The sequence below is a fragment of the Heptranchias perlo genome, chromosome 3, assembly GCF_035084215.1.
Source record: "Heptranchias perlo isolate sHepPer1 chromosome 3, sHepPer1.hap1, whole genome shotgun sequence".
Classification (NCBI taxonomy): Eukaryota; Metazoa; Chordata; class Chondrichthyes; order Hexanchiformes; family Hexanchidae; genus Heptranchias; species Heptranchias perlo.
In genome coordinates this window covers 64,292,136-64,580,493 of record NC_090327.1, presented here as the reverse complement: position 1 = coordinate 64,580,493, position 288,358 = coordinate 64,292,136, and the positions used below count along the sequence as shown (strand labels likewise).

Genomic DNA, 288,358 nt, shown 5'->3' with positions numbered 1-288,358 from the left:
TGCTATTTTTACATGTGTTAGAAACATAGAAATATAGAAACATAGAAAATAGGAGGAATAGGCCATTCGGCCCTTCGAGCCTGCTCCGGATGTAACTGGTAGAATAGATAAGGGAGAACCAATGAATGTGGTATTTGGATTTTCAGCAGGCCTTTGATAAAGTCCCACATAAGAGGCTAGTGTGCAAAATTAAAGCACATGGGATTGGTGGTAATATACTGGCATGGATTGAAAATTGGTTAACAGACAGGAAACAGAGAGTAAGAACAAATGGGTCTTTTTTGGAGTGGCAGGCGGTGACCAGTGGGGTACCGCAGGGATCAGTGCTTGGGCCCCAGCTATTTACAATATATATCATTGATTTGGATGAGGGAACCAAATGTAATATTTCCAAGTTTGCTGATGACACAAAACTAGGTGAGATTGTGAGTTGTGAGGAGGATGCAAAGAGGCTTCAAGGCGATTTAGACAAGTTGAGTGAATGGGCAAATACATGGCAGATGCAGTATAATGTGGATAAATGTGAAGTTATCCACTTCGGAAGGGAAAACAGAAAGGCAGAGTATTATTTAAATGGTGATGGATTGGGAAATGTTGATCGACAAAGGGACCTGGGTGTCCTTGTACAAATGTCACTGAAAGCAAACATGCAGGTGCAGCAAGCAGTTAGGAAGGCAAATGGTATGTTGACCTTCATTGCAAGAGGATTTGAGTAGAGGAGCAAGGATGTCTTACTGCAGTTATACAAGGCCATGGTGAGACCATACCTGGAGTATTGTGTGCAGTTTTGATCTCCTTACCTAAGAAAGGAGATACTTGCCATAGAGGGAGTGCAGCAAAGGTTCACCAGACTGATTCCTGGGATGGCAGGACTGTCGTATGAGGAGAGATTGGGTCGACTCGGCCTGTATTCACTAGAGTTTAGAAGAATGAGAGGGGATCGCATTGAAATGTATAAAATTCTGACAGGGCTAGACAGAATGGATGCAGGGAGGATGTTTCCCCTGGCTGGGGGCGTCCAGAACGAGGGGTCACAGTCTCAGGATATGGGGTAGGACATTTAGGACTGAGATGAGGAGAAATTTCTTCACTCAGAGGGTGGAGAACCTGTGGAATTCTCTACCACAGAAGGCTGTGGAGGCCAAGTCACTGAATATATTTAAGAAGGAGATAGATAGATTTCTACACACAGAAGGCATCAAGGGGTATGGGGAGAGAGCGGGAATATGGTATTGAGATAGAGGATCAGCCATTATCATATTAAATGATGGAGCAGGCTTGAAGGGCCGAATGGCCCACTCCTGCTCCTATTTTCGATGTTTCTATGTTTCAATATGATTGTGGCCCAAGCACTGATCCCTGTGGTACCCCACTAGTCACCGCCTGCCACCCGAAAAAGACCCATTTATTCCTACTCTCTGTTTCCTGTCTGTTAACAAATTTTCAATCCATGCCAGTATATTATCACAAATCCCATGTGTTTAATTTTGCTCACTAACCTCTTATGTGGGATTTTATCAAAGGCCTTCTGAAAATCCAAATACACCACATCCACTGGTTCTCCCTTATCTATTCTAACAGTTACATCCTCAAAAAACTCCAGTAGGTTTGTCAAACACGATTTCCCTTCCATAAATCCATGTTGACTTTGTCTAATCCCGTTGATATTTTCTAAGTGTCCTGTTATCACATCCTTTATAATAGGCTCTAGCGTTTTCCCTACTACTGAGGGAAACAATTGTAAACAATTTTACAACACCAAGTTATAGTCCAGCAATTTTATTTTAAATTCACAAGCTTTCGGAGGCTTCCTCCTTCGTCAGGTGAACGATGTGAAAATGAAATCCTCGAAATGAAATCGCATTTATAATTCACAGAACAATGCTTGGTGAGTACAGACAGTTTTTTCAACTGCCCGTTGCCAAGGCAATCAGTGTGCAGACAGACAGGTGTTACCTGCCAGGTCTCACAGAATATACAAATCACCAAAAAAAAAACAACAAACAAAAAAAAACAGAGATAGAGAGGTAGAAACATAGAAAAGACAGCAACTGACCCGTTATATTAAAAACAGATAACATTTGTTCGCTGGTGGGGTAACGTGTAGCGTGACATGAACCCAAGATCCCGGTTGAGGCCGTCCTCATGGGTGCGGAACTTGGCTATCAATTTCTGCTCGACGATTTTGCGTTGCCGTGTGTCTCGAAGGCCGCCTTGGAGTACGCTTACCCGAAGGTCGGTGGATGAATGTCCATGACTGCTGAAGTGTTCCCCGACTGGGAGGGAACCCTCCTGTTTGGCGATTGTTGTGCGGTGTCCGTTCATCCGTTGTCGCAGCGTCTGCATGGTCTCGCCAATGTACCATGCTCTGGGGCATCCTTTCCTGCAACGTATGAGGTAGACAACGTTGGCCGAGTCACAGGAGTATGAACCATGCGCCTGGTGGGTGGTGTCCTCTCATGTGATGGTGGTATCTGTGTCGATGATCTGGCATGTCTTGCAGAGGTTACCGTGGCAGGGTTGTGTGGTGTCGTGGACGCTGTTCTCTTGAAAGCTAGGTAATTTGCTGCGAACGATGGTCTGTTTGAGGTTGGGTGGCTGTTTAAAGGCGAGTAGTGGAGGTGTGGGGATGGCCATCGCGAGGTGTTTGTCCTCATTGATGACATGTTGAAGGCTGCGGAGAACATGGCGTAGTTTCTCCCCTCCGGGGAAGTACTGGACGACAAAGGGTACTCTGTTGGTTGCGTCCCGTGTTAGTCTCCTGAGGAGGTCGATGCGATTTTTTGCTGTGGCCCGTCGGAACTGTCGATCGATGAGTCGAGCGTCATATCCCGTTCTTACTAGGGCGTCTTTCAGCGTCTGTAGGTGTCCATCTGAGGGAAACGACAGACCGGTTAGGCTAACCAGTCTGTAGTTCCCTGTTTTCTCTCTCCCTCCTTTTTTAAATAGTGGGGTTACATTTACCACCCTCCAATCTGCAGGAACTGTTCCATAATCTATAGAATTTTCATAGAATCATAGAAAATAGGAGCAAGAGTAGGCCATTCGGCCCCTTCGGGTCTGCTCCGCCATTCAAAATGATCTTGGCTGATTGTCTAACTCAGTACCCTGTTCCCACTTTTTCCCCATCTCCCTTGATCCCTTTAGCATTAAGAAAATATCTATCTCCTTCTTGAATACATTTAATGACTTGGCCTCCACTACCTTCTGTGGTAGAGAATTCCACAGGTTCACCACCCTCTGAGTGAAGAAATTTCTCCTCATCTCGGTTCTAAATGGCATACCCCGTATCCTGAGACTGTGACCCCTGGTTATGGATTCCCCAGCCATCGGGAACATCCTCCCTGCATCTAGTCTGTCTAGTCCTGTTAGAATTTTATATGTTTCGATGAGATCACATTTCATTCTTCTAAACTCTAGTGAATAAAGGCCTAGTCGACCGAAACTCTCCTCATACGTCAGTCCTGCCATCCCAGGAATCAGTCTGGTAAACCTTTGTTGCACTCCCTCCATGGCAAGGACATCCTCAGATAAGGAGACCAAAACTGCACACAATACTCCAGATGTGGTCTCACCAAGGCCCTGTACAACTGCAGTAAGACATCCCTGTTCCTGTACTCAAATCCTCTTGCAATGAAGGCCGACATACCATTTGCCTTCCTAACTGCTTGCTGCACCTGAATGCTCGCTTTCAGCGACTGGTGTACAAGAACACCCAGGTCTCGTTGCACCTCCCCTTTTCCCAATCTATCACCGTTCAGATAATAATCTGTCTTTCTGCTTTTACAACCAAAGTGAATAACCTCACATTTATCCACGTTATACTGCATCTGCCCTATTCTTGCCCACTCACCCAATTTGTCTAAATCACATTGGAGCCTCTTTGCATCCTCTTCACAGCTCACATTCCACCCCAGTTTTGTGTCATCTGCAAAATTGGAAATGTTACATTCAGTTCCCTCATCCAAATCATTGATATATATTGTGAATAGCTGGGGCCCAAGCACTGATCCCTGCGGTACCCCACTAGTCACTGCCTGCCACCTGGAAAAAGACCCGTTTATTCCTACTCTCTGTTTCCTGTCTGTCAACCAATTCACAATCCATGCCAGTATATTCCTCCCAATCCCATGTGCTTTAATTTTGCATACTAATCTCTTGTGTGGGACCTTATCAAAAGTCTTCTGAAAATCCAAGTACACCTCATCTACTGGTTCTCCCCTATCTATTCTACTCGTTACCTCCTCAAAAAACTCCAGCAGATTTGTTAAGCATGATTTCCCTTTCATAAACCCATGCTGACTTTGTCCAATCCCGTTAATGCCTTCCAAGTGTTCTGTTATCACATCCTTTATAATAGACTCTAGTATTTTCCCCACTACTGATGTTAGGCTAACTGGTCTGTAATTCCCTGTTTTTTCTCTCCCTACTTTTTTAAATAGTGGGGTTACATTTGCCACCCTCCAATCTGTAGGAACTGTTCCAGAGTCTATAGAATTTTGGAAGATAACCACCAATGCATCCACTATTTCCAGAGCCACTTCCTTTAGTACTCTGGGGATTTGTCAGCCTTTAGCCCCATAAATTTCCCGAGCACTAATTTTTTACTAATACTGATTTCCTTCAGTTCCTCCCTCTCACTGGACCCTTGGTTCCCTAACATGTCCGGGAGGTTATTTGAGTCCTCCTTTGTGAAGACAGAACCAAAGTATGTGTTTAATTGTTCTGCCATTTCTTTGTTCCCCATTATAATTTTCCCCATTTCTGACTGTAAGGGACCTACATTTGTCTTCACTAATCTTTTTCTCTTGACATTTAGAAGCTTTTACAGTCAGTTTTTATGTTCCCTGCTAGTTTACTCTCATACTCTATTTTTTCCCTCTTAATCAATCTCTTTGTTCTCCTTTGCTGAATTCTAAACTGCTCCCAATCCTCAGGCTTGCCGCTTTTTCTGGCAATTTTATATGTCTCCTCTTTGGATCTAATACTATCCCTAATTTCTTTTGTAAGCCACAGTTGAGCTGCCTTTCCTGTTTTATTTTTGCGCCAGACAGGAATGAATAATTGTTGTAATTCCTGCACACATTCTTTAAATATTAGCCATTGCTTATCCATCGTCATCCCTTTTAGTAAAGTTTCCCAATCTATCCTAGCCATCTCACACCTCATACTTTCGTAATTTCCTTTGTTTAGACTCAGGATCCTAGTTTCGGATTCAACTACTTCACTCTCCATCTTAATGAGGAATTCTATCATATTATGGTCGTTCTTCCCTAAGGGACCCCGCACAACAAGATTGTTACTTAATCCTTTCTCATTGCACAATACCCAGTCTAGGATCGCCTGTTCTCTAATTGGTTCCTCAACGTATTGGTCTAGAAATCCATCGCATACACACTCCAGGAATTCCTCCCCCACAGTATTATTGCTAATTTGGTTTGACCAATCTATATGTAAATTAAAGTCACCTATGATTATAGTTGTACCCTTCTTGCATGCATCTCTAATTTCCTGTTCAATGCCCTCCCCTACATCTCCATTACTGTTTGGGGGCCTATAGACAACCCCCACCAACGTTTTCTGCCCCTTGGTGTTTCTTAGCTCCACCCATACAGACTCCACATCGTGATTTTCTGAGCCAATATCCTTCCCCACTATTGCATTGATTTCCTCCTTTACTAACAACGCTACCCCACCTCCTTTCCCTTTTTGCCTGTCCTTCCTAAATATTGAATACCCCTGGATGTTTAGTTCCCATCTTTGCAGCCATGTCTCCGTAATCGCAACTATATCATACCCGTTAATATCTACCTGCGCTGTTAATTCATCTACCTTATTGCGAATGCTCCATGCATTAAGACACAATGCCTTTAGACTTGTGTTTTTAAGATTGCTAGTCATCTTAGTGTTATTTTGCACTATGGCCCTATTTGTTTTTTGCCCTTGTTTTCTCTGCCTTCCACAATTGCTTCTTCCCTTTCTGTCTTTTGTTTCTATCCTTGTTTCCCCCCCCCTCTGTCTCCCTGCTCAGGTTCCCATCCCCCTGCCATTCCAGTTTAAACCCTCCCCAACAGCACTAGCAAACACCCCCGCGAGAACATCGGTCCCGGTCCTGCTCGGGTGTAACCCATCCCGCTTGTACATGTCCCACCTTCCCCAGAACCGATCTCAATGTCCCAGGGATCTAAATCCCTCCCTCCTACACCATCCCTGCAGCCACGCATTCATCTAGTCAATTCTCCTGTTCCTATACTCACTACCTTTGAAGTCCTGCTTTTTAATCTATCTCCCAACTCCTTGAATTCACCTTGCAGGACCTCATCCCGTTTTATACTTATGTCGTTTGTACCGATATGGACCACGACTACTGGCTGTTGACCCTCCCTCACCAGAATGCCCTGCAGCCGCTCCGCGACATCCTTGACCCTAGCACCAGGGAGGCAACATACCATCCTGGAGTCACGTTTGCGGCCGCAGAAACGCCTATCTGTTCCCCTTACAATTGAATCCCCTATCACTATAGCCCTGCCACTCTTATTCCTTCCCTCCTGTGCAGCAGAGCCACCTGTGGTGCCCTGAACTTGGCTCTTGCTGCTTTCCCCTGATAAGCCATCTCCCCCAACAGTATCCAAAGCGGTATATCTGTTTGAAAGGGAGATGGCCCCAGGGAACTCCTGCTCTACCTGCCTAGTCCTTTTACTCTGCCTGGCGGTCACCCTTTCTGCCTGTGTAATCTTTACCTGCGGTGTGACCACCTCACTGAACGTGCTATCCACGGTAGTCTCAGCATCGCTCAGCTCCGAAATGCGGTTAGCCAGTAGCTGCAGCTGGACACACTTCCTGCACACATGGTCGCCAGGAACACTGGTATTGTCCATGACTTCCCATATGGTACAGGGGGAGCATATCACGGGCGCAAGCTGTGATGCCATGACTTGCCTTAGATTTACACTGCGTTCAAATCTCAGACTCTCCTCCAGCTCTCGGACTTTCCTTTTACACTGTGCTCACCTCTCGGACTCTGCTCCCGTTCTCGGAATCTCCTGCCTCACCTGCGACGTCGCACAGTAATTGTCTCTTGTTGCAGGTCTGCTGCTGCTTTTATCCCCACTCTCAGTCTTCTGCTGCTCAGGTCCGCCGCCACTCTGCGGAAATAGTTAGGAAAAGCAAGGCAAAGTAGCACCTCCTCCCCCCACTTCATCGAACTCCCACACTCACCAAACTCTCAGCTGTTCACTCTGTGCTCCGTTGCCGTTCTGTTGGAAGATGACAACTAATGTATTCACTATTTCCATGGCTACCTCTTTTAGTACTCGGGGATGCAAATTATCAGGCTCTGGGGATTTATTGGCTTTCAGTCCCATTAATTTCTCCAGCACTATTTCTTTACCAATACTAATTTCCTTTAATTCTTCCTTCTCACTAGTCCCTTGGTTCCCTAGCATTTCTGGGAAGTTATTTGTGTCCTCTTCCGTGAAGACAGAACCAAAATATTTGTTTAATTGCTCTGCTATTTCCTTGTTCGCCATTATAAATTCTCCTGTTTCTGACTTCACTAATCATTTTCTTTTTACATACTCATAGAAGCTTTTACAGTCCGCTTTTATGTTCCTTGCAAATTTACTCTCATACTTTATTTTTCCCCTCTTCATCAATCTCTTGGTCCCTTTTTTGCTGAATTCTAATCTGCTCCCAATCCTCAGGCTTGCTACTTTTTCTGGCAACTTTATATGACTCCTCTTTGGATCTAATACAATCCTTACTTTCTTATGTTAGCCATGGTTGGGCTGCTTTTCTTTTTGTGTTTTTGCGCCAGAAAGGAATGTATAACTGTTGCAATTCATGCATTCATTCCTTAAATGTTAGCCATTGCCTATCCACCGTCATGCCTTTTAATGATGCTCCCGAATCTATCATAGCCAACTCACTCCTCATACCTTTGTAGTTTCCTTTGTTTAGATTTAAGACCCTAGTTTCGGATTGGACTACTTCACTTTCCATCTTAATGAAGAATTCTACCATGTTATGGTCACTCTTCCCTAAAGAACCCTGCACAACAAGATTATTAATTAAACCCTTCGCATTGCACAATACCCAATCTAGGACAGCCTGTTCCCTAGTTAGCTCCTCAACATACTGGTCTAAAAAAACCATCTCGTACACACTCCAGGAATTCATCCTCCACAGGATTATTGCTAATTTGGTTTGGCCAGTCTATATGTAGACTAAGGTCACCCATGATTACTGTAGTACCCTTGTTGCACGCATCTCTAATTTCCTGTTTGATGCCTCTCCTACATTACCACTACTGTTTGGAGGCCTATAGACAACTCCCACCAGTGTTTTCTGCCCCTTGGTGCTTCTTTACTCCACCCTGACTGATTCTACATCTTGATTTTCTGAGCCAATATCCTTTCTCACTATTGCTCTAATCTCATCCTTTCTTTGTTAGTCAATTAAAATTTTAAATTTGGCGATCAGAATTTCTGTGGAGTAGAAATTACACAGTGCAATAGTTCATAAGGAGTGGCACATGGGAAACTCTCACTTCACCTTCACTATTCTATTTTGAATAATGATACAACACAGTTATTATTTACTTTCAAAATTAATACTTTCCACATAAGCAGCAATGCTGGGGAACATTTATTTTTAATTTTTAAAAAGCTGACCTCATGGAAAGAACTGCTCAGTCAGAGCCTGCCAAATCTATGCTGCTTCCTGCAGTAACTGTTGAGCTACTGCTTGCTCCTTATTATCCTTTTCCACCTCCTTTGCTCCTGTGCCACAGATTATTGCTGCTTATCTCCCACAAACATACATATGGCGTTTGCCAGGTGTGTGTTGTGCAGCATGCAGCTCACTATAACCACACTGCCACCTCCCTCTAGGGAACATTAGAGGTCTGGTTCCAATAGATGGGACAGTACCTCCTTGACCTCTTTGATGAAGCATAACCTCCTTATGTTACCTCTTGGTAAGTTTGAGTTAATTCTGTCACTGGCAGTAAACAGACTGTTTGATATAGATTGCAATGCTGCTGGTGATTGTTATATGACCACGGGCCTTCCTTGTTCTCTAATGCCCATGCTCATTATCTCCTCCAACATATTCAGCAAAGCAAACTTGCTGATGCACCATGTTGCTTTATGGATTGAAACAGTTGAATTGTTCTTTACAGTCTGTCCTGCAGTGCACCATGCTGGACTCTCTCCTTTGCCTTTTCACAATTTTTATAGTAAATGTGTGTGCCTTTAATTGATGCTTAACAAGTCCTTAACAAGAAAAAAAAACATGAACACCACATCTGTGCGTTAAACCAATTTGGTCCTAGGAGGAAATAAAAGGCTGGGTAAAAATGCGCTAATGGATCAAATGAACGTGCACTTAACATACTTGTTGCCTCTAATTTCCCTTCTTGACATCCCTTATCCTGAAGAATGCTGTAATGCAAATATTTAAAAGAAGTCAGGCTGCTTTAAATGAAGATAATAAGTTGTATTTCTCCAATCTGTTACATTAAAAAAAAGGAAATGCTATTATTTCAAATGAAGTTAATAGATTGACACAATAGAATTATAAATCAAACCGTAATTTGTAATTAGTAATTTGCTGGTAACATTGAAGTAGAATGATTATGTCCATTTAATTATAACCACACCACAAATTGACTCATACATTCAGCTTTATGCCATTTTGGAAAAGAAACTTAACCATTTCCAAAATATATAAAAAACCTAAACTTGTGACCCATACATAAAGATATCTTTGACTGAGTAAACTGATAAAGTCAATAGAAAGCGAGAGGAGAGTCTAAGAGGAGAGCAGAGCATAAAGGGAGCCAAGAGCGAGAGGAGAGTTCAAGAGGGGAGCGGAGGGAGGGAGGCCCTGAGAGTGAGAGGAGAGTCCGAGGGGTGAGTGGAGGGAGGCCCCTAGAGTGAGAGGAGAGTCCGAGGGGTGAGTGGAGGGAGGCCCCTAGAGTTAGAGGAGAGTTCGAGGGGTGAGTGGAGGGAGGCCCCTAGAGTTAGAGGAGAGTTCGAGGGGTGAGTGGAGGGAGGCCCCTAGAGTTAGAGGAGAGTCCGAGGGGTGAGTGGAGGGAGGCCCCTAGAGTTAGAGGAGAGTTCGAGGGGTGAGTGGAGGGAGGCCCCTAGAGTTAGAGGAGAGTCCAAGGGGTGAGTGGAGGGAGGCCCCTAGAGTTAGAGGAGAGTCCGAGGGGTGAGTGGAGGGAGGCCCTGAGAGGTGAGCAGAGGGAGGCTCCGAGAGGTGAGCGGAGGGAGGCTCTGAGAGGTGAGTGGAGGGAGGCTCCGAGAGGTGAGTGGAGGGAGGATGTGAGGGAGACCCAAGAGGTGAGGGAGGCCCCGAGAGGTGAGCAGAGGAAGGGAGGCTCGGAGAGGTGAGTGGAGGGAGGGAGAGAGGCCCCGAGAGGTGAGGGGAGGGAGGGAGGCCCCGAGAGGTGAGCAGAGGGAGGGAGGGAGGCCCCGAGAGGTGAGCAGAGGGAGGGAGGGAGGCCCCGAGAGGTGAGCAGAGGGAGGGAGGGAGGCCCCGAGAGGTGAGCAGAGGAAGGGAGGCTCGGAGAGGTGAGTGGAGGGAGGGAGAGAGGCCCCGAGAGGTGAGGGGAGGGAGGGAGGCCCCGAGAGGTGAGCAGAGGGAGGGAGGGAGGCCCCGAGAGGTGAGCAGAGGGAGGGAGGGAGGCCCCGAGAGGTGAGCAGAGGGAGGGTGTGAGGGAGACCCAAGAGGTGAGGGAGGCCCCGAGAGGTGAGCGGAGAGAGGGAGGCCCCGAGCGGTGAGCAGAGGAAGGGAGGCTCGGAGAGGTGAGTGGAGGGAGGGAGAGAGGCCCCGAGAGGTGAGGGGAGGGAGGGAGGCCCCGAGAGGTGAGCAGAGGGGGGGAGGGAGGCCCCGAGAGGTATGGGGAGGGAGGGAGGTAGGCCCCGAGAGGTATGGGGAGGGAGGGAGGCCCCGAGAGGTAAGCAGAGGGAAGGACGGAGGCCCTGATAGGTGAGGGGAGGGAGGCCCCGAGAGGTGAGGGAGGCCCCGAGAGGTGAGGAGAGGGAGGGAGGCCCCGAGAGGTGAGCAGAGGGAGGGAGGGAGGCCCCGAGAGGTATGGGGAGGGAGGGAGGTAGGCCCCAAGAGGTATGGGGAGGGAGGGAGGCCCCGAGAGGTAAGCAGAGGGAAGGACGGAGGCCCTGATAGGTGAGGGGAGGGAGGCCCCGAGAGGTGAGGGAGGCCCCGAGAGGTGAGGAGAGGGGGGGAGGGAGGCCCCGAGAGGTGAGCAGAGGGAGGGATGGAGGCCCCGAGAGGTGAGGGGAGGGAGGGAGGGAGGCCCCCAGAGGTGAGGGGAGGGAGGGAGGAAGGCCCTGAGAGGTGAGGGAAGGGAGGGAGGGAGGCCCCCAGAGGTGAGGGGAGGGAGGGAGGAAGGCCCTGAGAGGTGAGCAGAAGGGAGGGAGGAAGGCCCTGAGAGGTGAGCAGAGGGAGGGAGGGAGGCCCCGAAAGGTGAGGGAAGGGAGGGAGGGAGGCCCCAGGAGGTGAGCAGAAGGGAGGGAGGAAGGCCCTGAGAGGTGAGGGGAGGGAGGGAGGGAGGCCCCGAAAGGTGAGGGGAGGGAGTCTCTGAGAGGTGAAGGAGGGGAGGGAGGGAGGGAGGCCCCAGGAGGTGAGCAGAAGGGAGGGAGGAAGGCCTTGAGAGGTGAGGGGAGGGAGGGTGGGAGGCCCCGAGCGCTGAGCAGAGGGAGGCCCCGAGCGCTGAGCGGAGGGAGTCCCCGAGAGGTGAAGGAGGTCCCGAGAGGTGAGCAGAGGGAGGGAGGGAGGCCCCGAGAGGTGAGGGGAGGGAGGCCCCGAGAGGTGAGGGGAGGGAGGCCCCGAGAGGTGAAGGGAGGAAGGGAGGCCCCGAGAGGTTCGGGATGCCCCAAGAGGTGAGGCGAGGGAGGAAGGGAGGCCCCGAGAGGTGAGGGGAGGGAGGCCCTGAGAGGTGAGGGAGGCCCCGAGAGGTGAGGGGAGGGAGGGAGGAAGGCCCCGAGAGGTGAGGGGAGGGAGGGAGGGAGGGAGGCCCCGAGCGGTGAGGGAGGGAGGCCCCGAGAGGTATGGGGAGGGAGCAAGGCTCCGAGAGGTGAGGGAGGGAGGCCCCAAGAGGTGAGGGAGGGAGGGAGGGAGGCCCCGAGAGGTGTGGGAGGGAGGGAGGCCCCGAGAGGTGAGGGAGGGAGGGAGGGAGGCCCCGAGAGGTGAGGGTTGGAGGGAGGGAGGCCCCGAGAGGCCCCGCCCTTTTTTCTGTTTCTCTGACACTGACACAGACAGAAATTTCAAAGAGTGACGTCACGTGTGAGGCAGGTAGGTGATTGGTTGGTGAGTTGTGTTTCATTTTCACTGTTTTAATTACTCTCTAACTTAGGGCAGGGGTTAAATTAAGAGTTGACAAAATATACCTGCTATTAGTTTACTAAATTAATAACTTAATCCATATTAACTAATCAAATTAAAAATAATCGATTGGATAAAAACTATAACTAATTCATTAAAAAACAGGTTAGATAGGGATTGCAGGGCAGGTGGTGTGTCGTAATGGGAGCATGTGGGAGTTGTGGAGATCAGCAGGATCCCAAGGAACCACATCTGCAGTAAGTGTCTGCAACTTGAGGAACTTCGGCTCAGAGTTGTTGAGCTGGAGTCCGAGTTGCAGACACTGTGATGCTTCAGGGAGGGGGGGGAAGAGTTATCTGGACACTTTGATCCAGGAGGCAATCCCACTCCTTAGGTTAGATAGTAGTTTAGATTCATCTAATGACCAGGGAGAGGAGGGTATGACTGTGAGTCAGGTAGGTATGGGGACCCAGAATGCAGTGGTGGAGGAGCCTCAGCTCTTGACCATGTCCAACAGGTACAAGGTACTTGCTAACTGTGTGGATGAGAACAAAGACTGCAGGGAGGATGGGCAAACTGACCATGGCACCATGGTACAGGAGTCCATTCAAGTGGGGGGAGTGAAAAGGAATGTGGTACAGTAGGTGACAGTATAGTCAGGGGGGTTAGACACTGTTCTCTGCAGCCGCAACCAAGAGTCCTGAAGACTGTGTTGCTTGCCCAATGCCAGGATTAAGGACATCTCCTCGTGGCTGGAAAAGAACTTGGAGCATGTGGGGAGGGTCCAGTTGTCGTGGTCCACGTAGGAACCAACGACATAGGTAGAACTAAGAATGAGGTTCTGCTGAGGCAGTTGGAGGAGCTAGGGTGTAAATTAATAAGAACCTCAAAGGTAATAATCTCTGGATTACTAGCTGAGCCATGTGAAAATTGGCATTGGGTCAAACAGACCAGAGAGTTAAATGCGTGGCTCAAAGAATGGTGTGGGAGGAAGGGGTTTCGATTCATGAGGCACTGGCACCAGTACCAGGGAAAGAGGGAGCTGTTCCGTTGGGACGGGCTCCACTTAAACTGGGCTGGGACCAAAGTCCTGGTGAATCGAATAACTAGGGCTATAGGTAGGGCTTTAAACTAAAAAGGGGGGGTGGGCTCAGGTGAGGGGAAATTTAGAAATCCAATGAGAAAAGTCAAGGCAACAGGGCAGTGTAGTGATTTGGGTAAAGCTAAGCAAAGCATGGCTCTAAAGGGACAGAGAGTTTGCTAACAATAGTGCATCAGCAAGTAAGGTCAAAGCAGGATAAAACGGTAAAAAGTCAAAACTAAAGGCTCTTTATCTGAATACGCGGAGCATTCGTAACAAGATAGATGAATTAGATGCACAAATAGAGATAAGTGGGTTTGATCTAATAGTCATTACAGAGACATGGTTACAAAGTAACCAAGGTTGGGAACTAAATATTCCAGGGTACATGACGTTTAGAAAAGACAGGCAGAATGGAAAAGGAGGGGGTATAGCCCTAATAATAAAGGATGGCATAAGGACAGTGGTGGGAAAGGATCTTGGCTCGGAAGATCAGGAAGTAGAATCAGCATGGGTGGAAATAAGAAATAACAAGGGGCAGAAAACTCTCGTGGGAGTAGTTTATAGACCTCGCAATAGTAGCAATATCGTTGGACAGAGTATTAATCATGAAATAATAGGAGCTTGTAACAAAGGTAATGCAGTAATCATGGGTGACTTTGATCTTCATATAGAGTGGGCAAATCAAATTGGCAAAGCCAGTCTGGAGGATGAGTTCATGGAATGCATTTGAGATGGTTTCTTAGAACAATATGTCATGGAACCAACCAGGGAACTGGTTATTTTAGATCTTGCATTGTGTAATAAGACAGGATTAATTAGTAATATCATAGTAAAGGATCCTCTGGGGAAGAGTGATCACAATATGATAGAATTTCACATTGAGTTTGAGAGTGACATACTTAAGTCAGAAACCAGAGTCTAAAATTTAAATAAAGCCAATCACATAGGTATGAGGGGTGAGTTGGCTAAGGTAGATTGGGAAATTAGATTAAAAGGTATGACGGTTGATAAGCAATGGCAGACATTCAAAGAAATATTTCAATATTCTCAACAAATACACATTCCATTGAGAAATAAAAACTCCACAGGAAAAGTGATCTATCCATGGCTAACTAGAATAATAGAATCATAGAAAGGTTACAGCATGGAAGCAGGCCATTTGGCCCATTGAGTCTGTGCTGGATCTATGCAAGAATAGTCCAGCTAGACCCATTACCCCGGCATATCCCTGTAGCCCTGCAATTTTTTTTCCTTTCAAGTACTTATCCAGTTCCCTTTTGAATGACATGATTGAATCTGCCTCCACCACCCACCCTGGCAGTGCATTACAGATCATTACCAATCGCCGCGTAAAAAGCTTTTTCCTCGTGTCACCTTTGGTTCTTATGCCAATCACCTTAAATCTATGTCCTCTGGTCCTTGACCCTGCCGCCAATGAGAATAGTTTCTCTCTATCTATTCTGTCTAAGCCGTTCATGACTTTAAATATCGCTATCAAATCTCCTCTCAATCTTCTCTATTCTACGGAGAACATCCCCAGCTTCTCCAGTCTATCAATATAACTAAAGTCCCTCATCCCTGGAATCATTCTAGTAAATCTTTTCTGCACGCACTCTAAGGCCTTCACGTCTTTCCTAAAGTGCGGGACCCAGAACTGGACACAATACTCCAATTGTGGTCGAACCAGTGTTTTACAAAGGTTCATCATGATTTCCTGTGCCTCTGTTTATAAAACCCAGGATCCCATATGCTTTTTTAACCGCTTTCTCAACATGCCCTGCCACTTTCAACGATTTGTGCACATATACCCCCAGATCTCTCTGTTCCTGCACCCCTTTTAGAATTGTGCCCTCTAGTTTATATTGTCTCTATCATTCTTCCTACTAAAATGTATCACTTCTCATTTTTCTGAGTTAAATTTCTGCCTCGTGTCCACCAATTTCACCAGCCTCTCCATATCCTCTTGAAGTCTATCACTATCCTCTTCACTATTTACTGCCCTTTCAAGTTTTGTATCATCTGCAAATTTGGAAATTGTGCCCTGTACACACAAATCCATGTCATTAATATATATCAAGAAAAGCAGTGGTCCAAGTACCGACCCCTGGGAAACACCACTGTACACCTCCCTCCTGTCCGAAAAACAACCATTCACCACTACTCTCTGCTTCCTGTTACTTAGTCAATTTTGTGTCCATGCTGCTACTGCCCCCTTAATTCCATGGGCTTCAATCTTGATGACAAGCCTATTATGCAGCACTTTATCAAACACCTTTTGAAAGTCCATATACACCACATCAACCGCATTGCCCTCATCGACCCTCTCTGTTACCTTATCAAAAAACTCTATCAAGTTAGTTAAACATGATTTGCCTTTAACAAATCCGTGCTGGCTTTCCCTAATCAATCCACACTTGTCCAAGTGACTGCTAATTCTGTCCTGGATTATCATTTCTAAAAGTTTCCCCACCACTGAGGTTAAACTGACTGGCCTATAGTTGCTGGGTTTATCCTTACACCCTTTTTTGAACAAGGGTGTAACATTTGCAATTCTCCAGTCCTCTGGCACCACCCCCATATCGAAGGACATAAAAAATTAAGGATAAAAGAAAAGGCCTTTAATGTTGCCAAGAAGAGTGGTAAGCCTGAGGATTGGGAGAATTTCAGAAACCAGCAAAGGACGACCAAAATATTGATAAAAAGGGAGAAAATAGAATATGAAAGTAAACTAGCAAGAAATATAAAAACGAATTGTAAGAGCTTCTACAAATATGTAAAAAGGAAGAGAGTAGCAAAAGTAAATGTTGGTCCCTTAAAGTCTGAGACAGGAGAAATTATAATGGGAAATAAAGAAATGGCAGATGTGTTAAACAAATATTTTGTATCTATCTTCATAGTAAAAGACAAAAAAAATACCAGAAATAGTGGGGATCCAAGGGGCTAATGAGAGTGAGGAACTTAAAGTAATTAATATCAGTAGAGAAAAAGTACTTGAGAAACTAATGGGACTAAAAGCTGACAAATCCCCTGGACCTGATGGGCCGACATCCTAGGGTTCTAAAAGAGGCTGCAGAGATAGTGGAGCATTGGTTATGATATTCCAAAATTCCTTAGATTCTGGAATGGTCCCATTGGATTGAAAGGTCGCAAATATAACCCTGCTATTCAAGAAAGGAATAAGAGAGGAAACAGGGAAACATAGACCAGTTAGCCTGACATCAGTCATTGGGAAAATGCTGGAATCCATTATTAAGGACGTGGTAACAGCGCACTTAGAACATCGTAATATGATTAGGCAGAGTCAACATGGTTTTATGAAAGGGAAATCGTGTTTGACAAATTTATTAGAGTTTTTTGAGCATGTAACTAGCAGGGGAACAAGTGGATGTAGTATATTTGGATTTTCAAAAGGCATTCGATAAGGTGCCACATAAAAGGTTGTTACACAAGATAAGGGCTCATGGGGTTGGGGGTAACATGTTAGCATGGATAGAGGATTGGTTAACGGACAGAAAACAAAGAGTAGGAACAAATGGGTCATTTTAAGGTTGGCAGGCTAGTGGTGTGCCACAAGGATTGGTGCTTGGGCCTCAGCTATTTACAATTTACATTAATGACTTAGACGAAGGGGCCAAGTGCAATGTATTCAAGTTTACTGACAATACAAAGCTAGATGGGAAAGTAAGCTGTTTGGAGGACACAAGGAGTCTGCAAAGGGATGTAGACAGGTTAAGTGAGTGGCAAGAAGGTGGCAGATGGAGTATAATGTGGGGAAATGTGAGGTTATTCACTTTGGTAGGAAGAATAGAAAAACAGACTGTTTTTTAAATGGTGAGAAACTATTAAATGTTGGTGTTCAGAGAGACTTGGGTGTCCTCGTACAAGAAACTCAAAAAGTTAACATGCAGGTACAGCAAGCAATTAGGAAAACAAATGGCAAGTTGGCCTTTATTGCAAGGGGGTTGAAGTAAAAGAGTAAGGAAATCTTACTATGATTGTACAAGGCTTTGGTGAGACCTTACCTGGAGTACTGCATACAGATTTGGTCTCCTTATGTAAGGAAGGGTATACTTGCCTTAGAGGCGGTGCAACAAAAGTTCACTAGATTAATTCCTGGGTTGAGATGATTGTCCTAAGAGGAGAGGTTGAGTAGAATGGGCCTATACTCTCTGGAGTTTAGAAGAATGAGAGCTGATCCCATTGAAAAATATAAGATTAAGAGGGGGCTTGACAAGATACAGGCTGAGATGTTGTTTCCCCTGGCTGGAGAGTCTAGAACTAGGGGGCATAGTCGCATGATAAGGAGTCTAAGACTGAGATGAGGAGGAATTTCTTCACTCAGAGGATTGTGATTCTTTGGAATTCTCTACCCCAGAGGGCTGTGGATGCTGAGTCATTGAATATATTCAAGGCTGAGATAGATAGATTTTTGGACTCTAAGGGAATCAAGGGATATGGGGATCAGGCAGGGAAGTGGAGTTGAGGCCGAAGATCAGCCATGATTTGATTGAATGGCGGTGCAGGCTCGAGGGGCCGTATGGCCTACTCCTGCTCCTATTTCTTATGTTCTTAATGTTAAATCATATAAATGTTATAGCATTTTGCCTCAGAACAGAGGGGGTGAAATTAGACTTTGTTTTGCCTGTTTCTTGAACGCAAAATAAGGGCAAAAGGTTCAATTACGCAAAGGCGGCTGAAATATGTCTGATGCTATATTTAGGCTTCCCTGGTGGCCACCTTGAACAGGCATTAGGCACCTTGCATATGGTAATGAGGGGTCTAATGCCAGTTTAAGGACCCCTCTCCAAAACTGGTCGAAAACTAGGTAGAGCTTGTGCTATGGATACTCCGACTAGTTTTTCAAGCTCTGCAGCATTCTAACCAGTGATCCTTAAAGGGAATGCTAGAAGCTGCCAAAGACAAGGTAGGTACGCTTTATTTTAAACTTAACTGAAAGTGGAGCCAGGAGGGGCCGAAGTACTCCACAGGAATACTGCAGGCCACTGCCAGCCCACGCTCAGCCCCCCTCCAGATCATCCCCCCCCCACCCAGAACGTACCTGAGGGCTGCTACCAGTATCTGATCTAGCCGATCTTGCCCTGGGCCCAATCAGCGAGCTGCATCGGGACACCCAATTGGCACCCACAGTTCGCCGGTTTCATGGTAATGAGCCCCAAGGACCAATTTTGGGTGATCCTCATGCCGACCTTTTCAGGTACGTGTTGCAGTCATGCAACCAGTTTCATGTCTGTAGTCGAGCACTAACCAATTTCTCGCCCAAACACTTTTAAACAGGATGAATCCAACTCAATTCCCTTTGGAGAAGATTTCATATATGTACTAGGTGAAGCAAAATTGTAAGCACTTCCTTTGTTCATGGTTTATACTTATGATTGCACTATACACAGCATACATGGGAAATCTTCCCTTTGTGGCCTTCGTTGGTCACTGATTTATCTCACGTGGAGTTGCTCACAGAGGAAAGTAGCTTGTTGCTATTCCTGTAATTGTCACTTATTCATTTGTTTTTACGCTCTAATTTTTTATGTCCTTCTCTTTATCTTTCCATTTGTCTTCTACTCTTTTGTCTCTCTGCATGGCATGCACACACTGTTATATGATGCTTTCTGTTTGTTGCTGACTCTCTTTCTCATTCTTTCTCTGTGTATAATTTTCTCTTTCTCTTCTCTTCTGGATGTCGCCCAATCACTCTATGGCTTTCAGAAATTTTCTTTTATAATGTATTCTACTTTTATCGATTATTTTTTTCGTAAGCCCAACGTCTTCAGCAAAATGGTTGAGGTGGCTAATAAGATTAAATGGGAAGATAGTGTTGGGTCCTAATGGAACATGCAGGTGAGAGAGAAAGTGAGGAGGATGGGCTGTGACCAGGAGGGAGCAGGATTGTGGAGGCTTTGAGGGTGATGGCGGCCTGGGGCCTGGGGGCAAAGGAGTCAGGGAGAACTGGAACTACTCAGACGTCTGGGTCCTCCTAATCTCGGAACAGTGGAGGGAGGTAGATAAAGAAGTCACCTGGAACCAATTGGGGAAGACACTGGGGTATTGACTCTGTGAGAATGCAGAATGCAATCTGGCAGCACTTGGGAGAGTTGGGATCATTTGGGAGTGGGGACAGGGAGCAAGTTGGGGCCTGGGGTTTGGAAAGATTATTGAGATAGTGATGTGGGAAGGCCTGAAAAATATCAGGCTCCAGGCTTAGTTGAAAAATTCAAGCTCTGGGAATAGAGCAGAAGGCAAGCTTGAGGGCTCTGAGCAAGGGGCAATGTCCTCAGCATTATCGAAGTTTTGCAACGATAAGTCTGTTGATATTTTATGTTATGTGAAAACAAATCCAATATATACATCTATTTATTCATAATCAACTTAATTTATTAATAGCCCTAAAAATGTAATAATCATGCTCTCTGACTTTCCTAAAATATAGAATTACAATTTTAGAGTCATCAGCACAGAAATACATTAACACATGCCCACATGACCCAAACATTCAGGTGATGTGTGGGGGCAACTAAAAGAATTGAGGCACTTGTTTAATAGGCATACCATTCTCCCACTCACCTAACAAGCATTGAGTTCTCTTTCCTGCCACAATTGCTTCTGAGTCCCCTCCAACTAATTATGTGGTTTGGTCCTTCCTCTCATCACTCCACTTTGTAACATTGCTTTCTCCTGGTTTGCTTCCTGCATCAACAAGATTCAGAAAATGCTATTAGGAAATGAGGCTACCCTAGCCTCACTTGAACTCTGAAAGTGATCTGTTACCACTAATTGTGCCCCTGACTGGCATTGAATTGTTTTTAGTTGAAATGATTCTGTTTTTTTCAGCTACCAATCAATCCCCTGATGTAAATTACTGCTTTTACACTTCCAGATTCCAGAGCATTGTGGCAACATAAAAATAGCTGTGCGTGTGCAATTGTTGAAAGGCTAGGATCATGACTAACTTTCTGGCTGTGGATCAGTTTAGTAAAAAATGGTGTTTTCAGATTTTCAGAAAAGACGAGAGGACAGGACGAACACCCTCTTCTAAGTGCCCTCTCTCTTGATCTCCAATGAGCAATATCTCCAATGAGCAATACACCACAATTAATTGTTAAATCCGGACACACTAACCCATACATGGCAAGAATAAGGGCACAAATTTGAGTTGACGGAAGACTCAGCCTGCTTATGGAAACCACCTTCGAACCATGCGAAAAGCCCAAACCATAAATGCTATGTATGGTTTGTTGCTCACTAGAGAACATCTGGGACACCCACCACAAATGGTAGAAAATATCATACTATCAGACCAATATGTACATGCTAAACCTACTTGGTTTGATTTGTTTACAGATTAAATGATATGCAGAAGATAAATGATACAGCAAGATGCTGAAAACAGTGCAATACTTAAAAAAACAATAAAATTAGAATCAGTTCACAAGGGGTTAATAGGTCTTAGAATGGATTTCTTACAGCGCCAGATAAGCAACAGGACTTTTGGATAAAACAGACAGGCTTATTTCTTGGTAGACGTCCAAGATGCAATACTGTACAACGACAAAGCAAATTTCTTTCAACCGTGGAGTTTAAATCTCTTGTCAAAGCTAAAGCTGAGCAACCAGAGCTGTGATTTCTGCAATGTCTTTCAAGTTATAGCCATTCCCTTGACCTCAACAAATAGACTGAGAATTTAACAAATTTGCCAAATTTGACATGTTAATGTTTAGAGCTTTCCTGCTTTCATTTTCCTTAATTCCTTAGCAGCCTCTCTTCCCAGCTCCATGTCAAAATCATGCCCCTGGTGACAGAATTTAAACATCTTTCACACACATGATGACATTATTTCCTCATTGACTGACTGAACTATGAGAAGACTGAGTACGGTGATTGGCAAGATTGTTACTTTGCCATGACAAATTCAAATCGCTTTCTTTTGTCTTCCAGGGCCTTCATGTGTACAAGAGCAATTAGCAGACATTCATGACAATGATTCCTCAGAGGAGCTCATTCCTTCTGAGAGTGCACCGTCACAGGATGTACAACCATGCACCAGCACAAATACTAGCACTTCGGTGGGTCCTGTTAGCCAGTTAGTTGGGTTTTCACCTGTTGATTAACAACTCACAAGTGAGCACGAGCAGACAATGGTGGCAGGGGCAGCTGTGGAAAGTCCGTGTTGGAGGTCGCACTCCTCTCCAAGCTCTGCTCAGCTGGACACAGATACTGAACCCCAGGGGCCATCGTTAAGAATGAGAATGATTGAGGTACAGCCACAACTTTGCAAGGTACTAGCAAACATGTCACGCTCACTCTCCACAATAGCAGAGAGGTTGGAGGAATCCAACTCCAACAGAAGTGGATTGTTGTCCCAGGTAATTGCGAGAATGTCTGCCATGGAGAGAGTGACTGCCTCCGTGGAGCTGAAAGCACGGCTCTCAAATGACCAAGGCCTGCATAGACTCAGGAGATGTCTGCCACCTGAAATGGGCTGACAGATAACATGGGCGCTAAATTGGGCCGTGTAGCGCCCGTTGTTTCGGCGCTATACGGCCCCTCCAATATCCAAGATGGCGCCTTGGATGCGCACGCGCATTTCCTGCGTGACGTGCGCCAGACGCCATCTTGGTATAGGAGTTAGCGCATGCGCTAATCCCGAACGCTGGAAGCATGTAAAGTAGGGAGAAAATGGCTGCAATCAGTGTGCAACGCTGATTTAAAGTGATACACACAATTTTTGACCTTAACGCTCAACTCAACGCACAATCTTATCCCCAACCATCTAAACTTTTTTTACAGTGTCTGAAGGACCCCCCACCAGGGCTATTTAAAGGGCCATGCAGGTGTTGCAGGTTAGTTGCTGGATTATTGCTTCTGGCTGCTGGAGGAGTAGGAAGTGTTTTTTAAAGCTCCCGATTCTTATTGAGAGTTCCTACACTACTTCTGAGAGTGCTTTGGCAGGTATTGCCTTACGGGTTGGAAAGTTACAACCCTGATGGAACAACATTCCTGCTAACCATGGGCGGTCTGCTAGGGCTCCCGTTGGGCATTGAGCATGACTGGGAGCATGCAGAGAGGCCACGCCCGGCAGGTCAAGCTGCGAGGAGACGGAGGACAAGGAAGCGCAGGGCACTGAGCAGGAGGCCTACCCAATGAGGGCCTTCAGGGATCAATTCTCTTACCTCAACATGACCGAGGAGGATTGCATCCGATGCCTGAGGTTCACCAAGGAAGCCGTCACCGAGATCTGTCAACTGGTGCGCCCACAACTGCAGCCTCAGAGCAGGGCGAGGACAGCATTGCCTGTGGCTGTGAAGGTCACCGTGACGCTGAATTTCTATGGCTCAGGAGCATTTCAGGCCTCTGCTGGCGACATGTGCAACATCTCGCAGTATGCAGTGCACTGTTGCATAAGGGAGGTCACAGATGCACTGTACCACATGAGAAACAGGTTCACCACCTTCCCTCTCGACAGAGACAATCAGAACGAGCGAGCACGGGGATTCACCCACATTGCTGGCTTCCCCATGGTGCAGGGTGCCATGGACTGCACACATATTGCCCTGCGTGCCCCGCACATCAACTCGTCTGTCTTCGTCAACCGAAAGGGCTTCCACTCCCTCAACGTGGAGCTGGTGTGCGACCATACGCATTGCATCTTGGAGGTCAATGCCCGCTACCCTGGGAGCAGTCATGATGCCTTCGTCATGCGGCAGCAGTCCAACGTGCCACTCTCCCGGTGCCTCAGCACTCCCAGTGATCGGCTGGAGAACGGATTGCTGGAGTGCTGTAGTGCCCTGGTAGTCCCGTTCCACAGTGGTCCCCAGAGCCACGATAGCAGCAGTCTGAGCTTCCGATGCAGCAGTCTGAGCTCCAAATGCAGCAGTCAGACCTTGGATGGCAGATGTTTGTGCTGCAATGGATGCTGTGACATCAGTCATCAGACGCTGCATCATGGTGGGTTCCACAGGTGCGCTGATGGAGGTGACCACCCGTTCCATGTTGGAAAGGATGGGCTTCAAGCTCTGCACAAAGCCCTGTGCCAAGTTGGAGCTGGACTCCTCCATGCCCCTTCTCATTGTGCGTAGGCTTTCTGTCAGGCTTTCCAGTGCCCCAAGCATTTGGTAGTGTACACCCATCAGCCGTCTTCTGTAGCCTGGCCCATCGAAGTCCTCATCTGACTCCTCTGCAACAGAACTAGTGAGCAACCTCGCCCTCCGGGGAGTTGGCTCCTGTGGTATCCGTTCCCTCTGCCCCGGCTCCTGCGCAATTGTGCTCGGTGTCTCACCACGTGCAGATCCCTCCTCTAACCTAACCTCTAAAGGACACACAGTGTCAGTCTCTGAGCTGGTGGAAGCAAGTGTCAGAGGCTGGTACAATTTTGTCTTTTAAAAAGCATTTGGACAGTTACATGGGTAAGATGGGTATAGAGGGATATGGGCCAAGTGCAGGCAATTGGGACTAGCTTAGTGGTATAAACTGGGCGACATGGACATGTTGGGCCGAAGGGCCTGTTTCCATGTTGTAAACTTCTATGACTCTATGACTCTATCGAGTGATGGTGTGGCTTCAGTGTCCTCCTCCTCGGGTGCCGCCAAGTGTTCTTGGGTATCTGCAATGACAAAGCGAAACAGGTTGAGTTGTGGAGTGGGAGAGGAGCAAGTAAGAGGTGTGTGCTGACAGCATGTGCAGCACGTGAGTCAGAAAAGATTATGGGAGGAGGGAGATGTGGAAAAGGAGAAGGATCATTAGATATGCAGAGACCCCCCCCCTTCTTGACCAAGATCTCCAGCACCGTCTCCTCTAGCAGGGTGAGGACGTGTAGACGTGCCCATCCAGCCTCAGGTCCCTCCTGCTGGCGGGTGTTATACGCCACCTTCTCCTGCAAGACAGAGGACAGTGTGTCAGTATGTGTCCTGCAAGGTGTGTGGGTGATGTGCCTGTCATGGTCGAATAGCTGCCAGTTTGTGTGACTTGAGTGGTGGTTGTGTGGTCTGATGTGCGGGTGAGATGCAGCATTGCGTATGGATGGGCAGTGTTTGTTGGTGGGTGGGTGGGTGACGGGAGGTGTCGCGCATGTAGTATTGGTGCAGTTGTTGACACTTGCATTCACTCACCTTGACCACTCGTGTCAAATCATTAAATTTCTTGCGGCACTGCACCCACGAGTGTGGTGCAATGCTCCTCACATTCACCTCCTGTGCCATGGCCTGCCAATGCCTATGCAGCTGTAGACTAGACAGTCTCCAGCCACCCTGCAGGTACATGGCTGCACTCCTCTGGTCCACACCTTCCACCAGGGCCTCCAGAGCATCGTTGGAGAACGTTGGTGCCTGCTCTTTTGCTGGTGCAGCTACTCATGATGCCATTCTCCCTTCTCCTCCTTGGCTGTGTATCTGCTATTGGAAATGTGCCTGCACCTTTAAGTAGTGCAGGCAGCTGATGACGTGCGCTGTCCACGCCCCATTTCTAACTTCCTCATTCTCCGTGCAGCCTCTCAGCAGCGTGAACCAGATGGGTTTTTACGACAATCCGGTAGTTTCACGGCCACCATTACTGATACTAGTATTTTAATTCCAGATTTTTATTTAATTAATTGAATTTAAATTCGCCAGCTGCCGTGGCAGGATTTGAACTCATGACTCTGGATTTTAGTCCAGGCCTCTGGATTACTAGCCCAGTAACATAACCACTATGCTACCGCACCCTGTGAAAAATATAAGAAATAGGAGCAAGAGTAGGCCATACGGCCCCTCGAGCCTGCTCCGCCGTTCTATAAGATCATGGCTGATCTTCTACGTCAACTCCACTTTCCCCCCTAGCATTGTATAATGAGACAGGGTTAATCAGCAATCTTATAGTTAAGGATCCTCTGGGGTAGAGTGATCATAATATGATAGAATTTCATATTAAACTTGAGAATAATGTAGTTAAGTCCAAAACTAGGGTCTTAAATTTAAACAAAGCCAATTACATAAGTATGAGGGACGTGTTGGCTATGGTAGATTGGGAAATTAGATTAAAAGATATGATGGTAGATAAGCAATGGCGAACAATTAAAGAAATAATTCATAATTCTCAATGAATATACATTCCCTTGAGGAATAAAAACTCCAAAGAAAAAGTAATCCAAATGTGGCTAACTAGGGAAGTTAAGGATAGTATTAGATTAAAAGAAGAGGCTTACAATGTTGCCAAAAAGAATAGTAAGCCTGAGGGTTAGTAGGGCTTTGGAAATCAACAAAGGATGACTAAAAAATCAAGAAAGAGGGAGAAAATTGAATATGAGAGTAAGCTAGCAAGAAATATAAGAACAGATTGTAAGAGCTTCTCCAAGTATGTAAAAAGGAAGAGAGTAGTGAAAGTAAACGTGGGTCCTTAGAGGCAGAGGCAGGAGAAATTATAACGTGGAATAAGGAAATGGCAGAGACGTTAAACAAATATTTTGTGTCTGCCTTCACAGTAGAAGACACAAAAACATATATGGAAATAATGGGGAACCAAGGTTCTAATGAGAGTGAAGAACTTAAAGTAATTAAGATTGGTAAAGAAAAAGTACTGGAGAAATTAACAGGACTAAAAGCCAACAAATTCCCTGGTCCTGATGGCCCACATCCTAGGGTTTTAAAAGAAGTGGCTGCAGAGATAGTGGATGCATTGGTTTTGATCTTCCAGGATTCCCTAGATTCTAGAACAGCCCCTGTGGATTGGAAGGTAGTAAAAGTAACACCGCTATTCAAGAAAGGAGGGAGAGAGCAAACAGGGAACTATAGGCCAGTTAGCCTGACATCAGTAGTAGGGAAAATGCTATAATCTGTTATGAAAGACTTGGTAACAGGGCACTTAGAAAATCATAATATGATTAGGCAGAGTCAACGTGGTTTTATGAAAGGAAAATGGTGTTTGACAAATTTATTAGAGTTTTTTGAGGGTGTAACTAGCAGGGTAGATAAGGGGGAACCAGTGATATCAAGAAACAGCTCAGTGCACTGGACACAGCAAAGGCTATGGGCCCCGACAACATCCCGGCTGTAGTGCTGAAGTCTTGTGCTCCAGAACTAGCTGCGCCTCTAGCCAAGCTGTTCCAGTACAGCTACAACACTGGCATCTACCCGACAATGTGGAAAATTGCCCAGGTATGTCCTGTCCACAAAAAGCAGAACAAATCTAATCCGGCCAATTACCGCCCCATCAGTCTACTCTCAATCATCAGCAAAGTGATGGAAGGTGTCGTCGACAGTGTTATCAAGCGGCACTTACTCACCAATAACCCGCTCACCGATGCTCAGTTTGGGTTCCGCCAGGGCCACTCAGCTCCAGACCTCATTACAGCCTTGGTCCAAACATGGACAAAAGAGCTGAATTCCAGAGGTGAGGTGAGAGTGACTGCCCTTGGCATCAAGACAGCATTTGACTGAGTGTGGCACCAAGGAGCCCTCGTAAAATTGAAGTCAATGGGAATCAGGGGGAAAACTCTCCAATGGCTGGAGTCATACCTTGCACAAAGGAAGATAGTAGTGGTTGTTGGAGGTCAATAATCTCAACCCCAGGACATTGCTGCAGGAGTTCCTCAGGGCAGTGTCCTAGGCCCAACCATCTTCAGCTGCTTCATCAATGACCTTCCCTCCATCATAAGGTCAGAAATGGGGGGGTTCGCTAATGATTGCACAGTGTTCAGTTCCATTCGCAACCCCTCAGATAATGAAGCAGTCCGTGCCCGTATGCAGCAAGACCTGGACAACATCCAGGCTTGGGCTGATAAGTGGCAAGTAACATCGGCGCCAGACAAACGCCAGGCAATGACCATCTCCAACAAGAGTCTAACCACCTCCCCTTGACATTCAATGGCATTACCATCGCCGAATCCCCCACCATCAACATTCTGGGGGTCACCATTGACCAGAAACTTAACTGGACCAGCCACATAAATACTGTGGCTACAAGAGCAGGTCAGAGGCTGAGTATTCTGCGTCGAGTGACTCATCTCCTGACTCCCCAAAGCCTTTCCACCATCTACAAGGCACAAGTCAGGAGTGTGATGGAATACTCTCCACTTGCCTGGATGAGCGCAGCTCCAACAACACTGAAGAAGCTCGACACCATCCAGGGCAAATCAGCCCGCTTGATTGGCACCCCATCCACCACCCTAAACATTCACTCCCGCGCACTGTGGCTGCAGTGTGTACCATCCACAGGATGCACTGCAGCAACTCACCAAGGCTTCTTCGACAGCACCTCCCAAACCCGCGACCTCTACCACCTAGAAGGACAAGGGCAGCAAGCACATGGGAACAACACCACCTGCACGTTCCCCTCCAAGTCACACACCATCCCGACTTGGAAATATATCGCCGTTCCTTCATCGTCGCTGGGTCAAAATCCTGGAACTCCCTTCTTAACATCACTGTGGGAGAACCTTCACCACACAGACTGCAGCGGTTCAAGAAGGCGGCTCACCACCACCTTCTCAAGGGCAATTAGGGATGGGCAATAAATGCTGGCGTTGCCAGCGACGCCCACATCCCATGAACGAATAAAAGAAAAGTATATTTGGATTTTCAAAAGGCATTCGATAAGATGTCACTCAAGAGGTTGTTACACAAGATTAGGGCTGAAGGAATTGGGGGTAAAATATTAGCGTGGATTGAAAATTAGTTAACGGACAGAAAGCAGAGAGTAGGAATAAATGGGTCATTTTCGGGTTAGCTCGTTGTAACTAATGGGGCACTGCAAGGATCTGTGCTTGGCCTTAGTTGTTTACAATATATATCAATGACTTAGATAAGGGGACAGAGCGTAATGTATGCAAGTTTGCTGATGATACAAAGCGAGGTGGAAAGTAAGCTTTGACACAAAGAGGCTGCAAAGAAATATAGTCAGGTTAAGTGAGTGGGCAAGAAGGTGGCAAATGGAGTATTATGTGGGGAAATGTGAAATTATCCACTTTGGCAGGAAGAATGGGAAAGTAGAATATTTTTTAAAAGATGAGAGACTAAGAAATGATCGTAATCAGAGGAATTTGGATGTCCTTATACACGAATCACAGAAAGTTAACGTGCAGGTACAGCAAGCAATTAGGAAGGCAAATGGTTTGTTAGCTTTTATTGCAAGGGGTTTGGAGTATAATGGTAAGGAGGCCTTGCTGCAATTATGTAGGGCTCTGATGAGACCACACCTGGAGTACTGTGTACAGATTTGGTCTCCTTACCTAAGGAAGGATATACTTGCCTTAGAGAGAGTACAACGAAGGTTCACTAGATTGATTCCTGAGATTGTTCTATGAGGAAAAATTGAGTAGATTTTAGAAGAATGAGAGGTGAACTCATTGAAGTATATACAATTCTTAGAGGGCTTGACAGGCTAGATGCCGAAAGGCTATTTCCCCTGGCTGGAGAATCTAGAACTAGGGGTCACAGTTTCGAGATAAAGGGTCAGCCATTTTGGACCTAGATGAGAAAAAACTTCTTCACTCAGAGGGTTGTGGATCTTTGGAATTCTCCACCTCAGAGGGCTGAGGACGCTCAGTCGTTGAGTATTTTCAAGACTGAGATCAATAAATTTTTGGACACTAAGGGAATCAAGGGATGTGGGGATAGGGTGGGAAAGTGGAGTTGAGGTAGAAGATCAGTCATGATCTTATTGAATGGCGGAGCAGGCTCGAGGGGCCACACGGCCTACTTCTGCTCCTATTTCTTATGTTGTTATGTTCCTTTTTTATATTGACACATAAAATTTAATGATTAGCACCACTTCCATGTCTTGCCCATTATTGCATCCCGAGTGCCAAATCGTCATTTCATTTGCTTCATGTTGAATGCCAATTCATGATGGGACCCATTGGGCGGATGTTCAATGTGTGTATGCGTGGTTGAAGGACAGTTTTGTGCAAAGTGGGGTCAGTGGTGTTGGTGGTGGTGGGAGCTGGCCTGAGTATTTCATTGACTCTTTTTTCCCACTCTGTCTAAGAGATCCTATGAGATATGAGAACATCCCTGGCTTCCCGGGCAGCAATGTACGCGACTGGTCTGGCGATGGGTCCCCCATCTTCACATTGCTCATCCTCCTCCTCCTCCTTCTCCTCCTCCTCCTCCTCCTCCACCTCCTCCTTCTCCTCTTCCTCTTCTTCAATGTTGTCGTCATCAGAGGATGATTGAAGAGCACTTTCGTTGTCCTCCACCTCTAATCCTCTCTCCTTTGCAATGTTGTGCAGGTGCAGCACATCACTATGATTCTCGACACCCTCGCTGGCGAGTACTGAAGAGCACCTCCAGACCTATCCAGGCACCTGAAGCGCATCTTCAACATGCCGATGGCTTGCTCAATGACACACCTGGTGGTCATGTGGCTCTGGTTGTAGCTGGGGTTCCTCATAGGTGCCATGAGCCAAGGTATCCCTTGTCTCCAATGAACCAGCCCTTAAGTCGGTTTCTGTTTGGAAGAGGTCTGGAATGTCTTCTGCCTCAGTATAAACGCATCAAGCTGCTCCCAGGAAATCTGGTGCACACCTGCATAAATCTCTTCTTGTAGTCGCACACCAACTGTGCATTGATGGAGTGAAACCCCTTTCGGTTTATGAAGACTCCGGGCTCATGTGGTGGTCCTCGGATTTCCATGTGTAATCGATTGTACCCTGCACCTGTGGGAAGCCAGCCAGAGAGGCGAAACCCACGGCCGGCTCATTCTGGCTATTGTCGGCACAGGGAAAGTTCATATAAGTGGACGCCTTGGCAAACAACCCATCCATCATCTGCCTTAAACATTTATGTACAGACGATTGACACACCCTGAAGATGTCGCCGGTGAGGCACTGGAAGGAGCCAGAGGCAAAGAAATTGAAGACATTAGGAGCTTTTACAGCGACGGGCAATGCGTGGCCACCAGGTCCAGCAGGGAGCAGTTCTTCTTCATGGATGCTGCAGATGTCTGCGACCACCAGCTGACTCCATCTGAGCCTGCCTAGGCATTGCTCTTCAGATAGGTCCAGGAAACTCAGCCTCTGCCTGTAGACCCTCTCACGTGGAAGGTGCCTCCTGTGACCTCGGCCCCATTGTTGCTTCCCTCTCTACTGTTCTCCACTCAGCTCTTCTCTCTGCTGTTCTCTGAATCTTTTTTGTGCACCTCTCTCTCTCGTGCACCTGCAGATTCCAACACAGCACAACGTCGCTGCCTTGGATGGTCATTGTCTTCCTCCTCCGATGTCCTCTCGAATACATCCATTGCGCCCCCACCATCCTGATCTTGTCAGTTTAAAAGGCTCCGAAATTTTAAAAAAGCTGTCTCAACACAACAACTCTGCCAAATGTTTGCCAGAGGGAACTGTGACACCAGCTGCAATAGATGAACTTTTATTCACATGGAGTAATCACAAGTTTAAATACCCACATAAGCTGCGGCTCATTCTCGCCTCGGTTTCACTGGCGAGGTTCATGAGCCCCGGGAAACCCATGCTGGAGACGTTAAATTTAAATTTCAGTCACATTCAATTGAGAAACACCTACTTAATATTTCACAAGGTTGTTAATTGATGAGATAAATACCCGCCCTCCTGAAATCATTAAGGTCCCGACTGCGGTTAGTAGGTTATTCGCGTGCTTCCAAACGCACCTCGGTTAAATCTGGAAGTGGGTGCATTGTGCTACAAAAATCAATGCCTTAACTACCCACCCGGCCCCAATCCAACTATTCTTGGGGGTTAAAATTCCCCCCATAGGCTCCACTCATGTAGCTAAGGAACCATGGTCAAAAAATATAGTAAGAAGTATCAAGCTGAAAGAAAAGGCTTGCACAAATGCAAGAAAAAGTGAAAATCCAGCAGACTGGGGGAGCTATGAAAAGCAATAGAGGGATACAAAGGAAGTAATAAAAGGTGCAAAAAGGGAATGTGGAAAAAAACTTGCAGTGGATATCAAAACTAAATGCAACGGTTCTTATAAATATATTAAGAGCAAGGGCAATGTGGGCGCTGTAAAGACAAATGCAGGTGAGATTGTAATAGACATTAAAGAAATGGCAGACTTGTTAAATGAAGACTTTGGGCCCGATTTTACCAGGGGTGCGGGTTCTCGGCGGGTAGGCCAGCGCGCCCGGTGAAATTAGTGGGTTGCCCGCGCGATCGTAGCAGGCAACACACTAATTGGATTCACTTACCTGCTCCTCCGGGTTCCCCGATGCTGATCTGCGCGTCGGGCGGGCTGCGCATGCGCAGTAAGATCTGTCAGCTGGAGGCGCTCTATTTAAAGGGGCAGTCCTCCACTGACAGATGCTGCCACAAACAGCAAAAATTACAGCATGGAGCAGCCCAGGGGGAAGGCTGCTCCCAGTTTAATGATGCCTCACCCCAGGTATCAGTAGATGGGGTGAGGAGGAGGGGGAGGACAGAGATCTTCCCCCCGGCGGGCGGAAGGAAGCGGCCTGCCTCTGCCACCAAGAAGGCCTGGCTCAAGGTGGCAGAGGGGGTCACCTGCGCCACCAACATATCGCCCACCTGCACACAGTGCAGGAGGCGCTCCAATGACCTCAGTAGGTCAGCCACAGTGAGAACACGTAGTCTTTCCCCTACACTCCGTCTGCCACATCACTGCCCCCACCCCACATCTCCTTCGGCACTGCCAACACTACTCTGTCACATGACCCCTCATACCCACTCAAACCTCATCCTCATCTTACCTGCATCTACTCACCTCGCGAGTACTCACCCCGCCACTACCACGCAACCCAATCCTCATACAATCTCATGGCTCTATCCCATACTCACCCTCTCGTCCATCTCTTTCACAGCCAGCCTCACTCAACCTGCCACCACCTGTGCTGCAGCCACAGGGCATGCATCACATATGTGCAGAAGGCAGCGTAAGGCAAACGAGTCGTGAGCATGAAGGGGATGCACAAGGGTGTTTGAGGGTTTGTCATGGTTCTTACTTCTATTGAATTAAAGAACAACTCACATCACACATTATATTGGCACCACTACTGCCATGTCTTCGCGAATCCTGTCCGGTTTGTGCAATAATGCCCGCTCCTGGGTATCCCAATGAGGACTCACCACTGATACCACCCAGTGTGTCACTGCAGAGTGGGTGTAGGTGTATTTGCAGGGCTCTTCTGCGCCGACGACTGAGAGACATCGGCGATGTCCCCGGTTGCAGCCTGGAAGGCTGTGGAGCAGAAGTTCGGGAGGGCAGTGATGACTTTGACAGCGACAGGTAGGAAGATGGTGCACGGGCCAGCCAGGAGCAGCTCGGCATGAAAGAGGCTGCAGATGTCCACGGCTACATGTCGACTGACTCTGAGCCTCCGTGTGCACTGCTGCTCAGAGAGGTCCAGGAGGCTGAGCCTCGGTCTGTGGAACGTGTGGCGAGGGTAATGCCCTCTGCGACGCATCTCTCTCTGCGGTAGCCCTCCCTCCTGCTGTACAGGTGGATGTGTCACAGCACTCTGTTGTGGAGCTCCACGTGTCAGAGGTGGACGGCGTGGATGGCGAGGCTGGTGAGGCTGATGATGCTGTTCGCCCTCCGAGGAGGTCATGACTGCAGCTACGGCGGCCCCCATCCGCAAGATGTACATCTGAGGGGGTCCGCAAGGTAGGTACATGTCTCCGGACCCCCGGGGTAAGTGTGCAGGTTGGTGACTTTGACTGTCAGGAGGAGGGTGGTGGAGGCCAAACTTTGTCCCAAGTGACAGAGCGGCCTCCTGCAATGGCTGAGGGTCTCCCCCCCACCCCCCCATCTGTCAAATGGACCTTTGCAGCTGCCACAGGCTGACGGTTACAACACTTCAACTAGGACTGTTTCCCCCAGTGTGTGAAACAGTCCCATCTTTATCCAAAATCACACACAGACCCTTAATCAGGTCAGTTAATGACCTGAACAAGCAAAGTAAATACACTCAAGTGGCATCCCGCTGGCTTTAATTGCCTGCGGGATTCCCACCAGCGGGGGCTGCGCACGCACCCCCGCACGTCAGCGCGGAACCCGGAAGTGGGCGGGATCGAGGCGCGATCCGGTCCCTCTCCGGGATTTCGCGATTTTCAGGGCCCCCCGCCGAGAACGCACCCGGTAGTGGGTGCTAAAATCGGGCCCCTTGTATCTGTTTTCACAGTGGAGGAACAGGTCAAAATACCAGCGGTAAAAGGGAACCTCAAAATAAGTCAAAGGGAGGAACTTAGTGGATCTAATATAAGTAAAGAAATGATAATGCAGAAAGTAATGGAACTTAAGATAGGAAAATCTCCAGGACCTGATGGTCCAAAGTATTAAAAGAAATAGGTGAGGATATTGCAGATGCTTTGGTCATAATTTTCCAAAGAATTCTAGATTCAGGAATTGTGCCTTTAGATTGGAAAATTGCAAATGTCGCTCCATTATTTAAGAAGGGAGGGAGGAAGAAACCAGATAATTACAGACCTGTCAGTTTAACATCTGTTGTAGGGAAGTTACTAGAATCTATCATCAGAGCCGAGGAGTAAATTTTAAGCCCCAAGAACAGATGGGTTGGGGGGCGGAAGGGGAGTAAAAATTCTCAGTTTTCGGAGTGGGACCACATCCCAGCTCCAACGCGCCGATTTCCGGGTTTGACCCAGACGCGTTTGGGTGCCCGCGAGCTTCTGAAACCCGGAAGTCCCGCCGGCACTTAAAGCTGACGGGATGATATTTAAAGGGCCAATTGAGGTACTTCAAGTCCTTAAAGATGTTAAATTTTTGTGTATTCACCTACACAAGCCATTTTAACTGCTTATGAACGTGTCTCCTGAGGCCTCTGAAACACTCCATGGTACAGAGGCAAGTTGCAGCCGACCCTCATTTGGATCTTTAAATCAGTGATTGACACATGTGAAGAAAAGGTGAGTTTTTGCAGAAGGGCAATCAGTTCTCTTGGACAAACCTTTGGCTGGGAGTTCTTAGTGTTTAGTCTGAGATTTCTTGGTTCACACTCAGAATTCTTGTGTTCACACATATTTACCAACATTTTGGACTCCCCCAAACTGACACAATCAAAATGGAGGGCGCAATGGATTTATTCAACAGTACATCTGAAGACGAGGCACATCACCATCGGTGTGCAGTTCTGGGAGTTGCAGGTCCACAAGACAGAGGTGCACCACAAGGACCTGCAGATGAACAGAGAGGGATCCAATGGAAGGGCTGATGTTGCAGGAGGCACTACCCACATGAAAGGGTTTACAGGCAGAGGCTGAGCTTCCTGGGCCTCTCTGAGGAGCAGTGCCTACACAGGCTCAGATTGAGTCAGCAGGTGGTTGCAGACAACTGCATGCTCTTTCATGCAGAGCTGCTCCCGACTGGGCCTGGTGGCCACGCATTGCCCATTGCAGTCAAGTCACCAATGCCCTCAATTGCTTCGCCTCCCGGATCCTTCCAGGGCGCCACTGGTGACATCACCAGAGTCTCTCAGTCATCTGCACATAAACGTCATGGATGGCTTGTTTGCCAGGACCTCCGACTATGTCAACTTCCCCTGCGACGACATCAGCCAGACTGAGAGAGCAGTGGGTTTCTACTCTCTGGCTGGCTTCCCATGGGTCAGGGCACAATTGATTGTACACACGTAGCAATCCAAGGACCTGCATATGAGCCAGGACTGTTCATCAACCGAAAAGGATATCAGTCCATCAATGCGCAGCTGGTTTGCGACCAATGGAGCAGGTTTCTGCAGGAGAGTGCCAAATTCCCTGGCAGCTGACATGATTCCTGCATTTTGCACGAGTCCAACATCCCAGTCCTCTTCCACGCACAAGACAGACTTAAGGGCTGGCTCTTTGGCGACAAGGGTTACGCCCTGCAGAAGTGGATCACGACACCTCTGATAAACCCCACCAGCGAGGCACCGCAGCGGTACAACAACAGTGACATCACTACGAGGTCTGTCATTGAACAAGCCATAGGAATGCTCAAAATGCACTTCAGATGCCCGGATGGATCTGGGGGATCCCTTCAGTACTCACCAGTGAGGGTGTGTAGAATAATAGTCGTGTGTTGCATCCTGGACAACATCGCTCAGCAGAGAGGGTGACAGGTAGAGGAGCTCTCATGCACTCATGAAGCAGCCGCACCTGCCGGCAACATTGAAGAAGACGAGGAGCAGGAAGAGGACGATGAGCAACCCATTACCAGCGCAGTGGCATACACGGCTGCTCATGTTGCCAGGGAGTCACTCCTATCTGATAGATTCTCATAAGGAGATCTGCAAAGTGAAGATAGGGAAGTACTCAGACCACCTGGAACTACCACCACCAACATAACCAACACCAGCACTCCTCCCCACCCTTGCACAAAACAGTCCTTCAACCACACATATAACCATTGTAAACATGCCCTATGGGTGGCACAAAGTCTTGGCGTTCATGCAAGGGCGCTTTCACAAAAAGGGACTCAAGAAAGGGCAAGACGTGGCAGTGGTGGTGAGAATTATAATATTTAATGTGAATGTAACAAAAACAAATCTAAATGAAAAACATGACATTTCGTCAGACACCCTTGTGCATACCCTTGGTGATTACAGAACCTTCGCCTTCCTCTTCCTAGCACTTCTACGTGGTGCATCCCCTGTGGCTTCAGCAGAGGTAGTGGCAGATTGCTCAGGTCCCTGCCTTGACTGCTGAGATGCTCTCGGCCTATGCCCTCTGTGTTTTGGAGCCCGTGAGGGCCCCGTCAAAAACTGCTCCACCTGCACCTGTGCAGGGGCAGACTCGGCCATTGGGAGAGGAGGCAGCATTGCACGTACTGGAGGGGTGGGCAATGGGTGAGACATGGGAGCACTTTGAGTGGAGTCACCATTTCCATGTTCCCTTTCGCCATCATCACTTTCCTGGGCGAGGGCCACATCACTCCTACCACTCTGCTGCAAAACAGCTTGGAGGACATCTGTGATGCGTTGTAAGGCCATGGCTAAAGTATCTGTCTGCCTGTGTAAAGCAGCAGAATAGATGGCATCCTGAGTCCGCATGGCCGTTGTCATGGCCTGAATAGACTCATTTGTGAGCTGTGCTTGAAGCTCAATGGAGGCTGCCATTTTCTCCATCACAGACATTCCCGCACTTACCTGAACCATCAATCCACTAATGCTGGAGGTGAACTCCTCCATCCTCTCCGCTATTGTGGAGAGTGTGTGTAGCACATCTTCCAGCACCTCGCAAAGGTGCATCTGTACCCCCACAAACTGACAACATCAGAATGGGGGGCACAATGGATTTATTCAACATTACATCTGAGGAGGGGGCACATCACCATCCACGGCAGGCATGGCATGCAGTGCAGGTAGTGTGCCGCTTCAGCAACCCTTGAAGACCCTGGAATAGAACACAAAGCAAAATTAAGTATCATCGCAGAGGTTATGTTGCAATGAGCACACTGAGGCATTGCTGCAGGAGTTCCTCAGGGCAGTGTCCTAGGCCCAACCATCTTCAGCTGCTTCATCAATGACCTTCCCTCCATCATAAGGTCAGAAATGGGCATGTTCGCTGATGACTGCACAGTGTTCAGTTCCATTCGCAACCCCTCAGATAATGAAGCAGTCCGAGCCCGCATGCAACAAGACCTGGACAACATCCAGGCTTGGGCTCATAAGTGGCAAGTAACATTCGCGCCAGATAAGTGCCAGGCAATGACCATCTCCAACAAGAGAGAGTCTAACCACCTCCCCTTGACATTCAACGGCATTACCATCGCCGAATCCCCCACCATCAACATCCTGGGGGTCACCATTGACCAGAAACTTAACTGGACCAGCCATATAAATACTGTGGCTACGAGAGCAGGTCAGAGGCTGGTTATTCTGCGGCGAGTGACTCACCTCCTGACTCCCCAAAGCCTTTCCACCATCTACAAGGCACAAGTCAGGAGTGTGATGGAATACTCTCCACTTGCCTGGATGAGTGCAGCTCCAACAACACTCAAGAAGCTCGACACCATCCAAGATAAAGCAGCCCGCTTGATTGGCACCCCATCCACCACCCTGAACATTCACTCCCTTCTCCACCGGCGCACTGTGGCTGCAGTGTGCACCATCCACAGGATGCACTGCAGCAACTCGCCAAGGCTTCTTCGACAGCACCTCCCAAACCCGCGACCTCTACCACCTAGAAGGACAAGAGCAGCAGGCGCATGGGAACAACACCACCTGCACGTTCCCCTCCAAGTCACACACCATCCCGACTTGGAAATATATCGCCGTTCCTTCATCGTCGCTGGGTCAAAATCCTGGAACTCCCTTCCTAACAGCACTGTGGGAGAACCGTCACCACACGGACTGCAGCGGTTCAAGAAGGCGGCTCACCACCACCTTCTCGAGGGCAATTAGGGATGGGCAATAAATGCTGGCCTCGTCAGCGACGCCCACATCCCATGAACGAATAAAAAAAAAGGTGTGCAACAGTTCAATGATTGATAACATCAATTCATGATGTGCGTGAGGGATGTTCTGTCACCAGACGTTTGCGGGGTTCCAGTCTCGACATCTCTAACAGCCAAGCATTCAACCATTCGGCTTAGCTCTGAGGCCTCTTCCTCTGCCTCTGTCAAGGCCACTATTTATCGAGGCCCCCCTCCAGTCCAACTCCCCTCCCTCGCTTTTTGCGCTCTCTTCTCCTACCAGGGGAGAAAGAACAGACATATAGAGTGAGTGAGGGTGACAGGGTCACCTAATGGATGCATTGCTTTGGGTGAGGCTGCCAATGAAAGAGATGCATCAAAGGGTGAGTATCAGACAGAACCATGACATTGGGGGTGATTTTAGACCACAAGAACGGGTGGGCTGGGGGCGGGTGGGAGTTGAAAATAGTTTTTTTTTTGGGTCGCACCGCAAAATTTTGGCATTCCCAGTGGGAAACCTGTACATTTATGCCCCGATGTTAAACCCAGAAATAAAGCCGGGATGTGACAGGGATCTGTACTGTGGTCTCAGCTTTTCAGCATATGTGTCAATGATTTGGATGAAGGAATAGAGAGCTGTATATCATTTGCAGATGACACTGAGTTAGGAGGCACAGTAAGTTATGTAGATGGGAGCAGGAAGTTGCAGAGGGGCATAGATGGATGAAGCAAGTGGGCAAAACTATGGCAGATGGAGTTCAATGTGGGGAAGTAGGAAAGCACTAGGAACTGCGGAGGAGCAAAGGGATTTAGGTGTCCATGTACACAAATCACTAAAAGCTATTTCTTATGTTCTTATATTCTTATGTAATCAAAAAGGCTAATGGAACGTAGATAAAGCATCTTTGAAAGTAAATAAATCACCAGGCCCGGATGCAATGTATCTCAGGCTGTCAAGAGAAGCAAGGGATGAAATAGCGGAGGCTCTGACCATCATTTTCCAATCCTCCCTGGCTACAGGCTTGGTGCCGGAGGATTGGAGGAGTGCTAACATTGTACCGTTGTTTAAAAAGGGAGAAAGAGATAGATCGAGTAATTACAGGCCAGTCAATCTAACTTCAGTGGTGGGCAAATTATTGGAATCGATTCTGAGGGACAGCTTAATTGTCATTTCGAAAGGCACGGGTTAATCAAGGACAGTCAGCATGGATTTGTTAAGGGAAGGTCGTGTCTGACTAACTTGATTGAATTTTTTGAGCAGGTAACAAAGAGGGCCAATGAGGGTAATGCGTTTGATGTAGTCTACATGAATTTTCACAAGGCTTTTGACAAGGTCCCACATGGCAGACTGGTCAAAAAAGTAAATCCCATGGGATCTAAGGGAAAGTGGTTAGTTGGATCCAAAATTGGCTCAGTGGCAGGAAGCAAAGGGTAATGTTTGACGGGTGTTTTTGTGACTGGAAGGCTGTTTCCAGTGGGGTCCGCAAGGCTCAAAACAAGGTCCCTTGATTTTTGTGGTATATATTAATGATTTAGACTTGAATGTGGGGGGCTTGATCAAGAAGTTTGTAGATGATACAAAAATTGGCCTTGTGGTTGATAGTGAGGAGGAAAGCTGTGGACTGCAAGAAGATATCAATGGACTGGTCAGGTGGGCAGAAAATTGAACTCAATCAAGAGAAATGTGGGTAATGCATTTGGGGAGGGCAAACAAGGCAACAGAGTACACAATAAATGGGAGGATACTGAGAGGTGTAGAGGAACAAAGGGACCTTGGAATGCATGTCCACAGATCCCTGAAGGTAGCAGGACAGGTAGATAAGGTGGTTAAAAAGGCATACAAAGTACTTTCCTTTATTAGCTGAGGCATAGGATATAAGAGCAGGGAGGCTATACTAGAACTGTATAAAACATTGGTTAGGCCACAGCTTGAGTACTGCGTACAGTTCTGGTCACCACATTACAGGAAAGATGTCATTGTACTAGAGAGGATCAGAGGAGATTTACGAGGATGTTGCCAGGGCTGGAGAATTTTAGTTATGAGAAAAGCTTGGATAGACTGGGGTTGTTTTCTTTGGAACAAAGGATAGTGAGGGGACATTTAATTGAGGTATATAAAATTATCACGGGACTAGATAGATTGGATAGGGAGGACCTATTTCCCTTAGCAGAGGGGTCAGTGACCAGGGGGCATGGATTTAAATTAACTGATAAAAGGATTAGACGGGAGCTGAGGAGAAATTTTTTCACCCAGAGGGTGGTGGGGGTCTGGAAATCACTTCCATGAAAGGGTGGTAGGGGCCGCAGCCCTCAACTCATATAAAAAGTACTTGGATGTGCACCTGAAGTGCAGTAACCTACAGGGCTACGGACCATGTGCTGGAAAGTGAGATTAAGCTGGATAGCTCTTTTTCGGCTGGCATGGACACGATAGGCCGAATGGCCTCCTTCTGTGCTGTAACTTTCTATGATTCTATGAACGTTGGCTTTTATTTCAAGGGGGTTGGAATTCAAAAGTGAGGAAGTAATTCATCAATTGCACAGAGCCTTGGTCATACCCCATCTGGAGAACTGCGTTCAGTTTTGGATACCGAACCTCAGGAAAGATAGATTAGCCTCAGAGGGGGTACAGCGCAAATTAAATTAAGTCAATGGAAAAGAAAATCAAGCGGCGTGTAAAACGGGCGGCCGATGCACTAGTGCTCGTTTCGCACTGCCGCCCGAGGTGAATTTCACTCCCTCTGTTTCTACTTTAACAAGTTTATTTTCTGGTTTGGTTCACCCCTGCAGATATTTGTCAGCATCTGCTGCAAATCTTCCTGTGGTAAATATTAACTTTGGAGCTTCCTGTAGCACTTCTCTTGTCTTTTGAGTTCACAGGTGTACTCTCTGCTCCCCAGTTATTAGTTTCCTTGCAATTGGTTCTATTCTCGCTATTACCTTCGCATGATTCCTCATTCTGTCTGTAGCACTATTCTTTTGTATCCTAAGGATACCATGAAGTGGATGAGCATCATATTGGAATCAGACCTTCTTATAGATGAATTTACTTTGCTTGTAAATCAGAAACAGCATTTCAGTGATTTCCCTTTGTTATGTTTAATAGCTGTAAATCAGCAATGTTATTAACATTTTGAGTATCCAGAATTACACCTCCTTATGACAATAAAAGTTAAGAAGCATTTTAATTACTTTAATAATGTAAATTATTACGTCTAATCCAGTCTGCATGGGTTAGCCCATCTCAGCTGCGGTAGTTGTCGTAAAGTTACAATTTCCTTCAACGCCCCTTGGTGTGAGAGAGGAAGAATCAGACAGGGATCCCACTCCTGACTGCTTTTCATGGCTCCTGCTGGAATATGCATTTGTGTGAATTGTATGAATGGATGAAGATAGGATCAGGCTCAGTAGTTCCAGCTTCTACCCCAAATTCCTGCCCAACTCCCATGGGTGATCCATCTGCCGTGCGCCGTCCCCCATGCCAGCAATTTTGACCCTGGGGAAACCAGCCCCTAAACAAGATTACATTTGTGAACAGTTAGTGTATGGGTCAATTACATAAAAAATAGATAATCTTTAGTTGTCTTGATTGTGGGTGGGCGTGTCCACTGAAATAATTCATTGCAATTGATACAACCTTTTCTTTACCACCAAGAGATTTATGGCTGCACATAGTGACAGCACAACTCCCGGCCAGAATGGAGATGATTGGGTAATTCCCCATCAATCACGCCTGGAGACTGCACTGCTGTAAGTAACTGGGATTAATTTTACGCACATAATTTGTATTATGTAACTATCCTCCACTCACTGTATTTTGCTGGAGAAATAATCCTGCTGTACTCGGGAAACTCTGTTTGCTGTAATTTTAATCATGTTTGCTCTGCCTCGCCTCCAACTCATTGGCTTGCACAGCGGTGTCAATATTCACTCCAGAGGTTTACATTTGTGTACTTACACTGTGCATATTTTTATTTGATGTGAATTGCCCATTGTATTTTTTTAATAATCAAAGGTGACTCTGCCACCAGGATAAGGGTGCCATATTTACTAGTGTAAATGCAGGGTGCCAGCACATCCAAACTAAATGAGTGGCAGTATGAGACCGACTTAACTAATGCTTCTTATATATTGTAACAGAGTGAGAGAGTTGTATCTCCTTAAAGAGGCTGTTGACCTTAATTGCCTTTAACAACTCCCAGCCTGTGAGCGTAAAAGGCTGGGAAATGATTCAGCTGGAGAGAGGTTCTTGCCCTTGCCTTATGTAAGGACTGAAGGACTAACCTGCGTGGAGAAGCATGAAGCATAAGGAGTCGAGGAAGCTAAGTGGTAGGATGTGCTACCTATGACTGCCTGGTGCATTGTATAATGTAAAGACTCAATGTGGAGGAATAAACCACACTTGATTGGAGAGTTGGTCTATGTGTATAATTGGGTCCTGGGTCTGTATTGGCTGGTTACAATATGTTCAAAGAAAGTAACTGTAAACTGGCTGTCACATGCAGTTAATCTTGGATTAGATTGCCTATTTTTTTGAAGAAAAAGTTGATACATAAATGCACATTTTACAAACTCATGCCTGAATGGAAATGGGCAGTTGTCTAATGGATGGAAAATCCCAGTCTGAAATCCTGATGTGTACTCTCAGCATCTGTGTCTCTGCTCTTGGAGTGCAAATTCATAAAATTTACCCTTTAAAACTACAATCAAAGGATACTCCTGCTTTCATTGAGTATGCTTTCATAAAACAAAACCATCCTACTTCAGAGGATGAAGAACATTTGTAATGGGCTGCCCAGGTCCCAGAGGTGAAAGAACCCTATGCTAACTCACTACGATACCTAGTCCCCTATTCTATAGTACCATTTTATATCCAAACAGGAAAATGTAAGTTTTTGATTTCAGATAATTAACCAGGTCCTTGCAGTAATTTTTCAAATTGTAACAGCATTGAAAACTATTTCCTAGAGCCATTGGCTTGCAGTGACAAAATTGCTTGTTTGTTCCTGTTCCATATTGAAGCTAATGTAATCTAATGCTACTTTCCAGATGCTGCCTGAATCCTTTAATATGTGGAGCACATTTCTCAGTGTTATGTTGTGGTGCAGACAATAATTGAACAAAATGGACAGGTGTGTTAATGGTATTTAACTGACATCATGGGGGTGATTTTAAACCCCAACAACGGGTGGGAGTTGAAAATAGTTGTTTTTTTGGGTCGCAACTGCAACCCGGCTTTATTTCCAGGTTTAACCTCGGCGTGTAAAAGTACAGGCTTCCCACAGGGAATGCAAAGTCTGAAAATTTTGCAGTTACGACCCAAAAAAACAACTATTTTCAACTCTCACCCGTTGTTGGGGTTTAAAATCACCCCGCATGATAACAAATAATTTTGTATCCTGGATACATTTATAATAGGTCAAAATCTTCTGTTTTGTTACTGAAAACAATGTATGAACTCTGCACCTGTGGAGTTAGTTAAAAGCATGATTTTTCTGATGCATATTCCAAGCTCTGGGAAATTTGTTCTGCATTTGATATATAAAACATGCAATAAAAGATTATTAAAACACCCACTATGCTAAGTCACAAATTGCACTGTAACTTGATTGTGATATGTCTCTGCTGCCCTCTAGTGTATTCTTGTCAGCAGGGTTACAAGTATTGAGAAAATGTATCTGAAAACGTCTGGTCCACCTTTTTTTTTATTTGTTCATGGGATGTGGGCATCGCTGACGAGGCCAGCATTTATTGCCCATCCCTAATTGCCCTTGAGAAGGTGGTGGTGAGCCGCCTTCTTGAACCGCTGCAGTCCGTGTGGTGAAGGTTCTCCCACAGTGCTGTTAGGAAGGGAGTTCCAGGATTTTGACCCAGCAACGATGAAGAAACAGCGATATATTTCCAAGTCGGGATGGTGTGTGACTCGGAGGGGAACGTGCAGGTGGTGTTGTTCCCATGTGCCTGCTGTTCTTGTCCTTCTAGGTGGTAGAGGTCGCGGGTTTGGGAGGTGCTGTCGAAGAAGCCTTGGCGAGTTGCTGCAGTGCATCCTGTAGATGGTACACACTGCAGACACTGTGCGCCGGTGGTGAAGGGAGTGAATGTTTAGGGTGGTGGATGGGGTGCCAATCAAGCAGGCTGCTTTGTCCTAGATGGTGTCGAGCTTCTTGAGTGTTGTTGGAGCTGCACTCATCCAGGCAAGTGGAGAGTATTCCATCACACTCTTGACTTGTGCCTTGTAGATGGTGGAAAGGCTTTGGGGAGTCAGGAGGTGAGTCACTCGCCACAGAATACCCACCCTCTGACCTGCTCTTGTAGTTACAGTATTTATGTGGCTGGTCCAGTTAAGTTTCTGGTCAATGGTGACCCCTAGGATGTTGATGGTGGGGGATTTGACTATGGTAATGCTGTTGAATGTCAAGTGGAGGTGGTTAGACTCTCTCTTGTTGCAAATGGTCATTGCCTGGCACTTGTCTGGCCCGAATGTTACTTGCCGCTTATCAGCCCAAGCCTAGATGTTGTCCAGGTCTTGCTGCATGCGGGCTCGGTGGTTACTTGAAGTGAACTACTTGATGTAGAGTCTGTAATTGCACATGCATCCAGCAGAAGGAGCTTGTCTTGGAGTTTGGCTGTAAATCATTTAAGATGCTGGCTGAAAAATATATGATTAGCATATTAGAATGTGATTTTTTTTTTAAAAAGGCCCATATTCTCCTCCTTTAGTAATAATTATTAAAGTTCACACTACTTTTTGTGACTCATTGGCATATCTGGATTTGTCATGTTGGATTTGGGCCTCTGGAATTTGCTATTGTGAAACATAAACTGACCAATTGACATACCCACCCAGATGGTCAATTTTACACTTCTCAAGCAGTTTAACAAGCTAAGAAGTTTTAAGTCATGAGTCTACCCTTTACTCAGAAATGAGGAAAACATTGCAAGTTGTAAAGCGTTGTACTTCCCAGCTTACTATCTGGCACATATACTCTCCAAGTGTATATACCAGCCACATGCATCCAACCCCACTAGAAGCAGTCATTGCATAACTGTTTCCCCACCACTGCTACCACACAGCTCACCCTGCTGTGATAACCTTAATCAAAACCCCCTTGATGAGTCCACACCACTGTCAAACCACATAGTCCCACTTGCTGTCAGATGTTACACTCCTACTGTCAGACCACATACTGAAATGAATAAAGTAACTTAATTCCTTATGTATGAGTCATTGGTAGATTTATCATTCATAAGGTTTTATGAAACAAATGTACATAAAAACCTACTGTCCATATTAGGAACCACTGATCAATCCATGAACTGACAGCTGCAAAATCAATGGAGCCAATTTTTTACTTTATGCGGACATCATGTGGATGACATGATCAATGGGCTGACTACTGAACCAGCATTCACAGGTACCTCGCTGATCGGAACACAGGAAATCTGGAAACTTTGAGTCGAACTGGAAGTAATAGGTTAAAGTTGGGGGGGGCGGAGAAGGAGGGATGCAGTTATCGCATAAACTCAGTTTTCCCTACCGCTGCTACCATACAGCTCACCCTGCTGTGATAACCCTAATTGAAACCCCTGATGAGTCCACACCACTATCAGACCACAGTCCCATTTGCTGTCAGACCTTATGCTCCCACTATCAGACCACAGCCCCCTCTAGTGAAGATGTAGAGATGCCGGTGATGGACTGGGGTTGACAAATGTAAAGAATCTACAACACCAGGTTATAGTCCAACAATTTTATTGTTTTATTGTTTAATATTCACCTGATGAAGGAGGAAGCCTCCGAAAGCTTGTGATTTTCAAATAAAATTGTTGGACTATAACCTGGTGTTGTAAGATTCTTTACATCCCTCTAGTGAAAACATTTTCTCTACGTCTACCTTATCCATCCCTTGCATTATCTTAGACCTCTATCGGGTCACCCCTCAGTCTTTTTTTCTAGCTCCGAGCTCAGCCTGTTCAGCCTTTCCTGATAAGTATATCCTCTCAGTTCTGGTATCATCCTTGTGATTCTCTTCTGCAACTTCTCCAATGTCTCTATATCCTTTTTGTAATATGGAGACCGGAACTCTGCACAGTACTCAGTGTGGTCTAACCAAGGTTCTATACAAGTTTAACATAACTTCGCTGCTTTTCAATTCTATCCCTCGAGAAATGAGCCTCAGTACATGATTTGTCTTTTTTTATGGCCTTATTAACCTGCGTCACTACTTTGAGTGATTTGTGTATCTGTACCCTGAGATCCCTTTGTTCCTCTACCCCATTTAGTCTTATTATCCAAGCAGTATTTTGCCTCCTTATTCTTAATAAATGCACCACCTCACACTTATCTATATTGAAATTCATTTGCCATTACATGCGCATTCTGCAAGTTTATTAATGTCTTCTTGCATTTTGACACATTCTTTATTTGTATTAACTGTATCCCCCACACGCCCACACAATTTATCTGCAAATTTTGAAATTGTACTTCTGATTCCTGAGTCCAAATCGTTGATGTAAATTGTGAACAACAGTGATCCCAGCACCGAACCCTGTAGAACACTGCTTCTCACTTTTTGCCAGTCTGAGTAGCTACCCTAAACCCTTACTGTTTTCTGTTTAGTAGCCAGCTTGCTATCCATTCTGCTACCTGTCCCCTGACTCCACATGCTCTGACCTTAGTCATAAGTCTACAATGTTGTACTTTTATCAAAGATCTTTTGAAAATCCAAATATATTATATCTGCTGCATTAACCTTGTCTATTCTTTCTGTTACTACTTCAAAGAATTCAAAAAGATTGGTCAAACATGACTTTCCCTGCTGAAATACATGCTGTCTACTCTATATTTTCATATTCTAGATGTTTTTCTATTAATCTGAGTAAAGATTCCATTATCTTTCCTACCACCAATATTAAGCTAACTGGTCTATAGTTGCCTGGACTTGTTCTATCTCTTTTTTAAATATAGGAATAACATTGTCTGCCAGTCCTCTGGCACTACTCCCTTTTCTAATGAATTTTTATATATGTATTAGTGCCTCTGCTACCTCTTAACTGTTAATATGCACGGATTCAATCCATCCAGACCAGGGGTTTTATCCTCTCTAAGTTTGATATCTTCCCCCTTTCTATCTTAATGCCTTTATACCATTTTTGATCTTCTCTTCTAATGTCATGCCCACCTTGTAAATACTGAGGCAAAGTAACTATTCAATATTTTTGCCATTTCACTGTCATTGCCTGTCCTGATTTTTCTTTTGTTATTGAGTCTGTAGAATGCTTTACTATTTTTCTATTCCTTGATTTAATTTTGTAGTTCCTCTTTGCCTTCCTAACTGTATTTTTGACATCCATTTTAACCTTTTATTCCCTTTTGTCATCCTCTCCTTTACTGTCTATGCACTTAGAGCATGCCTTTTTTAAGTTTCAATTTTACCCTTATCTCTTTATTCACCAATGGTGCTTCTTTACTGGCTATTTTTTTCTAGTTTTTTATTTAGTGGAATATATTTCTCCTGAACTCTTATTGATCACCGTTTTTAAATATTTCCCATTACTGTTCTATCCCTTTTTTATCAATGTTTTTTTCCAGTTTACCAGGATGAAACATAGAGAGGAGAAACAAGGTGCTCAGAGGACTAGAGGGACAAATAACACAAGAGTAAAGAAGAGTTCAGAAACAGAGTTTAGATGCAAGGCAGTCTCAGAGTGCACGTGTGTAAATGCACTGTATGGTAAATAAAGTTGGTGAGCTGCAGGCACAAGTCGTCAGATGGGACTATGACTATAACAGAGATCTGGGGAGGATTGGGTACTTAATTAGGAATTAATATTCCTGGCTACATGGTATTCAGGGAAGGGTGGGTGGGGGAGGGAAGAGGTGGCAGTATTGATTCAAAAAAGTTATTATAGCACTGGATAGGGATGTAGTTGAGGGGTCAAAGACAGAATCTATTTGGTTAGAATTAAATAACAATAGAGGAGCTATTGAGCTGCTGGGTGTGTACTATAGGCCACCAAATAGTGGGCAAGGAGATAGAGTAGCAAATTACAGGAAGATGCAAGAACTATAGCGTAGTGATAGGGGACTTCAATTATCCCAATATAGACTGGGACAGTAACAGTGCAAGGGATAAAGAGGGGAAGGACTTCCTGAAATGTGTACGAGAACTTTTTCAAACAGTGTTTCCAGCCCAACAAGGAAGGAAGCAGTGCTGGATCTCGTTCTGGGGAATAAAGTGGAGCATATTTCAGTTGGGGAGCATTTGTGGGACCGTGATCATAATATCATTAGGTTTAGAATAATATATGGAAAAGGACAAGGAACAATCAAATGTAGAAATACTAAACTGGAGGACTAATTTAAGTGAGTTAAAGATGGATCTGGCCCAGATGGAATGGAATCAAAAAATTGGCAAACAAAATGTTAATTGAATGGTGGGAGGCCTTCAAGGAAGAATTGATTCAGATAAAGTGGACACATTCCTATGGCGTGGGGGGGAGGAAGGGCTAGAGCTCCCTGGATGACTAAAGATATAGAGATTAAAATGAAACAGAAAAACGAGGCTTATAACAAACGTAAGGTCATAATACAGCGGAGAACCAGGCTGAATAGAGATCCAAAAAGAAATGAGGGGCAAAGAATGAGAATAGATTACCAACTAACATAAAAAGGAACCCAAAAGTCTTTTATAAACATATAAATAATAAGTGTGGGATTGATATTGGGACGAAAAAGAGATCTTCTTAAGGCAGAGGGCATGGCTGAGGTACTAAATGAATACCTCACATTAGTCTTCACTAGAGGAGAGGATGCTGCCGTGTAGCAGTAAAGGAGGAGGTAGTAGCAATATTGGATAGGATAAAAATAAAGAGGGGATACTTAAAAGATTGGCAGTACTCTAAGTGGAAAAGTCACCTGGTCCAGATGGAGTGCATCTGAGGTTACTGAGGGAAGTAAGGTTGGAAATTTCAGAGGCTCTGGTCACAATGTTCCAATCCTCCTTAGACATGGGGATGGTGTCATTTGAGGATTGCAAATGTCACACCCCTGTTCAAAAAAGGGGAAAGAGATAAACCCACCAATACAAGCCAGTCAGCCTAACATCGGTGGTGGAGAAACTTCAAGAGACCATAATCCAGGCCAAAATTAATTGGCACTCTTAAAATTATGGGCTAATAAATGAAAGTCAGCACGGATTTGTAAAAGAAAAATCTTTATTGACTAATTGTAGGGTATTCCTTATTTCCTGTGATTCTTGGAACTGGACGAATAGTCAAGCAAAGAGTCACCCTCACTCACGGTAGTTTTGTTAATCAAAAGTAATTATTAATATAATTCTTACAAGCATTCATGAAGCAACATCAACTTTCCTCTATAAAATCCCATTCATAATTTGCAATGTTATGTAATTTAACAATTCATACACACACCAGGCAAATCATTAATACATATACAACCTTTCGACCAAGGATTTTGCTAAGTGGGGCCTGAGTATTTCAGCTCTTCAGTCCACAAGATCCTCTTCTTTCATGATGTTCAACTGCAGTATGCGTTCCTTGTGGCTGCTGTATGGTGAAGAGGCTATTCTTCTCTCAAAGTCGTCTTTTATATTTTTACCAGTAGGATTGGAGTGTCATTCTTTTTGTCCACTTGTTCCCTCTCGCTATGCCTCAATCACTAACATACCTCAATGACAGTTTAGGCTTTGATCATGTGACTGGAGACCCTTTGATGTAGAAAAGATGATGAGCTCGAACCATGGAATGTAAAAGGCCCCTTTTGCTATCTGTTTACAGCCTTTCATGTAGAGATAGCCCCTTTCATTTCTATACACAGACATTCTTAATGGTCCTGACATGTCCAATTTTGATTGCTTCAATCCATTCCTTATACCATATGCTGGATGCAATACCATTTGATGTTTGACAAATCCCAGTTCTTTGAACCGACTACCAGATAGGAATGTATTTCATTTACATATATTTCCTGAATTTCATTTACATATATTTCAAGAATTTATTTGACAGAGAAAGCCTGGATGCCATATAAACTGATTTTTCTTAAAATCAAGCAATGTAACTTGTACAATTATCCACTCCATTCAACCAAGGGAATCACGTTCCCTGAATCCTTCCAGATTCCTCATTTGGTAAAACAGAGCGTGCAGAAATCTGACTGACCCTGTTTTCTCTTTCCTTCCTTTCTTGAATAGCGGGGTCACATTTGCTACCTTCCAATACAAATCTGGGACCATTCTAGAATCTAGGGAATTCTGGAAGATCATAACCAATGCATCCACTATCTCTGCAGCCACCTCTTTTAGAACCCTCAGATGTAGGCCATCAGGTCCAGGGGATTTATCGACTTTTAGTCCCATTAGTTTCTCAAGTACTTTTTCTCTATTGATAATAATTACTTTAAATTCCTCACTCTCATTAGACCCTTTGGTTCCCCACTATTTCTGGCAGTTAAACTGTCATACCCTTTAATTTATTTTCCCAATCTACCTTAGCCAACTTGCCCTTCATATCTATGTAATTGGCTTTATTTAAGTTTAGGACTCTAGTATTGGACTTAAGTATGTCACTCAAACTCAATGTGAAATTCATCATATTATGATCACTCTTCCCCCAGAGGACTAAAATAGCCTGTTCCCTGATTGGTTCCATGACGTATTGCTCTAGGAAACCATCTCGAATGCATTCCATGAACTCGTCCTCCAAACTATCTTTGCCAATTTGATTTGCCCAGTCTATATAAAGATTAAAGCAGGAGTATTATAAAAAAAGGCAACAAGGACATACATGAAAGGTTTCAGATCAGGAAAGAAATGCTGTTGTAAAAAAGCACAGGCCTCTCGTTCCTATCTAGTTAGCCTGACATCAGTCGTCAGGAAAATGCTCAGGAAAAAGAGTAGGGATAAACAGGTCATTTTCAGGTCAGCAGGCTGTAACTAGTTGGGTGCCGCAAGGTTTGGTGCTTGGGCCTCAGCTATTTACAATTTATATTAATGACTAAGATCAAGGGTCCGGGTGTAATGTATCCAAGTTTACCGACGATACAAAGCTAGGTGGGAAAGTAGGCAGTGAGGAGAATACAAAGAGTCTGCAAAGGGATATAGACAGGTTAAGTGAGCGGGCAAGAAGGTGGCTGATGGAGTATAATGTAGGAAAATGTGAGGTTATTCACTTTGGTAGGAAGAATAGAAAAACAGAATGAGGCCAATTTTCGGATGACAGAGCGGGTGCGTTGGGGGTGTGGGGGGGCTCCGAAAATCGCTGAAATCCGAAGGGGGTTCGGAACACGGCTCCAACCCGCTGACGTCCAGGTTCCCCAGTGACGCGTTCAGGTGCGCGCGCATCTCCCAAATGCGGGAGTCCTACCGGCAATTAAAGCCGGCGGGATGATCATATACATACCTTGACAGATAGTTAAAGTACTTGAAATACTTGATTGAGTAGACATTTTGGCAGGGGTGCAATTTTGAAGGATCCTCAGCATGTTTCCCGTGCTATGGGAAACACTCCCTGTTCCAGCAGACATGTTTCAGCCAGCAGCCAGTGGGAGATGCAAATGATTATTTGACAGGTGGGGAGAAAACGTCATTTATTGCAGCAGGGCACTCTGTCACTTCAAAGTTTTGGCTGCAAGATCTTTGTGTTTTCACTCAAAATTATTACTTTCCAACCAAAACTCTGCTGTGCAAACACATTTACCTACTTTGCGGACCCCCTCAAACTCACACTGACAGGATGAGGGGCGACATGGCTGCATTCACCACTTCATCCGAGGACGAGCAACATCACCAGCCTCGCCACGCACGCCGTCCACCTCCGCCACAGTGGAGCTCCACAACACAGTGCTGCGACACAGGCACCTGTACAAGAGCACCGAGGGCAACAACACAGAAAGCGACGTCGCAGGAGGCACTACCCTCGCAACAGGGTCTACAGACCAAGGCGCAGCTTCCTGGACCTCTCTGAGTGCATATGGAGACGCAGCGTCAGTTGCCAGGTAATCGCAGACATCTGCAGCCTCCTTCATACCGAGCTGCTCCCGGCTGGGCCGAGCAGCATCTCCTTACCTGTCACTGTCAAAGTCACCACTGCCCTCAACTTCTTCGCCTCCGGATCATTCCAGGGCGCCACCGGGGACATCGCTGGGGTCTCTCAGTCGTCTGCACACAAGTGCATAAAGCAGGTCACCGAACGCTTGTTTGGCAGGGCCTCGCACTACATCAATTTCCCCATGCACGACCTCAGCCAGATGAAGAGGGCAATGGGATTCTACGCTGTGGCTGGCTTTCCACAGGTGCAGGGTGTAATCAATTGCACCCATATAGCAATATGAGTACCTCCACACCAGGACTGTTCATCAACAGGAAGGGCTTTCAATCCATCAACACTTAGCTCGTTTGTGACCACTGCAAGAGATTCCTTCACGTATGCGCCAGATACCTTGGCAGCTGCCACGATTCCTTCATCCTCTGGGAGTCCAACACCCTGTCCCACTTCCACGCACCGAACACCCACAAGGGCTGGCTCCTCGGGGACAAGAGATACCCCCTCCACACGTGGCTCATGACACCTCTGAGGAAACCCATCGCCAACCAAGCGTCGATATAACGACAGCCACATCGCTACAATTGAGCATGCTATAGGGCTGCTCAAGATGCGCTTCGGGCGCCTTGATCATTCTGGGGGAGCGCTTCAATACGCACCAGACAGAGTGGGAAGCATTATCGTCGTGTGTACATGGCACAACAGAGAGGGGTGCCGCTGGAGGATGCCCTATCCACATCTCCAACTACATTGAGGAGGAGAAACCCATGGGCAGAACAGCGACTCACCTGGCTGCTCGTGAGGCCAGGGAGTAACTGATATGTGAATGGTTCTCCGAACATCAGACAGTGTGAAGAGTCCAGTCCTCACCACCAGGATAGACCAGCACACCGCCCCCCCACCCCCCTGCACAAAACAGTCGTGCAACTACACTTACGCCAATTGTAGATGACCCAGTGGGTGGGATCAAGTGTGGGTGTTCATGGTGAACCTCATGAAAGGGCCTTATTACAGAAGCCAGTTAAGCATGGCCAAGACGTGGCAGTAATGGTGACAATAATAATATTTAATGTGCATTTAACAAAAAGCAAATATAAATAAAAAACCTGACCAACCGTCAAACACCCTTGTGCATCCATTTTGTGCTTACAAAATCTTTGCCTTTCGCTTCCGACTACTCCTACGTGGTGCATCCCCTGTGGCTGCAGCAGAGGTAGTGGCAGGTTGCTTTGGTTCATGCCCTGACCGATTAGATGCTTTGAGCCTACACCCTCTGGGTTTTGGTGCCCTTGAGGGTCCCTCCAAAGACTGCTCCACCTGCACCTGTTCAGGGGCAGACTCGGCCACCTGGAGTGGAGGCAGCATTGTGGGTACTGGTTGAGAGGGGGGCAATGGGTGAGACGTGGGGGCGCTTTGAGTGATGTCCCCACTTCCATGTCCCCTTTCGCTATCATCCCTCTCCTGGGCAAGGCCCACATCACTCCTACCACTGTGCTGGACGACAGTTTGGAGGACATGTGTGAAGCCTTGCAAGGCCTGTTCTAGTGTATCTGTCAGCCTGTTTAAGGCGGCAGAAAGTTGTTCACCCTGAGTCCGAAGGGCCGTTGTCAGGGCCTGAATGGACTAATTTGTGAGCCGTGCTTGAAGCTCCATGGAGCCTAGCCTTCCCTCCATCGCAGACATTCCCGCACTTACCTGCAACACTATTTCAGAGATTCCCTCCTGTACCTGTGCCACCATTCCACTCATGCAGGAGTTGGACTCCTCCATCCTCTGCGCGATTGTGGAGAGTGCGAGTGGCACCTGTTCCAGCACCTCGCAAATGTGCTGCTGCCCCTCAATCATTCTCCTTTTAAAGGATGGCCCCCAGAGTTCAGCATCTGTGTCCAGCTGAGCAGAGCCTGGAGAGGAGTGCTCCCACCGACGTGAACTCTCCACAGCTGCCCCGACCACCAGTGTCTGCTCATGCTCACTTGTGTGGTGACTCACCATGTGCGACCCCAACTAACTGCGGACTGGGACCCACCGAGGTGTGAGTATTTGCGCTGGTGGATGGCTCAGATGTGACAGTGCCCCCTCAGAGGCTGGCAGGTCCTCTGATGAATCGCCCTCCGCCGTCACTGCGGTCGGTGAAGGCCCTGTAAGAGGACAGAACGCAATATTAAGCATGATCACAGATGTTGTGGTGCTGAAGATGGCAAGGCATGTTAACATCAATTCATATTATGTGTGCTGAATGTTAAAGTTCTGTCACCAGATGTTTGTCGGGTGCCAGTCTCGGCGTCCCCGACTGACATGCACTCAAGGGTGCGGCTCAGCTCCAGTGCCTCCTGCTCCGCGTCTGTGAGAACGACTATCTGTTATGGAGCCCCTCTGGTCCTCGCCCTCTCCCGTGCATTCTGGGCTCTCTTCTCCTATAAGGGAAGAAAGTACGGATGCGTTAGTGAGTGATAGTGACGTGGCCAACCAATGAATGCATTGGTTTGGGTGCGGCTGACTGTGAAAGAGATGCATCAGAGGATGAGTATGAGACAGAGCCATGACATTGTATGAGGATTGGGTTGAGTGGTAGTGGTGGGATGAGTAATGGTGAGGTGAGGAAGTGCTGAGGAAGTGCAGTTAAGTTGAGGATGAGGTTTGAGTGGGTGTGAGGAGTGATGTGATAGAGTAGTGTTGGCAGTGCAGAATGAGTTGGGGGGTGGGGGCGGTGATGTGGAAGATAGAATGTAGGAGAATGAGTAAGTGTACTCACTTTTGCTGACCTAGTTAAGTCATTGAAGCGCTTCCTGCACTGGATCCAGGTGCGGGAGACGTTGCTGCTGCTGGTGACTTCCTCTGCCACCTCGAGCCAGGCCTTCTTGGTGGCAGGGACAGGCCACTTCCTCCCATCCGCTGGGTAGAAAATCTCCCTCCTCCTCCTCACCCCATCCAGTAGGACCTGGGTGAGGCATCGTTAAATCTGGGAGCAGCCTTTCCCCTGGTCTGCTCCATGCAGTACTTTGGTTGTTTGCTGCAGGAGCAGCATTGGAGGACTGCCCCTTTAAATAGGGCTCCTCCAGCTGACAGCCTGTGATGCAGGTGCGCACTCCGCCCGCTGTGCAGGTTGACGACGGCAAACCCGGAAACCACTTTAAGTGGCTCCAATTTACCCGCGATCGCATGGGGAACGGACAGATTTTATTGGGCAGGTTACCACGTGCCCAATCGCCATCCCGCTGCCATTCTGCCTCCCCGCTAATATCAGGGCCAATAGGTTATAAATGGTGAGAAACTACTAAATGTTGGTGTCCAGAGAGAATTTGGTGTCCTGGTACAAGAAACGCAAAAAATGATCATGCACGTACAGCAAGCAATTAGGAAAGCAAATGGCATGTTGGCCTTTATTGCAAGGGGGTTGGAGTACAAGAGTAAGGAAGTTTTATTACAATTGTACAGGGCTTTGGTGAGACTTCACCTGGAGTACTGTGTATAGTTTTGGTCTTCTTATCTAAGGAAGGATATACTTGCCTTAGAGGCAGTGCAACGGAGGTTCACTAGATTGATTCCTGGGATGAGAGGTTGGGGAGAGGTTGAGTAGAATGGGCCTATACTCTGGAGTTTAAAAGAATGAGGTGTGATCTCATTGAAACATATAAGATTCTGAGGGGGCTTGACAGGGTAGACGCTGAGAGGTTGTTTCCTCTGGCTGGAGAGTCTAGAACTAGAGGGCATAGTCGCAGGATAAGGGGTTAGCCATTTAGCACTGAGATGAGAAATTTCTTCACTCAGAGGGTTGTGAATCTTTGGAATTCTCTACCCCAGAGGGCTGTGGATGCTCAGTCATTGAACATATTCAAGGCTGAGATTGATAGATTTTTGGACTCTAGGGGAATCAAGGGATATGGGGATCGGGCAGGAAAGTGGAGTTGAGGTTGAAGATCAGAAAAGATCATATTGAATGATGGAGCAGGCTTGAGGGGCCGTATGGCCTTCTCCTGCTCCTATTTCTTATGCTGTATTGAAAAGCTTGTGTTTCCAAAAGCCTGTTTTGAAAGCCTGACAACACTTTAAGCTCTACTATCCATCTAGCTTATTTATTAAGATTTAATAATCTAGATATCTATCCCCAGTACAATGTTTTCGATTCTGAAACGCATACTGCTCAAGCCATCAGCGTCATTGAGGGAAAACAAGATTTGCGAAAACAGAGTTTACTATATTACTGTGTTTACTGCTTTTCAAATGTTTTTGTTTAAAAGGGGCAGAGTTAACTCTTTCCTTCAAATGCCTTTTGTTAAAGGGGTTTTGAACCCCACATAACTTGCTGGAGTTCTTTGATGTATGAGGGTGGTGTGGTTGATGTGTATATGGACTTTCAAAAGGCATTTGTTAAGCACCACATAATAGCCTTGTTGGCAAAATTAAAGTCCATGGGATTAAAGGGACGGTGGCAGCATGGATACAAAATTGGCTAAGTGACAGAAAGCAGAGAGTAGTGGTGAACGGTTGTTTTTCAGACTGGAGGGAAATATACAGTGGTGTTCCCCAGTATAATTTCAAAGTTTGCAGATGACATGAAACTCGGAAATGTAGTAACAGACTTCGGAAGGACAAAGACTGGTGAAATGGGCAGACATATGGTAGATGAAGTTTAATGCAAAGAAGTGTGAAGTGATGCATTTTGGTAGGAAGAATAAGGAGAGGCAATATTAACTAAATGGTACAATTTTAAAGGAGGTGTAGGCCTGGTTAGGCCTCAGCTGGAGTATTGTGTTCAATTCTAAGCTAAACACTTTAGGAAGGACGTGAAGGCCTTAGAGGGGGGAAAAGAGATTTACTAGAATGGTACCAGGGATGAGGGACTTTAATTATGTAGAGAGACGGTAGAAGTTGGGATTGTTCTCCTTAGAACAGAAAAGGTTAAAGGGAGATTTGATAGAGGTGTTCAATATCATGAAGGGTTTTGATAGAGTAAATGAGAAACTGTTTCCAGTGGCAGAAAGGGTCAGTAACCAGAGGTCACAAATTTAAAGTGATCGGCAAAAGAGCCAGAAACGACATGAGGAAACATTTTTTTTTATGCAGTGAGTTGTAACACTTTGGAATGCATTGCCTGAAAGCGTGGTGAAACAGATTCAATAGTGATTTTCAAAAGGGAATTGGATAGATACTTGAAGGGGAAGAGATTTATAGGGCTATGGGGACAGAGCAGGTGAGTGGGACTATTTGGATAGCTTTCAAAGAGCCTGAACAGGCACAATGGGCCGAATGGCCTCCTCCTGTGTTGTACCTACTGATACCTTCTCTAGTTCCATTCTCATCCCATAAAATTAGTTTTGTTTTCCAATCTATTACTTTGGTCTTTGTCTTGTGTCTTTTTCAATCATTATTTTAAATCTTATGATTGCTGTTGCCTAGATTTCCCCTATGCTTGCTTCTCTTATCTGTTCTGGTTCATTTCCCATTATTAGATCCAGCAGTGATTCCTCTCTTGGGCTTCTCACATACTGGGTAAGAAAGGAGTCATGTACACACTGTAAAAACTCCATTCCTTTTTCCCTACCTCTTGCCAGTTTTATTTGGGGCTGGTTGAAATCTTCAATGATTTATTATTCAATGTTTTTTACTCATTTCATAGATTTGCCTACATATTTCTTCCTCCACTTCCCTTGCCCGAGTAGGTGGTCTGTAGAATATGCTTATTAATGTGATTGATCCTTTGGCTCAATCCATATGGATTCTGTTTCTATCTTATTACTTATGTCCTTTTTCTATTGTTATTATGTTGTCTCTAATTAGTACAGTTACTCCACCCCCTTCCCTATCCTTTCTAAATACATTACATCTTGTAATATTTAACTGCCAGTCCTAGTCTTTATGTAGCCATGTTTCAGTTATCCCTACTACATCTGGCTCATTGCAACAGATTATTGCCTCCAGTTTCCCCCATTTTGTTTCAGATGCTGTGCAGGTAATTTAATTTTTTAACTTTTTCCCTCACTTTTATTTTTGTCATTTTGTACTCTTGATGTATAACTGTTTGTTCCTTGACCACTTGTTACCCTTTGTTTCTTACCTTGGTCTGACCATTATTCTCATCTCCCACTCCTTTTATTTTCAAACTTGATGTTTTCACCAGTTTCCTCCCGCTGTCTTACTAGCTTAAAGTCCTATCAATGACCCCATTTATCCTTTTTGCTTGGACACTGATCACATTCCGGTTCAGGTGGAGCTCATCCCAGTGGTACAGCTCCTTCCTGTCTGTACTGGTGCCAGTATCCCATGAAATGGAATCCCTCCTTCCCACACCACTCTTTCAGCCACACATTCACCTTCCTGATCTGCCTATCGCTATGCCAATTAGCACACGGCTTGGATAGTAATCCCCAGATTGCCACCCGTGAAGTCCTTTTTAAAAAAATTTAGTTCCTACCTTCTGATATTCCCTTAGCAGGACCTCCTCCCTTTTCTTCCCTATGTCATTGGTCTCAACATGAACCACGATAACTGGATCTTCCCCCTCCCTTTCTAAGTTCCCCTCCAGTTGCTCCAAAATAGCCTTTACCTGTGCACCAGGCAGGCAACAAAATCTTCTGGACTCTTGGTCGCGACTGCAGAGGATGCTATCTATCCCCCTAATTATCAAATCCCCTATGACTAAAACCTTTCTATTCTCCTCTTCCCTTCTCCACCACCCACCCCCCCACAAACTTTGGACTGCCTCCTGCTCCATGATTAGCATCCTGGCCATCCAGCCCACAACCTGCATCCTTATCCTCACAGGTTGCGAGTACATTGCACCTGTTGGACAGGACCAGTGTCTGCAGGACCGCCTTCTCTATCTCCCCATGGTTCCTTTACACTGCCGACTAACAGTCATGCTGTCCCCTTCCTATAACTGTACTCTGTTGAACTATCCAAAAATTCCTCCGTCTCCCTTGTGTCAGTGTCTCTAACTCACAGTCCAGATCAAAGACTCTGAGCTGAAGTGTCTCAAACCAAAGACATTTATTGCAGATATGGCAATCTGGGACAGTCTCGCAGTCCACAAACTCCCACATGTTAGTCCCAATACATGGCTTGCACTGCCATTTCTAGCTTAAATGTATTTATTTTAGTCCTACATATTTTACAATTACTTGAGACCTAGATTATATTAAGTAGATGGATTTAGTTTGATTTCAGATTAATTTGTAGCTAATTAGCCTTGTTTTTCATTTCATTAACTCCTATTTATTATAGATCCCTTTAATGTTAGTATTTAATTTAGTTCATTTTAAATTTTATCCCTTTAGATCTGATTAATAAATTAAACTAGACATATTTATATAATAAATTAAACACTTAGAGCATAGCCCGAGGAATTACAGCTGACGTCATTTTTTTAGATTCAGATTTTCCCTGCGTTTGTCTTGTGCTCCCATCAGCTACTTCTCCTGTGCTTTACACGGCCACTGGTTAGGCTGCTCAACACCTGGTACCAATGTGCAGTGCACATTCCACTCATTGGTATCTGAAAATTATGTCTGGGTCCTACAAATGGTTTAGGACCTCAATTAATATATTAAAAGTAGCTTCACGTCTGAAACAGGCAGGAGCTCCGTTGGCCCATTTCCAGGACGGATCGAAAATGGCAGTGGCTGAAGCGGCAGCAGGAATGGGGCTGAAAATGCTGCACCATAGTTTCCGGAACACTATTGCCCTGTTCCTACCCAGTGGACACCCTGAAAAATCAGCCTCAGTTAGCCTTAAATGGCCATAAGTAAGGGATAAGTCAATTTTATCACAATCACCACTCCCATTTCCTCAGTCATTCTGTAACCATTCACACCTCCTCTGAAGCTATCCTTTTGTTCCATGTTTGTCCCATTGTTAGCTCCTTTTGCCTTGCACCATCATCCCTTTTGTCATTTAATCACTCCTGCCCAATCACCAACCTTTTGCTTTTGTTCTTTCCCTGTCCCCTTTTTCCCTGGCTCTGTACTTACTTAAAAGCTGTTCATCAGCAACATCATCCAGTACTGATGAAAGGTCATTGACCTAAGACATTGGGGGGAATTTTAACCCCCGAGAACAGGTGGCTTAGACGAGTGGATAGTTAAAATATTTGATTTTTGGAGCGCAACCAGACCAACACGCCCACCTACTGGGTTTAACACAGGCGTGTTTAAATGTGTGTGAGTAATCTACTCACTGGAGTCGGGACCTTAAAGATTTCAGAAGGGTATTTATATCATCAATCAATGTCCTTGTGAGACATTAAGTAGGTCTTTTTAAATTGAATGTGACTGAGCTTTAAATTTAACGTCTCCAGCACAGGTTTCCTGGGACTTGTGAATCTTGCCAGTGAGAGAGGTGAGATTGAGCTGCAGTTCATGTGGGTATTTAAATTTGTGATTTCCCCCATCTAATAAAAGCTGTTATTACAGCTGATGTCTCAGTTCCCTCTGGCAAACGTTTGGCAGAGAGTTCTTGTGTTGAGACAGCTTTTTCAAAACTTTGGAGCCTTTCAAACTGACAAGATCAGGATGTGGGGGGGCACAATGGGGAAAGCAGACTAGCAACTGTCAGAAAGGTAGTGAATTTCTTGAGTGTGTTCGGGATAGTTTTCTACAGCAGTATGTCCTAGAGGCAACAAGGAGGCAAGCCATAGTAGATTTAGTAATGAGTAATGAACCAGATTTAGTTAACAGTTTAACTGTGCGTGAACATCTATCCAATAGCGATCATAACATGATTGAGTTCAATGCAGTGTTTGAAAGGGAAAAAAGTGAGTCAGCTGCTAAGATTCTAGACTTGGGTAAGGCCGACTTCAATGGGATGAGACAGAGACTGTCCACAGTAAACTGGGCAAATCTGTTAATGAGTAAAACGGCAGATGATCAGTGGGAAATGTTTAAAGAAACATTTAACGAGATACAGAACCGGTTTATACCCGAGGAGCAAGAACACGACTTGCCAAAAAAAACAGCCATGGACAACTAAAGAGGTAAGGGACAGTATAAGACATAAGGAAAGGGCATACAAAAAGGCAAAAAATGGCACAGATCCTGGCGAACGGGAAAGATACAAAGATACAAAGGGTTACAAAACAGATAGTAAGAGCTACAAAAAGAGAGTATGAAAAGAAACTTGCAAGGGATATCAAAACCAATACGAAGAACTTTTACAGTTATATTAGGAAAAAGAGGGTGGTCAGGAGCAGTGTTGGCCCCTTAAAAACTGAAAGTGGGGATATTGTCATTGACAATGGGGAAATGGCGGACATGTTGAATAATTACTTTGCGTCAGTATTTACAGTAGAAAAAGAGGATAGCATGCCGGAAATCCCAAGAAAACTAATATTGAATCGGGGACAGGGACTCGATAAAATTAACATAAGTAAAGCAACAGTAATGAAGAAAATAATAGCATTAAAGAGTGACAAATCCCCAGGACCAGATGGTTTCCATCCCAGGGTTTTAAAGGAAGTAGGTGAGCTGATTGCAGATGTCCTAACTATAATCTTTCAAAGTTCTCGAGATTCAAGAACTGTCCCTCTAAATTGGAAAATTGCACATGTCACTCTGCTTTTTAAGAAAGGAGAGAGAGGGAAACCGGGGAATTATAGACCAGTTAGCCTAACATCTGTTGTGGGGAAATTGCTGGAGTCTATAATTAAGGATAGGGTGACTGAACACCTCGAGAATTTTCAGTTAATCAGGGAGAGCCAGCATGGATTTTTTGGATTTTTCAAACCTGATTGAATTTTTTGAAGAGGTGACTAAAGTAATGGTCAGGGGAATATCAATGGATGTTATTTATATGGACTTCCAGAAGGCATTTGATAAGGTCCCACATAAGAGACTGTTAGCTAAGTTAGAAGCCCATGGAATCGAGGGAAAAGTATGGACTTGGTTAGGAAATTGGCTGAGCGAAAGGCGACAGAGAGTAGGGATAATGGGTAAGTACTCACATTGGCAGGATGTGACTAGTGGAGTCCCGCAGGGATCTGTGTTGGGGCCTCAATTATTCACAATATTTATTAACGACTTAGATGAAGGCATAGAAAGTCTCATATCTAAGTTTGCCGATGACTCAAAGATTGGTGGCATTGTAAGCAGTGTAGATGAAAACATAAAATTACAAAGGGATATTGATAGATTAGGTGAATGGGCCGACTAGAGAGGGGGCAAAACTTGACCTCCTCTTGGGAAATAAGGAAGGGCAGGTGACAGAAGTGTTAGTGAGGGATCACTTTGGGACAAGTGATCATAATTCCATTAGTTTTAAGATAGCTATGGAGAAGGATAGGTCTGGCCCAAAAGTTAAAATTCTAAATTGGGGAAAGGCCAATTTTGATGGTATTAGACAGGAACTTTCAGAAGTTGATTGGGAGAGTCTGTTGGCAGGCAAAGGGACGTCTGGTAAGTGGGAGGCTTTCAAAAGTGTGTTAACCAGGGTTCAGGGTAAGCACATTCCTTATAAAGTGAAGGGCAAGGCTGGTAGAAGTAGGGAACCTTGGATGACTCGGGAGATTGAGGCACTAGTCAAAAAGAAGAAGGAGGCATATGACATGCATAGGCAGCTGGGATCAAGTGGATCCCTTGAAGAGTATAGAGATTGCTGGAGTAGAGTTAAGAGAGAAATCAGGAGGGCAAAAAGGGGATATGAGATTGCTTTGGCAGATCAGGCAAAGGTGAATCCAAAGAGCTTCTACAAATACATAAAGGGCAAAAGGGTAACTAGGGAGAGAGTAGGGCCTCTTAAGGATCAACAAGGTCATCCATGTGCGGAACCACAAGAAATGGGTGAGATCCTGAATGAATATTTAACATCGGTATTTACGGTTGAGAAAGGCATGGATGTTAGGGAACTTGGGGAAATAAATAGTGATGTCTTGAGGAGTGTACATATTACAGAGAGGGAGGTGCTGGAAGTCTTAACGCGCATCAAGGTAGATAAATCTCCGGGACCTGATGAAATGTATCTCAGGACGTTATGGGAGGTTAGGGAGGAAATTGCGGGTCCCCTAGCAGAGATATTTGAATCATCCACCGCTACAGGTGAGGTGCCTGAAGATTGGAGGGTAGCAAATGTTGTGCCTTTGTTTAAGAAGGGCGGCAGGGAAAAGCCTGGGAACTACAGACCAGTGAGCCTGACATCTGTAGTGGGTAAGTTGTTAGAGGGTATTCTGAGGGACAGGATCTACAGGCATTTGGAGAGGCAGGGACTAATTAGGAACAGTCAGCATGGTTTTGTGAGAGGAAAATCATGTCTCACGAATTTGATTGAGTTTTTTGAAGGGGTAACCAAGAAGATAGATGAGGGCTGTGCAGTAGACGTGGTCTACATGGACTTCAGCAAAGCATTTGACAAGGTACCGCATGGTAGGTTGTTACATAAGGTTAAATCTCATGGGATCCAAGGTGAGGTAGCCAATTGGATACAAAATTGGCTTGACGACAGAAGACAGAGGGTGGTTGTAGAGGGTTGCTTTTCAAACTGGAGGCCTGTGTCCAGCGGTGTGCCTCAGGGATCGGTGCTGGGTCCGCTGTTATTTGTTATTTATATTAATGATTTGGATGAGAATTTAGGAGGCATGGTTAGTAAGTTTGCAGATGACACCAAGATTGGTGGCATTGTGGACAGTGAAGAAGGTTATCTGGGATTGCAACGGGATCTTGATCAATTGGGCCAGTGGGCCGATGAATGGCAGATGGAGTTTAATTTAGATAAATGTGAGGTGATGCATTTTGGTAGATCGAATCGGGCCAGGACATACTCCGTTAATGGTAGGGCGTTGGGGAGAGTTATAGAACAAAGAGATCTGGGAGTACAGATTCATAGCTCCTTGAAAGTGGAGTCACAGGTGGATAGGGTGGTGAAGAAGGCATTCGGCATGCTTGGTTTCATTGGTCAGAACATTGAATGCAGGAGTTGGGATGTCTTGTTGAAGTTGTACAGGGCATTGGTGAGGCCACACTTGGAGTACTGTGTACAGTTCTGGTCACCCTATTATAGAAAGGATATTATTAAACTAGAAAGAGTGCAGAAAAGATTTACTAGGATGCTACCGGGACTTGATGGTTTGACTTACAGGGAGAGGTTAGACAGACTGGGACTTTTTTCCCTGGAGAGTAGGAGGTTAAGGGGTGATCTTATAGAAGTCTATAAAATAATGAGGGGCATAGATAAGGTCGATAGTCAAAATCTTTTCCCAAAGGTAGAGGAGTCTATAACGAGGGGGCATAGATTTAAGGTGAGAGGGGAGAGATACAAAAGGGTCCAGAGGGGCAATTTTTTCACTCAAAGGGTGGTGAGTGTCTGGAACGAGCTGCCAGAGGCAGTAGTAGAGGCGGGTACAATTTTGTCTTTTAAAAAGCATTTGGACAGTTACATGGGTAAGATGGGTATAGAGGGATATGGGCCAAGTGCAGGCAATTGGGACTAGCTTAGTGGTATAAACTGGGCGACATGGACATGTTGGGCCGAAGGGCCTGTTTCCATGTTGTAACTTCTATGATTCTATGATTCTATGAAAACTGTGGCGGATGGAATTCAATGTAGACAAATGTGAGGATATCCACTTTGGATCAAAAAAGGATAGAACAGGGTACTTTCTAAATGGTAAAAAGTTAAAAACAGTGGATGTCCAAAGGGACTTAGGGGTTCAGGTACATAGATCATTGAAGTGTCATGAACAGGTGCAGAAAATAATCAAAAAGCTAATGGAATGCTGGCCTTTATATCTAAATGACTGGAGTACAAGGGGGCAGAAGTTATGCTGCAGCTATACAAAACCCTGGTTCGACGGCACGTGGAGTACTGTGAGCAGTTCTGGGCACCGCACCCTCGGAAAGACATATCGGCCTTGGAGGGAGTGCAGCGTAGGTTTACTAGAATGATACCTGAACTTCAAGGATTATGTTACGAGTAGAGATTACACAAATTGGGGTTGTATTCTCTCGAGTTTAGAAGGTTAAGGGGTGATCTGATCGAAGTTTATAAGATAGGGTGGATAGAGACAAACTATTTCCGCTGGTTGTGGATTCTAGGAGTAGGGGACACAGTCTAAAAATTAGAGCCAGACCTTTCAGGAGTGAGATTAGAAAACATTTCTACACACAAAGGGTGGTAGAAGTTTGGAACTCTCTTCTGCAAACAGCAATTGATACTAGCTCAATTGCTAAATTTAAATGTGAGATAGATAGCTTTTTGGCAACCAAAGGTATTAAGGGATATGGGCCAAAGGCAGGTAAATGGAGCTAGATCACAGATCAGCCATGATCTTATCAAATGGCGGAGCAGGCACGAGGGCCTGAATGGCCTACTCCTGTTCCAATGTTCCTACGTTCCTATTCGAGAGAACATCAGAGGAGGAAGACAATGACCATCCAAGGCAACAACGTCATGCTGTATTAGGATCTGCATGTGTACAATAAAGATCTGGACAAGAGCAGAGAGGGACACTGAGTGGGCAACAGCAGAATGGCTGAGGTCGCAGGAGGCACTATCCACCTGAGGCTTTACGGGCAGAGGCTGAGCTTCCTTGACCTATCTGAAGAGCAGTGCTTCCGCAGGCTCAGATTGACATGGCAGGTGGAGGCAGACATCTGCAGCCTCCTTGAAGGGTTGCTCCATGGTGGCCATGCATTGCCTGTCACAGTAAAGGTCACCACTGCCCTCAATTTCTTTTGCCTCTGGTTCCTTCCAGTGTGCCAGTGGAAACATCTCCAGGGTGCGTCAGTCGTCTGCACGTAAATACATAAGGCAGCTAACGGATGGGTTGTTCGCCAGGACGTCCACTTATGTGAACTTTCCCGCGACAATACTCAATGAGTGGGCAGTTGGTTTCACCTCTTTGGCTGGCTTCCCATGGGTCCAATCGATTTGCGCACACGTGACAAGCTGAGGACCACCACATGAACCAAGAGTTTAACGACTGAACGGGGTTTCACTCCATCAATGCACAGTTGGTGTGCAACCACAAGAGCTCATCAATCCACTAACATTGTAGTCTGACTCCTCTACTCTCTTCATTATTGTAGGGTGTGCATGGCACGCTTTCCAGTACCTCGCAAAGTTGCAGCTGTACCTCAATCATTTTTATTCTCAACAATGGCTCCTGGGGTTCAGCATCTGTGTCCAGCTGAGCAGAGCTTGGAGACGAGTGCCCGCATCCCCCACCATTCCCCCCCACCATCACTGGACGCAGATTCTCAACGGCTATCCCTGCCACCAGTGTCTGCTCATGCTGACTTGTGAGTTGTGAATCACCATGTGAAAACCCAACTAACTGGCTAACAGGACCCACTGAAGTGCTAGTATTTGCACTGGTGCATGGTTGTCTTGTGACTCAGAACAAATGAGCTCCTCAGGAATTATGAATCTCGACAGATTGTTCATGTACTCGCGAAGGCCCTGGAAGACAAGAAAATTATATGAATTAGCCATGGCTTATAGCTTTTTGAGGCTGTAACTAGCACAGTAGATAAAGGGGAACCAGTGGATGTAGTATATTTAGATTTTCAAAAGGCATTCGATATGGTGCCACAAAATGTTGTTACACAAGATAAGGGCTCATGGGGTTGAGGTGACATATTAGCATGGATGGAGGATTGGTTAACGGACAGAAAACAGAGTTGGGATAAACAGGTCATTTTCAGGTTGGCAGGCTGTAACTAGTGGGGTACCTCAAGGATCGGTGGTTGAGCCTCAGCTATTTACAATCTATATAATGACTTAGATGAAGGGACCGAGTGTAATGTATCCAAGTTTGCTGACAACACAAAACTGGGTGGGAAAGTAAGCTGTGAGGAGGGAGAGTCTGCAAAGGGATATAGACAGGTTGTGTGAGTTGGCAAGAAGGTATAGAGTATAATGTGTGGAAATGAGGTTATTCATTTTGGTAGAAAGAATAGAAAAACAAAATATTTTTTAAATGGTGAGAAACTATAAATGTTGGTGTCCTGGTACAAGAAACGTACAGTTAGCATGCAGGTACAGCAGGCAATTAGGAAAGCAAATGGCATGTTGGCCTTTATTGCAAGGGGGTTGGAGTCCAAGAGTAAGGAAGTCTTACTACAATTGTACAGGGCTTTGGCGAGACCTCACCTGGAGTACTGTGTACAGTTTTGGTCTCCTTATCTAAGCAAGGGGATGCTTGCATTAGAGGCAGTGGAACAAAGGTTCACTAGATTAATTCCTGGAATAAGAGGGTGGTCTTGAGGTGAGAGTAGAATGGGTATATCTTCTTTTGAGTTTAGAAGAATGAGAAGTGATCTCATTGAAACATATAAGATTCTGAGGGGGCTTGACAGGGTAGATGCTGAGGTTGTTTCCCCTGGCTGGAGAGTCTAGAACTAGAGGGCATAGTCACAGGATAAGGGGTCGGCCATTTAAGACTGAGATGAGGAGGAATTTCTTCACTCAGAGGGTTGTAAATCTTTGGACTTCTCTCCCCCAGAAGGCTGTGGATGCTGAGTCATTGAGTATATTCAAGGCTGAGATAGATAGATTTTTGGACTCTAGTGGAATGAAGGGATATGGGGATTGGGCAGGAAAGTGGAGTTGAGGTCGAAGATCAGCCTTGATCTTATTGAATGGCAGAGCAGGCTCGAGGGGCCGTATGACCTATTCCTGCTCCTAATTCTTATGTTCTTATGGCAAAGTAACAATCGTGCCAATCACCATTCTCAGACTTCTCAGTTCAGTCAGTCATTGAGGAAATAGTTATTGTGTGTGAAAGATGTTTAAATTCTGTCACCATGCATTTGAGCTCCCAGTCTCCATCTGATAGGAATGCAGATGTGCCATTAAACTGCATAGCATTCTCCTCTGCATCTGTGAGTTGGACTATTTGCGGAGGGCCACCTCCTGTCCTCCCTCTTGCTTGTGTTTTGCACTCTTCTACAAGGGGCGAAGGAACCAACTGAGTGACTGAAGGTCATGTATTCACCTGGTGAGGCAATATCAGACAGCTGCAACACATTGCATAAGGATTGGAGTGAGTGGCAATGGTGGATGGATACATGGAGATGAGGCGGTGCATAGAAAATGAAGGATGGGTGCTGCTGAAACTTAAGTGGGTGTAATGGAATATGCTTGGCAAGACAGTGAGGGGTGGATGGGTTGCATACCACAAGATGTAGGTGAATCAGCATCTGTACTCACTTTTCCTGACCTGGTTAGGTCATTAAAGTGCTTCCTGCACTGCAACCAAGACCAGGCACCATACTCCTGCTACTCACCTCAGCCACCTCCAGCCACGCCTTCTTGGTAGCAGAACCAGCTTTATTCCTCCCATTGCTGGGGTAAATTATTTCTCTCCTGGTCCTCAATGCATCCAGCAGTACTTAAAGGGAACCATCTGGGTACTGGCCTTGCTCTCTATGAATCCATTGCTTCATTTCCTCTCTCCTCCCAAATCCATTTTTTGCATTTGCCCTTTAAATAATGGACTTCATATCGTGTCATGCAGGTGTACAGTACACCCGCTGCGCAGCTTGGAAAGACAAATTTATTTCGATCGCAGATTCTGACCCGTTCACTTCACTTCTGGGTTTCGCGTCCAAAAAACATTCCCCTGCTCTCTTCCTGGCTCCATATTAAAATCCTGGCCAAATTTAACTGTTTCTCTCTCCACAGATACTGCCTGACCTAGACCACAAGACCATAAGAGATAGTAGCTGGAGTAGGCCATTCGGCCCTTCGAGCCTGCTCCGCCATTCAATGAGATCGTGGCTGATCTGATTTTTACCTCAACTCCATTTTCCCACCTTTTCCCCATATCCTTTGACTCCCTTGCTGATCAAAAATTTGTCGAACTCAGCCTTGAATGTATTCAATGACTCAGCCTCCACAGCTTTTTGGGGTAAAGAATTCCAAAGATTCACGACCCTCTGGGAGAAGAAATTCCTCCTCATTTCCGTCTTAAACGGGCGACCCCTTATTCTGAGACTATGCCCCCTAGTTTTAGATTCCCCCATGACCTGAGTGTCACCAGCATTTTCTATTTTATTATCAGGAACCAATATTTGTTTCAGGGTAGCATCCAATGTCTGAACTATGATCTGATGTCAATGGGGCATATTCTGTAATTGCAGCCAAGTGATCAGGCATCAAGGATTTTACTGGTAGTCATGGCAGGGTGAACTGTATAGTGATAGCAGGTATGATGGCTACTAGCATAGGCTGGCTGAAAGCTGTCAGCAAAATGTTGTGCTGAAACAGACATAAACTGAAATTTGCAGCTTCATCTGTTCATAAATTTACAGCAGATCTGAGATGAGTATTAATTTCAAGTTGTTTCTATGTTGAAGAAAGCATCAACTGCTTCTGCACAAAAATCTTAACATGTTCTCAGCATTAACAAGTTTTTGTTTTTGTTTTGTTATTTATGTCTCACCTCCTTATACATGGAAGGAAGTCATTTAAATGAAATTTATTACATAGCCCTTTTCAGATTTCCTCACCAATTTATGCACTGCACTTTTTTTTCTTAAAGTTTAGACCCTGGCTATGGACTGTGATCCTGTAAAAGGAATAGTTTCCAAAATTAAATTATCCTGCAATGTTATTTGAGATGGGTATTAATTTTGGTCTTGGCCAGATGCTGTTTGAGGGTGGAAGAACTGAGATAGATGTTAACAAAGACTGTTAATGCAGGGAGCACAGATTGAAGAGCACTTCAGCTGAACAATGAGCTGCTGCCGAAGAACTCTGTCTGCAGGCTGATGTTGGTGACCTCCCGCTTCCTCGACATCCTTGCTGTCCTCAGTGTCCTCCCCCTCCCCCTCATCATCCTGAAGGTCCTTGTCCAATAGTGGCTTCATGTGTTGTCCCCATTTCAGCTAAGTTATGCAGCATACAGCAAGCCACTATCGTATGGGATACTACTTGGTTGTATTGCAGGAAGCCACCTAAACTGTCCAGGCATCAATCGTTATTTGAGGACTCCAATGATCAGATTGATGAGGGCTGTACTTGACTCATGGATTTGATTGTAGCAGAGTTCTGCAGCTGAGCATGGGTTCCTAAGTGGAGATGTGAGCCAAGCGTGTAGGGGATAGTTCTCACGTCTGAGCAGTCAGCCTTTAGCTTGCTATGCAAGGGCAAAGAGTGGGGGTTGGCGGATTGCCACAATATAAAAGCATCACGATAGCTGCATGATGTGCTGCTGGTCATCACACACCAGTTGCACATTATAGGAATGCAAGCCCCTGTGATTCATGAAGGCAATCGTGTGTAAGATCCTGCAAAGCGGAATGGGTGCAGTCAATTTTGGGGGAATTCTGCAAACCCCAGAGCCGTATCCTACTGCTTCCAGATGCCCATGGCGAAAATAAGTAAAGTTTTTGCTCTTGCAAACAAGGCATCAACTGTTTAATGCAAACATGGACTGCAGGCTGGGTGGTGGTATTGTTGATTCTTCATGGCAGTCTGAAAGGAGCTGGAGGCAAAGAATTTCAGGACTGCAGTGACCTTGACTGCAACTGCAGCAATTTTTATAGCAGCTTTAATACCAAAAATAAATCCCAAGGTACAAGTGTAAGGACGCTGATCCAAAGATGATCAAAAGCTTGGTTGATCTTCCAGAATTCCGTAGATTCTGGAATGGTCCCCATGGATTGGAAGGTAGCAAATATAACCCCGCTATTCAAAGGAGGGGAGAGAAAAAAAACAGGGAACTATAGGCCAGTCAGCCTGCTATCAGTAGTAGGGAAAGTGTTAGTATCTATAGTAACAGAGCACTTAAAAAATTACATGATTAGGCAGTCAACACTGTTTTATGAAAGGGAAATTATGTTTGACAAATCTGAGTTTTTTTTGAGGGTGTAACTAGCAGGGTAGATAAGGGGGAACCAGACATGTAAGATATTTGGATTTTCAAATGGCATTCGATAAGGTGTTACACAAGATTAGGGCTCATGGGATTGGGGGGTAATACACTGGCATGGATTGAGGATTGGTTAATGGACAGAAAACAGGTCATTTTTGGGTTGGCAGGTTGTAACTAGTGGAGTGCTGCAAGGATCAGTGCTTGGGCCTCAGTTGTTTACAATATATATCAGTGACTTAGTTGAGGGGACCGAGTGTAATGTATCCAAGTTTGCTGATGATACAAAGCTAGGTAGGAAATTAAGCTGTGAAGAGGACACAGAGGCTGCAAAGGGATATAGACAGGTTAAGTGAGTGGGCGGGAAGGTGGCAGATGGAGTATAATGTGGGGAAATATGAAATATCCACTTTGGTAGGAAAAATGGAAGCAGAATATTTTTTAAACGGTGAGACTATTAAATGTTGGTGAGAGGGATTTGGGTGTCCTTGTAAATGAATCACAAGTTAAAATGCAGGTGCAGCAAGCAATTAGGAAAGCAAATGGTATGTTAGCTTTTATTGCAAAGGGGTTGGAGTATGAGTCTTGGTGCAATTAAACAGGGCTCTGGGACTGCATCTGGAGTACTGTGTAGTTTTGGTCTCCTTATCTAAGGAAGGATATACTTGCCCTAGAGGGGGAGCAACGAAGGTTCACGAGACTGATTCCTGGGATGAGAGGGTTGTCCTGAGGAGAGTGAGTAGAATGGGCCTATATTCTTGAGTTTAGAATGAGAGGTGATCTCATTGAAACATATAAAATTCTGAGAGGGCTTTACGGGGTAGATGCTGAGAGACTGTTTCCCCTGGCTGGAGAGTCTAGTACCAGGCGTCATAGTATCAAGATAAGGGGTCGGCCATTTAGGACCAAGATTAGAAATTTTTTCACTCAGTTGTGAATCTTTGGAATTCTCTACCCCAGAAGGATGCTCAGTCATTGAGTAAATTCAAGATTGAGATTGATAGATTTTTGGACACCAAGGGATATGGGAATAGGGCAGGAAAGTGGATTTGAGGTAGGTCAGCCATGATCTTATTGAATGGAGCAGGCTCAAGGGGTGATATGGCCTACTCCTGCTCCCAATTCTTATGTTCTTATGACAGAGATAGGGAAAGGAAAGGCTATGAAGGGATCTAAACACATGGATGAGTACTTTAAATTGGAGATGTTGGCAGTCCATGAACCAATGTAGGTTGGCAAGGTCTGCCTCTCTCTCTCTCTCCCTGTCTGTCTGTCTCTCTCTCTCTCTGTGAGTATCTGTGTGTGTGTCTGTCTCTCTGTCTGTCTCTGTCTGTCTGTCTCTCTCTGTGTCACTCTCTGTCTGTGTGTGTGTGTCTCTCTCTCTCTATCTGTCTCTCTCTCTCTATCTATCTGTCTCTCTCTCTATCTGTCTCTCTCTCTCTGTGTCTGTCTGTCTCTCGCTCTCTCTGTCTATCTCTCTCTCTCTGTCTCTCTCTCTCTGTTTCTCTGTCTCTCTCTGTGTTTCTCTCTCTGCGTATCTCTCTCTGAGTGTGTGTCTCTCTCTCTCTCTGTCTCTCTCTCTCACTCCCTCTCTGTCGCTCTTTCTCTCTGCGTCTCTCTCCCTCTCTGTCTGTCTCTCTCTCTCTGTCTCTCTTGCTCTCTCTCTGTCTCTCTCTCTCTCTCTATCTGTCTCTCTCTCTCACTCTCTCTGTGTCTGTCTGTCTGTCCAGTAAAATCCATCCGTTCCCCACGTGATCACGGGTAAATTGAAGCCACTTACCGTGACTTCCGGGTTTCCGTCATCAACCTGCGCAGCGGGCGGACTGCGCACCCGCATCACAGGATGTCAGCTGGAGGAGCTCTATTTAAAGGGGCAATCCTCCAATGGCTTCTCCTGGAGCAGACCGGGGAAAGGCTGCTCCCAGATTTACCGATGTCTCACTCCAGGTCCTACTGGATGGGGTGTGGAGGAGGAGAGATATTTTCTACCCGGCGGATGGGAGGAAGTGGCCTGTCTCTGCCACCAAGAAAGCCTGGCTCGAGGTGGCAGAGGAGGTCACCAGCAGCAGCAACATCTCCCACACATGGATACAGTGCAGGAAGCGCTTCAGTGACCTAACTAGGTCAGCCAAAGTGAGTACACTTACTCATTCTCCTACACTCCGTCTTCCACATCACCGCCCCCACCCGACAATTCCTTCTGCACTGCCAACACGACTCTATCACATCACTCCTCACACCCACTCAAACCTCATCCTCAACTTACCTGCACTTCCTCACCTCCCCAGTACTCATCCCACCACGACCACTCAACCCAATCCTCATACAATGTAATGGCTCTGTCTCATACTCACCCTCTGATGCATCTCTTTCATGGTCAGCCTCACCCAAACCAATGCATTCAGCGGTTGGCCATGTCATCATCCCTCACTCACACCTCTCTACTTTCTCCCCTTATAGGAGAAGATGGCCCAGAATGCATGGGAGAGGGCGAGGACTGGAGGGGGGCCACAACATCAGGTCGTCCTCACGGACGCGGAGCAGGAGGCTCTTGAACTAAGCCTCACCCTCAAGTGCCTGTCCGTGGGGGATGCTGAGACTGCCACCTGACAAATGGCTGGTATCAGAACTTTAACATTCAGCACTCACAATCACAAATGGTGTTAACATTCCTTGCCATGTTCAGCACCTCAACATCTGTCATCATACTTAATATTGCCTTCTGTTCTCTTACAGGGCCTTCAGCGACCGCTGTGATGGCAGAGGACGATTCCTCAGAGGACTTGCCAGCCTCTGAAGGGGCACCGTCACATCTGAGCGAGCCATCCACCAGCGCAGATGCACACACCTCGGTGGATCCCCGTTCTTACTTATTTGGGGTCACACATGGTGAGTCACCACATACATATGATTATGAGCAGACACTGGCGGCAGGGGCAGCTGTGGAGAGTCCACGTCGGTGGGAGCACTCTTCTCCAGGCTCTGCTCAGCTGGACACAGATGCTGAACCCTGGGGGCCATCCTTTAAAAGGAGAATGATCGAGGGGCAGCAGCACATTTGTGAGTTGCTGGAACAGGTGCCACTCGCACTCTCCACAATCGCGCAGAGGATGGAGGAGTTCAACTCCTGCATGAGTGGAATGGTGGCACAGGTACAGGAGGGAATCTCTGAGATACTGTCATAGGGACCTGAGGGCATCTCTGAGATAGTGTCGCAGATAAGTGCGGGAATGTTTGCGATGGAGGGAAGGCTAGCCTTCATGGAGCTTCAAGCACGGCTCATCAATGAGTCCATTGAGGCCCTGATAACAGCCCTTTGGACTCAGGGTGAACAACTTTCTGCAGGCAGATTCTCTGGCACTGGCCTTACAAGGATTCACACATGTCCTCCAATCTGTCGTCCAGCAGGGTGGTAGGAGTGATGTGGGCCTGGCCCAGGAGAGGGATGACGGCGAAAGGGGACTTGGAAGTGGGGACGCTACTCAAAGTGCTCCCACGTCTCACCCGTTGCCCCCCTCTCAACCAGTACCCGCAATGCTGCCTCCTCTCCAGGTGGCCGAGTCTGCCCCTGCACAGGTACAGGTGGAGCAGCCTTTGGAGGGACCTTCACGGGCACCGAAACCCAGAGGGCGTTGGCCCAAAGGATCTAATGGGTCAGGGCATGAACAAGAGCAACCTGCCACTACCTCTGCTGCAGCCACAGGGGATGCACCACGTAGAATTAGTCGGAAGCAAAAGGCGAAGGTTTTGTAAGCACAAAGGGGATGCACAAGGGTGTTTGACTGTTGGTCACGTTTTTCATTTATATTTGCTTTTTGTTAAACGCACATTAAATATTATTATTGTCACCATTACTGCCACGTCTTGGCCATTCTTGACTGGCTTCTGTAATAAGGCCCTTTCATGAGGTTCACCATTAACGCCCACACTTGATGCCACCCATTGGGTCACTCTACAGTGGGTGTATGTGTAGTTGCAGGACTGTTTTGTGTGGGGTGGAGGGGGAGCACTGGTGTAGCTGCTGCTCTGTCCAGGTGGTGAGGACTGGACTCTTCACACTGTCTGATGTTAGGAGAACCGTTCACATACCAGTGACCCCCTTGCCTGACGAGCAGCCAGGTGAGCCGCTGTTCTGCCCATGGGTTGCTCCTGCTCCTCCTCCTGGGCCTCCTCCTCATCCTCCTCCTCCACCTCCTCATCCTCCTTCTCCTCAGTGTGGTGGCAGATGTGGATGGGGCCTCCTCAAGCGGCACCCTTCTCTGTTGTACCATGTTGTGCAGCAGCCCACTCTGTCTGGTGCGTATTGAAGCGCTCCCCCAGAACGATCAAGGCACGTGAAGTGCATCTTGGGAAGCCCTATAGCATGCTCAATTGTAGACCTGGTAGTGATCTGGCTGTCGTTATATTGCCGCTGTTGCTCGGTGGTGGGGTTCCTCAGAGGTGTCATGAGCCACTTGTGCAGGGGGTATCCCTGTCCCCGAGGAGCAAGCCCCTGCGGGTGCTCGTTGCGTGGAAGAGTGGCGGGATGTTGGATTTCCAGAGGATGAAGGAATCGTGGCAGCTGCCAGGGTATCTGGCGCAAAAGTGAAGGAATCTCTTGCGGTGGTCACAAACGAGCTGAGTGTTTTGATGGAGTGATGGCCCTTCCTGTTGATGAACAGTCCTGGCTCGTGTGGAGGTGCTCGTATTGCTATATGGGTGCAATCGATTACACCCTGCACCTGTGGGAAGCCAGCCATAGCGTGGAATCCCACTGCCCTCTCCGTCTGGCTGAGGTCATCCATGGGGAGGTTGATGTAGTGTGAGGCCCTGTGAAACAAGCTGTTGGTGACCTGCCTTATGCACTTGTGTGCAGACGACTGAGAGACACCGGGGATGTCCCCGGTGGCACCCTGGAATGATCCGGAGGCGAAGAAGTTGAGGGCAGTGGTGACTTTGACAGTGACAGGTAAGGTGATGCTGCTCGGCCCAGCCGGGAGCAGCTCAGCATGAAGGAGGCTGCAGATATCTGCGACCATCTGGTGACTGACTCTGAGCCTCCGTGTGCACTGCTCCTCAGAGAGGTCCAGGAAGCTGAGCCTGTAGACCCTGTTGCGAGGGTAGTGCCTCCTGCAACATCGCTCTCTTTGTTGTTGCCCTCCGTGCTCTTGTGCAGGTGCCTGTGACACAGCACTATGTTGTCGGGCTCCACGTGGCGGAGGTGGACGGCGTGCCTGGCGAGACTGGTGATGTTGCTCATCCTCGGATGAAGTGATGAATGCAGCCATGGCAACCCCCCCCCATCCTGACGGTGTGAGTTTGAGGGGGTCCGCAACGTAAGTAAATGTGTTTGCACAGCAGAGTTTTGGTTGGAAAGTAAGAATTTTGAGTGAAAACACAAAGGTCTTGCAGCCAAAACTTTGTCTGAAGTGACAGAGTGCCCTGCTGCAATAAATGACGCTTTCTCCCCACCTGTCAAATAACCATTTGCATCTCCCACTGGCTGCTGGCTGAAACATGTCTGCTGGAACAGGGAGTGTTTCCCACAGCATGGGAAACATGCTGAGGATCCTTCATAATTGCACGCCTGCCAAAATGTCTACTCAATGAGGTCTCTCAAGTACCTTAACTATCTGTCAAGGAATGTAAATCATCATCCCGCCGGCTTTAATTGCCGGTGGGACTCCCGCATTCAGGAGGTATGTGCGCATCCGAACGCGTCACTGGGGAACCCGGAAGTCAGCGAGTTGGAGGCGGGCTCCTAACCCGCTCCGAATTTCTACAATTTTATGAGTCCCCCGCCCCCAACGGACCCGCTCCGCCATTCGAAAATCGGCCCCTCTGTCTCTCTCTCTCTCTCAGTCTCTCTCTCTCTGTCTCTCTCTGTCTCTCTCTGTCTCTCTCTCTCGCCACACAGATGCTGCCTGTCCTGTGTATTTGCATCATTTTCTGTTTATTACCTTGAGTACTGTTTTCAGTTTTGGCAAGAGACTAAGCGAACCATGCAAGCAGTGCAGAGAAGAACCACAAGGCTGATTTCTCTGATTGAATTAGGAGGAAAGAATGACCCCTTGTCTGCTATAGTATACCTCAAAGTTGTGCTACAAATTGACCTTATCTATGGCATTTAATGACTCTTACACTCATAAAAGGTCCTCTCTCAGTTATTTCTTTTCAAGACTAAAGAGGTCCGGTTTTTCCAGTCTTTCCTTTACAGTTTTGTTACAGATTCAAGTTTCAGTCCTGCATCAGATTCATAACCATTAGTCACACATTCAATTTGGTAGAAAAACTGACTCTTTATCTCATCCAGATGGACATACATCTCTGTACTTAAGCACAACAGCTTTTGATGTTGGCAGCCACAACAGCATCTGGCATTCAATTACAGGCTGAACAACTCAGTCTTATTTTTGGCACAGATAAATATTACAAAAACTATGGTATATTTTGCCTGTGCTATAAGTATTTCCAATACAGTATTTGATCTATTGGGAAGTATGTTTTAGTGATCTAATTTACACATAAATTAGATTTGTTTGACACAATTCATTCATATGCTATGCCTAAAATCAGATATGTCTTCTAAGTTTAATAAAAAGGAATTTAAAGTTGAGTTGTTGTAGGAAAGTCCATCTTCTTATAGAAGTCATTTGCATATGAAGGTTAAGTCTAATTTTTAAAATGTCAATTTGTTTTCCTTTTAGCAAAATACTCTCTTGACTGGTGAGCTGCCTTTGGGGCCGTGACTGGCGACTGCAGCTTGCCGGTACTATATTAATGAGGCCAGCAAACCAATTTGCTGCCGGCATCTTTGGACGTATGCAGTACACCCAGATTGCGCCCTGATTCAGGCGTGATTGCATTTGTTAAGAATTGGTTTATTCAACCATATAGCGAAACACTCAATGATTGTACAAACTCACAAATCACAAGATTGAGAAAGTAAAATAGAGAACTAATCATACAATACTGATTTACACACAAACATGGGATTTTATATGGGCATGAGTTCATTGTTAAAACAGATCCGTGATAAAGACCTGTGTTTTAAGCTTTAAAGAGAGGAGGAAAGTTGAAGTACATTGTTTTAAATTTTGAAATTGTGCATAGGAAATGTGCCTACCGCCTTATTTCAGGTGAGCACCTGGGTGACTGCAGTATGCTCTAACAAATATGGTATGCAGTGCATGCCCAGTGCAGAATGAGTGCACGTACCCTGCATGCCATATTGGACCCTTCAGTGTATTTTTTTTGCCTGAAAAACAACTCTGCACAATCCAATTTCTAGGCCAGTATAAATCAGAGAATCCTTTTTCCAACTTCATTTTTTATTGCCATGCAGAAAATTATGCCACCCATTTTTTTTTGCCATCCTGATTAGTTTGGCAGCCATAACCTTTTTGCCCTCCACACTGGCCACTTATTTTTAAGTGTCTATCTTCCTTTTAAAGTATTGCATCAGCAGCAGTTTATGTAGCTGCAACAGCACAGGACATTCAGACCTATCCACTGTGCAAGTTTCCAGTGGCAGAAATCTTCCACGCAGGAACTGTACACTTAATTGGGCTGACCCCATACTTTGAGGCGGAGTCCACCGTTTGGAGTGTGGGGAAAGTGCATAGCCTACAGTGGATCAATCCCACTGCCTAATCCTCAGGACTGGTGAATCTGACCCACAATTTCAATGAGGGAACAATTTATTCCTTCATGCTGTGTACCCCAAATTTTGCACATAGTTTTTTTTATTCGTTCATGGGATGTGGGCATCACTGGCGAGGCCAGCATTTATTGCCAATCCCTAATTGCCCTTAAGAAGGTGGTGGTGAGCCGCCTTCTTGAACCGCTGCAGTCCGTGTGGTGATTGTTCTTCCACAGTGCTGTTAGGTCGGGAGTTCCAGGATTTTGACCCAGCGACGATGAAGGAACGGCGATATATTTCCAAGTCGGGATGGTGTGTGATTTGGAGGGGAACGTGCAGGTGGTGTTGTTCCCATATGCCTGCTGCCCTTGTCCTTCTAGGTGGTCATGGGTTTGGGAGGTGCTGTCGAAGAAGCCTTGGCGAGTTGCTGCAGTGCATCCTGTGGATGGTACACACTGCAGCCACTGTGCGCCGGTGAAGGGAGTGAATGTTTAGGGTGGTGGATGGGGTGTCAATCAAGCGGGCTGCTTTGTCCTGGATGGTGTCGAGCTTCTTGAGTGTTGTTGGAGTTGCACTCATCCAGGCAAGTGGAGAGTATTCCATCACACTCCTGACTTGTGCCTTGTAGATGGTGGAAAGGCTTTGGGGAGTCAGGAGGTGAGTCACTCGCCACAGAATACCCAGCCTCTGACCTGCTCTTGTGGCCACAGTATTTATATGGCTGGTCCAGTTAAGTTTTTGGATGTTGATAGTGGGGGATTCGGCGATGGTAATGCTGTTGAATGTCAAGGGGAGGTGGTTAGACTCTCTCTTGTTGGAGATGGTCATTGCCTGGCACTTGTCTGGCACGAATGTTACTTGCCACTTATCAGCCCAAGCCTGGATGTTGTCCAGGTCTTGCTGCATGCGGGCACGGACTGCTTCATTATCTGAGGGGTTGCGAATGGAACTGAACACTGTGCAATCATCAGCGAAGGTCCACATTTCTGACCTTATGATGGAGGGAAGGTCATTGATGAAGCAGCTGAAGATGGTTGGGCCTTGGACACTGCCCTGAGGAACTCCTGCAGCAATGTCCTGGGGCTGAGATGATTGGCCTCCTACAACCACAACCACATTTGTCAGAAAAGCAGTTGAGAATTATGAACAAATAATTTTAAAAAAAACACATACTCTACACAACTGCCTTCCTCTCTCTCATTGACCATTTTATTTTAAATTGGGGGATGCTGCAAATTGCTTAAATAGAAAAACAAGTCAGACAGAACCCACAAATTAACTTATTTCCTCATGTTTCTTTTTATCCATGTATCTTTCATTTATATTTCTTTTAAACACGGCACTTACCTACACATAGTGCTAGAAACAAAGCATTTTATCACAAAGAAAAAGCATTTGAATAAAAGGATTCTGCAGTTTTTTCTATTTTCCAATAGTTTAAATGATGAATTAAATAGCAGCCCAAAAACTTGAACAGAGAATTAAAAAGGAAGCACTGAGATATGGGGGAGGAGGCAAATTTTCATAAGTAACAGGAATAACATGCATTAAGCATATTCTGAATTATAGCTGAATATTACTTTAAGAGCTTATAAACCCGAAAAGGTTTCTAAAAAATCTAATTTTCTGACTGCTCTTTCAAACATTTTATAAATGTTTGAGTACAGAAATTACCATTGGTGATATTGTACAAATGCTTAACATGCATCATTTATTTTAAAATTGAGTACAATTACTCAAGCTTTTTATAGCTCCAGAAGTGGAGACATTGAACCCAATGTAAGAAAAAGCATTTAGGCCACCCAACTTGTTCTAAGTAGTTTTAGAGCTGCTTCTGTATACAAAAGCCTGGAGATCTTGGTTATATTTGATAAATCTAAGAAACCATCAGCTCTGTGCTTAGCTAGAGTAGAAAATAGCAAATCGAGTTCAGGGTTGTATTACCAGAGGGACAGAGCACAAAAGATTATATTGAAGATATTGGTCAATATTACCCTATATGACCATGTATAGTTCTGGTTAGGAAGGGAATTGTTGACCATGAGGATACAGAAGTGAAATAATGGTGATTTTGGACTCGGGAATTTAAGTTTGAGAGAAGTTACCTTGTTTCAAGGTGCCTAAATTGAGTTTTCAAAATTTAAAAATGGAATTGACAATTATTTACTTTGGCAAAGTGTTTAAATATCATGGGACCCAAGTTAAAAATGACATTAGGAGTAAGCAGGGCATTGGCCAGAACATTTTTACCCAAAAGATAAAAGAATTGTTGGATAAGTTGTCAAGCAAATAGCAATTTTCTGAATGTGTGCTTTTAGCGCAGACCCTCGCCTGGAAAATCATCGGGAAAGTGCTTGTGATTTCCAGATATGTGCTCTTAATGGTCATAGCTTCTCACTGGGAGTGTGCATTCAGAAAAATCAGCCCTTGAGAAATGGGTTTAAAAAGATTGGAAAAGCATTTCTGGGGAAGAAGGGATTGACAGAAATGATGAAGGCAGGTATATGAGGTTGATCTTGTATTTTAAAAAAAAGAAGGTCCATGCAGGACGTTCCCGACTTAACAGTGTTTGGAGTACTAAAGAAACCAGCTTTGGTGGACTGAATGCAATTAGATGATGTGACAGGCAGAATGTATGGTTTTTCTTGTGCTGGATGGATGAAAAAAATTGGATGAACAGCCTCCTTAGTTTCTATTTATGATGTGGAGATGCCGGTGATGGACTGGGGTGGACAAATGCCACCCAACCTCAAACAGACTATCGATCGCAGCAAATTACCCAGCTTTCAGGAGAACAGCGTCCACGACACCACACAACTCTGCCATGGCAACCTCTGCAAGACATGCCAGATCATCGACACAGATACCACCATCACACGAGAGGACACCACCCACCAGGTACATGGTTTATACTCCTGTGACTCGGCCAACGTTGTCTACCTCATACGTTGCAGGAAAGGATGCCCCAGAGCTTGGTACATTGGCGAGACCATGCAGACACTGCGACAACGGATGAACGGACACTGCGCAACAATCGCCAGACAGGAGGGTTCCCTCCCAGTCGGGGAACACTTTAGCAGTCAAGGACATTCAGCCACCGATCTTCGGGTAAGCGTTCTCCAAGGCGGCCTTCGAGACACAAGACAACGCAAAATCGTCGAGCAGAAATTGATAGCCAAGTTATCTGTTTTTAATACAACTGGACATTCTCTCTCTCTGCCTTTCGGGTCTCTTTCTCTCTCTGGCTTTGTGTATTCAGTATACTGGGATGTACTGTTTTCCGTGGCTAACCTGTCTGAACACCAACGACACCTTTGATTGGTGTGATCGTGTCCCAGCCTAATATATGATATGTGATTTGAGAACCTTTCACTCACTCACCTGACGAAGGAGATAATCTCCGAAAGCTTGTGATTTTCAAATAAAACTGTTGGAATATAACCTGGTGTTGTAAGATTCCTTACAAGTTTCTATTTATCTGTTGGCCTTTTCCCATCCTTGACGTTTCTTGTGTTCTTATTACAATAGGTAATGCTGCCACCTTGTGACTAAAATTAACTGAAAAAGGAATCCAATAAAGATGGCTCCCCTAAAAGCAAGTTACGTGTATGATGAAATTTAATGTGTACTTATAGGATATTATATTATCAGGAAAATCTGCAGATTGTAATGTTTCAACCTTCCTTCATTCCGTTATGCTTTGAGTAATCAAAAACAAATTAATCAGAAGTGAGTTGAGGAAGAACAACCTCTACAAATCCTGCAGAGATGTTTAAAACGTGCAGAAATGCATTAAAAGGGAGGCCACCTGGGGCAGAGAGACCTGGAAAAATGCACTTGCTGCAGATGCAAAACATAACAAAGATTTTTTTCAGTACTTTAACGGTAAGAGAATAGTCAGAGAAAAGAACCATAAAAGATGCAAATGGAGCAAAAACTAAGGAAGAAGTAATTTATTGTTATCTATCTTGTGCTTAACCTAAGTATTCACTAGTGAAGAAATGAGCAACATACCCATCCTAAATAGTGATGATTCAAGAATTAATGGGCCAGAATTTACTGTCAAAACAACAGTGAAGCTAACAGTGCTCACCGTTATTTTTGCACAAATCGCATAACTTCAGGCAAGGGCAGATGCGTGGTTAAACGCAAAAATCTGCAAGTTGCTGTCCAAGATGTGCCATTCCGCCGTCCTGAAAATGGCATCTCACTGCCTGACTCACCATTCAAATGCATTTAACGGTATGAAGTTGCTGTATTTGCATGGTAGATATGGACTAAACTCGCCACAAAGTTAGGGCTCGTCCATTTCAATCCAAGTACCCTTTTAACGGCGTGATAAATCTTAGCTACTGCCAAACAATCTTTCTAGCACTGAAAATTAACTATTACAAGTGTGGACCCTCATTCCTTCAGGTTTTAATTGTTGATTTAAAAAAAAAATTCAATTACTTTTTTAAAACTTTTTCTCAATCCAATCGTTCTTTCCCACTTTATTTCACTTTCTGTACCTGATTTAACATTGAATTCACTATTCTAACTTACACTTCCTGGTTCAGACTCTGCACTGTTCAATCCTAAATCCTTCAATCTGGTTAAGGAGAGATACAGTTGCTTGCCCTATTCACAGGTCCCAGATGCCCTGTGGAGGACACTGTGCCATTTCCATCTCACTTACAGCAACCTGCCATGCAAAGTCCCATGGAAATTAAACGGGCATGTCTAACTAATGACAAGTGCCATTTGTTCACCAGCAACTGTAAATTCTGACCCAATGATTTCAGTCAGTGAAATTCCTAGGCAGGCCAAAAGGACTCAAAACAAATAAATCCCTCAGCATGGATGGTATTTATCCCAGAGTAGCAAGAGGCCTAAGAGATGAAATTTGTGAGGCACTGATAGCAACAATAACAACGTGCATTTATATAGCACCTTTAACATAGCAAATGATCTCAAGTGCATCAGAGGTGTAATGAGACAAATGGACACTGAACCAAAGGAGATATTAGGAAGAATGATTAAAGTTTCATCAGAGGTGCGTTTTAAGGAGGGTCTTAAAGGGGAAGGTGGAGAGACAGGGTTTAAGGAGGTAATTCCAGACTGTGGAGCCTAGGCATTTGAAGGTACAGCCACCAAGAGTGGACAAAGGGAGGGGGGATACACAAAAAAAAGCAGCATCGGAGGAACGGAGATTTAGAGATAAGGGGCAAGGCCATGATGGGATTTAAACACGAGAATGAGAATTTTGAATTTGAGGCGGGAGCCAATATAAGTTGGTGAGCACAGTGGTGATGAGTGAATAGGACTTGGTGCGGGATAAGATACAGGGAGCAGAGTTTTGGATGAGCTGAAGTTTATGAAAGGTGGAAAATGGTAAGCCAGCCAAGAAAGCACTGGAAGTCAAGTCTGGAGGTGATAAAGGCATCGATGGTAGTAGATGGGCGGCGATAGGGGCAATATTCTGGCCTGTTATTCAGGGTCAGGCTCTTTTGCATAATTGAGGAGATCTACCTGGCCTGAGATGGAGCAAAGATGGCTGGATCCCCTGCTGTAGTATCTTTTTTTTAAAAAAAAGGTGCCTCAGTCTATGTGATTGAATACAGTAACTCTTTAAACTTTGAACATGCCCTCTGCCGATAAGTCAGATAGCAACATATTTCTTTTATGTGCACAACATAATTCGCTTGCCCATAGTGAAGCTGACATATTGTATGTCCTCCTTGCTGCCGGTTTTAAAAAAAATCTGAGGTGGTAGAGTAAAGCAGGGAGTCGGCAGAGCAGCTTCTGAAGACGTTTTGCATCCCAGTCTGCTTGAGTTGTGCCAGGGAGCCAGCATAACATGAGTGGAAAATCTAATCTGCTTTGTGCAATGCATTCTGCAATTTGCTGTTGACTCCTTACAAGGGCAGGCAAGATAATAGGTCATTAAACTTTATCTGGCTTGGAGTTGCTGTGCAGTGTGTGATTGTATTCAAGCTCACTGCCCTGGTCACCGCATACGAAAATGACAGGCATGAAAAGACCAGCTGGACCATCAAGTCCGGCCCCACACATGATAGCTAGAGCATCCTGACTAGACACTTTCTACTTTTACCCGCCAAAGGCCAGCCATGTAATCTCCTGGGAGTCAAACCCAGGCCCATTAAGGGAAAAATACTCTGGGAAAATTCCTCTCCTCCAGCAATCAAAACCAGTCCAGGAGATCACATGGACCATGTGTTATCTGTTAATCCACTTGCCTTCCATTTGATGTGATTTCTGCACTGGTCCAGCTCCCTCTTGAAGACATGCAGAGTCCACACCCACTGCACCAACCGGCATCGCATTCCAGAGGCTCACTACTCTCTGGAAAAAGAATTACTTAACAACTCATCCATTCCTAATTCTGCATAGTTTAAACACATGTCTCCTGGTCCTTCCGAATTTGTCAAACTGAAATCCATCAATGGGCATGCTATCCAGCCCTTTAATTATCTCATGCCACTTTGCTATGCTGTCCTTTTAGGGCTTATATCTCCAACACAAAGTATAGTCCTTCTGTCCTACTTTGTGGAGAAGCATTTCCACTCCTTCCTTGCACTTGTAATCTGTTGTAATGTTTAATGCTTATCTGTTACTCTTAATTAACCCATTTCATAATTTACAGCCTAATCATGGTGCGATAGCACTTATTCTACTGATATCAAAAGTCTGGGAGATCACGAAAAAAGGCATGACATATCCATTGTGCTAAGTACAATAGCCAAGGTTTCGGTTCCACCTTTGGGCAATGCTACAATACCAGGTAACGTGTATGTTTCATTGGGAGCAAGAGCTTGCTTACAGGAGTCGTCCTTGATACTAAGCAGGAGAAGAAATGAGTACACCCCAAAAAGTTACTGATTATGAAAGACACTTCAATCCTAAATGGAATATGATCTATAAATGGCATATTTTTTTATATAATGGAACAGAAAAAGGGAGAAACATTTGATCAGTTTGCAACCTTTTTAAAAACTCAAGAACTGTGATTTTGGTGACAATCTCTAATAAAGGGAGAATAATGTGTGGAAAATCAAAATTCTCCTGACCCTTATCAAAGCTATACAGTTAAGTCAGGCAGGAGAAGCAATAAAATAAGAGTTCCGTACTGAAGCGGTTGTAAGAAAATGGATTGTGAAACAACCAAATAAAGGCAAGGGAATAAAGGAAGATTGTGTGGACAATGGGAAATGCAACATAGACCTAGTCTTTGGACAAGGCATATATAAAATGTGCCAGAAATAACCAGTATGCAAGAAGTTACAAATTACAAAACAGGCATAATCAGGTGAATGCTATGGAAGAAAAGTCACTTTGGGGAATCATATGTGGATGGCATAGCTGGAGGTCAAAAATTAAAGCAATGGAGTACTCATTAATAATTTTTGGCAGAAGGTCTGGTAAATTGTTAATTTGCTTGGACCCCAAAGACATAAACAGTGCTATTGAAAGGGAACGTTACAAATTTTCAACTGGTATCTTGAATTTCCTCAGGGATTGGGGTGGACAGAAATGCCAGGTCTCTGCCCTGAAGAAATTGACATTATGGGGTTAAAGGCAGACAGTGGTGTAAGCTCCCTTGCAGCCTGATATAGTAATTGAATTTTGAAAGCAAACAGATCTGATTACATCTCTGAAATGCCTTTATCTACATGAAAGGCACTATGTAAATGCAATTTGTTGCTGTTTAAGTCTCTAACCTGGCCCTCTCCCAGACTGCAGATACAGACTAAAGGCAGGATTTCTTGAAAAGAATTATGTGCACTGTTTAAAAAGGTGTAGCACTCTGACAATGCAAACATGCAGCATATTGCATGTGATAGGTAGTGAAAGGCAATGGCATTATTCTGCACTTCTAAGACATTATAGTCTAATGGCATTGTCAGATTTTGTTTTACTGTAAGGTTTTTTTCTGCTGTAATTTCCTTTCAAAGCCGAAGATAGCATGTACTCACTTAATAATCTGAATTGTTAAACTCCTCTGTTTTCATTGGAACACTTAACTTCCATTCAGTGTAAAGTGAAACCCCTCACTCAACTACTAGTCTGTTTCCTGTTCTAATATGACAGGATTGTCAATTAAATCTACATTCACTGCTAATGTTTGAGTTTTAAGTTTGACATCAGTTTTTTGACTTCCATATCTGCAGAGTGAAACAATGGCCCAGAATTTGCTGGAATGGGGCATCTCTCGCATGCCCCGTTTGTTTAGATTTTTTTTCCTCACCCTTCAGCTCAATTTTTTGGAAGTACGAGCTGATAACAGCGAAGACATCGGGGCATCTGAGACCTTAGTGAACAATGGGACCAACAGTCCATCTCTACCTATGAAGTTTAAGAATAGAGAAACAAACAGGAATGACTGAGAAGGAAATAGGGTTAATTAGATAGAGAAAACGACAAAGGAAAAGTAAGAATTTTTAAAAATTTATTGGGCCGGATTTTGCAGTAAGTGGCCTTGCACTGCCCATAGACTTTCTATGGTATTTTGCATAGCAAGTTACTGTGTATTGGAGCCATTCAGCACAGCATCCTCTACGGGGCATCTGGGCAAGTAAAGCCAGGGGAGGAAAGAACAAAAGGGAAGGTCATTGATAGGGTGGAGGGCAGGAGTGATTAAATAACAAAAGGGATGATGCTGCAAGGCAAGGAGGGTAGTAATGGGACAAGTAAAGAAACAAAAGATGGGTCTAAAAGAGCTGTAAATGGCAACAGCAGAACCATTACCAGGACTTTTTTTAAAAATCCATTCATGGGCTGTGGGTGTCACTGGCAAGGCCAGCATTTATTGCCCATCCCTAATTGCCCTTGAGAAGGTGGTGGTGAGCCACCGCCTTGAACTGCTGCAGTCCGCGTGGTGAAGGTTCTCCCGCAGTGCTGTTAGGTAGGGAGTTCCAGGATTTTGACCCAGCGACAATGAAAAATTGCTGTCTGAAAAAATGGGAGCAGTGGTTATCATCAGTCAGAATTGGAAGAAGTAAAGGCTTAAAAACTGTTAGTACAGAGCCAAGGAAAGGTTATCGACCTGAAACATTAACTTTTTCTATCTCTCTCTCCACTCCTGCCTGACTTGAGTACTTCCAGCATTTTTTTTTAAATTTCAGAATTCCAGCATCTGTAGTATTTTGCTTTGGACAGGGCATCTGAGACCTGTGTCTCATAGGAACATAGGAACAGGAGTAGGCCATTCAGCCCTTCGTGCCTGCTCCGCCATTTGATAAGATCATGGCTGATCTGTAATATGGCTCCATATACCTGCCTTTGGCCCATATCCCTTAATACCTTTGGTTGCCAAAAAGCTATCTATTTCAGATTTAAAATTGGCAATCGAGCCTCCTTAATCAATCACAATGAAGAATCGTTAATGAGCAGCAGAGACTGAACCAGAAGTGTCAGGTAGAATAGTGAATTCAATGTCAAATCAAATACAGAAAGTGGGTTGGGAAAGATAGATTCAATTGAGATGAGCAAAAAAAAGTTTAATTTTTTAAAATAAGGTCCAATAATAATTAAAAGCTGAAGGAATGAGACTCCACACTTGTAATAGTTAATTTTCAGTGCCAGAGAGGTTGTTTGGCAGTAATTAACACTTACCATGCTGTTAAAACAGTACTTACACTGGAAGGGACAAGCCCTAGCTTTTTTTGGTGAGTTTAGTCCATATGAGGTAAGTACAGAAACGTCACGCCATTTAATACATTTGAATGGTGAGTCAGATGGCAATGCTGTTTTCGCAAAACTTTTGAAGGAGCAGGGTATCTCTGACAGCAACTTCCCAATTTTTGTGTTTAACTGTGCATGTGCAATCGTCGGAAGTTACTGTCCGATTTGCACCTAAGTAACGTTGAGCACCGTTAGCCTCACGTTATTTTTACAGCAAAATTGCAGAGGTGCTGGCCATGATCTTCCAATCCTCCTTAGATAGGGGAGTGATGCCAGAGGACTGGAGAATTGCAAATGTTCAAAAAAAGGTGTAAGGATAAACCCGGCAGCTACAGGCCAGTCAATTTAACATCGGTGGTGGGGAAGCTTTTAGAAATGATGATCCAGGACACAATTAATAGTCACTTAGACAAGTGTGGATTAATAAAGGAAAGCCAGCACAGATTTGTTAAAGGCAAATTGCTTTTAACTAACTTGATTGAGTTTTTTGATGAGGGCAACGCAGTTGATGTGTATATGGACTTTCAAAAGGTGTTTGATAAAGTGACACACAATAGTGACACATAAGTGTCAGCAAAATTGAAGCCCATGGAATAAAAGGGGCAGTGGCAGCATGAATATGAAATTGGCTAAGTGACAGGAAACAGTGGTGCAGTTGTTTTTCGGACTGTAGGAACTTTAACACAGAGGTGAGAAGTGATACATTTTGGCAGGAAGAACGAGGAGAAGCAATATTAACTAAATGGTACAATTCTTAAAGGGGGTGCAGGAACAGAGAGACCTGGGAGTATATGTGCACAAATCTTTGAAGGTGGCAGGACTGGTTGAGAAAGCAGTTTTTTTTTTAAAAAGCATGTAGGATCCTGGGCTTTAGAGGTATAGAGTACAAAAGCAAGGAAGTTATGATGAACCTTTTATAAAATACTGGTTCAGCCACAACTGGAGTATTGTGTCCAATTCTGGGCATCGCACTCTAGGAAGGACGTGAAGGCCTTAAAGGGTGCAGAAAAGATTTACTAGAATGGTTCCAGGGATGAGGGACTTCAGTTACATGGATAGACTGGAGAAGCTGGGGTTGTTCTCAGAGCAGAGAAGGTTGAGAGGAGATTTGATAGAAGTGCTCAAAATCATTAAGAGTTTCGATTAAAGTAAACAAAGAGAAACTGTTCCCATTGGCGGAAGGGTCGAGGACCAGAGGACACAGATTTAAGGTGATTGGCAAAAGAACCAAAGGCGACATGAGGAAAAACTTTTTTACATTAGCGACTAGTTATGATCTGGAATGCACTGCCTGAAAGGGTGGTGGAAGCAGATTCAATCATGGCTTTCAAAAAGGAATTGGATAAAGAGTTTAAGGAAACAAATTTGCGAGGCTATGGGGAAAGAGCGGGGGAATGGGACTAACTGGATTGCTCTTACTAAGACCCAGAGCAGGCTTGATGGGCCGAATGGCCTCCTCCTGTGCTGTAACCATTCTATGAAAATCAGGCCCAAAATGTTACATTTTAAAACCCTTTAGGAACAATTTACTACCTGTAGCAATGAGACTCCACAGTTTCAATTGTTCCCTTTCTGGGCCTCCGAAGTTGAGCGGCATTGCAGGAACATAAATCTCATCATTAAAAGGGTGCTTACCTCATTAAATACCAGCCCTAACTTTCCATGGCGAGTTTAATTCATTTTAAGAGTGCAAATACAGCAATTTCTTGAAACTGATGGGGAGGTCGACAACGAGCTCCAGTTTTCGCGAGGCTAACGGCAGAGCGGTGCAAATTGTCCAGCAATTTGAGGCAATTCGCAACTTCCGCCATATTTCTTCCTCACCTCAAATTATCGGGTTATTTACATACTAATGCGAATTAAACTTGCTGATATTTTCTCAGCAAATTCTAGCCATATGTTTTCCCTGTCTGAAATTTAATCCTGGGCTTGCCTTATTTGAGGGAGGGCATGTTTGTCTGTTCATCTGCACATTATATCTTGTCTCCGTGCTGCATAACTGCCTCAACAAGAACCTTGAGTGCCTTGTCAGTAGATTTTGCTTTGTGTTGCCCCCTTTGCACCGTACACAAATGTTTGCATAGTTACATTCAATCGGTGTCCTCATTGTGCTGCTTAATTGCAAGTGTCTTCCAGCATACATGACAGAGAGAAATCAAAAATAACAGCCTTTACATAAGTTTAGTGCGGAGAAATTTAGAAGCAATTGATTTTAAAAGAACTAAGTTTTTTAAATAAAAAAAACAAAATAACATTGAACAGTAGAGTTAGGTACTCAATAACCAATATTTACCCACCATGTAACACTAGCTGACTTATCATTCAACAATGTGCTCTGCTCACTGAGTACTGGCAAGGAAAAACTAAGCATCGCGTCACAACTGGGAACTTTTTGTTTAAACTGGTAGTCTTTAAAGAATTTTAAGCAGTTTGCAATACTCAGCCTTTGAGTCTCAAATATGCTCCACAGTTGTCTAAAGTGCTGGTGATCTGAGTACACATCATTGAATGGAACATCAGCTGGTTACTATACATTCAACAGGCACTAGCTCACCACCACTTACTGCTGCTGTGCTATTGCTGGCAACTCCCAAAGTGTGGGTGGCAGCATCAAAGTAACATTGCCAGATTCACTAAGATTCATGGCAGGCAGGATGCATTTTTTATTTTGAAAAATGAAAGGGCTCGATGTTACCAGGGCTGCGAGTTCGCGGCAGGGGGGCTATTGGGCGCGTGGGTAACGCGCCCGGCGAAATCAGTCTGCCCCCCGCGTGATCGCAGCCTAATTGGATCCACTTACCTGGTCTTCCGGGTTCCCCGCTGCTGATCTGCGCGTCGGGCGGACTGCGCATACGCAGTAAGCTCTGTCAGCTGGAGGAGCTCTATTTAAAGGGGCAGTCCTCCACTGACAGATGCTGCAACAAATAGCAAAAATTACAGCATGGAGCAGCCCAGGGGGAAGGCTGCTCCCAGTTTAATGATGCCTCACTCCAGGTATCATTAGATGGGGTGAGGAGGAGAGGGAGGACAGAGATCTTCCCCCTGGCGGGCGGGAGGAAGTGGCCTGCCTCTGCCACCAGGAAGGCCTGGCTCGAGGTGGCAGAGGAGGTCACCTGCACCACCAACATATCGCGCACCTGCATACAGTGCAGGAGGGACTCCCGCCGGCAATTAAAGCCGGCGGGGTGCCACTTAAGGCATTTATTTAGGTATTTCAGGTCGTTTAGAGACCTGGGGCTTCATTTTAGCACCCGCTATCGGGTGTGTTCCTGGTGGGGGGGGGCTCCGAAAATCGGGGAACCCCGGAGCGGGTTCGGAGCCCGGCTCCAACTCACCCACTTCCGGGTTCCCCACAGACGCACCGGCGTGCGCACACAGCCCCCGCATGTGGGAATCCCGCAGGCAATTAAAGCCAGCAGGGTTCCACTTAACAGTATTTACCTTGGTATTTCAGGTCATTAACAGACCTGGTTAAGTGAATATGTAAGGAGGGGTGGGATTTTATTGACAACTGGGACTGTTTCCCATACTGTGGGAAACACTCCCAGTTGAAATGGACCTGTTGCAGCTGTCAGCCTGTGGCAGCTGCAAAGGTCCATTTGACAGGGGGGGCAGACCCTCACTCATTGCAGGAGGCCACTCTGTCACTTGGGACAAAGTTTGGCCTCCACCACCCTCCTCCTGACAAGAAAATTCACCAACTTGCACACTTCCCCCGGGGTCCAGAGACATGTACCTACCTTGCGGACCCCCTCAGATGTACATCTTCTGGATGGGGGCCACCGTAGCTGCAGTCATGAACTCCTCGGAGGGCAAACAGCATCACCAGCCTCACCAGCCTCGCCGTCCACGCCATCCACCTCTGACACGTGGAGCTCCACAACAGAGTGCTGTGACACATCCACCTGCACAGCAGGAGGGAGGGCAACCGCAGAGAGAGATGCGTCGCAGAAGGCACTACCCTCGCCACAGGGTCCACAGACCGTGGCTCAGTTTCCTGGACCTCTCTGAGCAGCAGTGCACACGGAGGCTCAGAGTCACTCGACATGTAGTCGTGGACATCTGCAGCCTCCTTCATGCCGAGCTGCTCCCGGTTGTCCCGAGCACCATCTTCATACCTGTCGTCAAAGTCACCACTGCCCTCAACAACTTCTCCTCCGCATCCTTCCAGGGTGTCACCGGGGACATCGCCGACGTCTCTCAGTCGACTGCACAAAAGAGCCCATGCAAATACACCTACACCCACTCTGCAGTGACACAATGGGTGGCATTAGTTGTGGGTCTTCATTGTGATCCTCAGGAAAAGGCATAATTGTACAAACCAGACACGATTCGCAAAGACGTGGCAGTAGCGGTGCCAATATAATATGTATTGTGAGTTGGTCAGAAATTAAATATAAGTAACAACCATGACAAACCCTCAAACACCCTTGTGCATCCCCTTCATGCTCACGACACGTTTGCCTTACGCTTCCTACTGCACGTATGTGATGCATGCCCTGTGGCTGCAGCACAGGTAGTGGCAGGTTGAGTGAGGCTGACTGTGAAAGAGATGCACGAGAGGGTGAGTATGAGATAGAGCCATGAGATTGTATGAGGATTGGGTTGAGTGGTAGTGGCGGGATGAGTACTGGCGAGGTGGGTAAGTGCAGGTAAGATGAGGATGAGCTTTGATTGGGTGTGAGGGGTGATGTGACAGAGTAGTGTTGGCAGTGCAGAAGGTGATGTGGGGTGAGGGCGGTGATGTGGCAGATGGAGTGTAGGGGAAAGAGTACGTGTACTCACTTTGGCTGACCTACTTAGGTCATTGCAGCGCCTCCTGCACTGTAATCAGGTGGGCGATATGTTGGTGGTGCAGGTGACCTCCTCTGCCACCTCGAGCCAGGCCTTCCTGGTGGCAGAGGCAGGCCGCTTCCTCCTGCCCGCCAGGGGGAAGATCTCTGTCCTCCCTCTCCTCCTCACCCCATCTAATGATACCTGGAGTGAGGCATCATTAAACTGGGAGCAGCCTTCCCCCTGGGCTGCTCCATGCTGTAATTTTTGCTATTTGTTGCAGCATCTGTCAGTGGAGGACTGCCCCTTTAAATAGAGCTCCTCCAGCTGACAGAGCTTACTGCGCATGCGCAGCCCGCCCGACGCGCAGATCAGCAGTGGGGAACCCAGAAGGTAAGTCGATCCAATCAGCCTGCGATTGCGAGTGGGGCAGACTGTTTTCACCGGGCGCGTTACCCACGCGCTCAATCGACTCCCCGTCGCAAACCCACCGCCATGGTAATATCGGGCCCATTAACTCTGTTTCTTTCTCCACAGATGCTGCCTGTCTTGCTGAGCATTTTCAGTTTCTTTCAAATCCTAAGCTTGATTTCATCTAATTACCACTTGCAGAGTTATATAATCATTTTAAACTTGCTGGTGTCCTGGACTATTGGCCTTGGCCCTCTTTATTTTGATTTCCCAATTTAAATTTTTTTAAAAATGAGGGCTCTTGCTAATGTGACAAGCTGGTTTATTTCATTTATGCAGAAATAAATACTTGCGGAGCTGTCAACGTTAGGAATGACAGTTATGGCTAGGATGTAGCTGGCAACAGACAGAAAAATCAAAATGTGGCATCATAACACCAGCAGGAGTGGCAGAGGTAAGTTACAGATAAGTATTTAGTTTATTGGTTAGGTATTTTTCGTGGTTGGAGTTAGTGTTCGTGTTAGCTAAACAATTAAATAGCCTTAAAACTAAACAGTTTTAAATTACTGTTAGCTAACATGGCAGGGCAGCTGAGACCCGTCACATGCACATCCTGTGCGATGTGGGAACTCCAGAACATGTCGTGTCCTCCCTGGTGTCAGGGTAAAGGATATCACTGAACCGGTGCAGGACATTCTGCGAAGGGAAGGGGAACAGCCAGAAATAGTGGTCCATGTTTGAAACAATGACAGTTAGGAAAAGGGTTGAGGTCCTTCAGGTAGAGTTTCAGGAGCTAAGAAAAATATGAAAGAACAGGACCTCAAAGGTGATATTCTCTGGATTACTTCCAGTGCCACGTGCTAATTTATACTGAAACAGGAAGATAGTGCAGGTGAATGTGTGACTGGAGAAGTGGTGCAAGAGGGAGGGCTTCAGATTCCTGGGCCATTAGGACCAGTTTTGGGACAGGAGGGATCTGTACAAGTGGCACAGGTTGCACTTGAACAGGGCTGGGAACAATGTCCTCGCGGGGAGGTTAACTAGGGTTTAAACTAATTTGGTAGGGGGAGGTGAACCAGGCCGTGGCAGCAGAGAGGAGACACAAGGGGGCCGATTTTCGGATTGCCAAGTGGGTGCGTTGGGGGCGGGCGGGCTCGTAAAATGGAGGAATCACGGACCGGGTCCAGAGCTCGGCTCCAACCCGCTCACTTCCGGGTTCCCCAATGACGCGATCGGGTGCGCGCGCAGCTCCCGCATGTGGGACTCCCACCGGCAATTAAAGCCGCCGGGATGACGATTCACGTGCTTATTTAGATCGTTGAAGTCCTTGACAGACCTCATTGACAGGAGATTTTGGCAGGCGTGCAATTTTCAAGTATCCTCAGCGTGATTCCCGTGCTGTGGGAAACACTCCCTGTTACAGCAGACGTGTTTCAGCCAGCAGCCAGTGGGAGATGCAAATGATTATTTGACAGGTGGGGGGAAAACCTTATTTATTGCAGACAAAGTTTTGGCTGCAACACCTTTGTCTTTCCACTCAAAATTCCTAATTTATACCCTAAACTCTGCTGTGCAAACACATTTACCCACTTTGTGGACCCCCTCAAACTCACACTGTCAGGATGGGGGGGCGCCATAGCTGCATTCATCACTTCATCCGAGGATGAGCAACATCACCAGCCTCGCCAGGCACAATGTCCACCTCCACCACGTGGAGCTACACAACACAGTGCTGTGCCACACGTACCTGCACAACAGCATGGAGGGTAACAACAGAGAGAGCGGTGTTGCAGGAGGCACTGCCCTCACCACAGGGTCTACAGACCAAGGCTCAACTTCCTGGACCTCCCTGAGGAGCAGTGCATATGGAGACTCAGACTCAGTCGCCAGGTAGTCGTGGACATCTGCAGCTCCTTCATGCCGAGCTGCTCCCGGCTGGCCCGAGCAGCATCTTCTTACCTGTCGCTGTCAAAGTCACCACTGCCCTCAACTTCTTCGCCTCCGGATCCTTCCAGGATGCCACCGGGGACATCGCAGGGGTCTCTCAGTCATTTGCACACAAGTGCAGAAGGCAGGTCACTGATGGCTTGTTTTGCAGGGCCTCGCACTATATCAACTTCCCCATGGATGACCTCAGTCAGACGGAGAGGGCAGTTGGATTCCATGCTGTGGCTGGCTTCCCACGGGTGCAGGGTGTAATCGATTGCACCCATATAGCAATACGAGCACCTCCACACGAGCCAGGACTGTTCATCAACAGGAAGGGCTATCACTCCATCAACACTCAGCTCATCTGTGACCACCACAAGAGATTCCTTCATGTGTGCGCCAGATACCCTGGCAGCTGCCACGATTCTGGCTCCCCGGGGACAAGGGATACCCCCTGCACACGTGGCTCATGACACCTCTGAGGAACCCCACCACCGAGCAACAGCGTCGATATAACGACCCCCACATCGCTACCAGGTCTACAATTCAGCAGGCTATAGGGCTGCTCAAGATGCGCTTCAGGTGCCTTGATCATTCTGGGGGAGCGCTTCAATATGCACCAGACAGAGTGGGAGGCATTATAGTCGTCTGTTGTGCCCTGCACAACATGGCACAACAGAGAGGGGGCCGCTGGAGGAGGCCGCATACACATCTGCCACCCATATTGAGGAGGAGGAGGATGAGGAGGAGGAGGCAGAGGAGGAGGAGGAGGCCATGGAGGAGGAGCAACCCATGGTCAAAACAGCGGCTCACCTGGCTGCTCGTGAGGCCAGGGAGTCACTGATATGTGAACAGTTCTTCTAACATCAGACAATGTGAAGACTCCAGTCCTCACCACCTGGAAAGAGGAGCGGCCACACCAGCCCCCTCCCCCGCCCCCTGCACAAAATAGTCGTGCAACTACACCTATACCCACTGTAGAGTGACCCAATGGGTGGCATCAAGTGTGGGTGTTCATGGTGAACCTCATGAAAGGGACTTATTGTAAAAGCCAGTCAAGAATGGGCAAGACGTGGCAGTAGTGGTGATAATAATAAGATTTATTGTGAGTGGGAAAAAAAATCAAATATAAATAAAAAACATGACAAAGCTTTGCCTTTCGCTTCTGACTACTCCTACGTGATGCTTCCCCTGTGGCTGCAGCAGAGGTAGTGGCAGGTTGCTCTTGTTCATGCCCTGACCGATTAGATGCTTTGGGCCAACGCCCTCTGGGTTTCGATGCCCGTGAGGGCATCTCCAAAGACTGCTCCACCTGCACCTATTCAGGGGCAGACTCGACCACCTGGACAGGAGGCAGCATTGCGGGTACTTGATAGAAAGGCAACGGGTGAGACGTGAAAGTGCTTTGAGTGGCATCCCCACTTCCATGTCCCCTTTAGCCATCATCCCTCTTCTGGGCCAGGCCCACATCACTCCTACCACTCTGCTGGACGACAGTTTGGAGGACATGTGTGAAGCCTTGTAAGGCCAGTGCTAGTGTATCTGCCTGCCTGTTTAAGGCGGCAGAAAGTTGCTCACCCTGAGTCCGAAGGGCCGTTGTCAGGGCCTCAGTGGTCTCATTGTTGAGCCGTGCTTGAAGCTCAATGGAGGCTAGCCTTCCCTCCATCGCAGACATTCCCACACTTACCGGCGACACTATCTCAGCGATGCCCTCACATCCCTGTGACAGTATTCCACTCATGCAGGAGTTGGACTCCTCCATCCTCTGCACTATTGTGGAGAGTGCGTGTGGCACCTGTTCCAGCACCTCGCAAATGTGCTGCTGCCCCTCGATCATTCTCCTTTTTATGGATGGCCCCCAGGGTTCAGCATCTGTGTCCAGCTGAGCAGATCCTGGAGAAGAGTGCTCTCACCGACGCGGGCTCTCCACAGCTGCCCCTGCCACCAGTGTCTGCTCGTGCTCACATTTGTGTGGTAACTCACCATGTGCAACCCCAACTAAGTGACGATGGGGACCCACTGAGGTGTTTGCATCTGCGCTGGTGGATGGCTCGCTCAGATGTGACGGTGCCCCCTCAGAGTCCGGCAGGTTCTCTGAGGAATCGCCCTCCGCTGTCACGGCAGTTGCTGAAAGCCCTGTAAGAGAACAGAAGGCAATATTAAGCATGATGACAGATGTTGAGGTGCTGAAGATGGCAAGGCATGTTAACATCATTTGCTATTGTAAGTGCTGAACGTTAAAGTTCTTTCACCAGCCGTTTGTCAGGTGGCAGTCTCGGCATCTCCCACAGACAGGCACTCGAGGGTGCGGCTCAATTTGAGAGCCACCTGCTCCGCGTCCGTGAGGACGACCTGATGTTGCGGCCCCCCTCCAGTCTTCACCCTCTCCTGTGCATTCTGGGCTCTCTTCTTCTATGAGGGGAGAAAGTAGAGAGGCATGAGTGAGGGATGGTGACATGGCCAACTGCTGAATGCATTGGTTTGGGTGTGGCTGACCGTGAAAGAGATGCATCAGAGGGTGAGTATGAGATAATGCCATGACATTGTATGAGGATTGGGTTGAGTGGTGGGATGAGTACTGGGGAGGTGAGTAAGTGCAGGTAAGTTGAGGATGAGGTTTGAGTGGGTGTGAGGAGTGAGGTGATAGAGTAGTTTTGGCAGTGCAGAATGAGTTGGGGGGTGGGGGCGGTGATATGGAAGACGGAGTGTAGGAGAATGAGTAAGTGTACTCACTTTGGCTGACCTAGTTAGGTCATTGAAGCGCTTCCTGCACTGTATGCAGGTGCGTGATATGTTGCTGCTGCTGGTGACCTCCTCTGCCACTTCGAGCCAGGCCTTCTTGGTGGCAGAGGCAGGCCGCTTCCTCCCGCCCGCCGGGTAGAAGATCTCCCTCCTCCTCCTCACCCCATCCAGTAACACCTGGAGTGAGGCATCATTAAACCTGGGAGCAGCCTTTCCCCTGGGCTGCTCCATGCGGCTCTTTTGGTTGTTTGCTGCAGGAGCAATATTGGAGGCCTGCCCCTTTAAATAGAGCTCCTCCAGCTGACAGCCTGTGATGCGAGTGCGCAGTCCGCCCACTGCGCAGGTTTCCAAACCCAGAAGCCAAGGTCAGTGGCTTAAATTTACCTGCGATCGTGTGGGGAACGCACCGATTTCACTGGGCTGGTTACCCATGCGCCCAGTCGCCCCCCCGCCCCCGGCTGCCAACCCACCTTCCTGGTAATATCGGGGCCCAAGTGTTTAGAAAACTGTTTTGTTGCTGTTTGTCCCTCCTAAAGAATAGTATAGAAAGAGGAGGAATTAGAGGGGAAGAAAGCAAAGCTGTCTAGCATGGTGTTGGAATGCATGTGTGTTAATGCAAGGAGTGTTACAAAGAAGGTTGAGCTGCAGGCACAAATTGCCACATGGGGTTATGGTACACTGGCTATTACAGACATGGGCAAGAATGAGAACTAAACATTCCTGGCTACAATGTATTCAGGAAGGATAGGGAAGGAAAAAAGTGAAGGCGGGGGGCGGGGTGGCGGCAGTATTGATCAAGGATAATAGTTCAACAGAGGGACGATATACTCGAGGGTTCAAATACTGAATCTATTCGTTAGAGTTAAGGAGCTGTTACATTGCTCAGTGTTTACTATAGACCCCCAAATAGTGAGAAGAAGATGGAGGAGTGAATCTATAGGCAAATTTCAGAAATATAAAAATAATAGAGCAGTAATAAACTTTAATTACTGTAATATAGACTCGGGGTTGGGGGGGTGGCATGTGGTGATAAATAGAGTAAAGGGCAAGGAAGGTGAAGAATTCCTAATGTGTACAGGAGAACTTTCTTGATCAGAGTTTTTAGCTCAATGAGGAAGGAAGCAGTGCTGGATCTAGTTCTAGGGAATTAAGTAGGGCAAGTGGAGTGTTTCAGTGGGAGAACATCTGGGTAATAGTGATCATATAATTAGATTTAAAGTTCTTACAGAAAGGGGAAAAAATAAAGTGAAAATACCCAAATGGAAGAGAGACAATTTCAGTGATTCAAGAAGGGATCAAGCACAGGTGGACTGGAAACAAAGATTGGCCAAGAAAACAGTAAATGAGCAATGGCAGGCCTTCAAAGCAGAGATAGTTCATGGACAAACCTAGCATATTCCCATAAGGGGGAGAGATAGGGCATCCAAATAGAGCTCCCTCGATAGGAAATAGAGGTTAAAATAAAACAAAGGTTCATGACATGCTAGATGTAGAAAACCAGGCAGATTAGAGTGCAGGGGGAAACTGAAAAAGGATAAGGGCAGAGTATGAGAAGATTAGCAGGTAACATAAAAGGAACCCAAAAAATCTTTTCTAAACAGGAGCAAAATGATAGTTAAAGGAATGGTAGGGCTGATTAGGGACAAAAAAGGAAATCATCTTGGGGAGGCAGAGGGCACGCCTGAGGTACTGAATGAGCACCTGTCTTCACAAAAGAAGAGGAGGAAGTTAATGTTGCAGTAGAGGAGAAGGAGGGAATAGAGATATTGGATGGGATTAAAAATAGATAAAGGACATCACTCAAAGTTAACAAGTCACCCAATGCAGATGGGATTCATCCCAGGTTGCAGAGGGAAGCAAGGATAGCAGAAGCTCTGACCACAATCTTTCAATTTTCCTTGGATATGGGAGTTGTTCCAGAAGGATCTAGAGGATTGAAAATGTTACACTCCTGTTCAAAAGAGGGAGAGGGATAAACCTGATAACTACAGGCCAGTCAGTCTAACTTCAGTGGTGGGAAAACTACTAGATACCATTGTCAAGGACAAAATTAATTCTCACTTGGAGAAGCATGGGTTAATAAGGGACAGCCAGCTCTGATTTGTTAAAGGCAAATTGTCTGACTAACCTCATTGTATTCTTTGAAGTAACAAAGTAGACAAGGGTAATGTAGTAGATGTAATATATTTGGATTTTCAAAAGACCTTTTGATAAGGTAGCACATACTCGATTCATGACAGAGCATGTAGATTCAGGGGACAGGTAGCAGAATGGATAACAAGCTGGCTACAAAACAAGAGTAGGGGTTAAGGGTAGTTAAACAGACTGGCAAAAGATGGGAAGTGGTGTTCCACAAAGATCCATGCTGGGCCACTGTTGCTCACTATTTACAGAAACGATTTGGACGCAGGAATCGGAAATACAATTTCAATTTGAGGGTATAGTTAATACTGAGGACTGTGACAAAATACAGGAAGACATTAATAAACTTGCAGAATAGGTGTGTAATTGGCAAATGAATTTCAATATAGAGAAGTGTGAGATGGTCTATTTTGGTAGGAAGAATAAGGAGGCCACATAGCACTTGGAAAATAAGATTCTAAATGGAGGTACAAATACACATCACTAGAAGTAGTGATGCAGTGGGCCATTAAAAAGCAAACCAAGCACTTGGGTGCATTTCTAGAGGGATAGAATTGAAAAGCAGGGAAGTTATTCTAAATTTGTATAGAACCTTGGTTCGACCACACTTGGAGTACTCTAAACAGTTCTGGACTCCATATTATAAAAAGGATATAGAGGCACTGGAGAAGGTGCAAAAAAAATTACTTGGATGATAGCAGAACTAAGAAGTTATACCTTATACTTAGCAGGAAAGATTGAACAGGCTGGGGCTCTTTTCTCTAGAAAAAAGACTGAAGGATGACCTGATTTAAGTCTTTAAGATAAAAGAAAGACTTGCATTTATACAGTGCCTTTCATGCCATCCCAAAGCCCTTTACAGCAATGAGTTACTTTTGAAGTGCAGTCACTGTTGTAATGTAGGATAATGAAAGGGTGTGATAGGGTAGACTTGGAGAAAATGTTTCCACTGGTGGTGGTGTCCAAATCTAGAGGTCATAAATATGAGATAGTCATTAATAAATCCAATAGGGAATTCAGGAGAAACTTTCTTACCCAGAGAGTGGTAAGAATGTGGAACATGCTACCACAAGGAGTAGTTGAAGCAAATAGCATAGATGCATTTAAGGGGAAGCTAGATAAACGCATGAAGGAGAAAGGAACAGAGGGATTATGCTGATAGCGTTTGATGATGAGGGGTGTGGAGCATGAACAGCAGCATAGACAAGTTGGGCTGAATGGCCAGTTTTTGTGCTGCAGACTCTTATACAAATTGGACCGCTCTTTCAAAGAGCTGGCACAGAACTAATGGCCTCCTTCTGTGCTGTCCCCAGTCAAATGGCCAAATTTTCCAATGGAGCCTCACATGCGATTTTTTTTCCCAGTTGGCTGCTGCAGGTAAGTGTTGGCATGTTGGTGGCAGAGGGTCTTGAAAAATTTTGCACAGCATGTAAATGTTATTTACACAGTGTTTCTGCTGAACTACTGAAGTTACAGTGGGAGAAACCCCATAAGCCCCAAAGGTCCTCATGCATGGATCTCATTTAAATGTCCTACACCAGATATCATGAGTTCATGCCGTGCCCATAAAAACTGGGCATCTTTCCTTTAAATGCTGCTGGTTGGTCAGATTTTGCAACTAGTAGTCAACTTGAGGGCCTCACTCTCTACGCCCGTTTCCTGTGTAGGACGCCTTGGGAGGTGAAAGGGCCTGTCTCACATTGCAAAATACGGTGGGCCGTGCCCGTTACCAGGAACGATATACTCTAGTCTGCAGTCTCAATTTTTCCGCGATTGCAAAGTCCGGGCCACGGACTATGCTGTGCTCGCCTTCAACAGATACAAACTACACCTCCCAAGTGAGTGACACTTGTCAAGTATGTAAATGCTCAAGGGTTTTTATGTTGACAACACCAGCTGACTATGAAATCTGGTGACCAGGTTCCAAGAACTGTAAAATCTCGCTATTTTTAGTTTAAAAACAGAATCTATTTTTGATGGCGCTCCCTCTCGCTCTGAGAGCTGAACGCAGGTCTGCAGGTTGAAACGGGTTTGCAACCTGTCGCTTCCCTTGCTGACCGTAAACTGTTACTCCCGCCCATCCAGTACGTCACAACAGCAGGCCCGTACACGCGCAAAGGAGGTTCAGCTATTGAATGAATGGAATGAATGAATGGAATCCTGCTTTCGTCACCGTTCTCCACTGCGTCGCGCGCACGAACGCTCACAAAAACCGCGCGCTGCGCGTGGTGACGTCATAGCTGGCTGTCGCGGTGTTGACTCCGAAACAAAAACAGAAAATAAAGAGCCCGAGCCCGAGGTGCGTGTGAGCGGAGGCCGAGGCCGAGTCCGAGCCGGCCCGGGGCAGCTACTCACCCAGCCGTTAATGTGAGGCGGCGGCTGCAGCAGCAACAACTGCCTGCGAGGCCCGAGGTGAGGAGTGTCCGTTCCCCGGGAAATGGAGTCCGGGCTGGCTGGCTGTGGTGGTGGTGAAGGAGGAGGAGGAGGAGGAGGAGGACTGGGCCTAAACTCGGCCCCAATAAATAAACCCCGAACCGAACAAGTTGGGGAGGTGGATCTGTGGGGCCCGGGATTGGGGCTACGGCCGCGCGGTGCCTCTTGTTGGGGTGGGTCTGAGGCGTGACTGCTCAACCCCGGGCCTCCATCTCGGCCTAAAGCCGGCAGATAAAGTAAACAGCCACGGAGTACGACAGGTACCGTCTGACCGGGCGGTACCGGCGGCGATAAAGTGGCAGACCCCGGTAACATCAGGCGGTATGTGCCCGCTGTGTCTCTAAGTGCTCGGCCCCTCTACAGTTCGGTTACCGCACTCCCGGGCCACCGGTCGGGAAGAGGAGCCACTTTGGGCATGGGATTTGCACCAGGAATGACTCAGCCTCTGAGCCTGTTGCCTCCCTGCCGTTTAACAGCAACGATTAAAGAAAAGTTCGAGCCGCTTTGTCTGGTTCGGCCCCGTAATTAATACGGTTAAGTTTTATGAAATATGGTTTATAGGATTCTCAGTGCTTAACAAATGAGTTTCACGTAAAGTAAACACAGTTGGCCGTTTATTGTAAGTACTGGTGATAAAAGTAACCTTTGTAATTATCAAACGATGCTTATGCAAGTGCATGTTTTAACTGGAGACAACGCAAAATAACATTTTTAATAAGGATTTTTTTTTACTTAATATTTTGTTTTAACAATATAAAAGCCAGTCAGTTATTTGCCCTTCTGGTAAATTTAGCTTGTGTTACTGTGTAGATTTCAGGAGTGTGTATTCTGTATACTCTGTAAGCTTTACAAACAAGATACCTAGGAGATGGTGTATCTCTGAAATGTACACCAACTGATTTTGTTTGTATGTAATGCTTTCCTACCGTTGGGTAACATTACAGTTAAGACAAAGACTGTCTTTTTAATGTGGATACATTTTCAGGTTCAAAATGTTTAGGGAGGAGCACAAAAAATGTTAGTTGGGTGTATACTTGTCATCCTTATAATCATAAAGAAATTGCTGATGTCTTGAACAATAATACATATGTAGAAATGTCCTTTAGAAAGTGAACAGCATTGGAAAGGGAAGTAGCAGTGTTGGCACTGGCTTTTTTTTTAGTGTGTGTATTTGCATTGGAAATTAACATAGAAAATAGGAGCTTGAGTAGGCCATTTGGCCCTTCGAGCCTGCTCCGCCATTCATAGAATCATAGAAAATTTACAGCACAGAATGAGGACATTCGGCCCATCATGTCCGCGCTGGCTGAGAAATGAGCCACCCAGCCTAATCCCACTTTCCCGCATTTGGTCCGTAGCCCTGCAGGTTACGGCTCTTCAGGTGCACATCCGGGTATTTTTTTAAATGAGTTGAGGGTTTCTGCCTCTATCACCCTCTCAGGCAGTGAGTTCCAGACCCCCACCACCCTCTGGGTGAAAACATTTTTCCTAATTTCCACTCTAATCCTCTACCAATCGCTTTAAATCTATGCCCCCTGGTTATTGACCCCTCCGCTAAGGAAAATAGGTCCTTCCTATCCACTCTAATCCATTCAATATGATCATGGCTGATCCTCTATCTCAATACCATATTCCCACTCTCTCCCCATACCCCTTGATGCCTTTTGTGTCTAGAAATGTATCTAGCTCCTTCAATATATATTCAGTGACTTGGCCTCCACAGCCTTCTCTGGTAGAGAATTCCACAGGTTCACCACCCTCTGAGTGAAGAAATTTCTCCTCATCTCGGTCCTAAATGTCCTACCCTGTATCCTGAGACTGTGACCCCTCGTTCTAGATCCCACCCCAGCCAGGGGAAACATCCTCCCTGCATACAATCTTCTAGCCCTGTCAGAATTTTATGTTTCAATGAGATCCCCTCTCATTCTTCTAAACTCTAGTGAATACAGGCCTAGTCGACCCAATCTCTCCTCATACGACAGTCCTGCCATCCCAGGAATCAGTCTGGTGAGCTGGTAAACTCATTATACATTTTCAACGTTTCAATGATTTGGTATTTTCAGTATTTGAGTGCTGCATCAAATTTTAGGAATGAACTTGTGAAGACATATGGAAATGACTAGGCAGGAAAAGACTAGTCCACTAAGTCTGCCCCATGCACATGATGGCTATTTTAATTTTGTAAAATCAAATTTTACCTTCTATTTGAGCACAGTAACCTGAAGTAATTGAGTTAATTGCAAGTTTATAATTTTTAGGGTAGCATTTAAGATGCAAAATGGAAGTGACATACTGTAGCAGTACTTGGAAGCAGACTTGCTACAAGTTTAAAAAATGTGGTATTTACAACTTGGAAAGCTGATGTGTAATACTGCACTCAGTATCATCATGTATCATTTCTAGATCCATTAACCCCCTTGAACTGCTGACCAACCTGCCTGCTTGGCTTCAAAGGCTAGGCCCTATTCACCTCTGCCTTTGTGTTCATGTCATCTTAACTACCTTTAATACAAAATCACTGTTTTATGCAGCTATCTACATTATATCCATATAACTTTTTTTGTAAATTATATACACTATGTTTTCCATATGCAAAATTTGTAGTGCTAACTACAGAACCACTATGGTTGTCCCTGCTCTTCTGGTAAATATGCCCCTCATTCCTTATTAACCTTGAGTTCTATTGGTAAAATTCTGAGGAGTGTTTGGTGTTAGGCTGGGCCTGGTTGCTTAAATTCCTTTTGCGATAAAAGTCTAAAGACTGAACATTCCCATAAGATGTGGACATTGTTGGAGTTATTTTTCCCACATCATTAATATTCTGACTGTTCAATTTTCAGGTGCTTCTATGGTGCTGAAATACCGGGGTTAAATTTATAAATCATCTGTCCTCAGTAAAAAGTAAAATAATAGTTAGAAGTAACTGTAGAAGAGTAATTTGTTCTAAACAAAATAGCAGAATTTGAGGTGGATAAGTCACTGGGTCCTGCTGGCATGCACTTTAGGCTGTTGAAAGGTTAGAGAGGAGATAAGAGACTTTGACCACAATTTTTCTGTTTTCCTTAGATATGCAGATTGTGCCAGGGGACTGGAAGGTTGTCAGTCTAATGGCTTTCCTTAAGAAAAGATAGAGGGATAAACTTGTAGACGAGTTAGTTTAATATCAGTGTGGGAAAACCCCCAGAATCCATTATTTGAGATAAAGTTAGTGAGTATTTAGAAATGCACTGGTTAATCAAGGATTTGTTAAAGGCAAGTTGTGTTTGACAAATCTTTTTTTGAAGAAATTACTAATTAAATAGACAAAGGGAATGCAGTATATGTGTGTGTGGGTTTTCAGAAGGCATTCAATGAAGTGTCTCAAAGGATGCTATTACAAAGATTCAGGTGCATAATATAAGGAAACGTAATGTACATTACATGTAATATACAGTTGGTTATAAAGTTGGTTGACGGACAGGATTGGTGGTTAGTGAATGTTGCTTGAGTTGGAGAAGGGTTGGAAATGGTGTACCCCAAGAATCGGGGCTGGATACACTATTTTGGTTGAATACATATTGAGGTTATTTGACTTGGCCATGGGAGCATAATCTCAAAATTTGCTTATGACACAAAAGAAGGATTTTTTGAAAACAGCAATATAAAAGACTTACGAAGACATAGACAGGTTAGTGGAATGGGTAGACAGGTGGCAGATGCAACCTATTGTGGATAAGTAGAAAGTGATACATTCTGAAAAGGATGGGTATACACTGAGTGGGAAGACACTGAAGGGTGTGAATAAAGTGGGACCTAAAGGTTCAAAAATATAACATCCAAAAAGTGAGAGTGCAGGGTGATAAGCCATAAAAAAGGCCAGTAGCATTTTGGATTTTAGAAATAGGGGCACAGCGTATGAGAATAAAGAGGCAATGAAAAATTTGTACACGGCACTGAATGGTTAGGCCACAATTGGAGTATGCAGTTTTGGGTGCCCCATTACAGAAAAGAAACTAAAGCCAAAGAAAGCATCCAGTGTATATTCATCAGCATAATGCAAGGGATGGGAAATTGTAGTTACAAGGAGAAATTTACATACAAACATACGAAAAATGATGGCTGGGAAAAGACCTACTAGTCCATCCAGCCTGTGTGTCTCACGTGATGTCTTGTGCGTCACAATACATACATTCCTCAACTGGAACAATCTCCATTGGAACAGAGAAAGCAACTAGGAGATTTAATAGGTTTTTAAAATGATGAAGGGTTTTGAATAGAGAGACTGTTTCCTCTGGTTAGGGAGTCGATGACAAAAGGTCATCAATTCAAAATTGTCGCTGAGCGAGGTTCAAAGACACTTCTTGATAGAAAGGGTTGTTGCAGCATAGAATGCTTTTCCACAAGGAGTGGTTGAGGTCAAGACATCTTTACTGAAAAGGATAATAACGTGCAATAATAATAGTTGGACTTTTGGGAAGCTTTTGACAAAGTTCCAAATTAATTTCATCCAATTAAGCTAAAAACCATGGGAATTCAGGGTAAATCAAAATAGATGACAATATCATCTTAGAAAGAATTAAGAATCTTTAAAATAGATCGGGCTGCTGGTCCAAATGACATCCACTCGTGGGTGCTTAGAGATGAGACGTGCTTTGCAAGCTTTAATAGTTCGCTATTATTCTGTTGAACTGAAGGGATGCTCGTACCAATTTTCAAAAAAGGTGACAAATCAGAACTCTGGAACTATAGGCTCATTAGTTTGGTTTCAGTCATTGGCAAGATGCTGGAAAGTATCATGAGAAATACTGTATGATCACCTGGATAGAAAACGAGTTATCAGAGACACTCAACATGGCTTCTGGGGGAAAAAAATAGTGTCTTAACCAATTTGATGTAATTTCTTTGAAGAAGTTACGAGATTGGTAGATGAAAGTAGCCCAGTAGACATTGTATACTTGGATTTTCAGAAAGCCTTTGATAAGGTACCTCACAATAGGTTACTGTACAAGATGGAATCTTGTGGAATTGGTGGGAAGGATCAAGAATTGGCTGCATTCCGTAGACAGATAGTGGTTATTAATGGTTATGGATCTGCTTGGAGGCTGGTTACCAGTGGTGTCCCACAGGGATCAGTGTTAGAACTGTTGCCGTTTTAATATCTTCAGACCTGGATGCAGGTGTTGAGGGAACTTGTGGATGACACCAAATTGGGGGAATAGTTAATACAGAGGAGGACTACGACAAAATACATGACAACATTAATAAATTTACAGAATGGACGTGTAATTGGCAAATGAATTTCAATATAGATAAGTGTGAGTATTACATTTTGGTAGGAACAATAAGGGGGCCAAGTACTGCTTGGATAATAGTCTAAATAGGGTAGAGGAGCAGAGGGATCTGGGAGACAAATACACAAATCACTAAAAATAGTGACGCAGGTTAATAAGGCCATTTAAAAAAAAAACAAACACTGGGTTTCATTTCTAGAGGGATAGAATTGAAAAGCAGAGAAGTTATGTTAAACTTGTATAGAACCTTGGTTAGACCACACTTGGAGTGCTGTGAACAGATCTGGACTCCATGTTACAAAAAGGATATAGAGACACTGGAGAAGGTCCAAAAAAGATTTACTCGGATGGTACCAGAATTGAGAGGTTATACCTATCAGGAAAGATTGAGCAGTCTGAGGCTCTTTTCTCTAGAAAAAAGACTGAGGTCACCTGATAGAGGTCTTTAAGATTATGAAAGGGTTGGATGGGGTAGACGTAGAGAATTTGTTTCCACTTGTGGAGCTACCAGAACTAGGGCCATAAATATAAGACAGCCACTAATAAATCCAATAGGGAATTCAGGAGAAACTTATTATCCAGAGTGTGGTTGCCTACAAGGCCAAAAAATTGATAGAGGGAGAAAATAGAATATGAGAGTAAACTAGCAAGAAATAGAGAGATTGTAAGAGCTTCTACAAGTATGTAAAAAGGAAGAGAGTAGCGAAAGTAAACGTGGGTCCCTTAGAGGCTGAGACAGGAGAAATTACAATAGGGGATAAGGAAATGGCAGAGACATTAAACAAATATTTTGTATCTGTCGTCACAGTAGAAGACACTAAAAACATACCAGAAATAGTGGGGAACCAAGGGTCTAATGAGAGTGAGGAACTTAAAGTAATTAATATTAGTAAAGAAAAAGCACTGGAGAAATTAATGGGACTAAAAGCCGTTAAATCCCCTGGACCTGATGGCCCACATCCTAGGGTTCTAAAAGAGGTGGCTGCAGAGATAGTGGATGCGTTGGTTGTGATTTTTTTTATTATTCGTTCATAGGATGTGGGTGTTGCTGGCAAGGCCAGCATTTATTGCCATCCCTAATTGCCCTTGAGAAGGTGGTGGTGAGCTGCCTTCTTGAACTGCTGCAGTCCGTGTGGTGAAGATTCTCCCACAGGTAGGGAGTTCCAGGATTTTGACCCAGCGATGATGAAGGAACGGGGATATATTTCCTAGTCGGGATGGTGAGAGACTTTGAGGGGAACGTGCAGGTGGTGGAGTTCCCATGTGCCTGCTGCCCTTGTCCTTCTAGGTGGTAGAGGTCGTGGGTTTGGGAGGTGCTGTTGAAGAAGCCGTGGCACGTTGCTGCAGTGCATCCTGTAGATGGTACACACTGCAGCCACGGTGCGCCGGTGGTGAAGGAAGTGAATGTTTAGGGGTGCCAAGCAAGCGGGCTGCTTTGTCCTGGATGGTGTCGAGCTTCTTGGGTGTCGTTGGAGCTGCATTCTTCCAAAATGTCCTAGATTCTAGAACGGTCCCAGTGGACTGGAAGGTTACAAATGTAACCCCACTATGCAAGAAAGGTGGGAGAGAGACAACAGGGAACTACAGGCCAGTTAGCCTGACATCAGCTGTCGGGAAAATGCTTGAATCCATTATTAAGGATATGATAATGGGGCACTTAGAAAATCGTAATATAGTTAGGCAGGGTCAAACATGGTTTTATGAAAGGGAAATTGTGTTTGACAAATCTATTAAGAGTTTTTTTGAGGACAGGGTCGATAAAGGTTAATCAGTGGGTGTAGTATATTTGGATTTTCAATAGACATTCGATAAGGTGCCACACGAAAGGTTGTTACACAAGATAAGGGCTCTTGGAGTTAGGGGCAATATGTTAGCATGGATAGAGGATTTGTTAACTGACAGAAAACAGAGAGTAGGAATAAACGGGTCATTTTCAGGTTGGCAGGTTGTTACCAGTGGAGTGCTGCTCGGATCAGTGCTGTAGCCTCAGCAATTTACAATCTGTATTAAAGACTTAGATGAAGGGACCGAGTGTAATGTATCCAAGTTTGCTGACTATACAAAGCTATGATGTGGAGATGCCGGTGATGGACTGGGGTTGACAATTGTAAACAATTTTACAACACCAAGTTATATCCAGCAATTTTATTTTAAATTCACAAGCTTTCGGAGATTTCCTCCTTCCTCAGGCAATTGTTTCAAGAGCTCCTTGAAGCCTACGCATTTATACATATAGAACAATACATGGTGTTTACAGACTGCCCCTGCAACTGCCCGTTGCCAAGGCAATCACCGTGTTCAGACAGAGAGGTGTCACCTGCAGAACCCCCGAATACACATTCAACAAAAAAACAAACAGGGAAAAAAAACAGAGAAAAAAAACAGAGAGAGGCAGAAACATCCGGAAGGCAGAGAGAGCCAGCAAATGACCCATTATATTAAAAACAGATAACATTTGTTCGCTGGTGGGGTAACGTGTAGCGTGACATGAACCCAAGATCCCGGTTGAGGCCGTCCTCATGGGTGCGGAACTTGGCTATCAATTTCTGCTCGACGATTTTGCGTTGTCGTGTGTCTCGAAGGCCGCCTTGGAGTACGCTTACCCGAAGGTCGGTGGATGAATGTCCATGACTGCTGAAGTGTTCCCCGACTGGGAGGGAACCCTCCTGTTTGGCGATTGTTGCGCGGTGTCCGTTCATCCGTTGTCGCAGCGTCTGCATGGTCTCGCCAATGTACCATGCTCTGGGGCATCCTTTCCTGCAACGTATGAGGTAGACAACGTTGGCCGAGTCACAGGAGTATGAACCATGCACCTGGTGGGTGGTGTCCTCTCGTGTGATGGTGGTATCTGTGTCGATGATCTGGCATGTCTTGCAGAGGTTACCGTGGCAGGGTTGTGTGGCGTCGTGGACGCTGTTCTCTTGAAAGCTAGGTAATTTGCTGCGAACGATGGTCTGTTTGAGGTTGGGTGGCTGTTTAAAGGCGAGTAGTGGAGGTGTGGGGATGGCCATAGCGAGGTGTTTGTCCTCATTGATGACATGTTGAAGGCTGCGGAGAACATGGCGTAGTTTCTCCGCTCCGGGGAAGTACTGGACGACAAAGGGTACTCTGTTGGTTGCGTCCCGTGTTAGTCTCCTGAGGAGGTCTATGCGATTTTTTGCTGTGGCCCGTCGGAACTGTCGATCGATGAGTCGAGCGTCATATCCCGTTCTTACTAGGGCGTCTTTCAGCGTCTGTAGGTGTCCATCGCGTTCCTCCTCGTCTGAGCAGACCCTGTGTATTGCTGGACTATAACTTGGTGTTGTAAAATTGTTTACAATTGTCAACCCCAGTCCATCACCGGCATCTCCACATCATGACTACCATCGACACCACAAACTGCCGGCTCACAGTGGAAAGGATATCCAAGAAGATCGCGCATTTAGACACAGACATCAAGTTTTTACAGAGCTGCAAGAAAGCAGACAAGATCCCGAAAGGACTCCAGATCACGAACCCACTCAAGTCCACATACAACTCGGATTACGCTGAGAGACTCTGCCGCCGTACCTCTCGCACACTCCGCAACCATCTCATACACCAACTCTACAGCAGACGCCACAACCTCGAAACCAAGATAGAGTCCATACTCTCAACCTGTACTCAGGACACAGCAGACCAGCTACGTTATACCGCCAAACAGACGAGGCAACGGAACTACGCTGCCTACATGAAAACCAAGAGCAGGAAGCTTGAGAAACTCTGCATCACCACCAGCAACGACCAAGCTTCCCCTGGTACCACGGTTGCAACCACAGGGAAGTCTATTGTCAATTTATCCGACCACACCCTTCAACCAGACGAAATCGAAGTTCTCAGCCGAGGGCTCAATTTCTGCCCCACTACCAAAATGGACCCCACTAGTCTCGCGGCGGACACAGAGGAATTCATCAGGAGAATGAGGCTCCGGGAATTCTACCACAAACCCCAAGATTTCAGCAGCGAACCCAATGAGACAATCGACGATCCGGAACAGCAGACAGAGGGATCCGCGGTACAGCAACCGAAGAGGAAAGAGTCAAACTGGACTCCTCCGGAGGGTCGCTGCCCTCAGCTGGACATGTATGCTCAAGCTGTCAGGAAATGCGTCAATGCCAGATTCATCAGCCGCACTCAGAAGACAGTCCAGAAGGTCACCCGAGCACAACGCAACGCCATCAACGCTCTCAAGACCAACCGCAACATCGTCATCAAACCAGCGGACAAAGGAGGAGCCATAGTCATACAGAACAGAACAGACTATTGCAAAGAAGCATACCGACAACTGGACAACCAGGAACACTACAGACGGTTACCCGCAGATCCGACCAAAGAACACACCCACCAGCTCAACAAACTGATCAAGACCTTCGATCCAGACCTTCAAAGCATCCTACGCATTCTCATCCCACGTAATCCCCGCGTGGGAGACTTCTACTGCCTCCCAAAGATACACAAAGCCAACACACCCGGACGTCCCATCGTATCAGGCAACGGAACCCTGTGTGAGAACCTCTCTGGATACATCGAGGGCATCCTGAAACCCATCGTACAGGGAACCCCCAGCTTCTGTCGCGACACTACAGACTTCCTACAAAAACTCAGTACCCACGGACCAGTTGAACCAGGAACACTTCTCACCACGATGGACGTCTCGGCACTATACACCAGTATCCCCCACGATGACGGCATCGCTGCGACAGCATCAATACTCAACACCAACAACAGCCAATCTCCGGAAGCCATCCTACAACTCATCCGCTTCATCCTGGATCACAATGTCTTCACCTTCGATAACCAGTTCTTTACCCAAACACACGGAACAGCCATGGGGACCAAATTCGCACCCCAATATGCCAACATTTTCATGCACAAGTTCGAGCGGGACTTCTTCACTGCACAAGACCTCCAACCAACACTATACACCAGATACATCGACGACATTTTCTTTCTATGGACCCACGGCAAGGAATCACTAAAGAGACTACACGATAACATCAACAAGTTCCATCCCACCATCAAGCTCACCATGGACTACTCCTCAGAATCAGTTTCTTTCTTGGACACACGAATCTCCATCAAAGACGGGCACCTCAGCACCTCACTCTACCGCAAGCCCACGGACAACCTCACGATGCTCCACTTTTCCAGCTTCCACCCTAACCACATCAAAGAGGCCATCCCCTATGGACAGGCCCTGCGAATACACAGGGTCTGCTCAGACGAGGAGGAACGCGATGGACACCTACAGACGCTGAAAGACGCCCTAGTAAGAACGGGATATGACGCTCGACTCATCGATCGACAGTTCCGACGGGCCACAGCAAAAAATCGCATAGACCTCCTCAGGAGACTAACACGGGACGCAACCAACAGAGTACCCTTTGTCGTCCAGTACTTCCCCGGAGCGGAGAAACTACGCCATGTTCTCCGCAGCCTTCAACATGTCATCAATGAGGACAAACACCTCGCTATGGCCATCCCCACACCTCCACTACTCGCCTTTAAACAGCCACCCAACCTCAAACAGACCATCGTTCGCAGCAAGTTACCTAGCTTTCAAGAGAACAGCGTCCACGACGCCACACAACCCTGCCACGGTAACCTCTGCAAGACATGCCAGATCATCGACACAGATACCACCATCACACGAGAGGACACCACCCACCAGGTGCATGGTTCATACTCCTGTGACTCGGCCAACGTTGTCTACCTCATACGTTGCAGGAAAGGATGCCCCAGAGCATGGTACATTGGCGAGACCATGCAGACGCTGCGACAACGGATGAACGGACACCGCGCAACAATCGCCAAACAGGAGGGTTCCCTCCCAGTCGGGGAACACTTCAGCAGTCATGGACATTCATCCACCGACCTTCGGGTAAGCGTACTCCAAGGCGGCCTTCGAGACACACGACAACGCAAAATCGTCGAGCAGAAATTGATAGCCAAGTTCCGCACCCATGAGGACGGCCTCAACCGGGATCTTGGGTTCATGTCACGCTACACGTTACCCCACCAGCGAACAAATGTTATCTGTTTTTAATATAATGGGTCATTTGCTGGCTCTCTCTGCCTTCCGGATGTTTCTGCCTCTCTCTGTTTTTTTTCTCTGTTTTTTTTCCCTGTTTGTTTTTTTGTTGAATGTGTATTCGGGGGTTCTGCAGGTGACACCTCTCTGTCTGAACACGGTGATTGCCTTGGCAACGGGCAGTTGCAGGGGCAGTCTGTAAACACCATGTATTGTTCTATATGTATAAATGCGTAGGCTTCAAGGAGCTCTTGAAACAATTGCCTGAGGAAGGAGGAAATCTCCGAAAGCTTGTGAATTTAAAATAAAATTGCTGGACTATAACTTGGTGTTGTAAAATTGTTTACAATATACAAAGCTAGGTGGGAAAGTAAGCTGTGAGGAGGACACAGTCTGCGAAGGGATATAGACTGGTTAAGTAAATGAGCAAGAAGGTGACAGATGGAGTATAATGTCGGGAAATGTGAGGTTATTCACTTTGGTAGGAAGAATAGAAAAACAGTATAACTTTTAAATGGTGAGAAATTATTAACTGTTGGTGTTCAGAGGGATTTGGGTGTCCTTGTACACGAAACACAAAGCTAACATGCAGTTACAGCAAGCAGTTTGGAAGGTATGTTGGCCTTTATTGCAAGGGGGCTGGAGTACAAGAGCAAGGAAGGCTTGCTGCAATTGTACAGGGCTTTGGTCAGACCACTCCTGGAGTACTGTGTACAGTTTTGGTCACCTTATCCAAGGGAGGATATACTCGCCTTAGAGGCGGTGCAACGAAGGTTCACTAGATTAATTCCTGGGATGAGAGGGTTGTCCTATGAGGATTCATGGAGTAGAATGGGCCTATGCTCTCTGGAGTTTCGATGAATGAGGTGTGATTTCATTGAAACATATAAGATTCTGAGAGGCTGTTTCCCTGGCTGGAGAGTCTAGAACTAAAGGGCATAGTCGCAGCATAAGGGGTCGGCCATTTAGGACTGAAATGAGAAATTTCTTCACCCGGAGGGTTGTGGATCTTTGGAATTCTCTACCTCCAGAGGGCTGTGGATGCTCAGTCATTGAATATATTCAAGGCTGAGATCGATAGATTTTTGGACTCTATGGGAATCAAGGGATATGGGGATCGGGTGGGAAAGTGGAGTTGAAGTCCAAGATCAGCCATGATCTTATTGAATGGGGGAGCAGGCTTGTGGGGCCATATGGCCTACTCCTGCTCCTATTTCTTATGTTCTTATTTAAGGGGAAGCTAGATAATCACAAGGGAGAAAGGAATAGAAGGATATGCTGATAGGGTTAGATGAAGCAGGGAGGGAGGAGGCTCATGTGTTCAGATTTGGGTCAGAGGCTTTGGAAACGGAGGAGAGCCACAAGAATGATACCCAGCTTAAAACATCTATCTGAGTAACATCGCGTAAAAAGCTGGGTCTCTTTAGTGAAGCATAGACTCCAGAGAGATCTGATTAAGATTTTTAAATTTGAAGGGACTTGACTGTGTTCATATAGACAGATTATTTCAATTAGATAGATTAGGGAGGACTAGATGTCATGTGTATGAGTTATGCAAGGACAGAACCAGGTTAGATGTCAGGAAGTTGCTCTTTTCCCCAGAGGATAGTAGACCTAGTGAACAAGTTGCTGGCTTGTGCAGTGAGTGTGGATTTGCTGCACACCTTCAAAAGAGAGATCGACCACTTCCTGCTTGGGCTCTAGGAAATGTATATAGTGCCTTTCATGACCTCAGGATGTCCCAATGGCTTACTTTTGAAATGTAGTCACTGTTGTAATGTAGGGAAACGCAGCAGCCAACTTATGCTTGGTAAGGTCCCATAAACAGCAAAGAGATTCAGGAACAGATGATCGGTTTGTGATTTTGGATGATGGATAAATATTGTCCAGGATGTTGGGGGATCTCCTCTGCTCTTTGAATAGTGTCATGGGATCTTTTGCATCCATCTGAGAGGGTAGATGGGGCCTTGGTTTAACATTTCATCCAAAAGACTTCACCTCTGATAGTGCAGTGCTCCCTCAGTACTGCACTGAAGTGACAGCCTGGGTTATGTGCTCAAGCCCATGGAGTGGGGCTTGAACCACAACCTTCTGACTCAGACGCGAGTGCTACTACAGAGATGGCTGACACGCATACAAAAGGTAGGTAGAATACTAAGTAATGTAAATCACGATTACTATGGTCTTCTGTACTAGTTTTGATCAACTAAGGGGATTGGAGAGGAATTTTCCACAACTTTTTTATCCCTAAATTTGCCTTGGGTTTTTATCTCTGCCTCTTCCTGGAGATTTATATGGCTGCTGGTGGGCATCATGATTGTGTGGGGCAGGCTTGATGTACCAGTTGATTTTTTTTTTTCTTGTCCATTTTTGTATGTTCGTATGAGGTTGGATTCAAAAATAGGAGACAGAGTAGTTTCAGAATAGGGGGAGATGTTGAGTAGAGTTCTGCAATGGTCAGTGCTTGCACTTGTGTTTATAATCTGCAGTACAGCCTTGATTATCTATGTACCCAATTAATTCACAAAAATGCTTGCAGATAATTAAGTCCAGGTCAGGAAAGTAGTAGGACTGAGTGGTATTATCACTTCCACTCGAGTTGCCAAAGATAGCTCAAAAAGAGCTATGGTGAATTGTGTGCATGTACAAGTCAAAATGATGAAAAGTAAATGCTGTATAGAATACCCCAATAACTGTGAACAAGCACTGGCTTAAAGTGTGTAATCTTAAGAAAAACTCTCAAGACTACAGACTTTGAAACTGTAATCCTTGAAGAAAAATAAAATGGGAGTTTTTTTTTGTGGCGCCTTTCAGTTTAAATTAGATTTTCATAGAATCAGAGAAAGTTACGGCACAGGAGGCGGCTATTCGGCCGGTCGTGTCCGTGCCAGCCGAAAAAGAGCTATCCAGCTTAATCCCACTTTCCAGCACTTGGTCTGTAGCCATGTAGGTTATGACACTTCAAATGCACATTCATGTACTTTTTAAATGAGTTGAGGGTTTCTGCCTCTACCACCCTTTCAGGCAGTGAGTTCCAGACCCCCACCACCCTCTGGGTGAAAGAATTTCTCCTCAACTCCCCTCTAATCCTTCTACCAATTACTTTAAATCCATGCCCCCTGGACACTGACCCCTCTGCTAAGGGAAATAGTTCCTCCCTATCCCCTCTATCTCGGCCCCTCATAATTTTATACACCTCAATTAAATCTCCCCTCAGCCTCCTTTGTCCCAAAGAAAACAACCCCAGCCTAGCCAATCGTTTCTCATAGCTAAAATTCTTCAGCCCTGGCAACACCCACGTAAATCTCCTCTGTACCCTCTCTAGTGCAGTCACGTCTTTCCTGTGATGTGGTGACCAGAACTGTATGCAGTACTCTAGCTGTGGCCTAACTAGTGTTTTATACAGTTCTAACATAACCTCCCTGCTCTTTTATTAGCCGAGGCATAGTATATAGGAAAGTATCCCTTATGCCTTAATCACCTTATCTATCTGTCCTGCTACCTTAAGGGATCTGTGGACATGCATTCCAAGGTCCCTCTGTTCCTCTACACCTCGGTATCCTCCCATTTATTGGGTATTCCCTTGCCTTGTTTGCCCTCCCCAATCACCTCTCACTTCTCTGGATTGAATTCCGTTTGCTGTTTTTCTGCCCACCTGACCAATCCGTTGATAGCTTCCTGCAGTCTACAGCTTTCCTCCTCGCTATCAATCACATGGCCAATTTTTATTTCATCTGCAAACTTCTTGATTATGCCCCCTACATTCGAGTCTAAGTCATTGACATAGACCACAAAAAGCAAGGGACCTAGTACTGAGCTCTGCGAAACCCCGTTGGAAACAGCCTTCTAGTCACAAAAACACCTGTCGACCATTAAACTTTACTTCCTGCCACTGAGCCAATTTTGGATCCAACTAGCCACTTTCCGTTGGATCCTATGGGTGTTTACTTTTTTGACCAGTCTGCCATGGGGGACCTTGTCAAAAGCCAAAATCCATGTGGACTACATCAAATGCGTTACCGTCATCTACCCTTCTTGTTACCTGCTCAAAAAATTCAATCAAGTTAGTCAGACACAACCTTCCCCGAACAAATCCATGCTGACGGTCCTTGATTAACCCATGCCTTTCTAAATAATGATTTATGCTATCCCTTAGAATTGATTCCAATAATTTACCCACCACCGAGGTTCGACTGACTGGCCTATAATTACTTGGTCTATCCTTTTCTCCCTTTTTTAAAGAACGGTACAATGTTGGCAGCCCCCCAATCCTCCGGCGCCACGCCCGTAGCCAGAGAGGATTGGAAAATGATGGTCAGATCCTCCACTATTTCCTCTCTTGCGTCTCTTAACAGCCTGGGATACATTTCATCCGGGCCTGGCAATTTATCTACTTTCAAAGATGTTAAACCCTTTAATACTTCCTCTCTCACTCTCTTTATTCCATCCACTGGTTCTCCCTTATCTATTCTACTAGTTACCTCCTCAAAAAATATGTTGTGAATAGCAGGGGCCCAAGCACAGATCTCTGCGGTAGCCCACTAGTCACTGCCTGCCACCCGGAAAAAGACCCGTTTATTCCTACACTCTATTTCCTGTCTGTCAACCAATTCTCAATCCATGCCAGTATATTCCCCCCCCAATCCCATGTGCTTTAATTTTGCACATTAACCTCTTCTGTGGGACCTTATCAAAAGCCTTCTGAAAATCCAAGTACACCACATCCACTGGTTCTCCCTTATCTATTCTACTAGTTACCTCCTCAAAAACCTCCAGTAGATTTGTTAAGCATGATTTCCCTTTCATAAACCCATGCTGACTTTGTCCAATCCTGTTAATGCCTTCCAAGTGTTCTGTTATCACATCTTTTATAATAGACTCTAGCATTTTCCCCACTACTGATGTTAGGCTAACTGGTCTGTAATTCCCTGTTTTTTTTCTCTCCCTCCTCTTTTACATTTGCCACCCTTCAATCTGTAGGAACTGTTCCAGAGTCTATAGAATTTTGGAAGATGATCACCAATGCATCCACTATTTCCAGGGCTACTTCCTTTAGTACTCTGGGATGTAGATTATCAGGCCCTCTGGATTTGTCAGCTTTTAGCCCCATTTAATTTCCCTAGCACTTTTTTTACTAATACTGGTTTTCTTCAGTTCCTCCTTCTCACTAAACCTTTGGTTCCCAAACATTTCTGGGAGGTTATTTGTGTCCTCCTTTGTGAAGACAGAACCAAAGTATGTGTTTAATTGTTCTGCCATTTCTTTGTTCCCCATTATAATTTCCCCCATTTCTGACTGTAAGGGACCTAGATTTGTTGTCACTAATCTTTTTCTCTTGACATATTTTATAGATGCTTTTATAGTCAGTTTTTATGTTCCCTGCTAGTTCACTCTCCTACTCTTTTTCCCCTCTTAATCAATCTCTTTGTCCTCCTTTTTGAATTCTAAACTGCTCCCAATCCTCAGGCTTGGTGCTTTTTCTGGCAATTTTGTGTGTCTCTTCTTTGGATCTAATACTATCCCTAATTTCTTTTGTAAGCTGCGGTTGAGCCACCTTTCCTGTTTTATTTTTGCGTCAGACAGGACTGAATAATTCTTGTAATTCCTGCACACGTTCTTTAAATATTAGCCATTGCCTATCCACCTTTTAGTAAAGTTCCCCAATCTGTCTTAGCCAGCTGTCACCTCATACTTTTGTAATTTTCTTTATTTAGATTCAGGACCCTAGTTTCAGATTCAACTACATCACTCTCCATCTGAATGAAGAATTCGATTGTTATGGTCGCTCTTCCCTAAGGGGCCCTGCGCAACATGATTGTTAATTAATCCTTTCTCATTGCACAATACCCAGTCTAGGATCGCCTGTTCTCTAATTGGTTCCTCAACGTATTGGTCGAGAAAACAGTCACGTACACAATCCAGGAATTCCTCTCCCACAGCATTATTGCTAATTTGGTTTGACCAATCTATATGTAGATTAAAGTCACCCATGATTATAGTTGTACTCTTCTTGCATGCATCTCTCTAATTTCCTGTTTAATGCCCTCCCCTACATCCACTACTGTTTGGGGATGTATAGACAACCCCCACCAACGTTTTCTGCCCCTTGGTGTTTCTTAGCTCCACCCATACAGATTCCACATCGTGATTTTCTGAGCCAATATCCTTCCTCACTATTGCATTGATTTCCTCCTTTACTAACAATGCTACCCCACCTCCTTTCCCCTTTTGCCTGTCCTTCCTAAATATTGAATACCCTTGGATGTTCAGTTCCCATCCTTGGTCACCCTGCAGCCATGTCTCCTAAATCACAACTATATCATAACCGTTAATATCTGTCTGTGCTGTTATTGCGAATGCTCCGCACATTAAGATACAATGCCTTTAGACTTGTCTTTTTAAGATTGCTAGTCATCTTAGTGTTATTTTGCACTATGGCCCTATTTGTTTTTTGCCCTTGTTTTCTCTGCCTTCCACTATTGCTTCTTCCCTTTCTGTCTTTTGTTTCTATCCTTGTTTCCTTCTCCTCTGTCTCCCTTTTCAGGTTCCCATCCCCCTGCCATTCCAGTTTAAACCTTCCCCAACAGCACTAGCAAACATCCCCGTGAGGACATCGGTCCCGGTCCTGTTCAAGTGTAACCCGTCCCGTTTGTACATGTCCCACCTTCCCCAGAACTGGTCCCAATGTCCCAGGAATCTAAATCCCTCCCTCCTACACCATCCCTGCAGCCACGCAGTCATCTGGTCTCTTTTCCTGTTCCTATACTCACTAGCACGTGGCTCCTTTTGAGGTCCTGCTTTTTAATTTATCTCCTAACTCCTTAAATTCACTTTGCAGGACCTCATCCCTTTTGGACCATGACGACTGGCTGTTCACCCTCCCCCTCCAGAATGCCTGCAGCCGCTCCGTGACATCCTTGACCCTAGCACCAGGGTGTAGAATTTGTTCTTGTTGTATTTTACTTCATTGTAGTTTAATTTAGTAGGACTCTCTCATTCATCAATTTACATTATCCTTATGGGTGTCCCCTGCATTATGACAAGTAACCGAAGTTCTACAGTGCATAATTGACTTAGATGCTGATTCCAGTTGTAAGCTTATCAAATTTGCTGACCACAATAGGGAGAGCAATAGGTTAAAACATGCAGTTATCAGTTTGGTAGGGATTTAGATCAGTAATGCAATTAGACAGATAAATAGCAGCTGAAATTTCTTACTGACATGTAAAGTATTGCACTGAGTGAAGAAATGTGCATCACAAATAAATATATAGAATGTTGGGATATATAGCCCGATTGGTAGAGTACAAGTCTAGAAATTGTTAAGGCATTAAAATGTACTGTTCAGACCACAACTGGAATACTTATTGTGTTCAGTTTTGGTTTCCACACTTCAAAATGATGTACATCCATGGGAAAGGGTGCAGAAAAGAGCAATGCAAATGATTTGAAGTGTGAAGGGGATGAGCTACAAGGAAAGATAAAGAAGTTCAAGTTGTAAATTCTAGAAGAAAAAAAAAGCTACAGGTGACCCCATTGGCTTGTGCATAAAAATATTAAATAGTATAGAAAAGAAACCTAGAATATTCATAATAGGTTAGAACCAGATAACACCAATTTATATTTGTGCAAAGTAAATTTGAAACCAATATTAGGAAGACTTTTTTTTACTCAAAGGGTGATCGATGTTTGGAATAACCTGCCAAACAAGTTAACAGCGGCAAGGCCTTTGAGAGCTAGGCTGTCAAAGTAAGGTTAATTTTGGGGTGAGATTTAAGGGCTGACTTATCTTAACGCATCCTTGATTTGTCTTGTTCTTGTATGTACTTAAGGCATGTTGGTGCTAAAACATTTTATCTTTTTTGTTTTCTTCTTGTGCTTATGGGTAAGACAGGCAGTGTAATGGGAAAAGATTAGCAGGAACCTGCATTTGTATAGCACCTTTTAACATATAAAAATGTTCCAAAGCACTTCAGAGATGTAATCAGATAAAAATGGATGCCAAAATATTAGGAAGGATGACCAAAAGCTCGGTCACAGCGGTGGGTTTTAAAGGAGGAGAGGCTGCGAGGTTTAAGGAGGGAATTTCAGACCTTAGGGCCTAAACAGCTGCCAGTGGAGGTGTTAAGGGAGAGGGGGATGCACAAAAGGCTAGAATTAGAGGAACGCAGAGCTATGGGGTGATTGTAGGGCTGGAGGGGGTTACAGAGATAGGGAGAGTTGAGGCCATGAAGGGATTTAAACATGAGAGAATTTTAAATTGGAGGTGTTAGGTGACGAGGAGTCAACCTAGGTCAGCAAGGACAGGGTTGATAGGTGCGGGATCGGATATGGGCAGCAGAGTTTTGGCTGAGCTGAAGTTTATGAAGGATGGGAGGCTGGCCAGGAGAGCATTGTAATAGTTGAGTCTGGAGGTGACAACTGCATGGATGAAGGTTTCAGCAGTAGATGGGCTCAGACAGGGTTGGAGGCAGGCAATGTTACATATGTGGCAATAGGCAGTCTTTGTGATGGAGGGGTCAGGAGCTTAGCTGTAGGTCATATGGGATGCTGAGGCTGCAAGCGGTCTGGTTCAACCCAAGACAGTGTTCGGGGAGGGGGATGCAATCAATGGCGAGAGTACAGAGTTTGTGGCTGGGCCAAAGATGATGGCGTCAGTCTTCCCAATGTTTAACTGGAGGAAATTGCAGCACATTCAAGTGGGAATTACAGCAAAAGAAAGAAAGAACTTGCATTTATCTAACACATTTCACAACCTCAGGATGTCCCAAAGCACTTTATAGCCAGTTAAGTACTTTTTGAAGTGTAGTCAGGAGGTGGGTCTCAAGGACAAGGTGAGCTCGGAGAGGGCATAAAGGGAGGTAGGAAAGAAACTAGAGAAAGGTGCAGGATCAGGGCTAGGCTAGAGGTGCCTGGGGGGGATGTTTGGCTCAGTGGACATGGGAAGATGTGGAAGCAGCAGAGGCAACTGAGCAAATAGTCTCAACCTTAGTGACAAAGAAGTCCATGAGCTCCTTCTATTATTTGTTGGAGGTGAGGGTGGAGTGAGCAGGGGAGATGGTTGGTAGTGCAGAAAAGAAGCTGAAGTTATCTTTGCTGTCCCGAATGATCCTGGAGTAGTGGATGGTTTTGGCAGAGAAGAGTGAGGCCTCATTGTGCTTGATGTGGTCCAACCAGATCTAGTGAAGGATGGCTAAACCAGTTATGTGCCATATAAGCTCAAGTCCCTTGGACTTGAGGGAGCAAAGATGGGAGAATACCAGGGAATGACCAGGATGGGAGTGAATGATTGATTGTTTTACTGGAGACAAGGGAATCAGAGGTGGAGGAGGAGAGGTTGAGAAGATCGATAGCTGCAAAATATCCTGATGAATGGAGGGCCAAAGACTAGGTAGTTGGCAGCTTGGAAGTACAATTGTATGTGCTCCACTTCAGAAGAAACTCAGATTACTGTGTCCAATTATTTGATTTTTTGCAACAAGTCAAACAATTAGAATTTTTTATGGCCTTGAATCACTTACAGCTCTCAAATCTGTACATTGCCTTAATTTTGGACATTATTTTCAAATACATTTATAAATTTATACTTTACATGATTCACATTTTTAACGTGACAGTCTTGCTGAAAATATTTTTTTTGTTAATAGATGATAAATGACTAAAGTAAAGTGAAAGCTGAAGGAAGTGGTAGTAGCAACATGAAGTTGTATGTATTTCTGGTTAACACTGGAACAACCCTTACATTTGACACAGAACTTGCTGTACAGACGTAAGTACATACCTTTAAAAAAAATTTACCAACATTTACTGTTCCCAAAGACTTTTAATGCAGAAAATAAGTTCACAATGTTTGCTGTGATATTGATGTCTGTCTGCATTGTCTCTGATCTGTGAAATACATGTTTTATACTCACTATTGCATAAGTACACTTACAACAAATTCTCAAAATATTTTCAGTCTTGAATTGCCATTTCCAACTTATGACATTATGATAAATCTCAATGGAGTGCTTTTTTGTTTGTGTTTCAGTATATCAAAACTTGAATTCATGTTCTGGACATCCTGTCATGGTTTTTTTCTTAAAGATAATACAGTTTTGCTTAACATACCTTCACTGCAGCTTCAAAATTGGACCAGCAGTCTTAATCTTTATTCTTTTAAAAAATACTGTTTTTCAGCACCTGTCATACTGCATGTGCTTTGGCTCTGTCTACTTTGCATGATGTCATTAGAGGATTGAAGGATGTTACTGATTTAGTTTATTCTTTTGGGATCTTATGAATCATAAACAGGAGAAGAACATGAGGATACACTACTGTTGACATTTGCACCTCAAAGATATCTAGGAAAAATGGCTCAAGTTTTACTTTTGCCAGGATGGCCCAAACTTACTTAGGAGATGCATCACTGATGTTCTTAAGATGAACAGTTACTTCCTTCTCTGTGAAAACAGAGCTTGTGCTACAAGCTGCTTTTGTACAAATTGATCTGAGATTTTTTTTTAATACAGCATTGAATTGGAGAAGATCACTAAAGGCAGAAGGTATAAACTGCCATATTTGATCTGGGCTTTTCCCAACACCCTTGCACTTATAGTTACAAACTTTCAAATGTATGAACACTGATTCCATAGCAACTTTGGCTTTTTTGCCTCCATCATGACCTGGTATGACTTTGGAATAATATCATTGGCTCTGGTGTAGCACAAGGAACACACATAATATCCATTATCCAATTTGTATCATGACATAAACTGGAAGTAGACAATCATACTTTTTGATGGATTACGTTCTGATTTTTCTAATTTGGGAGTTCCTTTCATTATAGATGCTGGCAAAAGCTCCACACTTGAATTTGTCATAATTAAACACAAGAGATTGCTAGCCCACCTCCCTTTCTTTTCTGTCCCAGCTGATGTTCAAGTAATTTCTTCGCTGTTGAACTAAATGGTGTACTCGAGGGACAGAGATAAAGAGGAAACATTGAATACCCATAACATTCTACATTGTAGAACTCTTAATATTTATTTTCCATCACCACGTTACCAGCTGTATGGCGGTGCTGAAGTTACTATTTCCTAGTCATATGACCAACTATACAGCAATCCCCTGCACAATATTCTTTTATGCCCATAATTTATTTTTAAAACACAAAGTATTGACAAGTTTTTTTTGTCTGATCTTGCATTAATTAGATTTGAAATGAATGTATAACATCTGCAATTAATAATTGAATTAAAAAAAACATTTACTATTTAATTAAGTCCCAGGGATAGCTCAATAAGAATTGAGACTTTTACCGTACTTATTCTTTAGTTAAATGACGTAATTATGTAACTTCAGTGTTGCAGACCTCAAATATGCTATCCAAGCTAAATATAAGATTGCGATTCAGCATCAAGTGTTGGTCGTCAATGGAGGAGAATGCATGGTTGCAGACCGGCGTGTTTGTAGCTACAGTGCTGGGACGGTAAGTAACCATTAATCTGTACAATCAAGTCCTTGATAAGCTTGTCCCATTAACAGCTCTGTGGTACTGCACTGTATTGGACAAACATAATATTGCATTTAGATATAGATGGTTTAGAGAAGGTTAAGAGGAGATTTGATAGAAATGTTCAAAATCATGAATGGTTTTTATAGAGTAAATAAGGAGAAACTGTTTCCAGTAGCAGAAGGGTTGGTAACCAGAGGACAAAGATTTAAGGCAAAAGAACCAGAGGCGACATGAGGAAACTTTTTTTAATGTAGCGAATTGTTGTGATCTGGAACGCACCGCCTGAAAGGGCGGTGGAAGCAGATTCAATAGTAACTTTCAAAAGGGAATTGGATAAATACTTGAAGGGAGGAAAAATTTACAGTGCTATGAGGAAGGAGCAGAGGAGTGGGACCAATTGGAAAGCTCTACCAAAAAGCAGGCACGATGGGCCGAATGGCCGCCTTCTGTGCTATATCATTCTATGATTCTATGAAGGGTAAAAAAAATTACAAATAATTTCTTTCATAATTAGAATAAGCACTGTTAATCAACTTTTTTTGTGTAACATTATATCGTGTATGTGATGCATTTCATAGACATAGAAACGTAGAAAATAGGAGCAGGAATAGACCATTCGGCCCTTCGAACCTGCTCCGCTATTCAATATGATCATGGCTGATCCTCTATCTCAATACCATTTTTCTGCTCTCTCCCCATACCCCTTGATGCCTTTTGTGTCTAGAAATCTATCTAGTTCCTTCTTAAATATATTCAGTGACTTGGCCTCCACAGCCTTCTGTGATAGAGAATTCCACAGGTTCACCACTCTGAGTAAAAAAAGTTCTGCTCATCTCAGTCCTAAATGTCCTACCCTGTATCCTGAGACTGAGACCCCTCGTTCTGGACGCCCCCAGCCAGGGGAAACATCCTCCCTGCATCCAATCTGTCTAGCCCTGTCAGAATTTTATATGTTTCAATGAGATCCCCTGTTATTTTTCTAAACTCGAGTGAATACAGGCCGAGTCGACCCAATCTCTCCTCATACGACAGTCCTGCCATCCCAGGAATCAGTCTGGTGAACCTTTGCTGCACTTCCTCTATGGCAAGTATATCCTTCCTTAAGTAAAGAGACCAAAATTATACATAATACTCCAGGTGTGGTCTCACCAAGGCCCTATATAATTGCAGTAAGACATCCTTGCTCCTGTACTCAAATCCTCTTGCAATGAAGGCCAACATACCATTTGCCTTCCTAACTGCTTGCTGCACCTGCATGTTTGCTTTCAGTGTCTGGTGTACAAGGACTCCAAGGTCCCTTTGCACATCAACATTTCCCAATCTTATCACCATTGAAATAATACTCTGCCTTTCTGTTTTTCCTTCTGAAGTGGATAACTTCACATTTATCCACATTATACTGCATCTGCCATGTATTTGCCCACTCACTCAACTTGTCTAAATTGCCTTGAGGCCTCTTTGCATCCTCCTCACAACTCACGATCTCACCTAGTTTTGTATCGTCAGCAAACTTGGAAATATTACATTTGGTTCCCTCATCCAAATCATTGATGTATATTGTGTATAGCTGGGGCCCAAGCACTGATCCCTGCTAGTCACTGCCTGCCACCCCGAAAAAGACCCATTTATTCCTACTCTGTTAACCAATTTTCAATCCATGCCAGTATATTACCCCCAATCCCATGTGCTTTAATTTTGCACACCAACCTCTTATGTGGGACTTTATCAAAGGTCTTGTGAAAATCCAAATACACCACATCCTTTGGTTCTCCCTTACCTACTCTACCAGTTACATCCTCAAAAAACTCCAGTAGAGTTGTCAAACATGACTTCCCTTTCATAAATCCATGTTGACTTTGTCTAATCCCGTTGATATTTTCTAAGTGTCCTGTTATCACATCCTTTATAATAGACTCTAGCATTTTCCCTACTACTAATGTTAAGCTGTAGTTTCCTGTTTTCTCTCCCTCCTTTTTTAATAGTGGGGTTACATTTGCCACTCTCCAATCTGCAGGAACTGTTCCATAATCTATAGAATTTTGGAAGATGACAACTAATGCATCTACTATTTCCATGGCTACCTCTTAGTACTCTGGGATGCAGATTATCAGGCCCTGGGGATTGATCAGCTTTCAGTTCCATTAATTTCTCCCGCACTATTCTCTTAATACTAATTTCCTTTAATTCCTCCTTTTCACAAGTGCCTTGGTTCCCTAGCATTTCTGGGAAGTTATTTGTGTCCTCTTCTGTGAAGACAGAACCAAAGTATTTATTTAATTGCTCTGCCATTTTCTTGTTCTCCATTATAAATTCTTCTGTTCCTCTAATTTGTCTTATTTTTTTCTTACCCGGACCCTATTTGATAGTGCACTGTTTTGTTTGTACGCTGTATCCCTTCCTGACACAATCTGGTTATCCTTACCCCAATCACTTTCCTGCACTGCTTCTTTGTCTTTTCTCTTTAGCATTCTTGATTTCTCTCCACTGGGACAGCACCCCCCCCCACCTTATATAGTTTAAAGCCCTATCTACTTCACTAGAACTCTGGTCCCAGCATGGTTTCGGTGTAGTCTGTCCCAACGAAACAGCGCTCTCTTTCCCCAGTGCTGGTGCCAGTGCCCCACGAATCGAAACCCACTTCTCCCACACCAATCTTTGAGCCACGCATTCATCTCTTTGATCTTATTTACCCTATGCCAATTTGCTCGTGGCTCAGGTAATAATCGAGATTATTACCTTTGTGGTTCTGCTTTTTAATTTAATCCCTAGCTGCTCAAACACTCTCAGCAGAACCTTTTTCTTAGTCCTACCGATGTCGTTGGTACCTACGTGGACCACAACAACTGGATCCTCCCCCTCCCACTCCAAGTTCTTCTCCAGCCTGGTGGAGATGTCCTTAACCCTGTCACCCGGGTAGGCAACATAGCCTTCGGGACTCATGCTCCTGGCTGCAGAGAACAGTGTCTATCTGCCTGACTATACTGTCGCCTACTACAACCACCTTCCTTTTTACTCCTCCTATTTGAACAGCTTCCTGTACTATGGTGCCATGGTCAGCTTGCTCATCCTCCCCGCAGTCCCCGCACTTGTTCACAAGGGTTGCAAGAACCTCATATCTATTGCAGTGACTGAGGCTCCTGCAATACTGCCTCCTGGATCCCTGTAACTGAATCACTCGCAGTCACATCCTCCTGTCCCTGACCATGTGTCAATTCTAAAGTATTTAATCTAAGGGATGTGGCTGCCTCCTGGAGTAAAAGATCCAGGTAGCTTTCTCCTTCCCTGATGTCTCGCAATGTCCGCAGCTCGGACTCCAGCTCCTCAACTCTGAGCCGAAGTTCTTCAAGCTGCAGACACTTACTGCAGATGTAGTCGCCCTGGACAAAAATGTCCACAAGCTCCCACGTATTGCAGCAGCAACACATCTCCTGTTCTCCCATTATTCTATTTATTTAATTAATTTAGTGTTAATCAAATTATTCCTTGTTTAATTTAATTTAGTTTTTAAAATTTAGTTACGTTATTTCATTTTTAAATTTACCAATGGAGTTTTGGTTCAGTCTTTTATTTCCTCCCTTGCGTACAGAGTAATAGTACTACACATCAGCTCTAGAATGGTTTGCAGCATTTGTCATTCCTGATTTTTTTTCGGTGGCAAATAATTACGTAAGGATGCTTTTTATATATAATGTCCATGCAGTTAGGAATTTCAAAGTTGCTGCCTCTAGTTAAAGCACTAGGGGCAGAGTCCAAATTAAACCTATATAGCAGAATGATACAAGGTTAGTTAGCTACATAGGTCACAGATTCCTTAATGGGACAGTGTTCTTGGGCAATTTTGCACTTTAGTGAGTATTACCTACTTGGATATTTATAAGGCATTTGATAGATTCATGATTTTAAACTTGTAAGAGGGTAAAGCTCATGGAATTAATGGCCAATTGGGTTGAAAACTGGGTTAGTGGTGCACGGCAGACCGCAACCTATGTGACTAGGGAATAAGTATTGAGATTGGTTTTCAAAGAGATGTGGGACAGTTAAGTAGATGGACTAAGGAGTAGCAGATGGACATCAATGGAGATTAAAGGCTATGGACATTGGCTCAGGAAGCATGAATCATGTATATGATGAAGGGATGTCTAGCAAATGTGGAAAAGGATTTGGGGATAATTATGTACTAAAGGTACCCAGTCAATATAAACATTTATATGTAAGTGTCAGGTATGTAATTGAAACAAGTTGTGCTAACTATATATTGACTATTGGTGAGACAACATTTGGAATAACTTGTGCATTTTTATCTAGCCTAACTTTAGGAGGATCTTGTTGCATGGAGAGGATACAGAGTAAAGTGGCCAAGATTGGTTTCTGAAACTTAGATCTGAAAATTTGAGAGCGATTTGCTGCACTTATCTATCTTTTTCCAGAGAAAGGCAGATTGAAACAGAATATGATACATGTCCTTTAGTATGATGAGGTAGGGGGGTAACTTGGATGCTAACAAGTTAACTTGAATTGTGAGTGCAGAACTAGAGAACGTATGTATAAAATGAATGAGCCGGCAGCAAGATTTGGGATTAGAAAGATTTGTGTTTTCCCTTTCTTTCCACTCTTTCCCCTGTAGTGTTTCTGCAAAGACGCTCAGCAAAAACAATGAATGCTGTGTCAACTATCAGCTTTAGAAAACTGGATAAATATATTCTTGGGAAGCCTATTAAGTGTATCAAGATAGGTACAAGTAGAGATGATCTGTCTGTTTGGAACAAAATTCCATGGCTGCAGTAACCACTGAGTAACCAGTAACCAAGAAGTAATTGATCCAGAATATATCATGTAGGATATAAGATTAGCAGTTTGCTTCTAAGCGACCAAACAAAAGCTCCATTATTTTGATAAATTACCTTTTCCATTTATCCATAATTTGTAATAAGTGTACTCAGTCTTTAATATTCGTTGTCTATGACTTTACTCTTTTGTTGTGTTGTCTTATTTAAAATTGCAACTAATATGGATTAAATCCATGCATTAATTTGAAATGTATATGACAGAGATGGATGGATGTAGAGCCATTTTGATTGATGTGGAATTGTTAGATAGGATTTCTACTGTTGGCATGATTTGAGACTAGCAAGGCGTTCCAATAAGTTTCCATAACTAAGCTGCTACTCATTCCTGTCCTGTAGGAAGACACTTTGAATGCAGTTAGTTATACTTAAGCTTTACTCCTTTTTTATAAATCTTTAAACCACAGGATACAAATCCCATATTTCTATACAACAAAGAGATGATTCTGTGTGACCGTGCACCAACTATTCCTAAGACGACATTTTCTGCAGAAAATGAGATGGGGCTGAAGGTAGAAGAGTCTCTTATGATGCCAGCTGTCTTTCACACAGTAGCCTCTAGAACTCAGCTTGCTGTGGTAAGATTAATAAACATATCGATGTATGTAATTTGATTATTTAACACATTACTAAAAATACAGAAGTTATTGTTGAAATCTCTTCTGAGTTAATGTAAAGTGCTGAGTCTCTGTCGTGGAGTGCAAATGGCTCTATGATCAACAGTGCCTTCAATGATTCAATCAGGATGTTTCTGATCTACAGAAGTGACATGGAATGCTGAGAGATGCCTGGTTTGTCCTTATTCTGCTAGAGATTTTTTTTCTGACTTTTAGACTAGCACTCAAATTAAAAGTGTTAATGCATGAGTGATCCTTTTTGTAGTATTTTGGTTAGATATTCTTTAGCTTAATGCTATTTGGGTGCAATTTTATATTTTAAAAAAAATATTTGACAGAGCTTCCTTTTTCTCTCCACCCCTCCTTCCTGAACGGCAAATGCCTTGCAGTTCTAGAATGCATGTGGAAGTCTCAAATGAGCATTCACTGTGGAGGTCGATTACTTTTTTTTGTACTGTTGAAAAATTATAATTAAATGTGCTGCACTAATATTTGGCTATTTCTGTTTACTTTTTGCTGCATGAAGATTCTTAAGGGCCCTTTTGCATCACCATTTTAGTAGTGTTTTAACCTCTACTATCTGAGATATCAGTTCTATTATTTTAAACCTTCCTCTAGCTTCCTTAAAAGGTGCCTTTTAATTATGAATGAAATTACCACAGACCGTGTGCGTCAACATTTAAGATTAGATTGGATAGGTGGATAAAGGGAAAGGGGATAAAGACATATGGGAACAGGGTGGCAAATGTAATTAGAAAGATTTGCTTGCATGGAGGGTAAGTACCAACGCGGACTAGTTGAGCTGAATGGCCTGTTTCCATGTTGTAACTTCTGTGTATTTCTATGAATATACATGATGTGCTTTAAAATGTTACTGTCATCTCTACTTCAGAAGTACTAGATCAGATTTTTAGCCAAATGTCATGATTATCCTAGTTTCAAACATTGGATTTGTTTCAAAAGTAGGCAGCCTGAAATCCATATTTTGTTCATAAATATGTAAGGAGTTCCTTACCTATAGTTCCTGTCACAGCTAACATTTACCTCTAGTTGCAGAGCAAACTAGCTGAATGTGGCCATTAGATGCTTAGCTAATTCTCCTGGCCGCAACTGCCCAACAGAAGAATGCTTCACCTAGGGGTTAGATGATTTAAATTTTTCCATTAGCATTTGTTTCACTTTTACCTGTCAGTTGCCAGATTGAGAAATACTACTTTCCAAATAACTTGATTCCAAATCTTGTCTGTGGGACTTTGCCAGTCCATATTTAGTACATTGGGCAACTCTGGCATCATCTACTAAAGTCTGTCCAAAATTTGTGACCCTCAGTAGACCTGCTGTTTCATGGCTCTCTGCATTTTAATTCATAGCCCATCAGCTCTGGATTTTGCTAGAGCTGGCGTTAGAGAGAGGAAGTGGAGGTAGGGAAAAAATCCTTTTTTTTGAAAAGGAAAATAAGTGCACACAGTTGTTTGACAGTCACTTTCACAGATTCAGGATAAAACAAATCGATGTTAGAGTGTGGTTTTTGAGCAAGTCATTGATCCGGTTTGAAAAAAGGGTAGTAGTGAATGTCCCTGGCTTGAAACAGATATAAAACATTGCTTTTTATCAATACAAAAACCCTACTTCCAAATCTAAATGCAGAAAAATGTTCACAGAATCGTAACCGAACAAAAATCTATGAGTACAATTAATACAAATTTATGTGGTGATGTGATTTATGAATTGGATTTTGCAATAATTCAGTTTTTCCTTCACAGAAGGTTCTTGCACAGAGATTTGTGCTGCTGGCCAAAAAATTAAAAATGTAATTTGCTGCTCCCTGCTTTCCAGTTTGAACACCCTATCTGAATAATCTTTGTTTCTGCAGTCTTGTAACAGTAACGTACCATAAATCAATTATGCTGCACACTTTTTAGGGGGTGCATATTATATGTGGAAAATGAAAATCATTTGCAAGGGACTCCAGAATGATGGAACCAACCTTTTATTGACTTGTTTCAAATGCAACACATGAATTAAAATGATAACATTTCGCCAAGAAATGACAATAATGGTCCAGCATTGCTAATGAAGAGGAACCTTGTTCACAATCATTGGAGTTGTCAAGCAGTGCATGCGTGAATGTACCATGTAAATCGTGCTTAGTATCCATCTAGTTACTGTCGTAGTCAGATATATAGGGGGCGATTTCAGTTTTTCTGAAAACTTGCAGTCCAAAGTGATTGATGTGTATTATATATGGGAGCACATTAAAGGCTTACAGGATATTTCTAAGGATTTAGAGATTCACCTCCAAATCCTGTATCAACCTGTTCTTTTAATCTGGCGCTTCCTCCTTTTTCAGCACTTCTTCCTCTAGCCTTGCTCTCACCTGTTCTTCAAAATTCTCTGTTTACTGCTCTCTCAAATCCTGGCCCTTGCCCACTGATTACTTCCTCACCAACATCTCTTCTCTACTGTCCTCATGTAACTTCTTATTAATTTTTGTCAGCTGGATGTCTGACACATGCAGAAACCTATCACTTGTTTCAGTCTCCGAACCAACTGAAAAATCTACATCTGCAGAATTTTTATTTTCCCGATCGAGTACGCACTCTCTGTCCCATACATTGCTCGCCTAAGACTGAAGAGCTTACGTGCAAGTTTGTAGAGCCATACTTTAGTGAATCCTCAAATGTGCACAGTGTGCACCGGCTAAAAATTACACAGTTTATCAGTACAGAGTACTTTTAATCTTCTAGTTTCTTGTCCAGACGGTGCCACATTGCCACCCTACCTGTTACGTAGAATTTACAGCACAGAAACAGGCCGTTCAGCCCAACTGGTCTATGTCAGTGTTTATGTTCTACAGGAGCCTCCTCCCACCCTACTTCATCTAATTCGATCTGCATATCCTTCTATTCCTTTCTTCCTTGTGTGTTTATCTAGCTGCCCCTTAAATGCATCTTAATGCATTTTGTTTGGTTTACAGGGTTGTCTGGAGCTGAGGGTGAAGAATCTCAGCCCCCAGTGAAGGGGCTACCCCTCCAGGTTCCATTATTGAGACTGACTGGCCAGTTAATAGTACTGCAGACTTGCCTGAATTACCGAGGACACCAGACAGTTGACTTGGTTCTGAATTTCCATTACCAGGTGTACGATCTTGAAGACAGCTTGACCTGAAAGATGGATCTGTGTATGTTCTAATATCTGGCCTCCAGATAATGTCTTCAAGCAGCTCAGAGTTTCTTTTTCAACTTTATAATAGACATCTGCTTTTAGTGTGGTGGAAAGGCCTACATAGGGCAGCTTGGATCGTGTCAACCTCTTTGATGTTTTATACCCAGTGTCTCATACTAGGCTTATTAATCACCAACTTCATAATTCAGGTCCTTGTAAGGAGCATTTTCAAAGATGCATGCCCACCATGAGGATGATTTCCCTTCCAGAGTGATCTGTGATAGATCAGTGTGGACCTGAGCCCGCCCACCCTATAGCTGCTTCCCATTTTTGTACAAATCCGCTTCGCAACTTGATCCTGAATCTCACATCTGGGGTTGGGGAATTCTTTCCATTGCATGCCAGGAGTTCTGAACCATGAAGAAATAATGTTTGGACACATGTCTTTTGCGCTATAAATTTGACCTGCATTACAACGTTGCTGTTGCAGAAAGATGCCTGTCTGCCTTTTATAATATGCATCCACACTGATAACAGCACCTGGGGATCCTCAGGGATGCTAACATGAATAAAAAAAATTCATGTATCTTAGAATTAATATCTTTTAAGATCTCCTCTTACGTTGTAAACGACCAAAATCTTATTTTGTAGTTAATGTTAATGCTCTCGCTCCTGCTCTCTCCGCGCAACCCTGACCCATCTGTCCTCATCAGTTAATGCACTGGAAGGACATTGGAAATGAGGCAATGTCACCTCTGAACCTCATGCTTATCTCTAGAAACCTGTTTGAAGCCTTTTAGGCTGACTTCTGGCCTTCTCACAGCACAAAAGCAGCCTGAGATTGTGGTGCATAATGCTTTCTTCTTCTCCTTGACCTATCTGCAGTGTTTGATATGGTTGAGCACCCTATCTTCCTCCAGTACCTCTTCTGTCAATTAGCTGCATTTGGCTGCCCTTTGTGTTTCCATTCCTACTTGTCCAAATATAGCCAGTGCACCTCTGGCAATGGCCTCTTTTCGTTTCTCTGCACTGTCACCTCAAGCCCCCCAGGGATCCATCTATTCAATCCATTTCCTCCTCCTGATCTACATGCTGGCCCTTGATACTATTTTCCTCAGGAATGGGGTCAGCTTCCGCATAGGTTGATAATACGCAGCTCTGTGTCTCCATGATTTCGTTTGATCTGCCTCTGCGCTGTCAAACTGCTTGACTGACATTAAGTTTATGTTGTCACAACTACCACCAGCTCAACATAAGAGGTTAGTGTGCAAAATTAAAGCACATGGGATTGGGGGTAATATACTGGCATGGATTGAAAATTGGTTAACAGACAGGAATCAGAGTAGGAATAAATGGGTCTTTTTGGGGTGGCAGGCAGTGACCAGTGGGGTACCGCAGGGATCAGTGCTTGGGCCCCAGCTATTCACAATATATATCAATGGGATTTGGATGAGGGAACCAAATGTAATATTTCCAAGTTTGCTGACGACACAAAACTAGGCAGGATCGTGAGATGTGAGGAGGATGCAAAGAGGCTTCAAGGCGATTTAGACAAGTTGAGTGAGTGGGCAAATACATGGCAGATGCAGTACAATGTGGATAAATGTGAAGTTATCCACTTTGGAAGGAAAAACAGAAAGGCAGAGTATTATTTAAATAGTGATGTCTTAGGGAATGTTGATGTACAAAGGGACCTGGGTGTCCTTGTACACCAGTCACTGAAAGCAAACATGCAGGTGCAGCAAGCAGTTAGGAAGGCAAATGGTATGTTGGCCTTCATTGCAAGAGGATTTGAGTACAGGATCAAGGATGTATTACTGCAGTTATACAGGGCCTTGGTGAGACCACACCTGGAGTATTGTGTGCAGTTTTGGTCTCCTTACCAAAAGGATATACTTGCCATAGAGGGAGTGCAGCGAAGATTCACCAGACTGATTCCTGGGATGGCAGGACTGTCTTATGAGGAGAGATTGGGTCGACTCGGCCTGTATTCACTAGAGTTTAAAAGAATGAGGGAATCTCATTGAAACATATAAAATTCTGACAGGGCTTGACAGATTGGATGCAGGGAGGATGTTTCCCCTGGCTGGGGAGTCCAGAACGAGGGGTCTCAGTCTCAGGATACGGGGTAGGACATGTAGGACTGAGATGAGGAAAAATTTCTTCACTCAGAGGGTGGTGAACCTGTGGAATTCTCTACCACAAAAGGGTGTGGGAGCCAAGTCACTGAATATATTCATAGAAGTTACAACATGGAAACAGGCTCTTCGGCCCAACTTGTCCATGTCGCCCAGTTTATACCACTAAGCTAGACCCAATTTCCTGCACTTGGCCCATATCCCTACATACCCATCTTACCGATGTAACTGTCCAAATGCTTTTTAAAAGACAAAATTGCACCCGCCTCTACTACTGCCTCTGGCAGCTCGTTCCAGACACTCACCACCCTTTGAGTGAAAAAATTGCCCCTCTGGACCCTTTTGTATCTCTCTCCTCTCACCTTAAATCTATGCCCCCTCATTATAGACTCCCCTACCTTTGGGAAAAGATTTTGACTATCTACCTTATCTATGCCCCTCATTATTTTATAGACTTCTGTAAGATCACCCCTTAACCTCCTACTCTCCAGGGAAAAAAGTCCCAGTCTGTCTAACCTCTCCCTATAAATCAAACCATCAAGTCCCGGTAGCATCCTATTTAAGGAGCTAGATAGATTTCTAGACACAAAAGGCATCAAGGGGTATGGGGAGAGAGCGGGAATATGGTATTGAGATGGAGGATCAGCCATCATCATGTTGAATGGCGGAGGAGGCTCGAAGGGCCAAATGGCCTACACCTGCTTCTATTTTCTATGTTTCTAACATCGGTATGACTGAAGCCGCAAAGTCTGCACCCTGGCCACTGATTCCATCTCCCTCTAAGCTGACCATTCTCTCAAGCTGAACCAAATCAGTCACTACCTTGGTGTCCTTTTTGATCTTGAGTTAAGCTTTAAACCCCACACCCTGTGTATGTCCACTTATTTGCACCTCTGCAACATGCCCACCTCAGCCCTCCTGCAGCTGAAACCCCTATACATGCTGCCTCCTTGCTGGCCTTCCATCCTGCTACATCGATAATCTACAACTTGTCCAAATATCTACCACTTACATACTGTCCCAGACTAAGTCCTGCTCACCCATCACCACTATTCCTTTTGGCAACTGGACTCCCTATTCAGTATGCGTTGTTTAAAATCCTCATCATCCTCTTTAAATCTCTCCATGATCTTGCCCACTCTACCTCCAGCCCTATTACCCTTTCTGAGAGCTTTGTTCCTCTGATCGTGTACACATCCCTACATCCCTTCTTCCCTTCATTGTTGATAGACCCTTCAGCCGACTTGGTCCTATCCCTCTGACCTCCCTCCCTAAATCTTTCCATATCTTCATTTCTTTGAAAACCTCTCTTCAACCAAGCTTTCGTTCACCCCTCCTAGTCTGTGTCTCTCCCTGATTTAGTAACCATTTTTTGCACCCATCTGGTAAATGCTACATTTACTCTTTCGCATTTCTCAATCTGACTTGTCTGGTAGTGAATATACACTTGAATATTTCTAAAATATTATTTATCCCATTGCATACTTCATTATGGTGGTTATTATTGAGGTGCTCTATAAAAGTATGTTTTTGTGATTTATTATATGCAGTATTCTTCCTGTGGTCTTTCTAAGTGTGGCAGCTAAAGTGGTCTAACCTGTTTGTTTCCAATCTACTTGATTCAGCTCAACTTTTTGAGTAAAAGTAACTGCCAATCATATAATAGGTGTTTATTTGAATGTGGTTTGGCTCCTCCTTCAGCTTTGGAAACATTTACAAATCTTTTAAATCATTCAAGTTAGGATGGGCGCACGATCTTACAGCTGTTTTCTTAAACTACTTTCAGTCTTGTGACTGAGTTAAAGGGACTGCTACAATGCTATACTAGGCAAAAATGGCCCCCAGCCAGCATTAAACTCATCTCCACCTGATATCCAATGCTGTTCCTCAAACTCCTGATCAATCAACTAACAGTCCTCTGCTCGTTGCCTGTGGACATGATGAATTGCTCCCTTTGTTTGCACATCATCGCCAACTTCAACACTCCTTGTTTGAATTCCTTTCGTCTGGTTTTTGTCTTGCCCATACAACTGAAATTACCTTGGTCAGAGTCACCAACAATATCTTGTGTGACGGCAAATGTAACACATTGTTCCTGCTTGACCACCTCTCTAACTCCTTTTATGCAGTTGACTACTCTGCCCTCCTCATCACCTCTGTGATCCATTACCCTTTCACTTGGCCACATAAATACTGTGGCTACAAGAGCAGGTCAGAGGCTGGGTATTCTGCGGCGAGTGACTCACCTCCTGACTCCCCAAAGCCTTTCCACCATCTACAAGGCACAAGTCAGGAGTGTGATTGAATACTCTCCACTTGCCTGGATGAGTGCAGCTCCAACAACACTCAAGAAGCTCGACACCATCCAGGACAAAGCAGCCTGCATGATTAGCACCCCATCCTAAACATTCACTCCCTTCACCACCGGCGCACCGTGGCTGCAGTGTGTACCATCTACAAGATGCACTGCAGCAACTCGCCAAGGCTTCGTCGACAGCACCTCCCAAACCCATGACCTCTACCACCTAGAAGGACAAGGGCAGCAGGCACATGGGAACAACACCACCTGCACGTTCCCCTCAAAGTCTCACACCATCCCAACTTGGAAATTTATCGCCGTTTCTTCATCGTCGCTGGGTCAAAATCCTGGAACTCCCTACCTTACAGCACTGTGGGAGAATCTTCACCACACGGACGGCAGCGGTTCAAGAAGGCGGCTCACCACCACCTTCTCGAGGGCAATTAGGGATGGGCAATAAATGCAGGCCTTGCCAGCGTTGCCCACATCCCATGAATGAATTTTAAAAAAACTTTTTCATTCCTAACTGCTCCTGCCTAACTGGCACAATTTTTGCAAAGGCTTCTCCCTGCACTTGTTTGGTTACTTCGTATGCATCTAAGGTTTCATTTTTGATGAGCTCTTTTACTCTCTTCTGTCCCCTTTTTATAACCATATTTTAAGGATATGTGCAAGTGAAGCTCATAGTGGCTACAGGTAGATTTTAATTGCTGTCTCTTTAAATATTGAAAATTAATGAGTTTTTCATTAATGTGTTTTTCCTACTAATGAAGTCTAATATGAGCCAATCAAGAAAATATCATGGCATAGGGTGGACAAGTTAAAAAGCCATCTGGAGTCTTTTAGGCCTTTAATACATATGTTATTTTGTATTGAGATAAGCTTGATATGTGCCTCGAGAATCTGCCCATCCCAGTTAATGTTATAGGCCTGATCTGGAGGATTGTTGCCGTATTACACGCTGTTTTTCTTCTCACTGAGGGGGGTCTCCATACCTGTACAATCTATTCGCTTCCACTTTTCACCCCATTTAAACAGTGTCTTTATTTCAGCAAAATGGGTCTTAAAATATTGGACTATTAATTTTGGTCAGTTGTGTGACCAGATTCTATACATTATATAACAAATATCAGGGAATCGCTATTATATTCGGTGCGCTTCCCTAACGTGCAGTGTCAGCTTGGCTCAGTAGTAGCACACTCATCTCCAAGTCAGAGGTAGTGGGTTGAAGCCCCACTCCAGGACTTTAAAACACATGATCTGGCTGACACTTCAGTACTGTACTAAGCGAGTGCTGCATTGCTGGAGTTGCCATCTTTCAGGTGTGATGTTGGTCCGAGGACCCATCTGTCTCTTTAGGTGGATGTAAACGATCCTGTGGTACTATTTGAAGAAGAGCAGGGCAGTTCTCCTGGTCAACATTTATCCCTCTGAACACCACCAAAAACAGATGAACTGGTCATTTGTATAATTTGCTGTTAGTGGAACTTGCTGTGTGCAAATTGGCTGCCACGTTTGCCTATCAAACAGTAACTACACTTCAAAAGTAACTTATTGGCTGTGCAGCACTTCTAGATGTCCTGATTCATGAAAGGCAATATAGGTCTTTATTAAATGTATAATGCTAAAATTACCATGAACAACCATTGCAAAAAACAAATATTGTAGAGATACATATCTGATGTGGTTCAAAATTAGATCTATGATATTCAAAAATGCTGTAATTGACTTGTTTGATTAAATACTTGATGTTTTTCAGTCAGCCTATTAATTAGAAATTCTCACATCTGTTCAATTTTTGATTGCTATCAGAGGAATAAAAATCTGAAGCATTGACAGCATATTAGCAGAAATATTTGGAGAATCAAGTATTGCAATGCATTCTTGCTCACTTGCTCTGTTTGTTTTCTTGGATAGGAGATGTATGAAGTTGCAAAGAAGCTTTGTTCATTCTGTGAAAGATTGGTCCATGATGAACATCTTCAGCATCAAGGTTGGGCTGCCATTATGGCCAATTTGGAGGATTGCACCCATTCTTTTCAAAAGCTGCTGACAAAGTTTGAAAATGCATACAGCAATTATGAACGTTCTGTGGAAGATATTAAGCAAAAACTCACAAAGTAGGTTTTCATGAATTATGAATGTTCAGCAGTTCCACAAAGTTAAATACTGTTGGAGCTGAGATTCTCACCTAGGAATCCACCAAGACTTACTAAATGCATGTTTCGTGTATGCATAATTTTTATTCAGGATTAGCCACTCAGGCTGTAGCTCTGTGCAGTGTTTGTGAATTGCATATTTTAAAAGTCTGTTAAATTAATCATGTTTATTGGAAAAATACTTCACTATTATTGTGGCTTAATTTCTGCAGGGTTTAATTCACCTGGACAGGGAGTATGTAGAGGACAAACAATAATGGGCACATGGCATTCTCTTTACTTTTTTAAGGGTATGAATCCTTCAGTTCCCCCATCCCCTTCCTGCTATTCACCAATGGCAGTTTGCTGTCTGCTGGCCGCAAGAGGGTGCATGAGAGTGGCCCAAAATGAGACTCCATCCATGTATTGTCCCTCTGCAATAGTGTAGGTGAGATTGGACATTCATGTATTCAGTGATTGATTCTGCATCCCATTATACTATGGCACCTCATTGGTTAGTGATAGCCTTTGGTTTGACTATATTATTGTATACAGCATGCTTACTTTTTTTTACATTGTACAAAATCACTCAATTAATTTATTACAGTTGTATATTGTGGGAGAGTGTGTTATGATCAAGCCCTTAAGATTCTGCAGCAAACCATATCAAATTCTGCAGTAAGGCAAAGTAGATTCTGTGGCAGATTTGTCCAAGGTTGGGAACCTTCAACTTTGTTTTGTAATGAGGTGTTTGTTACACTGAATAACTGGTATACTTTTTTGAGAGTTATGCCTCAGTTTTATAGCTCCCATCCAATTACTTGCAATCAAACAAGTGAATTTTTCTTCTTTGTGTACTGAAGCATTTTGGAGGAGCCAAGTTATTCAAATAGTGAGCTTGTGGGGTTTGTTGAAATGTGTGTAGCAGCTTTTTTGAATTTAAAAAAGATATTAAAGTTGGCTTGGTCCTGGTCACTTTATTTTGAAGGTACTTATCAAATTGCAGAGTCAGTCTGAAGACTGAAGAGAGTACGGTCAGATAGCTTCTGTAGATGAAAAAGAAAGGAACTGCTATGTAAGAACATTATCATAGTTTAGCATCGCATTTGCAATCTATTATTTTCTATTTGAGGAGCTAACCAAGTTTAATAACTGTAAACATGTTACTACCAATTTGCTGCGTCTGTTACTTAAATTTGTTTGGCCATTAAAGCCGAAGTCAAAGCTTAAGTGTAGTGCTGTTCTCTCATCTTCTGAAGGCAAGAACCCAGTACTGAACTAAACTGAAGAGTTTTCTGTTTGTTTCCTGGACATGCTGCGATTTTACCAGATATCTAGGCAAGTGAAAACGTTTTCTCTTGGTGCATAAGGAGCTCGGGCTCATCAAGAGTAAAGAGGAGTTTGAAACATGAAAGCCAAAATGAGAATGTGAAGGAGTCCAAAAATGTAACAGTGAAGGCAACATGAATAAGGTAGACTAACAATGTAAACCATGTAGAGTAGTAGTAGGCAATAGTAGTTAATATCCACAAGGGCTCAAAAAACATAGACTAAGAGAATTAGCTTGTTTAGTTGCAGAGGAGAAAGCAAAGAATGTGCATTCCAGCTCGAGATGCTAAAACTGGAGGCTGTAAAGAAGCAGGACAACGAAAGGTAGGGGAAAACGAAAGACACCACTGCTTGATCTCGAACTGACAGAGAAGGGCTTATTGACAGTGGATCGGATAAGTGAGCTCATAACACTGCTGGGAGTAATTTCATTAACTCCAACTTGAAAAATTTTAGAGAAGGGGATGAAAAATAATTTGATTTGAGCTTTTAAGTAATTAGCAAACCATCATAAACAATTAATTTAGGCCGAAAGGTTCATTGCATCACTTCATGGTAACGTGCTTACTATTTTTTTTGCATTGAACCGACTGACCAGGTGGATGACAAAATTGTAAAATGTTATTGCTTATGACTTAATATCTGAAACATACAGGCAAAAATGTAAGAAATTACAGAAAGCTGAGTATAGTACTTGCAGAGTAGAGCTAGAAGATATTTGGAAATTATGGTTAGGTGGGTAAGATCTAATAGATTATAATAGTCTGTGTCAACTAATGTTGAAGGATCAATTCCTGAAAGTGGTTTTGGATGAGATCAGGATATGTTTGCTTGACCAGAAATGCAAGGCCTTGAAGCAGTTAGGCAAACAAGCAGATCATTTTGTGACCCCCATAAGTGTTGGAGTACTGGCAAATGAATGGGAGGCTAGATTTCACCAGCTAGCCGGGCAAGACTCCCGCAACTGGCTATGTGTTCACAGCTCAAGAACCAGGCAATGTTCTGCAGAATAGGACCCTATGGAACAATACCAAAAATTTCAGATGCTTTAACTATAACAGTTTTGGGCATAGTACAAGTGATTGCTAGTCTAGTAAGGGGGCTGTTCCCAGTTAGGAAAACCAAACCCAATCTTGAGGCACGAGATTGCGAGGTATGCAGTTACACTCAGTATTGTCATCATAGTATTTACACTATGTCCAATCTCACTGGGCAGTACACTGAAGGATAACTGTGTGCAAACTAACACTGGTACAACCATATTTGGAGTAGAATGATCAGTCACTAGTGGATAAGATGGCCTGTATACACAGTCTCACTTGTACTGTTGACACCGTTGGCTGAACAACTAGAAATCGTGTGTGGTCAAGGTAAAAGTAGTAGGCGTGTCTGCACTTGAGGTTCTGCTGGAGAGTGGTTTGAATTATGGGGTGTTGTGACTAATGTGGAATTGAAAGAAATTAGTATTACTAAAAAAAGTACTAGAGAAATTAATGGGACTGAAAGACGATAAATCCCAAGGACCTGATGATCTACATCCTTTGAAAGAGGTGGCTAAAGAGGTAGTGGATGCATTGGTTGTCATCTTTCAAAATCCTATAGGTTCTGGAATGGTTCCTGCAGATCGGAGGGTAGCAAATGTAACCCCACTATTTAAGAAAGGAGGGAGAGAGAAAACAGGGAACTACAGACCTCTTAGCCTGACATCAGTAGGGAAAATGCTAGAATCTATTATAAAGGATCTGATAACAGGACACTTAGAAAATAAATAATAATAGAATTTGGCAGAGTCAACATGGATTTATGAAAGGGAAATGATGTTTGACAAACCTATTGGAGTTCTTTGAGAATGTAACTAGTAGAATAAATAAGGGGGAAACCAGTGGATGTGGTGTATTTGGATTTTCAAAAGGCTTTTGATAAGGTCCCATACAGGAGGTTGGTGAACAAAGTTATTTCACATGGAATTGGGTGTAATATACTGGTATGGATTGAGAATTGATTATTCCTACTCTGTTCTCTGTCTGTTAAACGGGTCTTTTTCAGGTTGGCAGACTGTGACTAGTGGGGTACCGCAGGGATCGGTGCTTAGGCCCCGGCTATTCACAATCTATATCAATGATTTGGATGAGGGGACCAAATGTAATATTTCCAAGTTTGCTGATGACACAAAACTAGGTGGGAATGTGAGTTGTGAGGAGGATGCAAAGAGGCTTCAAGGGGATGTAGACAGGCTAAATGAGTGGGCAAGAACATGGCAGATGGAACATAATATGGAAAAATGTGAAGTTATCCACTTTGGTAGGAAAAACAGAAATGCAGAGTATTTTTTAAATGGTGAGAGATTGGGAAATGTTGATGTTCAAAGGGACCTGGGTGCCCTTGTACATGAGTCACTGAAAGCTAACATGCAGGTGCAGCAAGCAATTAGGAAGGCAAATGGTATGTTGGCCTTTATTACAAGAGGATTTGAGTACAGGAGTAAAGCTGTCTTACTACAATTATATAGGGCCTTGGTGAGACCGCACCTGGAGTATTGTGTACAATGTTGGTCTCCTTACCTAAGAGAGAATATACTTGCCATAGAGGGAGTGCAACTAAGGTTCACCAGACTGATTGCCGGGATGGTGGGATTGTCGTATGAGGAGCGATTGAGTAGACTAGGCCTGTATTCTCTGGAGTTTAGAAGAATGAGAGGTGATCTCAATGAAACATACAAAATCCTTACAGGGTTCGATAGGGTAGATGCAAGGAGGATGTTTCCCCTGGTTGAGGAGCCTAGAACCAGGGGTCAGAGTCTCAGAATAAGGGGTAGGCCATTTCGGACTGAGATGAGGAGAAATTTCTTCACTGAGGGTGGTGAATCTTTTGGAATTCTCTAGCCCAGAGGGCGGTGGAGGCTCAGTCATTGAGTACATTCAAAACAGAGATCGATAGATTTCTAGACATTGAAGGCATCAAGGGATATGGGGACAGTGCAGGAAAATGGCGTTGAGGTAGATGATCAGCCATAATCTTGTTGAATGGCAGAGCAGGTTCAAGGAGCTGGATGGCTTACTCCTGCTCCTATTTCTTATATTCTAAGGAGGAGAAAGCTTGGATAGTTACTTGGAGACAGGCGAAGGCTTTGGAGCCAAACTGGACCAAGGTAATGGTAGCATCAGCTGCAAAAGTAAGCTCTTACCAAAGGGCATGTGGGCCAGCAGCCAGATCCCAGGTGTAAACACCTGGTGTTAGTGACATTGGGCTGTGTAAAAGTTTGTGAGGACCAAGGTTTCCAATGTCTTGACAGGTAATCAACCAAGGGGGACATGAGTAGTCTGGACTACTGAGAGTGAGCAGCAGCTCAGTGGACTTCTACATTAGAGGGTACCTGAGCTTAAATCACTTGAGATATCAGGGGAATGCAGTTTGAACCAGCAAAGTGATATAGTTACAAGAAAGGGCGTTTGGTGTCTCATTACAAATCAAAACTAGTTGAGGGACAAGAGTTGACAAGTTCTGACCGATAGTGGTGTCACAGGAGTACCAAAAAGATTTATTGAGGCTAGCCTCTGGATGTAAAACATAAAAAGGACAGGTTCATAAAATCATAGGTTGCAGCACTTTCATTGGCTCAGTATGTGTAAAGAAATGGCTTGATTTTTATAGGGTGTGAATCTAGTATCAGATCCCATTCCTGTCAGAAGTCAGTCCTATAAAATGGTATCCATTGGTCATGGTAGACTAAGTGTCTTGATATCTGGATGCTATAATCTCATCCATGGATGCGGACATTGCGGCTGAGCAGTGTTGGATTCTCCACAAAGATGTTTTGTGATAAGTGGAATAGTTTGTGTCTCAGCTGGTCACTCACTTATGGAAACAGTACAAAATAAAACCATTTTGATCCACCCCATGCCATCCTGCGATGAATGGGTTCGTAGATGTTTAACTGATTTTGACAGAGAAGGCAAATCCCAACCAAGTGATTGGTCCGGTGCAGTAAGTGTTTTTATAAAGTTGAAAGATGCTGTTTGGATAGTCCACGTTATTCACGAGCTTTTATGGTCCACACCGACGCAACAGACAGGACATCCGTGCTTTGCTGAACCAGCTAAATGACTGGAAAAGAACAGAGTCATTGAGTCGCAAGCTATTACCAGGAGAAATTTCTTGTTCAACAATTGGAAAAGAATGTTCAAGTATTATCTGCAGAAACTGTGACAGTACTGATGCAGCAGTGCACTTATTGGGTATTCCAACCATAATCCCTTATTACACAAAATGCTCCTGTTGCAATGGAGTGCCACCCTGCAAAATACAATGGTCATCCAGCACTGCTGTGGTTCCTTAAAATGGAGTACTGTAAGCAATAAACACGAGCGGTATTCTGGCTCTGTTCAGCGCCTGCTCACGGCACTTACCAACTGTACTTTTGATGCTGAGGTCTAACGCAGCAGTTTCCAGCATTGCAAATACAGTCAGTAAGTGCATGCATGGTCAACATTGCAAGTACAGTCAACTACAACTACTTGCTTTTATATAGCGCCTTTAACGTAGTGAACTGTCCCAAGGAGTATTACAGGAGCATTATCAGACAAAATTTGACACTGAGTCACATAGAGATATTAGGACAGGTGACCAAAAGCCTGGATAGTCTGTAAACAGTGAGCAGGAGCCCAACATATAGCATCCTGAATGCAGGAAAAAAAAGTCAGAAATACTGCAGTGGGATTCCAGGAGTGGTGGAGTGGAGGGGAGAAAACCAGATTATGGTTGCAATACATATGCAAAGTTGGGATCCTCCAATTTTGATTAACTTGTGTCAAAAGGAATGTTAATGTACAGTTAAATGCAATAAATGATAAGTACTTAATCTTAGTTAAGATCGAGATATATGATTTTCTTTTGATTGCACTTCATGCGTCATGACTTAGTCAACTCTTGGGTAATATTTAGTAATACCTACTTCTATTACTTTTAAAGACTAATGCTGTCATGCATGTTAAAAAATTATTTTGCTCATCATTCATTTCATTCAGTCTTCACTAGTTGAGTTGTGGTTTGAGTTGCCTGGGTCTACCCACCCACCATTTTGTGTTAAACTGATTTTCTCTTCTACGCGATTCTGTTGAAAAATCATGGATACACTGACAAAAATCAGGGCAGAAAGAGAAATACAGGCATATCAAAAGGACAGAATGCAGCTAAGGTCACAGAGGCAGAGTACTCTCCATGAGCAATGTCATGGGAGATTTGGTAGTAACATCATTCTTGTGATATTCTGTTGTCACACCTACTTCCTGTGTCATGATTTTTGTCATGCTTTGTTGCACTAATGCTTGAAGAAACTCTTGCATCACGTTACAGGATTTTTTTGACCATTTTTTACAGGAATGATTTGTGAAGGGTTTCTTTTAAATGTTGGGGTTTTAAAGCAGCGTATTCACATTTAAAAAAAAACAGAAAACATGTAAGAGGAAAGGTAGTTAATATGCTAAAAGTCTAGATATTGAAGTTGTTTTCCCCAAAGTCTAAATAGTAAACTATTTATTAGCCCATCTCAATAATTAGTAAAACCTCTTACCCATTGTATTGGGAAGTTTTTGGATTAGGGAGCTCAGTAGGCATTGTTTGGGGGGCCTCCCATTCTGGCTGTGAGAAATACTAACCTACAGATCCAGCAAAGGCTGCAAAGTCATTCTTGTTTTTAAAACACAAAGCTGTGAGGGCAAACTTTGATCATCTCCATAGGAGAACGCAGGTGGTTAGTGCCAATTTTAAGTCAAGCAAGGCGATGCACATGTGGGGAAATGTAACGTTCATTTTTTTGTATTATTACACAAAGACAAGGTGTACTGATTGAATTTAATAAATGTAATCATAACCTGTTGCTCCATTTGTCCACTTTGTCAAATAACCCCTCTTAATTATTTATATCTGCCCCCATTTATCATGTTTTCTCAATCCACTTTTGAAAAGATTGGAGGGGCATGTGTGAAAGACATGTTTACTATAATGGTTAGCTTTCACACACTAGGTGGCACTGCTACCCCTTCCAACTTATATCGCCCAGCTACCCTTCACTGCACTCCCTGAGCCTCCTACAAAAAAATGGTATTTTTAAACCATTATAAGCATTTTCGTTTACATGGCATAATTGCTGTGCTTGAAATCTTCTTCCGCCTCTCACTCTGAGGCTCTGACCTGCTGTTTAGTATTTTGGCCCTGGTTCTTCTCCCCCCCCCCCCCCCCCCGGCATTGCTTGCTGCCTTCCTCATCAGTTGCTTAGAGGGCCAGCTGCTTGCTTTCTTTTGGACTGGGTGACCTGATGTAAAACACTTTAAATTAATCGACAATTGGCAGAGCACCCTGGAATTTAACGGCCATCTACAATTTTACGGAACCTGTGCTTAAAAATACTTGTTTATGTATGCAGGTTAACTTGTATATATTATTTGGCATTTAATAAGCAGTTGGTTATACAGTGGTTCCTTATGGGATTAAATATTTTGTAAAGAGCTTGATATAATTAGAACTAAAGTGGTTTTAAAAATCAGATTGAGATCTGCTTTAAAGAAATACTGATATTAACAGGAATTTATTTTCTCAAAGTAACTGTTAGCATCATTACTTTTAATTGTTCAAAAGAAAAGTGCAGAAACCCATACAGTTATGGCATTTGCGCTAGTGAACTACCATAGCAGCGGTTTTGCTGCTTACACTCTGTCCAGAATGTTCTCCGCAATGCACAGCAAAGATCTGGCCCAGCAGATTGTTCAGCATAGCTTAGCAGAATCTTTGCTCACGCATTCGTTAGAGGGCAGAAGAAATGGCACATCTGTCTTCAGAGCCCTTTATCACTGGTGATTCAATGCTGAATCTTTGTGAGCAGGAAAAGGAAAATTCTAAATGTTCCAAGCTGTTTGGTGATGGACTGTTCAATTACAGATTGTACTAATGCATTCTTTTATATTATTTAAGCCTAGGCACAGCAGTCTCAGTAATGGCTAAGATACCACTGTTGGAGTGTTTGACCAGGCACAGTTACCGAGAATGTCAGGAGAGACTGAAATTACCTATAGAAAAAGAAAGTACAGAAGAAGAGACTGAAGACGAAAGGTCCAACAATTCAGTACTTTATTCTGTTAAACCTGCAGTTCATAGGAAATCACCCTCTAGTTCTATATCATTTGGACATTCTGTACAGAATAGTGTTGTTCAGCAGGAAGGGAAGGACAATGAGACTAGTGAAGAGAGAACTCTGAAGACTACAGCTGGAGATGAATTTAATGAAGACATGGATGACCAAGCTTTCTTTAATGTCTCCTTACTGGACTGGATTAACGTACAAGATAGACCAAATGATGTGGAATCACTGGTCAGAAAATGCTTTGATTCAATGAACCGAGTAAGTATTCTTGAGATTTCAAATTTAAAAGGATACGGTGGTTGGGAATAGTAATAATGGGTACTGTGAACAGACATTTGTTCAGTTATGATTGAGTTATAGAGTGAAATTCAGCCTCTTCAACTAATCTGACTAATTCAGAGTGTCGAAAATAAATGAAGGCACCATTTTTCATATCATTCATTGACCTGAGAACAGATTCTTTCTTGTTATTTTTCATTTGAAGTTTAAAATTTGGTAGTCCTTTATGAAATTGAAACTTCTTTTCATTCAGTTTTAAACTATTAGAGTTCAAACTTACAGGGATAGGATTCCCCTCTTCAAGTTTCTAGTCTGATGCATTTCACGAAACTACTTATGCCAACTATAGAATGACCACATTTACTTGTACTACCCAACAGTAAATTTAGTCATTTTTAAGGAATAGAAAAATAATTTGAGATGGTAGGTGTTCACAAGGGGAACAGTTCCAGCAATTTGACAAAGCTGACCTAAAATGGATTAATGTACATATTTGAACATGCTACCAATAGGGTATGAGTGTGGAAAGCATGTTTTTCAACATTTGTTTTTAATAGCTATCTGTGATTTTCGATTTGTAGAACATTGAAAGATTTAGTCTCTTGATGGGTTTACAGTTATTCTCAACCAATCAGCATTTCATCAACTTCGTTCATATAACCTAATCAAAAGCATTCATCAAATGCTAACAAGCTAAACATTTATTGTACGTGAAATAGAGGGTGTAAAAGAAAATATCATTGACCATTTCTGTGACAGTAATTTAAACAATCTCATACTTTTTTTTTCTTTCAGCTTGATCCAGAAATTCTTCAACCTTTTTTGACAGAGTGTCGTGAAACCATTGCCAAACTTGATAATCAGAACATGAAGGCAATTAAGGGACTTGAGGACCGACTGTATGCCCTAGATCAAATGATAGCCAGCTGTAACAGACTGGTGAATGAACAAAAAGAATTAGCTCAGGTAAATCTCCAGTGCAAAAAATATAGGCTAATACAGGATAACACACTGTGTGGTGTATTTCAGAGCAGTGAGGCACCAAGGGAGTGAGATGTTTTTGTGAAGCTTGATCTAATTATTGATTTAATTTTAACTGATATATTACTGTTGGACCATGTTCCTAACTAGGTCTGTGTAATGTATAGAAACATTATGACTCTACTCATCGTTTTTTTGAAAGATTGATGTAGCAATTGGCAACAGATGGTACTTTTTTTTGAAAAACTGGTGGAAAAGTTGTGGTAATCGGCAACAGATGGTGAGCTTCTGAGATCAAGCTGCTTGATTTGATGAACACTGAAATTATATTGCAATTTAGCAAGCGGCAATATTGAAATTTATTTTACTGACTGGAAGGGAATATCATTATTTCTGTCCATTATATAGCGGATATATTGTGTTGTGGGGATGTTATGAGTTGCTCAACTTCATTGGCCATTTTTCCCCCTATTTTCAAATGTTTTCTCATTCATCAGGTGCTTGAGACCTGAGTTTCAGGTGTTTACCTAACAGAAGGGTAACTTGGGATCCCTTTGGCCGTTTGCAGCCTCCCTCTTCCACTTCCAGCCACAAGAATTCGGGCTGGGGCTTACCTGAATCCCATCTACTCTTTGTTTTTCTTGGTATAGTGACTGGCCACCTGATTTTTGGATCCGCATGTTTGGTTTGCTTGGTGGTGTAGTGGCTGACCTCAGACCTCGTGTTGGTCCATGACATCTGACTCTTGACCCCTGACACCTGACTTCATTGTGACCCTCACCCTCCTCTGCAGAACACACCACACCCCTACTTAGCTGCACTGCCCTCTCTGTGAGCTTTTCTCTCTGCAAACTTTTACAAGCACTTAAGCTGATACTGCTTACGTGCATTCGAAAACTAAATGTCTCTTTCTTTGGCTGAAAGAAGCTTTTAGCTTTTTTAACTTTTACAGTCAGCAAATAAAGATGATCACTCATAGTGCTTTGAAAAGTGAACTGGTGAAACCGGCAAAGTCGGTTAGCAACAGAGATGGCTGGAAGCAGCAGTGACAAAGGTAGGAAGGGAATCTTAATTTATTGGTGCCCACTGCTTGTTGAGTCCTGATTTGTTGGTGTACCTACTGCCCTGAATTTATTGATTTTTTAGTAGTGCCTGTTGCTCCATTTTAATTTACTGTTGCGTTGATTTAGAAATTTACCTGTGTACCCACTGGTGTCTATATTTATTAATTTGCTGATGCCTGTTGCTCTGTGAGTTTGTTGCTTTACTGCTCCACCAGTTTATTAATTCACTGGTGCCTAGCTGTTCATCAGCACGTATTGATACGTGAGTTGTAATGCATGTAGTTTGTGTTGGTTTCTGTGGGTTCAGGTTTCAGTTAGGGTCTATTGTCATTCCATTCTTTGGAACGTAGAGATAAAACCTTTCAGCATTGTGCTGGTCTTGAATCCACTGGGTAGATTTTCATCTCCACTGCCTGGGCAGTAATCTGGTGTGGATTACATGCCTTTTTTATAGAACTCATCTGATGTTCATTCCATTGAAATTAATGGAATATGGATCAGGTAGGTTCTATTAAGGGCAGTCGATCTGCCCTCCAGATTGGCGGTGAAGACACAAATCTACCCCAACATGTGCAGAGTTATGGGAGATAGAATAGTGAGTTTAAAAAAGTAAAGCTCCCTAGTGATAGTGTGGAATTATTGTTGCATAATGCTAGATTCCAAACAAACTTAACCTGTGGTATTTGTATCTGTCATTTTCATGATAGAATTGCTATACTAGTACTAAGTTGGAAGCGATGTACATGTCCGGAAAGCTTATCGGCTTTCTACGTAGAATTGGTAAACCAATTTCAATTAGTTATGGAAGGCACTGAAAATACATTGGATCCTAAGATGGAAAAGCAATTCTGGACATCAGAATCTAGGAATTAGATATCATTATCAGCGTGCCTTGAATGTGTTTCCTTTGCCATGTAGTCATCTGCCTCTTGACATCTAGATTGAGAGTTGTGTTCAAGTGGAGTAATATTTAGTATAAAATTTTTTTGCAATTTTTTTCCCTATTTCTTTTCTCTGCTGCTGCGCCCTCCACCTCCAAATGCAGTGACTCCCCTTTTGTGTATAGTTCCAAGTATGCCAGGTACCTAATGGTGGGTGCCGTTCATTGCCCTGCTACAGCAAATTCTGGATTGTTAGTTTGGTCACTGCTCTTCAAAATTGTTCCTTTTACTTTTCTAAGCTTTAAAGATTCTGTCGTACACATTCCTCCTCATCCCCCACTACTCACTACTCATCAATACTCATTCCACAGTCTTGCCCTAAAACAATATTTTTCAGGAACCCAAACTCTTAATTTTGTATAAGGAAGGGAAGTTGTTGGAGGTGAAGAGTTTAAGGCTATTATGAACCCAAACATGGGAACTGATATTTTTTGCAACACTGCCACCCAGTTTTGGTCAACAGCAGTGTTCAGCATTGAGAAATGGGTTGGGGAACTATTTTGCTTGCTTCGTATTGCCACTTTGGGATTTTTACCCGGATGTGATGGGCATTAAATATGTCTGCTCGCATTTGGGTTGATGTATTCAAACTAGATGTTAATGATAGGAAATGTATGCAATGGCGAGTTCCTGTCACTAACGCCTTAGCGATGCTGGGCATCAGCAATGCAGTGTGTTCTTAGCATCCAGCATTGCGAGGCAGAAAGAGTTTTTAAAATTTAAAGGGCTTGCCTCACAGGGCGATCGTTGCATCAGGCAAAGAGGGAGATTAAAAAATATATTTATTTTCAAGCTGGGCATTTGTCCAAACTATTCTGTCGAGAGTGGTGCAACCATTTCCCTTCCCTCCTCCTCCCCCCCCCCCCCCCCCCCCCCCCCCAAAAAAAAAACCCAGAGTGCTGCCACAAATGCTGAAGAGCCTGCCAACAACATATAAGTGAGCCCAACCTCAGAAGATCCACCAGAGGTGAAAGTCCAGTCCTTGATCTCATCTAATCAGTGCTCCTAATCACTTACTTAGTTTTCTCTAACATGTTTCAACCTTGGTACTGTCTTGCACGATGGTCCTTCACTTTGATTTCTCAGTTAAATAAAAATGGCTGCTTTAATTTCTTGGCCAATGGATGAGAGTTTAGTGAAAGGATCTTTTTGGGTAATATTTATTTAACCTATCTGATCTTCAAGTGGTTTGGTTTCTGCCTCTTCTAGCCACTTTAAACTGGAACCAGCAATTTTTCACACACCACCCATTTCCATATACATCCTATTTAAATTTGTTTTTGACATTGTGCTAACTGTGGGCGACTTCACATAAACATCACTGTGTTTCTTCACAGCCTCTTACTACAGAAGTGCTTGGAAATCTGCCAAAAGTCAGCCAAAAACTAAGTTAAAAAGTTAAGCTGGTCAAGGAAACAGTGCTTTATAAGAAGCATTTATACTGTATGGGAGCAGTACTTCATGCATATTTTGAGTTCCATAAGGCATGTGAATTGTGATGCAATGAGCAGCCCATTGCTGCCATTATCATGTAAACCCCACAGTATTTATATTAGTGTTCTGAAGTGTTTCTGTTGCATACTTAATACCTTGTTTTATACCAACAGGGATTTTTAGCTAATCAGAAGAGAGCTGAAAACCTGAAAGACCCATCTGTTCTTCCTGATTTATGTCTGAGTCATGCAAATCAGTTAATGATTATGTTAACAAACCACAAGAAGCTGCTGGATATTAAACAGAAATGTACCACTGCTAAGCAGGAACTTGCAAACAACTTGCAAGTCAGATTGAAGTAAGTTTGATCATGTTTTAGAGGGAAAAACTTTCAGACTTTCTGGAAAGGAAGTAGCAATTACCAGTCCATCACTACAAAAAATGAACAATTCTTATTTCAAAAAATTAGTTGCTGGAGTGTGATTTTAATTTAGAATTCTTTTTAAGTGAAATATCTTATGGAGATAAGTCATTTCAATTTCCTTGGAGACCAGAGGGAGCAGAGGAATTCAATTTATAGAAAGAGCTGCAGGTAAAATGTAGCCCTCTGGTGCTGTGAACATCTATTTTACTAAATTGAGTACTGGTGTATTCTCTCCCTGAGGCACTGTGATATCAATAACTAATACTCCAGTTCTTTTAACTGTATAAAGAGCTTAATTAGTTACAAAGTATAGAGCTATCTCTAAATTGACCCCCCCCCCAATTTATACTGTATCACTATCACCATTATTTTGGAAGCCATTCTTGAATTTTACTTAACTTGGAATGGGTGATATGTAATCTTAAAACATTTGCACTCTTCAAAAATGTGCTTGCTTTTCCAATTCTAGCCCTATACAAAGTGCCCTGACACTATCTGGTTGCTGTAGATTACTGCCTAAGTGTTAAAATAAAATGTGTAACTAAAAACCAGTAGTTAAAGATAGTTATTTTTGCTTTCTGAAACAATTGCTAAATTAGTACTTCAGAAATCAAATACAGTATTTTGAAATGTAGGTGGATGTGTGTGTTTAGTTTGTGATTTTCTCCACAGAAGACACGACTGCACTGTGGTTTCAGTGTGGTATGCATTCTGTTATCCTCTGACCCACTGCATAGAACAGTGGTTATTTTGGTTCTTTACAACTCTTAAAAAGAGTGCATTGGCAAGTAATATATTGTGCATGTGTTAAATTGTTGCTGTGGTTTAGCAACAATACCTGACTGGTACTGAATTTTGTAGATGCTGATTGGTATTCAGGGCAGGAAAGGATCCCATTCTACTCTGGACCCTATGGATTTGCTCATTTAAAGTAAAAGAAGCACTTGGGCAGGTCTGTGGCAAGAATGGAAGTGGTAGTTTTTGAGGAAATGAGACTAACAACAAATGCATTTTCCTCAAATGGAATTGAAACTTTTAATAACTTAGGTGAATATCTGCTCTCTCTCGCCTTTTCTCTTGCTCTCCTTCCTCCCACCAAAATAATGACCATTCTTCATCACCTTTTGAAAACTCCTATAGACTTAATGGTATAATTAATTCTCTAAGCGAGATGGGGAGATGGTTGGTGAACACATGCCCATTTGTAATTTCTTGAAACACATGTAGGTAACTTGCCCTGTGGGTTGCAAACTTAGTTTGTATCGGAACACATTCAGTATGTTTTACTTAAAAGTACACAGACTTTAATATCGTTGGCTTATCTATATGAAATGAGCATGTGACTTTGAATGTTTGAATTTTATTTTCTATACAAAAGTAGATGGTTTAAGTACAAAAGCATGCAAAGCAATGTTTGATCAGATGATGGCACTGTAAGAATTGTTCTCTGATGTACTGAAATATGCACCAAGATGTCTTAAATGTTTGGATCATGTCTGTACTAATCATTGGCAGATATATACATTTTTTGCATAATTTGTCTGAAAACAGTGCTGATTTTTTTTACAGTAAGTACAGAACTGAAAAACTGTGCGCGTGTGTGTACGTATCCAATTATATGTATTGTGGTACACATACCAGGTCGATTCTATTTTTGGTGTGCAGCATTTCATTAAGTACTTGGAAAGTGATCTAAACTTCTAACTTTGTGTGGCAGGTTACCAATTTAAAAAAATTAGGTTTCAACTCAATTGGCACTTGTTGCTTCCAGCACCAGCTTTTTCAAGAGAATGATTTTTTTTTCCCCAAATGAGCACTCCTGTATAGTAAAAATATAAGTATATAAACTTTGAAATTGTCTAAGTTTTGTTTCTTCAAATGTATTCAGTTTTTCTAAGTGGAAACAAATGACATTTTCTGTTATAAAATGTTATGGCACTGTACAAATACAATGAGAAAAGTGTTCCAGTCAGTTCTTCCCTGCTACAAATACACTGCTACAAAGCTCCAATTCTACCAGAGGATATTTTTCAATTAAAGTCATAGGTTTATTGGGTTTTAAGTAGAGCAACGGAATGTACAGGAATGTTGCCAAAGAGCTGTTGTTGAATGCTAAATTTGAAAGGCTAAAAATAATTTGGTGGTTCTCATGTTTTGTTCAACTGTAAGCTTGCTTTTGGAGCCCATGTAATGCCTTGAGATTTTTCTGTTCAAATCTGCCCCCAGTCACATACAGACCATTTCCCAAGGTGGAGGGCCTTTGCAATAAACAAATAATTTAAATTAGTAAGGAGCAAAGCAGTTTAAAATTATGCGCTAGAATGGGAGTAATAGTCATGTTATAGAGCAGATAGGCCAAACAATTTTGTTCAGTTTCTACCTTCCAGATTATATCTTTACGAAATGCAAGAGATTTCCTTTCATGGAAATAAGGAGGGCATTTGCACCTAGTGCCAACAATTCTACACATGAAATCAATACTTAGAATTTGTGCACACTCCAGATAATTTTTCTCGTGCCCACTACAAAGTTGCACTTTAATGAGCAAGCGCTCATGCATTGTGAACTGAAATATGACCTTGTGCATAAAGTAATTTGGAATAGTGAGCTGCATGTTGAACATTGAAAAGTAATTCTCGCAATTCAAAACACCTGTCTGAGAAAAAGCTTTGAGAGATTATACTTCCATGGTGTCCTTTATTATTCTGTGCCTGTTTGCAGTACAGCAAGAAGAGAATTTCCAAACTGCGAATAGGTTCCAGTATTCCTTTCTCTGTCAGACAGGCTTGGAGTGGTGTTGGCATGACAGATAATGCACACACAGGCTGCTTCCAACAAGCAATCAAATTTAAGAATGAAAGAATAAACTTGCCTTTAAATAGCACTTCATCACATCCTTAGGCTGCCCCAAAACTTTTCCAATGAATTTACTTTTGAAGTGCAATCAATGTTATTTAGGCAAAAGCAATAACTAATTTGTGCAGAGCAATTTCCAACAAATAGTATAAAAGATGAATGAGTGGTTAATCTGTTTTTGGATGACGGTAGAATATTGGGCACTTCCCACTCCTCTTCAAATAGTGTCGGGGATCTTTTACATCCACCTGGAAAGACAGAGGTTTGGTTTAACATCTCATCTGAAAGAGAACACCTCCAACAGTGCAGCACTCCCCAGTACTGGTTCACTAAAATCTCGCTTAAAAAAGTCATAAGAATAAAACTGGACAGACCACCCGGCATCGGACCACTAGGCACCGGACACGACAACGGCAAACCAAGCCCAGTCGACCCTGCAAAGTCCTCCTCACTAACATCTGGGGACTTGTGCCAAAATTGGGAGAGCTGTCCCACAGACCAGTCAAGCAACAGCCTGACATAGCCATACTTACAGAATCATACCTTTCAGCCAACGCCCCAGACTCTTCCATCACCATCCCTGGGTATGTCCTGTCCCACCTGCAGGACAGACCCACCAGAGGTGGCAGTACAGTGATATACAGTCAGGACTGAGTGGCCTTGGGAGTCCTCAACATTGACTCTGGACCCCATGAAATTTCATGGCATCAAGTCAAATATGGGCAAGGAAACCTCCTGCTGATTACCACCTACTGTCCTCCCTCAGCTGATGAATCAGTCCTCCTCCATGTTGAGCACCACTTGGAGGAAGCACTGAGGGTAGCAAAGGCACAGAATGTACTCTGGGTGGGGGACTTCGAGTGGCTCGGTATCACCACTGCTGGCCAAGTCCTGAAGGACATAGCTGCCAGACTGAGCCTGCGGCAGGTGGTGAGCGAACCAACACGAGGGAAAAACTTACTTGACCTCGTCCTCACCAATCTACCTGTTGCAAATGCATCTGTCCATGGCCGTATTGGTAGGAGTGACCACCGCACAGTCCTCGTGGAGACGAAGTCCCGTCTTTGCACTGAGGACACCATCCAACGTGTTGTGTGGCACTACCACCGTGCTAAATGGGATAGATTCAGAACAGATCGAGCAGCTCAAAACTGGGCATCCATGAGGCGCTGTGGGCCATCAGCAGCAGCAGAATTGTATTCCAGCACAATCTGCAACCTCATGGCCTGGCATATTCCTCACTCTACCATTACCAACAAGCCAGGGGATCAACCCTGGTTCAATGAGGAGTGTGGAAGAGCATGCCAGGAGCAGCACCAGGTGTACCTAAAAATGAGGTGCCAACCTGGTGAAGCTACAACTCAGGACTACATGCATGCTAAACAGCGGAAGCAACATGCTATAGACAGAGCTAAGCGATTCCACAGCCAACGGATCGGATCAAAGCTCTGCAGTCCTGCCACATCCAGTCGTGAATTGTGGTGGACAATTAAACAACTAACTGGAGGAGGAGGCTTTGTAAACATCCCCATCCTCAATGATGGCGGAGTCTAGCACGTAAGTGCAAAAGACAAGGCTGAAGCATTTGCAACCATTTTCAGCCAGAAGTGCTGAGTGGATGATCCATCTCGGCCTCCTCCCGATAAGCCCATCATCACAGAAGCCAGTCTTCAGCCAATTCGATTCACTCCACGTGATATCAAGAAATGGCTGAGTGCACTGGATACAGAAAAGGCTATGGGCTCCGACAACATCCCGGCTGTAGTGCTGAAGACTTGTGCTCCAGAACTAGCAGCGCCTCTAGCCAAGCTGTTCCAGTACAGCTATAACACTGGCATCTACCAGACAATGTGGAAAATTGCCCAGGTATGTCCTGTCCACAAAAAGCAGGACAAATCCAATCCGGCCAATTACCGCCCCATCAGTCTACTCTCAATCATCAGCAAAGTGATGGAAGGTGTCGTCGACAGTGCTATCAAGCGGCACTTACTCACCAATAACCTGCTTACCAATGCTCAGTTTGGGTTCCGCCAGGACCACTCGGCTCCAGACCTCATCACAGCCTTGGTCCAAACATGGACAAAAGAGCTGAATTCCAGAGGTGAGGTGAGAGTGACTGCCCTTGACATCAAGGCAGCATTTGACCGAGTGTGGCACCAAGGAGCCCTAGTAAAATTGAAGTCAATGGGAATCAGGGGGAAATCTCTCCAGAGGCTGGAGTCATACCTAGCACAAAGGAAGATGGTAGTGGTTGTTGGAGGCCAATCATCTCAGCTCCAGGACTTTGCTGCAGGAGTTCCTCAGGGCAGTCTCCTTGGCCCAACCATCTTCAGCTGCTTCATCAATGACCTTCCCTCCATGATAAGGTCAGAAATGGGGATGTTCGTTGATGATTGCAAGTTTAAGCTCCATTCGCAACCCCTCAAATAACGAAGCAGTCCGAGCCCGCATGCACCAAGACCTGGACAACATCCAGGCTTGGACTGATAAGTGGCAAGTAACATTCGTGTCAGACAAGTGCCAGGCAATGACATCTCCAACAAGAGAGAGTCTAACCACCTCCCCATCAACATCCTGGGGGACACCATTGACCAGAAACTTAACTAGACCAGCTATATAAATACTGTGGCTACAAGAGCAGGTCAGAGGCTGGGTATTCTGCGGCAAGTGACTCACCTCCTGACTCCCCAAAGCCTTTCCACCATCTGTAAGACACAAGTCAGGAGTGTGATGGAATACTCTCCACTTGCCTGGATGAGTGCAGCTCCAACAACACTCACAAGCTCGACACCATCCAGGACAAAGCAGCCCGCTTGATTGGCACCCCATCCATCACCCTAAACATTCACTCCCTTCACTACTGGCGCACAGTGGCTGCAGTGTGTACCATCCACAAGATGCACTGCAGCAATTCGCCAAGGCTTCTTCGACAGCATCTCCCAAACCCGGATCTCTACCACCTAGAAGGACAAGAGCAGCAGGCACATGGGAACACCACCACCTGCACGTTCCCCTCCAAGTCACACACCTTCCCGACTTGGAAATATATTGCCGTTCCTTCATCGCTGGGTCAAAATCTTGGAACTCCCTTCCTAACAGCACTGTGGGAAAACAGTCACCACATGGACTGCAGCGGTTCAAAAAAGCGGCTCACCACCACCTTCTCAAGGGCAATTAGGGATGGGCAATAAATGCCGGCCTCGCCAGCGACGCCCACATCCCATGAACGAATAGTAAAAATAAAATTATATGTTCAAGCCCAGAGTGGGTAACTTCTGACTTGAGCAAGAGTCATACCAACTGAGCCAATTGACAGAAAAGTGGAGATACTGCAGGCAAGTTGCAAACTATACGTATGGAATTTAATTGTCACCATAACTGATAATCTGTCAAACTCAATGCTTCGATCCAATCATTTGAAAGCTGCTATCAAGTTAACAACATTTTTGTTCCAGTGGAGAAGAATTATCCAGTGGCATGAGGATTAAGCTACAAATCCAATTTACAAGGTTGTTCAACTATTGCTTTATTCTGAATAATGATCGGAAATGTAGCTCAATTTAAGTAAGAGTATGTGTACATATCTGTCGCTCTATCGATCGATCTTGGAATTCTGTTGGGTGAATGAATTCTGTCTGATTCCATCCCATTCCTAAATATTGTAAGGAGATATGAAAGGAGCTTGATGTATTGGGTTCTTAATTTAAAATTGTGGTTTTCATCCTTGCAAGCTACTGCTAACTTTCTTTGAACAAAATGTTATGATAGATGTGAGATTATATCTGAAGAAAATATTGCTGCGAGCCACTTGTTTAGCTGGAGAGTAGTGGTACTTGAGTCATGGGATGTTGAAGCTCTTTTTTCTCATGTCGCTGCTGCTTGCCTAGTTTGTCGCTTCTAGTGAAACATTACCATTTTATTTAGACGAAGAATTAGTGGCATCTTGCATTCATTGTCCAGCCTGTTGTATTGTACTGTTATATAAAAAGGGCACTCTCCTATTAAGGTGGATGGGGCCAAGAGTATTTGTCAGTGCTTTCAACTAATTGCTTCCAGTGCAAATATAACTGGTCAGTAAGCAGGATCCTACACTGGCTGGAAGATTGTATTATATTGTGCTACGAATTAGCTGGGCATGTGACTCCAAGTGCATTTAGAACACCTTCCGGTAGGGTTTTGGTTCTCTATTCCTTGTAGCTTTATGTGGAGGACTGGTTTTGGTGAGTGGAGTATAATAAATGATGGCCAAATTGCTTACTTTAGGAAGATGGATAGTCCATCTACCATAGCATCAGCTTTCAGCTCCTTTTGAACCAAGTGAAACATGAGAGGGGACAGGGAAAAAAGTGGAAAACAACCAGTGAAACAGTACAGAGAGTGTTTTTTTCAAAAGAACATTTTGTCTGTGAGCAATGCTATGGGTAACAATCTACTAGTTCCAAATGTGGATCACAAGATAATTACAGATGAGGTACGGCATTTAGCCCATTTTAATTCATTCTTAGAGAGATCCTAACGTCCCATCTGTTAATTGTATCCTTGTGGTTTATATCAATTAGTGTTAATTGTATTCAGGTGGTGCATATCAATTGAGAACTCTTGTATCCATTTAGAAGAGAGCTGATCTAGGGTGTAATGTGGAGTTCTGTTAATAAAGCCTTGTAAGCAACTGAAGACTAGGCTCTAGTAGTCTATCCTTCACCACCTGACTCTCCAATTTATAACACCATTAGTTGTAGCATCCAATTGTTTCTTAATTTATTCAAATTTTTGCCTTTACTACTCTATCTGTAAGTTTATTTCACATGCTGATTACTGTGTGAAGAGGAATTTCCTGATATCAGTCCTAAAATTACCTTTTACTAGTGTGAACCTATGTCCTTGTTCTACTTCAAAAATTTAAAATAATATTCCGGGTTAACTTTTTCTATACCCTTGACAATCTTGTATATCTCAATAAGATCACCTCTGAGACGCCACCTTTCTAAGCTGAAAAGTCCAAATCCTGCTCATAACTCACCCCAAGTCTGTCCAGTCTTTTCTCATAACTCAAATGAACCATGTGGATCTTCCCTGCACTCTGTATTTCTTGGCAACTAGAACAGAACATAGTATTCAAAGTGTGGTCCGATCAAAGCACTATACAGTATAATCATTACCTCCTCTGACTTGTATTCCAAATAAACTACATGGTCAAAGCAGTAGAATTAACATTTAATTAGCTTTGTTGATTGTTGCTCTGTATTACTTGGATATACTTAATGTCAAGTTTATTAAGGCTCCTCTGTCTCTCTCAACTTCATCCTTGGCTATTTCAATGCCATTCATGGACTATGCACATGGCCTACCTTTCCTTTCGATGTGTAGCACTTTTCACTTCACTTGTCTGCATTAAATTTCATCCACCATTGTTCTGCCCACTTGCACATTCTATCCAATTCATTCTGTAATTTCTGATTTGCCTCCTCTAATTCCACTGCTCTCCTAGTTTGGTATCATCTGCAAATTTGATCACTTTGCATCATGTCTCTGAATCCAGGTCATTGATCTAAATTAGAAACAGTAGTGGCCCTTGAGGCACCCCAATCACTACTAACTCTTCTCCCCACCCCCTCCCCTCCCACTCTGACAACTCCTCAAACAAGTTCTTGTTTCCTACCCTTCAACCAGTTTCTTATCCATTCCCAGAGTTTACCCTGAGTCCCACAGCTTTTAATCTAAATAATAGCCTTTCATGTGGAACTTTGGTGTAAGCCTTTTGGAAGTTAAGGTACACCATGTCAGAGGTTATTATAGTCTACTTGGGTTGTCACTTCCTCAAAGAAGTCAAGGTTGATCAAGTAGGATCTTCCCCTTCTGAATCCATGCTCACTGCTGTTAAGTAGGTTGTTCTACAGATGGTTCTCGTGGAAACTCCTGATTGATTGTATTATTTTGCATGGACTGAAAATAAGACTAATGGGTCAGTAGTTGCTTGTATCTGTTTCGTCACCTTTTTTGAATATGAGCACCACATTAGCCTGTTTCCAATCTACTGTACTCCCTGGTGTCTGGTGACTACCTCATGATGATTAGTGCTTCATAAATCTCCTCCCTTCTCATTTTGAGCGCACTCAGATAAATACATATATCTCTGGATTTGTTTGTTTTAAAAACATTTTGCCTGTTTAGAATTTCCATCCCGTATAGATAAATAAATGATATGCATTGTGAGGTTGGTAGGCTGGTATTTATAGTAGCTTTGTGTTGTGTTTGTTGGTGCCTTTGGTTGAAAAGAATTGAAAATTACACCAGTGTTGGATTCTCTTGTAAAATGTAGGGGAGATATTTGATTTTAATCAGAAATATTTTAAAGAGAAATGTGCACTAACGATTTTCCTCATTGGATTAGAATCCTCACTGGTGGTATATAGATTCATATTATACCTTTTTATGTGAATACTGGTTTACTATATAAACTGGTACTTTTTATTTAAATTGCACGGACTTTGGTTGTTAAAGCTTTTTAAAATCTGTAATTCAGCCATAGGTGGAACATTTATTTCCTACAAACGTGACTTCAAAAAGTGCTTTCAGATATTTCAGTGTAATATATCAATTATGACAAACTAGTTATATTTGTCAGAATTCAACTGTAGATGTTTTTCGATGAATTTCACTGCTTTCAAGAACTTTCCAGACCTTTTGATGTTTCAAGATTGCATAGTGATTTGGCACTGATTCTGTTAATGTCTTTGTTAGGTGGTGCTGTTATGTGATGCTTCACGCAGATCAGAATGGTGAAAAACTCCAAGCTTTGCTAAGGCTTCTGACAGAACTGCAAGAGAGAGTGCGGGTTGTTGAGGCACTTAGCACTGTCCCTCAAATGTACTGCCTAGCTGTTGTGGAGGTAGTAAGGCGGAAAATGTTCACTAAACATTACAGGGAGGTATGTTAACCAATTCTGAATCTCCAGGTAACGTTTCTATGCTTATCCAGAAATTAGAAATAAACAAATGATTTAACAATTTTTTTTAACTTTAAAGTGGGCCAGTGCTCTTGTGAAAGAAGGGAAACAACTCCATGAAGCTGAGCGAGCGAAAAGGGAATCATTTGGAAAGCTGTTTAGTAAGTTATTTTCTCCATTACCCAGGTTAATTGCATTAAGAGGCATACTGGGAAGCATTAGTGATCTGTACTTGATAATTAACTTACGACTAATTTATCATCTTTCTGTTATTTAAATGACCCCAAATCTGTTTTCTTATTTCAGTTTTCTGCTTTGCATATATTTGCTCTCATAACCATTTTATAATTTAACGAATACAATTTTGCCGACTGTATTTTGTGTGTGTGTGTGTGTGTGTGTGTGTGTGTTCTTCAATATGTTGCACTTGATGAGCCATATTTTTAAATAATTTCCACAGCATTCTGCAGCAAAATAATTTTCAGGTGTTAACAACTTACACTTGCGTAGCAACACATCCGATGGTGTTCCTAAAGAGATGGATTGGACCCCTGTGCTCGCTGACCTACGTTGGCTCCCAGTCTGGCAACGCCTTGATTTTAAAATTCTCATCCTCGTTTTTAAATCCCTCCATGGTCTTGCCCTTGCCTATCTCAGTAACCTCATGCAGCCCTACAACCCTCCAAGATCTCTGCGCGTCTCCATTTCTGGCCTCCAGCGCATCCCCGATTTTCATCGCTCCACCATTGGTGGCCGTGCCTTCAGCTGCCTAGGCCCTAAGCTCTGGAATTCCCTCCCTAAACCACTCTGCCTCTCTACCTCTCTCTCCTCCTTTAAGAGGCTCCTTAAAATCTACCTCTTTGACCAAGCTTTTGGTAACCTGTCCTAATATCTCCTTATGTGGCTCGGTGTTAAATTTTCATAGAATAGTTATGGCACAGAAGGAGGCCATTCGGCCCATTGATCCCATGCCGGCTCTTTGTAAAAGCAATCCAGTTAGTTCCATTCCCCCGCTCTTTCCCCATAACTCTACAAATTTTTTCCTTTCACGTATTTATCCAATTCCTTTTTGAAAGCGACGATTGAATCTGCTTCCACCACCCTTTCAGGCAGCGCTCTCCAGATCATAACTACTCGCTGCGTAAAAAAGTTTTTCCTCATGTCACCTTTGGTTCTTTTGCCAGTCACCTTAAACCTGTGTCCTCCGGTTCTCGACCCTTCCGCCAATGGGAATAGTGTCTCTTTATTTGCTTCACCTAAAACCTTCATGATTTTGAATAATTCTGTCAAATCTCCTCTTAACCTTCTCTGCTCTAAGGAGAACAACCCCAGCTTCTCTGGTCTATCCACGTAACTGAAGTCCCCCATCTCTGGAGCCATTTTAGCAAATCTCTTCTGCACCCTCTCTAAGGCCTTCACGTCCTTCCTAAAGTGCGGTGCCCAGAATTGGACACAATACTCCAGTTGCAGCTGAACTAGTGCTTTATAAAGGTTCAACGTAACTTCTTTGCTTTTGTACTCTCTGCCTCTATATTTATAAAGCCCAGGATCTAGTATGCTTTTTTAACTGCTTTCTCAACCTGTCCTGCAACCTTCAAAGATTTGTGCACATATACTCCCTGGTCTCTCTGTTCCTGCACCCACTTTAGAATTGTACCATTTAGTTTATATTGCCCCATCTCATTCTTCCTGTCAAAATGTATCACTTTGCACTTCTCTGCATTAAATTTCATCTGCCATGTGTCCACTCATTCCACCAGTCTATGTCCTTTTGAAGTATTACTATCCTCCTCACTGTTTACTATACCTCCAAGTTTTGTGTCATCTGCAAATTTTGAAATTGTGTCCTGCACACCCGAGTCCAAGTCATTAATAACTATCAAAAAAAAGCAGTGGTCCTAGTACTGACCTGAAGAACACCACTGTATAACTTCCTCGGGTCTGAAAAACAACCGTTCACCACTACTCTCTGTTTTATGTCACTTAGCTAATTTTGTATCCATGCTGCCACTGCCCCTTTTATTCCATGGGCTTCAATTTTGCTGACAAGCCTATTATGTGGCACTTTATCAAATGTCTTTTGAAAGTCCATATACACAACATCAACCCCATTGCCCTTGTCAACAAACTCAATCAAGTTAGGTAAACATAATTTGCCTTTAACAAATCTGTGCTGGCTTTTCTTTATTAATCCGCACTTGTCCAAGTGACTTAATTTTGTCCCAAATTATCATTTTGTTTGATAACGCTCCTGTGAAGCGCCTTGGGACATTTTACTATGTTAAAGGTGCTATATAAATACAAGTTGTTGGATACCAATCAGGAATAGAGAGAAAGTTTGAGGAGGTGTTTGAAGGTGTGGTTGAAAAGAGCGATTTTGCAGAGGCTTTTGAAGGTGGAGAGAGATGTAGCAAGACAAAGGGGTTTAGGAAGAGAATTTCAGAAGTGCAGGTCTTTGGCGCTGGAATTTCCATCACTGGTGGATTCACTGGAGTCTGGAAACAAGAGTGCAGGTGCATGCTGGGCCATGGCGCTGAACAATGTCGCATTGGTAGAGTTGAGGGATGCTAGGAGGGATTTTTAAACAAGAAGATATTTAGGATGCTGGTGAGCAAGTGGAGGTCAGCAAAGACTCGGGGAATGAAGAGTGGGATTTGTTTGTGTTAAAATGTGGGCAGTGGAATTCTGGATGAGGTTGGAGTTTTTGCAGATTAGAAATTGGGCGTTGGATACAAGGGTATTGGTAAGTTAAAATGAGTAAATAAGGGATTTAGTGGCAGTGTGGGTGATCTAGGTGAGGTAGAGACTGAGTGAGTGATGTTTCGGTGGGGTTTGAAGTTCAGCTCATGCTCATGGTTGTACACTTTTGGATTCCAGCTTAACTGGTGCTGGAATGGGATGGCCTCAGTGGGGATGGAGTTTTATGTAATGAGAACTAAACAGATTGGCGTGGTCTTGCCAATGTTTAGCTGGATGAAATTTAGGCTCATCCGTGGTTTGATATCTGACAGACATTTGCACAGTAATGGTTGTCGGCCTAGAGAGATGAAGATACATATAACAACTGATCCTATGCTTGTGAATAATATAGCCAAGGGGCAGCATGTGCCTGAGCATCTCGGACGATGCTAAACACAGATCACGTTACTTTTTGTTGTGAATTTTCTCCCTCCACCTCTCCTGAGGATGTTAACTTCTTGCTAGGAAACTGTTTCATGAACACAGTTTTTCCTGTGGTACACTGCCCAAGTGGTCATTGTTTATGTATGAGCTCTGACAGAGTGCATGATGCCTATTCATCTGAAGGATGTTGTAACCAAACCTGATCCTGCCTTCACCCAACATACGCTTCCAGTGGGGGGTGTTGAGTCAGGAGCAGGAACCTTGGCTGACCTTTTCTCCCCCTCTTCCTAACCTAGTGGTGCTGTGGCTAATTGTTGTGGCTCCATTGCTCAGCAGAAATTGGAATTGAACCAGAGACTTTCCTGTTCTGGCTCGCCCACCATTGCCTTATCCAGCTGAGCCATTGGGGACTCTCTCTGCTCACTTTTCTATTAATATTTTTTGTTCAAATAACTTTCATGTAAATTTTCAGGAGTTTTCAAGTCTACCAACTGTATATTTATACTGAGGCTTCTCCCCCCCACAGGAAGATCATTTCTTAGAAATCGCTTGTTTAAGGGGCTTGACTCTTGGCCACCATCATCTTTTTGTGTACGTATAAATAATTTTTGTCTGAACAATCAATGTATTAAATTTACTAGAATTTTTATATTATTGAGCTTCTGCAGTAAGATATTTGCTGCACTTAAAAAAAAAAATGTTTGAATCATAAGCTTCTGTACGCTCCATACAAAGTTATGGTTATCTAAATGAAAATTGCTAATGTAATTGAAAACTGAATTGTTCTCTGCTGTTTAACTTTGCAAGAAAAGCTTTTGTTTAGTAAAATGTATATCTGTGTATGAATTCATTTTGAGAGTGAATAGGACTGAATATAACTCTTTAGCTGTGAACCAATGAGTTGTGTAGGTCCTGATCATGAGTATATGGGTTGAACTGGCTTGCTAACAGGTATAACCTGTGAGACCACACTTGTATCTTAATCCAATCTGTTATAATAACAGAGGCTTTATTACCTCTGACTTGAAGTGAATTGGCTTTCACCTCTCTTCAGAAGACTTTGTCCAGTCATGAAAGTTCTTTTTAGCAGGTACTGGCATTAGAAATTGTCTTTGGGTAATGGTCACAATAAGCAGCAATTTAATTTTTTGCTTTTTTTTAATTAAACGTAATAGTATAAATTCTCAGTGCTTGCATGCTCCCGTAGTGCTAACTGCCAGGACAAGGCCCTCTTCAGGCTTTAATTCCTTCCTAAACTACTGATTTTAAACTTTTTTTTACAGTACTAATTTGTTGTGCATTGAAAATTTAGAATAGTGCTAGGAACACTTAATTTTTGATACCGCCGGTACTGGTTTTAATTCCAGAACCTGGTTTTTTTGGGTGTTGTGAAAAGTTGGCATTGAGTTACCATGCCCTTTGTATACTGTTTTCTAGCAAGGGAAAACTGAGCTTTCTGCACGCGTACTTAATGCAGCCACAGACCTTGGGTCGCCAGCCCCTGAGTACCAGCAATCATGTAGGATAGTCAGCTTTTAATTGTAGGAAGCTTGAAGGCAACCATTGCAAAGCCAAAATGTGACACTATCTCTCCCTAGTAGACTTACACCTAACCAAAGTGTTGGGCTGCAGTTCTGGTGTTCATCTTTTGTCATGAAGTGGAAATTGCACAGCGATGTTAACTGCCTTCTGAAAGGTGTTATTTTCAAAGTATTAATTAAAGCAATTCTAGGATGGAGTGGGCTAGAGAATGAGTCCCAGTTCCTCCACCTAACCAATTACATAAATGAGAAACCATTAAATCAGTCCATGATTTAAGTATATTTTGCAACAACAGCGTTAAATTGTTAACTTTTATTGTTGCAGACACACAAGCCTCGGAAGTTTGACTTTGAGCTTCCTGATATATCCTTAGCTGACCTGCAGTTTCTGCAGTCCTGCTGTCCTTCAGAAGTTCAGCCTTTCCTCAGGTAACTTGCACAGTTGAATATTACACGAGCTTGTAGCTTTATTCAATTATAATGTGAAACAATCCAGGATTATAATGGCCTAGGCTTAGTTCACTTGTGTAAAACTATTCCTTTAAGCCAAATATGACTTTAAAATGCTTAATTATGCATGTTCTCTTGATGGGACCTGCTATTTTTCTACTGTGTTTGGGATACTGAAAGAGGAATTGAAATTGTGCATTGTCATTCTAATTTTTATGGTATTCCAAAGATGGAAATTCCCTTTATTAAAATTTTTTTGTAACTTGGACATTAAAAAATGCAATTTCTTTTTGGCTCTAGTTGAAATATGATTTTTAATCTGGGAGGAGAAAAAGCTCCCAAGCATTCCCAGTGGAATGTGTCCCAGTGAAACTTTTTTTGAACTGTCCTGAGCAGCAGGTGAATTTCAAAATTGTTTTTTTGTTAAGCTTATGTTCTTAAGGCTGAATATGTTTTATGTGGAAAAAACTTGGGTAGTGTCAGTTTAGCTCCATTGATAGTATTCTTTCATCTGGGGTAGAAGGTTGTGTGTTTGAGCCTCAACAGTACATGAGCTCATAATTTAGGCTGTCTCCAGTCCAGTACCAGGGAAGTGGTATACAGTTGTTACCAGTGCCACCCTTCGAATTAGATGTTAAGGGTTCGGTTTGTCTATTCAAGTGGTTGTTAAAAATCCCATGGCATTATTCGAGGACGAGCAGGGCATCCTTCTTGCATTCTGGCTAAAGTCCCATCCGCAGCCAGTATGATTCCTCATTTAGGTTACAATGGTAGTCACTTGCTGGAAGCTGTCTTACAGCTAGAATGGGAAATTAATGATTCACCTGTAGAGCAATTTAGGCCTCACAGTTGACTTATTGGAAGTGATATCTGTCTAACTTACATAGTTTTTAATAATCACTTTGTATGGAAAAGTCAGTAGATTGCAAAATAATTACATTTCATCCTTTACAAAATAATTGTGAAACACATTAAATATACTGACTTTCAGCTGCCTAAGCCCGAAGCTCTGGAATTCTATCCCTAAACCTCTCTGCCTCTCAACCTCTCTTTCCTCCTTTAAGACGCACCTTAAAACCTACCTCTTTGACCAGCCCTGTCCTAATATCTCCTTATGTGGCTCGGTGTCAAATTTTGTTTGTTAATGCTCCTGTGAAGCGCCTTGGGACATTTTACTACGTTAAAGGCGCTATATAAATGCAAGTTGTTGTTGAAGATGAGTAAATTATAACAATCAATAGAGCAAGAAAAATCTCGTAAGGTACAAGGCAAGAGCTGGAAAATGGAATTAGAGTAGATAGCTCCGATATGGAACCTGCACAGAAATAAAAGTGATGGGATAAATATTCTTTGTTGAAATCTCTGATTCTATGAGCTGTCTTTTATTTGCAATCATTCCTTTTCGAGGAATATGAATTGCAGTCCTTCGTTCTTGAGGGCTAGCATCTTACTCTTTTTAAGGATTTCGGTACAGCTCATTGCGGTTGACAACTTAGTGTGAGATTCAGTGCGAGAACATCCAGTGGCAACAATTTGAGATGTATCTTGACTGTAAGGTAGTCTTGGCATAAGTCCTCTGATCTGCTTGTGACCAGTGATGAACAAGTTCTATCATCTGATTGTGACGGGTATTTCTCCAATCCACCCTGGCCTCAAAATTGTCGAAGTTGCCCACTGGTTATAGTACATGGGGCTAATTTATTTGTATTTAAAGGTGATTGAATGATGAATGTTGATTGCCTACCTTCTACATGGTCTTCCTTGTGCTGTGATCATAGTTGATTTCCTATGCTCCTTTCCTTGTCTCTGGTCTGGGGTGCTTGGAGCTTTATTATTCACATAGAATTTACAGCACAGAAACAGGCTGTTCGGCCAACTGGTCTATGCTGTTGATTTTATACTCCACACGAGTCCCCTCCCACCAACTTCATCTAACCCTATCAGTGTATCCTTCTATTCCTCTCTTCCTCGTGTACTTATCTAGCTTCCCCTTATGTATCTTTATCCACATAACAGGGTATCTGTTTATCTGTTTGGGGAGGCACATAAGGATATTGTTCCCTTAAATCTAATCCATGTTTAGGGCCTCTCCCTTTTTAGCCATACATTATAAGTTGAAGAGCTAGACCGGCACAAGTGTTGGGCTGAATGTTCTCCATTTGTGCTATAATTTCCATGATTAGTCCAGTGACTGTTCTATAGGTGAATGCGGCAACCACTTTGTGCACAGCAAGAAGTCACAAACAGCAGTAAGATGAATAATTAGTTAACTTGTTTTTGGTGGTATTGGTTGAGGGATGATTATGGTTAAGACACAGCTAGAACTTCTTGCCTTTTGAATTGTACTGTGGAATCTCACGTCCAACTAAACCACTGGAAACTAGCTTCGGGATCCTTGACAGTGCAGCACTTCCTCAATACTGGACTGTTGTCTTGCCCTAGACTATTTGCTCAAGTGCTGGAGCATGAATGCACAATTTTCTCCTGTCATCAGCATTGATTCTGGTTGAAATGGTTTCAGTTGTGTTTTGTATCTTTCCTTTCATGTTTTTGAAAGTTAACAGAATTAGAAATTTTTTTGGAATCTTTTGACCTGTGGACTTGTACAAGATATCAAGTCTTCTACGGTCTGGTTTTGTTGATGCCTGTACGCATCGGCCTACCAGACCGTCAGTTTGTTACCAGTTAACTTGTAATTTGGTCTATAGTTCATGCTGACCTGCATCGAATGCAATGAAAACTTTGTGGTGACAGATGCTAACAGAATGTGTTGCATGACATCCCAAAATGCAAGTTCTGTGGGAGAGTTTGGTGTGATGGTCTCATTAAAAAGAAGGCTGTCTTGACAAAAAAAAAATCCAACAACCATTTCTCTAGGCATTAACCTGAAGTTACAAGAGTGCTTCCTTATGTGTCCTGGAGAGGAGGTTTCCTTAAGGACTGGAATTACCTTGTGCAACTTCACTTGCAAAGATTATAAAGATAAGGTTTTATCAGGAGGTTCAATATTAATTCATCTAAACCGTGTGACTAAAGCAGGTAGGTTATTGATTGATATTACAGAAGGGTTATCCCTACAAGTGCAGACTTTGGCCCTGATAAAAGCAGTTTTTCCCAGATTGAAAATAATCAGGAATGTGGTTCTGATCAATACCATTATTGACACTTTTGGAGGTTTTTGTTTTGGCCAGAAACATACAGTATCTATCCCTTCATAGGTGCAGAAGTAAGTTGCCCTCCGATGAGCCCTTAATCCAGAATTTTCCTACTGATTCCTTTGGGCCTATGTTGAAAAACCATCACAATTCTCCCCAGATGGATGGCTGATCTGTCCAAATAACTTCAGTGACTGCATTGGTAGCCCTATATCTACTGGCTTTGTTTGTGGGACTAGCATCTTACTATCAGTGCCATTTTTGGCAGTAGTGATGCTTAAGATATCCATGCATGAAGTCTTTGCCACACCTTTCTGATTTAGGGATGATGTCAGATAATTAGAAAGCCACATTGAACAGCTTTGTTGTATTCCTAATTGGACTTGGAGACTAACAGTTAAAATGGCAAAGCGATCACCCCAATTTGCGGTTTGCTGAACATCTCCGCTCAGTCCGCAATCGTAACCCTGACTTTCCGGTTGCTTGCCACTTGAATTCTCTGTCCCACTCCCACTCTGACCTCTCAGTCCTCGGCCTCTTACACTGTTCCAATGAAGCTCAATGGAAGCTCGAGGCACAGCGCCTCATTTTTCAGTTAGGCACTTTACAACCTCCTGGACTCTACATTGATTTCAATAACTTCAACTCATAATCATTGCTTCCATTTTTTTTTCAGACAGTAGGTGCTGGTAATGGTTCTGGTATTGCCATTTACAGCTCCTCTAGACCCATCTTTTGTACCTTTCCTTGTCCCATTACCACCTTCCTTGCCATTTGTCATTTAACCATTCCTGCCCTCCACCCGATCAGACCTTCCCTTTTGTTCTTTCCTGCCCTCCCCCCCCCCCCCCCCCCTCCCCCCCCCCCCCCCCCCCACCCCACTTCGCCTGGCTCTGTACTTGCTTAAGAACTGTTAAATCATAGAAATTTACGTCACAGAAGGAGGCCATTTGGCCCATCGTGTCTGTGCCAGCTGAAAAAGAGCTATCCAGCCTAATCCCACTTTCCAGCTCTTGGTCCGTTGCCTTGTAGGTTATGGCACTTCAAGTGCATATCCAGGTACTTTATAAATGCGATGAGGGTTTCTGCCTCTACCGCCCTTTCAGGCAGTGAGTTCCAGACCACCACCACCCTCCGGATGAAAAAATCTCTCCTCAGCTCCCCTCTAATCCTACCAATTACTTTAAATCTATGCCCCCCTGGTTATTGATCCCTCTGCTAAGGGAAATAGGTCCTTCCTACCAACTCTATCTAGGCCCCTCATAACTTTATACACCTCAATTAAATCTCCCCTCAGCTTCCTCTGTTCTGAAGAAAACTAACCCCACCCTATCCAATCTTTATAGCTAAAATTCTCTAGTCCTGACAACGTCCTCGTAAATCTCCTCTGCACCCTTTCTAGTGCAATCATATCTTTCCTGTAATGTAGTGACCAGAACTATATGCAGTACTCTAGCTGTGGCCTAATTAGTGTTTTATACAGTTCTAGCATAACCTCCTTGCTCTTATATTCTATACCTCGTTAAATAAAGGAAAGTATCCCGTATGCCGCCTTAGCCACCTTATCTACCTGTCCTGCTACCTTCAGGGATCTGTGGACATGCACTCCAAGGTTCCTTTGTTCCTCTACACCTCTCAGTATCCTCCCATTTATTGTTTGCCCTCTCCAAATGCATTACCTCATGCTTCTCCGGATTGAATTCTATTTGCCACTTTTCTGCCCATCTGACCAGTCCATTGATAACTTCCTGCAGTCTACAGCTTTCCTCCTCACAATCAATCTCACAGCCAATGTTAGTATCATCTGCAAACTTCTTAATCATGCCTCCTACATTTAAGTCTAAATCATTGAGATATACCACACAGAAAGCAAGGGACCTAGTTCAGAGCCCTGCAGAACCCCAGTGGAAACAGCCTTCCAGTTAGAAAAACACCTGTCGCCCATTACCCTTTGCTTCCTGCCACTGAGCCAATTTAGGATCCAACTTGCCACTTTCCCTTGGATCCCATGGGGCTTTTACTTTTCTGACCAGTCTGCCATGTGGAACCTTGTCAATCGTCAACTTCTTCCAGTTCTGACAAAAGGTCATTGACCTGAAATGTTAACTCTTTTTCCACAGATGCTGCCTGACTTGCTGAGTATTTCCAGCATTTTCTGTTTTTATTTAAGTAATTTATATATTTGTGTGTGTGTATTTTTTGCCTTACGATATGAGCTTAGTCTGGGCTGCTACAACCTTCATCAATGAACTGAGACACAAATTGAGAACAAGTTCATGGGTACATTAATTTAGGAAATATCATGTAACTGGTGTAGCTACTGAAAGGGGAAAGAATGAGTCTTTGGTGACTTTCATAATTTGTATGTCATTGAAATATTTTTAAACAACAAGGAAAACCGCACCAAAATTATCTGTGCCATGCAATAAAATAGCACAATGCTTAGTACTTCCAAATACACAGTTTAGAATGGTACACAAATGTATTTTATACTTTTGGTTGATGTAATGCTATTTTTTTTCCCCATTATCCTCCACATACCATAGGTAAAGGAAGCATATTGGGGACATTTGTCCTTTTTAAGATGTTTTTCAGCCAGAACCATCATCTTTTCCCATCTCACATTCTACATATGTTCTATACATATTCTGTAATCCTCAATGTTAACTGTTGTCTTCATCAGTGTGATTTGTAATGCTCCCTCTGAATAGTACTGGATCCTCTTGCATTCTTTTTTGAGGGAGAGAACATGTTGCCTTAATACTTCATTAAAGTGAACTTTTTTGAGTTTGAGTAATAGAGATGAAAATTGGATCCATGCTGGATGTACGCATCAAAATTATCTTCACTTGCAAGACTTTTTTGTAATTTTTTTTTATTTGTTCATGGGATGTGGGCATCGCTGGCAAGGCCAGCTTTTATTGCCCACCCCTAATTGCCCTTGAGCAGGTGGTGGTGAGCCGACGCCTTGAACCGCTGCAGTCTGTGTGGTGAAGGTTCTCCCACATTGCTGTTAGGTAGGGAGTTCCAGGATTTTGACCCAGCGATGATGAAGGAATGAGAACCGGCACATGAGAACACCACCACCTGCATGTTCCCCTCCAAGTCGGGATGGTATGTGACTTGGAGGGGAACATGCAGGTGGTGGTGTTCTCATGTGCCTGCTGCCCTTGTCCTTCTAGGTGGTAGAGGTCATGGGTTTGGGAGGTGAGTTGCTGCAGTGCATCCTGTGGATGGTACACACTGCAGCCTCTGTGCGCCGGTGGTGGAGGGAGTGAATGTTTAGGGTGGTGGATGGGGTGCCAATCAAGCGGGCTGCTTTGTCCTGGATGGTGTCGAGCTTCTTGAGTGTTGTTGGAGCTGCACTCATCCAGGCAAGTGGAGAGTATTCCATCACACTCCTGACTTGTGCCTTGTAGATGGTGGAAAGGCTTTGGGGAGTCAGGAGATGAGTCACTCGACGCAGAATACTCAGCCCCTGACCTGCTCTTGTAGCCACAGTATTTATGTGGCTAGCCCAGTTAAGTTTCTGGTCAATGGTGATCCCCAGGATGTTGATGGTGGGGGATTCGGTGATGGTAATGCCATTGAATGTCAAGGGGAGGTGGTTAGATTCTCTCTTGTTGGAGATGGTCATTGCTTGGCACTTGTCTGGCGCGAATGTTACTTGCCACTTATCAGCCCAAGCCTGGATGTTGTCCAGGTCTTGCTGCATCGGGCTTGGACTGCTTCGTTATCTGAGGGGTTGCGAATGGAACTGAACACTGTGCAATCATCAGCGAACATCCCCATTTCTGACCTTATGATGGAGGGAAGGTCATTGATGAAGCAGCTGAAGATGGTTGGGCCAAGGACACTGCCCTGAGGAACTCCTGCAGCAATGCCCTGGGGCTGAGATGATTGGCCCACAACAACCACTACCATCTTCCTTTGTGCTAGGTATGACTCCAGCTACTGGAGAATTTTCCCCCTGATTCCCATTGACTTCAATTTTACTAGGGCTCTTTGGTGCCACACTCTGTCAAATGCTGCCTTGATGTCAAGGGCCGTAACTCTCACCTCACCTCTGGAATTCAGCTCTTTTGTCCATGTTTGGACCAAGGCTGTAATGAGGTCTGGCGCCGAGTGGTCCTGGCGGAACCCAAACTGAGCATCGGTGAGTAAGTGCCGCTTGATAGCACTGTCGACGACACCTTCCATCACTTTGCTGATGATTGAGAGTAGACTGATGGGGTGGCAATTGGCCATATTGGATTTGTCCTGCTTTTTGTGGACAGGACATACCTGGGCAATTTTCCACATTGTCGGGTAGATGCCAGTGTTGTAGCATCACCCATTTAGCACGGTGATAGTGCCACACAACACGTGTGATGGTGTTCAGTGTGAAGACGGGACTTCGCCCCCACAAGGACTGTGGAGTGGTCTCTCCTACCAATACTGTCATGGGCAGATGCATCTGTGATTGGTAGATTGGTGAGGACTAAGTCAAGTAGGTTTTTCCCTCGTGTTGGTTCGTTAAGAATGCTCAGGCCCAGTCTGGCAGCTATATCCTTCGGGGCTCTGCCAGCTCGGTCAGTCGTGGTGCTACCGAGCCACTCTTGATGATGGACATTGAAGTCCCCCACCCAGAGTACATTCTGTGCCCTTGCTACCCTCAGTGCTTCCTCCAAGTGGTGCTCAACATGGAGGACTGATTCATCAGCTGAGGGAGGACGCTATGTGGTAATCAGCAGGAGGATTCGATGCCATGAGATTTCATGGGGTCTGGAGTCCATGTTGAGAACTCCCAGGGCCACTCCCTCCTGACTGTACATCACTGTACCGCCACCTCTGGTGGGTCTGTCCTGCAGGTGGGACAGGATATACCCAGGAATGGTGATGGAAGAGTCTGGGACATTGGCTGAAAGGTATGAATCTGTGAGTATGGCTATGTCAGGCTGTTGCTTGACTGGTCTGTGGGACAGCTCTCCCAATTTTGGCACAAGTCCCCAGATGTTAGTGAGGAGGACTTTGCAGGGTCGACTGGGCTTGGATTGCCTTTGTCGTGTCTGGTGCCTAGTGGTCCGTTGCCGGGTGGTCCATCCAGTTTTATTCTTCTTATGACTTTTCGTAGTGAGATTTTACAACTGAGTGGCTTGCTAGGCCATTTCAGAGGGCAATTAAGAATCAACCATGTTGCTGTGGGTCTCGAGTCACATATCGGCCAGACTGGGTAAGGACAGCAGGTTTCCTTCCCTAAAGGACATTAGTGAACCAGATGGGTTTTTACGACAGTCCGGTAGTTTCATGGCCACCATTACTGATACTAGTTATTTATTGAATTTAAATTCCCCAGCTGCCATGGCAGGATTTGAACTCATGACTCTGGATTACTAGTCCAGTAACATAACCATTATGCTACCATACCCCGTAATTGGCTTTAATGTGTTTGATCAGATGATGCTAGATTTTCCTCCCATTTTATAATCTTTGGTTGGAAAATCTAGTCTCTACTATATTCATGAGTAAATTCTATCCATCACAAAAACCTTAAAAATAAATTAGAAGTCTCTTTGGCTTATCTGGCTTCTCTCACTGTTTGGGACCTTATAAAACTTACATGGTGGTTCTTTTCTGACTTGTTGCCAATCTCTCATCTGTTTTCTCCATATTGAGTTCAAATCCTTGAGGATAAGTCATTAAACATAGGGATGGTAAGATGCTACATTTGATACAGCAGCCAGGAGCTTTTTTTATTATTATTCGTTCACTGGATGTGGGCGTCGCTGGCGAGGCCAGCATTTATTGCCCATCCCTAATTGCCCTCAAGAAGGTGGTGGTGAGCCGCCTTCTTGAACCGCTGCAGTCCGTGTGGTGACGGTTCTCCCACACTGCTGTTAGGAAGGGAGTTCCAGGATTTTGACCCAGCGACAATGAAGGAACAGCGATATATTTCCAAGTCGCGATGGTGTGTGACTTGGAGGGGAACGTGCAGGTGGTGTTGTTCCCATGTGCCTGCTGCTCTTGTCCTTCTAGGTGGTAGAGGTCGCGGGTTTGGGAGGTGCTGTCGAAGAAGCCTTGGCGAGTTGCTGCATTGCAACCTGTGGATGGTACACACTGCAGCCACAGTGCGCCGGTGGTGAAGGGAGTGAATGTTTAGGGTGGTGGATGGGGTGCCAATCAAGCGGGCTGCTTTATCTTGGATGGTGTCGAGCTTCTTGAGTGTTGTTGGAGCTGCACTCATCCAGGCAAGTGGAGAGTATTCCATCACGCTCCTGACTTGTGCCTTGTAGATGGTGGAAAGGCTTTGTGGAGTCAGGAGGTGAGTCACTCGCCGCAGAATACCCAGCCTCTGACCTGCTCAAGTAGCCACAGTATTTATATGGCTGGTCCAGTTAAGTTTCTGGTCAATGGTGACCCCCAGGATGTTGATGGTGGGGGATTCGGCGATGGTAATGCCGTTGAATGTCAAGGGGAGGTGGTCATTGCCTGGCACTTATCTGGCGCGAATGTTACTTGCCAATTATGAGCCCAAGCCTGGATGTTGTCCAGGTCTTGCTGCATGCGGGCTCGGACTGCTTCATTATTTGAGGGGTTGCGAATGGAACTGAACACTGCAGTCATCAGCGAACATCCCCATTTCTGACCTTATGATGGAGGGAAGGTCATTGATGAAGCAGCTGAAGATGGTTGGGCCTTGGACATTGCCCTGAGGAACTCCTGCAGCAATGTCCTGGGGCTGAGATGATTGACCTCCAACAACCACTACCATCTTCCTTTGTGCTAGGTATGACTCCAGCCACTGGAGAGTTTTCTCCCTGATTCCCATTGACTTCAATTTTACTAGGGCTCCTTGGTGCCACACTCGGTCAAATGCTGCCTTGATGTCAAGGGCGGGCAGTCACTCTCACCTCACCTCTGGAATTCAGCTCTTTTGTCCATGTTTGGACCAAGGCCGTAATGCGGTCTGGAGCCGAGTGGTCCCGGCGGAACCCAAACTGAGCATCGGTGAGCAGGTTATTGGTGAGTAAGTGCCGCTTGATAGCACTGTTGACGAAACCTTCCATCACTTTGCTGATGATTGAGAGTGGACTGATGGGGCGGTAATTGGCCGGATTGGATTTGTCCTGCTTTTTGTGGACAGGACATACCTGGGCAATTTTCCACATTGTCGGGTAGATGCCAGTGTTGTAGCTGTACTGGAACAGCTTGGCTAGAGGCGCAGCTAGTTCTGGAGCACAAGTCTTCAGCACTACAGCTGGGATGTTGTCGGTGCCCATAGCCTTTGTTGTATCCAGTGCGCTCAGCCGTTTCTTCATATCACGTGGAGTGAATCGAATTGGCCGAAGACTGGCTTCCGTGATGGTGGGGATATCGGGAGGAGGCCGAGATGGATCATCCACTCGGCACTTCTGGCTGAAGATGGTTGCAAATGCTTCAGCCTTGTCTTTTGCACTCGCGTGCTGGACTTCGCCATCATTGAGGATGGGGATGTTTGCAGAGCCTCCTCCTCCCGTTAGTTGTTTAATTGTCCACCACCATTCACGACTGGATGTGGCAGGACTGCAGAGCTTTGATCTGATCCGTTGGTTGTGGAATCGCTTAGCTCTGTCTATAGCATGTTGCTTCCGCTGTTTAGCATGCAAGTAGTCCTGAGTTGTAGCTTCACCAGGTTGGCACCTCATTTTTAGGTACGCCTGGTGCTGCTCCTGGCATGCTCTTCTACACTCCTCATTGAACCAGGGTTGATCCCCTGGCTTGTTGGTAATGGTAGAGTGAGGAATGTGCAGGGCCATGAGGTTACAGATTGTGGTGGAATACAATTCTGTTGCTGCTGCTGATGGCCCACAGTGCCTCATGGATGCCCAGTTTTGAGCTGCTAAATCTGTTCTGAATCTATCCCATTTCGCACGGTGGTAGTGCCACACAATACGTTGGATGGTGTCCTCAGTGCAAAGACGGGACTTCATCTCCACGTGGACTGTGCGGTGGTCACTCCTACCAATACTGTCATGGACAGATGCATTTGCAACAGGTAGATTGGTGAGGACGAGGTCAAGTAAGTTTTTCCCTCGTGTTGGTTCGCTCACCACCTGCCGCAGGCCCAGTCTAGCAGCTATGTCCTTCAGGACTCGACCAGCTCGGTCAGTAGTGGTGCTACCGAGCCACCCTTGGTGATGGACATTGACGTCCCCCACCCAGAGTACATTTTGTGCCCTTACTACCCTCAGTGCTTCCTCCAAGTGGTGCTCAACATGGAGGAGGACTGATTCATCAGCTGAGGGAGGACAGTAGGTGGTAATCAGCAGGAGGTTTCTTTGCCCATGTTTGACCTGATGCCATGAGATTTCATGGGGTCCAGAGTCAATGTTGAGGACTCCCAGGGCCACTCCCTCCTGACTGTATATCACTGTACCGCCACCCCTGGTGGGTCTGTCCTGCCGGTGGGACAGGACATACTCAGGGTTGGTGATGGAAGAGTCTGGGACATCCTTGGGCATGTTGAGACTGAGCAAACTTACTCAAAAATCAAATTAGGGCGGTTATTGTTTCACATCTGGAAACTAAGTGTGACTTCAGCCCACATCTCCAGTGGACTGAGAGAATAAAACGTGCTTAGAATTTGCCATAAATTGGTAACCTGAGGACCCGCAACAAAGATTGTGTTGGAAATGGAACAAAATTGGTACAGTTGTCTTTCACAGGTGCCTTTGCATGTGCATCTCTGAACGTTTAGTTGATAGACTGAAAAGACACTAATAGATAGTGCCAGATATCAATAGATGAGATGCTTTATTTTACAGACAGCAAGTGAACAGTTATAATCGAATCTCACTTAGCTTAACTTCACTTCCCTCCCTGTACATAAAAACCTAATAAACCAAGCCATGCTACCCTACATTGGTGGGCTAATTTGACTTGTATTTTGGTCAGTTTCTGGTTCTGACTGACTTTGAGCTTAAGAGTGAGCTTTCTCTCTCTAAGCTGGGCTCCCTCCCCAAACTTAACTGGACTGACTGACCACCTTGTGCTTCTTTATTATTTTTTCTTGTTACTTCTGATCATGAAGTTGGTGGACTGTCCTGACTTACTCCTCAGTGATTCACCAGTAGGCCTGTCAAAACTGGCAACCTCTTCCCCTCTGACCCCTCCCTAGGGTCCCTCGAAACATCTGCTCGTCTCAAAATGAATGGGGACCATTAATGAGCCTGTGATGAATCAGTTGACTCTTGTCTTGGTTCAAAGTGGTCTGTGAGCAGCTTATTCTGCAGACTGGTCTGTCTAACTTTAATACACATTTTCAGTGCATTGTCCATTAACAAATAAACTTCTCGTTGTCTGCAGCATATGGCTATAAAGAGAATTTTAAACTTGTGTGTACCCATTTTAATTTAAAATACCTCTTAAATGTAACTCATTTGCAAATCCTTTGTGCAAAAATGGTCAAAAAATCCCAAAATGTGATGGGGACATTCTTCTGAAATTGGGGTTTAAGTACATGATTGTCAAAGTAGAAGAAACATCCTGATACTTGGAATGCTCGACACTGGTACTGAATACCAAAAGTGGATAGATGATACAAGCTCCAATCCTGACATTCCTCACCATGATGCATGCAAGAATTCAGCAAAATAAAATTTATGAAAAATTTAGTGCTGTGTGAAAATTCTCTCCTTAGATCCATTGCTTATCATCTAATGCAGTTTAGATGCTGGTATTGATCCTTGCAGATTTAAATGCAATATAGTTCTTAAGAACAGAAGAATTTTTAGGAACAAACATAAGGTAAATGGGTCCAACAAGCAGATTCCTTTTTGGTTTTGTCAACTACAAGCTGGTTTCCCATTCATTTGAAAAACTTGATCGAGAGTCCACGAAGGTGTGTTGCCTACCAGGTGCAAGGGTAAAGGATATCTTGGAGCAACTGGAGAGGAACTTGGGAAGGGAGGGGGAGGATACAGTTGTCGCAGTCCATGTCTGCACCAATGACATAAGGAAGAACAAGGAGGAGGTCCTGCTAAGGGAATATTGGATCCCAGGAACTAAATTAAAAAGCAGGACCTCGCTGGTGGTAATCTCAGGATTACTACCCAAGCTGTGTGCTAGTTGGTATAGGGATAGGCAGATCAGAAAAGTGAATGCGTGACTGAGAGAATGGTGTGGGAAGGAAGGGTTTCCATTTCATGGGATATTGGTACCAATACTGGTACAGGAAGGAGCTGTACCACTGGGATGGGCTCCACCTGAATTGGAATGGGGCCCGAGTCCTAGGAAAGGATAAATAGGGTGGTGCATAAGGCTTTAAACTAGCAAGATGGGGGGCGTGGTGGGGGGGTTGTGGAGGGAGATCTGGTAGCAATAACAAAAGCTTAAAGATAAAAAAAAACAGTAGATGAGTGTAAGGATCAGACCAGGGTAAGGAATAAAGATAACATAAATGGTCAAAGAACAAATACAGTTATAAAACAGAAGTATGCAAAGAGGAACAATTATTAGAGGTGAATTAAACTGCCAATGTACACAGCATCCAAAATAAAATGGGGAACTGGAGGCAATAATCTGTAGTGTGGAATCAGATATAGTAGGAATAACTGAAACATGGCAACATAAAGAACAGGACTGGCAACTCAAGATTGCAGGCTATAACATAATCAGAAAGGATAGGGAAGGAAGAAGTGGGGGTGGAGTAGCTTTACTAATTAGAGATAACATAATGGCAGTAGAAAAGAGGGACAGAACTAACTAAGGTAGAAACAGAATCCATTTGGATTGAAATAAAAGGTAAGGGATCAATCACACTAATAGGAGTATACTACAGACCACCTAATAGTGGAAAGGAGGTGGAGGAAGAAATATGTAAGCAGATATGTGAAATGAATAAAAGACATAGAATAATCATCATGGGAAATTTTAACTATCCCCAAATAAACTGGCAAGAAGAGGTAGATAGAGAGAGATACAGGGAATATAATTTTTACAATGTGCAGGATTCCTTTTGTACCCAGTATGTAAAATGCCCAACAAGAGAGGAAGCACTGCTAGATCTAGTATTGGGAAATGAACAAGAACAGATAAGAGGAGTAAGTGTAGGGGAACATCTATGTAATAGCGATCACAATATAATAAGGTTTAGGATTGAGAAGATCGCAAGTAAGGCAAGGACCAAAGTAATAGATTTTGAAAAAAAACTGATTTTCAAGGAATGAGAATGGAACTAGGGAAAATAAACCTGGAAAAATTTACAGATAAACAAAGAAATATAACTGGAGTGGGAAACATTTAAAAGGGTGATTAATAGAGTCCAGGAGAAATATATACCACTAAAGAGCAAGAACAAACAAGCCAGTAATGATACACCAGAGACGAATAAACAAATAAGGGCAAAATTGAAACTAAAGAATAAGGTATACATTAAGTACATAGACAATAAAGGAGAGGATGACAAAAAGGGAATATGAAAACGTAAGGAAAGAAGAAAGAAAAATCAGGGATAGGGCCACTAAGGAATACACGCAGGTAATGACAGCGAAATGGCAGAAGTATTGAATAGTTATTTTGCCTCAGTGTTTACCAGGGAGACTAACCAGGTGGGTATGACATTAGAAGAGATAAAAAAAAAATGTGAAGACATTTAAGATATTGGGGGGGGAGATAATTGATAAACTAACCAAATTTCGAGAGGATAAAACACCTGGTCTGCATGGATTGCATCCGCGTGTATTAAAAGAAGTTAGGGAAGAGATAGCAGAGGCACTATTACATATATATAAAAATTCATTGGAAAAGGGAATAGTGCCAGAGGATTGGTGAACAGCTAATTTGATTCCTATATTTAAAAAGGGAGGTATAACCAATCTAGGGAACTATTGACAATTAAGCTTAATTTCAGTGGCAGGAAAGAATGGAATCCTTACTCAAAGATGTAATAGAAAAACATCTCGAAACCAAAAATATAATAAATAATCAGCAAAAGTGAAGGTTGTGCTTGACCAACCTTATTGAATCCTTTGAAGAAGTAACAGAGTAGCCAAGAGTAAAGCAGTAGATGTAATATATTTGGATTTTCAAAAGGCCTTTGATAAGGTACCACATAGTAGACTCATGACTAATGTCAGAGCATTTGGAGTCGGGACAAGTAGCAGAATGGATAGCAAGCTGGCTACAAAACAGAAAACAGAGAAACAGGAACCGGTAGTACAATTTCAAAATTTGCGGCCGATACCAAGTTGGGGGGTGTAGTTAATACCGAGGAGGACTACGACAAAATACAGGAAGACATTAATAAACTTGCAGAATGGGCATGTAATTGGCAAATGAATTTCAATATAGTTAAGTGTGAAGTATTGCATTTTGGTACAAAGAATAAGGGGGACATATATTGCTTGAATGATAAGAGTCTAAATGGGGTAGAAAAGCAGAGTGATCTGCGGCTACAGATATACAAATCACTAAAAGTAGCAACGCAGGTTAATAAGGCCATTTAAAAAGAAAAACAGCAATCCAAGCACTGGGGTTCATTTCTAGAGAGAGAGAATTGAAAAGCAGAGAAGTTATGTTTAACTTGTGTAGAACCTTGGTCAGACTGCACTTGGAGTACTGTGAACAGTTCTGGTCTCCATATCATAAAAAGAATATAGAGGCACTGGAGAAAGTGCAAAAAAGATTTACTAGGATGATACAGAACTGAGAGGTTATACTTATCAAGTAAGATTGAACAGGCTGGGGCTTTTTTCTCTAGAAAAAAGACTGAGGGATGACCTGATAGAGGTCTTTAAGATTATGAAAGGGTTGGATAGGGTAGACGTAAAGATGATGTTTCCACTTAAGGGGGGGGGACCAGAACTAGGGGCCATAAATATAAGATAGTCACTAATAAATCCAATAGGGATTTCAGACTATACTACTTTACCCAGAGAGTGGTTAGAATGTGGAACTTGCTACCACAAGGTGTAGTTGAGGCGACTAGCATAGATGCATTTAAGGGGAAGCTAGAGGGAGAAAGGAATAGAAGGATATGCTGATAGGGTTAGATGAAATAGGGAGAGAGGAGGCTCATGTGGAGCATAAACACCAGCATGGACCTGTTGGGTCGAATGGCCTGTTTCTGTACTGTACATTCTATGTAATTGATGCATTGTGCTCTTTGCTGACCCGACTGTGAGCTCTCATTGGATGCTGCTCCATCTTTGAAAGGAATGGGATTGGTGTTGTTCAGTAATGTCTCCGATGTTGTCTTGCTAGGATACCAAATTTCTACTTTTGTCAGTTTCACCTGGTACTGAAAGGACAATAAAGCTGGCGTTAGGTGTATTAGACTCTAGGCCTATAACTAGTGATTCCTTTTCTCCCCATTTATATCGGCTGCATTAACGGTGTTTATTGAATGGCAGACTCGGTACCAGCTTCGGTGTCCATCTCTTGAGTGAAGAAAGAGAATGTTCTGATTTGGTGGCTCTAAAGAGACAAGTATTTTGATTTCTGCACCCCCCCCCACCCCTTAAAATTACTTGTGTTTTTCTCACCCCTTTTCTCCATTTGGAAGTTGTCAAGGGTTAAAAGACTCTTTTTTTGCCTCTTCCCCCTTCAAATAGAAAAAATGCCTGATATCTGGTGCTGTTCCCTGGGATTAAGGCATGAGACTTGTAGGTGTGAACCTGTACCTTGACATATATGGAAAATACTTTTAATGCAGCAACATTGTGTCATATCACCAACTATAGACACTTTATTAAGGTTTGCAAGCTGTGGAGGTAGTGCCACGGTTTTATTCTTGGATTTTTTTTATATACAAGTCTCCCAGAAGAATAAGTGCATAAGGCTAATCTTAAACCTTAAGAAAATTGAACCAGAATATTAGCTTGCTGTCCTAGTTGGACTTCAGGTGATGACTTGCTTATCACATGAAATTTCAGATGTGAAGAACTTGTGTCTTATTGACATAAATATCATCCAGATGGATAAATAAACTGCAAGTCTGAGTGATCAGTGTCAGCTCTGGCATTAAAACAGAGCAACTGGGGTCTATATGAAAAATTCTTGCCCCAGGGCCTTAGCATCTCAACATTTGTGGTACCATCTTTCCAACATCTGTATGAATGTGAAATGGAATGCAATTTCTACCATGTGGATGGCAGGCATTTTCAGTTGCAATGCATATAGAATTTAGGTTGTCCAGATTAACCTCCCTAATATTGGTATCCTATGGAAACAAAACTGAGGATAAATCAGTGACCAAAAAATATCTCTCTGGTTAGTTGATTGTATCTCGAATAGCAACCAGATGACACAGTAGTAGGACAAAATTAAGGGCCATTTACTCCACATGAGAAGGAACCACTAAGCAGAATATCTTAAAGATTGTGCTAGTAGACATCTTTTTGAAATACAGACACATTGAGCGATCCCTACATTCAGGAGGCATCACCTGGATTTACCTGCATTGATGTGCAGTGTGTCTGAGCTGTTTCAGTGACTGCTGATCATTATAAACTAGTCTTTGCTCCTAAAAAAAAAAAGTACTTTGCAAGTTCTACTTTGTGGTCTGTGGAGGATAACCAATGAAGAAAGGTAGATTTACTCACCTTGAGGTGCAGTATTTCTTGTTCTTCAAGTGAAGTTAATCACGTACCAAATTTTCCAACTTTCACTTCTTCACGGTTTAGGGTTTCATATTTTCTGCACCTAGAATGTCATACACCTAAATCTATGTCTTTGAGACATAATTGCAAAATGTTAATTAAGTTAAACTTTCAGATAATCATTCTGAAAAGTTAACATTTATTGAGCGTTTCAATTGTCGCTAAAGCTTTGTTAATGGGGGGAGGGCGGCGGGTGGGGGAACACCTCTAGATGAAAAGACATAAAGATGGCCACATGGACACTATTTAAATTTTATATAAATGTCATGCAGTTCTGGCTGAAAAGAGTTTTGTTTTTATTTTTCCACTGCTATTATGCTGACCTTAGCCATGGTATGTTGAGGATAACTTGATTCCTGAAGTGAGGACTACTTCTTGTGTAGGTGAGTAATTTAAAAAAAAATTGCTTCCAGCTTTTTTTCTTTTTAATCTTTTAGCTCATCCATCATTTATCAATCGAGGGGTGAGCAGGCCGACAACTTGCTCCTGCTCTTTGCTGCCTTTGCCTTGTCACCAGTTTCTGGGAAGTACATACAAGATAGGTTGACTCATTTTCCCACATTTTATTGCCTCCCTTCCTATGAGGAAGTGAATTGCCTCCACTTGGTGTTTCCTTGTAGCACAAGTGACTTTGGAAAGTCACCATGTAGAAATTGCAGGTGCAATCCATTTCTTAATACATTGATGCAGTATGTTGGTATGTCACCAGGTCACGAGAAGCCTATTTTTTTAAGTCTTGGTTTGCAATAATTTTGTCTTGACATTTTCAGTGTTTCTTAAATGCTTTCCACAAATATGTCTTGAATTTTTTTTGACAAGGGGAGGAGAGTGAGCCAAGACTTGTAATTAAAAAAAAAAGTTGTTTTTAAAAAAAAAACTAGTTAGAAACCTGTTTCCTATTTAAAGTGTTTGGCTATTGTAATGAACCTAATAAAGGCATGAGGAAAATTCAGTTTATGTTTGAGCTAATTTTCTGTTTCTGGTTCATTTTTCCTGAAAGGGTTCCTACACTGTGTGACTTTGAGCCTTTACACCAGCATATTCAAATTCTTCGTAATCTGGTCAAAGCAGCTCAGAGTTTGGATGAAATGTCCCAGACTATCACAGACTTACTGACTGAGCAAAAGGTAATATTTCATATTAATTGGTAGGATTTATTTTTAAATAAGGTAGTATATAGTTATTGCAGAAAATAGTTTACATACTAAAGGCAGTAGCAAATCCATTTTTAATCTATGTTCAAACATTTGTCTAATTTTTTTCAGTGCATTCATTAATGCATTTATGTCCATTTACAGCAAAGCCAGTTTATCTCACGAGTAATCTCATCCCAATTTAATGCAAGGCTCAACCATTGCTGGAAAGTTCCACTGCGGTTGAGTACTCTTACAGGTTGAGTAATGCTACTTTTCACATAATCTACAACCTGATATTATAAAGTGTTAGTGCATTACTTGGTGGTTTTATGTTTAGTACCCTAAGTTTTAGTTAATATAGGAATTTTTAAAGACGCTTCACTTGATTGGTCCTGAGTAATGAGAAAGTATACTCTAATTAGCTGTATCTATCCAAGAAAAAGTGCTCATCAATGCAAGGGGATGGAATTCTTTCCATTTGAGGCATCCAGTGTCTGCATCAAAGGCCACTAGGTCAGCTGGATGGTGAGTAATGTGACCTTTACTCTGCCCCAGTGATGTACCTCAGAGCACCCCCACTACACTGGTGTGACTTCTTTCCATTTCAAGCGCCACCATCCTCTGTCTGTCTGACATTGCCATTTAGGGGCAGTTTTGTACTGTAAGGCTAAGCCATGAGTCTGCACAAACTCATTTTACATAGGACCCTTTACACCAGCAGACAGAGGAAACTTTCATCCCATCATGTTGGGCTGGATTTGAACTCAGGCCTCACCCAGCAAATAATTTTTGAAGCATATTTTATAGTTGACCATCCCTATTTCAGAATTACATGGGTTCTAAAATTGTGGCATGATCAGACCAAATTGTCCAGCACTTTTGATTTGTCAAATGAGCACTTTTTAAAAAAAAAAAAGTTTCAAGGGTGAATTATAAGTTTTCTAAGTCTCCTCTTGACACAAGTTTTACTTTCTTTTAAAATTAAGTATGATTCCGTGAAATGGTAGTGTTAATTTTATTGCTACTCGTAAACTGTTCAGTTATTATCACTGAAGGCTTTAATTGTCTCTTGTGGACTAGTTAATCAGTTTGCAGAAAATGTCTGCTATTTTAATGCTGTTAAGCCATTTAAACTAAATTTCTATTAGTTATATAGTGCTTTTCTAATTGTACATGATCTGGTAATGTCAAAATGTTCACTCACTACATTTTTTATGCGTCTAACATCCAACTTGCTGTTCTTTATCCTCCATACCTAACCTATGCAACTGGGAAATCTGAGACACTGTACTTTAAGTGACTTTCCCCTTTGTGACTTCTCCCTTTCTAGCCGCTTTCATTTGGATGTATAATTGTTGGAATTGCATTGTTTCACTGGCAGGAGTTTTTGTAATTAATCCATTGTGTGAGTACATGTTTCACAGTCATTTTTAAACAGCTGAGTTCAACTTATTGTGAGTTCACCATTTTATGGTACAAGTTATTAATTGTGTCAGGTTCTCAAAATTTGCATTAACTAAAGGACCTTTTATTTCTGACTAAAATGCTCCATTCTTTGTGTTCCAAGATGCCAGCTTGGCTCTGTTAGTACAACCCCAAGTCTGAAGGTTGTAGGTCTAAGCTCCACTCCTAAGACGTAATTTTGGCTCACATATCAGTTTAGTACTGAAGGATTGTTGCATTATTGGAGGAACCGTCTTTTAAGCTAAGATGTTAAACTAAGGCTTCACTTGTCTGTTCAGGTAGACATAGAAGATCCCATAGCACTATTTGAAGAACAACAGGGAATGCTCCCAGTGCCATGGCCAACATCTCTTCCTGTAACCCCGCCCCGAATTTCTCTGCTTTTCCACAGCATCAAGCCTACTTTCATTCAGAGTATAATTACTGCTGTTATTTTTTACAAAAATGTATCACTTCACATTACTGATTGGCATTGAATTCTATCTGCCACTTTTTAATCCATTCCCCTATTTTATCATGATCCCTTTGCAACTTCCTTTGATCTTCCAAAGAATTAACTATACCTCCTATTTTGGTATCATCTACAAATTTTTAAATCCAGTTTGCTAGCCTTCCCCTAATTCCATACTCCTTAATCTTCCCTAATAAACTGTAGTGTGTTACCATGTCAAAGTCTTTCCTAAAGTCTGTGTACACTATATCCACTATTTCTCTCATCTGCCATGTCTGTTATCTCCTCAAAGAATTCTATTAGGTTTGTCAAGCCTGATCGTCCTTTTTCACATGCATGCTGGCTACTTCTATTTGCTTTTTATCTAGATACATGGTAATTTCATCTTTAAGGTCTCTTATTTTTTTATATATAAAAAAAAATTCCCTACCATAGATATTAAACTAACTAGTCTGTAATTTCCCAGATTAGGGGAGTCTATAACGAGGGGACATAGATTTAAGGTGAGAGGGGAGAGATACAAAAGGGTCCAGAGGGGCAATTTTTTCACTCAAAGGGTGGTGAGTGTCTGGAACGAGCTGCCAGAGGCAGTAGTAGAGGCGGATACAATTTTGTCTTTTAAAAAGCATTTGGACAGTTACATGGGTAAGATGGGTATAGAGGGATATGGGCCAAGTGCAGGCAATTGGGACTAGCTTAGTGGTATAAACTGGGTGACATGGACATGTTGGGCCGAAGGGCCTGTTTCCATGTTGTAAACTTCTATGATTCTACCATTCTGCAGTCCTCCGGGACACACTCAGTAGTGTCCTGAAATATAGGCCCCTGTATTTGCGAGGAGGGAGTGAGGGAGCGCTGTTGTGGGGGAACACACCTGGAAATCCCAAGAACGCTGAGCTCCTGCCGAATTTAACGGCAGGCCCTCTTTTTTTAAAAATTCTGTTTCCTGCCCAGCAGCCGGCCACATTGACACTGTTGGGGACGGTCCCCGGCAATCGGAAAAGATCTTTGTGGAGGGACAATTGGAGGCCTGCAATCGGGAGGGATGGAGGCAAAGATCAGCGGGTGGGGGGGGTGTTGGCTGATTGCGGCAGTGAGGAGAGACCGTGATCGACAGGTTTGCTTGAGAGGCTGGGGGGAGCACTTCCCAAGCCCTGGGAAACCCGGCTGGCCAGTGTTGAATTTAAATCAGGATCCTAACTCCACTGTGGGAGCTTCATTATAATATTATAATGAAGTGTCCAGCCTCTTCATGGTGGGACGCAGACACACCACGCATCCACCGCCGTAAAAATGGTGGCAGGCGCATATGCAGCGGGTTGGGGTTGCATTTCGCGATTTAAAATTTTTAACCCTCCCGCCCGTCATGGGGGCGGTGGGGGGGGGTGATGGAGGTTAATATCGACCCCCTACTTTTGAGGGCCTCTCGAATTTTCTCTCATCTTCTCCCAGTATGTCTAGTTTTAGGCCCTGGGGCATGTCTTCCTTTATCCTAACTAACATATCTAAAAAAATTCCTTTATCCATCATGACGTCACTCATTTTGCTCTCAACCTCTTCAGGACTCACCCTCTCTCTGATATCCTTTTCTTTAGTAAAGACCAATGCAAGTACTTATTAAATACCTCTGCCATTTTTTGATCATGATCTACAAATTCATAATATTCTCCTGTGTCCAACCTCACTTTCTGTTTTTACTGATGTACTTGTAAAATACAATACTGTTCCTTTTGCTGTTTTTTGATTTTTATTTTTCCTCATGCTCCCTCCTTGCTTTCCTTATTGTACAGTTAACCTCTTGTTCCCAGGTATACTCGCACTATTGCATCCTCATTCCTCAGGCTTGGGGCACATTCCTTATACCTGCACCTCTGTTTGGATTCTGAATGCATCGATTATTTTCTTGCCTTCCGCTACCTCTCCACTGTGCCGGTCAGTTAGTTTCCAAACTATTCCTGAAGTCTGGAAAATGATATTTTGGGACAACTCTGTACTCTGTCCTCACTCCTCCTGCACTCTGCTTTCTGTCCTCTCAGTGCTTTCAGTCTGATTTTTGTACCCTTATGAACTGTGGACTTTTCATTTTCCTATTTACTACTGGTCCTGCCGATTTGAAGCTTTTAGTTCTGATGTCTGGAACAAGATTTTCCAATATAGTCAGCTACTTGTGAAACTTCGTAAGTGAATATTTTTATTGGGACTACTGGGCCGTACTCTCATTCATGGTTTCATGGAGGAGCTTTTGCGCAAAATATCTGTTTCTGTCCTACCTCTGATCAGTTTAACTCCTTGGTTCCATAAGGCAGGAAGCCTCATATTACAACTTTGTAGTACCTTTAGAATGCATCAGTCATACTCATCCTGTATCAGAGCAATGGACTTAGCACTGTAGACTTAGAGCAGAACAGTATTGAACATTCTAATTAACCATCAAGTGACCAGAACAACTAATACATACAAATCAAAGCAAACAACATCCATATGTATTTGAGTGATGTACTCCTCTCCAATGCTGAATACTAAATGACATGCAAATTGTAGAGGTGCAATAGTCTGATTATTTCAGCGAACTATGACTTTGGAATCTTCATGTTTTGTAGAATGGCCTCTGATTTCACTGCAGCTGTTTAAGCTAAACAGTATCATCCTGATCAGATAACCCATCTTGGAGCACACTGAAATAAACAGTTTTAAGCACAATTCTTCATTCATCCAGCTTCCATGTACAAATAAGTTGCTATCATTCCATGAGGGGGAATAACACAGGGTCACTGCTCCTTTAAGAATTTTGCACTGTGCAGCCATATGATCTGTATCCATTCTAAATTGCATATGGTCATATTTTGGGTCATACTGGTTTACTTCTGTTGGCAGCATCTTTGTTTATCCCCATTATCCCCATCTTCAAACGTGTCACAGCTTTTCAAAAAGGCACTAAATCAATAAGTGCAGACAAAAAAGTGGGAGATTGGAAGGACTTTAATTCAGGCTTATGGCAGCCCTGTTTCTTGGTTTTCTGTTTTTTTTTTGGCACCACCACTGTTTACAGTCTTTGGAAACATTAACCTGACTTAATTTTCCCATCACCAGTAAAAGTTTACACTTTGTTTATGCACTCGTCGATCTGTTATGGAGTCGCACATGGGTAGTCAAGACCAATTTTTTTTTTTTTAAGCTCCAACAAAGTTAATTAGGATGAAGAGGCAAATGGGGAGGAGGGGGAAGAGGAGGAAAGGTGGGAGAAAGGAGGAGGCAAATAAGTGGAAGGTGGGTTTGGGGAAGTGAGGGGGCTGTAGGAGGTGGGTGGGGAAGGGAGGAGGAGGAAAAGGTGAAGGACAATTGGGAGGGGAGAGGGTTAAGGAAGGGGAGGGAATGGGGAGAGCGTGGGAAATGCTAGGGAGAGGTGAGGAGGTGCTGTTTAGTGGACTGCATCTCTACCTGAGAAGTCCCCTCAGGATGAGGGGTGTGCCAAAGACAAAAGTTCAGCCAGAGTGCATGGGATGGGGGTGGATGGCTGTGAAAGGGGAATTCAGATCATTGGGGAGGGGGAGTTGAGGCATGGAACAGTTGGCCCTAAGGGGAACTTATGGGATTCACTAAGGTGAGGTGCTGTGGATGAGGAAGACAATCAGGCAGTGTGAAGGGGTAGTGTAAAAAGGGAATTGAAGTGGGGCACAGGTGACTTCCGAAGGAGGTTGGGGTGGGGAGGGAATTGTCCAACCAGTTGATGGGTTGGAATGGGAATTACAGCCAGGGAAGGCAGTGGGGAGGGGAAGTTAGTGGGAGGGAAGTGCAGCTAGTGGTGAAGGTGTAGTATTTTGAGGGTGGTGGCGGGGTGGTGGGTGGGCAGGGAGGAGAGGTTGAATGTAGTCCACATCTTACTCCACGTTAAGATGTTGAGGTTCATGATTCCTGCTCATCCGGGAAGGGTCACAGTTGTGGGGGGGTGGGGGTTGTTGCTCAACGGGTGTGAGGAAGCCGAAAACTTGTTCCGTGCATGAAAACTTGCTTAGATTGGGGAGGGGTCTCGGTCAGAGTTGACTGCACGTATTGGTTAGAGGGCTTTCTTTTGCTCGTTTCAATCAAATGCTGCCAAATATACTGCATAAGGGTTTCAGTACCTAACATAATTGCTGCTCACTTGGACTTGCTGTCTTCCAGCCATTATCTAGCACGTATTTTTGATGGCACTTTTTCCTCATTTTGTGAGATAGGGAAATCTTTCCTGGGGAGGAGGTTGAAAATTTGTTCAGGCTGGTGGGATGAGTGCTTGCTCATAGATTGTGTTAGAGCATCTCACCAGATTGCAAATTAAAATTTCTGCCTGACTCTTGTCCTTCCTAAGCCAGAAAAAATGCTGAACAATTTCTATAAAGGTAACTTACTTTAATAAAAAGCTGTGAAATGCCACTTCCATATTACAGAAAAATATCAGTGATTAGGTAACAAATGTTGTTAAATTATATCCTTATACCAAAAGATTATACCATGGACATATTTTAATCCAAGATATTGGAATGCCACACTTAAGAAATGTTAACTAAGATTAACAAAATTTGCAATTGTAGGATAGTTCACTTAGAGTACATAGTCTTCAGATGTTTTTGTACATTTTAAAAATGGTTAGTTTGAGTTGCATTTCAAATGACTACTTTTCAGTTAAAAGTGAGGATGTTGATATTTCTCATTCATTATATTAATCATGGGTCTAGTCTGTTTCAACATAGAATTAGTTTGAGCTGAATTGTTAGTGTTTTAGTTGTGTTTGAATTTTCATGAGATTATTCATATTTTCATATTTGGTCATCCCAGCAATTAGGTAGATTTATGGAATTGGGCAGCTATAGTATGGTACTGAACACATCCAGATTGTCCCAAAATAGACCAGTAGGACCAGCCATTTTACAAAATGATAGCTATTATTTTGGAAACAGTTGGTGGTGTACTTTTAATATGTTTACAGTTCTGTTTCACTTTTTTTAAAAAGTAAGATTCTGCTTTAACATCAGTGCTTCTTATACTTACAGGTGTCTCTTGATCAACCTACGTTAACGACGCCAACAGCGCACAGGCTGGAAAGCACAACCGGAACTAAAACTACCTCTTCTAGAGCCACGTCCATTCTTAGCCTTCAGGGACCAATCTGTCCACCTGCTAATGTTCCTGCCTCATTAGAAGAGTTGTCTCCAGATAGTATTGATGCCCATACATTTGATTTTGAGACTATTCCTCATCCAAATTTAGAACAAGTTCTCAAACAAGGATCTATAGCTATGGACTCATTGGCAGAAAGTCCAGAGTCTGATTTTGTGTCAGCAGTCAATGAATTTGTGATCGAGGAGAACTTAACCTCACCCAACTTAATCAGTGATCCACAAAGTCCTGAAATGATGGTGGAATCATTATATTCTTCAGTTATTAATGCTATCGATAACAGACGTATGCAGGATACAACTTTCGGTGAAAAGGACGACTCTAAAGAAGTTGCAACTCTAAAGGTGCATATAGAAAAATATAGGTTTATCACTGAAATGTCTCAGTCATATTTTATAAACATTAAGAAAGACCTTAACCATTTCAGAGCACTTGTCCAGAAGGAGCAGTGTGATTTTAATAGTTCCATGAAAAATGTAAGTGAAGAATTAAGAAGCATAATAGAAACTGTAAAATGTAGAGTTGAAGCAGGAGCAAAGGAAAATTATCAACAAAAGTTGGAGATTTTAAGCAAGGATTATGAAGACCGAATGGACAAATGGAATGTTGAGGCAGAGGCTACTCGGCAAAATGTGGAAAAGCTGAAAAGGGATTTGTTGGAGCTTGAAGATAGTATAAAACAGAAAGATCATGAGATTGCTGTGTCAAGGACTAAAAATGAAGCCCTCTTGTGTTTACAAACTAGTAAAGATAAAGAAATGCATGATGTGGTGGAAGAGAAAAAACAACAGGAGTCACAAATCCAAGAACTCAGACAATCCAAAGAGAGTTTATTGGAAGAATTAAACAGACTTAACATACAGGCTGATCAGAAGATGGAGCGCTTAAGGGAAGAGCTTCAGAATCTTGAACAAAGTCATCTGAAGGATCTGGAAGATAACCTGCAAGCCAGACATCAACAGGAAATAAAAAGGTTGATGACTGATCACTGTAGTCAGCAAGAACAATTTTTGAGGGAATATGAAGCAAGGTTAGAACATGTGCAACAGTCCCTTACATTAAAGCTCCAGGAGCGAGAACAAGAACTGGATGAACTTAAAATTAAGGTATCTCAGCTTTCTGACTTTAGGTGCAAGTTGGAAGTTGAATTGGCTTTGAAGGAAGCTGAAACTGAAGAAATGAAGCAGCTTTTAAAAGAGAACCAGGCCCAACAAGAGGAGATTACAAAATGTCAGGTCATGAAAGAAACTGAGAAATACAGTGCAGAGATAACTGACCTGAAACACCAGCTTCAGCTAAAAAATAAGGAATATGAGGTAGGACTTTCAGAACAAAGGACATTAATGACCATAGAAAAAAATCAGTGCATTTCTGAGCTGGTGGACCGGCACGAAGAAGAGACAGCCCTCCTTCGAGCTGAGCTATGTAAATTGGATGCAGTGAGGCAACAAGCACTTGATGTGGAAGTAGCATTAAAGGGACGAGTTGAAGAGCTCAGTACCAAGTTGGAAGAATATTTGAAAGCCATAGAAATACAAAAGGAGGAAATGGTGTCTGAAAAGGAGAGAATTGTCTTTGAAGCAGAAACAAAATATAAAGCTACTATTCGTGGTCTTCAGGAGGAGAAGGCACAACTGCTCAACACATTAAGCCAGGAGGGAGAGGAGGCTATTGGAAATAAAATGCATGAGGATTGTGAACGAAAAAGACGAGCACTTGAACAAGAATTGCAAATGAAAGAACAACTTGAAAGTCAATTTAAAGAACAAAGTAGAGCTGAAAGGTATGCAAAGTATTAAGTCTTCAATTAAGAAGCAGTGATCAGCCTTAGACAGCCTAAGATTTTTTTTTCATTCTTCATTCTCTACTCAGCATTCTTTACATACCACAGACTCAATGGGAAAAGTACAAACTAATTTCTTTCCATCTTCTCTCCAACTTTTAATGCTCTTCTCAGATACTTACTTAGTCTCATTAATTATATAATTCCTCAATGTTTTATATCTGAGACATGTGCCTTGAAAGTCCTATCTTGCAACCCTTCAATCTTTTATTTCTTTGACCAATTGCAGGTATCGTGTATAAGTTCAGATACTTTCTAGCTTCTTAAACATAGTTAGCCTTTTGTAATTACTTTCACATCAGCTACATAAAAAATTTTGCTTTGTACTAACTTTGATCTTGGTGCATCTTTTTATTAGCTAACTGATGGCCGACTTGGAATCTTGCCTCATGATATTGTTGCTTTCTGCTTTTGTTTTCCTTAAAGAAATAAATGCAAGTTATTTCTATATCACCTTTCATGACCTCAGGATGTCCCAAAGCACACTACAGCCAATTATAGAATGGTTACAGCACAGAAGGAGGCCATTTGGCCTATCGCGCCCATGCTGGCCCTTTGTAAGCACAATCCAGTTCGTTCTATTCCCCTGCTCTTTCCCTGTAGCCCTGCAAATTTTTTTTACCTTCAAGTATATAACCAATTCCTTTTTGAAAGCCATGGCTGAATCTGCATCCACCACCCTTTCAGGCAGAACATTCCACATCATAACTACTCGCTGCGTAAAAAAGTTTTTCCTCATGTTGCCTTTGGTTCTTTTGCCAGTCACCTTAAATCTGTGTCCTCTGGTTCTCGACCCTTCCGCCAATAGGAACAGTTTCTCTTTATTTACTTTATCTAAACCCTTCATGATTTTAAACACTTCTATCAAATCTCCTCATAACCTTCTCTGCCCTAAGGAGAACAACCCCAGCTTCTCCAGTCTATCCACATAACTGAAGTTCCTCATCCCTGGAACCATTCGAGTAAATCTTCTCTGCACCTTCTCTAAGGTCTTCACATCCATCCTTCACATTGTCCATTCGTGCATTTACACACACACAGTTTGATTGGTCGAGCTGACCATGATGACATCTCCCCTCTCCTTACAATGTTGCTGGTTTATCCATGATGCTGAAGTCTGACGTTTTCATCTGTGTTACACACAATTTTAGCAGTTAACCACTCAGCAGTAACCAAAGAAATAAAAGCACATAGAACAATCAAAAAACACTTGCGCACTCTCCTTTTCGTCTCCCCATTTTACCAACAAACACATAAAGGTTAAAGTACACATGCATACGCTGTGCTAATATAAGTATTGCATTCATATGCCCAACGACGGTGACTGTTCACTTTTTAAAAATTACTCATCAAATTAGCTACACCTGCATTCCCAATTAGCCACATGTGGCTGGTGGCTAACACTGTTTTATATAATTAAATTATGCATATAGAATGTTGAACATTAAATGTAAACTGTTTTATTATAAATATGTCAATAGCAGGGGAAAAAAAAGTCGGTGTCCTTTCAGGTAACTGATAGATTTTATTCTCTACATTCACTCTATAATGACTATTAAAGAAAGCCATTTGGCCAAATTTTATTCATCCATCCAGAAAGACTACAGTGCCACATTACAGCAGCTTAAATGCTTCCAGAGCGTTTGCCCTACTACTGTATCTGGAAGTTCATTCCATGCATTGATCACTCTCTGTGTGATTGAAGAACTTCCTGATATCAGTGTTAAATTTATCACATTAAGCAGATTGAGTGTGCAGGCAGAGAGGGACTGGGTGACTGCCAGACAGACGAGGAGGACCAGGCATGTAGTGCAGGAGTCCCCTGAGGGCATCTCCCTCTCCAACCAGTATTCAGTTCTGGGTACTGGTGGGGGAGAGTGTTCCTCTGGGGAGTGCAGCCAGAGCCAAGACCAGAGCACCATGGGTGGCTCAGCTGAACAAGGGGAGGGGGGGGGGGGGGGGGGGAGGAGAAAGGTCGAGAGAGAACTTGTGATAGGGGGATTCTATAGTTAGGGGAGCAGACAGGCGTTTCTGCAGCCGCAAACGTGATTCCAAGATGGTATGTTGCCTCCCTGGTGCCAGGGCCGTGGATGTCACTAAGCGGCTGCAGGACATTCTGAAGGGGGAGGGTGAACAGCCAGAGGTCGTGGTACATATCGGTGCTAACGACATGGGTAAAACGAAGGATGATGTCCTGCAAGCAGAAGATAAGGAGTTAGGAAATAAGTTTAAAAGGCAGGACCTCAAGGGTAGTAATCTCAGGATTACTCCCAGTGCCACGTGCTAGTGAGTATAGGAATAGGAGAATAGACCAGATGAATGCGTGGCTGGAGGATTGTTGCAGGAGGGAGGGATTTAGATTCCTGAGGAATTGGGACCGATTCTGGGGTAGGTGGGACCTGTACAAGCCGGACAGATTGCACCTCAACAGATCCTGGATTAATATCTTTGCAGGGGCGTTTGCTACTGCTGTTGGGGAGGGTTTAAACTAGAGTGGCAGGGGGATGGGAAACTGAGCGGGGAGTCAGAAGAGAGTAAAGTTGAAAGCAGCAAGAGAGGAGGACCCAAGGGAAATTTACAATACAAATAGTTGTTCAAGAACAAGTGAAAGGGAAAAGCGTAGAGCAGCAGAAAGAGTGTACTTTAGGCACTACAGATAAAGTGAAAACTAGAAGGTGTAAAGTGATTCACTCAGCATCAAAGCTGAAGGACAGGCTAGGGCGTGTGGCCCAACTAAGAGTTTATATACAAACGCACGGAGTATAAGGAATAAATTAAATGAAGTACAGGCACAAATTCAAATTGGAGGGTATGACATGATAGCTATTACTGAGACATGGCTGCAGGATGGTCAGGATTGGGAACTAAATATACCGGGTTATAAGGTTTACAGGAGAGATAGGAAAAATGGAAGTGGGGGGGAGGATTAGCCTTAGTGATTAGAGATGAAATCACTTCAATAATAGAGGATATAAAGAGAGGTAAGCAGCCAACGGAGACCTTATGGGTTGAATGGGGAAATAGGAAAGGATCTAAGACTATAGTGGGAGTTGGGAATAGGACCCCAGGCAACGGCTCTGATGTGCTAGATTGTATAAATGCTGAGATTGTAGAAGCATGTAACAAAGGCATAGTGGTCTTAATGGGGGACTTTAACCTTCACATAGATTGGGAAAAGCAGACTAGCAACTGTTAGAAAGGTAGTGTATTTCTTGAATGTGTCCGGGATAGTTTTCTACGGCAGTATGTCTTAGAGGCAACAAGGGGGCGAGCCATAGTAGATTTAGTAATGAGTAATGAACCAGATTTAGTTAACAGCTTAACTGTGAGTGAACATCTATCCAATTGCGATCATAACATGATCGAGTTCAAGGTAGTGTTTGAAAGGGAAAAAAGTGAGTCAGCTGCTAAGATTCTAGACTTGGCTAAGGCTGACTTCAATGGGATGAGACAGAGACTGTCCACAGTAAACTGGGCAAATCTGTTAATGGGTAAAATGACTGATGATCAGTGGAACATGTTTAAAGAAACATTTAACATGATACAAATCCGGTTTATACCCCTGAGGGGCTAGAACTCTACTTGCCAAAAAAAAGCAGCCATGGACAACTAAAGAGGTAAGGGACAGTATAAGACATAAGGAAAGGGCATACAAAAAGGCAAAAAATGGCACAGATCCTGGCGAATGGGAAAGGTACAAAGATCAACAAAGGATCACATAACAGATAGAAAGAACTACAAAAAGAGTATGAAAAGAAACTTGCAAGGGATATCAAAACCAATACGAAGAACTTTTACAGTTATATTAGGAAAAAGAGGGTGATCAGGAGCAGTGTTGGCCCCTTAAAAACTGAAAGTAGGGATATTGTCATTGACAATGGGGAAATGACGGACATGTTGAATAATTACTTTGCGTGAGTATTTACAGTAGAAAAAGGATAGCATACCGGAAATCCCAAGAAAACTAATAATTGAATTGGGGACAGGGACTCAATAAAATTAACATAAGTAAAACAACAGTAATGAAGAAAATAATAGCATTAAAGAGTGACAAATCCCCTGGACTAGATGGTTTCCATCCCAGGGTTTTAAAGGAAGTAGGTGAGCACATTGCAGATGCCCTAACTATAATCTTTCAAAGTTCTCTAGATTCTGGAACCGTCCCTCTAGATTGGAAAATTGCACATGTTACTCTGCTTTTTAAGAAAGGAGAGAGAGGGAAACCAGGGAATTATAGACCAGTTAGCCTAACATCTGTTGTGGAGAAAATGCTGGAGTCTATAATTAAGGATAAGGGTGACTGAACACCTCTCAAATTTTCAGTTAATCAGAGAGCCAGCATAGACTTGTGAAAGGTAGGTCGTGCCTGACAAACCTGATTGAATATTTTGAAGAGGTGACTAAAGTAGTGGACAGGGGAATATCAATGGATGTTATTTATATGGACTTCCAGAAGGCATTTGATAAGGTCCCACATAAGAGACTGTTGGCTAAGATAGAAGCCCATGCAATCGAGGGAAAAGTACGGACTTGGTTAGGAAATTGGCTGAGCGAAAGGCGACAGAGAGTAGGGATAATGGGTAGGTACTCACATTGGCAGGATGTGACTAGTGGAGTCCCGCAGGGATCTGTCTTGGGGCCTCAATTATTCACTATTTATTAACGACTTAGATGAAGGCATAGAAAGTCTCATATCTAAGTTTGCCGATGACACAAAGATTGGTGGCATTGTAAGCAGTGTAGATGAAAACATAAAATTACAAAGGGATATTGATAGATTAGGTGAATGGGCAAAACTGTGGCAAATGGAATTCAATGTAGACAAAAGTGAGGTCACCCACTTTGGACCAAAAAAGGATAGAACAGGGTACTTTCTAAATGGTAAAAAGTTTAAAAACAGTGGATGTCCAAAGGGACTTAGGGGTTCAGGTACATAGATCATTGAAGTGTCATGAACAGGTGCAGAAAATAATCAATAAGGCTAATGGAATGTTGGCCTTTATATCTAGAGGACTAGAGTACAAGGGGGCAGAAGTTATGCTGTAGCTATACAAAACCCTGGTTAGACCGCACCTGGAGTACTGTGAGCAGTTCTGGGCACCGCACCTTTGGAAGGACATAATGGCCTTGGAGGGAGTGCAGTGTAGGTTTACTAGAATGATACCCAGACTTCAAGGGTTAAGTTACGAGGAGAGATTACACAAATTGGGATTGTATTCTCTTGAGTTTAGAGGGTTAAGGGGTGATCTGATCGAAGTTTATAAGATATTAAGGGGGACAGATAGGGTGGATAGAGAGAAACTATTTCTGCTGGTTGGAGATACTAGGACTAGGGGGCACAGTCTAAAAATTAGAGCCAGACCTTTTCAGGAGTGAGATTAGAAAACATTTCTACACACAAAGGGTGGTAGAAGTTTGGAACACTCTTCTGCAAACGGCAATTGATGCTAGCTCAATTGCTAATTTTAAATGTGAGATAGATAGCTTTTTGGCAACCAAAGGTATTAAGGGATATGGGCTAAAGGCAGGTATATGAAGTTAAATCACAGATCAGCCATGATCTTATCAAATGGCAGAGCAGGCTCGAGGGGCTGAATGGCCTACTCCTGTTCCTATGTTCCTATCTTTTACCAGTTAGCACCTTGTGTGCTCTTGTCCTACAATCACAATTCAGTATGTAAAGTAATATTCCAGATTTATCTTGTCCATATCCTTAACTATCTTGTATACTGTTGGTATAAGGTGGCCTCAGATACCCCCCTTCCAAGTTGAAAAGCCCAAATTTCTCTTGTTTTGCATTAGCATTTCAAACCTTTGATATTAAGGATGAGCCTTGTGGCTTTTGGCTCCTTCTGAACTGCGTCTAATGCTTGAATGTCTCCTTTGTTTCTTGATGACCAAAGATTTTTTAGTCTGTATTTGAAATTTGGCAAGATTGAACCCAGCCTTTAGCACATGTATTCCCGTTCTTAAACAAAAATTAGTTTATTAAAAAATGCCGGAGACACACATAATCCTTAAGTAGGGAAAGCAAAATTATTTTTAAAAATAAGATATAAAGTATAATTACAGGATACAGTACTAACATGACAAGAAAATAATGAGCATTAGCGATTGTTTTAAAGAAATGTATACAACTAAGCAACACATGAGATGAACGTGGGGTAAAAAGGGAAAGTATAACTTGGAGAATGAATAAAAAACACAAGATGAAGAAATAAAACGCAATTTTGTTTTTTCTTGCTTTGTGCAATGCCCTGACTGTTCAACTAGTACCTTATATTGGTACTGATGAACGGTTATCGACCTGAAAGGTTAACTCTGTTTCTCTCTACAGCTGCTGCCTGACCTGAGTGTTTCAAGCATTTTCTGTTTTTATTCCTGATTTGCAGTATCCGCCATAGTTTGCTTTAGTACCTGATATTTTCTGTTATGAAAAGTGCATACTTGAAATTACATAACTTGTCTTTTCGTTTTACAGATGTTGACTGATCATTCCAGCATTTTCTGATTTTATTCCAGATTTACAGCATTTGCAGTTCTTTTTATATATTTTCTGAGGCTTTTAACAGCAGAAAACGTCAAAGGCCAGCATATCGGTGTACAAATCTGTTGTACTATGCTTAACACATTTTTAATTAAATTTATTTATTTTGTTGTAAGTTAGTTTTACTCTTGTCACACAAAAAATGGCTCAAACTTGTGTCTCATGATATCGTGAAATTACCTGCAAGATTCAAAATTAACTTGACTGATATTTATTCCACTTGTGGCTTCAGTGTTTGAATTTGCTGCTGAAAGAGTCAATTGTTTGTCATGATATCATGTGTTTGTGTAATTAAGCATATCAAATTTATCACAGTATTTTTTTTTCATTCTACACATTAAATAACAACCAGCTTAAACTTGACTTTAAATGTCTTAAAAATAATTTATTTTAAGTGAATTGGTATATGGAATTGAAGGGACAGTGAAGCTTTCTTGTAGCCAGTTATACCACACATTTTGTTTAATGGGCGGCATTTTTGGCTTCATATTGATGCAAACTGGATAGTATAACTATTGTAAAGTTGTTGGAATCAATTAGGCAATTGATTAGAGTTGGGCAAGTGATGTGAAATCGCTGCAAGAAAATAGTCTTTTACCATTTTGATTTCACTTTTTTTATTCTTGGGATATGGGTGATGCTGGGAGGACTGCATTTGTTGCCCAACCCTAGTTCTGAGAACGCCTTTGTGTTGAATCATTGTGTTGATGGTGCTCTCATAATGGTGTTAGGTAAGAAATTCACGAATTTTGACCCAGCAAAGATGAAGGATTAGTGGTCTATGTTCAAGTCAGGTATGTGACTTGGAGGGGAGCTTGGAAGTGATGGTCATCCCACAAGATTGCTGCTTTCATCTTTTCATGAAGGTCACGGGACTGGAGGGTGCTATCAAAGTAGACTTGGTATGTTGCTGCAGCACATTCTGTAGTTAGCACATACTGCAGCCACAGTGTGGAGGTGGTGGGGAAGGTGGATATTGAGTTCAGAAGCAGGATGCTTTATCCTGGACAATGTTGAGCTTCTTGAGTGTTGTGATGATTTACCCCATCCAGGCAGGTGGTGTGAATTCCATCGCACTTCTGACGTGAGCCATAAAAAGGCTTTGAGAGGTCGGGAGGTCGCAGACTACTCAGCCTCTGCCTTGCTCTTGTAGCTGTGTTGTTGATCTGGCTGCTCCAGTTAAAATTCTTGGTGACCTCCAAGATGATGGAGAACGCCACAATAGTGGTGCCATTGAAGATTGGGGGAGGGGTTGGTCCTTTTCTTGTTGGAGATGGTCATTGGTTGGCACTTACGTAGTGTGAATGTTACCTGTCAATCGTCAGCCCAAGCCTGGATGTTTTCCAGGTCCTGCTGTTGGCTGGCATGTGGTGCTTCGTTATCAGAGAAGTTGTGAATGGAGCTGAATATTGTGGAGTCATCGTCGAGCAGCCTCACTCCTGAATCTATGATGGAGTAAAAGTGATTGATGAATGCTGAGAGGAGATTTGATAGAGGTATTCAAAATCATGAAGGGTCTCGACAGATTAGATAGAAAGAAACTGTTCCAGTTGGTGGAAGGGTCAAAAACCAGAGGATGTAGATTTAAGGTGATTAGCAAAAGAACCAAAGGTGACATGACGAAAAACTTTTTTACACAGCGAGTGGTTGTGATCTGGAATGCACTGCCTGAGGGGGTGGTGGAGGCAGAATCAATCGTGGCTTTCAAAAGAGAATTGGATAAGTACTTGAAGGAAAAACATTTGCAGGGCTATGGGGAAAGGGCGGGGGAGTGGGACTAGCTGGATTGCTCTTGCAGATAGCTGGCACGGACTCAACTGGTTGAATGGCCTCCTTCCATGCTGTAACCATTCTATGATTCTATAAACAGCTGAACATGGTTGGGTCGAGGACGTTTCCCTGAGAAACTCTTGCAGTGATTTCCTGGGGCTGTGATGGTTTGTCTCCAACAACCATGACTGTCTGCCTTTGTGTCAGGTGTGACTTCAGGCACTGGAGGATTTTCCCCATTGACCTCAGTTTTGCCAACATTCCTTGGTGCCATTCTTGTTCCTATACTGCTTTGATGTCAAAGGCAGCTACTCTCCACTTTCCTCTGGCATTCAGCTCTTGTATAATACCTGTAGTATAATTGGAACTGGAAAAACTGAAGCTTGTGAACTTCATTGGTAATCTTTTTAAAGTTAACTAAAAGCTGACATTAAAATGTAACTAACATTTGCTTACTGGTATGCAGAGGGCTGTAAGCAGGTACCAGTCTCAAACTAGGACCTGTAGTGTAACCCCGTTCTTGTTTCTGGATCATTTTGTGCATTTAGTAGAAATAACTATTTACAAAATATTTTCTGAATAATGTTTTGCATTTAGCTTTTTTATTAGATTTTGTTTAGTTTCTGGTCATACTTGCATTGATGTGCAAGAAGATTGAGATATTGCCATTTTGAACTGGTGATCAAGTTGTCAGAATGCTTAGATGTCCCAAACTCAATTTACACAAGACCGCATAGAAGGGAGTCTTTTCAAATGCCTCTACATTGGTGAGGATCAAACCAAAAATTAGAGGGAATACTTCTAATTTTTAGGCTTCAGTTTGAGCCCCACCAATGTAGAGGTCTTTGAAAAGACTCTCTCTTTGGGTTCTTATGTAATTTAAGTTTCAGATATCCAAGTTCATTATGTAGTTTGCATAAGGTCTCAACAACTCGCATTTATATAGTTCCTTTAATAATGTTTTACTGTGTTAAAGGTGCTATATAAATGCACGTTGTTATTGTGAAGCATCCCAAAACACTTCAAAAAGAGGCTAATTTGACACTGCAGGAATTGGGAGAAGGTTAGGATAGTTGACTGAAGGTATGGTCATAGAGGTAGGTTTTGAGGAGACTTGTTAAGGTGGATAAAGAAAGTGAGGGAGGAGAGTTCAACTGAGGGATTTCTTCACTGAAGGCTGTGCTACCAATGGTGAAGAGAGAGAGGATGGGAATGCACTGTAGTCCAAACTTTGAAAAATGGAGAATGAAAACAGATCCATAGGCTTGGAGGAGATTGGAGTGGTGGGTGGAGCAAAGAAATGGAGAGATTATGAACAAGGATTAGGATGAGAAATCTATATGATAGGGAATTAGTGAAAGTTGATGAGGGCTGGGGTGAAAAATCGCAGAACTTAGTACAGAATAAAATGTGGGTTTCTCCTGCAGTGCTTCTCTCCATTATACTATGTTGAATACAATAATGAACATGTGATTTATTTGCCAATGCCCTGTCCTTTGCTTATATCTTTTACAACTATACTTTTCTTTCATGTGTTTGTCATGTGCTACAACTTTACAGACCTATTAAAGTTTTACTTTTTTGCCTTTTCCTGGATTGCAGAGATAACTGGGTCTGTCGTGCTTTGCACCTTTGTGTGCTAGGGAACTGTCTACCAAAAATGTGCATGCATTATTGTGCTTAGCAAGACCTCATTAGTTAATCACCTTTTTCTCTAAATATGTTCAGATATTTTTCACTACAGTTTTCCTACCTATCCGCCACTGCATGCTAAAAAATAAATCATGTGAAGCGCTTTGAGATGTTTCAACATCAAGCATTATATAAACTCAGGTTTTAGTGCGATTGCACAGTCTGCTGCTGGATTGCCAAACATTTTATATTTATTGTAGTTACATGGTTAGTGTTTGAGAAGCATGACGGGATCATTATTGCTGGTGTTTAGTGATTGGCTGTTGCATTTCCGTTGCCACTAACAAAATTGTGTTTTCACAAATAGAAAGAAACATAGATTCCATGATATTGTTGGTAGTCACTGACATTGGTTGAAAAAAATACTATTCTCCCATTTTTTGCAAAAACAGGAAATGTAATCTTAGGCTTTTAACAACCTGCCAAACTAAATGGGTGAGCTGACCTTCCCCTACTTGATGTACATAAGACCTCATTCTGAACTGCTCCCTCTGTTTGAGGTTTTCTGCCCATCTCCCATCAAAGTTCTAATTATCATTTATCAATTCTCTTCAGTTCTGTTTTGTAGTCTTCTCTACCGTCTACCTTTTAAATTTGTAGCAAAGTTTTGAAGTGTTCTTTTATATTGAGTATTACTTACTCGCAGGCTATCTTCAATTTAGCTTCTGTCAATGTCAATTAAAGTTTGATAATCATGCATTCTTCCCAGTGACTGACTTGCACACCTGTCTGCTGCCTTACATAGTTGCATAAGTCTTGAATTTTAATCCTGTTTGAACCTCAGTAGAACAACTCAATGTGACTACTTGAACGCAGGAGGGATAGCCTGGCTACAAGGATATCAAAGCTGGATTCCTCCAGGGCGGAGTCTTTTTTAATATTCATTCATGGAATGTGGACGTTGCTGGCAAGACCAGCATTTATTGCCCATCCCTAATTGCTCTTGAAAAGGTGGTGGTGAGCCGCCGCCTTGAACCGTTGCAGCCTGTGTGGTGAAGGTACTCCTACAGTGCTGTTAGGTAGGTCTTTGGATTCCAGGTAGCACAGAAGCACACCTCCATTCTCAAGTCAAATAAAAACTGTGCACAAAGAATGTTCCCTGGAACATTCAAAAAGTTGACACTTGTTAGGTCATGTGACACATTAGTTCCTGTGTGTGGGTGGGAGGACTCACCTGATGAAGGAGAGAGCCTCCGAAAGCTTGTGATTTTCAAATAAAACTGTTGGACTATAACCTGGTGTTGTAAGATTCCTTACATTTGTCCACCCCAGTCCATCATGGGTGGGAGGATGTTGGTGCTCCAGAACCTGCATAAACTTCTCCTATGTCATTTACAGGTATGTCAAACTTCCAGGTTCAATTACCCATCCAGCACGAAATGGTTGCTTTCTCTTATGACCAGAGCATATGTCTGATTTCTGCTTAGCTAGTTTCATCATCTCCACCACTGTAGCTTTAGGTGTTGTCCAAAAGCTCCCTAGGGTTTGCATTTATGTTGATCTAAGATGACTATGGGGCACAGCAAGAAATGTCTTTGGCTGCTCAATGCATCTATCAGTAGCAACATGGATCACATAAAGTGAAAGTTTTTTTTTCCTGAGCAATGTCGTGTTAGAGACTTCCTAAAGGAATCCTTTAGGGTGGATTCCTTGCTTGTCAAGAACATGTCCACAATTATGGCCATTTTTTTGTTAAAATGGTAGTAGTCTCCTTCCCTCTACAATGGCATTGGCTCAGGCAGAATTTCCCATATGATGTGCCCTGGCAACAGTCCCCCTACCAGTGGAACAGAGGGCACCTTGGGGTTTCATGCATCATGCAAAGTCTGTTCGTCGCGGCTGCTGGCTCATATTGTGATACAGTTCCAGTCAATGGCAGCCCTCTTATTACCTCACCAAGCTGGTCATTCATCTGACCAGATAGTGAGTACACAATACTTTTCAGCACTGAATAGGTTCTTTTGCACTTAATCAAAGAGGTTTGCCTGAAGCTGGCTGCTATTTTTCTGATTGTAGACAAAATTTCATCATCTAATGAAAAGGAAGAGGAAAAATGGGGAAAGAATTAAAAGAAAGAAAGGCTTGCATTTATATAGTGCCTTTCATGACCTCAGGATGTCTTTTAATGCCATTGAAGTACTTTTTGAAGTGTAATATAGGAAACATAGCAGACAATTTGTGCACAGCAAGGACTCACAAACAGCAATGTGATGATGACCACGTAATCCGTTTTAGTAATGTTGATTGAGGGATAAATATTGGCCAAGCGACTGGGGTGAACTCCCCAGCTGTTTTTTGAAATAGTGCCATAGGATCTTTTACATCCACCTGAGGGGGCAGACGAGGCCTTGGTTTAACGTCTCGTCCAAAAGACAGCACCTCCGACAGTGCAGCACTCCCCCAGTACTGCGCTGATTTTGTGCTTAAGTCTCTGGAGTGGGACTTGAACCCACAACCTTCTGACTCTGAGGTGAGAGTGCTACCAAGGAGCCACAACTGACGCTGCTAGGCAATAACTTCAACATCAAATATGCGGTGAACTTTAAAGAAAATGACTTGGATTTATATAGTGTTTCACATCTTTAGGATGTCAAAGCATTCCAGACAGCAAACTGCTTTTGAAACGTAACCAATATTATTTTGTAAACAAACACGGCAGCAAATTTGCATACAGCAAGGTTTCACAAACAGCAATGAGATAAATGACCAATCCACACCACCAAAAACAGATTATCTGAAGGATAAATATTGGTTAGGATACCAGGAGAATTTCCCTGCTGTTCTTTGACTAGTGCCTTTGGAATTATTATGTCTACCTGAACAGGCAGATGGGTCCTTGATTTAAAGGCTGCACCTTTGACAATACAGCACGGTCAGTCTAGATTATGTGCTAAAGTATTTTAAGTTTTGGCACAGAGCTTCCAGTTATTTTTGTTTATTGAACTTTGCTTACTGTTTCTACCGAATGATTGGATTAAAAGCCTTTGGACGTACAAAGATAAAGACTAGATGGAAAAATGTCGATCATAGCTGATGCTGTTTTTATATTTAGTCATCAGGTCCCAAAGACACATTTTATTGCACCAATGCCTCAAATCTATGGAATTTCTTTGAGGTAAATTATTTGGTGAGGGCTATGCAGTGAACATATCAACTTGAATTCTCATAAGACATTTGATGTTCCATAACTAAGATTTTCATGAAAACTAAGGCTCATAGAATAGCTGAATTGAAAACTAGCTTGGTTGCAGAAAGCAGAAGGAGGGGTGATATATGGAAATAGCTCTGACTTGGGGGGGGCAGTGACTTATGGAGTTCCAGAGAGTGTGTTCTGAGTCTCTTTGCAATCTCACTTATGAATAAAATGAACAGCAGAAGTACCCTACTCCACATTATAAAATGTACTGATGGCACTAAGCCTGAGAGTCCAGTGTCAAGTATAAGTGCATTTGGAGAATTAGGTGTTTAAATGCACTTTCCCTATATTACAACAGTGACTATACTTCAGAAAAGTAACTTGACTGTGAAGTCCTGTGGGATTTCCTGAAGACGCAAAAAGGCGGCACACAATGCAAGCTAAATGCTGCATAGATATCTGGTTAAGAATAAAGTTGAATGTTCCAGGGACCTGCATAGGGCAAGATAATCAAGTGCTCGATGGATATGCTAATTTCATTGCTGTTCAAACTTGTTGGAAAGTTTTAAGTGTAGATATTGTAGAGTTTAGCCAAACTAAATATTTGCGGGTGGGGACTTTTGTAGAACTGAGTGTTTGTTTAATTTAGTTTGACAGAACCCATGAAAAGGCTGACTGTACATAGTATGTTAAAGGAGTAGGCTTGGTGGGCTGAATTAGTTCCATACTTCCCATGTTAGTTCCCATCTCCTTTGAGCAGATTACATGAATGTGCTTAGTAAAGTTAGGATTTATCTGTTAAGTTTCAAATGCAGACAAAGTGCAGATTGTCTCCCATGCAGGGTAAAACTCAGTCCTCCAGAGGAGGATTCCAAACAGCTGGGCGCAATGACCAGACAACTCAGGATGACAAAAGCTTTGGTGCTGCTATGGTCCAAACTGTTTGAATATGTAGGTCCTCAGAATTCCAGTTTTTGCACTTCTTTGGTATACCCCTGTTTATAACGTTTGTGGAAGTTGAACGTATAGGAACCATGTTAGATTGCTTATGTGGTAGTCCTACCCATTATTTTCAACTCAACCACCAGACAAAAAGCTCCCTCCTGGTGTACCCCTCAATTCTTTTGACCTGATGTGACTTGTGACTTGTGGATGTTTATGTATTCTTGCTATTTCTTAGGGTCTTGTGCTTTCATCTCCAGTCAAAGAATTAAAGACCTGCTTTCCCAACCTGCATGATAGATCACCTGATGTGTATATGATGTAAATTTCTTAAAGGAACAATGTTTCTTGTAGAATAATGAGGTTGTGTTCCATTTACAGAATTCAGGCTGTATAGCTAACAAAATAATAAATTAAATTTTGGGTAACTGAAATGCAGATGTGAGAAGTACAATAATGATTCTCCAAACAGACTTTGTGAATTTTATCTTCCTGCCCCCACAGTTGCTGCTTCATTTTTTAAAAAAATCTTTTAATACAGGGAAGTTCCACTTTCATCTGCACCAGTGAGTGAGAGTCCTCCAAGTTCTATTGCTGACCTTACAGGGAAGTTTCAAGAAGAGAAGGCCAATTTACTAGATCAACTAGAAAAAAGGAATGAAGAACTTCAAAGCCTTAAAACATCACTGATAGCTGAACAGCAGGTAGATTTCCTAATATTGTCTATTTTGTCCCAAACACACTCTTTTTGCTATTTAAAACTGTTTGATTTTAAAATGTTCTTATAGTGCTAAGTTCATAAGATGTCAGCCCTGGTACCACTCTCGCCATTGAGTCAGAAGGTTGTGGGTTCAAATCCCACTCCAGAGACTAAAGCACAAAATCTAGGCGGAAACTCCAGTGCAATACTGAGGGAGTGCTGCACTGATGGTGGTAGTCTTTCAAATGAGATGTTAAACCGAGGCTTCGGTTGGGCGTAAAAGATCCCATGACACTATTTTAAAGAAGAGCAGGGCTGGTCAATATTAATCCTTCAACAACACCTTAGAACAGATTATCTGGTCATTATCACATTGCTGTTTGTGGGACCTTGCTGAGCGCAGATTAGCTGCCACATTTCCTACATTACAACAGTGACTACACTTCAGAAGTACTTCGTTGGATGTAAAGCACTTTAGGCCATTCTGAGGTTGTAAAAGGCACAATTTGGATGCAAGTCTTTTTCATTATAGGAAACTGTATATTTTTTTTAAAGATGTGTTTCACAGATTGTAGTCCCAGTTTACAGCAATTGTGCCCTTTAATTGTTTCCAGCTATTTTGTAAAGCCGTTTTGTTTGTACAAACGATCAAACTTGCATTTATAATGGTGCCTTTCATGACCTCAGGATGCCCTCAAGTGCTTTATAGCCAATGAAGTACTTTTTATTTGTGTATTCACTGTTATAGGCGACGCGGCAGCCAATTTGCACAGGGCAAAGTCCCACAAACAGAATGAGATATTGACCAGATAATCTGTTGGTTGAGGGATAGGAACATAGGAACAGGAGTAGGCCATTCAGCCCCTCGAGCTTGCACCGCCATTTGATAAGATCATGGCTGATCTGTGATCTAACTCCATATACCTGCCTTTGGCCCATATCCCTTAATACCATTGGTTGGCAAAAAGCTATCTATCTCAGATTTAAAATTAGCAATTGAGCTAGCATCAATTGCTGTTTGCGGAAGAGTGTTCCAAACTTCTACCACCCTTTGCATGTAGAAGTGTTTTCTAATCTCACTCCTGAAAGGTCTAATTTTTAGACTGTGCCCCCTACTCCAAGAATCCCCAACCAGCGGAAATAGTTTCTCTCTATCCACCCTATCTGTCCCCCTTAATATCTTATAAACTTCGATCAGATCACCCCGTAACCTTCTAAACTCTAGAGAATACAACCCCAATTTGTGTAATCTCTCCTCGTAACTTAACCCTTGAAGTCCAGGTATCATTCTAGTAAACCTACACTGCATTCCCTCAAGGCCAACGTGTCCTTCCGAAGGTGCAGTGCCCAGAACTGCTCACAGTACTCCAGATGCGGTCTAACCAGGGTTTTGTATAGCTGCAGCATAACTTCTGCCCCCTTGTACTCTAGTCCTCTAGATATAAAGGCCAGCATTCCATTAGCCGCCTTGATTATTTTCTGCACCTGTTCATGTCACTTCAATGATCTATCTACCTGAACCCCTAAGTCTCTTTGGACATCCACTGTTTTTAACTTTTTACCATTTAGAAAGTACCCTGTTCTACCCATTTTTGGTCTAAAGTGGATGACCTCACTTTTGTCTATATTGAATTCCATTTGCCACAGTTTTGCCCATTCACCTAATCTATCAATATCCCTTTGTAATTCTATGTTTCCATCTACACTGCTTACAATGCCACCAATCTTTGTGTCATTGGCAAACTTAGATAACAGACTTTCTAGCCTTCATCTAAGTCGTTAATAAATATTGTGAATAATTGAGGCCCCAAGACAGATCCCTGTGGGACTCCACTAGTCACATCCTGCCAATGTGAGTACCTACCCATTATCCCTACTCTCTGTCGCCTTTCGCTCAGCCAACATCCGAACCAAGTCCGTACTTTTCCCTCGATTCCATGGGCTTCTATCTTAGCTAACAGTCTCTTATGTGGGACTTTATCAAATGCCTTCTGGAAGTCCATATAAATAACATCCATTGACATTCCCCTGTCCACTACTTTAGTCACCTCTTCAAAAAATTCAATCAGGTTTGTCAGGCACGAACTACCTTTCACAAATCCACTCTCTCTGATTAACTGAAAATTTTCAAGGTGTTCAGTCACCCTATCCTTAATTATAGACTTCAACATTTTACCCACATCAGATGTTATGCTAACTGGTCTATAATTCCTTGGTTTCCCTCTCTCTCAAAAAGTGGAGTGACGTGCAATTTTCCAATCTAGAGGGACGGTTCCTGAATTTAAAGAACTTTGAAAGATTATAGTTAGGACATCTGCAATGTGCTCACCTACTTCCTTTAAAACCCTGGGATGAAAACCATCTGGTCCTGGGGATTTGTCACTCTTTTTAGTGCTATTATTTTCTTCATTACTGTTGCTTTACTTAATTTTATTGAGTCCCTGTCCCCAATTCAATATTAATTTTCCCGGCATGCTATTCTATCTACTGTAAATACTGACGCAAAGTAATTATTCAACATGTCTGCCATTGTCAATGACTATATCCCCACTTTCAGTTTTTAAGGGGCCAACACTGTTCCTGACCACCCTATTTTTCCTAATATAACTATAAAAGTTCTTCGTATTGGTTTTGATATCCCTTGCAAGTTTCTTTTCATACTCTCTTTTTGTAGCTCTTTCTATCTGTTTTCTGACCCTTTGTTGATCTTTGTATCTGTGCCATTTTTTGCCTTTTTGTATGCCCTTTCCTTATGTCTGATACTGTCTCTTACCTCTTTAGTTGTCCATGGCTGCTTTTTTTTGGCAAGTAGAGTTCTTGCCCCTCGGGTATAAACTGCTTCTGTATCACGTTAAATGTTTCTTTAAACATTTCCCACTGATCATCAGTCATTTTACCCATTAACAGATTTGCCCAGTTTACTGTGGACAGTCTTTGTCTCATCCCATTGAAGTCAGCCTTAGCCAAGTCTAGAATCTTAGCAGCTGACTCACTTTTTTCCCTTTCAAACACTACCTTGAACTTGATCATGTTATGATCACTATTGGATAGATGTTCACGCACAGTTAAGCTGTTTAATAAATCTGGATAAATATTTAATAAATCTTGATAAATATTGTCCAGGTCACCGGGAAGAACTCCCCAGCTCTACTTTGAACAGTGGCCTGGATTTTTTATGCCCATCTGAGATGGTTTAATGTCTCATCTGAAAGATGACACCTCCGACAGTGCAGTGCCCCCTCAGAACTGAAGTGTCAGCCTGGATTATGTGCCCAAACCAAGGACACTGTACCTTTCACTTCATGAATGGTCAAGATGACCCCACACTCTGCTGTATATAAGACTTCAGTTAGTATTGTGCCCTCTTTGCTTGGAGATGCCAGCATTGAGATCCCAAATAATAGCAAAAGCATTGAAACTTATTACAGCTGTCCTTCAATATAATACTATTCTCAGAAACCAAATAAAGACATTCTAAGTGAAGCATTGTACGCAGTATTTAATCAGAAGTAATAAATGCCTCAATGTTGCATTTGTTGTGGCACTTATACTTTGCCCTCAAACTCAGTTCATCTCTGGAATAGATTTGCCGATTTCTGTTTGCAGTTTTTGTTCTTCTCTATTCTATTCTGCTTTGCTACTGTTTCTGTGCTTTGTCAGTAAAAATAATTACATTACTGTTAATTGCCCAGACAGATTCAGCATTTTGACTTGGACACTTGTTTATCTACTTTATGCTATAATGGATTCAAACCTGATTTAACTGAATTATCCTACAGCAGTGAGGTGGCTCAATTCAATCAAATCAGTGAAAGAAATAAGACAACAAAATTGCTCTGTCTTAGTATGGGTTGTACCACCAAAACTGTCTGCTTCAAATTACACCTTGGGACAGTTTAAACAAAGTAGATGTTTTGCTTTTGAACCTTTTGCATTTAAACAATAATATAAACTTGTAGCAGCTGCTGCTACATGAAGTCATGAGGCATTAGTGGTTTCTGTAAAAGATTGTTCCATGTGTTCTGGCAGTCACCAGTTTGACAGTATGCACTGTATAAGATTTATGCCAAATAGCAACACTAGGGGATGAGAGTAGATATTCTGCAGAGTAATTGTGCTTTGAGCCTTCAAAATATTGAAGGCTTTAAGGAGAATATTGGAAATTAGTAAGCCAGATTAAGGCAAAACCTGATATTGGGGACCATTTGTAACGAGCACAACAGTTGAATATCAGGATTCTTTACATTGTGCTTTCTAGAATGGGGCTGCAGCAGAAGTTGTTTGCCGTAAATCTCCAGTGTTGACTATGGAGGAAAGAAAACATGATATGTCAGTGATCTACTTTTGACTCTCACTATTAATTTTTAATTGGGTTTAAGCAGCAAGATCAGGATTGGAGCAAGTGTGCTGGGAAATCATCTAGAGCTTTTGTTCGATTTAAGAATGTTTCTGAATTTAATAAATTTTGTGGTGAAATAGTAAGGATGCTTAATTCAAAATTGAAGGTCAGTTATTCAGTGCTGTGATAAATCAATTATAGTGGATGCCTAATGAAGAACAAAAATGCTCTATTTAGCATTAACTGCTCAGCTGCATGAACTTTTGCAGTTCAAAGCGGGAAAAAAAACTCAGTAATTTTGGGAACCAAACAAAAATGGCTTTGTATCCAAAATAGCACTTTTTAAAAAAAAACAAAGGACAGCTATGCAATATTGAGCCATGAAAATGTCAAAAATGTTGCCTCAGCTGGAAGTGAGCTTTACATATGGAGGTGTGACTGCTTTCAAGGAAAGATAAAGACCATGCTTCCAGTAAGTGATCTCAAATTGCCTCTTTTTATTCGTTCATGGGATGTGGGCGTCTCTGGCAAGGACAGCATTTATTGCCCATCCCTAATTGCCCTTGAGATGATGGCGGTGAGCCGCCGCCTTGAACCGCTGTAGGCAAGATCTTCCATGAGGGAGGAAATCACAGTAGCTTTAAAAAAAAAATTGGTCAGGTGAATTTTTTCCCTCACTCAGCAATATAAAATGGCACATTATTTTGATTCAGAAGAGGTATCCATGATATCTAAGAAACAGCAAGAATAAGGGACTTTTGAGGCGAGTAAGCTTTTTTCTTTCCCAAACGATGGAACAGGTTCCCTCAAGCCAGGGAAGGTTGCTCTATTGTCCTAGAGATTGAAAGGTGTCTGCCCTATTTTGGATCCAACTGTCTTGAACTGTCGCAACTGGGATTTTATCAGAGCCCACAGCCATTGCTGTGTCCAGTGTGCTCAGCTGCTTTTTAATGTCAGATGGATTGAACCTGATTGGCTAAGTGTTGGCTTCTAAGTCACTGGGGACCTTGGAAGGAGGCTGAGTAATTTGCCCACTTGGCATTTATTGTTGAAGATGCTTGTAAACACTTCAGCCTTGTCTCTTGCACTCTTTTACTGGGTTACCCCATAATTGAGGATGGGGATGTTCATGGAGCCTCCTCCTCTTATTAGTTACCTGATTTGTTTACCTCCACTCGAGTGGGTGTGTAAGGCTATTCCGCATTGAATCTGGGTTGATTTTCTGGCTTGATGGAGGTGGAGTGAGCTGTGTGCTAGGCATGAAGTGATGGTATTCAATTCTGCTGCTGATCGCCTACAGTGTCTCACGGATCCCCAGTTTTGGATTGTTTTCATTAATCTGTCCCACTTAGCATAGCAGTAATGCCACATGACATGATGGGGGGGGGTGCACTTATTTTCTGTGACTGATAGGTTAGTTATAACAGAGCAAGCAGGTTAGTCCCCTGTGTTAGTTCTCTCGCTACCTGGTGCAGGCTCAGTCTGGCAGCTGTGTCTTTAAGGATTCTGTAGCTCAGTCAGTGGTGGTGCTAGTAATGAATCACTTTTGGTGGTGGACATTACCATCCCCCACTCAGAGTACATTCTGTGCCATTGGTTCCTCCAAGTAGTAGTCAACATATTTAAGTACTAATTCATTAATTGGGGGAGGGGGTTGAAGATGTTAGCTGGAGGTTTCGGCTTTTTTAGCCATGGGGTCCAGCGTTGATGTTCAGAACTCCCAGGGCGACTCCCAACTGATTATGCAACTGTGCCCCTCCCTCCGGTGGGTCTGTCCTGCTGGTGATATAGGATGCGGCCAACAATGGTGATGAATGAGGCTTGGATACTAGCTGAAAGATCATACTCTATTAAGCTGTTATTTGATGTCTCTCCCAAATTTTTTTTAAAAGGTTGTTTTTATCACCCTCAAGAGACTTTTGAGTAAATCTTCCTTCCTGTTGCCTGCTTTGGTGATGTCAATTAGTGTATTTTTCAGAGTGGGTACATCACAAACAGCAGCAACTATGACTAAATTGGCCTGAGGGGGCTGCTCCCAAAATTTCAGTTTTTGGTCACCGAACCTCGAAGCACATTTAAGCCGTTGAGGAGGTATAGTGCAGATTCACCAGAATGATACCAGGGCTTAAAGGGTTAAATTGAGGGTAAGTTACATAAACTTGATTTGTATTCCCTTGAGTTTAGAAGGTTCAGGGTTGATCTCATCAAGGTTTAAAATGTAAAGGGATTTGATAGTGTAGATATAGAGAAACTATTTCCTGTGATGAGGGAATCCAGAACAATTAGAGCTAAACCATTTGAGTGAAATCAGGAAGTGTTTTTTCCACACAAAGGGTAGTGGAAATCTGGAACATTCTCCCCCAAAAGGCTGGATGCTGGGTCAGTTGAAATTTTGAAGACTGAGATCGATAAATTTTTGTTTAGGTAAGGTTATCATGGGATTTGGATCAATGGCGGGTAAATGGAGTTGAGATACACATCAGCCATAATCAAATTCAGTGGCAAATTTCCCAGCCTATCCCATGTTCCCTGAGCTTGGGAAGTTCCACAATGGCCCACAGGCTGGTTTGAAGTCGCAAAACTACTGTTTTCAATAGAGCAGCTATGTGACACTATATATAATTGGTATCATCATCGCAGCCGAGCAGGGAGAAATATCCTAATGGAGGATCTCCAGGGCAGTGATAAAATTGATGTTTTTAAAAAAATATATATACTAAAAATTGTACAAAAGGGGGAATCTCTAAAAGTAAACTTTGGACAAAAAATACGACCCTTAAACTTTCCTTCTCATTTCTGTTTTGGATCCCCGATCACACTATTCACGCTTCACATTGTACAATGTGTATCAGCTTCAGCTTGGCCCCCTTGTTGACACTGTCGCATCTGGGGCAGATAGGCAGAAACTAATAAGGGGGGAGGGTTCAGGTAAGGGTGAATTTTATAAGTCTAAAGAGTAAAGTCAAGGCTGTGGAGCAGAGTAGTGATTTGGGTAAAAAACAAGCAGTGTGTCAGGAAGGGACAGAGTTTAACAAAGGTAATGGGGCATTAGTGACTAAGGTCACATCAGGGAAAAATAGTAAAAAGTTAAAATTAAAGGTGCTATTTCTGAATGCACGAAGCATTCGTAACAAGATATATGAATTAATGGCACAAATAAAGATAAATAGGTTTGATCTAGTAGCCATTACGGAGACGTGGTTTCAGGGGGACAAAGGTTGGGAACTAAATATTCCAGGTTTCTTGACTTTTAGGAAAGATAGGCAAAATGGAAAAGGAGGTGGTGTAGCCCTGATAAAGGATGAGATAAAGGCAGCAGTGAGAAAGGATCTTAGCTCAGAAAATCAGGATGTAGAATCAGTATGGGTGGAGTTAAGAAATAACATGGGGCAGGAAACACTGTGGGAGTTGTTTACAGGCCCCCAACAGCAGTCAGTGTTGGACAGAGTATACATCAGGAAATTAGAGGAGCATGTAACAAGGGTAATGCAATAAACGTGGAGGACGTTAATCTTCATATAGACTGGGCAAACCAAATTGGCAAAAGTAGTTTGGAGGATGAGTTCATGGGATGCATTCAAGTTTTCTGGAACAATATGTCGACGAACCAACTAGGGAACAGGCTATTTTAGATCTGGGATTGTGTAATGAGATAGGGTTAATTAGTAATCTTATACTTGAGGATCTTCTGGGGATGAGTCATCATAATATGATACAATTTCATACTGAGTTTGAGTGATGCAGTTAAGTCCGAAGCTAGAATCTTAAATTTAAACCAAGCCAATTGCATAGGTATGAGGGGTAGATTGGGAAATTAGAATCATAGAATCGTTACAGCACAGGAGGCCATTCAGTCCATCGAGCCCGTGCCGGCTCTTTGCAAGAGCAATCCAATTAGCCTCATTCTCCTGCTCTTTCCTCGTAGCCCTGCAAATTTTTTCCCTTCAAGTATTTATCCAATTCCTTGTTGAAAGCCACAATTGAATCTGCTTCCACCACCCTTTCAGGCAGCGCATTCCAGAACATAACTATTCGCTGTATAAAAAAGGTTTTCCTCACGTCGCCTTTGGTTCTTTTGCAAGTCACCTTAAATCTTCGTCCTCTGATTCTCGACCCCCCTGCCAATGGGAACAGTTTCTCTTTATTTACTTTATCTAAACCCTTCATGATTTTGAACACTTCTATCAAATTTCTTCTCAACCTTCTCTGTTCTAAGGAGAACAACTCCAGCTTCTCCAGTGTATCTGCATAACTGAAGTCCCTCATCCCTGGAAATATTCTAGTAAATCTTTTCTGCACCCTCTCTAAGGCCTTCACATCCTTCCTAAAGTGCGGTGCCCAGAATTGGACACACTATGCCAGTTGTGGCCAAACCAGTATTTTATAAAGGTTCAACATAATATCCTTGCTCTTGTACTCTCTGCCTCTATTCATAAAGCCCAGGATCCCATATGCTTTTTTAACTGCTTTCTCAACCTGTCCTGCCACCTTCAAAGATTTGTGCACATATATGCCCAGATCTCTCTGTTCCTGCACCCCCTTTAGAATTGTACCATTTAGTTTATATTGCCTCTCCTTGTTCTTCCTGTCAAAATGTATCACTTTGCACTTCTCTGCATTAAATTTCATCTGCCATGTGTCCGCCCATTCCACCAGCCTGTATGTCCTCTTGAAGTCTATTACTATCCTCCTCACTGTTTACTACGCTTCCAAATTTTGTGTCATCTGCAAATTTTGAAATTGTGCTCTGTACACCCAAGTCCAAGTCACTAATATATATATTATATATCTAGCTCAAAAAAAGCAGTTGTCCTAGTACTGACCCATGAGGAACACGACTGTATACCTTCCTGCAATCCGAAAAACAACCATTCACCACTACTCTGTTTCCTGTCACTTAGCCAATTTCGTATCCATGCTGCCATTACCCCTTTTATTCCATGGGCTTCAATTGTGCTGACAAGCCTATTATGTGGCACTTCATCAAATGCCTTTTAAAAGTCCATATACACAACATCAACCTCATTGCCCTCATCAACCCTCTCTGTTACCTCATCAAAAAACTCAATTTGCCTTTAACAAATCTGTGCTGGCTTTCCTTTTATTAATCCACGCACGTCCAAGTGACTATTAATTTTGCCCTGGATTACCGTTTCCAAAAGCTTCTCCACCACCAAGGTTAAACTGACTGGCCTGTAGTTGCTGGGATTATCCTTGCACCCTTTTTTGAACAAGGCTGTAACATTTGCAATTCTCCAGTCCTCTGGCATCACCCCTGTATCTAAGGAGGATTGAAAGATTATGGCCAGCACCTCTGCAATTTCCACCCTTACTTCCCTCAGCAAGCTAGGATACATCCCATCCGGACTGGATGACTTATCTACTTTAAGTACAACCAGCCTTTCTAGTACTTCCACTTTATCGATTTTTTTTTTTAACCCCATCCTGTATCTCAACTACCACCTCCCCTTTCGCTGTGATTTTGGCAGCATCTCCTTCCTTGGTAAAGACAAATGCAAAGTGCTCATTTAATACCTCAACCGTGCCCTCTGCCCCCATGCCTAGATCTCCTTTTTGGCTCCTCATTGGCCCTACCTCGCCTCTTACTACCTGTTTACTACCTATATGCCTATAGAAGACTTTTGGTTTCCCTTTTATATTGGATGCCAGTCTATTCTCATACTCTCTCTTTGCCCCTCTTATTTCCTTTTTCACTTCTCTGTACTTTCTATAGTCAGCCTGGTTCTCACTTGTATTATCAACCTAACATCTTTCATATGCCCCCTTTTTCTCTTTTTAGATTAAAAGATATGACAGAAGATAAGCAATGATAAACATTTAAAGAAATAGTTGATAATTCTCAAGGACTGTACATTCCCTTGAGGAATAAAAACTCCATGGGAAAAATGATCCAACTCTGGCTAACTAGGGAAGTTAAGGATAGTATTAGATGAAAAGAAGAGGCTTACAATGTTGCCAAAAAGGGTTGTAAGCCTGAGGTTTGGGAGGGTTTTAGAAATCAGCAAAGGATGACCAAGAAATTGATAGAGGGAGAAAATTGATTGATAATAAGCTAGTAGGAAATATAAAAACAAATTGTAAGAGCTTCTACAAGTATGTTAAAAGGAAGAGATTAGCGAAAGTAAATGCGGGCCCCTTAGAGGCAGAGACAGGAGAAATTATAATGGGGAATAAGGAAATGGCAGAGATGTTAAAACAAATATTTTGTATCTGTCTGCACAGTAGAAGACACAAAAAACATACTGGAAATAGTGTGGACCCAAGAGTCTAATGAGAGTGAGGAACTTAAAGCAATTAAGATTAGTAAAGAAAAAGTACTGGAGAAATTAAGGAACTAAAAGCCGATAAATCCCCTGGACCTGATGGCCGACATGCTAGGGTTTTAAGAGGTGGCTGTAGAGATAGTGGATGCATTGGTTTTGATCTTCCAGAATTCCCTAGATTCTGGAACAGATCCCTTGCATTGGAAGGTAGCAAATGTAACCCTACTATTCAAGAAAGAAAGGAGAGAGAGAGAAAACATGGAACTATGTTGGCCTGACATCAGAAGTAGGGAAAATGCTAGAATCTATTATTAATGATGTAGTAATTAATTCTAAGGGCACTTAGAAAATCATAAAACCATGTTGATGCTGCTTAATTATATTATGAAAGGGAAATCGTGTTTGACAAATGAGTTTTTTGAGGGTGTAACTAGCAGGGTAGATAAGGGGGAACCAGTAGATGTAGTATATTTTGGCTTTTGAAAAGCATTCAATAAGGTGCCACACGAGGTTGTTAAACAAATTAGGGCTCATTGGTTTGGGGGTAATATATTAGCATGGATTGAGGATTGGTTAACGGACAGAAAAAACAGAGCAGGAATAAATGGTTCATTTTTGGATAAGCAGGTTGTAATGAATGGGGTGCTGCAAGGATCAGTGCTTGGGCCTCAGCTGTTTACAGTCTATATCATTGACTTTTTTTATTCGTTCATGGAATGTGGGTGTCGCTGGCAAGGCCAGCATTTATTGCCCATCCCTAATTGCCCCTGAGAAGGTGATGGTGAGCCACCTTCTTGAACCACTGCAGTCCATGTGGCGAAGGTTCTCCCACAGTGCTGTTAGGAAGGGAGTTCCAGGATTTTGACCCAGCGACGATGAAGGAACGGCAATATATTTCCAAGTCGGGATGGTGTGTGACTTGGAGGGGAACGTGCAGGTGGTGTAGTTCCCATGTGCCTGCTGCCCTTGTCCTTCTAGGTGGTAGAGGTCATGGGTTTGGGAGGTGTCGTCGAAGAAGCCATGGCGAGTTGCTGCAGTGCATCCTGTGGATGGTACACACTGCCGCCACAGTGCGCCGGTGGTGAAGGGCGTGAATGTTTAGGGTGGTGAATGGGCCCAATCAAGCGGGCTGCTTTGTCCTGGATGGTGTCGAGCTTCTTGAGTGTTGTTGGAGCTGCACTCATCCAGGCAAGGGGAGAGTATTCTATCACACGCCTGACTTGTGCCTTGTAGATGGTGGAAAGGCTTTGGGGAGTCAGGAGGTGAGTCACTCGCCGCAGAATACCAGCCCCTGACCTGCTCTTGTAGCCACAGTATTTGTATGGCTGGTCCAGTTAAGTTTCTGGTCAATGGTGACCCCCAGGATGTTGATGATGGGGGATTCGGCGATGGTAATGCCGTTGAATGTCAAGGGGAGGTGGTTAGACTCTCTCTTATTGGGGATGGTCATTGCCTGGCACTTATGTGTCATAGAGTCAGTTATACAGCACGGATAGAGGCCCTTCGGCCCATCGTGTCCGCGCCGGCCATCAAGCCCTGTCTAATCTAATCCCACATTCCAGCATTTGGTCCGTAGCCTTGTATGCTATGGCATTTCAAGTGCTCATCCAAATGCTTCTTGAATGTTGTGAGGGTTCCTGCCTCCACAACCCTTTCAGGCAGTGAGTTCCAGACTCCAACCACCCTCTGGGTGAAAAAGTTCTTTCTCAAATCCCCTCTAAACCTCCCGCCTTTTACCTTGAATCTATGCCCCCTTGTTATAGAACCCTCAACGAAGGGAAAAAGCTCCTTAGTGTCCATCCTATCTGTGCCCCTCATAATTTTGTACACCTCAATCATGTCCCCCCTCAGCCTCCTCTGCTCCAAGGAAAACAAACCCAATCTTCCCAGTCTCTCTTCATAGCTGAAGCGCTCCAGCCCTGGTAACATCCTGGTGAATCTCTTCTGCACCCTCTCCAAAGCGATCACATCCTTCCTGTAGTGTGGCGACCAGAACTGCACACAGAACTCCAGCTGTGGCCTAACCAGTGTTTTATATAGCTCCATCATAACCTCCTTGCTCTTATATTCTATGCCTCGGCTAATAAAGGCAAGTATCCCATATGCCTTCTTTACCACCTTATCTACCTGTTCCGCCGCCTTCAGGGATCTGTGAACTTGCACACCAAGATCCCTCTGACCCTCTGTCTTGCCTAGGGTCCTCCCATTCATTGTGTATTCCCTTGCCTTGTTAGTCCCTCCAAAGTGCATCACCTCGCACTTTTCCGGGATAAATTCCATTTGCCACTGTTCCGCCCATCTGACCAACCCATCTATATCGTCCTGCAGACTGAGGCTATCCTCCTCGCTATTTACCACCCTACCAATTTTTGTATCATCAGCGAACTTACTGATCATACCTTTTACATTCATATCCAAGTCGTTAATGTAGACCACAAACAGCAAGGGACCCAGCACCGATCCCTGTGGTACCCCACTGGCCACAGGCTTCCAGTCACAAAAACAACCTTCGACCATCACCCTCTGCCTTCTGCCACTAAGCCAGTTTTGTATCCAAAGTGCCATGGCACCCTGGATTCCATGGGCTCGTACCTTCTTGACCAGTCTCCTGTGCGGGACTTTATCGAAGGCCTTACTGAAATCCATGTATACCACATCCACTGCGTTACCCTCATCCACACGCCTAGTCACCCCCTCAAAAAATTCAATCAAATTAGTCAGACATGATCTTCCCTTGACAAAGCCATGTCGACTATCCCTGATTAATCCTTGCTTCTCCAAGTGGAGACTAATTTTGTCCTTCAGAATTTTTTCCAATAATTTTCCTACCACTGATGTTAGGCTCACTGGCCTGTAGTTCCCCGGCTTTTCCCTACTCCCCTTCTTGAATAATGGTACTACATTAGCGGTTCTCCAGTCCTCTGGCACATCCCCTGTGGCCAGACAGGTTCTGAATATATGTGTCAGAGCCCCCGCAATCTCCTCCTTTGCCTCACACAGTAGCCTGGGATACATTTCGTCTGGGCCTGGGGATTTATCCATTTTTAGGCCTGCTAAAACCGCCAATACCTCCTCCCGCTCGATGTTAATATGTTCGAGTATATCACAGTCCCCCTGCTGTATTTCTATGTCTACATCGTCCTTCTCCATCGTGAAAACAGATGCAAAATATTCATTTAGAACCCCTCCTACATCTGCCGGCTCCACACACAGATTGCCATTTTTGTCCCTAATGGGCCCTATTTTTCCCCTAGTCATCCTCTTACCCTTAATATACTTATAAAACATCTTAGGATTTTCCTTTATTTTGCTCGCCAGTGTTATTTCATGGCCCCTCCTTGATCTCCTAATTTCTTTTTTAAGTATCCCCCTGCACTTTTTGTACTCCTCAAGGGCTTCCTCCGTCTTTAGCCTTTTGTATCTGCCAAAAGCCCTCCTTTTTTTCCTAATCCATTCTCGTATATCCCCTGACATCCAAGGTTCCCTGGAGTTCTTGGAACCACCCTTGACCTTTACGGGAACATGTTGCCATTGTATGGTCTCAATCTCCCTTCTGAAAGACTCCCATTGCTCCGATGCGGATTTTCCTACAAGCAGCTGATCCCAGTCCATTTTGACCAGATCCTGCCGTATCCTATTAAAATCGGCCTTCCCCCAATTTAGAACCTTTATTTCCGGCCCCTCCCTGTCCTTTTCCATGACCACCTTAAATCTCACCGAATTATGGTCACTGTCACCAAAGTGCTCACCTACTAGCACTTGGTGTGAATGTTACTTGCCACTTATGAGCCCAAGCCTGGATGTTGTCCAGGTCTTGCTGCATGTGGGCACGGACTGCTTCATTATCTGAGGGGTTGCGAATGGAACTGAACACTGTGCAGTCGTCACCGAGCATTCCCATTTCTGACCTTATGATGGAGGGAAGGTTATTGATGAAGCAGCTGAAGATGGTTGGGCCAAGGACACGGCCCTGAGGAACTCCTGCAGTAATGTCCTGGGGCTGAGATGATTGGCCTCCAACAACCACTACCATCTTCTTTTGTGCTAAGTATGACTTCAGCCACTGGAGAGTTTTCTCCCTGATTCCCATTGACTTCAATTTTACTAGGGCTCCTTGGTGCCACACTGCCTTGATGTCAAGGGCAGTCACTCTCTCCTCACTTGTGGAATTCAGCTCTTTTGTCCATGTTTGGACCAAGGCTATAATGAGGTCTGGAGCCAAGTGGTCCTGGCAGAACCCAAACTGAGCATCGGTGAGCAAGTTATTGGTGAGTAAGTGCCGCTTGATAGCACTGTCGATGACACTTTCCGTCACTTTGATGATTGAGAGTAGACTGATGGGGCGGTAATTGGCCGGATTGTATTTGTCCTGCTTTTTGTGGACAGGACATAGCTGGGCAATTTTCCACATTGTCGGGTGGATGCCAGTGTTGTAGCTGTACTGGAACAGTTTGGCTAGAGGCGTGGCTAGTTCTGGAGCAGAAGACTTCAGCAATACAGCTGGGATGTTGTCGGGGCCCATAGCCTTTATTGTATTCAGTTCACCCAGCCATTTCTTGATATCACGTGGAGTGAATCGAATTGGCTGAAGACTGGCTTCTGTGATGGTGGGGATATCAGGAGGAGGCCGAGATGGATCACCCATTCGGCACTTCTGACTGAAGATAGTTGCAAAGATGGTTAGATGACGGAACTGAATGTAATGTATCTAAGTTTGCTGACTATACAAAGGGAGGTGGGAAAGTAAGCTGTGAGGAGGTTGCAAAGAGTCTGCAAAGGGATATAGACAGGTTTAGTGAGTGGGCAAGAAGGTGGCAGATGGAGTATAATGTGGGGAAATGTAAAATTATCCACTTTGGTAGGAAGAATAGAAAAGCAGAATATTTTTTAAAAGGTGAGGGTCTAAGAAATATTGGTAGTCAGAGGGATTTGGGTGTCCTTGTACATGAATCACAGAAAGTAAACATGTAGGTACAGCAAGCAATTAGGAAGGCAAATGTTATGTTGGCCTTTATTGCAAGGGGGTTGGAGTATAAGAGCAAGGAGGTCTTGCTGCAATTATATAGGGCTTTGGTGAGATCACAACTGGAGACTGTGTACAGTTTTGGTCACCTTACCTAAGTAAGGATATACTTGCCTTAGAAGGGGGTGCAATGAAGGTTCACTAGATTGATTCCTGGGATGAGAGGATTGTCATATGGGGAGAGGGTGAGTAGAATGTTCCTATACTTTCTGGAGTTTAGAAGAATGAGAGGTGATCTCATTGAAACTTATAACATTCATAGCATTTACCCTGTCAAGCCCTCTGAGCGGCTGTTTCCCCTGGCTCGAGAGTCTAGAACTAGGGGTTAGAGTCTCAAGATAAGGGGTTGGCCATATAGGTCCGAGATGAGGGAAATTTCCTCACTGAGGGTTGTGAATCTTTGGAATTCTCTAACCGAGAGCTGTGGCTGTTCAGTTGTTGAGTATATTCAAGACAGAGTTCGATGGATATTTGGACACTAAGGGAATCGAGGGATATAGGGATAGGGCGGGAAAGTGGAGTTGAGGTCGAAGATCAGCCATGATCTTATTGAATAGCGGAGCAGGCTGGAGGGGCCAGATGGCCTACGCTTGCTCCTATTTCTTATGTTCTTATATTCTTATAGTTGTCCTGATCATCATGTCAGGGTTTGAGCTTAAAATTCTCTATAACCCCAGTACGTTACAGAAGGAGTGCTGCACTGACTAAGGTGCCATTCATCTGATTAGATTTTAAACCAAGCTTTTGTTGCTTGTTCAGGTAAACATTAAAGATCCCATTGCATAATTCAAAGAAGAGCAGGGAAATGGCACAATTCAGGAGGTTCGCCAAGTATTCTGGTCAACATTTCTGCCTCTGCTAATTGATCAATCACCTCGTGGTTGTTCATGAGACGTTGCTGCCACGTTTGACTGCATATCAGCAGTTACTGTGCATCAAACATAATTATACGAAGGACTGTGAGATACAAGTGTGTGACAAAGCAATTTTTAAATGCAAATATTATGCAGAGGAAACATTCTAGTAATTTTTTTTGATACCAATCTATGTGGTTAGGTAACGAACATGAGCGTTTCACTGTGTTCAGCGATTTGGATCAATTAAAATTAATGGCGCAAGGGAAAACAAGTAGATCTTAATGTAGATAAATGCACAATTAAGTACATCAGAACAGGAAACATGAAATGTGTGCAAGATGCAGGGATGTCTATTGGCAAGGATGAATGTGATCATTGACCATTTACTGAAAGTACGCAGTCAGTGTAAAGCAGCTATCAACAAAGATAATCATATACTGGGATCCATTGCAAGAATTTACTGCAAGTTGAAACTAGCTATTGTAACTTTTTTATATCAATCGTTATTGAGGTCGCATTTAAAATATTCTGTGCATTTTTGGATACTACCTTCAACAGGATTCGTAATACCGGAGAAAGTTCAGAGAAGTGCACAAGGATGATTCTGGGTCTCCCAGCTCCACAGGACTGAATGTTTAATTTACTGGGGGAAAAATGGTTGATATGCAGCTATAGAACTTTTCTCAGGAGTGGGTCAGCAAGAAGTTTTTCAAATCCTGTGGGAATTGATAATGTAGGTGCTAACAGGTTAAGCTCGGACTATGTGCGCAGACCAAGAGGACGTTAGTATAAAATTAACTAGTTTGAAGCATGACTTGAGATTATAGGAATTCTTTTTCTCTACCCCCATCCCCCCAATCCAAAGTAATGGATATGTGTAATTAGATTCCTAGCTGAGGACTTTTTGTTGTATGTTTAGTTTTCTACTGTTACAGCAAGTTCAACTGTTTGTGCCTGTAGATGTACAGTTGGCATGACGAAGGGGCCCAATTTTTAAAAAAAAATTAAATTGAGTACCTGGCGGTTTGGGGTAAGGTCTTCCTGTCTTCAGCTTGCTGAATGTGTATTTGATCCCGAGAGGTATAACTGCAAAGGTTGTATCTGGACAGCTTAGTGATGATATTTGATTCAACTTTTGTGTATATAGCATTCTGGTCTTGGTTCCAAACTTTACAAAGTCACAATTTTTTTTGAGACATAAGTTAAATTCAATCCATCATATTTTCTCCCTGTTTCTGTAATACTACAATGTATTACATTAATGAAATACTTTGATTTTGATGCCTGTATGTACTTTGTTATGAAGTTTATGAAACATTCCAAAAAAGTGTGCAAGTATATAGAAAGATCAGGGCCCAAAACATTGGCACAAATTTGCACTGGTAAGATATTTTTTGTTTTCTAAGTTGGGTATTTTAGGTTTTTGGTTTCATCCTTTGTTATAGCTAATATTCTGAGCAGAAGAGTACAGTTATATAACAAACACATTGACGCTGCTAAATTTACTTCTGATCCAGTAACAGGGCTTTTAATTGTATTTTGAATATAAACCCTTTAGAACATTTTGCCTGAAGAAACTCATTGAAGTTACTGTGGAAGTACTATTATAACGTGTGTTGAGTTTATAGATCTTAGAATTATATTTAAATGACTTGTTTTTCAGACCAACTTCAACACTGTTCTAACTAGAGAAAAAATGAAGAAAGAACAAATTATAAATGAGCTGAGTGACAAACTGAAAAAGCTAACCCAGCAACAAGAAAAGGATAGAGGTGAGCTGGAATACATTAACTACAGGAGTAATTTGAAGACTTTGTTGTTTTAATGTCTCTGAATCCTTAAGTTAGAAATTTAGAATCGGGAAATCTTGGCCTGTCTTTCTGTCTGTCCATAAACTTTTTTGTGTCTGTCATATGTCACAGTTAAGAGTGTCGAAAGTATTTTAAAGAAAGAAAAAGTTAGGTAATCATTTGTGCTGTTTTTAACTGACCTAGAACCAGAAATTCACAAGCAGCTTTGAATCTGCAAACGTCTTTTGCCAAACAGCAATTAAACTCTGACCTTGGGCAAAATTTACTTACGGCAATTAATTTTTTGGGTCTCTGAGAGAGGGCAACTTAAACACACACCTATACTTTGCTGTCATATCATCCAGCTTACAGAGACCAATGCCATAAGAGATCTGTTAGTAATAGCACTTTATCTCACCTATTAATCAAAGTCGATAAATTACTTCCGCCTCTCGGCCTTGGTTACCAATTAATATTCAGTGGGACACATTTTCCTCTTACTGAACTTGGGCATAAAGGATCACAGAGGTGAAGTGCATAGAAGAAAATTGTACGAGAAAGAGCCTGTCCAACTTTCCTCTATTCATTGCTTGCAGGTGCAAAGAGGAAAATCTGCCCTTGGGTATCTACAGTGTTGGGATGAGTAGAATCTGCATTTATGTTGCATCAGACCTTCTAGCTTTGGCACTCTTAAAGGGGTAACTGTAACAGAATGTCATAAATTTGTGAGATTTTGCTTTCAGTTGCTGGTAATTGACCTGACTCCAATTTGGTAAAAAGATGCTTTATTGAAATTCACAAAAGGACCAACACATGCAGTGTTGGGGCAGTGGTTTACAACACAGAATAGGAGATCATATCATCCTTTCTGCACTGGGTAGAGTCTTGTCTGTCCAGGAGTCTTGAGGAAAGCTTGCTTTCCATCCCACCTGGGATATCTTCATTGATTCACACGTCTTCTGCCCCTCCTGGGGTGACCTCTTGGACTCCTCAATCCTGCTCTGCCTGGAGCCACTTCTACTGACTCGGATCGTTTGCCAAAGTTACGTTACTCCTGCTAAGTCTCTACAACCTGATATCAGTGCAGGGTGCTCTTTTTATGCCCCTTTTGGGGTGGACCCAGGGTTAGCTATTGACATAGGCCCTTGTCCTATTGGGGTCTCCCAAAAAGGCGAGGTGTCTAATAGTGCCTTGAGTTCTTTGTTTCTTTAAGGAAAAAGGTTCAGCCTTACCCACTATCTTCCACTTTTCAGGGGTCTGCAAAAACAACTTGTGTTCCACTTCTGGCCTTAACCTTACACAGTGGCTTAAGACTGTTTTGCCTCATCTTATCTGGTCCTGCCTTTGCATCAAGGCTGGGAATCTACGGTCCCCCAGGCCACCTTTCACTCCTTCAGATTCCAGGCCAGGTGTCCTGGACCAGCCTATAAGGCTTCGTTGTTTTACGACTACCCAGCATCTGAAGAATCCCAGCCCTAATTAAGTCAATGTTTGTTTGTTTCATCTTTTAGCTTGTTCATGTAAACCGTCCAGAAGGCGAAATGCCACGGCTGCCTTTCCGACAAGTTAATGGTTTTAAGAGCTTCCTGCCCTGATATCAGTTCTGCTCAATTTATGCATCCAGCACCAAAGTATTTAACTACACAATATCTTGTAGATGGAGGTAGCTGGGGGCATGTGGAGGTGGAGGTAGCTGGGGGCCCATACAGACAACATTAGAGCTATTTCACTTGCCCACTGTACTAATGAGCAAGGGTACAATCTAACAAATTAGATGATTTTGCTTTCAGTAAATGTATGAAATTTGTAACTTTGATTTTCCTTCTATTTCATAAATTTATTTCATCAGATCAAATCCTAAGCTGTTTTCTACATAGCATTTTGTTAATTTTCACTAAACTGAATCATGAAGTTTGCTGACTATACAAAGCTGGGTGGGAATGTAAGCTGTGAATGTAAGTGGACTCGATGGGCCGAATCACCTCTTTCCATGCTGTAACCTTTCTATGATTCTATAGGAGGATGCAAAGGGCTGTCGGCAGGTTAAGTGAGTGGGCAAGAGGTGGCAGATGGAGTATAATGTGGGGAAATGTGAGGTTATTCATTTTAGTAGGAAAAATCGAAAAACTGAATTTTTTTAAATGGTGAGAAACTATTAAATGTTGGTGTTCAGAGGGATTTGAAAGAGGAATTTGGTGTCCTTTTACACGAAGCACAGAAAGTTAATCTGCATGTACAGCAAGCAATTAGGAAGCCAAAGGTATGTTGGCCTTTATTGCAAGGGGGTTGGAGTACAAGAGTAAGGAATTGTACAGAGCTTTGGTGAGACCATACCCTGGAGTACTGTGTACAGTTTTGGTCTCCTTACCTAAGGAGGGATATATTTGCTTTAGAGGTGGTGCAACAAAGGTGCACTTGATTGATTCCTGGAATGAGAGGGTTCTCCTATGAGGAAAGTTTGAGTAGAATGGGCCTATACTCTGGAGTTTAGAGGAATGAGAGGTGATCTCATTGAAACATATAAGATTCTATGAGGGCTTGACAGGGTAGATGCTGAGTGGATGTTTCCCCTGATAGGAGAGTCTAGAACTGGGGGACATAGTCTCAGGATAAGGGGTCAGACATTTAGGACCGAGATGAGGAGGAATTTCTTCATTCAGGGTCGTGAATATTTGAAATTCTCTACCCCAGAGGGGTTGTGGCTGCTCAGTCATTGAGTAAGTTCAAGACTGAAATCAATAGATTTTTGGACTCTTATGAGGATCAGGTGGGAAAGTGGAGTTGAGATCGAAGATCAACCATGATCTTATTGAATGGCTGAGCAGGTTCGAGGGGCCGTATGACCTACCCCTGCTCCTATTTCTTATGTTCCTATGGCTGGGAGTATTGATGTAAATATAGTTAACATGCATGCTAAAATATTGTTGGATTACAAGAGTCTCTGCCTTTCATCATTGTAGCAGACTAATGTCTCACTAGTGTTCATTAAAAGTAGTCCTGCCCTGAATGATCTTAATTGGTTTCAAATATTGGCTTATAAAATTGATTTAAATGTATTCATTGACCTATGCATATATGATGACATCGGGTACAATACTAAAATAGTGAAGAGGAATTTTTTCAGTACTATATTCGTGTGCACATATTTGTTCACACATGTTGACTTCAGATATGTTTATGATACCCATGAGTGTGGTGTTGCATTACTAATTCAAAGAGATTAATTCTTGTTTAGTAAAAGCCAATCTCTGAAGCTGAGTAGTTGGCTGCTGTCACACTGTGCTCAGCTTCTATTTTATGATGAACAATGTAGAACTAATATTTGTTGCTTTTGATAGATGGAATCTTGTGTTAATATGCATAATTCTAAGTGCATTATTGTGTATTCAGTTTTGATAGAAACCCTCTCTGCAGACAGAGCTACTTTGCTACAAGAAAAGAAAAAGCTTGATGAGGAACTCAACAGGCTACGAAGTAATGTACTGGTTTGTTCTACCTTTTCATCACCTGGACCTTCTGGAGCTGAGGCTTCTGCTGCTTCTGGGCCTGACATTCCATTTGATTCGGAAAGGCTGGCATCTGTTACTGGAGCAGTGGAGGATGGAAGAGTAGACCCTGCAATGGAGGCAAGCACCATGACTGTACGGTGAGTAGCCACCGGCATACAATATTTTTTTTTACAGTTAAGATGGATAATAAGCACTTAATTTCACTTATTTTGCTGTGAAAGAAATGCTGCTTAATGGTGAACGAAACCAATAATCATATGATTGCACCAATGCACATTCCTTCAGTTCCTAAAGTGGTGAGTTCTGTATTTTAGATGTGCTCTGAGGGAGAGGAACCAAGCAGAAGAGTTCCTTCTCCGTAGCAAGGGAAGAAATTTTGTCACTAAATCACCCTGACCTCACTTCAAATCAGTTTCGAGGCACCGTAAGCAGCAGCCTGGTAGCAAGTAATCCACTTGCCATCTTGTCCACAAAATTATATTTGGGATTTAAAGACCTAATTGTGGCTCATTTCTTAATTTTCCCTAATTCTGGATGATGGCATCACCTAAGGAAATAAAACCAACTCTGGCCAGGTTATTTTCTTTCTTACTGCTTTTTCCTTTGATGCTGAATTAAACTCATTCTTGGATGCTTATAGACGTGATTACTGTATGCTGTGTTACCAACTGCTTTCTTTAGTACTCCTGACTGATCATAACCAAACATTTGCTTTAGTGAATTATATCATTCAGGAGGTAGGGAGAATATCCTTGTCTGTCCCTGTTGTCACCAAGGACCCAAAAACCCTTTTGACTGTACAAGTGATGAATCTGACCCTGCAGTTCCTCAGAGGAAATTGGATTTCTGGTACTTAATGCCAGAAAAGGAGGAGGTTGCCCATGACCTAGTCCACTCTAAGTATCTCACTCTGTTAGGTCCTGTCTCAGACATGGTGTTATTTTTTTCCTAACTCAAACGCCTCAGACTTTCCAGAATTTGCTTTATTTTCCTCCTATACAGCTGGAGTGAACTGACTTTACAGGATCTACAAAATCACCTTAGAGACCTTTACATTCTGCCAGTAGCTGCTACAATGTTGCTTTTCAAGTGGCGGAAAATATGCCAGAATACTTCTCCAGTGTAAGAACCCTCTACCTCCAGTCTACTTTAGACTCATCAGACAGTTTCTCAGTTAAGGAGACTCAGAGGAAGTTCTCTTTCCTCAGGAATTTCTTGCCTGGTGGTCTATAGTCAAAATTACCCAAGCAGTTGTCAGCAAATCATCTTTACCATCGAAGGAGGACTATACACCGACTACTCTTGCTGCAACAAATTGGGATTCACTGGAATAGTCTGTCGTAATAACTTTGAGAAACCTGCAGTAGTTAATTTAATTTGGATGCCACAAAGCAAACTTCTTTAGGTTAGGAAAGCAAATTATTCCTTGTAATTCTGGGCCTGGTGCTACTAAAAAGACGTCTAATAAATAGTTCAGAATAGCTCAAATTATTGGCTGTGACTGGATGTTTATCTGTGGTGGCAATCCAACAATAATTCAAGAAAATCCTGCCATTCCATTTGCAGGGATGGATCTACCAATATAAGGTACATCCTTTTGCCCCCATGTTGGTGCTGGTCTGTTCTTGCCATCCATCCATCGTTATAGCACTTATTTGGACAATTGGCACCTCATCAGAAGTATGTCAACAGTTCTCTGTTTCAATGTGTCTCAATTTTTTTTTTACCACCTTTTGAGCAGTCTTGAGAGCCAAAGCAATTTTGCAATCAGATGGAAAGTTTTCGGTCATCTGTGTCGAAGTAGTCGGAAAGGTATTTGCAATAAAGCTTGCTTTTTGAATGGTCTTAATCAACCACCAATATCACAACTTAGTACATATCATTCAGCCTTGAACATTGTCTTTGAAATAGTTGGAGCTGAATAGAAAGGTTGTAGTCATGGGGAATTCGATAATTAGGGGGATAGATAACATCCTCTACAGTCGTGACCGAGAGTCCAGAGGGTGCGTTGCCTACCTGGTGCAAGGGTGAAGGACATCTGGGAGCAACTCGGAAAGGGAGGGGGAAGATCCAGTTGTCGTAGTCCATGTTGGGACCAGTGACATAGGGAAGAAAAGGGAGGAGGTCCTGCTAAGGGAATATCAGAAGCTAGGAATTCAGTTTTTAAAAAAAAAACATGACCTCACTGATAGCAATCTCGGGATTACTACCCAAGCCATGTGCTAATTGGCATAGGGATAGGCAGATCAGGAAGGTGAATGCGTGGCTGAAAGACTAGTGTGGGAAGGAGGGGTTCTATTTCATGGGACACTGGCACCATTACAGATAGGAAGGAACTGTACTGTTGGGACAGGCTCCACCTGAACCGGAATGGGACCAGTGTCCTAGCGGAAAGGATAAATAGAGCTGTTGATAGGACTTCAAACTAGTAAGATGGGGGGAGGGATCTGGTGAAGATAACGAGTCTGAAGAAAAAAGAAATAGGAAATGAGAGTAAAGGTTAGACGAAGATAAGGAATAAAGGTAACATAAATGGTCAGGGAACGAATACAGTTATAGAACAAAAGTACAAAATGACTGTTCCCCTCATTTTATTCTTAATCACTAAAGACAAATTAAATTGCCTGTACAACAATGTGCATAGCATTTGAAAATGGGGGAACTGGAGGCAATAATTAATAGCGAGGAGCCAGATGTGATCGGGATAACTGAAACATGGCTACATAAGCATCAGGACTGGCAGTTAAATATTGCAGGATATAACTTATTTGGGAAGGACGAATGGGGATGGGGTAGCTCTACTAATTAGAGACAACACAATAGCAATAGAAAAAGTTACACTCTGTTTTCTGTAACTTTGATAGAAACTGAATCCATATAGATTGTGACAAAGGATAAAAAGGGATCGATCATGTTAATAGATATATTCTACAGACCACCTAATAGTGGAAGGGAAGTGGAGGATGAAATATGTAGACAAATCTATGAAAAGGATCAAATAATAATCATGGGAGATTTCAATTACCCCCAAATAAACTGGCAAGGAGAGGTAGGGAAAGGGGAAAATGGAATGGAGTTTTTACAGTGTGTACGGGACTCCTTTCTTATTCCATATACGAGAAGCCTAACAAGAGAGGAATCACTGGATTTAGTAATGGGAAATGAACCAGAACAAATAAGAGAAGTAAGGGAACATCTAGGCAATAGTGATCGTCATATAATAAGGTTTAAAATAATGATTGAGGAAGATATAAGTAAAACATAGACCAAAGTAATAGATTGGGGAAAAAAGCTAATTTTGAGGGGATAAGAATGGAACTAGAGAAGGTAAACTGGAAAAAAACTTTGACAGACAAAGAAATAGAACAGCAGTGGGAAATATTTAAAACGGTGAACAATAGAGTTTAGGAGATATATTCCTCTTTTTAAAAATAAAAGCAAGAAAAAACTAGCCAATAATGAAACACCATGGATGAATAGAGATAAGGGTAAAATTGAAACTAAAGGAAAAGGCATTGTCTGAGTACATAGACAGTAAAAGAGAGGATGACAAAAGGGAATACGAGGAGGTTTGGAAAGAAGTCACAAAAACAAAGAGGAACTACGAAATTAAATTATCAAGGAATATAAAAAGAAATAGTAAAATATTCTACAGACACTTAAATAACAAAAGAAAAATCAGAATAGGGAAAGGGCCACTAAGGGATGCACAAAATAAACACTCAGGTAATGACAGTGAAATTGCAGAAATATTGAATAATTTCAGAAGGGAAAGTCATGCGTGACCAACCTTATTGAGTTCTTTGAAGAAGTAACAGAAAGAATGGACAGGGGTAATGCAGTAGATGTAATATATTTGGATTTTCAAAAGGCCTTCGATAAGGTGCTGCTGTATAGGCTCATGACTAAGGTCAGAGCATGTGAAGTCAGGGGACAGTTAGCAGAATGGATATCAAGTTGGCCAGAAACCAGAGTAGGGTTAAGGGTATGCACACAAACTGGCAAAAGGTAGGAAGTGGTGTTCCACGGGGATCGGTGTTGGGATCACTGTTTACAATTTACGTTAACTATTTAGATTCGGGAATCGGAAGTACAATTTAAAAATTTGCAGACTACACCAAACTGGGGGATATAGTTAATACAAAGGAAGAATGCATCAAAATGCAAGAGACATTAATAAACTTGCAGAATGGGCATGTAATTGGCAAATTAATTTCAATATTGATAAGTGTGAGGTAGTATATTTTAGTAGGAAGAATAAGTAGACCACATACTAATTGAATAATGAGAGTCTAAATGGGATAGAAGAGCAAAGGGATTTTTATTTATTCGTTCATGGAATGAGGGCGTCGCTGGTGAGGCCGGCATTTATTGCCCATCCTAATTGCCCTTGAGAAGGTGGTGGTGAGCCTCTGCCTTGAACCGCTGCAGTCCGTGTGATGAAGGTTCTCCCACACTGCTGTTAGGAAGGGAGATCCAGGATTTTGACACAGCAACGATGAAGGAACGGCGATATATTTCCAAGTCGGGATGTTGTGTGACTTGGAGGGGAACGTGCAGGTGGTGGTGTTCCCATGTGCCGGCTGCTCTTGTCCTTCTAGATGGTAGAGGTCGTGGGTTTGGGAGGTGCTGTCGAAGAAGCCTTGGCGAGTTGCTGCAGTGCATCCTGTGGATGGTACACACTGCAGCCACGGTGCGCCGGTGGTGAAGGGAGTGAATGTTTAGGGTGGTGGATGGGGTGCCAATCAAGTGGGCTGCTTTGTCCTGGATGGTGCCCCAGTAAAATTGAAGTCAATGGGAATCGGGGGGAAGACTCTCCAGTGGCTGGAGTCATACCTAGCACAAAGGAAGATGGTAGTGGTTGTTGGAGGCCAATCATCTCAGCCCCAGGACATTGATGCAGGAGTTCCTCAGGGGAGTGTCCTAGGCTCAACATCTTCAGCTGCTTCATCAATGACCTTCCCTTCATCATAAGGTCAGAAATAGGGATGTTTGCTGATGATTGCAGAGTGTTCAGTTCCATTCGCAACCCCTCTGATAATGACGCAGTCCGAGCCCGCATGCAGCAAGACCTGGACAACATCCAGGCTTGGGCTGATAAGTGGCAAGTAACATTTGTGCCAGGCAATGACCATCTCCAACAAGAGAGTCGAACCACCTCCCCTTGACATTCAACAACATTACCATCACCGAATCCCCCACCATCAACATCCTGGGGGTCACCATTGACCAGAAACTCAACTGGACCAGCCACATAAATACTGTGGCTACAAGAGCAGGTCAGAGGCTAGGTATTCTGCGGCGAGTGACTCACCTCCTGACTCCCCAAAGCCTTTCTACCATCTATAAGGCACAAGTCAGGAGTGTGATGGAATACTCTCCACTTGCCTGGATGAGTGCAGCTCCAACAACACTCAAGAAGCTCGACACCATCCAGGACAAAGCAGCCTGCTTGATTGGCACCCCATCCACCGCCCTAAACATTCACTCCCTTCACCACCGGCGCACTGTGCCTGCAGTGTGTACCATCCACAGGATGCACTGCATCAAGTTGCCAAGGCTTCTTCGATAGCACCTCCCAAATCCGCCACCTCTACCACCTAGAAGGACAAGAGCAGCGGGTACATGGGAACACCACCACCTGCACGTTCCCCTCCAAGTCACACACCATCCCGACTTGGAAATATATTGCCGTTCCTTCATCGTCACTGGGTCAAAATCCTGAAACTCCCTTCCTAACAGCACTGTGGGAGTACCTTCACCACACAGACTGCAGCGGTTCAAGAAGGCGGCTCACCGCCACCTTCTCGAGGGCAATTAGGAATGGGCAATATATGCTTGCCAGCGATGCCCACATCCCATGAACGAATTTAAAAAAACACTCTGTCAAATGCTGCCTTGATGTCAAGGGCAGTCACTCTCACCTCACCTCTGGAATTCAGCTCTTTTGTCCATGTTTGGACCAAGGCTGTAATGAGGTCTGGAGCCGAGTGGTCCTGGCGCAACCCAAACTGAGCATCGGTGAGCAGGTTATTGGTGAGTAAGTGCCCCTTGATAGCACTGTCAACGCCACAGTCCATCACTTTGCTGATGATTGAGAGTAGACTGATGGGGCGGTAATTGGCCGGATTGGATGTGTCTTGCTTTTTGTGGACAGGACATACCTGGGCAATTTTCCACATTGTCTGGTAGATGCCAGTGTTGTAGCTGTACTGGAACAGCTTGGCCAGAGGTGCAGCTAGTTCTGGAGCACAAGTCTTGAGCACTACAGCCAGGATGTTGTCGGGGCCCATAGCCTTTGCTGTATCCGGTGCACTCAGCCGTTTCTTGATATCACGTGGAGTGAATCAAATTTGCTGAAGATTGGCTTCTGTGATGATGGGGATATCTGGAGGAGGCCGAGATGGATCATCCACTCGGCACTTCTGTCTGCAGATGGTAGCAAACGCTTCAGCCTTGTCTTTTGCACTCGCGTGCTAGACTCCGCCGTCATTGAGGATGGGGATGTTTACAGAGCCTCCTCCTCCTGTTAGTTGTTTAATTGTCCACCACCGTTCACAACTGGATATGGCAGGACTGCAGAGCTTTGATCTGATCCGTTGGTTGTGGAATCGCTCAGCTCTGTCTATAGCATTTTGCTTCCGCTGTTTAGCATGCATGTAGTCCTGAGTTGTAGGTCCGCCTGGTGCTGCTCCTGTCATGCTCTTCTACACTCCTCATTGAACCAGGGTTGATCCCCTGTCTTGTTGGTAATGGTAGAGTGAGGAATATGCCGGCCCATGAGGTTACAGATTGTGCTGGAATACAATTCTGCTGCTGCTGATGGCCCACAGCGCCTCATGGATGCCCAGTTTTGAGCTGCTAAATCTGTTCTGAATTTATCCCATTTAGCACGGTGATAGTGCCACACAACACGTTGGATGGTGTCCTCAGTGCGAAGACGGGACTTCATCTCCACGTGGACTGTGCGGTGGTCACTCCTACCAATACTGTCATGGACAGATGCATTTACGACAGGTAGATTGGTGAGGATGAGGTCAAGTAAGTTTTTCCCTCTTGTTGGTTCGCTCACCACCTGCCGCAGGCCCAGTCTGGCATCTATGTCCTTCAGGACTCGGCCAGCTCGGTCAGTAGTGGTGCTACCAAGCCACACTTGGTGATGGACATTGAATTACCTCATCTGTATCCCATCCCCCATCTAGGGATACAGATGGGGGAATTGTGTATCTGTATCCCATCTAGGGATACAGATACACAAATCACCAAAAGTAATTAAGGCCATTTTAATTTTTTTTTAAAAAGGGAAAATCAAGCACTGGGATTCATTTCTAGAGGGATAGAATTGGAAAGCAGAGAAGTTAGGTAAAACTTGTATAGAACCTTGGTTAGACCACACTTGGAGTATTGTGGACAGTTCTGGTCTCCATGTTATAGAAAGGATATAGATGCAAAGGAGAGGGTGTAAAAAAAGATTCACACGGGCGATACCAGAACTGAGAGGATATACTTGTCAGGAAAGGCTGGGGCTCTTCTCTCTAGAAAAGAGAAGGCTGATGGGTGACCTGATTGAGGTCTTTAAGGTTATGAGGGTTTTATGAGGTTGACATAGAGAAAATGTTTCCACTTGTGGGGGACTCCAAAACTAGAGGTCATAAATATAAAAGTCGTTTATAGATCCAATAGGGAATTCAGGAGAAACTTGTTTACCCAAAGGGTGGTAAGAATGTGGAATGTGCTACCAGAAGGAGTAGTTGAGGCAAACAGCATAAAGACAGTTAAAGGGAAACTCGATAAGCACATGAGGGAAATAGGAATAGAAGGATATGCTGATAGGCTTAGATGAAGTAGGGAGCGAGGAGGCTCGTGTGGAGCATAAACGCTCTAACAGTCACTCGGTAATGCACTGCATCTGACAGTGTTCATAGAGGCAATCACCAAAAATATTGTTAAAGGAGCAGGATGAGTCATTTTGGATCCTTAACTGTCTGTGCCTTTGTTTTGAACACACATTCCTCTTTATATTCTCCCCATTTTCCTGAGATACCTGGAGAGTATTACAAACGTCATGGGTATAAAACAAAAAAGAAGTTGTATGTAAATTTTTTGTAATGTGCCCAGGCAAATGAACAATACTGTGTCTGGTAATTGTTTTTAGTGACTAGACTTATTTTACATCTTAGGATCTCACTTCAGTCTTCAAAAGCAATAGAGGAACGACATTGTTTAAATTTTGAATTAGTTCCCTCTCTTACCTGTATTGGACAAAACTGCAGCTGTGTCTCAATAGAGGCTTGTTACAAGAATCTGAATTGCAGTTTTTTTTTAAGAACTGTTCTGTGCCATGACTGCTCATGTAAAGGGACTAAATCAAAACGGGACAAAAATACCTCTTGTTGTCCCCCTGTATTATATATGGCACAATGGCTGGTTGGTTCCTCAACCTCATTCTAAATCCATTCTAAAGCTGGTCAGAATTTCATTCATGATTGGAAATTTCCATTTCTTCTCTCTCACTTTGCAAATCTCATTGATTCCATTGTATGAATGCCCCACTTTGATGTGTTCAAAATTAAGCCTATTTGTAAGATTAATCAACTTTTTCGGTCTTTTGAGTCACATAATCTTGTGCCTAGTATTTCCAAAGATTAACAAATTGGATTTTTGAGTGTACAATGCACTGTTACCACCTTGTCGATATAAACATTTAGGTAAGATAATGGGCCATTCTACTTTACCTGCTGTAACATCTTGATCTAAGCATAAACATCCATTAGATAACATTTGCAATCCAAATAGTTTCTGGTTTTTTTTCTTAAACAAGGTTGCTTGGACTGTTTTTTCAGACCATCTCTTTTTCCCTCTCGTTCTCTTCTTCCCCTTCCTCACTTATCCTGAATTCAAGAAACCCAGTAGCACAGACCTTTTTGGGGGGTGCACAAAGAGGACTTGAACACTGCCTCAATAAGTGTACTTACTGCAGTGCAAAGTCTGCTGCTGGTTGTTTATCTGGAGCTCTTTGAAATTTGTAAGCTATAGAAAGCATTGAAATATTATTTATACTTGGTGTCCTTTTTTCAATGCATTAATCAAAGCTCTGTTTACTTTATTACAGTGAAACCATCCATATGTCTGAGGAAAAACATAGGATTATGATTTTAGAAAGAGTAAGTAGATGTTCAAGTTCAGTAAAGTATGGCTAACATCATGCAGGAGATAATTTGATATGCAGTGAAACCTCCTTAATTGAATAGACACCCCAAAATTTTGGTCTTACATGGCACAGCAATAGTCTAGGCATGGAATAAAGATAAGTATAATTCAAGTAACACAAATTTGAATTTGTTCATTCTTGTGGTATCCGGTTGATTTGTGTGTCAGTTTAGCATGCTCGCCTCTGAGTCAGAAGGTTGTGGTTTTAAATCTCACTCCAAGATTTGAGCACATAACCTTTGCTGACACTCAAATGCATTACTGAGTGACTGTTAGAAGGTGCCACCTTTCTGATGAGAGTTCAAACCATGCCTGTTCAGGTGGGTGTAAAAGATCCTACCCAGCATTCGAACAAGAGAAGGGAATTTTCCCGGTATCCTGGTCAACAATTCTCCCTCAATCAACATCTTAAAAAAACAGATTAATTGGGCATTCATCTCATTTGCTGTTTGTGGGGCATTTGTGTGCAAATTGGCTACCAGATTTGCCTACATTTGGGGTGTTCAATAAATTGTCTTCAAGTACACAATGAGGCCTTGGGGACCACACATAAAAGTTTAAATCCATGTTCCCACTAATTTACATAGATCCCAAGTTGCTGATGCTGACAGATCTTGGTGTGCTGATTAGAATTTATTCACCAATGAGGCAACAGTGTTAAAAACCAGCCCTTTCCAAACTTTTAGACTCAAAATTAAACTGGACAAACCAGCAAGTAAGAGATATAATCGGAAATCGGTCTGAGTTGCCTAGGCTTAAAGATTGGATTGCCATGGTATAGATACACATTGCACATCTTGGGCTTACATGGTCATATTATTTTATAAATAATTAATTGGATGTGAAGAGCTTTGGGGTGCTGTAAGAACATGATAAGGTACTATATAAATGTAAGTTCATTTCTTTCAGACATCTGACAATGTCAGATTGGTGTTAGAATATTGTGCAATAAGGTAACATTTTGCAATAGGCTGTATTCCAATACAATTCTGAATTAAAATGGAGTTTGGGTAATGGAGGTTTCACTGTAATTAGTCAAGGCAATAGTCTTTCACTGGAAAGAATGTAACACTTGTTAGTTAACTGATGTGTATGCATTTGGTTATAAAGGCAGTATTGTAATTGAATGGTTTACATAATGCATACATCACCTTAACTTTGCTCTTGGGATTTTCTGACATCTGTGAATTCTCTGAATTGTAATACTTGTAACTTCTTTATTATCTACGTGTATTTATGATGCACCCTTTGTAAAAATTAATTATCAAGTAATTGCACTCGTGAGAATTTTTTTTAGAATGCATTAATGTTACTTATTGAATGTGGTGTGTTGAAGAATATTGTTCTCAAAGACTTCTCATCATTATGCTTTTTTTATATAGTATGGCAGTGCATTACTGTTTTGCTGGCAGTAGTATAAAAATTGAGTATTAATGCCAGGAATTGGGGATATGAGTGGAACCTTATGGGTGTATATCATAATATTCACATAGTAAAGTGTAGTCTCTTCGGAAGCACTAAACTAAATAATGCAATCTGTTCCAAAAATGTGAATAATATATATCTGTGTCCACTTCATATGAAATTACTTTTCCTTGGTTGTTTATCCTTAAGTTTATAATACTCCTCCCCCTCAAACAGCTGGAAGGACTTGGAGCTGGAGGCGAAGGAAAATTTATGACACACTTTCCATCCATCTGAGATAATTTGATAACTCAGTAACTTAGACAGTTCATCATATTTTGCTATTCTGAAATTACTTTCTCCCATCAAAATGGAGGAACCAGCGATTTACATTTAAGTGTTTGTCCTTTCACCTTTGGGATCTGTGTTGGCACCTGTGTTTAAATCTAGCCCAGACATAGGATTAAAGTCTCCTAATCTGGCAGTACGCACCTTGGGACGTTGTACTACAATAAAGGTACTATATAAATGCTAGTTGTTGTAAGTGTCTAAAGTAAAATAACTTGAATAGTGTCAACCCACTTCCTGATGGACAAACTGTAGAACAGACTTTCCCATACATAGCACAATTTTTGTTCTCTGTCTCACTCAGGGAAACAGTTGGTGTGCTTGGTATACGTAAGTATGTAGGAGATGGTGCATTTCTGAAGTTGGGGAGCTTTACTCTACACGATATACTGGGTGCTATCATGGATACCACCATGTATGCACATCATGCATATGTATATTTTTGTCCTTAAACGCTATTTTAACAGCTCAGTAACTTGAGAACCTTAATTTTCTTTTTACCATATTTTTAAGTAGGTTTCTCTCATCATCCCTGGACTACCTTTTGAAAAAAGTAATCATAGTCCATTTGTATGTATTTATGCTAAATAGCTTAGTACAAATCATTCTGAATGTATTGTGGGTTACTTTGTTTAAAAAAAACATACATTGATTGCTGCTCTGAACTTTGAGTACACTGTCTCTAACATTTACTCACCACAGACCTCTCCAGCTGCACTTTACTTCCATTGATCTTGCCTGCAATGTGGGACCTTGCTGTACATAATTGGCTGCCATGTTTGCCTACAAAACAGTGACTACACATCAAACGTAATTAATTGGCTGTGAAGAGCTTTGGAATGCCCTGAGAAAGTGAAATGTCACTGTATAATGCAAGTTTATTCTCGGAACATTTGTTCTAAAAAGTAACCAAATGCAGCATCATGTATTAGTTAGGTATGTGGTCTGTCACGCTCTTTGTGCTCACAAATGTCACTTCTGGGCAGTTCAGTTGTTCACTCTGGTTACAATCGTTCCTCCCCAGTTATTACAGGGAACGCCTGTTGGGCGAGGAGGGGGGCACATCTGATTGTGTGAGTGAAACCAGAAATCATAAAATACATATGTGGGGGAGACCATGAAGAAAAGCTGTGACCTTTCCTTTAGAATTCTGTTGAGTGACTCTTTGGGGGACAGTCCAAGGATGTGCAGGCAAGTACCCTGAGCAATTAGTTCTTACTGTTCACTTTAGGAAAGATTCCATTGGGTCAAATACAGGTGATCCAGGTGGTATAGCCAGGCGACTGAGTAGTTGCTGCTAACCTGAAAGATACTTTCATTCCAAAATCAGGAAAGCTCTCGTGACATATCAGTGAGGCAATCTACTGACACAATGCACTTCAGTTCAACCTGCCCTTAGCTCCTAGGATTTTTTATTAATTACCTTAATGTTATGACAGCTTACTTGTGGCAAACTGGTCTCTGCATTTACCCATATCTGGATGACTTGCTGGTGAAGATGATGAGTAGATGGAAGAAGAGCCCAGCAAGTTTTATCTTGCTGAACTGCCTGAAATTTATGTTCAATAAAGAGAACTCTCACTTGTGGCCAAAACTGTATCTGTCCTGCAGAGGGCATGGTTCCAGACACAAGCTTGTCTGTCTACTACCACTCAGATTTGCCATGATTCAGGTCAGAGCACTGGTGCAGCATTATCTGTACATTCTAGGTCTGAATATCACACATCTTTGATATGCTGTACATGGTACTTACTCAAGTAGCCATTACAGCTGAATTTTCTCACTTTCCAGACTGAAGTTATCAGGGATCAAATTGCAGTTGATGCTCTTCAGTGGTAAATACAGGGGACCTACTTCCTGGATGAACTGCAGCTGGATGGAGAACAGAGGCAGCGGAAGGGTTGAGAGGGAAGATGGAGCTCGGTCCCATACTAATGAAGGCTGATCCCCAGGCTTCAGATGATGTCACCAAGGGGGGGCAGCATATAGATGAGTAAGAGGAGGTTCTAAGAATGGAGGACACTGGAGATGGTACAGGTTTAGGAAAGAGAAGTAATTGCTAGAGATGTTCTGGTTATGATTGGATTGTAAGAATAGAACCAAGCAAGAGCAGGGTCCATGGAGCAGAACAACTGGAGAGGCAATGGAGGAGGATCATGTGATTGACCTCACTGCTGCCTTCGACAAAGTCAAAGAGGATTAGGAGAGGTAATGCACAACAGTCAGAGAATGTCGTTCATAACTTTGGTGAGGGTCGTTTTGGTGATGTAGAAAGGGTGGAAACCTGATTGGAGTGATTTAAAACAGACTTTTGGGAGAGGTGGGCATGGATCTGGGAAGCAATATCACATTATAGAACCTTGGAAAGGAAAGGCTGGCTGAAGATGGGAGGTTAGTTAGTGAGGACAGAGGAGTTGGGGGTGGATTTTATGAGTAGGGGAGGGATTATGGCAGTTTTGAAAGGTATAGGGCAGTGCCTGAGAAAAGGGAATCATTAACAATAACCCAACTGGCCCCCATTTAAGTGGATATCAGAAATTTAGTGAGAATAGGGGTTGAGGAAGTAGATGAGTCTCGAGGATGTGATGAACTTGGAGAGGGCATAAGAGGAGAGAGAGAGAGAGATGTGAATTCAGGATAAGGGCAGGGGACCCTTGGGGGCAGTTTTGGCTTGGTGGCAGAGGGAAGTGGGGGGGGGAAGCAGCTGAATAGGTCGTATCCAGGAGACCAAGAAATCCACAAGCTTCTCGCAGTTATAGGTGAGGGTGGAGGGGGGTAGGGGAGAAGGGTTTAAAGAGGTAGTTGATGTTAGAGAAAAGGAGCCTAGGGTTATTGCCTTCAAGAGTGATCCTAGAGTAGGAAAGCCTTTACTCTGAAGGCATATATTGTCTAGTTTCCCTCTGGAGTCTTGGCCAGTGTTCAAGTTAGGTTGATAAGTGCCAATGATTTATTTGTGCTTGCAAATGCTGAATGAGGAGCTGATTCTAACCTCTGTGACCCAGATGCTGTTATTTCTTTCTATCACCATGCCTGAAATGGGAGTGATGGTAAGGGAACTCCTTGTTTTCTGGTTTATGAAGGATACCTGGAAGTTCTGCCCATTTTGTTGTTCAGGAATTTGAATTTGATTTTGTGCAACTCATTTCAGAACCTCTTAAACTAGTGGGTTCCTGCAACCATAAATTTCTCAAGGATATTATTTAATCAGCTCTTGTCTGTAGAAAAAAATAGTGAGCTGCACTATTAGTGGTACATCACTACTTTTCTTTCATATATGGATTGGAAAGTTCTCTACCTAGTCCCTTCTTTTGCTTAAAGTTTTTCACCTGTTTTAGGAAAGTATTGTGCTAAAGTTTTATCAAACACCTCCTGTCTCTTCCATTGAAAGAAAAGTATCACATGGTTGATGTATGCAGGAAAATATCTTATGTAGGTAGGATAGAGAACCTTCATCCCCTTAATGTTGTTGGTTTTCTTTGGAAATAAAAGTTTAGTGGAACTTGTTACAAAGCAGTGGTTAGCAAAATATGTCTCCTTGTGATGCTCCCCATCAGTGTTAGGCACACCAGGCAATCAAGCTCATTCTATTCATGAAGCTGCTACATCTGGCCAAGATGGAGAAGGCACTTAAAGTTCATTACAAAGCAGCTACTTGGATCACTGAGCCTTGACTTTGTAGCTCTGGTTGAGCTTCAGTTTTGCTGTCCTCTAAACAAATCTAAAGATGTAGGTCCTCCAAAACCAACAATCTTTTTTCATGTTACTTTGTTATATTTCCTAATTGTATATAGAAGTTGAGCACATGGGGAATAATAGTGGATTGTTTAGTGTACATGTAGGTTACCTCATTCTTTGAAATGTTAATTTCTGTGTACAAAGCTCTCTCCCATGATGCTTGTATTCTTTCTGACATGGCATGGCGTGTTATCATGCTTTAAAGTAAATAGTCTTCTGTGCCAGTTCTGCTTCAGTGTAATGTTCCAGTGCTGGTTTCTTACTTCACTGCTTCTCCATCTGAAGAGCTGCAAGCCTTACTCTGAGCATTATTCTCAGGTCTTTCCCAATGCTGCTGCTCAACAATCTTATAAATGCATCCATGCAGATTGACTACTCCCTGTGGTGAAGCGCTTCTTCCAGATGGTTTACCTGTGATGGAGCACACTTGGAGGATTAATGAGCACAGGGTCATGCTGTCCTTGTGCATAATCTTCATTGTCTGGATCCTCCTATAAAATATTTTCCCAAGAGTACAGTTTTGGGAGGCTATCAATGCCATCTTGCTTTGTACGCTACGTTGTCTTATTGAACGGATAAAAGGAAATTTAATTTCCAACGACTCCCCACAAAAAATATGCTCGTACAATCATTTTGGAAGTGAAAGTTGCAAATTTTCAATGGGATTATTGCCCATTTTGGAACTTTTGAAGTTCTTAATGACTTGTTTGTTTAAATGTGGGCAGGTTTACACATTTTACCATAATTGAAATCCTTGTAGATAATTGGGAAGCTGCACAGTAGTGGAGTGCAAATATAATTGACCACATGGAGGCATGGCCCACAAGATCCTTTGTTCTATGGAAAGCACCTGACCTTCATTTGTCTGTTCAATACAATAGTATGGCTCATTTGAGGAATGCATCACATGAAAGATTGTAGGTGGCAATCCATTCGCTGCTGCCCTGTACCATGCCATCTGTTTGCAATGTTCCATATTGTCTATTGAGTTATCCGAAACAACCAACTCCTCTAACCTTTCCACTCAGTTTTTAAATCTCCATACATTCTTATCTGGCTTTGCTAAGTTCTTCCCCCAACTACCTCCCTTCTTTGTGGTGACTCAAATAATTCCTTTTTTGCTTGTTCTGTGTTGTTCTCCATTACAATAAAAGCTATACTTGCCTATTCAAGTGGACCTTATCAGAATATTTTTAATGCATTCATATTTGCAGCTGGGTATGTCAATAGAACTATATCAAGTTTGTGAAAAAGGGCAGGAGATCTAATTGCAATTGACTTGAGCAGTAGCAAATGAGGCACTGATGTATGCATAGCAACATGTTTCCTGCCTTTCATGAGAGTTACCAAAAGGAGTTATGAACAAAATGCAGCTGTTGTTGAAAATGAGCAGTTGTCCCTTATGTTGGGAGATTTCTCCTAACCATCATTTATGCTTCCATCAGTGCCAACAAAAAGTAGATTCACTAGTCATTCATCCTGCAGTTTGTGGGACCTTGTATGCAAGTTTGCCTATATAACAGTGACTACACTTCAAGAATAATTTGTTGGCTGTAAAGCGCTTTGGGGTCTTGGCAGGGCATGAAAGGCCCAATATAAAAGGGTCTATTCTTTCTGGCATTTGTGTTTATCTTTTTCTTTGTTTTACATTTTATTCATTTGGTACCCTCGACATGCATTAGATATGAGAAATTCAGTGGTAAAGAAGTGTTGAGGCTCTTAACTTAAGCTCTTCTCTTAGCTGGAAGAATGTCATTGCCTTCTCTTGCTTTACATAAACTGCTCCAATAGGGGAGTCTTTCATTTGATTTCTCCCATGAGCATTTATCATGTTTATACTGCTCCTGCAAGTGAGAACTTTCTGAATATGTTGCATGCCTTTTTTTTGTGGTTACTGTTAATTTTTTCCACATTTTTAATGTCACATTTATAAATCAATTTATTCTTTAAATCATAGAACGGTTACAGCAGGGAAGGAGGCCATTCAGCTTATCGAGTCTGCACCGACTCTATGCAAGAGCAATCCAGCTAGTCCCACTCCCCTGCCCTATCCCCATAGCCCTGCAATTTTTTTTCCTTTCAATTACTTATCCAGCTCTCTTTTGAAGGCCATGATTGAATCTGCCTCCACCACCCCCTCGGGCAGTGGATTCCAGATACAAACCGCTCGCTGTGTAAAAAAAAGTTTTTCCTCATGTCACCTTTGGTTCTTTTGCCAATCATCTTAAATCTGCGTCCTCTGATTCTTGAGCCTTCCGCCAATGGGAACAGTTTCTCTCTATTCTGTCGAGACCCTTCATGATTTTGAATACCTCTATCACATCTCCTCGCAACCATCTCTGTTCCAAGGAGAACAACCCCAGCTTCTCCAGTCTTTCCACATAACTAAAGCCCCTCATCCCTGGAATCAGTCTAGTAAATCTCTCCTGCACCCTTTCTAAGGCTTTCACATCTTTCCTGAAGTGCGGTGCCCAGAACTGGGCATAATACTCTAGTTGTGGCTAAACCAGTGTTTTATAAAGGTTCATCATGACTTCCATATTTTTGTACTCTATGCTTCTATTTATGAAGCATAGAGTACATAACCGCTTTCTCAACCTGCCGTGCCACCTTCAACGATTTGTGCACATATACCCCCAGATCTTTCTGTTCCTGTATCCCTTTTAGAGTTGTGCCCTCTAGTTTATATTGCCTCTTCTGTGTTAATTTTCGCATTTTTCTGCGTTAAATTTCATCTGCCCTATGTCCGCCCATGCCGCCAGCCTGTCTATATCCTCTTGAAGTCTATCATTATCCTCCTCACTGTTTACTACCCTTCCAAGTTTTGTGTCATCTGCAGATTTTAAAATTGTGGCCTGTACATCCAAGTCCAAATGTATTTTCCTTTCCTGTACCTTTTTTTCAAAAAAAATTCTCTTCAACCATTTTCTTGCTCAACGACCTGAGGTTGCATCACATTTTTCACAAGCTCCAGTTGACCAATGTTGAGCTAGCATCTTCCTTTGAAATAAAGAAAAGCGCCCACCATGAGACTATGCATCTGGATTAAGTATGGAAACACATCATTCCGAGGTTCTAACATTTGATCTATTTGTAAATAATCTGATCTCTGATTTAAGGCGCATTCCGATATGAGTGACTCAACGCTATAAAAAAAAGTCATAAGTTTCATGATGTTTTAACTGATGCTGTTGCCTTGTGCACATATATTGAGGGGAAGGAATTGAAAAAACTATGTTGATATCAAATGTCATTTGATGAATATATCTTATCTAAACTTTTTGCTGGTACCTGATGGTGGCATTTTACTTTTTCACTCAAGTACTTTTATCTTGGCAACCAGTTAAATAACAATTCTAAGTTTTGTGTTAAATGTGCTACCAGTTTAAAAATTGAATTTATTTTGCTTGCTTGTAGACATTACAAATGAAAGAAGAGGAGAATAAACGTTTAAATCAAAGATTGGTATGTATTCTGTTTGGGCCACAAAGTAAATAAACATTTTTATTTGGTCCAACTCATTGCTGCCAGAACAGTAGTTTCAGAATAAACCCCACAATGAGCTATTTTAATTCTACTGCTCTATTAGAAAACTGGGAAAGGGTGGATGAAGTGGTGAGAAATGTAATGTCATTACCTGCCAATTTGCAAGTGCTTCCCACCTTTTAAATTGTTTCTCCTCATAAAATACTAGGTTCTATTGAAAATTCCACTAGCAATTCTAAAATAGAAAATACAAATTATTTTCTGTTTGTAATGATATTCCCGTATGTTGTCTTAAACGCTAGGTTTTAGTTTTTGAACGAGTGCCACATGTTTCAACAAACGCTTGCAGAGAACTTTTATCCTGAGAGTTTTAAATTGCGATTTTGTTTTTAACACATGCCTGTTTTTAGTTTTGAGGAGGAGAGGGGAGTATGCATTTTTTAAACATGTTTTTGGGTGGTTCTGTCATTTCATCCTCCTGTTTTCAGAATCATCTTGCTCCAAACCACAGGCATGTAATTACTCAAAATTGTTCTGTTCGTTTCTGAAATGTCCAGAAAGGGAGTACGTAAGCTGGCAAATAACTTTCCAGCTTGGGCTATTTAATGAAATAAGTTAATGCAGTCAATATGACGCTAGTGAACACTATGCATGTTCTAAGCGAGTGCATATTTATGTACTGGAACAATATATTCATTGTACATTAAAATAAATAATCTTGATATGTTTGGAGTACTAATACCTAAAGATTTCTCAAAGTATCTCTGGCCACTGAAGCAATTCTTTTAATGCCAGTCACAAGTTATTATTGTGTAGCAATTATGAATTAGTTGTTTCTGCATGCTGTCATTTTAAGTCACAAAGGAAATAAGCCAATTTAAGAGTTGCTAAGTAACCCAAAGGCCATAACTTTCTAAAATTCAATGCAGCATCATTAATTTTGGTAGCCATCCTGTGCTTACTTTTTCTGAGCTAAAAATAGCATAGGTGTGATTACTGGTTAACTGTAGCTATAATATCTAGCCTTTGACTGAAAAGCCCCTATCCCTTAGTACTATTTTGAACGTTCTATGAGAGGAATGTTACTATGAAAATAATTGGAAATGGAAAAAATTTATAATTATTAACTAGTAACACAAAGGTCTCTCTCATTAAGAACACTTTTCATATGGTGCTGGTGTCAAAATAGAAGTGTGGCATGAACAACAGTCTTCAGGAGCTATTTTGCTTGTGTAAAAACTTATTTTCTTTGTGCTTTTTCATATTTTTGATGAGCATACTTAATTACTGGATGTGAGAAAAACTTTTCAAAAAAGAGCTTTGAAGGATTTTCTGAGATTCACATTTTAAGTTCCAAATGGTTCTTTTTTGACATTGACATTATATAGTGCTGCATGTTTGTAGTGTCTGGCATGTTTCACTACATAATGTTTATATCTCCCTTGTAAGGTTTATTTGGTCTGATTTTTAAAAAAAATATTTGTAATTAGGGGTTCCAGTTTTCTTATTTCCTATATCAATAGTTGATTTTTGGTCAAAAGTGGGCCTTTACACTTTTTTTTAAGGAAAATCAAAGCTTATTGCTCTACCCCTGAACCAAAAATCATTACTAACAATATGGTTCAAAAATGCATGGAGTTGAGTCTTAATGACTGTTTCGTCCATCATGTTATAAAGCTGATATTAATTCTTGTTTTGTAACCAAAAAACTGTGTTTTATTGAACCATTTTACAAATTATGTCACTCATTAAGTCACTGATGAAAATGTTCATACATACTGAAAATTCCTGAAAGGAGCATGTAATATTGTTTGAAAAGACCTTTGTCTGTAGCTAGCAGAATTAGTATTTTCTGTCTTTTTTTAAGATGGATTTTGATTTAAATTGGAATCCTTACATATTGGAGTATTAGTTACAATGATGTGAAACCCACACATGTAACTCTTACAGCGCATGATGGCAAAGATTGATCATAGCCCTGGGTTTACATGTCATAAATAGTGTGTGAAGATATCACTTATATCTCTGATTTGAAATTAGTTTATGGACAAGATTCCTCAGGCATTTTTCCCAAGAGCTGTTTTTTGTTTACCAGTATGGGCAGTCAGCAGAATGTTTATACATGTGAACTCTAGTTTTCTGCATTCTAATGAAATTTTGTAATTTTCTCCTACTACAAATTAAGATGGCAAAAAGTTGTGAATAAATTTTGAACTCTTGACAGTTCCCAGCACTGTCTTAAGGCCCACAATTTAAAAACAAAATTGTACTGGCAGGAAAAAAAAATCCAATAGTTTGTATCACAAAAATAGTGCTGGATTTTTCTATTTCATAGTTCATTTTTGCTGAATGATATTTATAAACACTTTTCATTGGTAGTATTAAGAGCAATATTCACATTTCAAGATTCTGTACTACAGAATGTAAAACCGTAGTGAACACAGAAAATGCTTAAAATTTGTTCAATTCCAGATTTTAGATGTTAAATTCTAACACAATACTCAAAGTACTGTCTCACCTCCCACTTAAATGTTATGTCTCCTTTTGCTACCTACTGTTTTATAACCAAGAGGCAGAACAGGAAATCTGCCAATGCTCTTATTAAGCTGATCAATAGGAAATACACACAAGAAATCGCTGGGAGAATTCATATTTTCAGGTTTCTTTACCTTCCTTGGACCTGGGCTCCACTCAATGCCTTCTCTAATAGTTCTGCCTAATTGAAAACCTGTACCCTACTACACCATCAAAATACACTAGAACACCAAATATTGCACTTTTTATGAAAGAATTTGTATAGTTATCTCTGTCATGCTTTATTTCCATGTTTTGTACTTTGAAACTACTGGTTCTGAGGCTACCTCAATCCATTCAGTAGCATTTGTCTAAATATATTTATCCATTAATCTTAGTGCAACAAGTATGTAATATGTATCAATGGATTGTTTCTAGCCAAAATATAAATAAATGACTGTAAAATTGCAAAATTAAGCACAAGAAAGGTTTGTTCTTGATGTTACTCGCTCAAACCCTGGTGATGCCACATGCTCCTGATCAAGATAATTAATTATAAGAGAGACCTTGAGCGATAAATGTTGAGAGGGCCCCTGTGAAAGAAAGAGACACTCTCTCCTCCAGAAACTCTGGAAGATCTACTTTCTTTTTTCCCCCCCTCTCTTTCTCTTTCGTTTCCAGTTGCACCAGATTTCCTCATCCTATTTCACTAACATGCCAGCAACTCCAAGGAGTGAGAGAGAGACCCCATAGGCAAATCTGGTAAAAGACAGATAACTGCAGAGATGAGAGAACCCTGAGCTACATCAGTGAAAGAAAGGGACAAAGGAATTTTGAGTTTAAAATTCAGCATGTTAAACAGATGTGTATGTTTTAATGTGGGGGATTTTAGATTTGGACAAGTATTTTTGAAAAATGTACATAGTAACATATAATCCAGCTGGTTATATGTTTTAGAAAATTGAATTTATTATTTTACTATCAGCTTGATTCACTAGTTGCACTCTTGCTTCTGAGTAAGGAGGTTGGGAGTTCATGCCCCACTCTGGGATTTGAACACAAAATCTAGGCTAATACTTCATTGCAGTACAGGGGGAGTACTGCATTGTCAGAGGTGCTATCTTTTGGGTGAGCTGTTAAGCCAAGGTGCCATTTGCCATTTCAAGTGGATGTAAAAGATCCCATAGCACTATTTTAAGAAGAGCAGGGAATTCTCCTGGTGTCCTGCCCAACATTTAACCCTCATAAGATCACTAAAAGCAGATTAACTAATCAATTATCTAATTGTTTTTTTTGGGACCTTGCTGTTTGCGAAGGTGACTGTCCTTCAAAATAATACACTGGCTGAGAAGCATTTTGAGATATTCCGGGGAGATGGAAGGTGATTGAAGCATTGACAGAAACCCGTGGTTAATTAATAGTTAATTAAAAATTAACATTGTTCCAGTAGAAACAGGACAGTATTTTTAGCACGTGGTTGTTTGATGTTCTGGTGAACATTTCAACATGCTCTTGAACTCAGTTCATGCAGGGAGTTTCTTCAGGTTTTCTACATGCCATCGTCAGAATGTAGTCCACTCAATTGTAATTTAATTTTTTAAAAGTGATTTATTTTTATAAACTGTATATTTACTGACTTCTTTCAGCTATCAACCATGCAATCTGATGATGCCATAGCATTAATTTTAAACCTAGAGAAGCATCTACTATACTTGTGCTTTGTGATGATAAAACTTATGTTCTACTACTGTGTATTGGCTGCAATGTACTTTTCTAAAATTTGAGAAATTTTCTTGGGGTAATTGTTTGACATTTTGATTTTTCAGATGTCTCAGAGCATGTCCTCTGTATCTTCCAGGCATTCTGACAAAATAGCTATTCGAGAGTAAGTTTTTTCCTTTTGTTAAAGTGCAATGTTACTCATATATTCATTGATATATTTTGTGTTTGTATGTTGTACACTCTTTTACATTTTGTGGATCTGACTACATAAGGAGAAACTGATTTGCACACCTGGTACTGGAATTCCATAGGATAATTTTAAGATTGGATTATGAAAACATCTTTTTTATGTCAGTTTCCCCCCCTCCCCCCTCAACCCCTGAAGATATTGACTCCTTGGCATAGGTTGCTGGATAGCGAACTATAGCAGGAACTTTGGACAATTGAATTTTCTTCCCCTCCGTATTTGGACGCACTGGTTGTTGAGCCCCCAGTACACCTTTTGCTTTCTTTCCCCTCCCACCCACCCCCCCCCCCTTCTAAAATGAGACCTTTTTTACTTTCCAACTAAAACATTAAGTATGCATGATTTTGATGAGATGCAGTACAAGCAGATAGGGTATGACCAATATTGCAAAAAAAGTTTAAAATATTCATCTCCCTTATTCGTCTCTGTGCTAGATCTTGATCCCACACAGCCCTCTGCATGTTGCTGCCATGACAATGTTGCAGGAGGTACTGCTGTTTCGAGTATTATGGTATTATTACAAAGTCCGTCTCGTTCTCCACCACCACCCCCATCCCCCTCCCCCAAGACAGAATTTTACAAATTATTAACAACCATTAAAATAGCTATGAAAATTTTATTTTTGATTACCTGTGTAATGTATTAGATATAGTGATACTTTCATGCATCAACCATGGAGAATGGAATGGCTGCCTCCCCACCAGGTGGTTAAGTGATTTGAGTTCCAGCACCATCTTGTCATTTGAATTTGTATACCATTTGAAACAAACTAGCTTTATCAGTTCTCACTTCAGCCCCTGGATGGAGTGGTTCACTTTAACATGATATGGGAACAAACTACAAGCATATTTGCTCTGTGTGGTGTAAAAAAGTTAGGAAAAATTAAGTCACAAAATGCCACTAATACTTTTTTTTAAATGAACGAGTTTCTTCAGAAATGCATTTTATTTAAAGTTGAAACGAGATCAGATTTAAAGCATCTCTGAAGAGAACAGACTTTCTACATTTGAAAATATACTTCATTTCATAAAATTTAAAGATACACACAGTTCAATGTAAAAAGCCACAATTTCAAGCAATATAGTTCGAACCAATACAATACAGATTATACACACTATGCTCTCATTATTACAATTCAAAACACAGTACATATCTTCTAATACATTCTGTACAATACAAAGTGTAGTGGCCTTTCCCCATAGAGCCTTTGCGTAGGCCGCGCCTCGCTTCGGTGTGTCCCACCGCATGTACTCCTGGACCTTGGAGTGAGCCAGCCGGCAACATTCTGTCGTAGACAGCTCCTTCAGTTGGAAGACCAGCAGGTTTCGGGCGGACCAAAGGACCTCCTTCGCCGAGTTGATGGTCTTCCAGCAGCAGTTGATATCTGTCTCGGTGTGCGTCCCGGGGGACAGTCCGTAGCGCATAGCGTCCTGTCTAACCGAGCTGTTGGGGATGAACCAGGACCGATACCAATGCACCTCTTTCCACACCTTCTGCACGAAGAGGCAGTCGATCAAGAGGTGGACGACGGTCTCATCCCCGCCGTAGCCTCGAGGGCAGCTCGTGTTGGTTCTGTGATTCCACACATGTTGGAAGTACTGTGGCTCTATGCACATCCTGAGACAGCCACATGCAAAGGTGGCCACCAGGATCAGAACTGCATTGGGGACGTCCTCCTTTCCCCCCCCCCCCCCGCCCCCCCCAATCTGTCTGGGGGCTTGTACATAGTGTCCCTGCTGACACGTTCTACCTTGGACCTCCAGACAAAGTAGAAGATAGCTCGGTTGACTGTGACAGCGGGGAATGGGCCAGACCCTGGCCACATGGAGCAACACTGCGAGTACCTCACACCTTATCACCAGGTTCCTGCCGGTTATGGAGAGGGAGCGCCCCCCCACCCACATACTAAGCTTCTGTTTGGCCTTGGCGACCTGCTCCTCCCAGTTCTTGATGCAGGCCTGGGGCCCCCCGAACCAGATCCCCAGCATCTTCAGGTAGTCGGACCGGACGGTGAAGGGGAAGAAGGATCAGGTCTCCCACCTGCCAAAGAACATGACTTCACTGTTTCTTCGGTTCACCCTAGTCACCGAGGCCACCAAACTGGTCGCAGATGCCAGTCAGTCTGTGTACCGACCACTGATCAGAGCAAAAGATAGTGCTGTCTTCCATGTACAGGGAAGCCTTAACCTGAGAGCCTCCACTGCCTGGGATCATCACCTCCCACCCCCCCACCCCCCCCCCCCCCCCCCCCGCCGATACCTGCGACCTTCCTGATGGACGAGGCAAACTGCTCGATACAACATACGAACAAGACAGAGAGAGGACAGCCCTGCCTGACTCCATATCTGATTGGAAAGCATCTGTGAAGAGAACAGACAAGTTAACTTTTCAGATGTAACCCTTCATTAGAACTGATAAAGTTTAAAGTGAATATTGGGCAGCCTGTAGCAGAAGATTATTGTATATAGGATTGTTGCAAATACTGGGCTTGATTTCACTGACATTGATTCAGAGGTAAAGTAAACTTCGGTGGCTGACTTGGATGTGCTTATGACTAATATTGAAATGATCAAAATTTTGTTTATTATTCCTGATCCAAGTCCTCTTTTCATTTTCTTATCCTTTGTTAGGTCATATTTTTAAAAAAAAATCAGGTCCAATAACATTTTGATCACTGATACAGTGCAATAATGCAGTACCCATTCTTTATCTGGAGAAAAAAAAAGACATTTGACCCTTTAAGAATTTTTGAAGCATAGCAATGTGATCATCCTCTTCCCACAGTATAGAAATCTTCGAGGTTTCAATCATTGACAAGACCATCTTGGAAAACTTAGTCTATCCCCAGGGAAAAAAATCCTACCACTCTCACCAAAACATGCTCTAATTCCCAAAACATGCCACTTGCTTCTTATAACTTGAGACATTTGCAGTAAATGGTCAATCAAATTATTATCCAAAAGTTCTTGCCGATTTTCTACTAACCTAAAATAAACTTGTGCGCACTGACGCAGTGCTGCTGTCCAGTCTGACATCAGACCCAAGGTTTTCATCAAGCACTTGTCTGTAGTACCAGCTTCTGTGCCACAGAGGTTTATCCATAGCGGGGCATCTGGTTCGTAGGGTTATTTAAATAAGTGATCCATCAAGGTTTAGCCCCAGTAGAATATATGGGATTCATGACCAATTGCATAAAATTGGTTATGCCTGAGAGAAGATTCCCCCAGAATTTCATTGTATTAACCCAGATAAACATAATTGGTCCTTAATGAAACTGAAATTTATTTTAATTGTAATCTTTTAAACTTTTAGTTTTGAGGTTTTGTTTTAAATTGCCTACTCAATATTTTCAAAGTTTTGTCGAAAGGCTGAAATAACAAATATATTGGAGGGTTATCTTTTGTTTTTGTGTGACCTTCAAATCCAACTATGATATGCATTTGGTGCTAAGCCATAAAAGTTTGCACTGAACATAAAATAATGAGCTGGCCATAGAAGAGGGGTTAAATATCAAGACATCTCTGCCATAAAGGATATCCATTAAAATGTAATGTTGTGTTAAATTGAATGGTCACAAGAACTTGTCGCTCATTTTCTGAAGGAAGTCATGGTTTAGTGATCTTTTGAAGCTATCTTTGCGCTTTAGTGGTTACGATATAATTACAAAACTAAGAAAATGAATGTGTAGAACTGAAAAGTGCACAGTATTCATATAGATGAAAACCTTGGGTCTGATGTCAGACTGGACAGCAGCACTGCGTCAGTGCGCACATAAGTTTGTTTTAGGTTAGTAGAAAACCGGCAAGAACTTTTGGATAATAATTTGATTGACCATTTATTGCAAATGTCTCAAGTTATAAGAAGCAAGTGACATGTTAAAGGCGAGAAGGGTGTGGAGGATTTAATCTAGTGCGGGGTGGGGAAAGTCTCTGTTTGAACCTAGAAAGGGGGAGCAGGATTAATAAAGCTATTCTAATAGAGTAGTGCTGGTTGAGCAGTTAAGGACCAGAGCAACTGATTACTGTGATGGAATAAATCAAATTCCATTTTTTTTACATGGGATTTTGCAGTTTTTACCCAATTTCATATGTCTATAATTTTTCTATGAAAACATAAACCAGTGGCCTTCTTCATGGTCAGTCTTTCATGAGCAAGTGTTATTGACTTGGTCGTCTGCTTCAATAGTATACCATTCTCTACAACATCATTATACGATTTATCTGCTTTCCTGCAATGAATCAGTTGCTGCTTATCTCCCAGTTGTGGAGTTGTGCACTTTAGTTTAGAATAATGTAATTAAAAACTGAAAATCGTACTAATGCAGTTTGGTCCAATGAAATTCATAATGTCAAGGAACTGCAGTGTATGTGATTTAATGTTTCACTGTCAAAAAGTCCTTACTTATAGTATCATTGAGAGCAAAACCAATATATAGAACTTAAATTCAGCTTTGAACTCCTGTATCTCTTTTGCGTTGCAAGGAATCTTTTTAATGGGTTTACTGATAAATAACCAATGTAGAATTTGAATAAGTGTTTAGTAATATTCAAATTTACAATTAAAATTGTATTACTTTCTCTTAGTTTCCAAGTTGGGGATTTAGTGCTTATTATCTTGGATGAACGTCATGATAACTACGTTCTATTTACTGTTGGTCCAACCCTTTACTTCCTGCATTCTGAGTCATTGGGAGCATTGGATCTTAAACCAGGTGAGCAAGCACATTTTTGAAGAAATGAATTTATTTCAGTCATACACATGGGGGAGAAAACAATGTGCCCTTTTAAGGTTTTGGCATTGTGCAGAGGTTATGTGGTCATCCTTACTTCTGTAAATGTGCATAGAGGATTTGCTTTTTAAGTGCACTTCAGTTTTCATGTCACCAGCCAGCAACAGTCGTATTAATTTGTGTTCATATTGTAGATTCCTTGAATATGAATAGTAAGCAGAACAGATAATGTCTAACTAAAGTGAGGTTGGTACCCATATTGTAAGGTTCTATGTGACTTAGACATTGAAGTCTTTCATTTATAACAAGTTTGCCAGCATTTCCTAATTATGCATTCAACAGACATTGATTGAGTGGATGAGTACTGGGAACTTTCCCTAACACTCAGTAGCTTATTTGAATAAGTCATGAGCAGAAGGTGAGGGCAGTTAAGTGATCTATTTTTCTTGCAGCTGAAGCCCCAACAATCCATTACTGGATTGTTTAATTTCAACCACCTCACACGGATTTTAAAAAAAAAAGTTACCTGCTTTTTATTTTAGTGAACGACAAAGGTACCAAGGGAGGAAGTTTCAGCGAATTGAGAAATCATAACTGAAGGGACATGTTGGTGCTGCTTTGGTTCAGGCAACGTTTGGAGGGCTAGTAAAGCAGTGGGGGATGATTTCAACTAACATGGCGGTGGTAGGGAGAGCTTAATTAATAAAGCTGTTGAGATAGAGGCAGAAAATATCAAGGGAAAGAGAAAGAAAGAGGCTTTGAGTTAGAGATTAAAACGCTGTTTTAGAAGAGGCAGGGGATATTGAGAAATTAAATGAGAAAACCAGGAAAAACAAGAGTCAACATTGCAAAAAATTGGAGTGGTACCTATGTGAATGCACAAAGCATTCAAGACAAAGCTGTAGAGATATGATGTAGCTATAATGGAGAATTATTTTAGGAATGGACTAAACTGAGAGCTTCATGTTCCTGTTTATAAAAGTTTCAGAAGAGGTGGGGGGGGAGGCAAAAAAGAGGATGGGATGGCAGTGTTATTGAAGATTCTATCTATTCTGTTCTATTTAAGGAAAGCGAACGGGGTTGCCTTAAGACAGAATCCATATGGATAGAGTGAAGAAATGGGAATGGAAATGGTATGATCCTTGGTGTGTATTACAAGCCAAACAGTGGCGATGCGATAGAGGGGGAGATCTGAAGACAGTTCAGACGGATATACAAGAACAACAGGCCAATCGTATTGGACGATTTTAACTATCCTAAGATAGACTGGGCTAAAAGTAATGCATGTGGTCAAAGAGAGGGGGGTGGATAGGCTTTTTAGAATACATCCAACATTGCTTTCTAGATCAATATGCATCTAGTCCAACAAGGAAAGAAACGTTGCTTGACTTAGTTCTAGAAATGATATGGGCCAAATAACTGATGAGAGTAGGAAAAATAGCAACCACAACATAGTTGTGTTCAATATAAGAACATAAAAATATGAGTCAAAGATAAGGGTACTGGACTGGAAAAAGCAGTGGGATTAGAAGAAATACAGCTCAAATTAACAGCCCGGAGAAATTAGCAAACTGTTTGACAGATCATCAGTAGGAAGTCTTCAAGTAGGAGATGCATAGAGCACAAAATAAGTTCCTTTCTATAAGGTGAAAAGTGGGTGCATCAAAGTTGGAATTCTGTGGCTAAATGGAGATTAAAATTAAACAAACTTAAAAGGAAAGCTTCTGATGAAATTAACTATACAATACTAAAGATGATCAGGAGGAAATAAGTGTAGTAGAGAGATGGAAATGGCTAGAAGAGATGGGAAAAAAAGGCTAGCATATAATATAAAAGGAAATAGTAAGGGCTTTACAAACTCTTAAAAAGTAAAGAAATAGTTAAGAAAGGGTAAGACCACTCTGGGATGAAGGAGGTAGTCTAATTGTAGAGGATCAAGGTATGGTGGAGATTTTAGATAACAAACTGACATTGATTTTATAAATGATGGTAGAAGTGAGAATGTAGTAAAGGAATTGATTCTGAAAAAATTCAGAACTCAAGGTGGGTAAGTCAACAGGCTCTGGTGACATTTACCTTAGGGTGTTGAAAGATGTTGAACAGGAGATTATTCAATCCTTGTTAAATATGCAAACAGTGCTTTTGGACTGGACAGTAACTTGAGGCCTTAAAAGTATATGAGTGGAGGAATTCCTGGAGTATCCCAGGAATTCCTGGAGTATTCCAGGAACTCCACCAGATACGCCTCCTTGATGGAGAGTAGGAACAGAAGACTTTAGTGCAGAAGTTAAATGGGGTGGAAAGCAGGTGGAGCTGGGTTCCATTGCCAATTTCTGCTCTACCCTTTCTCCCCTTCCCCTCTTCCCGCCCCCCCACCCCCACAACCTCAGCAGACAATGTGCCCACTCTCTGCCTCTGTATATGTCTGCTGCTACAGCACCTGGGCAGTCAGTAAAGACGTTTGGTGGCATCAGCTCTGGCAAGAACTCAAGCACACCAGCATTGCCAAATGGAAATAGCCAGAGATCTTGCGTTGTGCCGAAGGCTTCCGCCAGATCACCACTCTAACAGCGTGAATTAAGATGAGCTGGATGAGGCGTTACTGCATCTCCGCCATTTCAACCCAATCGCTGATAAGGCCCCACACAAATTGGTGCAGCCACAACCAGGAATTGCAGCAGTCTTCCATTTTTATCGGCCAATACAGGATTGTGAGTACCGACCGAGGTGGGTTCCCCACCTTTTAATTTGGGTCTCAGTTTTATTCTTAATAAATTGATGTGTCCTTCTTTCAAGATATTCACAATTGTGAATTCAAATGTTTGTCGTGGAAAAATGTTCTTTTGGCTTCTCTGGTTTCAGCTCACTGGGTTAATGAATTCCAAACATTGCGCATCAATCAGCTTCAATCTGATCTAGAATCCTGTGCGAGCAATCTTTAGGACACTCCATAGTTCCTATCAATTGTGCCAAAATAGTGGGGCAGTTTCAGGGGAAATTCCCACAAAACGGTCCTGGAAATGAGCATAACTCTATTGCATGTCCATCTGTGAGGATTTTTTTGTTGCAGTGCCACAATAAGGTGAAGTTTGAGGAAAAGAAAACCATGCATCTGAATGCATATGAAAAGTTTGCTACTCTAAGTGACATTTAACTATTAGTTCAATTTGTGCAGTTTCAATTATATTTTTAATTTTTTTTAATGGTATTCCAAGAGTAATAGTTTGATAGTTCAGTTTACATAATTGTGAAAGGGAAGGTTAAAACCTGGCACAATAACAATTCATTGGCCAAACTATGCTTCTTGATCACAGAAGCAGATTGAGAGAAACACTGAAATCTGGCATGCACAAATGGATAACTAGAGCTGCCTCAAAAGAAATGGGAACCGCAACCCAGAATTTTAACATCTTTTGGGGAATTTTTTTTAGAAAAATGTGCTACTTGGAGGAGGGGAGATGGACAGAGAATCATGCTGTAATCAGCGAATTGCTAAAAATCACAGGATTTGTCATAGGATGTCAACATGACAAATCACTTATCTGACAAAGTTGAAGTTAGGCCGGTTTCCTTTAGGGTAACTACTGCAGCTTAGATCAAAATAACTTTACAAACTATAGTGCTAAGAGTTACTGCACACCTGGCATTCTGACTTTTTTTAAATGGTAATTTTTAAGTATATGGATGGCATGTTTCTGAAGAGCACATTCATTGAGAAGCAACAACTTACCTAGGGAGTTACCTTGGTAGGAAGAATAGAGACACAGAATATTTTTTAAATGGTGAAAAACTATTAAATGTTGGTGTTCAGAGAGATTTGGGTGTACAAGAAAAAGTTAGCATGCAAGTACAGCAAGCAATAAGGAAGGCAAAATGACATGTTGGCCTTTGTTGCAAGGGGGTTGGAGTACAAGAGTAAGGAAGTCTTACTACAGTTGTACAAGGCTTTGGTGAGACCTCACCTGGAGTACAGTGTACAGTTTTAGTCTACTAATCTAAGGAAGGATATACTTGCCTTAGAGGCGGTGCAACGAAGTTTCACTAAATTGATTCCTGGGATGAGAGGATTGTCCTATGAGGAGAGATTGAGTAGAATGGGCCTATATTCTCGAGTTTAGAAGAATGAGAGGTGATCCCATTGAAACATACAAGATTCTGAGGGGGCTTGACAGGGCAGATTCTGAATGGCAGAGCAAACTCTAGGGGCTATATGGCCTGCTCCTGCTCCTATTTCTTATGTTCTTATCTCATGTACCTGAAGTGTTGCATCTGACCAGCAAACAGAAATAACAATCACCTGTCATTACTCCTAGTACAGCGAAGAGCAAATATCCTAACTGAAGAGTGATGTTTTGAAATTAGAGATTCCCAAAATGTTTCAAAATATGATGCCTCTCTTTGAAATCACTAATTATGGTAGTTGGAATCATCCTATCAATTCAGATCTTCTGCCAGAAGAAACCATTGCTATTTGGACGGCACATAAGTGCTTTAAACTTTTTTTTAAAAATCAGTTACATGCCCTACTAATTTATTACCTGGTTTTGATCTCTTTCTGTGTACTTTCTCTGCAGTAAATTCTAGGTTAATAAGTTTTAAATCCTTAGTGTGCACAGGACTAAAGATGGATATGGTGAAACCCCTTTCAGCTTTTGTGAAATTAGATTAGTTGTAGTAGATAACACAGAAAATAAAGAATCCCCTGTTCATCACTTCCAAAATTTGAGTAACAAATATAATCTGAACTAATAGCTCAATCAGTCGCAAACCAGCCTTCCACTGGGGAACTCTTTGGAGATTGCAACCCTTTTGTATCGGCACAGAGTTTTCTAACATTTAAACGTGAATTCTTTTCTAAATTCAATTTTTATGTAAGGCAAAAGAAAACTTGCAAATAACTATTGTTTACAAAAACGTAAGAAATGGGAGCAAGAGTAGGCTATATGGCCCCTCGAGCCTTCTCCGCCATTCAATAATATCATGGCTGATCTTCAACCTCAACTCCGCTTTCCCGCCCAATCCCCATCTCTCCTGATTCCCTTAGAGTCTAAAAATCTATCTATCTCTGCCTTGAATATACTCAACGATTGAGCATCTACAGCACTCTCTGGTAGAGAATTCTGAATATTCACGACCGTCTGAATGAAGAAATTCCTCCTCATCTCAGTCCTAAATGTGTGACGCCTTATCCTGAGACTATGTCCCCTAGTTCTAGACTCTCCAGCTAGGGGAAACATCCTATCGGCATCTTAGATCATTGATGGCGATTGAACACTTGTGCTTTAAAAGTTATTAGCACTAGCATTTATTCAGTGCTATACTTTTATTTGTATGCTGCGGTCCAAAAATGTTAATAGAAGAAAGTTGGTTGTAAGAAGTTGGTCTTGCCTTTGTGTACAATAACATCTCAATAAAATGGAGTAGTTATACTTTGCATCACTGCAAACTAATTTGTCTAAAGCAGTGTCAAATCAATCTGACTCATACTGACATGAAACCCCTTCAGGGAGCCTATTTCATCACTGTTTAAGTATAAATTCACTCTGGTGTCAAACTGAATTTAAAGAATCTGTTGACTTTCTGAGCACTTTATAGACATGAGCAGAGTTTTTTAAAAATCATGTTTGAGTGGATGTTTCCACTTTCACTCTCAAAACATTCAAAATTTACCAGGCTAGAGCAGAGTTCTGTGCATGCTTGAGGCTATTCTGGCTGTGACCTACTCTGTAGAGTTACTGGTTTCAGTCTTTGCTTTGAGCAACTACTCACCCTCGGTGACTTCAGCCTTCGCTTTATTTCCCCATGCTCCTTTCCTGACTCTTCTACCCTACTGTCCTCCATAACCTCACTCTTCACATTAACTTCCCCACCCACAACAGTGTTTGCACCTTCGACCTTGCCACTTCTGAGATTTAAATCACTGACATGGCCAGCTTTGACTTTCCTTGTCTTCCATACCATCCAAATCTCTGTCTTACCCCCCCATCCCCAATACTCTTGGCCTCCACCCCTGAAAAGCACACTGCCTCTCCCCACCTCACCTTGGCTCCCTCACCAATAAATAATGCCTGATTTACTTTTTTCTGACTTTCCACTCATCGCAACCTCTGCTGCTGTTGACCTGCTAAACAGCTGCCTTACTGCTGTCTTCTGCCAATTCACTCACCATCTCCCACTGCTGTCATTTTCCTGGTACAGCTCCCACCTGTGCACACTCTAAATTCTGAGGGCTACAGACTTGAGCACACCTGGTGCATGACTGGTCAGGTTTTTGACCACCAAATCTGGCATGACCATGTTTAGCATTACTATGCCTCCCTTACCATGGCCATGTCCTCTTGGTACTCCAGGATCATCCTGGAAGGTAGGTTCAATCCATATTCATTTTTCTATGCCAAATCCTCCTCAAACCACTTCCCTCCCACCCTCATCTCTAACATTAAATATGAGAAGGTAGTGAACTTCACCTGAAAGTTTATGACTAACTGCGTCAGCTACCAATTCCTGCCCCAATCAAACCTAGCCCCTAACTTATCCTAACCCTGACCTTGTCACTATACAGCTTCTCTCCCATCTCCCCATTCCACCATCTCCAAGCTTATCTCTTATGACAACAAAAAAAACCTCATGCCCCCTTGAACTTCTCCCCACCCCACTCCTGACCACTCACTTACCTTTCCTAACCTCAGTGCTTTCCAACATTATTAGGGCTCCCTTTGTTGAAGTATTGTCTCTCCCTTTCAAAACCACTGTTAATACTTCCTTATCAAAAACCCCACACTTTACCTGTCTATCCACTCCAGATTTCATTCCATCTCTAACCTCTCATTCCTGACTAAGGCCCTGGAATGTGTTATCACCTCCTGACTCCCTATTGAAATTCCCTAAGTCTGGCTTCTGCCGCCTTCACAATATAGAGATTGCCATGGTGCAAGTCTCCAATGATATCCTTTGTGACTGCGACCATATCATGCTTTCCTTCCTTGTCCTCCTCAATCTTTTCTTGGACAGCCATGCCATCCTCCATCATCTAGCTTCCATAACTCACCTCATTGGAAGACTGCCTTTGTGATGATTGCCAACATGAACAGTACATCTGTTATGCCTTCTCCTCCACTCCCTGCACGGTTACCTCTGGAGTTTACCAAGAAATTCATCCTTGGCTTCTTCCTCTTCCTCATCTACATGCTGCTACTCAGTGACATTATCTGTAGGCACGGGGTTAGCTTCCATATGGTGCCATAATTTTAGGTCTCTGGCAGAAACTATGCACCCGTGCTACCAAATTCAGCCTCATCTTCCTGGCCTGTAGCCTTGATGATCTGTTTGATCCACAGTTGAACTTCAACCCCACCCCCCCCCACCGCCACCACCATCCATTAGCAAGACCACTTATTCCCACAGCTGCGACATTGCCTGCCCCTGTCCTGCCTTTGTTCCCACTGCTGCCAAAATCCTTACTCTAGACTCAAGTTCTCCAATTCCTCTTTTCCCAGGCTTTCAACTACCACCCTTGGAAACTCTCTCAATTGCCGAAAACTTTGCCTGCATTGCTGCGCTGTCCTAAGTCCAAAATTGTGAAGGGTGTCTAACAGGAAACTAGGGAGAAAAATTAGTTCCACTGGGAAATGAGTTGGTAATTAGAAGGCACAAAATTAAGATAATCACCAGAAGAATGAAGGGACTGGTTAAGAGAAATCTTTTGATGCAGAGGGTTATTGAGAAATGGAGCAGAATCTATAATAGTTCAATTCTAGGCAGCTCCTATTTTATATATTGAATTTGCAATATGTAATGGACCTTACATAAATGGTGCATCTACAATAGTTTAATATTTCTGATGCAATAAACTCTGTTTACAGAATACATTTAAAATGAGTAACTTAAAGCGTTCTGGATTTCATTGCTATTTTACACCTTTTTATAGGTCTTTCAACTCTTTAAACAATGTCATGTAGTCTTGCGGACTTTAGAAATAATTTGTGTTCAGTCAAGATGCTGCTGTGATAGTTTACAAAAATTGTATGAAATGTGTTTGTTTTTTTAAGCAGATAAACCCCCTGTACTTGGGGAATACAGAGGTAAAATGAGAAGTGAAGAGTGGGTGTAGCAGTGTATCTTAAAGGCTTACCTAAAATATAACCTAAAATGCTACAATAAATGTTCTTGTCAAAAGGTAGGGGCTTCAGCTGCTAAGACAGTAACTTGAGAAGTAATCCAGAGTTAATCACTACCTTGTCAACATAATTTGAAGGTCTATCTTTTTGTCAGTCTTGGAGAAGTGTTTTATTCCAATTATTAATGCTGATTTATCACTACTTTGTGGGAATATTTCTGTTGGAAGCAAACATAATTCACTTCAATGTAACAATGTTTTTCTTGTTGTAAAAGTAAGTTAACAAGTTTTACTCATTTTAGTAGAAAAAACAAAACGCATCTTGAATCAAATTACATTAAGTGATAAGGTTGTGTTCTAAATGTGTAATGTAATTGTGTGTAATATATACAGCTGTATAATGTGACTATGTAGAATTTTTTTGATGTCTGCAGTATTTGCGTCACAAAGCACCAGACCAGCCTACAATGAACCTTGCTTTCAATTGCACTTCAGTTTTGAAAATATCTGAAAACGGCCAAGCCAAAAAAACATGTAAAATTTAGTGATAAAATAAGATTTTTAGTGAATTAGCAGGCAGAAACCTTATCATGGGATTCAGATAACATTTGTACAATCTAATTTTGCTCTTGAGATATTTGATGCCACATGTACTTTTCAATAGTGTTGCAGCATGATAACTGACATTGCTGACAATTACTTGTATAAAATTGTGTTTTGAACAAGTGGTAGCATAGAATATGGTACTCCAGCTTAATGTTACAGCTCTATACAATACATGAGAGTATACAAGAACAGATTTTTCAATTTACTGATGGAATGATTATATGGATGTTGCTTTGTTTATTAACTGTATATTTCATGATTTTGCATACATTTGTTTTTGGCTGCCCCATAAAAGGCTATACTTGAAAATGCGAATTAACTCAATTCTGTTTGTAACATTTTGTTTCGAGCTACTTTTGAATTGTTTTTTTTTCTTTGGGTATTGCCGCCTTCACGCAGAATGAGGCCTTCTGTACAACAGAGTGAGAGAATACCACCTGACAAAATGGCAGCACTATGCATATATTTTGTTAGAGAGATGGGACCCTTAGGTGACTTTCCATCTCTAGAATAACAGTAACCTATTGTATATGAACATCAAACGTCTTTCAAAGAATAAGAAAAGCTATGCCTATGGTAGGTAATTTAAATTTAGGAGAAGTATTATCGTCCTGATTGAAGGCCAAACCTGAAGTCATAGATTTCTCAGAGTTTAAATCTACATATCAGGTGAACCTGTCTTTGAGGTAAAGAATCTTGTGGAATTGAGCAGCCCAAGTTTTAAGCAGGGAGAAAAGAATGGGCAACGTTTGAACTAGTAGTTTCTGCTGACTGATCACCGAGGGATGTTGATAATGGTCACAGTGAAGCTTGGAGTAGACTTTTCACCCTCCAAGCTAAGAGGTACATGTTGCCAAAGATATTTTCTAAGGAAAGACAAGTTCTGAAATTGATTTTAGTGGTACTGATTTAGTCATTGAAAAATGACTTGTTTACTGTTAGTTCCAGGTTCTTCTAGGAGACCTTGGGTACTTGGAAAAGTGATGGAAAAAGAATATTGTCAGGCTAAAAAGGTAAGAATTTTCACTTTTTTTACTGTACAGATGTGGTCTACCACTGGAAATGAACAGCAGGACAAACGCAGCAAACATTCAAAGAACTCCCTATTTTGCTATTGGGTATTTTGGGGCAGGTATTCAGAGTTTTGTAAAACTTAACACCCACTTGCTGCCAGGTGCATTATGTCAGTCCAGTACTTATAACATTTCAATATAAGTTTAGCACGCCAGTAATAACATCCAATTAATTAAAAATATTAATTGAGTCATTTATGAAACTTATTTTTTTATGCAATTCTGAACTTCAGAAAGGGACGCTACACTAGCACTATGTTGCCGACTAAAAGCAGAGTTGCAAGACGTAGAAAGTTTCATGGGAATTAGGAGTAGGTCATTCAGATCCTCGAATCTGAATGACCTACTCCTAATCCAGATTGGCCATTCAGTTAGATCATGGCCAATCTGCACCTCAACCCCATTCACTTTACACCAGTCACAGCAGATATTTATGCTGTCTGAGGAACAGCAGAAAGATTGGGAAATGTGGGTAGAGGCTTTACATATGCCCTACAAAGTCCTTGAGAGAATTAGTTATCTTTAATTATCTGCTTATATATTATTCAATTAGAGATATGTGCATTACTGGCTCTAGTCAACTTTCACCTGTATGCTGACGACACCCAGCCCTAATTCTCCATGATATGGAGATGCCGGTGATGGACTGGGGTGGAGAAATGTAAGGAATCTTACAACACCAGGTGTTGTAAGATTCCTTACACTAATTCTCCATCTCCGCACATGACCCCGCCACTGCTTCTGTGTTGTGAGACTGCTTGTCTGACATCAAGTCTTGGATGCGCTACAATTTCCTCCAGTTAAACGTTGGGAAGAACGAACCCATCATCCCCTGCCAGAAACATCACATCGTTGTCACCAATTCCATCCCCATCCCCAGCTATTGTCTAATTCCACCTCTGTAACACCACCTGCTTCTGCCTCTACCTTAACATATGCTGCAAAAGCCCCCATCCATGCATTTGCCACCTCCAGGCTCAAAGTATTCCAATGTTCTCCTGCCCGGCCTTCCATCCTCCACCCTCCGTAAACATCAGCTCATCCGAAAAGCTGCCGCCTGTATATTATCCCAAAGCAACTCCCACTCACCACTGTCCTTGCTGACCTACAGTGGCTCCCAACACCTCCAATTTAGAATTCTCATCCTTGTGTTTAAGTCACTTCTTTCCTATCTCGAACCTCCAGCCTTACAACCCCTGCAACTCCCGAACTCTTCGTTCCTCTGATTTGTGAATCTCTTTCCCCCACTCCCTCTGCCTCACCGTTGGTAGCTGTGCCTTAAGCCACCCAAGCTCCATGCTCTGGGATTTCCTCCATAAACCCATCTGTCTCGCCACTTCCCTATCCTCCTCTAAGACCCTCCTTAAAACCCACCTCTTCGATCAAACTTTTAGTCCTACTTCCTAATATCTCCTTTGGCTCAGCATCAATGTATTTTTGATTACACCTTTGTAAAGTGCCATAGGACATTTTTCTGTGTTAAAGGCGCTGCATAAATGCAAGTTGTAGTTGATTCAGAAGGACCCACAATGACTGCAATTGCACTGCCTCTGACTTTGTCACAGCAGTCATTAATTTTTAACTACTGGGTCAAGAGGTTGTGGTGGCATTCATCAAGGCATCATGCCTATCTATATTCAGAGGTGATTGAAGCACTTTACTGAATTCTCGCAATTCTTTCACTTCCAGAATGCAGAATCGGCTACAAAGGACAAATTCTATGCTGTTTCTGGCTTTTCTAGGTGCTGGATATGGCTGACTGTACCTATCTGGAGATATAGACGTTGTTTAATCTGATAGCACGCATCAACCATAAGGACTTGCATTCCTTCAGTGTGCAGGTGGCCTGCTATGTACTTGATGCTTTTGCAGCACACTCAAATATCAGTCAAGCACAGATAGAACCAGTCACAAAGAGCATTGAGGTCTGTTGGAGTATGGATGTGCTCTGACCAAAGTTCTTTGTAGTTTGCTGCATACCTTGTCATTCAGAGGAGCGTGCATACCGACATTAGTGAGGTAAACGTCTAAGGACGTAGAGGAATTCAACTAGCTTGTGACAAGGCAGTGTTGTCACTGAGGTTTGTGACAAGTACTTAATAGCAAGAGAAATTCCCTTATTGAAGTGATGTATTATCAGCTTAGCTATTACATATTTGTGCTGTCTTTATATAGATACCGTATGTGTGCTAAGCATACTTTCACTGGAGAAATTTGATTCAGTCTCCAAATACCTCTTGACTTCACATATTATGGATTATCATTTCTGATTGTTGTCATAATGTTTCTAAAAGTTATCTAGGATATGTGATTCATAATATATAATAGAGTAACTGATGCAAACAAAATATGGGGTACCAAACTTTTAACGACAAACTTGTACATAATATGGCTCCAATGTTTGGCTCAGTAATGCAAAGTTATCCTGTCTTACCTACCTGTATGCAAGTTAGAGGTAAGATGATATACAACAAGTCTTTTTGTTTTTGAAGCTATGTACTAATATTTTGAGTGATTAAATAAATAGCACACCAATGGCTCCTTCCTTGTTGCATCCTATAAGTAGAATGCACCCTTTTTATATAGATGGGTTGATTGATCTTAGCCACATTTGACTTGTGAAAGAGCTTTGGAATGTATCAAAACCGATCACATTTATTAGCTTGGAGTTATTTATTAGGATTTTGTAATCCTGTACTGGAAATACTTTCAGTGAAGAAGTGTTAATGTATGGTTTGTTACATTATATTAAGTTTTTATATCTGCTGAACTGTTTGGACTAACTGAAATATTGTTTCCTTTGATTTCAGGCTCAAAACAGATTTAAAGTTCCTCTGGGAACAAAATTTTACAGAGTGAAAGCAGTGCCCTGGAACAAGAAAGTATGAAACGATATGAAACAAACTGTTGTTAGCTCATCCTTTCCTTTCTGTCACAATTCCTTTATGGCTTTTTGTGCAGCATTTGTTACGCAGCTTCTAAAAGAAGGTGGCACAAATGTAATTCACATCATTGGAAACTTGCTGGAGAGATGATTCATTATTTGCTACTCCCCATTCAACATGTATTGCATTCAGCGCTGCCCAGATTATAAAATGCATCCAGTCTCATTCAATGAACTGCTTTTATTCTTACCCAGAAGACTTAGAAATGTGGACCAAATACGTTCTTTTCAAAGAGCATGCCCTCTACATTGTGGCATAATAGCCATGTTATTTGCCTGTTCAAAAACATCACTGAATATTCAGATGTTAAAACATTTGTCATTATTACCAGCATTTGTGAAGGAATTTATCACTATCAAAGTAGTTTATGAGCAAACCACCTTTACCATATGTATTTAATCATTTAAATATTTATAGGAGTGTTCCTAGCATGCAAAAGTCCCATATAAAGTTTTATCTTGTTTGCTTCCATGGATTTTCATTCTAGCTGTTAATCTACACATATACTGAAGTTACTTAGAAATATATAGATATCTAGCCCTGTATGGTGAAGAACTGTGCAATGAATATGACTGGACATTGCATTTCTGCAAAAATGCACCATCAATCATTAATTGTGTATACACATTGGAAGGGAAGATTTTGTGTTGTTTACAAATAACACAGTACTAAAGCTTCCCAGAAACCTGGAATAAATTTAATATATTGTTTCATCTTAGTGACCTGTGTTCAATTTTAAAACCAATTTCTCATTGTATATTAACCATCATAAAATCTTCAAGTAAAAACATTACTGTATTGTAAAAGAAATTCAGAATTTTGAAACAATAAACATTTAAACCTGTAGAGTATGCATTATGCAAAATGTTTAAAATCACAGATATGGATTACTAGAAGAAAATAGAAATGTTAAAATTTAGTGTAAATTTATATTATTATTGGATAAAGTTGTTAACTTTTCCTGCTAAAGTTATTACTGTGTACTGCATTACAACAGTGACTACACTTCAAAATTACTTCATTGGCTGTAAAGTGTTTCCGGAAGTTCTATGGTTGTGAAAGGCACTATATAATTGCAAGTTTGTTCTTATTAAAATATAATTGGGATTATCAATACAACGTGTGACAAACAACATGCTGTCACTGTATGTTGGCATACTATGATAGATAAATACAGCATACCTTGAGTGATGGACATTTTAGCAATGAACTATTTATGTTCTCTCGACCGTGGTAAATAAGCAGTTGGATAGTGGCATGGTACTAATTGAGCAGCAGAACAGAGAAAAAAAGTTTTAATCTTTAAAGCAATGTGTAATCCTATTTCAAAGTACTGGTTCCAAGGCAACTAATAATTAGCAAAACATCAAAAACCAGACCCAGAATTGAGAATTGTTCTTCAAATCTTCTTTAATAGGAATTGGCTATAATCCCTAATCTTTAGCTCAGACTATGAATTTTTCATTCCTTTCTTTGGAAAACTTTCCTGCAGCTATCTAATGCTTTATTCAGACTGACTGTTACAAGTGATTTTGCATCTACCAAGATTGCCAATATTCAGATTTTCACAGCCAATTCAGAAAGGATGTCAGAGTGCCTGTTTATTTTTTTTCAAGATCAGTTCCTGTATTCAAATTTGCGCCCACTGCCACGACTGGATTTCGAGTACTGTTATCTTAGCTGCCTCCTCTTCCTTATCTACATGCTGTGTTGATATGGGGTCAATTTCACATGTACAATGACTATTCCGAGCTCTACCTCTCCTCCACCTTTCTCGACCTTTCCATTGCCCCTGTGTTGACATCCAATCCTGGATGCGCTGCAATTTCCTCCGGTTAAACATTGAGAAGATCAAAGCTATTGTCTTCAGCCTTTGCCAAAAGCTCCATACCCTTGACACTGATTCAATCCCTCTCCTCAGCCACTGTCTCAGGTTAAGTACTATTGGACTCCAAGCTGAGCTTCTGATGCCAAATCCTTTCCATCACAAAGATCACTTACTTCCATCTCCTTAACTTCCACAGCCTCTGCCCTTGCCTCATCCCATTTTCTGCTGAAACTTTCATCCATGCCTTTGTCACGTCCAGACTTGATTACTTCAATGCTCTTCCGGCTGACCTCCCATCTTCCACGCTCCGTAAACTTCAGCTCATCCAAAACTCTGCTCCGCATATCTTATTCTGCTCGTCCATCGCTCCTTGCTGACCTACATTGGCTCCCAATCCCCCAATGCCTCACATTTAAAATTCTTATCTTTGTTAAAACCCATCCTTGTCCCTTCCTACCTCTGTGACCTGCAGCCAGATAAAACCCCCCCAGCCAACTGCAGAACTCTCCATTCGGAATTCTCCCCAACACCACCATTTGCAGCCTTACCTTCAGCTGCCTAAACACCAAGCTCTGGAATTCCCTCCTTAAACTCCTCCACCTCTGCTCCTCTGTCTCCTTAAAGGCCTTTAAAACCTATCTCTCTGAGCAAGCTTTTGACCAGTCCCAATATCTCTTCCTTTGACTTGGTATCTTTTTTTTTATGATTACACCTCAATGAAGTGAATTGGGACATTTTTCTACATTCAAAATGCAATATAAATGCAAGTCATTATTATAAGTTTTTTCGTTTTGGGACATTTTCTGGAATTTTTATTTTCTAATTTTCTCCTTTTTATTCGTTCATGGGATGTAGGCATCGCTGGCAAGGCCATCATTTATTGCCCATCCCTAATTGCCCTTGAGAAGGTGGTGGTGAGCCACCGCCTTGAACCGCTGCAATCAGTGTGGTGAAGGTTCACCCACAATGCTGTTAGGAAGGGAGTGCCAGGATTTTGACCCAGCGACGATGAAGGAACAATGATATATTTCCAAGTCGGGATAGTCTGTGACTTGGAGGGGAACGTGCAGGTGGTGGTGTTCCCATGTGCCTGCTACCCTTGTCCTTCTAGGTGGTAGAGGTCGCGGGTTTGGGAGGTGCTGTCGAAGAAGCCTTGGCGAGTTGCTGCAATGCATCCTGTGGATGGCACACACTGCAGCCATAGTGCGCCGGTGGTGAAGGGAGTGAATGTTTAGGGTGGTAGATATGGTGCCAAATAAGCGGGCTGATTTGTCTGGATGGTGTCGAGCTTCTTGAGTGTTGATGGAGCTGCACTCATCCAGGCAAGTGGAGAGTATTCCATCACACTCCTCACTTGTGCCTTGTAGACGGTGGAAAGGCTTTGGGGAGTCAGGAGGTGAGTCACTCGCCGCAGAATACCCAGCCTCTGACCTGCTCTTGTAGCCACAGTATTTATATGGCTGGTCCAGTTAAGTTTCTGTTCAATGGTGACCCCCAGGATGTTGATGATGGGGGATTCGGCAATGGTAATGCTGTTGAATGTCAAGGGGAGGTGGTTAGACTCTCTCTTGTTGCAAATGGTCATTGCCTGGCACTTGTCTGGCGCGAATGTTACTTGCCATTTATGAGCCCAAGCCTGGATGTTGCCTAGGTCTTGCTGCATATGGGCATGCACTGCTTCATTATCTGAGGGGTTGCGAATGGAAGTGAACACTGTGCAATCATCATCAGCGAACATCCCCATTTCTGACCTTATGATGGAGGGAAGGTCATTGATGAAGCAGCTGAAGATGATTGGGCCTAGGACACTGCCTGAGGAACTCCTGCAGCAATGTCGTAGGGCTGAGATGATTGGCTGCCAACAACCACTACCATCTTCCTTTGTGCTAGGTATGACTCCCCACTTCCAAAGAGGCTGGTTCATGGTGATGTACTGTTGCACAGGTGCTGCAAATGCCTGATGCTACTGTTTTACTTTGATTTTCAGAGTGCCTTATACTTTTCAACGGTTTATTGTATTTTACTGTTAAAAATGCTGTCTGCACTTTTCTCATGTGAAGATACATGACAACAGGAAATATGGCTTCGGAGGGAGTTGGGACAGAAAATAAAAGGAGGAAAAGTCCCCAAGGAGACCCTCCCCTCCAGTTATTGATGTGTACCCTGCATATTGTAGGAGATACCCAACATTAAGCTCAGCAAATTAAGGCTATAGTTAATAATCTGGAGAGCGATTGTTTGATTTTCATCTTCCAAGCAGGTTCAGATATTTTCAGATGAGTTGAATGATCTAATCCTTGTCTGGGTGACATGGCTGAAACCCGTATTCATGTTGAATATTACAAGTCTCTCAAATTCTTGTAACATTCCTTTTGGCAAAATCTTAGTGATTTTGTGGATCAAATTAATTCTGTGGCTACCTTAATATGATTTTTTTTAAAACTTCAGCTATATACTTAATTTTTGTAAATTTTTGCAGCTTAACTCATGCTCAGGAGTGCCTTGAGGATTATGATAGGTAATTTTGATAGTAAGAATCATCTGGGGATAAGATGGAAGTGTGTGAAGATTTTTAGTAGAACTGGGAAGCCAGGTGGTTATCCCAGGTTTTGACCAAAACTAAGACCCTAGTCAGTGATTGCTTATGCCTTCATTGCTCATTCAATTCAATAATACCATGACCGTTCTTCCTCCACCAACGAACCAAGTGCTGTTCGATGGAGTGTAGTTATTTTGAGTCCAATTAAGGTATCAATGCTATCACAACCACTTGCTTCAAATGCTGTCCATTTCAGTGGATTACTTATAAGGTTCAGTTATCAAATCATATTGAGGTCCTCCTTTAAATTAATGTGTGGAGAAGATTTATTTTGTGTAGTGACTTTATAAATGTACATTTTGAATGCAGATATGTCATTTACACATAGAAACCACGAAGATTCTTCCCTGTGGTGTTAAACATATAAAAATAGATTTGTTGTGCTGCCAAATTATTGAGAAGATGCCATGTAGTTGACAGAAGAGCTGATTCTGCTCAATGTCTAGTCTACAAGACACCCAACTTCAGAAGACTTTCCAGGGGGTAAAAGCTTGAGACAATTGCACTGACCACAATTCTTCAGTTATGTCTGCTTTTGCATAGTTGTCAGTATTTTTGCTTTTGAGGGGCAGACAAATGCTATGTCTTTGGCTTTACCTATGCAGTCAGCAAGTTTTTGTTGCTACTGAGAGGTTAAATGTTTGCCCTTTCCCTCCCCACTTTTGATGTCTTATCTGAACTTTCTACGTACAAATAGCCTATAGGTGGTGCACATTGTGCGGTTGATCATGCATTTGAGTCTAGTGCTGGAGAATATAAATGGGGACATTTTGTCAGGACTTGTCAAATAATACAGGGGGAGTTCCCATTAGATTGGAAATAAGCAAAAGTAGTATTTGTTTTCAAAAAAGATGAGAACAAAAATCTGTGATTTTATTAGATCCATTAGTTCTATATCAATAACAAAATATGGAATTGATCATTCGGAACAAACTGCACACAAACCTATATGAAACTAACCACCTAATTGGCTGATAACATGGCTGTAAATGGCAGAATTTGTCTCTGTCCAACCAACTTTTTTTTTATTCGTTCACGGCATGTGGGCGTCGCTGGCAAGGCCGGCATTTATTGCCCATCCCTAATTGCCCTTGAGAAGGTGGTAGTGAGCCACCTTCTTGAACCGCTGCAGTCCGTGTGGTGACGGTTCTCCCACAGTGCTGTTAGGAAGGGAGTTCCAGGATTTTGACCCAGCGACAATGAAGGAATGGCGATATATTTCCAAGTCGGGATGGTGTGTGACTTGGAGGGGAACGTGCAGGTGGTGTTGTTCCCATGCGCCTGCTGCCCTTGTCCTTCTAGGTGGTAGAGGTCGCAGGTTTGGGAGGTGCTGTTGAAGAAGCCTTGGCGAGTTGCTGCAGTGCATCCTATGGATGGTGCACACTGCAGCCACAGTGTGCCGGTGGTGAAGGGAGTGAATGTTTAGAGTGGTGGATGGGGTGCCAATCAAGCGGGCTGCTTTATCTTGGATGGTGTCGAGATTCTTGAGTGTTGGAGCTGCACTCATCCAGGCAAGTGGAGAGTATTCCATCACACTCCTGACTTGTGCCTTGTAGATGGTGGAAAGGCTTTGGGGAGTCAGGAGGTGAGTCACTCGCCGCAGAATACCCAGCCTCTGACCTGCTCTCGTAGCCACAGTATTTATATGGCTGGTCCAGTTAAGTTTCTGGTCAATGGTGACCCCCAGGATGTTGATGGTGGGGGATTCGGCGATGGTAATGCCGTTGAATGTCAAGGGGAGGTGGTTAGACTCTCTCTTGTTGGAGATGGTCATTGCCTGGCACTTATCTGGCGCGAATGTTACTTGCCACTTATCAGCCCAAGCCTGGATGTTGTCCAGGTCTTGCTGCATGCGGGCTCGGACTGCTTCATTATCTGAGGGGTTGCGAATGGAACTGAACACTGTGCAGTCATCAGCGAACATCCCCATTTCTGACCTTATGATGGAGGGAAGGTCATTGATGAAGCAGCTGAAGATGGTTGGGCCTAGGACACTGCCCTGAGGAACTCCTGCAGCAGTGCCCTGGGGCTGAGATGCTTGGCCTCCAACAACCACTACCATCTTCCTTTGTGCTAGGTATGACTCCAGCCACTGGAGAGTTTTCCCCCTGATTCCCATTGACTTCAATTTTACTAGGGCTCCTTGGTGCCACACTTGGTCAAATGCTGCCTTGATGTCAAGGGCAGTCACTCTCGCCTCACCTCTGGAATTCAGCTCTTTTGTCCATGTTTGGACCAAGGCTGTAATGAGGTCTGGAGCCGAGTGGTCCTGGCGGAACCCAAACTGAGCATCGGTGAGCAGGTTATTGGTGAGTAAGTGCCGCTTGATAGCACTGTCGACGACACCTTCCATCACTTTGCTGATGATTGAGAGTAGACTGATGGGGCGGTAATTGGCCGGATTGGATTTGTCCTGCTTTTTGTGGACAGGACATACCTGGGCAATTTTCCACATTGTCGGGTGGATGCCAGTGTTGTAGCTGTACTGGAACCTTTTTTTTTAGGAAATTGCATCCCATTGGGCTTTCCAATGACCACTTGAGGTGTCACTTCTTCAACTTTCCAGACTTCCAGAAAGCTTATGATAATCCCATATGAAAAACTGCTACACGTGCTTAAGCAGTGGACATTGTAGATAAAACTTGGAGATGGGTAAGGAATTTGCTGGAAGAAAGGAAGCAGCCTGCATCAGAGCCTTCTGACTGCTATCAAAAAAGCAGCCAGAAAGCCTCCAGTGTTGATCACTGTACCTGAAGAAAAAGGGACTGACTTTGGTTATTTTTTTTTGTTCTGTCCCTCTCTAAATTTTGCAATCTGTGGGGCTAGGAGCAGGCCTAAGGTGCAGTTTTGGGCATTCCTCGAAATAGGCAACCTTCCAGCATTGGTGAGGAAAATGAGGTATGAGGGGCAGGTATGCTTCATTACTATGGCGGACATACTTTACATATGCCTGTTGTAGGTGCAGGCACTCTGCTGCTCCTCTTTCTCCACGTCCCCCCGCCCCGCTCCTCCCTAGCAGAAGCCCGGAAATCCCAGAATAATGTAAAGGAGGTGGAGATCGGCATCGCTGGTCTCCATTCTCTTTTCCTTTTTTGCCTGGGACTTGAGCGTTTCCCAGTGCAATAATGGGATTGTGCTGCATTGTCAGAGGTGCCATCTGGGATGCTAAGCCAAGGCCCTGTCTGATCAAATAATGCCATAGGATCTTTTACTGAAGAGCACAGGAGTTCTGGTGTACTGGCTAACATTTACGCCTCAATCAGTACTACCAAAACTGATTAACTGGTCATTTATCTCATTGATGTTTATGTCACCTTGCTGCACAAGTTGGCAGACTGCACTTCTAAAAGTAATTCATTGTGAAGTGCTTTGGGATATCTGAGGACATGAAAGGTTTATATTTTATATATCTACTTCAAGTTCTTTCTATTTAATTTACAGGATCTATTACAAAACATCTAGGTCAGTTTGTGTTCTGTATTATTATTTTTACTTTGGAGATATCAAGTTTGTGTGAGAAATGAGACTCTGTGTTCCACTCGCTCCAGCTCCTCAATTGCCTGGTAATGCAGAGATTCAGTAAAGAAATTTTTTATACAGAGAACTAATTATACCTGTCTGCTTTGAAGTCCAAAGGATGATTTTTTTTTTAAATAGATATTCTTCCCAATTATACTTTGCTAACCAAAATGTTCAACATCAGATATACTGCTTGACAAATTCTCCCACTATAACATTTACACCAGTGAAACACAGCAACTCTGGTAAGTGACCTTTCCTCCCTTGTTTAGGCTAGCCAGTACCAATGATGGCAGCCTTCAGGGATACTTGCTAAGGAAGTTAAAAATAGTAACAAATTGAAAGAAAAAGCATACAATTCCACAAAGATTAGTGGCAGGTCAGAAGATTGGTCAGAATATAAAAAACAGCAAAGAATGACACAGAATAATGAGAGAGAAATTAGAGTACAAGAGAAAGCTAGCTAGAAATGTAAAAACAGTAAGTGTTTCTAGAAGTATTTAGAAAGGAAAAAAGTAAAGTGAGCATTGGTCCTCTAGTGAGTGAGTTTGGGGAATTAATAATGGAGAATAAGGAAATGGCAGATGAACAGATATAATGTGTCTCTCTTCACTGAATCAAGAGGTGAAAGGGAGGGAGAAACTTAAAACATTTACAATCACCAAGGAAAGGGTTCTGAAAAAACTAAAAGCTGACAAGTCCCCTAGGCTCTTAAAAGAAGTGGCTGCAGAGATAGCAGATGCATTGGTATTAATTTTCCAAAATTCCTGGATTCTGGAAGGGTCCCATCAGATTGGAAAATAGTGAATGTAACTCCTCTATTCAAGAAAGGAGGGAGACAGAAGGCAGGAAACTACAGGCCAGTTAGCTTAACTTCTGTCATGGGAAAATGCTAGAATCTATTATTAAGGAGGTTATAGCAGGGCACTTAGAAAATCTCAATGCAATCGGGCAGAGTCAACACTGCTTTGTGAAAGGGAAATTTTGTTTGAATAATTTATTCGTTCTTTGAGGAAGTAACAAGCAATATGGATAAAGGGGATCCTGTGGATGTGGTGTACTTGGATTTCCAGAAGGCATTTGACAAGGTGCCACATCAAAGGCTACTACACAAAATAAGAGCTCATGGTGTAGGGGGTAGCATATTAGCATGGATAAAGGATTGGTTAGCTAACAGGAAACAGAGAATAGGCATAAATGGGTCATTTGCAGGATGGCAAGATGTAACGAGTGGAATGCCACAGGGATCAATGCTGGGGCCGCAGTGACTTCGATGAAGGGACCGAATGTATGGTTGCTAAATTTGCTGATAACACAAAGGTAGGTAGGAAAGTAAGTTGTGAAGAGGACATAAGGGGGGAAAAGTTAAATAGGGGCTGTTTTTGGACGCAGGTAGCATGATATGTTATTACCCCATGCCCAGGCAGGATGCAAGTTTTGACCCACCCAAGGACTTACCTGCAATCGGCCTTCCTTTCCAGGCCTTGCACGTGGAATCAATGCAATTTGCAGTTTCCACCACCAGAGGGAGCTCAATCTCAAAGGGAGGATGTTTCTTAGAAAGGTAGTTGGTACCTGTTATTTGCTGAAAATAACAGTCTACTGTCTGAACGGAGATCAGACTTCGCATATGTAAAGCACAGATGCAGGTCTCATCCCTATGCTTACATACTGATGAGTTATGTTAAAACATTGAATAAAGGTTGCGCACTACTAAATGCCACATCCTCCAATCTGCTGTTCTGAGTTGGTACCAGGCCTGCTGATGCACTAGAGACCTTGGGTGAAAGAGGTGGACAGAAGGAGGGACATCCTATATCCGCGGGTTGCTGGGGTGGGGTGTGCAAAAGGCCCTCCAGACATATACTCGAAAGGCAACGGGGGACAAAGTCAATGCCCGATGCATAGCATCATGAACATGGATGCAGTGCAGGAAGAAGTTCAATGCTTTGACGTGAGTGGTCAGGGTGAGTGAGGTCAACTGTCAAATGGCGTCTCCTATCAACTGCAACACGCACTACACCGCCCATCCCCCACATACCAATAAACTCTTTTCATCAGTACTCAACTCTTCCAATCAGATGCTTCCTCTTGCCCTTACACGTTACCACTGTTCCAAGCCGGCCACACACACTGGCAGCTATTCAACCACGACAGGCACATCACCCAGACACACGTCCCGCTTTCTTGCAGGAGAAGGTAGCGCATATCAAGAGGCAGCAAGTGGCAGTGGCATTTAGCCCCTCGACCCTATTCTGCCATTAAATCACGGTGGACCTGTGACCTAACTCCATATACACGCCCTAGCCCCATATCCCTTAATACCCTTGGTTCACAGAAATCTAACCATCTCTGCCGACTGCAGAAGAGTGTTCCAAACATCTCCCACCCTTTGCATGTAGAAGCATTTCCTAACTTCACTCCTGCACATCCTGGCTCTAAATGTTATGCTATGTCCCCGCGTCCTAGTATTCAAGTCTAGAACTCCAAAAACAGTTACAAATGTCTCTGCAGCCAGAAGCAATAATCCAGCCACTAACCTGTAAATCCTGCATGGTCCCTTTAAACAGCGCTGGTGGGGAGTCTTCCAGGCACTCTAAGACACGTTCAGATGGTCGGGGTTAAGACTGTGCGTTGAGTTAGCGTTGCACACTGAAGCCATTTTCTCCCTGCTTTGCACGATTCCAGCGTTCGTTATCTGCACCTGCACTAATTCCTATACCAGGAAGCGTGCATTCGCATCCAAGACGCCATCTTGGATGTCGGAGAGGCCGCGTAGTGCCGAAACAACGGGCGCTACACAGCTCAATTTAGCGCCCAAGGAGTCTGCAAAGGGATATAGATAGGTTAAGTGAGTGGGCAAAAATTTAGCAGATGGAGTATAATGTGGGAAAATGTGAACTTGTCCACTTTGGCAGGAAGAATAGAAAAGCAGTCTATTATTTAAATAGAGAAAGATTGCAGAACTCTAAGGTACAGAGGGATCTGGGTGTCCAAAAAGTTAGTATGCAGGTACAGCAAGTGATTAGGAAGGCAAATGGAATGTTGGCATTTATTGCAAGGGGAATGGAATATAAAAGTAGAGATGTTTTGCTACAGTTGTACAGGGCATCGGTGAGACCACATCTAGAATACTGTGTACAGTTTGCGTCTCCTTATTTAAGGACATAATTGCTTTAGAGGCAGTTCAGAGAAGGATAACTCAACTGATTCCTGGGATGAGGGGTTATCTTATGAGGAAAGGTTGGATAAGTTGGGCCTGTATACACTGGAGTTTAGAAGAATGAGAGGCGATCTTATTGAAACATATAAGATCCTGAGGAGACTTGAAGGGGTAGATGCTGAGAGGGTTTTTCCCCTTGTAGGAGAGACTAGAACTAGAGGACACAGTTTAAAAATAAGGGGTCTCCCATTTAAGATGGAGACGAGGAGAAATGTTTTTCTCTGAGGGTCGTGAGTCTGTGAAACTCCCTTCCCCAGAGAGCGGTGGAGGCAGGGTCATTGAATATTTTTAAGGCTGAGTTAGATAGATTCATGATTAACAAAGGAGTCAAAGGTTATAGTAGGTAGACGGGGAAGTAGGATTGAGGTCACAATAAGATCAGCCATGATCTTATCAAATGGCAGAGCAGGCTCGAGGGGCCGAATGGCCTACTCCTGCTCTTAATTTGTATGTTCGTATGTAGCTCCACCTCATTAGGGCCAAACAACCAGCGTTGAAGTTAGAGATATTAGGGATTACGAAAGGACGGAATAGGACAAAAAGGATGAAGTGTAGTTCTGTTTGTTAACTAGGACTTAATTGTTTGAGAGAGATGATATTGGTCTACTGGCCAAATTTACTAAGTTGAGTGGGGGTTCCTACTGGGCAGAATAATTGCAGCAAAGATGAAAAAATTGAGTACTTTTGAAACCATTCATAAAGAAGCTGTGCACATCCCTTGGGTCAAACAAAGCGGACATGGTAAAACAAAAACAAAAATGGCTAAATGGTGATGTATAAAGAACAATTAAACTGAAGTGAAAATATTTTGCCAAGTTCAAGGTAATAAATCTCAAATAGGGATAGGTATCTGATTCAGTTGCGGGCAACAAAATTTGCCATCAGATTGAGCAAAAGATCAATGGAAAAAAAGATCACTGATAAATGTGATGGTGATAGCAAGATCTTTTTTAGCTGTTTGGAATGATGGAGCTACCAAGGATAGCATAGGCCTGTTGAGGGATTCTGCAAGTCATATTTGGATGGAGTCCCAAGACATGGTTAAGATTTTAAATGGTTAGTTTGCAGCTGCCTTCATTACTGAAGATGATAGTGTTATGACTGCTGTTATATGAGAGAGGCAAAAATTGAGCATTTACAAGTGAATGCTGAAATACACCTTGCTAGAATTGGGACTCTTAAAACAGATGGGGTAGCTGACCCTGATGGTATTCAGCCTAGGGTGATAAAATAAATGGGGGCTTTATTATGTGCACCACTGGCTCATATTAACAGTGATGTGGAGATTCCGGTGATGGACTGGGGTGGACAAATGTAAGGAATCTTACAACACCAGGTTATAGTCCAACAATTTTATTTTAAAATCACAAGCTTGCGGAGATTATCCCCTTCGTCAGGTGAATGAGTGAAAGGTTCTCAAATCGCATATCTTATATTAGGCTGGGACATTATCACACTAATCAAAAGGTGTCGTTGGTGTTCAGACAGGCCAGCCACGGAGAACAGTACGTCCCAGTACACTGAATATACATTGTGTCAAATTACACAGACAGAGAGAAAGAGACCCAAATGGCAGAGAGAGAGAGAGAATATTAAAAACAGATAACTTTTTTTCCCCTTGCTGGTGGGGTTACGTGTAGCGTGACATGAACCCAAGATCCCGGTTGAGGCCGTCCTCATGGGTGCGGAACTTGGCTATCAATTTCTGCTTGACTATTTTGCGTTGTCGTGTGTCTCGAAGACCGCCTTGGAGAACGCTTACCTGAAGATCGGTGGCTGAATGTCCTTGACTGCTAAAGTGTTCCCCGACTGGGAGGGAACCCTCCTGTCTGGCGATTGTTGCGCGGTGTCCGTTCATCCGTTGTCGCAGTGTCTGTATGGTCTCGCCAATGTACCATGCTCCGGGGTATCCTTTCCTGCAACGTATGAGATAGACAACGATGGCCGAGTCACAGGAGTATGAACCATGTACCTGGTGGGTGGTGTCCTCTCGTGTGATGGTGGTATCCGTGTCGATGATCTGGCATGTCTTGCAGAGGTCTTGCCAAGGCGGCCTTCGAGACACACGACAACGCAAAATAGTCGATCAGAAATTGATAGCCATGTCACGCTACACGTAACCCCACCAGCAAGGGAAAAAAAAGTTATCTGTTTTTAATATTCTCATTCTCTCTCTCTCTCTCTCTCTGCCATTTGGGTCTCTTTCTCTCTGTCTGTGTAATTTGACACAATGTATATTCAGTGTACTGGGACGTACTGTTCTCCATGGCTGACCTGTCTGAACACCAACGACACCTTTTGATTGGTGTGATGGTGTCCTAGCCTAATATAAGATATGCGATTTGAGAACCTTTCACTCATTCACCTGACGAAGGGGATAATCTCCGCAAGCTTGTGATTTTAAAATAAAATTGTTGGACTATAACCTGGTGTTGTAAGATTCCTCATTAATAGCTCAGGCCAGGGATTGTTCCCATTGACTGGAAAGAAGCCGTGTCGTGCCTATATTTAAAAAGGGCAACAAATCAGAACCAGGAAACTATAGACTCGTTAGTTTAACTTCAAAATTGCAGGCAAATTGCTAGAAAGCATTATTAGAGATGGATTATATAATCACCTGAAAAGAGCAGAGGCTGTTGGGGAATCTCAACATAGCTGCTGGAAAAGAACATCCTGTCTCACCAACTTCTTTTCAACTTTTTTGAAGCGGTTACAAAGTTGATGGAAGTCTGGTACATATTGGCTCAGAATTTGCTGGAGCGGGGCATCTCAGTGAGCCCCATTAGATTATTTTCTTCACCCTTCAGCTCGAAAGTTTATTGCACTGCAAATTGTTGGAAATGCGAATTGATAACAAAATGGCAAGGTCAACATGGCATCTGAGAGAGAACCAACAATTTATCTACTTAACCAAAGAAATTTAAAGTTTGAGAAAGAAGCAAGAATGACGGAGAAGGAAATAGCGTGAATTAGAATCAAATTAGATAGAGTGGGAAATAAAGATTGGATTAAGAGAGGGGAAAAAAGACAGAGGAAAACAAAAACATTCAAAATTTTAAAGGCTTTTAGCGGATTTTCCTCGTTACTGTGGCAATTATGGGTTGTTAATCCTTCAACAATAACTTCTGCTTGATTCTAGCCCGAGTGGTTATAAAATACCAAGTTTAATAGATTGACATACAACAGACTTGCATTACAGCTGTCTTCAACATTACATTCAACAGTATTATAGTTATAATACAACTGTCTACAGATTACATTAATGACGAGCAATCAATACCACCTGATCTGTCCGTGAATCCAGGTAGATCAAACATTAGCCTTTGTGGACTGCCTGTGGCAATGGACTTCCGACCGTCACCTCTTTAGAGCTCTAACTTTTGGGAGGGAGCATGCCCTATCTTTACACTATTTGGCTGCGTCGTTCTTTACGTAAGCACCTCTGTTCTTATGGTTGTATCCGACTTTGCTGACTCTCAGAAACCACCAAGGATTGTGTATAGTATCTGCTGCATAAACAGTTTGTTCCATGTCAGCCTTGAGAATGACTCCTGCAATATTTATTGTTTACATAGCTTTTCACTGTTATCAGGTCTTAGCATGTGGTTTCTTTAGCAACCGCATCTCTTGTTTTGGTGTAAACCACTGTCTGACGTTAGCATCTAGAAATGGGCCATCTCTTGACCTTTTGGGTATTTAGTTCTTAAGTTTCAACAGGATTGTTTCTTACAAACTGTAATACACACCAAGAAACCACTTTGCCCCCCC

The 288,358-nt window shown here is 42.9% G+C and overlaps 1 protein-coding gene across 6 annotated transcripts; it reads left to right on the top strand.

The window, feature by feature from the left end:
- The first annotated feature begins 102,156 nt into the window (after nt 1-102,156).
- On the top strand, nt 102,157-274,540 carry rb1cc1 (RB1-inducible coiled-coil 1). 6 transcript variants are annotated; one of them, XM_067979930.1, is made up of 24 exons: nt 102,157-102,335; nt 108,662-108,779; nt 123,323-123,444; nt 125,019-125,145; nt 130,424-130,594; nt 140,153-140,355; nt 148,669-149,095; nt 149,912-150,082; nt 153,710-153,894; nt 163,558-163,744; nt 163,842-163,923; nt 167,412-167,476; nt 168,752-168,855; nt 187,650-187,776; nt 194,728-196,637; nt 211,326-211,488; nt 229,651-229,759; nt 233,168-233,423; nt 242,399-242,450; nt 251,401-251,448; nt 255,810-255,868; nt 260,536-260,663; nt 270,346-270,416; nt 273,287-274,540. In XM_067979930.1, the coding sequence occupies exons 3-24, from the start codon at nt 123,374-123,376 to the stop codon at nt 273,362-273,364; spliced, it is 4,794 nt and encodes a 1,597-aa protein (XP_067836031.1). In that variant the 5' UTR covers nt 102,157-102,335; nt 108,662-108,779; nt 123,323-123,373; the 3' UTR covers nt 273,365-274,540. The 6 variants fall into 6 exon arrangements, with proteins under 6 accessions (XP_067836031.1, XP_067836048.1, XP_067836029.1 ...); XM_067979947.1 differs by lacking the exon at nt 108,662-108,779 and having other exon boundaries at nt 270,352-270,416; XM_067979928.1 differs by lacking the exon at nt 108,662-108,779.
- Nucleotides 274,541-288,358: the final 13,818 nt, after the last annotated feature.

Bases quoted from the DNA above. Each gene is read 5' to 3' on its own strand.
- rb1cc1 (XM_067979928.1), top strand. From the start codon at position 123,374: ATGAAGTTGTATGTATTTCTGGTTAACACTGGAACAACCCTTACATTT. The intron at 123,445-125,018 runs GTAAGTACATAC...ATGTAACTTCAG, and splicing joins ACAGAACTTGCTGTACAGAC to TGTTGCAGACCTCAAATATG. The intron at 163,745-163,841 runs GTATGTTAACCA...TTAACTTTAAAG, and splicing joins TCACTAAACATTACAGGGAG to TGGGCCAGTGCTCTTGTGAA.